Consider the following 227,770-nt stretch of genomic DNA (forward strand, 5'->3'; position numbering starts at 1 on the left):
AGTTTATAATTAATTACTTAATTCCTAATAATTTAAAGGAATGTATGGGGAAATCCTATCCTCCCCCTTCAGTTTCTTGTCTTCGTGGTTGTTGTTGTTGTTCAGTCGTTCAGTCGTGTCCGACTCTTCGTGACCCCATGGACCATAGCACGCCAGGCCTTCCTGTCCTGCGCTCTCTCCCGGAGCGTGCTCAAGTTCATATTCATTGCATCCGTGATGCTATCTAGCCATCTCATCCTCTGCCATCCCCTTCTCCTTTTGCCTTCAGTCTTTCCCAGCATCAGGGTCTTTTCCAGGGAGTTTTCTCTTCGCATTAGGTGGCCAAAATATTGGAGCTTCAGCTTCAGTATCTGTCCTTCCAATGAGCACTCAGGGTTGATTTCCTTTAGGATGGACTGATTTGACCTCCTTGCAGTCCAGGGGACTCGTAAGAGTCTTCTCCAGCACCACAGTTCGAAAGCATCAATTCTTCGGCGCTCAGCCTTCCTTATAGTCCAGCTCTCACAGCCATACATTACTACAGGAAAACCATAGCTTTGATTAGGCGGACCTTTGTCGGCAAGGTGATGTCTCTGCTTCTTACTATGCTGTCTAGGTTTGCCATAGCTTTCCTCCCAAGGAGCAAGCGTCTTTTAATTTCATGGCTACAGTCACCGTCTGCGGTGATCTTGGAGCCCAAGAAAGTAAAATCTGTCACTGCTTCCATTTCTTCCCCTTCTATATGCCAGGAAGTGATAGGGCCAGAGGCCATGATCTTAGTTTTTTTAATGTGGAGTTTCAAACCGGCTTTTGCACTCTCCTCTTTCACCCTCAACAAGAGGCTCTTGAGATCCTCTTCGCTTTCCGCCATTAGGGTGGTATCGTCTGCATATCGGAGGTTGTTGATAATTCTCCCAGCAATCTTAATTCCGACCTCTGATTCATCCAACCCGGCATTTCTCATGATGTACTCTGCATATAAGTTAAATAAGCAGGGTGACAATATGCAGCCTTGTCGTACTCCTTTCCCAATTTTGAACCAATCGGTTGTTCCATGTCTGGTTCTTACTGTTGCTTCTTGACCCTCGTACAGGTTTCTCAGGAGACAGGTAAGGTGGTCTGGGACTCCCATCACTTTCAGAATTTGCCACAGTTTGTTGTGATCCACACAATCAAAGGCTTTAGCGTAGTCAATGAAGCAGAAATAGACGTTTTTCTGGAATTCTCTTGCTTTCTCCATGATGCAGCAAATGTTGGCGATTTGATCTCTAGTTCCTCTGCCTCTTCTAAACCCAGCTTGTACTTCCGGTAGTTCTCAGTTCGCATACTGCTGAAGCCTAGCTTGTAGGATTTTTTAGCCTTGTGATACGTTCCATGGGGTTTTCTTGGCAAGAATACTGGAGTGGGTTGCCATTTCCTTCTCCAGTGGACCACATTTTGTCAGAACTCTCTGCCATGACCTGTCCGTCTTGGGTGGCCCTGCACGGCATAGCTTATGGCTTCACTGATTTACGCAAGCCCCTTCGCCACAACAAGGCAGTGATCCATGAAGGGGTCTTCATGGTAGCAAGGCTCTAATAGAGGAAGGAGACAACTTTGGACTCGTGTGGCCTGCTTCTGAAGACTCTCAGTGGCTGAGTGATGCATCTTACATTTACAAAGCAGGAACACATCCTCAGGACCTCTTTTAAGAGTCAGGACATAACTAATCTGTGTTAACTGGTCAGAGGTCTGCATTCTTTCTTAAACTCAGAAGAAGTGTCTGCAAGATCAGACCAAGCCCTACCTAGAGATGGGGAACATATGGCCCTCCAGATGTTGTTGCACTGCAAATCCCATCATGCCTCACCATTGCCTATGCTGGCTATGGCTGATGGAAGTGGCAGTCCACCCACATCTGGAGGGCCATGTGGTCCCCACCTCTGCTCTACCTAGTCCAGTATTTTTTTGCCAAAAACTCAAGTGGGGAGGCCACTTGTGAATCATCAAAAAAGAAATGCATTACAAAAAAAAGACATGCATTGCCAAAAAAGAAGGTCTACCTGATTGGCCCTGTGTGAACAGTGGTGCTTAGAAGCCGAGAGAGAGAGAGAGAGAGAGAGAGAGAGAGAGAGCCTTCCCCCCACCCCTTAAGTTAGGCTAGTGAGACCACCTTTCTTTCAGTCCGTGGGCATGGGCAAATTTCGTAGCTATCTTTTGAATCCCCTGAAGGCATTTCCTTGTAGGCTGAGCATCACTGAGAATTTGCATCTGTATGACCCTTTGAGGTAATGGGTTAAAAGCCATAGATTGAAGCCTCTTGACTGTGTTTGACTTGGCATTTGAAGTTCAGTGCGGACAAAAGGAATCCTGACACCCACTATCTCCTGATGTCTTTAGCTGAGTAACAGTGCATAAAAGGCAGAAAATATTATCTATTTATATCAGAGCAAACCATGAACACCCTATAAGCCTGTTAACTGTCCCTTGCCCCTCTTTTAGTACTTCCACAAGATGCTCAGGCTTTGTAGTGTCTTCAAGACAAGCAATATCTCATTACTTTAAAGAGAGACCTTGCTCTTTGCCCCGATGGGAGCTTAGAACAGAAATTATAGACTTGGTCCAGCTTTGTGGCTGTCCATAAAGAAGGAAGCCCCATTTTGGATGTTAGTACTCAGGTTTTTAATGCCTTTACAAGTTGAAAACTGCAGCACCTATGGGTTGGGTATGAGGGCCACCTGGGCATGGGCCCCGGATCTTCTGAGCTGTGCCCTGGATCTTGAGAGCTACCCCAATTGCCATCATCTGCCTTAATACAAACCTGCTTCTTCCCTCTGAACTCAGTAGCCTTGACATTACTAGGATACATACACACATCTTAGAGCCTGAGGCAGCTGCCTCAGACAGATGATTTGGGACATCATGAAAAAGCAGCAAATTATTCATTATTTATTATTATTGTATTTTCACTGCCAGGGAATGGGGAAAGTGTGCGTAGGATTTTCTGCCTCAGGAGTCAAAAAACAACTTGACGGCTTTGAGTACTACTATGCACCTTCACTGGGAGTGGTGGTGAGGAAGGTGCCATTTGCTGCTCTGCCTCAGGCAACAAAATGTCTTAGGGCCAGTCCTGGACTTCACTATAGAGACCTGTGGGGTGGGAAAAGGTAGCTGAGATGGTAGAAGAAATTATGTGGGGTAGGGAAACAGCTGGGGGTAGAGAGAGATCTGTGGATGGGGAAATATGTTCATGATTATATCAAACTTACTTTGTAATCCTACACATGTTTACTCTGAAGTCATACAATAAGTCATTGAATAAGTTCAATGGGATTTTCTCCCAGCTAAGTGTATGTATGGTTGGAGTCTTCCTCCTTAGTAAATGTGTGCAGACCTGCAACCTGCCTTATCCACTCTGAAGATAGTTCCAATATCTGGATCTAGAGAGAAACCTGGGGATTGATAACTTTGGTAATTTAAAAAAAACAACCAACCAAAAACAAAGGTAGCCATGCTGGTCCATGAGAAATAAAAAACCCAAAATCCACAATTGGGCAATACCTTTATTAGGAATTTTTGTTGGTCCTAATAAAGATATCCAACCATGCATTTTGGTACTTAAGAGTTGTATGATGATGAAGTTGCCAGAAACTTAATACTGCAACATTTGGTGTATATTTTAAGATTTCAAGAAGTTAGAGCCCAGGAAGTGTAAAACAAGTGTTCTAGAGTCCCAGAAACTACCTAATAAAGTATTTGAAATAAAATAAGGAGCCATATTTGGCAGCAGCTCTCTCTGCCTCTTCACCTGTTCTGGCGACCAGAAGCAGCAAAGGGACATCCTACAGTCCTGAGGTCTCTGTCTGGTGCAGTTGTGCTTGTTGATTGGCGAGGGGTGTGTGTGAAGAGTGAGGATTTACTGAGAAGTAAATCCCACTATGTTTAATTGGGGTTACTCCCTAGAAATTGTGCAAGTTCACAGTCTAAGAGCATAGGCTATTATAGTCTATAATACATTCCCACTCTCTCCCTTGCCACTGTGCCATGTTCAGTTTGCAACTAACCATTAAATGTTTACGATGCCATACAACTCTTTGCTGGTTCTAGGCTCTCCATCCACCCCATCTGGATTTGTGCCTGAAAGACCAAGGAAAAGTGCAGGTGCATGGAGGGTAAGCTTTAAGCAAGCACCATTTGGGACATTGCACAGCTCTGTCCTGAAAGCAAACAAGACATTAATTAGCTTGCTTTCTATAAAAGTTATAGTAATTATTTCTAATTATGCACATATATTTGCATATGTAAATTAGCACCGCCCTTGGGAGCACCTTATGTTGCCTTCAGTGGGGCTATGGGAGGTTTGGTGTCAGGTTCAAAGAGCCAGGAGCACTGTAGATTTCCAGCCTGCACCATTTGGCCCTGGTGGTGGGACACTAGCTCTGCCAACCCGAATCCTCCTGCAAATCAGATCATCCCATAGAGCCAATCCCATGCCATTGCCTGCTATAAAGCTCTCTGATGTGCTGCAGTTTGTCATGCCATCTTGGGACACCAGTAGGCTCTCTTGCTGCACCTCTAGACCACTGTGATAGGATCATGAAGATCCAACCCCAGCAGGGGACGGGTAATATTATGCAGAAGCAATTGATTGCAGGGGGAGCCCATGTCAATACATGGGTAGCAGTAGCCAGAGTAAACATCTTTGCAAACTCCAGTAAGCTGCATAAGTTTTCACCATGCCTTTGGCAAGACCGAATGGAAACTGGAACAGGTATCCACAACAAAAAGCACGTCTTCAGCTTCTGATCCCATCCAGATTCACACATGCAGTCACAGGAGATGACTGTAACATCATGCAGTAACTTGTATGTCTGAATGACAACTTTCCATACTGGGCAGGGACCCAGGCTGCCCAAGAGAGTCCCTTCACACATTCATTTCACAAATCAAATGATGTGTGTGCAGGTATGTATCAGGCCAGAGGCAGCACAGCATCTGACACATACTAGAATATTATTAAATCAAGTCTGCTAGGCGCTGCAAAACTTGTCACAGAGGATGACTGTGACAGGTATTTGGAGCTGGGACTTAAAGTTTGAATACTGCTAACACTTTGCTATACTGGAAGCAGCTTTCAACGAGGAACAGGGGGAGCACAAGAGTAGCCAATACACTTAACACATTTAGGATGCAATCCTATACATGCTTAGACAGAAAAAAGTGGCTGGCTAGGGAATGCTGGGAGTTATGGGACCTTTTTCTGTCAAACCATGCATAGGATTACACCCTTGATTATTCTCTTAAATGAATAAATCTCTGTATTAAGGCAAAGAGGTGGCCAGGATTAAACCTTCTTTCACACTTGCCCTCAATTTTCCTTTCTCCTCTTGCACTGTCAGTGGCCTGTCACCTCAGTGAGGCTTACTTCTGAGTAGACATGCATAGGGTTGCAGTGAGCCTGCCTCTTTACCATTGGTAGTACTGCAACAATGCTCAGCAGGGACAGATAGTGGTGGTGAAGTAGAAAAGACTAAATTTCCAGAGCACAGATCACATCAAGAGAGCTGCTGTCGTTTAGAAGCTAAAAGAAACGAGTGATATTGCTGGTTCAAATCTCATCTGAGCTGTGAACCTGCTAATGGTTATTCTTCCAGCCATACCCCTATATTGCAGTTGGAAGGGCGAATGCTGACCTACTTTTAAGGGTTGTGGTAAGGATTAGAGCGATAATGTATGTGAAGTGTTTTGAAAATGGACACTACCACATAAACATTTTGAGTGAATGCAATAGTGGTTTCATCTGACAGAAGGTATGCAAGAGTACTTCTCATTCACTGACACACACAAAGACTCACAGAAACACTGGGTGTTTTGTTGCTTTTGTTTTGAAGTGCACATTTATTCAGAGTATAATTTACAGCTTGGCCAAGGTCCCAAAATTCAGGATTCAGTCAAATTTTATTTACAAAATTTATAGCAATTACTGATATTAAGGAGGGGTGGCTGTCTGTTTTGGGAATCCTTATCCTTGGAGCTGGATGGAGGGCTGAATTTAAGCACAGAGAACTGGCACTAAATATTTTTTTAAAGGCCACATTGCAAGATCCTGATGGTCCATTTCAATGCAAAGTGGTGAGCATGATCAGCCACTCTGCAGACACAGCAGTTTTTTGCTCACGCCTCTTCCCTCATAACCATCTTGCATTAGAGCTCTCTGCCTGTCTCAGATTGCTGGACACCCTCCACTTCCCACATCCACCAGTTTTGAAGCCAGAAATGGGCACTTCTGTTCTTCTCCAATCCTCATGGAACTCCAATTCACCTAAACACATTTTAAACTTGGCAAGTAGGCAGTGCCAAAAACATTCCCAGAACATATAGAGGATCCCATTGAAAGCAACCCAGTTCTGGCTTCTCCACACTGCAAGGCAATAGTGTTTACACAAAGCAAGGCTAAAATGGACAGTTTGAAAAGTCTAAACCCTAGAATTCTGCTTCATCCATAGCCTCTTACCTTGAAAAGGCAGCTCCTGATAGCTCTGTTGAGAAAGGCTTTGGGGAGCCCAGTCTGTGTTTTACATTGAAGTTGATGTATATTTCTGCTATGAGATGGCTTTGTTATCAAGAACTCCGACCACACTGGGGGTGAGTAGTCCACTGGGAGCCAAGAGAACTTGCAAGATTTGGGATACGTGGTGATGCCTGGGACTCCTTACTCCCTCCCCCCCCATCATCTCACCTTTCCGCAAGGCCTGTTGGCACCAAAGGGGGCTGGCTTGTCCAAAGAGAGAGGCTGTAATGTTGGCCTGTGATTCAACTCATACATCTTTGGCTTCAATGTCACCAGTAAAAGCCTGGAGTGGTTCCTACTGAGCGTCAATACAGACGACCATTTTACCACACATCTGGATGTGATCTGTGGCAAGAGTCCCCTTACTTGGCCAAGACGATAAGGACAACCAACATACCCGCTATGTAAGAGATCCCACCCTGGCTGGTTGGTCAGCTGTATGGACTCTTCAGTTCAAATTAATATTTTGTCAATCTATTTATGGAATAGATTGCTTGAAAGTTGAAAATAGCTTGAGGAGGGGTAGAAGGCAGTGGCTTCTGACCTGACCCTACCACAGAAAAAAAGTAATCCAGTACTTAAGTGCAAGGAGGTGTTGGGGAGGCTTTTTTCACCCAACACATTTGAAACTGTAGTGCGTGGGGGTTAATTACCCAGATATTGTTACAAATGAGGGTTTTAAACCCCATGCACCTTGCCTCTCTGCCCCCCTCCACATAATGCGATCTAAGTTATATTGTTGTACAAGAAATAACCAGGCCACTTAAAAAAAGAAAAGCATTTACTTGGTCAACAAAAAAATAAATACAAGATATTAAGACATTCAGAATGAGGCAGTATGGAGTTACAGCTACTGAAACAGACAGAAGGGGGAAGCAGCTTGGTTCTGGCCTGCGTTGGCAGTCCCGATATATTCAAGTGGCAGATCTGCAGGGAGGTGTAGGCGGGGGTGAGTGAGTCGTTTTTGGCACACGAGGCTTTGCCCCTCAAGCTAAAACACCAATTATGCTCACTCGTAACTGCAACACAATTGCTCAAGCAAAAAAATATACATAGCTGATACTGTTTATGTAGCATACATACACCACACTGTGCTTCATTGTGTAGTTTTATTATGGACAGCTGTTTATACTGGGGAAAAGGTAACCTGACAAGAATTTGTCTCCAGGTTACAGTGAGTGTGAGGGTACTGTGAGGCAATATGAATTGCACTGTCATAACTGATGTAAGAGGGACTCCCTGTACTAACTCCTTTTACACACATCCCATGCTTTCCCCCTTTACTGCTTGGGGGTCTATATGGTTGAATATGTGAACCTGCCTTACACTGACTCAGGCCAATGGCACATCTAATCCAGTACTCAGTGTTTACTCTGACTGACAGCACCTCTCCAAGGTCCCAGGCCTACTAACCAAGCAATAAATGCCAGGGCTTGGGACCTCATGGATGTGAAGCATATATACTTCCATATCTTAATGTACAGAATGTTTCCTCTAACAGCCTGCTTAGCATTAGCACAGCATCTGATTGATGTCTGTCCCCTTGAAAGGCACATTGGCTACCTGCATCATAAGCATGCTGTTTGAAGAACCATGTAGGAGGAAAGCTTTACATGGACATTGACCATGGTGAGCACAACCACACTGCCTGGAAAAATATAATGGGCATCTAAAGATGCCATTACTCTGGGTCCTTATATGAATTTGTAAGAATAGGGCATGCATGCCCAATTCAATCCCACAGTAAGGATGAGAACAAGACTGCTTATGGATGTGGTCGGTTTGCTTTCCACTTGTGCCATCTGGGGGAAACTAGGAATGTTTATGGAGGGCACGGTGTTGTCATCAAGCTAGTGACAGGGGAGGTTGGACTTGCCCAGAAAATGGCTCTTGGACAACTAATGCTAGGAGTTGCCAAGTGCTGGGTCCAAGAGAAGTTAAAGGGTACATGGCACTCGACACCAGTTGGGTATCACATCCCATTTGGGCCAAAACTCACATTGATCAGCTTGGCCAGCTATGGACAATTAACTGGGCCCTATTCATGGAGACAAGTCTCTACATCAGATACAGCATTCCTTGGCATGGGCAGAAGAATGGAAAAGCTTGGCTGGAGAGCATCTTCCTAAGGAAGAGTAAGTTAACGGGGAACTTCCCTTAGCTTCCAAATCAAGCACTATTTTTACTTTTGAAAGAAAACTCTTGCCCATTTGACTTGCAAGCCGAGCACGTTTCAAAACAGGCAGAGATCGAAGTGTAGGGAAGTCCTAGTCACATCAAGGGAAGCCAACACGTTTAATGGGCTGGGTCAATATTGCATCAGGTGCAGGGCTACAAAAGGCGCAGGGCTAAGCATGCGTCTTTACAAGGGTGGCCTAGTTCACCGCAGACACAAAGGCCTCTTTCAATTGTCATGCAGTTGTGCCTCCCTCATCTACATTTCACTCTCTGGTGTATTCATAACTCAAATTATAAGATGTGGATAACTCATCCACTATATATCAATTTGTCCTTCAAGTCTTCCCCAGGGAAATCAATGGCTACTAGTCATTTTAGCTATATATCACCTCCAGTGTCAGAGGCAGCTACTGGTGAACACAATGAGTAGGGTGCTACCACACTCATGACCTGCTTGTGGACTCTCTGTGGGCATCTGGCTGGCCACTGTGGGAAAAGAATGCTGGACTAGCCTTTGGTCTGATTCGTCATGGCTCTTATGTTCTTATGAGTGTCCACCACTTATATAGACATTGGCTAAATGCAGAACATTAAGATACATCTCCTTTTCGCAATGTCTCCGTATTACTTTGAGGATTCCAAGAACATGCATTTTTATATGGACTTCAGTGGATGAGTTATTCACATCTTGTATTAAAATGTGTAATTTGTATGAATCTGTATGTGAACCTGGTTTTAATACTGTACATTGCTTTGAGTTAGAACTGTGTGGGTTGTGGACAAATACATCTCCTAAAGTTCTCCCTGCATGCTGGATTGCCTGCAGTTTCTTTTTAGGACTATGGCATATACAACTCTCAGCTTCTGGTCAGAGACAAGCCATTAATGCAGCTAGACCATACATGTTAAACACTCTGGCCCGATGACATACAGAACATATACAGTCATTTATGTTGGCCCTGGTTGGCAGGGAAAATGTGAAACACTGAAGAGGATCCTGGATCCAAGTTCCTATAACTATGCCCTTTGGATTCTAGCGAGGTCATTACTATTTATTGTCAAGATTTATTTCCTGCCCTTCTATAAAAAAAACACACACACACACCCAACCCCATGGCAGCTAAGCACTCCATATGCTACTGCTAGTTGGGAAAGGGCTCCTAAGTAATGAATGAGCATCCAGGTCTATGAGGATTGCAAGTGATTCCTCTTCAGCCCCATCTCTACCACCCTTTCCCCAGCCAAGGATGTTATTGATCATTTCCCCATCCCATCCTGTTGAAGATGGGAGGCGTAGCTCATGCTCTTCCCACAGAGTGTTCCCGGCAAACTAATTGAAAAAGGAGATGAGACAAAACCAAACATGCCCCTTTAAAGATAGGAAGGTACTCTCATAAAAATGGGGGTGGGTGGGAGAGAAGATGACAAATCAAAAAGAAGAGGGACATGGAAATGATATAAGCTTGAAATACAACAGATTAGTTTTCAGAGTCTCCAGCATTCCCTCACCCCCATTTCTTCAAAGATGGAGAAATCTGGGCCTAGTCCTGCAGGACTTTCTGCTGTACAAGTTCCAATGAAATGAATAGTAGGATCCTGTACAATGTCCACTTTGTGTTAATGGAGCTTGTGCAGGAGGCTCCTGGTAGACTCGGCCTCTATCCCACACCTGCAGAGGGAAAATGGGGGTTTCAAGGCGTGATTTACATGAGTATAAGTGAGAGGAAGGGCAAGCTGTTGATCAGAGCTGCCAGACAGGGAACGATGGAAGGAGAAAGACATGAGGTCTGTCAAGCTGTGCAGAGTTTAAGAAAAAAAAAGACAGACACATTCTCGCCAAGCAGCCCCACTAGATCTCTGGAAATCAAGCTCTTTGTATAAAAGCAGGAGCAGATGTGCTGCTGAATGATGGCAGTCCAGTCAAAGTCTCCCCACCATGTTTAGGCATCCTGACTTGTGGCAGTTCTGTGCTCTACCAGCCAGTGATGCAGAACAGGCAGAAAGTGCACGATGGGATGGCGCTGCAAACCACGAGTACGTCTGTCTAAAAAATTACAGGAAGTATGAAGGAGGGTGTGCTGCCGTTCTTCGTGGTAGCTCTGCGTTGAACTTAACAAGTAGTTCCACTCTATGTGACAGTTCGAAGTCCAAAGAAGCAGAGACAGGCAAAGCAAAGGAAGCTGAAACATATGCAACTCAGTTATAGGCAGAGGTAACAGTGCAAAATGGAACAGCAAAGAAGGAAGCAGCTTAGCTGGACTTATTTAGGCATCTGATGGTGCAGTTAGAAAAGTTGCTGGTCAAAAGTGAGAGCAAATGAAGCATCAATGGGCTGTTGCCATTCTTAACACACTCCAAACGATCTTTGTGGCTTAACAAAAACTGAGTAATGTCTCTTCCCCAACTGAAATTTCAAACATTGGGATCCTCCATCTAAAGGAGCCAGTTGCTTAAACACTACCCCCAAACATCCAGGGGGCTCCAATGTGCAGGGGGTGCCCCATTCTTTTCAAATGTAGAAGAACTCCCTGTGTGCAGAACTATTCAAAGAGGTGCAAGAGAGATACAGCTTTGTACCTCTTATTTAAAACCTCTGATAAATACTTTTTCTTTTTTTAACTGAAAAATATGAAACCACTTCCAAGGGGTTAAAAAAAAAAATTCAGTTAAAAATGGTATTTATGAGCCACAATTTGTCTTTTAAAAGAAACAGCTGATATGAAGAATCTCATTTGGTTTTTAAAAAGGCTTTACTCCCTCAAGAAAAAAAAATTACAAAACAAAAAACAGCCTGCATCAACTCTCCAGGAGAGAGATTTGACAATATAATCCAAATATCACGCTATTTAATTCCCCAATAAAACATTGGAAAAAAAGTGCCTACAATCTCTTTCTAACACTTTTGCTACATATAAAATCTCCAGCTAATAGGAATCTTATGGTACCAACCCTCTAGAACAGTTAAGATATATACACATTTGGGGGGCAGGGGATATTAACAAACAGAATATTACAAAGTATTAAAGAAGGCAACTCTTCTGTTGTGTGATTTTCATTTTCACTTGAAGTTGGCGTAGTCTGAAAAGGCGTCAATATATTCCTGAACCACCTTGTAGCAGAATTCGTACTGTTCCTAGGGGTTAGACAAAAGAGGAAATATAGAATTAGTGACAGAATGAACAGTCATTCCATAAGACACATGAGAGTTGCAATGTAACCACATGCCTGTTAAAATTCAGGATGAACAAACTAGGCATCCCAACACAGGACCATGATTTATATAGTCAGAACGCTGGTCTATCTAACACAGTACTGTCTACAGTACTGTGTTTTTTATCTTTGCTGTTTTAAATCTGTATTTTAAACTCTTGCACTGCTGCTAGGTTTTATTGTGGTTGTATTGTTATATTGTGGTTTTAATGTTCTATATATTTTAAATTGTTTTATTGTGTGTTGTTTGGTTTTAATTTTTGTGAACCGCCCAGAGAGCTTCGGCTATTGGGCGGTATAGAAATGAAATAAATAAATAAATAAATAATTTATTTATTATTTATAATATGTTATATTATAATATAACATATTATAATATGTAATATGTGTACATACAGTACACAGATTGGCAGTGACTCTGGGGGAATTCAAACAGGGGTCTTTCCTACCAGGAGATGCCAGGAATTGAACCTGTCACCTTTTAGATTATTGTGCTGTATGTGGGGCTGCTTTCTAAAGTGGTCCAACACTGCTGTTGGTCCAAAGTACAGCTGCAAGATTGCTAACTGGGACAGGGTGATTTGACCACAGGGTGATCTGCACTGGCTCCCAGTCTATTCTAGTCCAAATTCAGTGTGCTGGTCTTAACCTTTAATGCCCATAACAGCTTGGGACCAGGATCCCTGAAAGATCACCTTCTCCCATGTATACCTGCTCAGAACTTGAGATCCTCTAAAGAGAGGGCCTCTGTAGAGGGCCTCAAGATTCAAGCTGGTATATATGAGAGTGAAGTGACATGGGTGGCTACCAGGAAGACACCACGAGGAGGAGGGTGCTACTATGCTCACGTCCTGCTTCTGGGCTTCCCATGGGCACTGCATTGGCCAGCGTGTGAAAAGAATGCGGGACTAGATAGGCCTTTGGTCTGACCCAGTTGGGCTCTTATGTTCTGATGCTTCTTGGTTGTGGCATGCCCCCGCGAGGATTGCCTGGCGCCTTCTTTATGATCATTTAATCACCAGCAAAATACCTTTTTAAAATCTTCCCAGGCCTTTAAAAAATATGTGCTTTTAGTGTTATACACACTTTCTTTGACCAAGGAAAAGATCTATTTTGCTTTCCTTTTGTTGCTTGCCTGGATTACATGGGGTGGTTTGCTCTGCAAGCACCTGCCTTTTGGGCAACAGCCCTCTTCCCTTTGCACACTATGACTGTACAGGCCAGCAGTTTAAAAAAAACCTCTGTAGCTTCAAGGAATCCTAGCCACAGAGACTTGTCTGTTGAGGATCTCCGGTGAACTGTAGAGGACACTGGGAATTACTCTAGGACCAGACTTGTTTGGCATCAGTGAGGTGCACACAACCTGAGAGTGAACTTTTAAACCTATACAACAGTCCCCTGTGGCTTTGTATTGTGGGGTGGGGGTAAGAGAGAAGAGATCAGTACAGAAGGGCAAGGTGCTTTTCAGGAAAGCTCATACACTATTACTGATTGTCTCACTGAAGAATGCTGATAAGCACCCCAGGGACACAGGGGTTCCCTAGATCACAATTCGAAAGCCGCTGGCATGTATTCATCTGTGGATGTGCAGGTGGGTGGGCAGTCCTGGCTTTCGGAGCTGGAGGATTTGACCTGGATGGTGTTTTGGCTCCTACCATTTCTACAACTAGAAACAGCTGACTACCAGAGCAGGAACCATAGCTCAGTAGTGGAGAACATGCTGTGTGTGTGTGTGTGTGTTATGTGGAGAATGTCCCAGGCTAAATATCTAGCATCTGCAGGTAAAAGGATCTCTCAGATGGCAACGCTGGGAAAGAGCTCAGGCAGAGACCTAGGCAAGCTACTGCCAGCCTAGTTAGCTTAGGGATAGATGGGCCAATGGTTTGACTCAGCATGAGGAACCTTCATATGTTTGTGTCAACAGCCTGATTTGCACAGGAATTTCTGCAGACAATCGTATTGCTGCGTAAGGTTCGCATGGAGGGAAAAGAGCAAGCTGAATGAATGTCTGAACTAGGTCAGTGTAGCAATACTGTGAAGACTACCCAGCCCTGCATACTGGAGCTGCTGCTGGTTTGGGATGTGCTGATCAGGAGCGCAGCTTCTCTTTGCAGGGTCCTGGCAGGATGCAAACTCCTTCCACCCTACCTCCTATCTAGCTGCAGGAAGGAGCTGTGAGGCAATTGGAGGGATGAGACATGGGGCTATGCAGGAGGGAGGTGAGGATCAGCTGGCACCTGCAGCTGAGAATACTTGTGCAGCACTACAAAACTCAACCTGCTCACGTCCCCACATAGCAGTAACGCCTACCAGTGTTTGGACCATGTGCGGCCTCTGTAACCTCAAGCTCTTCACCGTCTGAAAGACATCCAGAATCCCTTCGGCCTTGACCCTTTCCAAGACAGTGCCCAACGCACAGAAGGTCCCTGTTCGTCCAGCTCCAGCACTGGGGGGAAACAGACAAAGAAAGTGAGTGGCCAACAAAGGCCTCCTTGCTGCTTGAGTGATCCCACTGAGAGACGGAAAAGTCAAGTCATCCCATATAGTGGCTGAAGCAGGGATGTAAGGCTTTTTTGTGCAGTGTGTCGCAAAGACGGGCCAGTGGAAATGCCATTCCGTTCAAGGACGAAAGGCTAGGTCATAGTCATTACTGAAGTCACCATGTCTCCAAACCTTACGAAAAAACTGTACAAAAGGACATTGGTAACTGCCTATCAGGAGTCACAGATGTCTGGTGCGGATGTAATGCTGCCTCCCTCTTAAATAGTTAAGAGATCAGGAGATAACTGCAGAAATACATGCTCCCTATCCACAGCCTGGGTGCAAATTCCCCTTTATAGACCTATTATTCTCCCATATATAATTACCCAGACCCTAAGAACACCTTCAGAGGCCCTTCTCCAGGTGCCCCTGACAAATCAGGTACAATGGCTGGCTTATAAGAGAAAAGGCCTTTTCAGTGGTTGTGACCTGGATGAGGGATGCCCTCCCTAGAGAGTTTCACCTGGCACCTACCTGACTTCTTGGCACCAGGTCAAGACTTTTCTTTCACTTTTGATTTTATTTATTTGAGTTCTGTTCTATAGTTGTAGTTTTCGATTGTTTACATTTTCATTTAAATTTTCATAGTTATTTTCAATAACTAACATTTAAGAGAATGTTAGTTCTTGGGCGATATTCAAATGCTCTAAACCAGATTAAATGAATCAATAACAGCCATTAATGCTAACTAGAGTTTCTGTTTAACTAAGATCTGCACCAAAACCCCAGTAACCTTAGGGGACTTCACGCATCGGCTGGTGGGGTATCTTCACGCAACATACTCCTTGCCAGTCAAGTGCCTCTGTATAGTGAATCTTGCCAATTCCTTCTGTCTGGAAATCTGGATTGCACAAGCCAATAATTTAGGCTGGGTTTTATGTATAGCCTGTTTGATTACCTGCAGTGTACAGTGATGGGGTGGTTTCCAGACTGCTGCTGCTGCTTCTGTACAGCTGCGATGATGTTGATCATTCCTTTCCCATCGGTGGGGATGCCAACCTCTGGCCAGCCATGGAAGTGGAACTGTCGTATCTGCCGGCTTTTGTTTTCCTGGTCGGGCAAAATTGAGAAATGTTCAGAAAAGCCTCAATCTGAATCCAAGGAGATGCTGCTCTAGAACCCAAGGAAATGGAGAAGTGGGCCAATAGGTTATCAGTTTCCTAACCATGCTGTACTGCATAGGGTTGTCTCCTGGTAAAGAATGCTGTTGGGGGACATGGCTAACATACAGAGGTGCATTGGGGAAGGAGTTAGAGGGAAGCCACCACGGAAAGTTCTGTCAAGGAGGCAGGAGAGAGCAGGACAGAAGACCATCCAGCACCGTTGCGGCAGATGGAGACTGATACAAGGTGGTTTCCATTAGCATATTCAGATGCATCTTTGGAATAAGATGGGTAAGAAACATTACTCATTTCCTCTTGAATTCTGGGAAGCAAGTAGATGGAATATTCCAGTTGGCTCCCAGAAGGACAGAACTAATGCAATTTGGGGCAGCTGGGAACAAGTAACCAAACAGAGGGGGTGGCAGCAGCACTAGCAGCAAAGGAGCATGATTCTGGAAAGAGCAGAAACCACACATCCTGTAGAGCAAAGGGCCACAGCCCACAGTCATGCTTACTTAGCCTCAGCACACCTCAGTGGGTCTCCTGACACCTACCCTGGTGTTCGTCACCAGCAAGTCCCGCACAGTGTAGCTCTCACACTCCTCCTCTTTCTTCAGCTCCACAGTGATATCGCCATGGGATACAGACCCATCCGAAGGCCAATACTGGGCACATTTCTCCTGAGGAGTCAGAAAACAGGTGTGACAGTAGGGATGAGAAGGACAACACAAAGCTCCTCTAGAACAGGGGTGGGCAACCCTTTTGCCCTGGAGTCACAGGCAGCGATGGGCCGTGGGTTGGGGGCAGGCACACACACTCCCTCCCCGTACTCCATCTAAGTACGAAGAGATGGAGAGGTTGAAACCTCCCCTCCCTGCATGCTGATATCACTTCATGCTCCCTCCCCTTGCACCAATCAGCTGGGCAAGGGGGTCAAGCAATTTAAATGCGGAAGATTGTATGTAGGGATGACCGCACACCTTCAAGAGCCCAAACAGCAGAGTGCTTGTGCAGGGGAGGTGGTATGTTGAGAGGACTCTCGTCACGCTCCCTCTTCCCCACCACAATAGCAGCAGCAGCGTGGTGAATTTGCCTGTGGAGGAGGCAGCCTGGGCACTTGTGGCAGGTCATACAGAACGCTGCCCAGGGCCATGGGTTGCCCATGTCTTGTTCTAGTCTTGCTCTAGAAGACCAAGTATGAGATCTTCCTGACCACCTTTTTGTGGGCCCCAATTCTTTCAGGAGGGGAAATATTACTAGTCCAAAAAGAGGGCTCAAAATGCGAATGGGAGACAAGCGCAGACCAGTTTAAATCTTGCACAACTTCTTTGCCAGAAAACGGAAACCCAGATATTGTGAGCAGAATAACTTATGTAATTGGTTAAAGATAGCAACCCTCTGATCTTTTATTCTGAAGTCAGAATTTAGGTTTACTTGGCAATTCTTTGACAGTTGGGGGATTTACAAATTCCAGCTAGCCTGGGTAACCAACTGCCCTTGACCCCTTCCCTTTCCGGAGTCCTCTGCTTAATTCTTGTCTGCAATGCATGCAGAACTCGGGGTGGGGTGGGCAGTCTTACAGCACTCTTTTCCTGGTGAATACATTTGTGGGTGAGATTCCTGGTTGTCAACAGTAACCTGATGACCACATTTGTGAAACCCTTGGGATGCCATTTGTCTAGTGTTTGGCTCACAGTAAGGAGATGGGGCTTGCTTATTGTTAATATGACCCTATTATTAGGCTAAGCCAAGCCAACCAGAGTGTTGACAATTAAGGCAAAAGATTCTAGCTTTCCCTATTGCTGCATGTGACAGTTCTGAGAACGTGAATGGCTCTTTATAATGTGAGAATGCGGAAGGTATAACAAAGGCTGAGAATTTGGAAAACAAAGGCTTGGGAGCAGGAACTAGGCCTGTAGAGGTCTACTAGCTATATGCAGTGCTTACCTCATTTATCCTCCTGCTGGCTGAAAAGACATGATGAACTAATGAAGCTGTCCTATGCTTTCTGTTGGACCCCTGATCTATCTATCCCTGCATTTTCTATCCTACATAAGAAGAGCCCTGCTGGATCAGACCAAGGGTACATCTAATCCAGCATTCTGTTCACACAGTGGCCGACCAGCTACCCTAGTAGCGGCTCTCCAAGTTCTCAGGCTGAGGTTCTTTCCCAGATCTGCTACCTGGGATCTTTTTAATAAAAGATGCTGGGGACTGAAGTCAGTACAAAGTATGTGATCTACCACTGAGCTCTTGGCCCTCCAAAGAGGGCAGAGTACTCTGTGTTTTCTCCCTGTACCTCCTGACCAGGTCAGCCTCCTACCTGTTAAAAGGATGCAGCAGCTCCAGCACTGAGCAACAATGCATTGTCAGAGTTCAGGCTCAGAACTCCTATGGGGTTCATTCACACTCAAGGCCATGTGTTCAACACTTACTAACATAACTTAGTCCTACATATATGCCCTACTCTTCCTCTGACAAGCTTAAAGCAACTTACAAATGGTTCCCATCCAGGCAGGTTATGGGGCCAGCCCCATCAAACTTCAGCATCAGAAGTGCACCATGTACCTTCAAGGCCATTTGCTGGGCTGACTATTCTTCCCCACTCCCCAGTTTCTCACCTGACCCCTCTCTTCCAGCTCTGTCAACATAACAATGGAGCAGGATTTCCACTCCCAGATCATCCGCCAGAAGTCCTCTATCGTATGCTGGACAGGGCCTTGGCTGGCTATGTAAGAATCCTTCTGGCGATAGCCCTGGAATTTCAAGACATGGTTACTTGGACATGGGACATAGCAGCAAGTGCGGAAGTACCAAACAGCCAGAGCTGCTATTGCTTGGCTTAAGTGACATCCAACAGCTATTCTGCTATCAAGGAGAGTTTTCAGTTTTGAGAATAGAAGATCCTTCCTTCCTTCCTCCCTCCATATAAAAAGAGGACACAGAGCCAAAGGAGTTTAGTTATTTGGAATGTAATCAGCAAAGAGAGGAAATTGAATTCTTAGGTGAAAAGCCTGCCAGCCAAAGGGCTTTTTTCCTAGATTCTTGACGACCAAATGCGGAGGGAAGGGGGCCAAACGGGGAGAGGTCTGATGCTGTATTCAACAACATGAACACAGTTTGACACCACAAACCGAAGATCACATATTTACTCTAGTTTACATCCATCTAGGATAACCAGCACCCCTGCTTTCACATAGTCACCATCATGGATTAGAGCAGAGGTAGCCAACCCGGTGCTGTCTAGATGTGTTAGACTATAACTCCCATGAGCCCCAGCCAGCATGCCCAATGGTCAAGGATTACTGGAACTGCAGTCCAAAACATCTGAAGGGTACCAGTTTGCCTTCTCCAGTCTAACTATTCATTTGCAGGAAACTGAGTTATATTAAAGGATAAGTCCCCCACATTAAGTAATCTGGAGTGTCAGAGTGAGGTGGGGATCTTGACTGAAATGGGGTACTCGCACTAGCAAGGCAGAAAGAATTCTGCCTCAAAATTGGATGGGTTGAAATTAACCAGAGTTAACCAGAGCAGGAAACAACAGAGAAAGAATGGTTTGGGGGCAAGATGGGTTCTAACTATGCTTAGTTGGCACTGTCTGTCAGAATGCTTTGTTCTTAAAGATGTAGGATCAGGGGACCTGGTAACAACAAGGAGTCCCACTTAATAAAGAACAACTCATGACTTACTGCTCAATGGCACAGTTTAAAAGGTCTAGCAGAGAAACTCTTTTAACCGTCGCTGTCTTGCTCACCAAGTGGCATGAGGTGGGGCTAACAAGACTGACTACATTTTCAAGACCATCGAGCTAAGAAACCTCATTCCCTTGAACTTTCAGTGGAAAGCCAGGCACCCACAAGCAGCATCTCCTTCCACATCATTGGCACTGGCAACATCATCTGCACAAAGCCCACTGATGTGAAAGGGAATGAGCAAAGGCATGCATGGATTGTACCATTAAGCCACCCATGGAAAATGTCTGCAAGGTTTTTACCAAGAATACGTAGTTGTCCACAGCACCCTGTGTGTAGGGAAAATGGTAGAGAATGGATAAAAGTCAAATCTTTACAATATTGGTTTATACCAGCACTGGGCAACCTGTGGTGCCTCTGGCCTTAAGTGCGGTCCCCACCGCCCCCAAATTTGTTGCCGCAGTGGTAGAACAACTGGTGGTTTGCTGCTGAATTTTAGCGTCAAACTGCAGCAATGGCCTAAAAAGCCAAATTCAGCTTTAAAACAAAGTGCCTGCCTTGTTTTAAAGCTAGATTTGGTCTTTTAAGGCTGCTGTTATGATTTGCTGCTGAAATTCAGCAGCAAAAGGCCAACTGTTCTGCTGCCGCTGCCAATGAAATTTGGTGGCACACGGCAATGGATCGATCCCCGCGGGTTTGAAACTGGCCCTGGAAGCTCCCAAAGTTGCCCATCCCTGAGTTACACATTCAGCAGAATCATTGTAATGTTGTGCCTCTGGACTTTGTATTACCTCAGGCAGCAAGTTAAGGGCTGCATGTTGGAACGCTACTACACACAAAAAATCCTCTTTGATCATAGGAAGATAGCATGTCAGGGAAAACTCTAAGCAGAACCCTCCTGCTGGACATACTAGTTTTTTACATGAAGTTTCCACATCATGGAGAAACAGTCAGACTTGCAGTTCCCACCTACTGCCTTTAGTGACATAGTCCAGGGAAAACTTTACTACTGAATTGTACTAAATGTGTAAACTTGTTCTGACACACAGAACAGATGGACCAGACTGGAGGACCTAAACTGCTTGCATTGGTCAAACCAATCCAATCTTACATGGGCCTGTGTTCTTGGTCACTTTCTCCCAGCTTCTCTCCATGTTTTTACAGTCATCACATGAGTAGGGGAAAAGCAATGAGAGAACCAACCTCAGGTGACAACAGTCGTACAGAGAACAGCTTCTGTTTACCAACATGTGACAGGAGAAAATCCCCCCCCCCCCCCCCGCCCCCAAAAGGGATCCAAGTCCTAAACTTTCATTCCCGGACCAAGTTTGAAATGAGTTATTTAGGGAACATCGGTAGAAGGAAAGAAGGTCACAGAAGGACAAAGAGTCACTCACGTCAATAAATGAAGCATTCACGTAATCAGTGTTTTCTTCACCCCTCTTCACTGGAATGATCACTCGGTTGAACTCATCTACAGATGAACAAGGTAACAATTTTAGCAATATCTGGCAATGTGCATTTAGGCAGGAGTATTGGGTTTGACACGCTGGTGCTCAAAAAAGATGCGTTTCCACAGCAACATCCAAAAGGGGAGGTGTAGCTTTTCAACACTCACCCAACCAGAGGCACATACAGAATGGCAAAGATGGTCCCTCACATTCCAGTGTTGAAATGCATAAATATTTTATAAGCAAATGCTGAAAGGATGTAAGTAGCCAATTTACTTCTATGTAATTGCAGGTCATGATTCATGCATGTAACATGCACTCCCTTCCCTCTAATTTAATTTAATTTAATTTAATGAGAGCCAGTGTGGTGTAGTGGTGCAGTGTTGGACTGGGACTTGGGAGATCCGGGTTCTAGTCCCCACTCGGCCATGGAAGCTCACTGGGTGACTTTGGGCCAGTCACACGCTCTCAGCCCAACCCACCTCACAGGGTTGTTGTTGTGAGGATAAAATGGAGAGGAGGAGGATAATGTAAGCCGCCTTGGGTTCCTTGCAAGAGGAAAAAAGGCGGGGTATAAATGCAATAAATAAAAATAAATAATAAATAATTCAATTGCCAGCACTAAATCCTGGATTTTTCTCTACAGCAGAAAAATCTGCTGTTTTCTCTCTCTTCCCCAGCCCTCTCCCAATGCAAAAGCCACTTCTTCTGAAGGCTCTGCTGCCGCCGCCACCCCAACACAAACTCTTTCCCTGCCTCCCTTCTCTCAGCTGTGTAGAACACTTACATGGAATTATCTGCAGCACCCTGTTTTTCTTCATATTGGCTGGCAAGTTGCCCGTTCTCATCTTGTCGTTTTGAATTTTGATTGAGGTTAATTTCTGCAGAAAGAGATGGGTGGAATTCATCTTCCAAAAAGGGATGGAGGGATCATGGATAAACAGATGTACGCACACATGTCCTTCTTCCTTTTCCACTTTCCACTGTCTGCCTGCCTGCCTTTCTTTCTAGGATCACAGAATTGGGAAGACAGAGAGCAATCCAGTCCTACCTCTTCTGCAAGGAAGGGCATTTTCACTCCTGCCCTCAGCAAGCCATGTCACAGTTTGCCACAAAGAGAGAGCAGCTGTGCTGAAGAAGAGTGCTCACAAAAAAGGGAGCTCTAGATGGCTGATTTGTGGGGTGGAAGGTACTGTCTAGCTTGCAGTGCAGATAGCTGGGTGGGAGATCCCAGAACTTTGCCTGTTCTGCCTGAAATACTTGGCTGCTCCCAACAGCAAGACCAGATTCATTTCAACCATCTTATACCTCTAATTATAGGAAATCCCAGCCTTGTAGCCTCCTAATCACCTCTGCCCTAGTTCTCCAAAGAGTCCCCCAAATTATAGTTTAATTCAAAAACTATAGCTGCTATGAGCAACTTGCATACAATATTGTCCGTTGATCTACATCTCTGAGTTAATGAGAAGGTGGATCCAGAATCTATACAGTAAATATGCTATGACCCCAGAGGAAAGAAAGAAATCAGTTGTTCAATTCCCACGATGAGTTAAGTACTCAGGACTGGCCTGGATGCTTCCTAGCCACACTCTTTCCTAGCACCAAGCTACTATAGCTGCCACCCACCTTAAACTCTTCCTCCAATCCATTGCTGCTGGTCCCTGGGATTTTGTTGTAAATCTTCTGGAGGTGGATCTCCAGTGAGGTCACCTCCAGTTCTGTGTCTCCATACAAATAATGCTCCAGAAGAGCTTGGTAGATGAATACATACTGCATCTGAAGAAGAGAGAAAGCATCATGGATCTCACTCCACATTCAACTAAGGCCACTCCCTTTACAGGTTCAACGTGTTTATAGAGCATTCCTCCATGTGTGTGTGTGTTTAATGTATATAAGAACTTATAGGTTGCCTTTTAGGACGTTCTAACAAGGTGGCTCACATAAAAATAAAACATGTTGTTGCTGTTCAGTCGTTCAGTCATGTCCGACTCTTCGTGACCCCATGGACCATAGCACGCCAGGCCTTCCTGTCCTGCGCTCTCTCCTGGAGTGTGCTCAAGTTCATATTCCTTGCATCAGTGATGCTATCTAGCCATCTCATCCTCTGCCGCCCCCTTCTCCTTTTGCCTTCAATCTTTCCTAGCATCAGGGTCTTTTCCAGGGAGTTTTTTCTTCGCATTAGGTGGCCAAAATATTTGAGCTTCAGCTTCAGTATCTGTCCTTCCAATGAGCACTCAGGGTTGATTTCCTTTAGGATTGACTGATTTGAGCTCCTTGCAGTCCAGGGGACTCGAGTCTTCTCCAGCACCACAGTTCGAAAGCATCCATTCTTCGGCATTCGGCCTTCCTTATAGTCCAGCTCTCACAGCCATACATTACTACTGGGAAAACCACAGCTTTGATTATATGGACCTTTGTTGGCAAGGTGATGTCTCTGCTTCTTACTGTGCTGTCTAGGTTTGCCATAGCTTTCCTCCCAAGGAGCAAGCGTCTTTTAATTTCATGGCTACAGTCACCGTCTGTGGTGATCTTGGAGCCCAAGAAAATAAAATCTGTCACTGCTTCCATCTCTTCCCCTTCTATATGCCAGGAAGCGATGGGGCCAGATGCCATGATCTTAGTTTTTTTAATGTTGAGTTTCAAACCGGCTTTTGCACTCTCCTCTTTCACCCTCAACAAGAGGCTCTTTAGATCCTCTTCGCTTTCTGCCATTAGGGTGTTATGGTCTGTGAATCTGAGGTTGTTGATAAAACTGAACCACAATAATACCAGATAGCAGCACAAAAGTAATTTCAAATATAGGTCAGTTAAAATATAATTAACCTGATAAGTAAAACTGCCAGCCCTTGCAGCTACTCATTCATCTTAAAGTTTTCATGTACACTCAGGATCCATGTTCTGGGTGCACTCCAAGCGAGCATGTGCATGCGCAAAATGCTGGCAGGCTCTCAAGTGCTCCCTGCTGCCTCTGCATCCTCAACCTCCGCTTTCTCCTTTGTGGACCATCCTGACAGAGCTGGTGCAGGAAAAGGGGACAAGGCAGCTCCAGCTCCTTGGTGGAGCATCCTTCCCTGCTGAGGAGGTGTGAATAGTGTCATTTTTCCACTGGGGATAATGGGCACGCAGTCCCAGAGCACTCCTCCGTGGGAAAGAAAGCTCCATCAAGCAGCTGGAGCCACATAAGAAGGTAAGAGCAGCCCTGCCAAGGGCCCATCTCATCCAGCATTCTGTTCACACAGTGCCCAACCAGCTGCCTGTGGGAAGCCCACAAAGGACACGAGAGCAATAGCACCCTCTCAGTTGTGTTTCCCAGCAACTGGTGTACATAGGCATATGCCCTCAACGCCTACCCTAGGTAAGCTGGGAGGCTCCTGTGAGGAAGGAAAGAGGAGACAGTGGTTGTGGAGGTGGTGGAGGGAGCTTGAGCTCCTGCACGTTGAGCAGGGTCCTGTTTGTATCAGGCCTCGAGCAGGTTCCCAGTCGACCTGGCCCTCCTCAATGGTAAGTGGACAGGGGAACTTGCTTTTATGAGTGCTCCTTTTCAGTTGCTCAAATGATACCTGCCCAGACTAAGGGTGTCCAGAGCAAACGGGCTGGAGTTGGCGCCCCCTGCATTGCTAACCGCCTCTCTAGAGGCCTCCTACTTCCTTGCGAGAAGCATCACATGCTTTGGATGACCAAGAAGAGCAGAGGTAGCAGAGAGGAGCTCTAGTGACAGAAGCTTTGGAGAAGAGAAGTTCTCCACTCTGTCCTTCCTGTAAATTTCAGTTGTGGCCAGGATGCTGAATTCTGTGCCCAATACCAAATTCGGTGGCTTTTCTGAACTTGTGTGGTAAATTTGCAAAATACACAAGCCCTGCCATTAGGGCAAAATTTGGGGAGTGGGGGAGGGGGGATTTGCTGCTTCTTCACTGTCCCCCCTGCCCCCAACACAGTCAGCAAGAGCCAGTGTGGTGTAGCGGTGAGAGTGCTGGACTGGGAGCCGGGAGATCTGGGTTCTGTCCCCACTCGGCTATGGAAGCTCACTGGGTGACTTTGGGCCAGTCACAGACTCTCGGCCCAACCTACCTCACAGGGTTGTTGTTGTGAGGATAAAATGGAGAGGAGGAGGATTATGTATGCCACCTTGGGTTCCTTGCAAGAGGAAAAAAGGTGGGATATAAATGCAATCAATCAATCAATCAATCAATCAATCAATCAAGGACTAGACAGTTGCTTCTCATCAAATGTGCCAATGGGGTTACAGGTACAGCAGCAGCAACAGGAGAAAACTGGACAAGTCCCACCTTCTGCTCCACTAAATCCCAGCTCACTGGAAAACAAAATCTGACCTCGCCCAAGGTGAAAGACGCCAAAACAATGACATAGTCTGGGGAAAATATCTGGGGCATGGTAGGGTCCTGGTGTCTTTAGGAACAAGAACCCGCAGAACCTTTCCCCCCTTGAGCACAGCAAGGCACCCAGCTTGGAAGATATTAAGAAGTAGGAATATGGGGGTGGGGGGTGGGGGGCTAGGACCTCATCCTCCAAATGGTCTTACTGCCAAACCAGATCTGGCATTTTTATCCTGGCTTCAGATTTCTGTCACTTTCACGCTCTTGCTCTGTGTGGGAAATCTGGCCCATCCTGTACCATACATCGAGGTCGGGGGTGGAAATGGAGAAAGAGGAAAGTGAACTATACTCTGGCCTGGGAGGACAGGAACCAAGTTCCTTTGCAGGGACAAAATGTGGCAGAAGTGAACTATGCACGTGTGTGTGAGAAAACTCCCCTTTCAATGCGTATCACAGTCTTGGAGATTTGCCAGAGCTGCCCTGCTGCCTCTCAGGGGGGCAAGTACGATCAGGAAAACAGGCCGGGATAATGCTTTGAAAGAAAGGCTTCATTACTCTTTGAGGGACACAATCCCATGGAACTTGTCCTACCCAAATTCTGCTGAAATGTCTGAGAAAAACCTCAAGACCACATCATTAATCCTGCACGTGTACTGGATCCTGGTACATTTTTCACTAACAACAACAACGACAACAACAAAAAGAAAAACGTGATGAAAATGGGGGAGGTTTGCCCTCCAGGAGAAGACACTTACATCCGTCTGTACCATCTGGCAGCGCTGTGCCCGGATGCGGCTTACAAACCCATAAACATCCACCTTCCTCTCAGTGTGCATCATGTCCAGCATGGCATCAATCACAATGAAAGTTCCCGTTCGCCCTACTCCAGCACTGGGAGGCGGCGGGAAAAAGAGAAGAAAATTGGTTCCTCGAATTCAGTCTTGGCAGCAACCCACTCATCCTGATCATAGCATGCAGGTGCAGACGAATACAGTCACAGAGAATGCTTATTTAAAAAACCCAGGAGTTCAGGGCCTATCTATGTCTGCATGCTCATCCTTGTCAAGGAGCCCAAGCACATGCAGGGAATTCCCACCAGGGAAGGGCTTGGAAAGGGAAGCTGTGCCTTCTGGCATTTTGCTGCCTAGTCTGGCCTTTGGTTCCCCCTTGTTTGGGTCAGGAAGGATATCCTGCCACGGAGGTGAATGTGACCCTCCCATTCTGAGATTTCAGGTGCTCTACCCTTCCATGTGGATCTCCATGGACCCCTGGCTAGGACCAGGTCCCAAGGCACTTTTATATTTATTGCTGAGCACAGTCCAGAGAGCCACTTCTCTGCTTGGCTAGGGGTGCTTCCAGACAAATGGCTCCTAGCCCTGTCAATCAAAAGGCATTGTGCAACTCTTCTGTCTTCTATCCTTAATGGATTTTTTTCTTGTAAGATAGAAGACAGAAGCAGCTGTAGGAAAACATGGGGGGTTAGAAATGGAAGACGTTGTTTAATTGACCCACTGTAAAATTCTACAAACAAGGCAGGGGAATTGCACAGCAAGGGCCCCATCTGGAAGCACCCTAGGGTAAAACCACTGGGGTGGGGGACAGGGGAGCAGCTATGGGGAAAGCCCTGCGGGGTTGGAGACGCAGAAGGCAGCCTGCTTCGTCAAGACATATGCTGGAAAAAAACACCTCTTTCCTGAAAAAGAGGAGGAAGATGCCACCAGAAGTCCTGCCTACTGAAGAGGCTGTGGTGGGACAGCATCTCAGGACCCCTTCCTCCACTGAGCAAGAAACTGGAGAGGGAGCTCAGACTGACCTGCAGTGTACAACGATGGCCCCAGCATACTGCGGGTTACATGTCTTCACCTTCTTCAGGAACTTCAGCATCCCAATGGGAGTGAAGGGCACCCCAAAATCAGGCCAGCTGGTGAAGTGGAATTGTGTCACCAGGCGCTGAGGCTTTTTATTGGTGACATCGCCTACCTGGGTGGAAGGGTGGGAAAAAACAGACTGAATGTAAATGTTCATTATCAGACACCTAGAATCACATCACGCTTCTGACCCCCTTTGTTTCCTCCCACCACCAGTAAAGCCCTTTGCAGAGACCAAGAATGACAGGTTAGAGTAAGGGTAGGGAGGAAAAGAATACTGAAGCTAGACAGGAAGGCAGAAGGGAGAAAATCAGAAGTGGAAGAATTGCTCCTTTTCCTAGCCCCAGTCTCTTTGGTAACGCTGGCCTCCTCCCTGCTGAGCAGACAAACTATCCATCACAGCATCACACCAAGTTCAGCAATGCTGATTCTGCCTTCTTCTCTCAGAGGTGGGTCAACTAGTGTGGGGTAGTGGTTGGAGTTGGACAGGGACTCAGGAGATCTGGGTTCTATTCCCCACTTGGCCATGAAGCTCACTAGGTGACTTTAGGCCAGTCACTGACTCTCAGCCTAACAGGGTTGTTTTGAGCATAAAATGCAGAGGAGGAGGATCATGTAAACTGCCTTGGGCTCCTTGGAGGAAAAAAGGCAGGATATAAATGTAATAAACCAACCAACCAACCAACCAACCTGTGTTTGGGCACTTCAAATGGGCTAGGGGAGAGAAGGTGTCACATGACTGAATGCTCCTCCATTCCAAATAAAATCAAGTAAGATAAAATAAAATCCCTCCAGATCAAAAACTAGATTCTGGGTTCTAGCCTAGTCAACCCAACCTTACTGATCCTGAGCTGCAACACTCTGGAATGGACACACTTGCATATGAAAGGGTCAGGTTGTTCAGGCTGGCACCAGTCAGGCCAGAAAACCCTGTTGCTGTGTGTGGGAGGAGAGAGAGGACCAACACATCATACCTGTTGAATGCAGAATTTCCGCACTGTGTAGTCCACCAAGACTGTTACATCTTCCACGGACACTCTGATATTTCCATAGGTCCAGCAACCCTGATCTGGCCAGTACTGAGCACATTTACACTGGAGAGAAGCCACATAAGGAACAGACCAAAATTTAGTGCAGAAGAAGAGGGCTGAGCAGCTTCCACAGGATGCTCCAACACATATCCTGCCCTGCCTATGCACTGTCTTGCACACTCAGCATCAGGCATATGCATGGCATGACGAGTGTTTCCAAATCATGGTTTTAACAGCCTCTTATATACAGATCCTGCCTGTGAAAGACCTGCAAGCCTGGACTGATCAACTCTGGCCCATCCTACACTGTGCTTGTGGCACACTAGAGAGCAGCCTTCCCCACCCTGGTGCTCTCAGATGTTTTGGACTTCCAACTGCCATCAGCTCCAGCCAGCATGGCTAATGGACAGGAATTCTGGGAGTTGTAGTGCAAAACACCTGGAGGGCACCAGGTTGGGGAAGGCTGCTATAGAGGCAGAAAAGAAGCACAAGATGGGTTACAAAGGCAGCAAACTGTTTCATGAGACCATTTTCAAGGTCTGAGTAGTTCATTAAAATAAGCAGAGACACCCCACCTGCCCCAATAGTTCATAGGCACAGCTGGCACAAGAGATTTTTGCCTTCCCTCCACATCACACACTGACACGTGGAAACACACACAGGGGTAAAAGGGTGATTGTGGCAGCAGTACAGCTTGAGAGCCCCCAAAGTAACAGACCAACAAGGACTCCAGTTCTGGCTGATGGCTAGAAAAGAACTGCGGTCTCACCAGGACAGAGAAACAATGAATATGAATAAAGCATGCATACAGGGTGTCACAAGGTATGAATGTAACATGTATTGTTGATAAGAATTCATTGTATTTCATAGGAGTGCTGTTCATAATCTGTGTATGCTAACTATAAGTATAGAGTGATTGGCTATGTGTGCTATAAAACTAGCTTTAAGTACAGAAATGTGTTCTTGGAACTGGGGCAAAAAAGTGAAAGTTTGGAAGTGGGTTGGTTAATTCTTGGAAGTAAAAAGCTCATTCCCTAATGGAGAGATAAACTTTTGCAAGGGTGCTTCTAAAGTCACTAGTAACCCTGGCTGCATTAAGGGTCCTCCTGAGGTCATGAGGAGGAGGTATGACAAAGTCCAAAAAGTCAAGGTACACAGATATGTGTTTAAGATAAAAGAACTATTAGGATATGATGGTAGAAGAACTAGGAGGAGGAGTATGACCAGGTCCAAAATTTAGGATGAGGTCATCAACATAAGGGTTATAAAAGGCAAAGGTTTGATCTGATTGCCCAGAGAGATCCTGGGAGAATGAGAAGCCTACCAAACACCATTACCTAAGCTCTGCAAACCATGCTTGCCAGATAGATAACTCTAAGATCTTAATGATGACTGCTTTGTTGGTTAAGAGGAATAGAACTTTAATTTTACTAGGAAATACGCTAGCCACTATTTCTATTATACTTCTAATCATCCTAACTGCACTGTATGTAGCACTGTGTTTTGCTTGGTTCATCATTACAAAGGTTTGTTATTCTCTAATACTGTATGAGCAATAAATACTTATTTTGTGGTATCACTTTGTGTTAGTTGGCTTGAAGAGTGTTTCAGGGACCACAACCCATATAAATTAATTCTTGAAGCCTAGAACACTCAGCTGGGATTCATATATCTGTTGCGGAGCGGGGTCTGTCCATACAGCCGCTGTTTTCTCTCTGGGTGAGCCGAGTCACAGACACACTTGTTCAAAGAAGAGAAACAAGCTAGATGGATGGAGTGGGAGTGGGCCTCCCATCTCAAGGGGAGATATACACGCACGCCTGCATAGTTAGAGAATACGGGACCAGGAGCGAGACGTAACTGGGTTTTGGGGAAGGCAGGTTCTGCGGGGGATGCCATGATGTAGGAACTTTGGAAGCTGCCTTACATTGAGTCAGGCCATCGGTCCATCTAACCCAATACTGTCAAAACTGACTGGTAGCGGCTCCCCAGATTTTTAGGCAGGATTTCTTCGTACCCTATCTGGAGGTGCTGGAGACTGAACCTGGGACCTTTTCCACGCAAAGCATGTGCTCTGTCACTGAGCTAACTTGTAGCTCTCAGTACTTTCCCAACTAAATCTGTTCGTTGAGCAATAAATGTGCAACTGCAACATGTCTTTCTTTGCAGAAACCATGCATTTTTCCACTTTCCTACCACACATTTAGTTAGTGAGAAAAACAGTTCTCCTCTCAGATATTGTGCTCACTGCTCCTGCCATTGTAATGGAGGGGCACCAGAGTCTAACCTGAAGTGGATAACGGTTGTGACAATGCCAATGACAAGCTGCACAACTCTGCCCATGTCCACATCATCCTGCTACCATACACCTTTTGCTTTCCACATAGTTTTGGGCAGCCACTTACCTCTTTCCTCTCTTTCAGGTTGGTCACCATGACGATTGTGGCTGTGTTTTGCTCCCAAATCATTCTCCAGAAGTCATTCACAGTTTCTTCTTTTGGTCCTAAAAAGAACAACAACAACAACAACAACAAAACCCATTAACAGAAGGGCATTATTCACATGAAAGAAAACAGAGAGATTAGCAACCTCCCCTACTTTAATGAACATTTGAAACTGCATTTTATGAATACTTGAAACCTACAACCCATTTAGCCTAGCAGCGTCTACTGCAAGGAACATATATGCTCTGTTACATGAACCGAGAGAGAGAGAGAGAGGTTTTAAATCCCTCAACCTTACAACCCCTGTTCAGACAATGAGTGTCCTAAGCACTACAGCATCCAGCAAGGGCAGAGTGAAAGTTTGTGGTGAACTTCATGTAACAATTCTATTTGCAGATACACAGGAGAACCCCTGCCTTTTCCCAATGGATAGCGGCAAAGGGGAACTCGATAACCCTCCTAAACACCCACTAGCTACTTGCTCAAATGGAGCAGCCTTCCCAGCACTAGGCACTTTCCATCCTTCAACTCCAGAATGCACCTGGATTTTGGAAGACACACTGTCAGTGGCCAACATGAGAGGTAAAACCATGCCTATTCGAGTAGTTGACTCATGTGAACTGCAGAAAGTTGTACGTTGCAATTTTCCAGTCCATGGAAGAGATGGGATGATCTTGCACGATTTAGTTCCAACATTTCACTGCTTACATCAGGATATTTATCTGAGTAGTTACTTCCTCAAGTCAGCTGCCAGCAAAGCATCAGAACCAATTTGGAAAGTCTCAGAAGAAAGTAACACATTACTAATATATTCTGCTCAGCATAAAGTCCCCCCAGCCTTTTGTCACCTCAGTACAGAAAGCTAAAGGAAAGCCAGTGCAATTTACCTTGGGCTGCAATGAACTTGTTCTTCTCTTGGTACCCCTGCCAGGAAAAAAGCAACAAGGGTATGAGGAAGGTCAGCTTTTCCCTCTAGCACAAAAGACAACTTCGAAGTGTTCCAAAACATTGGCACCTTCTCAAAAATCATACATAGGGAGTCCTTTACTGTGTTAACACATTTTTTCTTTTTTGCATAGAAGCTGTATGAGAGCCAAAGAGGGATAAGACCTGTGGAGTTAGAGAGACTAAGGATGTTAAAGGAGAACAAGCACCTGCTTTTCATGCTTCTTCTATGAGGCCAGAAGGGGAAGAATACGCATCTCTCCCAGAGGAAGATGTGTATGCACCACAGAAACGGGCACAGTTATTTTGGAACATTTCACTGGAAACATGAAGAAGTGGGCGCGCAAGTTTTTATTTATGTATTTCATCACTGTACTGCCCAATAGCTGAAGGTATTTGGTCTCAGTGGCAGACCGAAACATCCTGCATAACTGATTTGAGGGGATCAGTGCACCTGATCCCTCCAAAATCAACACCTCTAACACAGCAGCGTGCCTGCGCTTCCCAACTTGTGTGTACTTCCACTTTATCTAAAGTGGGACTGATAAGAGAATGAGAAATGGCAAGCAACCATTGTGCTCCTGGTTTTGCAGTCCTCTTGAGGCATACAGTAGACATTGCATAGGCTGGATGTGCACTGGACATATGCACGTAGGGGCAGGAAACTAGCAAGAGACAAGCAAGGAATTGAAATAATTACGCATCTACCGCCATAATTAAAATTGGAGGCAGGTCTGCAAAAACAACAAACACTGTGCCTCTATAAGGAGCTGCCTTATGCAGAGAGACTGTCTACTCCAACTGGTAGCAGTTCTAATGTTCCAAGGAGAGGTCTTTCCCAGCCACTTTATCTCTGATCTTTAACTAGTGTTCTGCCACTGAGTGACGCCGCAAGGTGAAGCATCTGACACTGGGATACAGCCAGGATTACGATTCCATCATGGCCTTCAAAAGTCACACTTTGCATCAAGGAAACAGCCATTTTGTATCAGAGATTAATTACACAAATCAAATGTGTATGTGGCTATTTGAACATTAGAACCCATTTGCAGCAGTGGGAGTTTTAAAGTTCTTAGTCTTTTAAAAAAAGTGATTTGTCCTCCCTGCTGAAAAAAGCCTGGAAGGGGGATCCAAGTCCACCCCTACCAAAGACCCTTGGTGGGAGGTTATTTTCGCCCTCCAACTCAGCCGTTTTTGGGCAGGGGGGCTTTTTGCCCTCCCTATTCATCCCAATGGACTGATCTGTCCATTAAATTAAATAGAGAGGGGAAAAGTTATCTCTGCCAAACAGCTGAAGGGCAGGTGAAGCACTCCCCGCCCTCCACCAAGGACCTTTGGGACAACAGGGCCCTTGGTGAGGGATGACCCTCCAGGTGATTTTCAGCAGGGTTTTTTTCCTCACCCCATACAAATGGAGGAACACTCCATTCCCTTGCATGGGGATGGGGAGACAGGGAGAATGAGAAAGAAAGGAGTGCGCATGCGAGAGAAAGAGAAATAGGAGAGGAAAGGAAAGGAGAGAGAGAAAAGAAGAGCCAGAGAAAGAGGGGAACCAAAGAGATGGCTGGCTGGAAGGAAGGAAGGAAGGAAGGAAGGAAGGAAGGAAGGAAGGAAGGAAAGGCCAGAGTGAGAGGGAGGGAGGGAGGGAGGGAGAGCCAGAGAGAAAGGGAGAAGGAGCCAGACAGAGAAGGAAAGAGAAAAAACAGCCAGAGCCAGAAGCCAGAGCCAAAAGCCAGAACAAGTAGCACACACACAAGGTGCACAATCATTCATGCACACATAAGTGCAGTTAAGGGAGCTGCTCCCATCATTTTTGTGATTGGCCACTCACCCTGCTACAGCATCCAATTTGTGGTGGTGCCTAGAACACTTTTTCAAAATGCCAAATGTGCCCATGGGCCCAAAAAACTCGGAGACCCCTGCTCTAAGTACTAGAAGGCTGAAATAAGCCTCCTGGTTTTGGAGACACTTCGCTGGCAGTAGATACGATCCACCAAGCACTACTGCTGCATACTTCCATTTCAGTGAGGAAATCTGCACAAGCCCCAATGAAATAAATGGAAGCTAGGAGGAAGAAATGCCTGGTGAAGCAGACCTATTGCCTGCACACTTTTAAGCTCCTGGACGCAGACAGCAGTGATTCTTAGGATTCCAAAGACGCCACCAGATTTTGCCAACATGATTGCAGCCATGTACTTTTGTAGACTATCTGGGACAGTGACAGTAAAGACAGGCGTGGGAGTTGGGAAGTGTTCTTGTTACAGCAAGGGAGTCCGTTCCTACCCCACCAGCAGATACTTACATTAATGAACGAGGCATTGATGTAATCTGAGTCTGGAACCCCTTCAAGAGGTGTCAGATGAACCCTGGAATGATCATCTAAGGAAGGAAAGTGGCCCATTAAAAGACAAAAATCTCAGGGCAACATTTAAATTGAGGGACTTCAATTAAATCAAAGACACCCAAGAGAAATGACAGCAGGGAAACATTCAAGCTAGATCTTGGTGCAAAGGGAAGCTAGCGAAAGGGCAACCCATTTAGAACTTTGCACAAAGCTTGTTCTAGCCACAATACAGATTCTTGGAGCAGTGGTTTTATGGAACTGGGGGCTGTAGCAGGGGTCGTAGGGTGGGTATAAAGCCACCCCCATCCTGCTGCACACCAGGTTTGGATGACATGCCAACTCATGCCGCAGCATGGGTGGTTATGTATACGACAGGCATGTGTGCGGCACGCACAGGGGCAAGGGGATAAGCCACAATGACTTCTTCTCCCCGCCCCCTGGTAATCGTTCAAACCCAGACACTGTGGTGGAGAAGTGGGGCAGGAGGAAGAGAGAAGAGATGTAAAGAGAAAGAGATAGGGTCCTCTCCCCAGGCCACAAAGTCTGGATGGGACTGCAAGGGACAGAAAGTGCCAGACCTAGGATGAGTTCATCAGTTGCTCACTAGACCAGGGGCAGGCTGGCAAGAATAATTTTGGACTGGCCACAGAACCTGTGCAAGGAGTAGAGAGACTGATTTCCATTGCCATTAGAACCAAAGTTAGCTTCATTCTGCATGGCATTCTCTCCATTCTGATCTGCTCATTTCAATGCCGCTTTGGTGACTTGCTTGTTCTACTGTCATGACTAAATGCTAACATGGATCTGGGTATGTGCCCCCTGCAAATCCATGAAGTGTGCAGATGCATTCCACTTGTACACATACAGAGGCCAGATTCACCCCACTGCCGCTCTTTGGTGCCAAAATCAATACACCAGGAAGCTATCCCAGCATCCTTCTTTCCAAACTAGGATCATTCCATTGGCTTCTGGATATCAAAACATTTGTTCCACAAATAAGTTATCTTTGGGATATGCTTAGCCCCCTTGTGCTCTGTCCCAGTTGAATGGCTTCTTGCAAAGGAACAGGCCTCAGCTGAGTAAGTCCCCTCTCTCATGTGAACTGTGTGGGGTGTCCCAAAAGGAGGAAGAACACTGACATGGCTCTAGCAGCAGCTGCTGTCGTGGCGGAAGCCGCAACTCTTCTCTACAAGGCTCTCCCATGTCCCACACACACTCTGTGATGTGCTGTGTTATTTTGTATTAACAAGCCATCAGAACAATGTTCTTTTGCCTTCAGTTTCCAAAACGAGCACATGCCGTATGTGGGTATTACTGTTCTCATTCTTGTGTTACAGGAACTGTTCCTACTACTTTCCATCTTCCCTGGATTGTGCCACCCCCTCTGTTATTTCCTTGCCACCCACAAGCAACACATCTCCTAGGCAACCCCTCCCCTCTAATAATCATGGCATCAATTTCCGTAAGAACATAAGAAGAACCATACTGGATCAGACCAAGGGTCCATCTAGTCCAGCATTCTGTTCACATAGTGGCTAACCAGCTGTCAACCGGGAACCCACAAGCAGGGCATGAGCACAACAGTACCCTCCCGCACATGTTCCCTACCAACTGGTGTACATGGGCATATTGCCTCTGATACTGACATAATGAAGGAATTTTGGCATAATGGAGGAAAGACGGGGAAAGGCTGAGAGTCACCAAGCTGAAAAACATCCATTCAGCACCCTCACTATAATGGTGTCTATCCACTGGGCAGCACAGCATTAATTACAACTGAGATAAACACTTTAGGACCATTAGAATACCTCGGATTCTGTTGAGGTTAGTGCAACTAAACCAGAGCATGAGGCCATCTATAATAATAACAGTGGATGTGGGTCTGTCCATCTCTCTGTCAGCACCATAGTGCCAAGACCATGAAACCTAGACACCTCAAACTTGGCATGCATACTAAGGGAAGCCTAGGGGTGTTCACCTAGGGGTTATTTTTTAAACACATTAATTAATTTTAATTAATGTTAATGTGGCTGAAACCTGCAATAACACCATCAACCACTAGGGGCATACTTCTGTAACCACTGCATACCTCTGCAGTTCATACAGTCTGAAGCTGCAGGAGATGAGTAGGCTGAGGACAGAGTTATATGCCTACCCCCACCCCTCTGCTATACATACATACTCTGCTATATATATACACCCCTCTGCTATACATACATACTATACATACATACAAACTATACATACTGCTATACTGCTCCATTCCAGGGAATGGAGTGGACCAGCCCCTCCCTGCAGGGTGGTACAGGGGTGGACCATGGAAGAGCCATGCCTGGGGTGCCAGCGCGCATGGTGTCATTCAGCCGGGTCACAATACGTCCAGGTCTGACAGCTGCTTAGGTTTGCCTGAAGGCTTCACTGTATCAAACTAAGGGCTATTCCAACCCGTGGAAAGCTGGTTCTGTTTGCTAGTGTTTAGAATAAGGGACTGGTCAAACTGTAATTTGCAGGTAGCTGTTAGCCATGCAGAATGAAGCAAGAGCTGAATATAGCCCTACTGCCCTTCAAGAGACAGTCTGTAGGCCACTACAAGCCCAATTAGCATCTCTTTGTCAAGACCAGCTGAAGCTTTCTGGCCTGTGTGCTGTCACTGCCGGTGCCATCCGCTTGCAACTGCACAGTGGAGGAAGAAAGGGCAGTGGTGTCCCTTTCAGATCCCATCTTAGTTCCACTTCTACCCCCTAGCAGCCATTGGTTTCTCTTGACCTGAATCTTTGCCCAGACAACAGCCAGGCTCTGGCCTTCCAGGTCACTCTAAAATTTTCCCTGAACTCACCTAACTACAATATCTGCACCTCCACTACCACCTACCCCTGTTCCATCAGCATCGCCCAGTACAAACCCTTGGTCTCTCCCCATCCATCCCAGCCTTGTTCATCTTAGGTAGTCTCTAAGCCTGTAAGTCTCTGGGCAAGGACTGTATCACCTCCTTTTTGCACAAATATAACTCACTGCTTGGCTTCACACCAGATTCACAATCGATATCTTACAAGTACAGAACTATAGTCACAAATACCATCACAACCAGGGAGCATTTGGGGGCACAGCAACAGATGCCAATACGTACAAGGCAAGATGTTTACATATCTGTTCTTCTCCTTGTTTTCTTCCTTAGAGGCAGCTTCACAGGTGGCCTGGATGGGGCATGCTGGGAGAGCCTGGAAGGATGGAGAGGAAATAAAGAGATTGGCTGTTGTACCTCCACTGAACACAAGAGAGCAAATACCTCTGTGAGCAAAGCAAAGTGCAAGGGGACTCCTGTTCCAAACCACTGAATGCAAGTTCCTAGGAAAGGGGTCTTACCTGCCAATTCTGCATTCCTTAGGGCATACCTAGAACTCCCAAGTATCTTGATACGTATTGGGACACTTGCAAAACAAGAAGAGTTCTGCTGTTCTTTGTGGGATGATGTCAGAACTGAGGGGGATCGGGGATGGGTGCAGACTTTGTCTCTACTCAAAAGCTAGACTATGCCATTTCCAATTTTTGTGTGTGAAAAAAATGGCACCAACACATTTTTTTTCACTCTTCTATTGTCCTCATTTGGGAATCAGTCTTTCCTTTCCTTTCCTTTCCTTTCCTTTCCTTTCCTTTCCTTTCCTTTCCTACATTTCTATACTGCCCAATAGCCAAAACTCTCTGGGCGATTTACAAAGATTAAAATCTTTAAAAATATAATATTGTGCATAATATAAAAACAGTTTAGCTACAAAGATATAAACCGACAGCAGACACACATATACACACAGATATCCAAACAATATTCCGTGACCCAATTAAAAACGTATCACATGCATTCATTTCATTTATTGCTCTATACCCACACTTTCAGGGAAGTATGGGTATGGGTGCTCGAAGTATGTACAGTAATTGCTGAGCCATTTAAGTGGTATTTAGCATGACCCATAAAAGTTTGTAGTCAACAGTGTCAAAAGCCACTTTTAGGCCTACAGATGCCTGAATAATTGTCCTTTCCTAAAGTGTGCATATTTGTAGAGCATATGCTTCATCACAGCACAGTTATCCAAAGTGGAGAACCCATTCCTGAATCAGCTTGTTTTCCCCTGAAAAATGCTGTTATTGATAGCACAGGCCTCAAATGTAACAAATTTGGCATACATTTTATACTTGGCATATATACCTGGCATACATTTTAGCTACATCATCAACTCAGGCTAACTAATTAGAAGTTAGTTATTAGAAGTTAGAAATAATTTCTAATTAGAAGTTAGAAATTAGAAGTCTCTCCTTCTCTCCCTCCCCCCCCCCCCACCTTACTCTTTTTTTACAAATGGGCACAATTGTACTTTGATTCCTGCCAATTGGTATCATTCCTGTTAGGTTGCTATAATAAAAAGCTGTTATAAGCTGTTCTTTAAAACTTCACCACAAAGACCATTTTCCTGTGAGTGTGTGACACTTGGTAAAGTGCTCTGAAAGGATAAGGCAGCTTTATACTGTCATTTTAATACAATAACAAGGACCTCTACGAAGAGATTTAAATTGTACACATGATCTAAGATGTTGGTTAGCAGGCAGGTTAGCACGCGAGGCACTCCTCATGTGAGCAGTTTGAACCCAATTATAGGGCAGAGTAAATGCTTAATGTGTTGCGTAATGAATTGTGTGTGTGAGGGGGTTACCCTATGATCACAGACTTTCAGCTAATCTATCTACACTTTGCAAACGGATTAAGAGAAGGAATTAGGCACCATCCTACCTAGCAACACAGGGTGGCAGCAAAGCCTCCTTCAGCACAGCCTCAAACCCCATGACCTGGGTGAGTGGTGACTGGCCTCACTACCATCTTTTTACATAGGCAATCTCAAAATAATGAGTAGCAAGTGAAACATCAAAGTGAAAATCCAAGAACAGAAAAACCTGCTTGGAGCAGAGGGAATGTGGGGGGAGGGCAGATGAAGCTGTGATGAATAAAATCCATCTGTAAAGCTGAAACAGAAGGCAGACCTAGGCTTCCCAGAGTTAGCCACAAGTACCTGAAGCCAGAAATTCAAATCCAGATCCCCAGGAGATCTTAACTCTGAGGAACATTGTGCAGGGGATCCCTCAGTAGGGAGGGATCCCTCAGTTATCTGGATATAATTTGCCCCCTTAATTTTTTTCAAAGGTCTTCTCAGTGGGTGTTGTAAACAGAACACAATTCTTGGACTGGGGGCAGGGGAGGAAAGGAGGCCTAAGTTCAAGTCCTCATTCAGCCACGAAACTCACTGGGTGTCCTCTAGCAAATCACTAAGCGAGTCTTCCCCAACCTAGCGCCCTCCAGACTTCAACTCCCATCAGCATCAGCCAGCTTGGGCAATGCTCAGGAACGCTGGGAATTGAAAGTCAAAACATGGTTTTGGGCACCAGGTTGGGGGAAGGCTGCACTAAGGTTGGGCACCAGGTTGGGGGAAGGCTGTACTAAGGTTGGGCACCAGGTGGGGGGAAGGCTGCACTAAGTCTTAGCTACCTTACCTCACGTGTGTGTGTGCGCACGCGCGTGTGTGTGTGTGAGAGAGAGAGAGAGAGAGAGAGACCCATTTGATCATAGGAGGAGGCCTTGCTGGTGGTGCCATAACCTGCAGATTGCCATCTGGCAGCAAGTTGGAAGTGGGATTTGTCTTCGGTGGCACCCACTCTGTGGAATGCTCTTCCCCTTAGTATGTGGGAAGTAGTAACTGTGATATATTTTAGGCCCAGTTAAAAACCTATATTTTCACCTAGGCCTTCCCTGACTGATTGTGCTGCCCAGTTTGTTGATTGTCAGTTCCCTGATCTTAAATGTTTTAATTAAGCAGTTTATCTTTTGATTCTAAATGTTTTTAACTGAGATGTTTTGTATTTTAAAATGTTTATGTAGTAAACCACTTTGAGTGGTCTTTTTAAATATATTCAAGTGGTGTATAAATTCATTAAATACAGAGGGAGACTTATGGAGCACTTGAATACTGAGAGGGAAGCAGAGTATACTAACCAACCAAGTAGGTCCTGCAATCACCATTTCACAATGAATTAAAACGGTAGCAGAATGTGGTTACCTTTCCTGAACTCTAATATCTCTCTCTCTCCCAGCCCAGCTTCCTGACAGCACAGATCCTAGTCATAATATTGTCTTATCAGCATAATTATCTCTCCTCATTTGCACAGCTAAGAATCCACTGTGGGCCACACCGAAAGGTGGAATTCAGTCAAAGACGACACTGAGCGCCTATTGGAGGCACAATTAGCTCTCAAACGCTGCTTGGGTTTAGATCAATAATGCAGGAACAAATTTTCACCAGGAAAACAGGAAGAGGGTGTGAAGGATCCTGGAAAGGGGCCCAAGGAGCAGGGTCAAATGAGGGCACGCCAGCAGCCGTGTTCATCTAGAAGGATTTGATTGGGGGCGAGGCATAGCAGAGAACCAGGAATTAAGCCTCAGGCATTTGAGCAGAAGGCAACACCCATTCCTGTCACCTTCTCAATTTTCAAATGTAAGCAAGAAACATTAAAACATTGTTCTGGTTGGTCCTGCAATTGGGACAGGGCGAGAAAGTAATTAGCAAGGTAGAGAAGGGCGCCTCGCTGCCTTGGATGCACCATGCACTCCTTGAGTTTAGCAGCAACCTTAAGCATATCTGCATGCCACAAACCACAAATCCTGTAACCCACATTGCCACTATATATGTTAATTGGCTTTGAGAAGTAACTTAGCAGGAGCTGATAACCTTCATCAACCTAGAGGATGACTGTAGTTACTCTCACTACATCAAAATGTGGCTTACTTTGGAGTTCTATACAGAAATGGTGGTTTATGTATAGCTTTGAAACTACGATTTCTTCAGCTGGGAAGAAATGGAACAGCAGCTTGGAGGCCTGATACAGTTAGCATTCCACCTTGGTAAACTATCTTTTCCTTTTTTAGCATAACTTCAAAACATGCAGGAATGAAGGGGAGAGGGGGAGAAAGCAGGTTAGCAAAACACCCACATTGAATTCTTCACGGAAAAGTTTGTTGTCATCTGCCATTCGCCGGTTAATCTCCTCCTCCAGTTTATCAACAGGCAACGGTGGGTACTTTCTGTTGGTACTGGGAGATCTGGCAAGCAACGGCATGCTCTGGGGCTCTGCATCACGAACACACAGAAGAACACAGTCTTTATTTTGCTATGAACATTGGGCAAAGGGTCCCTTCCCCCATGGTTTCCACAAGTGAAGCCCTTGTATAAATAAATCACTCCAATGGGGAAAAAGAAGTAGTGCTGTACTTTGGGACAGCTGAGAGCATCAAACACCATCATGGAAAGAGCCGAGTGAAGTTACATAGGCACTCATTCATTTGCTTTAGAACAGCAGCCTTGCGGCTTTAACCAGTAGAAGAAGAGAAGATACAAGTCCTTCTAAAAGTTGTTGGAAGTCCTTTGACTCAGAGGAGTACACCGTATGTTCCTTGTGAAAACAAAGCCATTTCCATAATCATTACGGAACCCCCTCCTGGGGGTTTCCCAGATGGCCATGCCCCCTTCCCCTGGCCCCACTCCCTTTCCTTAAACCACCAAATGTTGGGTGGTCTCCCGGCTTCTGTGTAGTTTTTTCCCAGTCTCAAAAGACTGAAGTGACTCTCCTAAGGCTTAGTTTCTGGCAGTAAGAACTTTAAGCTACAATTTGCTGATAAGTTTCGTCCCGCTCCACCCACCACTGGAATGTGGCCCTTAAGAGCTTCTCCAAAACTAAATTTGGCCCTTGGCCTGAAAGAGGTTCTCCACCCTTTCCATAATGGATTTTACCAATATATCTCAATGACCTTTGAAAATTTTAACGATAGCCTAGTTTAACTGCATAGGTCAGTTATTGGCTGGCTATCCTAAGGAATGATCCAGACTGAGGACGTCATGTGAAGGGGGAGGCAATGTTTAGCGGGGAGGGGTGTGTTGCAGCCACAGCTAACACAAAGAAGCTGCTGCATGAACAAGCCATGTTCCAGGGCTGGGAGGAATTCCAATGGACTGGCATGCAAAGGTTGGTTCCCTCAATCTAACCACCAGTGCACAGTTGCAGGACCCAGGAGACAGCGGTTACACCCAATCCATAGAACATGATGTAACGACAGAGATAGGAGGAGGCCAGGAGTACCTCTTTGTGATTCTAGCTCACATCACGGGAGAAGAAAGCCTATACTCACCCATCTCATCTGTTCGACCATTGGACAAGTGAAAGGAGTTCGAATGACTCCCAGCTTGCTTGTATTTTTTGAACCTATGAATAAAAATATATGGAAGATCAGCTGAGGAGGTTCATATCTGAGGTAACCAATATGCTGTTTGAACTTTCCTCTTCATACAACAGATTTTTTTCAGGGACTTAAAAACACGACAGTTTGCCAATGCCTGGCATCAGACGATAGTTAGAACAAGGCTACGTTGAACGGATGTTGGGGTGAATGGGCACAGAGAAACTAAAGCTACAAAGTCTATAAATGAAGCAAGGTACAAAGCTCTCAACATGCTGATTTAGGAGTAAGACCAGATCATCTCCATGTGACCAGGTCCAATAGCAAGAGATTTTTAACAAATCAATTAAACCTGGGATTGCAACCTCTAAGGATTAGAGAATGTTTCATGTCATATCTGAAATTTAAACATGCACACACCCATGTGAGTAAAAGCAATATGTGAAACTACAGGGCTGTTCGGTGCAGAATGCAGAGCTCTGGAATAGCACATCCTTCCCAGGACCCAAAAATCTGCTGGAGGCAAGGTCATCTGGTGCTTGGGCACCCTTGCAGGTAAGTTCTAAGAAATTACTGGCCCAGAATATTTTTAATAGCTTGTCTGCTCACACATATCCATGTATGCCATTTATAGTACACAAAGCCTCAAAGAAAAAACACCTGTTCTGTACCAGCTTACAAAATCCTCCCCTCCGCACACCCTCCTGGCCAACTACAGACATTTTTTACTTCCTACATATGACAAGGTAAGTGGTTATTTACAAGGCTCTGCTCAGGGGAGGGGGGCTCTCTCAGCCTGGGCACCCAAAATATAAACACCACTTAGCACTTAAGAGAGTGTCCAGGTTGCTTCACGCAACACCAGCCTGTTCAGCAACATGCTCCCCAAAGACAGCTGCCTGGGTACTTCCCTGCACAGCTGTGTTTGGCAGGTGAAAATCTTTTTATTCGCTCAACCACTTTAAGCTGTATTTGGCTGGAACACTGATATGGTCTCTTTTTAACCTCATGTACCTACATTTATTCCTAAAGGAAATCAACCCTGACTGCTCATTGGAAGGACAGATACTGAAGCTGAAGCTCAAATATTTTGGCCACCTAATGCGAAGAGAAAACTCTCTGGAAAAGACCCTGATGCTGGGAAAGACTGAAGGCAAAAGGAGAAGGGGACGGCAGAGGATGAGATGGCTAGATAGCATCACCGATGCAATGAATATGAACTTGAGCATGCTCCGGGAGAGAGCGCGGGACAGGCGTGCTATGGTCCATGGGGTCACGAAGAGTCAGACACGACTGAACGACAACAACAACAACAACAACAACAACCTACATTTATAAATATCTTTTTAAGAATTTTATTACAAGGCTCGGTCATCATATTTTTCTGCTTTTCCTATAAATTGCCTTCAGTATATAAACAGACTGATGGTTTTAAAATAAATCAAAAATTGTGGTTTTGAGCAATGGGTAAAGGATTGGTTTAAAAAAAGAAGAGGCATATTAACCCACAACCACATGAAGGGTAGCTATCCAGTGACAGCAGCAAGTCTGCTTGTGAAGAACAGAAAACATCCAGAATAAAACAGCCTCCAGAAGCTCAGGGTGTTGGGGCATATAAGGCAGAAAGAGTGTCTGCACTCAAGTGGATGATAACTTTTAAAAACCTATTTAAAGAAGGCCAGTATTATCTGCATGTAGGCTGGTGTAGCATAGTGCCTAACAGATTGTGCTACAAATCAGGAAGTCCCCACTTCAAACCTTGCCTCTGGCATTAATTCACCAGCTGGCCTTAGGCAAGCCACTACTCCCTCTCAGACTCAAAGCTGCAATACAGGGACACCTTTACAGGACTGTTCTGCCTGTTCTCAAAAGGCTGTCTGGTCCCAGTCCTATCTACAGACCACATATCCATCCCCCAATTCACAGAAGGGACCGAAGAACCACCTCACTAGGGTTCCCAGGCAGGGCCCTGTTCAGCTACTGACTACAAGATATAGACCTGCTTAGCTTCCACAATTGCTGTATCATGTGGCTTCAGACCATGTCCTGGGAACAGTTCTTGTAAGGAGACAGAAACTAGGGCTGCACTGAGACCAATTATTTAATGGTCAGATTTTTGGTTTGATCAATTAAATTTGTATAAAATGTACATGGACTGCTTTCCTTTTGCTTTCTGATTCAGGGAAAAATCAATCCTGTTCACGCAGAAGATAGCTCTTCTCGCAATTCCTCTCCCTTCTCCTTCATGTGTGCGCAAGCTCCCCCCCCCCCCATGAACACACTCCTTTTCAAATGCTGCTGCATGCAGATGGTCTGGGACTATTTTGTCAATTCTGAGGTCAAAATTATGTTTGAGTGTGCGGGAGTTATTAAAAGCAACCTAACATCCCTACAGACTTTTGACAGAGCATTCAGTATCTCAGATTGCAATTCTTTGCACACTTACTTGGGAGTAAGCCCCACTGACGTCAATGGGACTTACTTCCAAGTAAATATGCATAGGACTGCACATTCAGGAGCTCAGAAAATGAAAACATAAAACTCTTAATCCCAGAACCTCATATGAGCTAGGACAGGTGTTTCCAAGAGAGGAAAATGAATAAAATCCCAATTCCTCTTCATGATCCTCCACTCCCATTACTGTCCCACTTGCTTAATTAACAATAGGTTCCCTGAATTAGCCACAAGTAGCTGAAGCCAGAAATTCAAATCCAGATCCCCAGGAGATCTTAACTCTGAAGAACATTGTGCAGGAATCCCTCAGTAGGGAGGGATCCTTCAGTTATCTGGATATAATTTGCACCCTTAATTTTTTTCAAAGCTCTTCTCTGTGGGTGCTGTAAATAGAACACATTCTTGGACTGGGGGTAGGGGAGGAAAGGAGACTTAGGTTCAAATCCTCATTCAGCCATGAAACTCACTGGGTGTCCTCTAGCAAGTCACTAAGTGAGCCTTCCCCAACTTGGTGCCCTCCAGATGCTTTAGACTTCATCCCCCATCAACATCAGCCAGCCTGGCCAATGCTCAGGAATGTTGGGAATAGTAGGCCAAAACATCTGGAGGGCATCAGTTTTAGGGGAGGCCACACTAAGTCTTAGCTACCTTACCTTACGTGTGTGTGTGTTTTACAAAGACAAAAAGACCCATTCGATCACTACGTTCATAGCAGGTGGCCTTGCTGGTGGTACCATAACTTGCAGATTGCCATCTGGTGGCTGTGCAGCAAGTGGAACTGAAACTGCTTCTTGAGAGACTTTGCCAGATGGAAACAGTTGAGAGGCTTCCTCCACGCCCTGTGCCAGCAGTGCCTCAAAGCTTCTAGCCATGATGCTTTGGTCATGGAACACGCCGGCCACTTGTCCCGGCCAGGCTTGTGGCCTCAGGAACAGGCAGCAGCACCAGCTCAAGTGAGACAGTTTCTCAGGAGTGGCTGCTCAGTCCAGGAAGGACAGAGAAAGATGGGCTAAGTAGCTGATTACAGTGAGCACTGCTTCTGCTCCAACCTGTTTGTCTCCCTCCATCCCTTTCCAGGCAGGAAAGCATGGACAGGGGAAGTGTAGATTCTTGGAGGCGGTGAGATCTTCCTGCTTCACCCTGCTCCTCCTTGCTCTTCCTCTGCCCCCCATCCCCTGGTAGGAAAACAAGTCATGGCTGGGCCATGTTGTCTCAGCCATTTTGCAATTCAGTGACAGATGAGAGGGAGGGAAGGCAACAGCCAAGGAATCTGACAGTAAAGTCACGTAAGGGACAGCTGCTGCTTATCACATGCAGCAGAAGTTGAGTCAAGGGGTATGCCAGGGGCAACTGGGGCCCAAAATTTAAATGGATACATATATCCATTAAAATTTTATAACATATTTAAAATAAATGTATTGGTTAAAGCTGCAGGCCTAAGAGAAACAAGTCATGCCACAGGTGCACAAGAACGGACGAGAAAAGATTTATAACACTACTTACCTTAACATGTATAGGACGATAATAATAAATACTATGACTAGCAAGGAAGATAATGCCACCATTACAGCTATGATGGGTGTCTCATCTAGAAAGGGGAGAAAATATCTTTTAGTTATTTCAAAACATTTACATTCAAGGTCCCTGTAATGGAAAGCACTTTTTGTTGCCAAACTAGCTCACTATAAAAACCAAACTGGCCCCAATGAAGACAGGTTGATAGAAGCACACGCTGAAATGTGTATTTCACAGCAGTTACCCAAATGCCCTTTGGTCAAGATGTTTATACTTCCTTTATTTCAGTGGCTCAGGGGGCACCCCCTCACTGCCAGGATCAGAGAGGGGAAGAGCTTTTGCCTATGGAGTTTTCAGAACTCATACTTCTGTTTATGGGGTCAGATTTCTGCCCATCCCATGGGAAATTCTGTTCATCTGGAGATGTATGTCTGAACAGTTCTACAGTAGTTCAACTCTTATTTGCAGGACTGGTTCAAAAGAATAACACTGGGTGACTGGGCCTCAGCCCTGTGACAGCTGAACTGCGGAGTGCCACATGGCACTATCTTGTCCCCGATGTTATTTCATACCTATATGAAGCTGTTGGGAGTGGTCATTAGATCTGGTGCAAGATGTCACTGCCATGCTGATGACACCCAGCTCTATTTCTCTGCGACATCTGAATCGGGAGGGGCCATGCACATTTTGAACCAGTGCCTGGATACAGTTATGGCTTGCCTAAGGGTTAATAAACTGAAGCTGAATCCTGATAAGACAGAGACCCTATGGGTGGGCAGTTCCCAGATGCAGGAATTGGGCTGTTTGTCTGTTCTGAATGGGGTTACACCCCCTCTGAAGGAGCTGTTACGTAGTTTGGGGGTGCTCCTGGATCTATTTTTGTCAAATGGTCAAATGAATAACCTGCAAGCATGGTGAATCAAATCTATCTTTGTCACTGGAAGCCCAGGTGACCTCAGTGGCCTGGAGCGCCCATTACCAACTTTAGCTGGTGCGCTAACTGTGCCTGTTCCTGGATAGGGACAGCCTAGCCATAGTGATCTACTATAATGCACTCTATGTGGAACTGACTTTGGGCCTGGTTTGGGGGGTGCAGCTAATGCAGAATGCAGCAGCTAGAGTGCTCACTGGAACACGCAGCTATGTTTACAGAACACCTGTGTTCAAAGAACTGCACTGGCTGCCTATTAGCTACCAAGCCATGTTCAAGATTATGTTATTGTCATACAAAGCCCTAAACGACTTGGGACCAGGATATATCTATTAGACCACCTTTCCCTATATACACCCAGCTGACCTTTAAGACCTTCAGAGGCATTGCAGGTTGTTCCATGACCAACATGCCTTCTCAGTGGTGGCACTCACCCCCTGGAAAATCCTCCCCCATGCAGTTTGGAAGGCAGAAAATGTGGCAAGTTTCAAATGCCTCCTGAAGATGCACTTGTTCACCCAGGCTTTCCCTGACTTGTAATGAATTGCAGATAATCATACACTGCCTCATCTTACGGCTTCTTGTATTGTTTTGTATTGGTACTATAGTTGCAATTGCTTTTAATAGTGTATTTTAAATATGATTTATATTGTTACTGCAGTTGAAATTGGTTCTAATAATGTATTTAAAACATGTTTTTAAATATTTATACATGAACCACTTACCAGTCTGCCCTCAGGCCTTACCAGTCTGCCTTCAGGCCTGGTGGTGCTGCTGCTGAATGCCAGGTTGGTCCAAAATAAAATCTCCCTCATCCATGATTTGATTGTAGATGAGGGGGCTGACCTGGTATGTATTACTGAGACCTGGGTGGGGGAACTGGGAGGGGTCACTCTCTCCCAGTTGTGCCCTCCTGGGTACTCGGTGCACCACCAACACCGACTCGAGGGTCGGGGATGGGGGGTTGCCATGGTCTATAGGAATTCAATCTCCCTCTCTAGGCTCCCTGCCCATTCGAGTGCAGATCTTGAGTGTTTGTACCTTGTGTTGGGTACCTGGGACAGATGAGGGATTCTGTTGCTGTACCGCCCATCCCGCTGCCCATCAGACTCCCTGCCTGAGCTGACAGAGGTGGTCTCGGACTTGGTGTTGAGGACCCCTAGGGTGATGGTCCTGGGGGATCTCAGCTTCCATGCTGAGGCCGCTGTATCCAGGGTGGCTCAGGACTTCATGGCCGCCATGACAACCATGGGGCTGTCCCAACAAGTCAGCGGCCCAATGCATATAAAAGGACACATGCTTGATCTGGTTTTCTCAATTGGGCAGGAGGATGGTGATCTGAAAGTGGAGGAATTAACATCTGTCCCTTTGTCATGGTCAGATCACTTCCTGCTGAGGTTTAGACTCCTGGCGGCCTTCCCCCTCTGAAAGGGTGGGGGACCTATTAAAATGGTCCGCCCCCGGAGATTAATGGATTCCAATGGATTCCAGAGGGCTCTGGGGGGTTTTCCTGCTGGTATGGCTGGTGCTCCTGTCGAAGCCCAGGTTGCTCTGTGGAATGCAGAGATGACTCGGGTTGACACGATCGCGCCCAAGCGCCCTCTCCCTCTGAGCAGAACCCAGCCAGCTCCTTGGTATACACCTGAGCTGAGGGCAATGAAGCAAGAGGGAAGATGGCTAGAACACAGGTGGAGAAAAACTCGTGCTGAGTCTGACCAAACACAGGTAAGAGCCCACTATCAAGCCTACTCTGTGGCGGTGAGGGTGGCAAAGAGACAGTTATTTTCCACCAGCATTGCATCTTCTCAGTGTTGTGATAAGTTTGCAAGGAACTTTGAAGATAAAGTCGCTCAGATTCGTCATGAATTAGACACCACCATTAATGCAGTTCCATTGGTAGAGGCATTCAGAGCACCGTCTGGTCCAGTTTTATTGGATGAGTTTCAGTTACTGAGGCCTGAGGATGCGGACAAGGTGCTTGGCCAAGTCCGATCGACCACTTGTGTGCTTGACCCTTGCCCTTCATGGCTCATTAAATCAAACAAGGAGGGGATGTCCATCTGGGTCCAGGAGGTTGTCAATTCCTCCTTGGGAGAGGGAGTGGTGCCTGCTGCTTTAAAAGAGGCGGTAATTGGACCACTCCTGAAAAAGCCTAACCTGGACCCAGAGGATGTTAACAATTATAGGCCAGTGGCCAACATCCCCTTCCTGGGCAAGGTGCTTGAGCTGGTGGTTGTAGGACAGCTCCAGACACTGTTGAATGAAATGGATTATCTAGATCCATTTCAATCGAGCTTCAGGCTTGGTTTTGGAACGGAAACTGCCTTGGTCGCCCTGTGGGATGACCTCTGCTGGGAGAGGGACAGGGGGAGTGCGACCCTGTTGATTCTCCTGGACCTCTCAGCGGCTTTTGATACCATCGATCATGGTATCCTTCTGGATAGGTTGTCTGGGTTGGGAGTTGGAGGCACTGCATTGGTTCTGCTCCTACTTGGATGGCCGATTCCAGAAGGTGGTGCTGGGGGATTGCTCTGTGCCATGGCAATTGTGCCATGGGGTCCCACAGGGCTCTATTTTATCCCCCATGCTGTTTAACATCTACATGAAACCACTGGGGGAGGTTATCCGGAGGTGTGGGGTGAGGTGCCATCAATATGAGGATGACACCCAGCTCTACCTCTCTTTCTCATCAAACCCAGGTGAGGCAGTGGCTGTTCTGAATCAGTGCTTGGGCACGGTAATGGACTGGATGAGGGCCAATAAACTGAAACTCAACCCAGACAAGACGGAGGTAATGTTAGTGGGTGGTTCGTCTGCCCGGCTAGGTGATATTCAAATTGTTCTGGAGGGGGTTGCACTCCCCCTAAAGGATCATGTTCGTAGTTTGGGGGTGCTCTTGGATCCAGAACTGTCACTTGAGGCACAGGTGAACTCAGTGGCACGGAGCACTTTTTATCAGCTTAAGCTGGTATACCAACTACGCCCTTATCTGGACACAGATAGCTTAGCTACAGTTATCCATGCTCTGATAACTTCTCGTCTGGATTACTGCAATGCATTATACGTGGGGCTGCCTTTGAAAACGGTCCAGAAACTTCAGATGGTCCAAAATAGGGCAGCAAGATTGTTAACAGGGACTGGCCTGCGAGCTCATATTATGCCAGTACTTTTTCAGCTGCACTGACTGCCAGTCCATTTCCGGGCTCGATTCAAAGTGCTGGCATTAACATTTAAAGCCCTTAACGGCTTGGGGCCAGGTTATCTGAAGGATCGCCTCTGCCCATATGTGTCTGCCTGGACCTTAAGATCATCGTCAGCGGCCCTTCTCCGTGAGCCCTGCCAAAGGAAGTGAGGCAGGTGGCTACTAGGAGGAAGGCTTTTTCTGCTGTGGCACCCCAGCTGTGGAATGTGCTCCCTAGTGAGGTTTGGCTGGCACCTACATTGTATTCCTTTTGGCACCAGGTGGAGACCTTTTTATTTTCCCAGGCATTTTAGCTTTCTAAACTTTTAGCTTTGCTGTTTTAAATCCATATTTTAAACTCCTGCACGGCTGCTAGGTTTTATTGTGTTTGTATTGTTATATTGTGGTTTTAATGTTCTATATATTTTAAATTGTTTTATTGTGTGCTGTTTGGTTTTAATTTTTGTGAACCGCCCAGAGAGCTTCGGCTATTGGGCAGTATAGAAATGAAATAAATAAATAAAATAAATTATGGATTTTATTATTTTAAGTGGTACATAATGAATGAATGAATGAATGAATGAATGCATACATACATACATACATAAAGTAAGCTTGCAGCTGGGATTGTTTACTTTTTGATTTCTTTTATGCCTGTGTACAAAATTATGCACGGTGCAGAGAATGCGGAGACATTTCTCTCCCTCTCTCAAAATACTAGAACCTGGGGTCATCCTATGAAGCCAATTGGTGGGAGATTCAGGACAGATAAAAGGAAGTACTTCTTCACACAGCGCAGAGTTAAACGATGGAATTCGCTACCACAGAATGTGGTGATGGCCACCAATTTGGATGGCTTTAAAAGAGGGTTGGACAAATACATGGAGGAGAAGGCTACAAATGGCTACTAGTCATGATGGCTATGTGCTACCTCCAGAATCAGAGATAGTGAGCCTATGTGCACCAGCTGCTGGGGAACATGGGTGGGAGGGTGCTGTTCCACTCATGCCCTGCTTGTGGGCTCCTGGTCGGCAGCTGGTTGGCCACTGTGTGAACTGAATGCTGGACTAGACAGATCCTTGGTCTAATCCAAGCATGGCTCTTATGTTCTTATGTTTTCTTCTCTCTGCTTGAATCAATCAATCAATCAATCAATCAATCAATCAGCTTCTGGTATTCCAAGCGTGCTCAGCTGGTGTTAATCTGCAAGTTCCACAAATCCATATGCCTCTTGGTAACATTACTGATCTTAAATAGGTGCACCCAGAGAAAGTAGAGGGGTTCAAGGCTGCTTGAAAGATAAATCTCAGAAACTCCTGCAAGCGTGTCCTCTCCTATGAAGGGAGCTGTCTAAAGACCACTGGTTCTCTAACAAAGACATCAGAAACCTTGGGAAGAGGATGGTTCAGGCGAATATGGGAAGCTTTAAATCCCTTAGCTAGCAACTCCATGGCTCCTGTGATAGACATCCAATTACTATTCTGAGCTCTCTGTTAAAAGTTAGGTAGTACTACAGCTTTCCCCAACTTGCTGCTCTCCAGATGTGTTGATCTACAGTTCCCACCATCCCTATCCAGCATGACCAGTGGAAAACATCTGGAGAGCACCAGGTTGGGGGAAGGTTATAGTACCGCTCTGGATGTTTGCAGGTTTTGCTACTCTCAAACTACAGCTGCAAACATGCAGCAGGGCAGATCGTAAAGGGGGCTGAACACTTAAAAGGCCCAGCCACACATCCCCCGCCCGTACTTCTGACCGTTTACTTCATCATATCCATCACATACACACACACAGCAGGATTTGGGTTAGGAGGCAGTTATCGCCTGCTAGAACCATAAGGCAGCAGAATGAGGTTGTAGTGTAGAATGGACTCCATGTTGCAGGTGGAGGATCACTTTTTTTTAATGATTCCCTGCAGAAAGCAAAATTACCCAGTAGGTAGAAAGGTTCTAGTGAACCTTATGCTCTAGTTTGTACCTTCAAGGAGGTTTTTTTTTAAATAGGGGGGAGCACTAAAAATGTGATACCCCCATTTGCAGCCTGAAGTAGTAGAATCCATTTGTACAATTAGTGCGCACCCATATGTGGACCAAGGGGATTTAGGGGGGCAGCAGACAACATAAGACTGAAGTCAGCCCAACCCCATCTTAGTGAATTCATGGCTGAGGGGGGAAATATGGAACATACCCTGCAACCCTGCCCTGGAGTCCTAGCACATTCGGACAGGTTTGAACCTTACAATGGCTTGAAGCAGACTTTGAGGACCTAAACCACAGAAAGGCATGATCACTCCAGAAGAGTGTGATTTCCTCATCCTTTGCATTGTCTCAGGTCTCTTATTTCTGGTTTCTTCTCTGTTACAGTTGCAAACACAATGTACATGCACATTCTTGCATGTGAGTCAGTGGCCAACTTAGATGCTGGCCACACATCTAGGTAATGCTCAGTGAGGGAACTCAAGATGAGTTGATTTTATGGGACAGAGATTTTAACACAGGGGTGCGCAACCTTTTTGGCCCCAAGGGCTGCATGTGGTGCTGGGTTGGGGGCCATGTGTACACACACACACACACACACACACACACTGGGATCATTGGGTTTGGGGAGGCTAAAGCCTCTTCCCTCCTCCCAGGGACACCAATTGGAATTGCTGCATCCCCACTGCCACTAGTTGCAGGGAAGCTGTGATCCCAGTTGCTTTGGGGTTGCTGAAGGAAGGGGAGGCTAAAGCTCCGCTCCCCCACAACCCTGATTGGGATTGCTATCCTGGACCGCTAAGAGCAGTACTGGAACAGCTGTCTTTTTACCTAGACTGGAGGGAGAACTAGGTGAGGCTCCCCCAGGCTTGTGGGCCAGGTGGAGCTCAATGGGTTCCCCACTCCTCTTTTTATATAATGAAACACATTTATTTATGGCTGCATTTATATTCTGCCCTTCTTTCAAATACATGGGACTATTTTTTGTTTCATCTAAACAACCTTGTGAGGTAGGTTAGGCTGAGAGGTAAGTGACTGACCCAATGAGTTTCATAGCTGAACAGGGATTTGAACCAAGGTCCAGAAAATTCTCTATGTTATGTAATCCAAAAAATTAGAAGGAATGCTAGATGAGCTAAAGTCAAAAAGAGGGAAAGCTCAACAGGATCAAAAGAGGAAAAGAAATATCAAGCATCACACATGAGACTGTGTGATGCTTGTGGGGGTTGCACTCGATGGCCTTGTAGGCCCCTTCCAGCCCTACTATTCTACTATACTATTCTATGATTCTATGACTGATCTCATAGTTGAAAAAAAGGGAGATGTCTAGTTTAGTCTCTAATGCAGTCCAATGACCTGCCAGAGTTTCAAAGCGTGAGCTGGCTGTAGATTCATCTCTCCAAAGGTTCTTTGACAGAGAATTTAGATTCCAGGCAAGCCAATGTTACATGCTGACATTCAACAATGGAAGACTGTTCGCTGCATACTTAAAGCAGTTGCAACTGCGTTTTCCTACATGTTCTTTGCGCAAGGGGGTGGTGGTGGGGGAAACAGGCCTTAAGCGATTCCTTTGCAAGCCTCTAGCAGACAGTGCTGGTGCATACAGAGCACGTCTCCCATCCTTTGAAATATGCAACAGGTTTATAAATGAGCTGCAGGCTGGCTGCTTGTGCCCTTGAGAACTGCTGGGTTTGTACCTTGCCCTAACAACCTCGGCACTGGAAAGAGGAGTGGGAGGAGGCAGAGCAGACAGAAGTGACAGCAGGCAGAAAGCAACTGAGGGATATGAAGAAAGCAGTTGGGAGCTCACCATTCCACTTCCTGCCTGTGGTTAACGGCTGCAGTGGAAAAAAAACCCTCCAACTCTGAGTCAGATGTGTCAAAAGGGAAGGTGTAAGACCCCAAAGTTCCACATCTTCACGCCAGATGCATCCCTGGGAAGGGCTGCTGACAGAGATCCTTGCCTTATCAACTGTTTCTCTCACTAACTGGCTACCAACAGATACAGCTGTTGTAGCCTCAGTACAGGAAGTGGCTTGTCCACAGCAATGATTCTCTCTTGTTATAGGAGCCTAGTATAGGAGTACTAGGTTATCAAAGGCAGGCATTTTGTATACCAGGCCCCCCATACATTCCCGCCCTCTCCTCTTCATCCCCCAAAGGCAAGGCTTTCCTCCATGTTCCCTCAGATGCAGAAGACTGCATCATGGGATACTACTACTACTACTGCAATTACAACATCACCAATTTATATATCCTACCTTTTCCCCTCTTTCAAGGAACCCAAGGCAACTTACATGAACCTCCTCCTCTTTGTTTTATGCTCATAACAACCTTGTGAGGTTGGTTGGGCTTATAGTCAGCGATCGGCCCAAAGTCACCCAGTGAGCTTCGTGGCTGAGTGGGGCTAGACCCTGGATCTCCCGAGTCCCAGTTCAACACTCTACACCATACTGGAGTACAGTATTCTCTGGGGTACACCTTCTACTACAAATGGCCTTACATGGCCTAGCGGCATCCCCTTGTATTGCTTTCTTGTACCTACTCCTGGAGTTTATAACTATTTGTTTTTAATGGACCTAGCAGGGTGGACAGGGTCGCGAGAGATTCTCCAAACTCCCTCCAGCCCTGCCCCAAACAGATATGAGAATCACCAGCCAGCTGACACATTGTCATTGCTTCCTCTGCAGTGCTACTCAGCCATAGACCACATTGCTTGGGTGGAGTGTGGGAACGGGAAAATATACTACCAGGTGTGTTCTATTTGGACATTTCAGCTGAAAAGACAGCATTGACATTAGTAGTCAGTACAGATCAGGCAGGGCCAAAACTAACAGCAACCCATCACTGTCAAGCAGCCCATTTAAAAACAGAAGCCTGTGAGCTACGCTGCCTTTTTTCTATTGGTGGCTGTGCACGCACACACGCGGGAGTTACCAGTTTCTTGCCAGCAAGGGGACTGATTGCAAGTATGAAGTGATTACCCACATACAAGAAACTATGTAGACAGACTGCATATGCCGCTAACATAGCACGAGTTGCACGAAACGTGCTTGTGTAGTGGCCTAAAAACCCACCGAGATCGATGGCTCCATGGTTTCAATTGTGTCTTGAAATACACAGTCAGTGACAGGATCTATAAGAGGGATCTGCATCTTGTTTCCACTTTTATTTTGACAAAGTAGGACAGTGGTTGGGGAAATCTTTCTGGTCCCATATGTGCTCCCAAGAGGAAGGAGGCAGAGCAGGGGGGAGGCAGAGAAGGCTGGCATCTGTGCAATCATGAGGAAGTGTCTCAAACGCTCCAACACCCTCCCACCCCCACCCCCTTTCAGCTAGTTGAGATCTGATGAAACCGATGTGGAGGAAGTAGCCTCTTTCCACTTTCCAGGGTTTGTTTATTACATTTCTATACCACCCAATAGCTGAAGCTCTCTGGGCGGTCCCCAACAATTCAGCTCTGGGTGATTCAGCACAAAATGTTGCTCCATCCCAGAGCACAGGATAATGAGAGCCCACTGTAACATCACTGTCTGCTCTGGGGTCCCTGTAGCCTGGAGGAGATAACCAGGGCTGCCTTCCTACCATTGCCAGGCCACTATTATAATATACATATTTAAAATGTAAGAGAGGAATGGAATAAGGAGCTGGAATGCTCTATACAGTCTAATCAATGGAAAGTTGCTTTAGCTTCCATATGTACTATTTCTACAGATATAAAATAGAGGCTGAAACAATAAGAATTGATGTTTCGTGTAAATTGGACACCACAGATGCTTGTTAAGAAGAAGATGGCTAGCTCTGCCATATGCTGGTGATGTAATGAGGCCAATGCCTCATTGAGGCATATGATGTGGGCATTTTTATTGTATTTATTATATTCCTATACCGCCTCATAGCTAAAGCTCTCTTGCACTACAGGCATGTTCTTTTTGGTTGGAAGTCATTGCTTGTAGAGATTTTGTTGAAAAATCTGTAATGATAGTGGATGTCCATGCACTTTTAAATTACATCCCTGTGATGTGGGGATTAACAGATGGACAGCAAAAGTGGATACTGAGGGCACTTACAGTTGCAAAGAGACTTGTACTTCAAGCTTGGAAGGATAAACATCTACCACCTATCATTCACTGGATTAAAGATCTTACTGCTCTTGTGACTTTTGAATCTCCTACAACTGTCACTTTTGTATAGATGCTTATTTAGATATATGGAATGCCTATGTTAACATATATATTTGAAATGGAAGTGTTCAATTCTTTTTTCTTTTCTTTTTTCTATATCAAGGGTGGCAAATGATTAGTGGAGGGATTGGCAATGCGTTGCCCATGTGCACACTAGTGCCCGCCAAGACCCCTATCAGTGCCTGCCAAGACCCCTTCCTCGCTCCCCTGCCCCCTTCCTGACCCGCAAACCTTTGCTCTCTCACCATCGCTGCTTCTCCCTACCTTCACAGCCAGGAAGTTGGCAGCAGCACACTGACAACAGAGGCAGCAGCCCGGGGCGGGGGGAGCAGCAGTGAGAGTGACTAGGCAAGAGGGGGACATGCATGCAATTAGGTGGGCAGAACAGAAGTGGCCAGCTGGCAGGGAGGATGTAGCAGAAGAGAGTGGGCAGGGGTGAGTGTGGTGGCAGTGGCAGGCAAATGGAAATCATGGGAAGGCAGGCAGGAAAAGAAAGAGGTGAACACAGTGGCAAGGAAGGAAATTGCAGATGGGGGGAGGAGAAGATGAGTGTGATGGCTGGGAGAAAGAAGGAGGAAGGTAGGAAAGGTGGTGTGGGAAGGAAATCCCAAGCAGGCAGGAGGGGGAGGTGGGCAGAAAGAAAACGACTCTGTGGAAAAAATGTCAAACATACCCCCTGGACCAGGAAAAAAACAACAAATGCACCCATGGGCCCAAAAAGGTTGCCTGCCTTTGGATTACTGTGAATCTGCTTATGAGGTGGTCTTTCTCTCCCCCACTTTTTGGTTTTTGTTGGAGTTATTTTTTGCGTTTGTAAACAAAAGATTAAAAAACCCTGGTGCTATTCCCTCTAAATCTCAGGTTAGAACCACAATTAGATGAGAACAAAACCAGATGGAGGGCTCTTAGTGCTACCAATCAAAAGGGATTATGCAGCTATTCTGTCTTTTCCTTCTTAATGGATTTTTTATGGTAAGAAAAAAAGACGAAAGTAGTGGTGGGAAAAAATGGAAGGACTAGAAATTGAGCAAGACATCATCTGGATCCCCTGTAAAAAGCCATGAATGAGGCAGGGTGATTGCACAATAAAAGCCTTGTATGGAAGCACCCCAAGAGATGAAAACATTCATATGGAGTAACAGGCCTAAAATGTATATTTTGTAAACTAAGAACTTCTGATTTAAAGCATTATAGTTCAGGGATAGGCAACCTGGTGTCCTCCAGAAGTTTTGGATTACAACTCCCATCAGTCCAGTTGGCATGGCCAATGATCAGGGATGAGGGGAGTTGTAGTCCCAAACACCTGGAGAGATGCCTACCCCTAATGTAGTGGATAGAGTGTTCAGATTTTGATGAGGGAGACCTGGGTTCAAATCCCTGTTCTGGCATGAAACTCACTCTGTGATCCCGGGTCTGTCATTCTCTATTACCCAAATGTACCCTCTGAAGGCTGCTACGAAGGTAAAATTATTTGTTAAATTTAGATCTTACCATTCCATCAACTGGTGCTCAAGTTGGCCCAGACAAATACATTATAATACAATACAATAAAACAGCAATAAAACGGGACAGCTTGATGCACTCTGTGTATCTTTGTAGACAAACAAGCCCTAGAATAGGATGTAAGAGATAAAGAAGAGGTGCCATTTTGATCCCTTAAATTAGAGGTGGGAAACTTGTGACCCTCCAGATGTTTTTACTTCAACTGCCATCAGCCCTAGCCTGCATAGCCACTGGTGAGGGATGATGCGAGTCGTATGCCAAAACATCTGGAGGGCCACTAGTTACCCACCCCTATCTTAAATGAAATACAGTATTAGAAAACAACAATGACAAAAGCACAGCAGTTTTCTGGGGAACATACACTGTACATGCAAAAGAGATGGTTAAGAGGAACAGCTTACCTCGTCTGCCATCAGTATCACCTGTAGAAATTAGAAAAAACAAATGTCTCAATCCCTGTGTTGTTTCCCTCTTCCTTTGCCCACTCCCTCCCTATATCCTAAATGCCTTTGCGGTGCTGTAGTACCGGCATGTGCAGTGGCTGCTTTTTGGACTACTCTTGCCCACTGCCTCTGTAGCTTGGCGAAACAACCCATGAACAAGCCACGAGTCTGGGTTCACATGTAATGACAACCCATGGTTTAAACAACCCAGAATTCACAACCCAACAACAAACCAATGGTTCTCTTTCTGAGTTGTTTGTTCATAACAAGCCATGGTTTGCACATCACAACAACTGAGAATTCAACAACCCATGGGTTAAATAAACCATGGATTGATGTTATGTGTAAACCAAGTCAGGGAGAAAAATTTCTCTGCCCATTTCCTTCTCATCATGCAAACTTTTATAAACCTCTAGAATATCCACCCTTTTACTCATCTTTTTTCTAAAATAAAAAACTCCAAATGTTGTAACCTTTCCTCATATGGGAGTTGCTCTTGCCCTCCGATCATTCTGATTGACTTTTCCCCCACCTTTCCCAGTTCTACAATATACTTTTTGAGATGTGGCGACCAGAACTGTATTTGTTGTTGTTGTTCAGTCATTAAGTCGTGTCCGACTCTTCGTGACCCCATGGACCATAGCACGCCAGGCCTTCCTGTCCTCCGCTCTCTCCCGGAGTGTGCTCAAGTTCATATTCATTGCATCCAGAACTGTATACAGTATGCCAAATGTGCTTGTAGCATAGATTTGTATAAAGGCATGACAATATCAGCAGTTGGACTTTTGATCACATTTCTAACAACCCCTACCAAGGAATTTGCTTTTTTCACAGCTGCTGCACACTGGGTCAATGTTTTTATTTAACTATCCACCATGACTCCAAGATCCCTTTCCTTGTCCATCATCGCTAGTTCAGATGACATCAGTGTATATATGAAGTTAGGATTTTTGCCCCAGTGTGCATCACTTTACACAGACTTGCATTTGCCATTTTATTGCCCATTCACCTAGTTCGAGATCTTTTTCGAGCTCTTTGCAATCACTTTTTCTTCCTACCAGCCTGAATAATTGGTGTTGTGAACAGTGAGGTGGCCAGGTTTGCTGACCTCTAACTGATTTATGAATGTATTAAAAGCACTGATCCCAATACAGACCCTTTGGGGATCTCAATTCTTACATCCCCCCATTGTGAGAAGCATTCATTTATTTCTACTCTCTGGTTCTTGGCCTTTAACCAATTACCAGTCCAGTTATCAATATGGGCTTGCTGAGAAAAGGGAAGATAAGCAGTTACCCCAGAAATGGGATGGGGGTGGATACCAATGCAATCTTCACTTGTCAGATCAAGAAAAAGGCTAGTGAAAAAGGGCACCATTGGCCATAACATGTCTACTGCTGCTTTGTGTAAGGATGCAAGAGATAGTGTCAGAGCCACCATACTGAACAGGGGTGGCTATTAAGGACGTGCTTCTAAATGGACGGGGATACCATATGTTTTGGCCTGTAGTGCAGCGAACTTTAATGCCATTTATCCTCCCAGGGAGCCTTCACATAAGGCAGGGCTTGGCTTGCAGGTGATCCAAGATGAAGATCAGAGTTGGCTTGATGGACTGAATGACTTCAAGGTCATCCATCTCAACCTTGAGGGTAGAACAAACCATTAGTCCCTCCACCGTGGCCCTCTCCCCAGAATATAAAAAGGTAAAAGGTAAAGGTGTCCCCAACCAGTCGTGTCCGACTCTAGGGTGTGAATATACACAGATAGCAAACAACTAAAAAGCCATCTTCCCCCTCCTTCACTTCATATCTCCTCAGTGTCTACCTGCTCCTCCATAGCAAGTTCAATGAGAAAGGCTGTGTGACATCTATTTATGTGGACTGCATGCATGTGTGCGCACATGTATGTTGTTGTTGTTGTTGTTAATATTATCGAACGGTACACACGCTTTGAGCCCAAATGGTTCTGTTCCTCCCTTTTCCTTTGATCACCTTGCAATAAGCTAAGGAGAACACTGGCATTTTCAAGTATTTTCCGTTTGTCTTAGTTATGTCTTTTCAGAAGCTCAAAAGATTTTTTTTGGCTTGGGAAGACTCACATTGACACAGCATAGGAACCTCTAGCTCAAGAGAGAAGGGAAAGACAAAAATGTCAGAAGAAGGAGCGGAAGCTTACCTCTGTCTTCTGTTGTCTCAGCTAAAAGCAAAATACACACAGAGGGAGCGTTAGTGAATAATCCTGAGAATGCAACACCATCCCAATCGGTAGGATACCTCACCCACAAGTACATGTTGCTTTATTTTTCTTTTTTGTGAAGGGATACTTCCTCATTTTATATACTGTCTTGATTACAGTTTCTTCCATGCCTAGATAGAAGGTGCTTAATCCTCACATCAGATTCATTCAAAATGGAAGTCTCCCTTAATATTTAACATAACTGACCCCCCACCCCACCTCACAGATTACTTGGGCTGGTTTACATGATTGAGGCACCTACCCCCTTTCCCTTGGCTTTTCTGGCAGTGTTTGAGGTGCTTGGCAGAAGTCATTCCTGTGATTCAACTGCAACTACAAACGTGTGTGCGCGTGCACGCACACATGCGCATTGGTATATATCATATACCACAAGTCTATTTGCAAGGTGCTTAGCAAACCAGTATTTCCCATGGCCACACTCCCAGCACTGACGACCAACATTCTACAGAGATCTACAATCAGCAGAATCAAGTAATTTTTTCCTGGACTGTACTACTTCAGGCTGTGGTGTACCACACTCTCCATATTTGACTAATCCCCAGGGATTAAGCTTCCTGAACACAGAAAGTCTGCATGTCGAAGAGTAGGGTCCTGCTCTAGCCTTTTCCACAACGTGGGACTTTCTACGTACATGTACAAACCTGCAAGCACTACCCCTGTAGTGCAAAATGAGACAGCCCACAGAAAGCTTTACAACTTGATTCCATTAACTGATTCTAAACTGATCCTAACAACAAACCAGATCAAGCCTCACATTCATAGGTCAAAATTATTTGAGAGCTGCTTTCTTACTGGACACAGTTATGCCCCTACCTCTCCCCAATCTCTGCAAGGGGCACATAGAGCTCTGATATAGTCTCATTTCTTCTAAAGCACTATGATGACTCAGTACTCTTTTAAAAAAAATATAGTACCATCAATTTCCAGGCTTTGAGACACAGTCTTACACCTTCATGCAAATGATGCATTGTTTAACTACTCTACTACTCACACAATGAACTGTGAGATTCAGAGAAGTCAAGTTCCATTTGGGAAGATGGAATTAGCATTCTAATTTGTTAGTTGTAACAAAATTTGAGATAATGTGGAATCAGAAACATTGACCAACATAACATTTTAAGGAAGTTCCTATAAACGTGCTTTTGAAAAGTGGAAAAGAAGTATCATCTTTTGTGACTATTTTGGTGAAGAGAGAGATTAAAGGTCAGCAAGTAAAGTAGAAGTCAGCCGTAATGATCCTTTTGCAAACAAATTCCTTACATCTTAGAAGACGTTTGTCCACAATGAGGGTGGTTAAATTGTAGTAAAAGGATGGGGATTTGGTGCCCCTCTGAATGTGCATTTATGGTGTGGCCATTTAGTCCACATTTGTAAGAGAACAAGGAAGAAATAGGTTACACCAGTTTTACTAATCTGGAACACAGGAAGCTGCCTTATACCAAGTCGGACCCTTGGTCCACCTAGCCCAATGTTGTCAACACGGACTGGCAACAGCTCTCCAGGGTTTCAGGCAGGAATTCTTTCAGCTCTACCTGGAGAAACCAGGAAATGAACCTGGGATGTTCTGCATGCAAAGCATTTGTTCTACCACTGAGCTATGGGCCCTCTACAGGCTGAAAAGGCTGTGCACCTCTATCCTAAATGATCTTGAAAATGGAGCCTTAAAGCAAGGTTCATTCTGAATTCACTGCTCTAGAGTACAACTGTAAGGAAGCAACTTTAAGTTTGTTGAAAAACTGCCCAAACCCAAATGGTCTTCTCGCACCAAAACACTTCAGCAGATCTGGAGCAATTTACACAAACTGTAGACCATGGAATATGATTCACAGCATCATAGGGTTAAACTGATCATTTAGATCAGCCTTCCCCAATCTGATGCCCTACAAACATTTTGAGCTATAACTCTCAGCATTCCTGGACCACTCACTGACCATGTTGGCTGGGGCTGATGGGAGTTGAGATCCAAAACATCTAGAAGGCTAGAGGGAGGCTGATCTAGTCTAATTTTCTAGCCTAAAGCAGGCTTCCTGATGAGTTTGCCTCACATATTAGCATATTACAAGCAATGACTGAGCGAACAAGGTGCCTGACAGCAGACAAAATCCCAGGATAGAAATAGTTTAGTAAAGAGACAGCTCAAGTAACTGAACAAAGCCAGATGCTACTCACAGAAGCTGCTAAATACACATAAGCAGCTACTGATAATAATATATAGGAGCAAGTGGAATAAAGCAAAGCTCTTCCGTACTTGAGATGACAAAAGATTTTGAAGTAGTTGCCGCTGTCGTGGTGTTGGCCTCCGCAGACACAAAATCTGTATTTTCATCGTTCGTGTGTGGAATTGAGGATGTGACATTTGATGGAACGGAGGTGGACCCAGAAGTGAGCACAGTCATCTTCAAAGTTGTAGCCTCTGTGCCTCGTGAGCTGATGGTAGTGGTAGGTGGGAATTCTGTGGCAGGAGGAGTCGTATGGTTCTGTACCAGAGCAGGAGACACTGTTGGAGAAGCAGCATGCCTGTCGATGGGACTCATGGGCTTCTCACTACTTGGTTGCGTCATGACAGCTTTCATGGAACTTGTAGGCATGGGAGAACCTGTCGAGGGTAGCACTAGAACTAAGAGAACAAAAGGAAATTGCAAATAGGCATGGAACAGAGCATGTTTCCTACCACAGGTGATGGAAGATTTGAGCCAAGGCTTTCCAAGCATCAGTCTCCTAACACCTATTCCTGTTACTTAACCCCCACTCTCCCAAACAACCATGCATACACGCACACCCCCCCCCCCCAGCCTCTACTGGTATCTTTCCTCTTCTCCCCCGCGTAGAACTGCTCATCCTCCTGTTCTACAGGGTTCCACAGGAGTACAGAATAGAGCTGTGTCGTCACCCTGCCCTTGTGAAGCTGCTCTGTCCTTATGACATCAAACTAAAATGCTTGCTTTAAAATATGCAGTGTGTGTGTTGTCTTAAGACTGCAATGTTACTTTTTCCATTGGACAACATTTTAATAGTTTACCTTAGACCTTTACTTTTAATGGTTATATGATTTATTAAATAAAAAGTTGATTTAAAGCTAATGAATCAGCTCAATGATTTAAATACGTGACTTTATTTAAAATTAAATACATCCTAAACACAAAGTGTGTATGTATGCATGTATATACAAATGCACATTCTCTGTCCAATCCCACTGCACTAGCAGAGGGCATGCCATTAGAATAGTTAGAACAAAGAACATAAACGCAAACAAGGCATAAAGAATCTTACTGCTTTTTCATACATTGTTTCTAAGGTGTAGAGTCTCAACTGTAGAGCTAAGTATATGGTTAAAAATATTCCATATAAATGACAGCAAAGAGCATATTGTATAAGGCACATGCATAGACGATGCAGATATAATGTTCCCAGTCTCTTAACCACAGTTAAGAGATTGGGAGTGTGCTGCCATTTTGTATAATCCCTTTCCAGCCCTCACAAATTCCTCCCCTTCATTCCATGGTTTGCTTTAGCCATGGTGTAACACTGGCCAAAGACTGAATGTCACAATAACCTAGAATTTTAAAAACTAAATGTATTTAATTTTAATGAGTGTAAAATGTAACCTTTTTTAAACACCTCCTGAAAACACACCTGTTCATACAGGTTTTCCCTGGGTTGTAACTGCTGCTGGGTTTTACATTGTACTTTTAAACTTTTAAAAGTTCTATATTATGTCTTGTCAAGTTGTATTTTATGGTTTTAACTGTGAACTGCCCAGAGAGCCTCTGCTATTGGGCAGTATAAAAATGAAATAAATACATGGGGGAAGGGAGCACATGAGCAGGCAATACACTCCTACCCCGATGATCATTGGGAGAGTTATGTCTGTGCTGGGCCTCTGCAGCAAGTCCAAGTTTGCAGTCACGGTGTGTGTGAAATAGGTAATGAAAAGCATTACTGGAAAGGCAGTCACGCTCCTCCCCCTCAGTGCCTTCCAGGAGCAAACCAAAACGACATACATGCCTTACCTGTGGTCATATTGGCGGCTCCTAGGCATGTCAGGCAACTGCTGAGCAGGATGACAAAGAAGCATGAATCCATTTTGGCCTGGGGTTGGGGAAGAGAAATAAAACAGAAGGGCTTCATTAGTGATTCAGGTAAAGCATTCCCATGGCTGAAGCTACCCTCAGTTACCCAGCCACTGACATCTGCCAGGTGCTTAGAAGGGAGTCAGAAGGGACTGTTATAAAAATATCTATTTCCATTCTGTACCAAGGAATCTCAGTATTCAGAGCAAGCATACATATTCTACGCTATCCGGAGTAAAATATACAAGCCAGCATGCTCTATTTTTAAATCCAATATTTGAGATTTTGCATTCTTAGGAGGGGTTGTGGAGGAGATGCATCAATATGAAAGGGGCAGGAGGTATGTATTGGGGAAAGCTAGTGGTAGGCTTGCAGGATATGGAGATTAAGCTTACTAAATAGTATAACTTTAATGGCACTTCTGAAATTGCAGGATAGAGCACAGTCACAAGCTGTGACCCAGGACAACCCCAGTTCAACTCTCTCCTCAGCCATGGATGGCTTTAGGTAAGCTACTATGGCTTATAGGAACAATAATACAATCTTATTATGCAGGGTTGTTGCAAACTGGGATTACTGAGATTATCTGGCCAAGCAATGGAGCAGCTGGCATTTTTAATGGTAGGTTAAGACCTATGGCTAGGCTTTGTGCTAGCTACAGAGCAGTGATACAGAGACTGCAGGATCTACCTCTCCCTGCCACCTCACCATTAAAGGGCTACTTTACCCTCCCCCTCCCACATCTTTGGTGTAACACATCATTCAGCCACCTAGAATGGCTCCCCACTACACGTGACAGTGGTTTACAGCAGCTATGACTGCTTCTGGAATAACAGGGGAAATTTGCCAGTTGGTGCTCATCTGGAAACAGCCGGTGCCCTAGGCCAATACATATTGCACAGGTACAATACAGTATACAGTCTCCCTGTATACCTATGAGCCCTTTCTTTCATTTGCTTGCACCCACAGCTAAACACAAGTAAGTTGCTGCCAAATGAATTGCCTCTCACACACTTAAACAATTCATTGCCATGCCTTTCGGAGAGAGTCAGCCTTACAAAGTTTTAAGAGCCACTGTATGATCACACATTCTCTTGAGAAAGGCCCCATTGCAGAACCAGGAGAGACTATTAGGGTCTCCCCACCAAAACAAAGCTTTACTTGGCTTTCACCAGAAGGAAGAGGACAGGGAGAGATGCCAAGTTACAGAGCACTGTAGGATATTTGGTATTTTTCAGCCTCATTATAAGCCTTTCTTAAAGGATTCACCAGCTTCTCCCTTTGGGGAATTCTCTGAAGGGTCAATCACTGCACTGTTAAAACAGCACATCTGTGGTTACAGCTCAGCCAACTTTCCTGTGATGGCTGCCATTAGTGTACTTTGTTTCTAACTACTTCAGCTCAAGCCCTTCCCAACCTCTGGACATATGGACAAGAATGAAGCCATAAAAATCCTGAACACATAATCCAAGCCTCAAGATTTTCCAAGATCTAAGCAAACAGCTTTTTCTTACAGAATGCTTGGCAGACATGAAACTGTCTGAAGGGAGATCTTGGGGCCAAACTAGATGAGACGCTAAACATGTCATTAGAAAACATGCGAGCTTGCTTTTGAATATTTAATAGGTGTGGGAAGGCCCAGTTTGCATCACCAAGACTCCAGTGCATGGGCAGGGGAGGTTTAACCCTTTCAACATGTGATCCTGAAACAAATTGCCCTCCCTGCCACACACAGTATGAACCCTTGTGGGGGGATCCCCATGGCTGCCAAAGAATGTTCTAATAGCAGAACAGGGAGGTCAGAGATTGTTGTTGGTATCACAGCTCAAGAGGGGACACTTAAAACTCTCCACTCTGCCCTGTACACTGCAGTCTTGATGATGAAACCTGGACCTACCAGGTTTTCAGCACATGAAAAATTAGCCATGGATGCCCTGGACACCTCATTTTTCCTGATTGCTCTCTCAGAGGTGCTACTTATGGTTTTGGAGATCTGGGATCATTTCTAAGAGTCACACCTGTGTCTACATATATGTGTAAACAACATAATCAGCTCTTTCACAGACCTTTTGTCAAACTTCAGGAACCTGACATTCCATATGCAGAGCCTGTAGGGACCCCCAATAGTGCCTGTGAAGTTCTCTACTCCCTTCCCCCTTCAAAAATTTATTTCTAATTTAAAAACTTGAAAAGCATTAGGGTACCAGGTTCTCCTTCCTGTTCCTGAACTGGCTACTGATCAACAGGCAGGAAGAGAAGGAAAGAGTTGCTTCATGGCCCCATCCAATCTTCTTCCAGCCACACAGACCTTTCCCCTTTGCTCTCCACTTCCAGCCTCTAGCTTTGCTATTTCTCTCCACTGAATCCCTTTCCTCTCTATTTACCGAATCCCATTCTTCTCTATTTAACTCCCTTCCCTGTCCCTAGCCTTCTTCTCTCCATTCCTAGCCTAACTATTTCTCTCTCACTTACCCCTTTATCTTGCTGTTTCTCCCCACTCCCAGTCTCTAGCTTTGCTATTTCTCCCCTCCCCCTCTTTACTTTGCTGTTTCTCCCACCTCCTAACTTCGCTCTTTCTCTCCCCTCTACCCCTTAGCCTTGCTATTTCCCCCTCCCTCCCAGCCTCTAGCCTTGCTATTTCTCCACCCACACCTTGTTTGACTAGCCAGGCCCCAACGGCAGCCATTATGTGACTAGCTACATCCTCCATGGAAGCCATTTTGTGGTGGTGCCCACAGCAGTTTCTCAAACTCCCAGATGTGTGCACTGGTCCAAAAAGGCTGGGGACCCCTGTGACAAGCAGTTCACAGGTCTACCAAAATGCAAGTTTCACACATCAAGGCAGGCTTACACATGCACTTCTTGTTTGCAGACAGTAACACAAAACGGCCCTGATTCATGTTTTAAAGAGAATCAAGTAGACACACAATGCTGCTCCAAAATATATAATGGAGCCTTCCATTTGGTTTAAACCTAGCCCAGATCAACCTAGAAAGATTCACCTAATTCACACCATCCCTCCTGAAACTGTCCAACACATTAAAAGGCCTCATTTTCTTGCCCAGAATACAACTCTGAAAAACTAGGACAACCAGCGTCTGCTCACGTCCTAAGTCTTCACTCCTCTGACAGAGCTTTGCAACAATTCCCTGTTACTGCTTTGCCATCAGGGAATACTCTTTATATTGACTGGAATCTAAAGTGCTAGAGGTATGTCCAATGGTTTGGATGTGCCTAGTGCAATTTATGATTGTTTTCTTTTTCTTTGGATGGCAAGCCTGCATTGCCGTATCACATCCTACTTTTGAAATTCCTAAGTTCCAAAGTGGTTTGCCATGTGTTCAAGAAACTGTGTTCAAAGCCCCACTCTAGCATGGTTCTTTCAATCCAGGCCATTGTGTACAAGGAGAAAATCAAAAGGAAATACAAGAAGGACTACACTATGATAACCAGAATTAAGCTATGACCACATTGTAAAACATAAGAAGAGCCATGCTGGATTAGACCAAACGTCAATCTAGTCCAGCATTCTGTTTATACAGTGGCCAATCAGCTGCCCACAGGTAACCCACAAGCAGGACATGAGTGCAACAGCACCCTCTCGCCCATGTTCCCCAGCAACTGGTGTACATGGGCATACTGCCTCTGACACTGGAGGTAGCATAAAGCCATCAGGACTAGTAGCCATTGATAGTCTTCTCCAGCAATGTGTCCAATTCCCTTTTAAAGCCTTCCAAATTGGTGGCTATCACTATATCCTGTGGAAGTGAATTCCAGAGTTTAACTATGGGCTGTGTGAAGGAGTACTTCCTTTTATCTGTCTTGAATCTCCCACCAATCAGCTTCAAGGGATGACCCTGGATAGGAGGGTATCTCCGTTATATTTTGTATTATTTGGTTTGCAACAGTCACAGGGTTATCTGTGGCTACTTCCATCACTGTGGCTACTTGTTTTTTATGTCTAAACATGTGGGATTATGCCAATCTCACTAGATCAACCTGGTGGCACTCAGGTGTATACCACCCATTTAGACTGACTCTCTTCTCCACATCTTTAGCAATAGTCATGCTATCCCATATGCATGCAGCACAGGAAGATCACCAACGAACAGGCAAGTAGACTAAATCCTATGAAGAAGGAAAGATACAAGGATATGACAGGTCTTGCTGATAAGCCATAGTGGTATGTATGGCTTTCAATGTAAGGTGTCAATTCATAGAAGTTTTCAAGTGCAGCCAGTGCAAGCCAAATGTTACAAATACCTTAACTTGGCAATGACACCCTGGCAGTTCAGAACCTAGTAAAATGAAAAGTTCTTGTGCACCCTAATTAATGGTTTGCTGGTTCAAATTAACTATCTTTTGAGGACACACATTTTTTCGTCTGAATAGTATTTCTAATTAAGGGTTCCCACCTCTCCTCTTATCAGAAGTTGTATGCCCTGAAACAGAAAATTTATGGTGTAGCTTTTCCCAGCTTAAAGATGAAGTCACAGTGGGACTAATGCACTCGTTGAATTTCTGCCTGTTCTAGTAGCTGAAGGCACAGAAGCCTCTGTCAGGAAAAAGTGCAGCAACCTCAAAAAAATGGGGTGCCTTACATTTATGCAAGCATGCTCAATTTCTGCAATGTATTCCAGGCTCTGACACCTGCTTTCCATCTAGCAGAATGTGGATCTTGGGTTTGAACCTTTTGAGTATGGTAGCACAGCACCTGTAGTCACTGGTTAAGTAATAGAGTAATTCAAGGGTGATGGACGAAGATAGTAGTCAAGATAATGTGGAGTTCTTTATTTGTGTAGACAGCAGTTGTTATTTTACAAGAAGTTCTTGATTCTGGCGTTAACAGATGCTAGATTTCCTAGTGTCTGCATTAGCCCCCAAAGGAATCTTTGTTGCAAAAGTTTTCCCTCTAAAAATTTGGTTGTCAATGGGGGAGAAAAAGAGAAATCCTACCACTTAAAAGTAGTACTCTATACATCCATGTATCTCATGGGGCTTTACAAGGGTGCTGAAGGAGCAGGTACATAGTTTGTGGCTGCTCCTGGATCCATCCTTGTCACTAAAGGCCCAGGTGACCTCAGAGGCCTGAAGTGCCCATTACCAACTTCAGTTGGTGCATGAACTATATCATTCCTGGATAGTGATAGCCTAGCCACAGTAATTCATGCACTAGTAACCTCACAATTAGACTACTCTAATGTGCTCTATGTGGGGCTACTCTTCTGTTTGGTTTGGAAGCTGCAAGCTAGTGTAGAATGTAGCCGCTAGGATGCTCAGTGGAGCACTTAGTTATACACGTATTACATCTGCGTTAAATGAACTGCACCGGCTACCTATTAACTACTGAGACATGTTCGAGGTTATTTTGCAAACAGCCTACTGTGCTCTGTCACACGATTTGACAAATAAGCTACACAGCATAGTTTGTCCCCCTGCCCCCGTAGTCCTCCCGCCTGGCCGGGCAGGTATCCCAGCTTCTGTTGCAGTGGAAACCATACCCTGCCATCCCTCCTGCTGCTGCTACATCAGCAGCCTGTCTCCAATTACACTTTGCAGTAGGGGCATCTTCTTCTGCCTCTGCGGTTTCTCCTTGTCTTCAACCCTGTGTCGATCCTTACCCCCTGCCCTGTTTGCTTCCCTTCCCGCTCCTACCCCCCCTTTCCCAGTCTATATTCCTCACCTGCCATCCCAATTTCCAAGCTTTTGATGGCTCTCCCCTCACCAACAACAGAGAATATAAAGAAATAAAATGAAACTTTTTATTGATATATAAAATGGCTTATTTGACTTGCTTAATACTGGGCTTGCTTAATACTGTCTTGAATCTACTCGTGGGAACATTCTACCCAAAAGGGGCGAGGGGCTCCAGCTCCTTGAAAGTTTGCAGGAATGGAACAAAATTCAAAATAAAGGTTCCCCTAATGGGGAGATACAAGATGCACTACTGGATAATTGCACAACTTTACTTTTCCATGGAAAAGTGAGGATTTAAAAACGGGGGGGGGATGCTTTGGAGTCAGGAGACACAGCTGAATGTGATAGGAAAACAACTTTGCTCAAGGTCACTCTGCCAGTTACTTACTCCTGCGAGCGAAAGCAACTTTGCAGAGCACATAGCTGAAGGAGCGGGGGAGGAGTCAGGCAGTGAAGGGGATGGAGTACTGGCAGCAGCACAATCTGTTGCTGGGCAGATCTCGGGAATAGGGCTTGCTCGAGAGGAGCAGAGCAGTGGTAGTGTTTTTGGCCACTTTAGCCAAGCAGCTCTGTAGGCGATCTCCATAACTCTTGCTGGAGCAACAGGCAACATGTTAACCCACCATAGGTAAAGTAACTCTTACTGCAGAGCATGGGTTCTCAGGGTGGCTTATTTGGGGGAAATAGCCCACCCTGGGTGGGAAAAACAGCTCACAGATGACACACTAATCCCATCATGGATTGCTCTGGAAAATAAATCATGGTGGGTAGGGTTGTGTGAGCCCAGTCAGTGAGACCTGTTCAGCAGTGGATCAGGCTGCCTTGGGTGGAAGGTTCTCCTTTGCTGGAGGTATTTAAACAGAGGCTAGATGGCCATTTGTCAGGAATGGTGTAGTTGCACTCTGGAGTGCACAGCCTGATTGAGCAGGGGGTTGGACTTGATGATCTTCAAAATGCCTTCCAACTTTATGATTCTAAGAAATTCTTGAGCTTTCAAGCGCAACCATTTGCTCTGGACATGTGGTTCTGTGCCATAATGGAATCATCTTTTTTTAAGTCATACACCAGAAAAGGACAATGAAGGATAAATATGTTACAGAAAAGTTCAGATTTGATATCTTTGCTAAAGTTTTAAACATTATGAACACTACTATACAAAGCTGCAAAAACACTCCTGCCTCCCTCAGATGGCTCTGTGTCTGTCCTGTGCTGCTGCCAATGCCTGGAACTTCCCAGAACACTTTCGTGGTGTCACTTCTCCTTCAAATCCTTCCTCAAGCCCCACCTTTTCTGTGAATCCTAATGGGTTGACCCTTATCCTCAAGAACCCAAAGTCAATTGCACTTGTGCAAGCTTCCCCAACCTGGTGTCCTCCAAATGTGAATCAGGGTTGATTTGATTTAAATCATAATTTAAATCATGATTTAAATTGCTTCTCTGAAGGACTAAATTTTAATGGTTTAAATCACAGTTTAAATCACAGTTTAAATCACTAGTGAGGGAGACTCTATTTAATCATTGTTTTTAGTAGTACATTATTGTTTAATATAACCTTAACACATATTCAGAGACGTAGGTTTCATTAGAAAGTAGAGATATACAGTGGAGGATATATGCAGCAGAAGTTTCCTCAAGAGTCAGGAGCTTTGGTTTCACTTTCTGTTCCCTTCCCTTATCCCTTGCATTTATATCCAGACTCCTCTTCCTTGTTCAGATCTACTCCATCTCCCCAAATTCTCTATTCATTGACCATCTCTATCTTTGCACTTAGGGACAGGCAAGGCCAAAACAGACACAGAGCGAGCGAGCGAGTGCGAGCATACACTTCTGTACACCACCTGCAATGCACAATAGGTCTGATTATCTCCCCTCTCCATAAACTGCTGCAATCATATTCATAGAACATAATTAGCATTCATGAGGATATCTTTGACCTAGGCTCTTTTTTTTACTAATTGTTCTAAGAAAATTTCAAAATCTGATTTGAATAAAAAAGACTCCAATTTAAATTTTAAAAATCTGATTTTTTAAATTAAAAATAATTGATTTTTATCAACCCTGATGTGAATCAGAATTTCCACTCTCCCTGTATAAAATAAGTTATATTCAGAAAGCGCGGGGGGGGGGGAACCTTTTCTTTTCATTGTCCAGACAGTTAATAGGATTGCTGAAGTGTGTTAACTAGGAGCAAATCTGCACTGAGTAATCTTTTTAGCAGGGCTGTGAAAATCCCACATGCCTGAAAGAAAACCTGATGCTGACACCAAGGAATTTTATAAAAAAAAACAGATTAGTTTTATGCAGGGCTGGAATCAAAAAAGTTTATAAGATTTTTCCAGTCCTCCTTGCAAGTGTCCTCCAGGAGACCAAGAACCATCCGGACAATCTACAGCTTCAGGATGATTTTATGTTCCCCACACCAAAGCAAAAAAATTCTACTTTCACTGTTATTTTAACCCTTCAGGATTCCAAGAAGGGTCCTTGAGACGGACCCTTCTGTTCTGTTCTGTTCCTGAAGATTGTTCAGGTTCTGTTCCTGAAGACTGGAGGGAACAAGAGCCAGCAAAGGGTAGCTTCCCACTCAAGTCCCTCTTTGGCTTTCTAGCTAGTTGGCTAATATAATCCTGACGTGCTTTAAAATTCCATCAGTTTTAAACACAGCTGCCTGCTCCTACAGCCCCCTCGACAGGAATATTTTCACATTCACTGCCTCTTAGGTAGAAATTGCATAAGGTAGGGTGAATCAGATGCACTGGGGGTGGGGGAAGGATAAAGGAGAGTGCAGTACAAACACAAGTATACACACTTTTCAAATGTTCTGGCTGCTGTCATAAGGCGGATGCAGACACTTGAGGAGATGCCTGTCACAATATATCATGGGCATCAGACAGCTGTTTGAGGGGCTGCTAGCAAGATGATGACAAACATCAAGGGGCCATCAACTGGCATCTCCAGAGAGTTAAGCCCTGGGATCTGCAGATGTTCAAGCAAAAGAGGCCAAAGCCCTCTCAGTACTGTTAAAAGACACTGGGAGCATAGGATGGCAGAATCCCTTTGGTGTAATAAAGACATTTGCTAGTCACAAAACCCCTCCTGTCACCTAATGGTATAATTTGACAGCAACATCTTAATGGTTAAGCCTAAACATTTAAGGTTCAAGGCATGATCGTATTCTGGAATTCCCTCCACTGTGTACACCCCTCCCTTACCAATTCAAAAACAGAGGGGAAATGCTTTCAATGTTATCAACATACACACAGCTGTTGGCTAGCTGCAGCATCCTGCATGCTTCACAGAAAAACACCCTGATAACATGCCTCTGGACTCAACAGAGAGAAGAAAGGAGGAGGACAGGAGAGGGAAGGAAAGAGACATTCCTGCATGATCCCTTTTCAAAACACCCAACAATACACATCAGTTACCAGGCTGGCTGATGTTACATTTTGACCTGGAAATTCTATCAACTGTTTCCAGATGTTGTTCCCCAGGCACAAGTCCATGCAGTCTGCAGATGCTCAGAAGCACTCAATTTGTAACTATGTAGAAAGTATTCTGAAATACTTTTAAGTTTTGCATAGTCATGTATGGGATAAGCTAAGCTGGTTCCAGAGTGCACAAAATACAAAATCTGGTAAGCCTCAGCTATACCAAATTTCACTGCTCAAAATGGAGCAGACCCATTAAAATCAACAGGACTTGAGTTAGTCATGACTAATTTAATCTGCCCTCAATTATGAAATCACAGGGCCATGTAAAGAATTCATTAAAACACCTATTAAAACAAACAATGGCCAGACTATTGCTATCCAGGAATGACTACAGCTGGCATATCAACCAAAACTGGTAAAAGGCACTCATAGTCACCAAGTCCATCTGAGCTTCCAAAAACAGAGATGGTTCAAGAAGTACCCCCAAACTATGAACCTGATCCTTCAGCGGACTGCAACTCTTTCGAGAACCGGTAACCTGCCTAGTTCTCAGACATGGGAACCTCCCACCCACAGAGTCTCTGTCTTGTCAGGTTTCAGCCTCAGCTCACCAGCCCTCATCCAATCCACCACAGCTTCCAGGCACTGATTTAAGACTTGCATAGCCACACCTGAACCAGATGTCACAGAGTAATAGAGCTGGGTGGCATTAGCATACTGATGACATTGTGCCCTAGTTCTCCTAATGACTGCTCCCAATGGCTTCAAATAGATGGTCAACCCCATCGGGAACAAGGTAGTGCCCTGTGGCACCCCCCAGTACAAATGTGAGGAGGTTGCTACACAGTCACCTAATGCAACTCTGAAACTGGCCCTGCAGCTAGGAGCGGAACCAGTGCCTCCCCAGCTCTCAGAGCCGGTCCAGGAAGATAGCATAGTCAATGGTATCCTAGCCACGGAGTGATCAAGGAGAATCAACACAGTTGTACTCTCCCTGTCCCTCTCCCAACTTAAGTCCCATTGATTTCAATGGGTCTACTCCAAGTATGAGTAAACGTGGATCCAACCCAATGTATGCAAGCTTCTGGTTTACACCAGACTTTTGACATAAGTCAGAAGCTCAGTTATTTGTTGGTGTACATTACTTGCTGAAGCAACTGCACTTCTGTCACTGGTTTTCATTATCACCATCACAGTATTTATATAGTGCCTCCGAATGTCCAAAGTGCTTTATACACATTATGTTGCTATAATCCTCACAACCACCTTGTAAGGTAGGTCAGTATTATTTTTATTGCAGATGGGAGAGGAAGGGCTGAGAGAGTGGGGCTTGCCTAAGGTCACTTAGTGAGGTCATGGGCAGAAGAGAAATTTCAGACTTTCAGCGTTCAGAGAACCTCTTAGCACACCAACCTACTTATCATGGAACCCCTATGCATTACAGATGATTCTGGGCACGTCCTCGAGTCCAATATCAGCTCAGGCAGGCCAGGCCTGTTGGGCTTTGCCATTCCTTCATGTGATCTGAAAGGCCACCCTATGATTTGCGCAGCATTCCTCTGCAGCTGTGCACTGTGCCAAGAAGATCAAAGTAAGGTGCAAAGTTTCTTTCAGGAAAGCCCATTACTAATATTTTAGTAAAAGAATCTCTAATAAACTTCCAAAGAATGACAGAGTTCGCTGAAACACACAATTTGGAAACTACTGACTTGCATTTTTGAAATTAAGGCAGTCTAAACCTGGGAATAAAATAGAACTCTTAACCAAATGAGAAAGAACCAAAACTAAGCCTGTTTGACATGCTTAAAGGGACTGTTATGAAAATACCCCAGGGGGTTTAAAACTACGTTTGAGGGCTCTGTGTCCCTTACACCATCTTGTCTCCTCTCAACTACCTGGAAAAAGCAGGCTCTATTGAGATAAATCAGTTTAAAGTCACTCAGTAAGTTTCATGGCCAGGTTGGAATCTGAACATGGATATCTCAAAATCAAACCAAACCTACACACCAAGCGTTCACTTAAAAACACAAAAGAATGTTTCTAGTCCTCAGAACTATGGAGGTTAATTTGAAATTATCAAAATCCACTGAAGATTAGGCCCCAGTGTCTGACTAATGCCCTGCTAAAACAGCTATGATGGGTGAGACTTGTGAGCTAAATCCCATCAACTCACAGACTGTGCTGAGCCCTTCATGAAGGAGCCACTCTGCACCCAGCCTCTTCTCTTTTATATGCAGACTCCCTCTCATCCATTCCAAGTTCCTTTCTAACACACCAGAAGGCAAGTCTGCGCACACCAGATTTCAGACTCTTTCTGGATTTCTTAGTTTTAATGTTTTACTGCTGTCCTTTGTATTTTTAGAGATTGTTTTGCCTTCGGTATTATTTTATTGCTGATATATGTTTTATTTTGTGAGCCACCTCTGGTGCTTCCACTTGGAGGGGGAAAGTGGGTTACAAATTCCTACATAAATAAAACGAATGAATAGACATGGCTCTCCCCTCACCCCCACCTTATCTCAAGACAAAGCACCTATCCCAACACAACAGGGAGATTTTGAAGTCTTTTTATTGTTAATCCTTTAGTGCACTTTCTATGCATTGAAATGGATTGGTGCCAAATCCCCACCTGGGTCTATGTGGCTTAGAGCTGGCCTTTGATGTGTTGCCAATGTTGTTGTCCAGTCGTTCAGTCGTGTCCGACTCTTCGTGACCCCATGGACCATAGCACACTAGGCCTTCCTGTCCTCTGCTCTCTCCCAGAGTGTGCTCAAGTCCATATTCATTGCATCCGTGATGCTATCTGGCCATCTCATCCTCTGCCATCCCCTTCTCCTTTTGCCTTCAATCTTTCCTAGCATCAGGGTCTTTTCCAGGGAGTTTTCTCTTCGCATTAGGTGGCCAAAATATCTGAGCTGCAGATTCAGTATCTGTCCTTCCAATGAGTACTCAGGGTTGATTTCCTTTAGGATGGACTGATTGGACCTCTTTGCAGTCCACGGGACTCATAAGAGTCTTCTCCAGCACCACAGTTCAAAAGCATCAATTCTTCAACGCTCAGCCTTCCTTATAGTCCAGCTCTCACAGCCATACGTTGCTACTGGGAAAACAATAGCTTTGATTAGACGGACCATTGTCGGCAAGGTGATGTCTCTGCTTCTTACTATGCTGTCTAGGTTGGCCATAGCTTTCCTCCCAAGGAGCAAGCGTCTTTTAATTTCATGGCTACAGTCACCGTCTGCGGTGATCTTGGAGCCCAAGAAAATAAAATCTGTCATTGCTTCCATTTCTTCCCCTTCTATATGCCAGGAAGTGATGGGGCCAGATGCCATGATCTTAGTTTTTTTAGTGTTGAGTTTCAAACCAGCTTTTGCACTCTCCACTTTCACCCTCAACAAGAGGCTCTTTAGATCCTCTTCGCTTTCTGCCATTTGGGTGGTATCGTCTGCGTATCTGAGGTTGCGGAGAATTCTCCTGGCTATCTTAATTCCGACCTCTGATTCATCCAACCCGGCGTTTCTCATGATGTACTCTGCATATAAGTTAAATAAGCAGGGCGACAATATGCAGCCTTGTCGTACTCCTTTCCCAATTTTGAACCAATCAGTTGTTCCATGTCCGGTTCTTACTGTTGCTTCTTGACCCCCATACAGGTTTCTCAGGAGACAGGTAAGGTGGTCTGGGACTCCCATCTCTTTCAGAATTTGCCACAGTTTGTTGTGATCCACACAATCAAAGGCTTTAGCGTAATCAATGAAGCAGAAATAGACGTTTTTCTGGAATTCTCTTGCTTTCTCCATGATCCAGTGAATGTTGGTGATTTGATCTCTAGTTCCTCTGCCTCTTCGGAACCCAGCTTGTACTTCCGGTAGTTCTCGGTTCACATACTGCTGAAGCCTAGCTTGTAGGATTTTGAGCATCACCTTGCTGGCATGTGAAATGAGCACAATTGTACAGTAGTTTGAACACTCTTTGGCATTGCCCTTCTTTGGACATGGAATGTAAACTGACCATTTCCAGTCTTGTGGCCATTGTTGAGTGTTCCAAATGTGTTGGCATATTGAGTGTAGCACTTTAACAGCATCATCTTTTAGGATCTTAAATAGCTCAGCTGGAATACTGTCATCTCCGCTAGCTTTGTTCTTAGTAATGCTTCCTAAGGCCCACTTGACTTCACTCTCGAGGATGTCGGGCTCAAGTTCAGTGACCGCACTATCATGGCTATCAGGGACATTCAGATCTTTCCTGTATAGTTCTTCTGTGTATTCTTGCCACCTCTTCTTAATCTCATCTGCTTCTGTTAGGTCCCTGCCTTCTTTGTCCTTTATCATGCCCGTCTTTGCACAAAACATTCCTTTGAGATCTCCGATTTTCTTGAAGAGATCTCTAGTCTTTCCCATTCTATTGTTTTCTTCTATTTCTTTGCATTGTTCATTTAAGGAAGCCTTCTTGTCTCTCCTTGCTATTCTCTGGAAATCTGTATTCAGTTGGGTATATCTTCCCCTTTCTCCCTTGCTTTTCGCTTCCCTTCTTTCCTCAGCTACTTGTAAAGCCTCATCAGACAGCCACTTGGCTTTCTTGCATTTCTTTTTCTTTGGGATGGATTGAGTTGCTGCATCCTGAACAATGTTACGGACCTCCGTCCATAGTTCCTCAAGCACTCTGTCTATCAGGTCTAATCCCTTGAATCTATTCCTCACCTCCACTGTATATTCATAAAGGATATGATTTAGGTCATACCTGAATGGTTTAGTGGTTTTCCCTACATTCTTCAATTTAAGCTGAAATTTTGCAATAAGAAGCTCATGATCTGAGCCACAGTCAGCTCCAGGTCTTGTTTTTACTGACTGTACAGAGCTTCTCCATCTTTGGCTACAAATTATATAATAAATCTGATTTCAATATTGACTATCTGGTGATGTCCATGTGTAGAGTCGCCTCTTGTGCTGTTGGAAAAGAGTGCTTGCTATGATCAGCGTGTCCTCTTGGCAAAACTCTATTAGCCTTTGTCCTGCTTCATTTTGTACACCAAGGCCATGCTTGCCTGTTATCCCGGTGATTTCTTGACTTCCTACTTTAGCATTCCAGTCCCCTATGATGAAGAGGACATCTTTTTTTGGTGTTAGTTCTAGAAGGTGTTGTAGGTCTTCATAGAACCGATCAACCTCAGCTTCTTCAGCATCAGTGGTTGGGGCATAGACTTGAATTACTGTGATGTTGAATGGTTTGTCTTGGATTCATACTGAGATCATTCTATCGTTTTTGAGATTGTACCCCAGGACTGCTTTTCCCACCCTTTTGTTGACTATGAATGCTACTCCATTTCTTCTAAGGGATTCTTGCCCACAGTAGTAGATATAATGGTCACCTGAATTAAATTCGCCTATGCTTGTCCATTTTAGTTCACTGATTCACAAGATGTCGATGTTCAATCTTGCCATCTCATGTTTGACCACCTCCAGCTTACCTTGATTCATTGATCTGACATTCCAGGTTCCTAAACTATATTGTTCTTTACAGCATCGGATTTTCTTTTCACCCCTGACACATCCACAGCTGAGTGTCCTTTCGGCTTTGGCCCAGCTGCTTCACTCTTTCTGGCGCTACTTGGAAATACCCTCTGCTCTTCCCCAGTAGCATATTGGACACCTTCCAACCTGAGGGGCTCATCTTCCGGCGTCATCTCTTTTAGCCTTGTGATACGTTCCATGGGGTTTTCTTGGCAAGAATACTGGAGTGGGTTGCCATTTCCTTCTCCAGTGGACCACATTTTGTCAGAACTCTTCACCATGACCTGTCCATCTTGGGTGGCCCTACACAGCATAGCTTATGGCTTCACTGAGTTACGCAAGCCCCTTCGAAACAACAAGGCAGTGATAATACTCATCCTTTAACTCCCCTGACCCACTTTCTGTAGTTAAACAGAAAGGATGAATCATCACAACGCACTCTAGCGCTGGAGGTGGGGGGTGGGGGGGAGCAAAACCAGAAGAAAATACATACACCACCTCCCAATATTTCTGGACATTTTATGCCTCAGTTTTAACACTCTGTTAATATGTTTCATTTAAATACAAAGAGCATTCTGAATAGCCCACCAGTGACTATGAACACCTGTGCTTGCAACCAACTTGGATCTAGATGCCTAAGTTTTAGTTACCATTCTCTGCTGTGTAACACAACCATCTCAGCATCCCTACACATGTCTCATAAACAACCACATGCCTAAAGTGAGTAAGAATTTCCTCCAGGTGACTAGGCAAACATGTGTCTGTAAAACAGAAGAGACACTCATTTTATTCCCCTTTACAGGCTGTTGATGCATCTCAAAAAAGCGTGCTTTGATAACCTTGGGCAGAGATGGTGGTGAACGTAAAGGATTTTAACTGGAAAGCTCTCCTACACCAACAGTATTTTGCGAAATAGAAGATATCCTTTCCTTACTGGGAAAGATACAAACACAATACAAATGTAGCAAATGTAATCCTACTAGAAAGATTATCCCCCCTCCCATGAATAAGGAAGATTATTAGTCATTCATCCTTAAAAATAAAGATATTCTGCAACTATGACAAGGAAGAAATATCAGGGGCACATACTACATGAGAGAAAGGTCCAAGGATTAGGAAACTTCAGCTGAGAAAGGCAGGCACTGCTAAGACAGACATTGCAATGCCTCTGACAGCTTGAACTGCAGGGGTCCTTCCATAGTTGGCAGAAAATCTAAGCATCCCATCCCATCCCATCCCATCCATCCATCCATCCATCCATCCATCCATCTATCTGGCTTCAGCCAAGGCAGAAAACTTTGACCTTAACAAAGGAGATTACTCAGCACCTTTACTCACATAGGAAAGGCTGTATTTGGCATTACCAAACCAATTAAAACTGCATATTTCAAAAAAGCCTCAGGGCAGACAGAAGGTAAAATTAATCAAACATGCAAGCAACCAGCCCTGGAATGATTTCCCCTCCTGATTAGAGTAAATGACTTCCAGGTGTAAGAATAGGAGGTCTAGTTTACAAATAATGTCACAAGTTTTTGAATAGCTCTGGTATAGCTCCTCATGATGGAGGGGACTCTCATCACAGAATTCACCCCACTTTTGTATTTTTTATGGTTCTGGAGTAGGGTGATCAACCTAATTGTTATCAGCCAGGAACAGCCACTTTGGATACTTGAGAATCTTCCAGCAACTTTTGTGCTTTTGTCGTGACAGCCATGACTTCACAGTCTTTGTGTAAATTTGATTTTAAAAAACCCTGACTTTTGTGCACTCAGTACGCCGGCTTTTGATTGGCTCCAACTGTAGCTGAAGAACCAGTACTACCCTGGAACTTGCTACTGAAGCCTTTGGATTTCTGGCCCATCCATGTTTTGGCAGGAGCTCCAACTCCCTCTCAGAGACAAGCCCGAGTCCCCACTACCCTCAGACAATCCCAGAGAGAACCACCTAAATGGTATGGGATGCCTCCATTCTGTCACTCTTCCATTGCTTCTTACTTTGCCCAGACTAAGCCTTGTCTGGAGCCTTAGGTTCTCACCTTGCCACAGGCAGAGGTCTGCAAAGGCCCCCGTCATAGAGCCACATCAGTGTTCTTGTACTCACCAGCCTAACCATCTGTATGAAGGACGACTAGAGCGCAAATGATGAAAGACTCATAACAAATACAACTGAACACAGTTATGAATCCATCTTAAATCTTATTCTGTGGCAGTGATGCCAAGTTAACAGATTGCTGCATATTTTGCAGATAAAGTGCTTGCATCCATGCCAATGTAGATGCCGATATTCTAACAGGGTCAGAGCAGGATATGACCAGAGTCCCATCTAGTCATGTTAGACAAACTGCTTGGGAGGACTGAGGCTCACCACTTACTCTCTGGGCCTTGTCCATACTGGCTTGTGAAATCAGCCAGAGCTGGGCTGGGTTGTTGGACCTCGGAGATTAATGGCTTCTTGCCCCTGCTAGCTTACATAAAGCAGTGGTGAGACCACTACTGAAGAAACCTAGCTTAGATCCATTGGTTTCTGAAACCTCCCAAAGCCAAACCTGCCATTCCTGAGCAAGGTATTGGAGCATGTGGAGGCTTCTCAACTCATTACAGGCAGAGGCCAGGGCCTAGGCAGGGCTGCCAGTTAAGACTGCAGGAAGAACTTCACAACTCCTCAGGAAATCCTCCAAATTCATCAGCCTCTAGGGGTGGCCCATCAAATTCAGTCCACTACCCTTGTGGCAGTTACCCCCATTACTGAGGCTGGGAGGCAAGCCAGAAGAAGAAACAGCACATAGATGTCTCACTCACCTTCCCCAATGATGTTGCCTCCCACTGCTATAACACCCTCTGCTATACAGTATATTTATAGTGGCCCCATGTTCCTCACCTCTGGAACACATTGCAATATAAAACAAAGTATGCTTTAGAACAGCGGTGGGCAACTTGTGGCCCTCCAGATGTTTTGGCCTACAACTTCCATCAGCCCTAATTAGCATAGCCAAAGGTGAGGGATGATGGGAATTGTAGGCCAAAACAGCTGGAGGGCCACAAGTTGCCTTTACCTATTTTAAATGTAGATACTGATCATTCAGCATCCTCTGAGCCATCTTACACAGGTTTGTTCCAATTAGCTGGAAATTAATTTTAAGTCAAAAGATGCTGCATTGCTTTTCTACAAATATATCCTGAACTTCACATAATGGGAGGAAGATTCCACCTCCTTGTACCGTCAACCTCTTAAGAAACTGCGGTGCATGCGAGCAACAGTTCATTCAATAAAGAGCAGCAGTTACAAGATAATCCCCATTGTGTTGCCACAGCAACTGTTCAGAAATAACAGAATGCAAATCATAATACTGGAAAATCACGCCAATAATTAAAATACAATTGTCATAGGTGGTCCAAAAGCAAGACATTAAGATCATGTTAAAATTCAGGATACAAGATGTTGGGTATTTTCATCTGATTACTGAATAAAGTATTTCTCAGGAACAGAATGAGGAAAGGTTTTCATATCCCATCCTAATAGAGCCATAGTTCCCCTTGTCAACAGAGGCAAAATCAAGAATGCAACAAAGAGGGAGCAGGAGACCAGCCCTCATTCCCAAAATCTGACGGTAGAGGACTATCACCTCCTACAGACCACCTGCTCTCATACAAAATAGATATTCAAAATCTCAATGGAAAGGAAACAGTGGGGGAAACCTTTTCAAGTTCTGAACATTCTCTGACCTTTAGATAACTATGCTTAAACAAGAAAAAACATTCAAAGGACTGTTTGGAAATGAGAGGTTGCAGAGTTGGAATTCATCAACTTATTCAGTAGCATTTCACAGGGTTATAAGGACTATGAGTAGCTCTAGCCTCTCTCTGGACAAAAGGTTACAGTCCTCTTTTTGGTGCCTCAGCATGCAATACTCATGTTCTAATGCTCCAAGCAAATGTTTAAACTCCACACTAGATTTGTGTTACATATATGAAAGAAAGAGAGAAATACCGCTAGCTTTATTCTCACCTCAGATGATTTAAGACTCCATTGTATTTCAGCCCATGTATCAAACATCTCACTGGTTTGTCACTTACAAATCTGCACGTTATGGCTTCAACAGCTGCATCACAGCAACAAAAAAGAAAGGTAAAGCAATACCTAAAACATAATAAGGGATCACTCTAACCTACTGAAGATAAATTCAAACTCTTGGACAGAATAAGCCTACCTATCTCAGATCAATATTTTTACATTATTAGAGTTCCAAATTGGCCACGAACGGACTCAAATCTGACAGGGTTACTGTTGATAAATGAAACTGCTGTTATTTCTATCAAATGCACATGGACCAAGCACTGGAGATATTTATATATAAGGACTGCTATTATCTGACTTATGGCACATGTGAACATGCCATACGATAGATAGATAGATAGATAGATAGATAGATAGATAGATAGATAGATCTGACTTATACTAAGGAAGCTGCCTTATACAGAGTCGTGCCATGAAAGCCAAACTCAAAGACCCAAGATAGAACACACGATTTGCATGCAGACAGTCCCATGCTTAATCTCCAACATATCCAGTTATTTGTTTTTTACAGGATCAGGTAGCAGGTGATGTCAATGATCTCTACTTGAGACTCTGGAGAGCTGCTGCCAGATGGAGTTAACACCAGATGGACATACAGTCTGACCTGGTATAAGGTAGCTTCCTATCTTCCTCTTGAAGCCTTAAAGAGTTCTAGAGGTGTGGACTTGAAAGGGTAGACACAGTGATGTAGTAATATAGAGGATAAAAGAACACTTGCACATATACACATGAATGGGACACCACCCTCTCAAGAATGATTCACAAGACTATTCTACACTAAACATTGAATGCTCATAAACCTTGACAGTCAACGGTCAAATCATTTTGTATTACACAAGGTATTCTCTCTCTTCTCATGCCTCACCTTGCACTAATACATATAATATGAACAAATCTCTGGAAGAGAGTACTCTCTGAAGAGGATTGCGACTGCTGCTTAAACAGCACACTATTTTAGTCAGTACATAGTACTATGCTGAAATTAGGTATCCAAGACAAGGAGGATTCAAGAACTATTGAAAGTGGGTACAAAATACTGCTGCATTCTAAATACAGACAGAGGCAAGTACCACCCAAAGTCAAATACGCAGTGTATAGATTATGAGAGAACTTGGCAACAAAGGAAACTTCAGGCATTCTTAATTAGACCAAAAAATGAGTTCTCCTGCAAGCAATGCTTTGAAGAGCAAGGATAGTTTCAGCTCTCAAACTGGCATTCATCATGAAGTAAAACCTGATGCTTGTATTCACCATCCATCATGATTTGGTCAAGAGAATATCAGTGGATGAGTCTTTTATATTATGGTGACCACAAATTAAAACTGCCATTGTATTATAAGCAGTAATAAGTGCATCCTAGAATTGTTTTTAAGATTTCAGTGTTCCAAGACACCACAGGAAATTCAGAAGCCCAGAATGTTTAGTAGTGGGGCCTCTGGAAACTTTAACTGGGGTCTGAATGACAGGGGGGAAATCAAAGCTGGAGCAACTGGCATTTTCACCCAGACCTCTATTTCTGTGTTCTTGGCAAGACTGCAAACATATTTTTATAATATGTTAAACATAATAGAACGCAGGGTCATCCAATGAAGCTATCTGGTAGGCGATTCAGGACAGACAAAAGGAAGTACTTCTTAAAACTATAGAAGTCGCTGCCACAATATAGAGATGGCCACCAGCCTGGCTGGCTTTAAAAGGGGATTAGAAAAATTCATGGAGGATAATGATACCGATGGCTACTAGTCGTGATGGCTGTATGCTATCTCCAGGATCAGGGGCAGTATGCTTCTTATTGCCAGTCGGTGGGAACACAAATGGGAAATTGCTATTGCACCCATGTCTTACTGCTGGGCTTCCCTCAAACAGTTGACAAACAGAATGCTGAACTAGTCAGTCCTTTAGTCCAATCCAGCATGGCTCTTCTTATGTTCTTATATTTGAAGACTCAACCCCAAAATGAAGGCCTCTGCTGTGAAAGGCAGCCAAAAAATATTTTAAATAGATAAATAAAGGCAGCAAGAAGTTTGCTCTCTTCCACATTTTAAAACTAGACTACTATTCCCATCTCATCAACCCTTAGCACTTTGTAGCAGTGTGGAGATTTGGAATCTAGGTTTCTCGTACCCAAACCCAATACTTCAACCCCTTTCCAATCCTATGGACCCAGAGCAAGAACCAGCTATGCATGTGAGGGTTTCATGGGAGAAAAGACCAGCCAACTTTATTCAGTCATGGCTGACTCCTAAAGTGTGTTTTGCTGCATGGTGAAAGGCACCACCACCGATTTATCTGAAACAATTTGGTTCTTCCTAAAATGGCAGAGAGAGAGAGAGAGAGAGTCAAAATCACCACTTTCCTCCTTCAGGACTGAAACTGCTGCTTACAGTAGCATTTGTGGGGAAAGGAGGAGAAATGCAGAGAAGCAGAAAACAAGGCAGGTTTGGACAATGCTGCCCATTGAAATCCTAAGTGAAAAAACATCATATGATGAGAGAGCGAAAGGTTAAAATGGCCAGCACCACTTTAAACAGGGTGCCTTTTAGAGAGCAATTTTAAAAAATCATTGTGCCAAACCCATGGGAACACACTGTTAAGCCCAAAGTAACTATTCAATTACATGCTGACTTTCAGAAGATCTATTAATACCAAGTAGAACAATTAGCACACTAACTATTGAAAGAAATAGCACATAGAATTAAGGCAGCCTTCCCCAACCTGTTGTCCTCCAGACAGGTTTGGCTACAACTCTCATCATCATTCCAGCCAGCATGGCCACTGGTTGTACTCAACACATCTGGAGGGTACCAAGCTGGGGAAGGCTGGATTAAGGTTTACAACTAGGCAGAATGCTTAGCACTGAAAGCCACACTTTCCTGTCCAATTCAGAAAAAAAACTTGGGGAGCCCAACATTTTTTTTTAAATACTGCCCAATAGCAGAAACTCTCTAGGTGGTTCACAACAATTAAGAGCCTGTTACACCCTTCAGACCTATATTAGTGGTTTCCAAATTGTTTTCTGGCAATTAGAAGCTCATCAGGAGTTATTCAATTAGAATTTAAATGACTATGGACAAACTTCCTGTATTCCTCTACAATGCACTACCACAACAGGGCATGCAAATGCCCCACATGAACATAGCATACATGTTAGAAACTGTCCCACAATCCTCCGCCACATGCTAGGATTCCACAGGAGATTAGTACATGTGGAAAGGGTGCCTTGAGGGTAGGCAGAAGCCACTGACCTATGAAGTCATTTATATTCTCTCTACGCTTTCTGCCATGCTGCTTCCCCTCTGCTAACAACAGCCTCTCCCTCTGTTCAAGAGTCACTTTTTTTTAATAAAGCCTAGTCTGACCTACCTGTACCCTCAGCTTTCCTGCTCCTCCACTGTACTTTGATGTATTTATTTCCATCTCTTCCTTTCCTTACCAACACTTGACCTCTCCCGTATCTTTATCTACCTACTGTGAATTATAAATCTTCTGGACAGGGACTACAGCATTTTGGTAATGCTGAATCCTTAGTTCAGTCCTTTGTGAAACTTGAGGGCTACACAGAAGTGTAGTAGAAGCAGCAGCAGCAATGAAAGGCTTTAGGGAAAGGCTTTCTTAGGCTAATATTGGATGGGCTATTTACAGGGCAGCCTTGTGCATTACAGGCAAGTGCACAAAGAAGAAGCACTGGTGACTCACCCATTACGTCTCTTTTGTGTGCATCTAGGACAGGGGTGTATAAAACTATGCATGTTGTGGAGAAAGGTATTGCTCCCTCTCTCATCCAATGAGGCTAAAAGGTGGACAGATAAAAGGAAGTGCAGATAAAAGGAAGTACTTCTTCACAGAGTGCATAGTTAAACTATGAAATTCGCTAGCACAGGCTGTAGTGATGGCCACCAATCTGGACAGCTCTAAAAGGGGATAAGACAAATTCATGGAGGGTAAGGTTATCAGTAGCTACTAATCATGACAGCATCATCAGTATCAGTGGCAGCTTTCTCGTTGGTATATTGTGAAGGAAATTAGCTGCAATTCTGTAGTTTAGTCATCTAAACTCTACCAATTTCCACATTTGAGGCCTAAAGTCTCATTTGGAGAGCCTGTTTGCTTGTATGTTGTTGTCGTTCAGTCGTGTCCGACTCTTCGTGACCCCATGGACCATAGCACGCCAGGCCTTCCTGTCCTGCGCTCTCTCCCGGAGCGTGCTCTAGTTCATATTCATTGCATCGGTGATGCTATCTAGCCATCTCATCCTCTGCCATCCCCTTCTCCTTTTGCCTTCAGTCTTTCCCAGCATCAGGGTCTTTTCCAGGGAGTTTTCTCTTCGCATTAGGTGGCCAAAATATTTGAGCTGCAGCTTCAATATCTGTCCTTCCAATGAGCACTCAGGGTTGATTTCCTTTAGGATGGACTGATTGGACCTCCTTGCAGTCCAGGGGACTCGTAACAGTCTTCTCCAGCACCACAGTTCGAAAGCATCAATTCTTCGGCGCTCAGCCTTCCTTATAGTCCAGCTCTCACAGCCATACATTACTACTGGGAAAACCATAGCTTTGATTAGACGGACCTTTGTCGGCAAGGTGATGTCTCTGCTTCTTACTATGCTGTCTAGGTTGGCCATAGCTTTCCTCCCAAGGAGCAAGCGTCTTTTAATTTCATGGCTACAGTCACCGTCTGCGGTGATCTTGGAGCCCAAGAACGTAAAATCTGTCACTGCTTCCATTTCTTCCCCTTCTATATGCCAGGAAGTGATAGGGCTAGATGCCATGATCTTAGTTTTTTTTAATGTTGAGTTTCAAACCAGCTTTTGCACTCTCCTCTTTCACCCTCAACAAGAGGCTCTTGAGAGCCTCTTCGCTTTCTGCCATTAGGGTGGTATCGTCTGCATATCTGAGGTTGTTGATAATTCTCCCAGCAATCTTAATTCCGACCTCTGATTCATCCAACCCGGCATTTCTCATGATGTACTCTGCATATAAGTTAAATAAGCAGGGTGACAATATGCAGCCTTGTCGTACTCCTTTCCCAATTTTGAACCAATCGGTTGTTCCATGTCTGGTTCTTACTGTTGCTTCTTGACCCTCGTACAGGTTTCTCAGGAGACAGGTAAGGTGGTCTGGTACTCCCATCACTTTAAGAATTTGCCACAGTTTGTTGTGATCCACACAATCAAAGGCTTTAGCGTAGTCAATGAAGCAGAAATAGACTTTTTCTGGAATTCTCCTGCTTTCTCCATGATGCAGCGAACGTTGGCGATTTGATCTCTAGTTCCTCTGCCTCTTCGGAACCCAGCTTGTACTTCCGGTAGTTCTCGGTTCGCATACTGCTGAAGCCTAGCTTGTAGGATTTTGAGCATCACCTTGCTGGCATGTGAAATGAGCGCAATTGTGTGGTAGTTTGAACACTCTTTGGCGTTGCCCTTCTTTGGAATTGGAATGTAAACTGACCTTTTCCAGTCTTGCGGCCATTGTTGAGTGTTCCAAATTTGTTGGCATATTGAATGCAGCACTTTAACAGCATCATCTTTTAGGATTTTAAATAGCTCAGCTGGAATACTGTCATCTCCACTAGCTTTGTTGTTAGTAATGCTTCCTAAGACCCACTTGACTTCACTCTCGAGGATGTCCGGCTCAAGTTCAGTGAGCGCACTATCATGGCTATCAGGGACATTCAGATCTTTCCTGTATAGTTCTTCTGTGTATTCTTGCCACCTCTTCTTAATCTCATCTGCATCTGTTAGGTCCCTGCCTTCTTTGTCCTTTAACATGCCCGTCTTTGCACAAAACGTTCCCTTGAGGATCTCCAATTTTCTTGAAGAGATCTCTAGTCTTTCCCATTCTGTTGTTTTCCTCGATTTCTTTGCATTGTTCATTTAAGAAGGCCTTCTTGTCTCTCCTTGCTATTCTCTGGAACTCTGCATTCAGTTGGGTATATCTTCCCCTTTTTCCCTTGCTTTTCACTTCCCTTCTTTCCTCAGCTACTTGTAAAGCCTCCTCAAACAGCCACTTGGCTTTCTTGTATTTCTTTTTCTTTGGGATGGATTTCGTTGCTGCCTCCTGAACAATGTTACGGACCTCCGTCCATAGTTCCTCAGGCACTCTATCAGGTCTAATCCCTGAAATCTATTCCTCACCTCCACTGTGTATTCATAAGTGATATGATTTAGGTCATACCTGAATGGTTTAGTGGTTTTCCCTACGTTCTTCAATTTAAGCCGAAATTTTGAAACAAGCAGCTCATGATCTGAGCCAGTCGGCTCCAGCTCTTGTTTTATTGACTGTACAGAGCTTCTCCATCTTTGGCTGCAAAGGACATAATCAATCTGATTTCGATATTGACCATCTGGTGACGTTCATGTGTAGAGTTGCCTCTTGTGCTGTTGGAAAAGAGTGTTTGCTACGATCAGCGTGGACTCTTGGCAAAACTCTCTCTGAGCCTTTGTCCTGCTTCATTTTGTACACCAAGGCTATGCTTGCCTGTTATCCCGGTCATTTCTTGACTTCCTACTTTAGCATACCAGTCCCCTATGATGAAAAGGACATCTTTTTTTGGTGTTAGTTCTAGAAGGTGTTGTAGGTCTTCATAGAACTGATCAACCTCAGCTTCTTTGGCCTCAGTGGTTGGGGCATACACTTGAATTACAGTGATGCTGAATGGTTTGCCTTGGAGTCGTGGTGAGATCATTCTATTGTTTTTGAGATTGTACCCCAGGACTGCTTTTCCCACCCTTTTATTGACTATGAATGCTACTCCATTTCTTCTAAGGGATTCTTGCCCACAGTAGTAGATATGATGGTCACCTGAATTAAATTCGCCCATGCTTGTCCATTTTAGTTGGCTGATTACCAAGATGTCAATGTTCAATCTTGCCATCTCATGTTTGACTGGCTTACCTTGATTCATTGATCTTACATTCCAGGTTCCTAAACAATATTGTTCTTTACAGCATCGGACTTTCTTTTCACCACCAGACACATCCACAGCTGAGTGTCCTTTCGGCTTTGGCCCAGCCGCTTCACTCTTTCTGGCGCTACTTGGAAATTCCCTCTGCTCTTCCCCAGTAGTATATTGGACACCTTCCGACCTGAGGGGCTCATCTTCCGGCGTCATATCTTTTAGCCTTGTGATATGTTCCATGGGGTTTTCTTGGCAAGAATACTGGAGTGGGTTGCCATTTCCTTCTCCGGTGGACCACATTTTGTCAGAACTCTCCACCATGACCAGTCTGTCTTGGGTGGCCCTGCACGGCATAGCTTATGGCTTCACTGAGTTATGCAAGCCCCTTTGCCACAACAAGGCAGTGATCCATGAAGGGGAATGGCTTCATATAGAAGTTAAATAGCATTGGAGAGCAGATGGTACCTTCCAGCATCCCTCAGCATAACTGCCAGGGTGCTGAAGCACAGTTACCAAATGCTACCTTCTGGAAACATCCCCGTAAGCAGGAATGGAACTGACCTATTTCAGTCTGGGTTCAGGCCAGGTTTTGGGACAGAATCGGCTAGGGTCCCTCTGGTGGATGGCCTCTTGCAGAAGAACAACAGAGGGAGTATGACTCTGTTGATCCTGTTTGATCTCTCAGTGGAGAGCCCGTCGTGTCTTGCCATTCCATTGTGTGACTAGATCACTATGTTCTGGCTACTAGAATTTTCCCCAGAGCATTCAGGAATCCATAGGATATCATGAGATGCGAGGGACGGATCATCTTAATGGGTCCCCTGCCCCTGCAGGTGGGGACTGGTGCCATGAGACCAAACTCCACCAGATAGTGGTCTGATCATGACAGTGGGTCCCCCTGCAATATCCAGAGCAACCCCTCATGCCCAGTAATGACTAAATCAACAGTGTGCCCTGCCCTATACATCAGCCCAATGACAAATCAAGACAGCCCCATAGTTGACATAAAGGTCATGAAGCCTTGAGCCAGCTCACTCAAGGCCACCTCGACATGAATGTTAGTCTCCTAGGACCAGACCAATGTCAGGGGATCAAGACCATCTTGGTCAGGGAGCCTGTTGAGCAGCAGGGTGGGCAATAAACCAACTATCCCCAATCTATCTCGCTGACCCAATGCCTGGTACAGGCCCTCATAGCTGCCCCAATTCAGAAGGATTTCCTCGTAAGCAAGATAGCATTGTTAGGGACCACAGTGACTCTCCCTCCCTGATCCTCGAACCTGGGCCAATGCTGCACTGAATATTCAGGTGGGCAAAGCTGGGGGAGATCTATCCTACCCAGCCATCCACCAGGTTTTGGTGATATATGCCAGATCAGTTCCATAATCAGGTGGATATGGGAGTAGCTCTCTGAAGTGTCGTAAGGTCTGAACACCCCTACACACTCTTTGACACAGCTTCTCCACCGACTTGCCATCAGTAAAATTACAGAGCATGGGGTGGTTGGAGAAAATATTTTATTTTACCGGATTTCATATTTGTACTCTGCTAAATCAAATGAATTTGTGAGTAACAAGTGGGGATTGTTAAAAATAAAAATTGTTAGAGAGGATACCAAGAACAGATTCAGCCTGTGACCAGCACAGAATCTGGAAGGAAGCCAGTAAGCCACACTGACCTCATTTAGCTTTCAGAAGATTTAATAAATAAGGTTGTATCCAAGCTTAGGAAGGCAATGAAACAAGGTCAGAATGTGGCCCATAGGCCCTTTACGTTATATGCAGGTGTCCTCTATAAGTAAATCATAAGACAAACTTTTAGTGGTGTTTAGTTGCTACAGCCAGGTTTTCAGTAAGAATTAACCCTGTAATCAGATTTCAATGCATGCCAAAGATTTCTGCAAAACTAAAGGGTTTGAACATGTTTGGAAACCACTGTCCATAATTCATAGCCACAATGCTTCCTCCCTTAACCAGTAGCTTCCCTCTGTTGTTTATAACTGGGACTTTTGGTTTTTAAATACTCAGACTAGTAATGACTAGAAATGCCTGCTGCAGATTTAAAGGCAAGAACTGGAAGCGAGCAAAAGAATGGTAGTTGAGTAGAGGGCTGCTGAAAGCAGAAGGTTCTGGCCCGGCTTGGCATCTGCACAATGCAGTGTCATTACTAAAGAATGACTGTCACAAGACTTCAAAAGACTTACCACCAAAACAGACACTTGAAATAAGCTGTCGCTTCCAGTAGGTTTCTGGATGCATGAATGAGCACTTCCAATTTACTCATCAGAAAAACCAGCTGCCGAACTCTTAATGACTGGGTTTGGATGACATGATAACCCACAACGAGTTAAATAAGCCGTGATGGCTTATTTACCCCATCTTTGGTTAGCATGTCATCTGTCAGGAATGTTTAAATCCACTATGGCTTATTTGGCCAAAACAAGCCACTCTGATAACCCATGCTCTGCACTAAGGATTATTTAACCCACCATAGATTATCGTGTTGTCTGGTGCTCAGGGAGGCGTATTCTGATCAACTACAGAGTTGCCTGGCAAAAGCACTCAAAACCCTTGTGGCTACTCTGCTCCAGCCTGCAGAGTAATTTTTCCGAGATCTGACAAGCAGCCAAGGGACAACTGCAGTCAAACAAGCACAGCCTTCCTTGATACTGCACTACAGTTACAAAATGACAGCTTTCCCCAAGTACAACGACAGCCTTGCACTATCGCACTACCCTGCTGCAGTGAATTATACAATGACAGGCTTCCCTGATCGCTACTTTGAAACTGCTCAACTTGGGAAATACAGGAAAATAGGGGAATAGGGAAAGAACTGCCCCCTTTTCCATGAAGAAGCGCAGTTCTGCAATTATCCGTCTGCAGGCTCCCCATAAAGGCTCCCCACCTGTGCAATTTTGCCCCATTCCAGCAAACTGTCAGGGAGTTATAGCTCCTACCCCCCTTTCCCACCTTATCACTAAAGTGCTCTAGAGCTTTAGTGATTCTGAGACAATACGGGCTTCATGCCAGCAATGCAAAAGCAATGGGGGGATTATGCACAATTTCACTTTAGAGCTAAAGCGCTATAGCACTATAGTGAACAGAAGTAGCTCTGCCAAAAATGTCTGGGGCCGTGTGTGTGAGAAATGTGCAACTCCATTTTATTGTTGTGGATTTTGGACAATAAAAGTGTCTATGCCAGAAATGGCTATGGGAGAAAATGTGCAATTGAGGCTTTTGTCCTGATACTGCAACTCCCCAAGGATTTATTTGTTCCACCCCTTTTTTGTTGCACCCAGGATTTTCTCTCCTCTGGGGTAATCGCGCAGGGTTTTGATGGCCCCAGGGGGTTGGACTCGATGGCCTGGGGGTTGGACTTGATGGCCTTGTAGGCCCCTTCGAACCCTACTACTACTCTGTGATGGTGCATTGCATGCCTCCTGACTAAGGGAGGCTGTGTGTGAAGTTTGGTCCCAATCCTGCAAACCTCCAAGGTTTTACAGCTGCCACCCCCTCTTGGGTGCACATGGGATTTCTGCTCCTTTGCAGGTAATTGTGCATGTTTTTGATGGTGTGTTGGGTGCATCCTAACTAGGGGAGACTGTGTATGAAGTTTGGTCCTGATCCCGCAAACTTCCAGAACTTCAGAGCCCCCCCCCCCCCCCCAGTGTCGGGGTGATGCTGGAAGTGCTGAATTACGTCCCTGTACTTCACCCCACACCTCTCCCCTCTCACTAGGATATTGTGGAAGGTTAAAACAGGCTTCTGCAATGTTGTCAGTGGGTGAAACAATGCCACTGCTGGGGGAGGGAGGCAGGACTGCAGCAAGACAGGGGGTGGGGGGATGGGTCAGATTAGGCACAAGAACTTTATAAGCGACGCACAGCAGCTTATTAGCCCAGTTGTGTGGTGGGGCATTGTGGACTATTTAAAAAATAAGTTACTGTGAGTAGCTTATTAAGTCACCATGTCTTAAAAGTGACATCTGAATGCAGCCAATGAGTTAGCAAGTTAAGGAATAGAGCCAGGCTAAAATTCAGCAGGGTGTTGGGTGGCAATTAAAGAGGCAGCTCCACGTTTTAGCAGTCCCTGTTCCCTCCCTGCAGAAGACTTCTCAGCTGTGCTACAGACCTTGCATCCCTAGATGCAGTGTAGCTGGAGGGATTACTTGCATTATTCCCACAAGGCCGTGTGACGTAGGATTAACCACCAGTGCACTTCACATTCTCCTGGCTGCCCTCTAAACCTTCCAGCAATTCCAACCCCCAGCTCAGGACTGCTGCCCACATATCATTAGGTAGCTTAATGTGTATTTAGTGTCAATGCTGCAACAGATATGGCACTTGCTAAACAAAGTTCCTGCCTAGAGGGCTTATGAGCATTTAGCTGTGATTATTAAGAGGAGAATGGTCAACTTTTATCTGAAGAGTGTTTACTGTACTAAGATACGCAAAACAGAGGCTGAAGGAGCCAGCCATCCCATTTGTTCCCCAGCACCTGGCTCTCAGAGGTATACTGCCTGTGCAGTGAACATACCATATCAATTTGACTACACTGTCTAATAATCATGAATAGATTTCTGCTTTGTGAGTTTTCTAATTCTTTTTAAAGGCCATCTAAACTGGTTGCCATCAGCAGCTCTCGCAGTATTGAGTTCCATAAGTTATGTGCTGAGTGAAGTACTTCCTTTTGCCCAATCTTCACATACTGTCAATTACTTTTGCTATTATGTAGTCCTAGTATTATAAATAAGGCTCTCATTTGCCTTTCTCCTCCTGAAAATGTGTTCTCTCTCTTTCAAGAATTTAGAGGGAAAAAATCATCAATGTGTGCTTTATACACACACGCACACGCACCCCCCCACCTACCTACCCCACTGAAGAGCTGCAAAGTCTCAAACATTTGTAAGAACAGCCTCTGTAAAATCAAGAATAAAGCATTCCCTTTAGAACTTTAGTCTTGCTATCTTTTTAGATGATGTTTTAACAGAAGACCCTTATCCATTTGCTACACAAAAATGTTCTTCAGCATTGCGCATGAAGAGACAGTCCAATTAAAACATGTAAAGGGTGTGAATAAGAGAACTAGGACAGAGGGCCATTATGTTGCTAGGACATACAAATAACTAATTTCATTGCTAAAACCCAATAGTATATTTGGTTTTGTATAAGTACACCCTAGCTACAGCTTTGTAGGTAGATGCCTCTAGTAAGCCTAGTCACTAGCTGGATCTTTGTAAGCTGGAAATAGTGCAAGTTTGGCTTTTATATCTGTGGCATTAATTGACTGATTCCAAAGAGTGTGTTTTTGGTTGCAAATGGTTTTTTTTTGGGGGGGGATTTCAAATGCTAGTTGCAACTCCTTTGTGAATGGTGTTGGTCAGCCTTCATAATATAGAGACTCTTAAGTGGAGTCCCACAAATGTTCCAGAGTGCTTCCTCATAGATCTTCTGAATTTCTTCTTCTGGGGAATTGCACATCTATCAGTATGAGAGCAATCCTATGGCCACTAGACCAAAAGAGGGCCATAGGATTTTTTGGTTTACTGGCTCCAAGCTTGTAGATAGTGCTCCAAGCTCGGAGCCAGGAAACCCCACTCCCTCCCCCTCGTAGCCTGCATAGGGAGAACCACAGCAGCTGCCTCTCCATGCTCATAAAATGGAGTGTGGAGAGGGCCAAAAGGGGTGTTCCCAGAGGCGGAGAAGGGAGGAGACTGCAGAAGCCCCTTTATGTTGCTTCCTATGGGGTCTCCAGGCCTGTTCCTGCCCCTTCTCTGAAGCCCCAGCTAGACATGTGAAATTTCATGTCTAGCCAAGAATGTAGGGAGAGTGGAGGAGAGGACCTGCATTAGATAGGAGTCACCCTCCAAGTTTGAAGGCTGATGTCTATCACGACAGGATTGTGCCCTAAGTGTGTTCCATACCAGTGTAGCCCTAATCCAGAACTGTGATAGGATTGCTAGAGGCATATATTAATAAACACAGACCCCACCCTTTCCCCCAGTGAATGGGTTGGGACTACCCAATGTGGTGTGAAGCTAAGCAGGTATAGTCATAATTATACTTGCATGGGAGACCACTGAGAGCCCAAGTAAGCTGCTTTGAGCTTTCCAAAGAAAAGCAGGATCTATTAAAATTGATGAATAAAATAAAATAATGAAACGTAACCATTGCTAGCTGGAACTATCCAGACCTGATTAACAGAATGGCAAGATGTCACAGGCTTCTTTCCAGTATTCCCAGTGTTCTAAGTCATGGAAACAGCCACTGCTGTGGAATATGTGGCACTTGAATCTGCTGAACACATTGGGAATTTCAGTTTTCTTTTTAAAAGCAACCAGTTCCAGCCATCATGGTTGTGGAGTGCCTAAATTTGATGCAAACTTCAAAAACCTATGCTGGTGTGTAAGAATTGGAAACATTTCCCCAGCCACGTTTACTGACAAGGGAAAAGTAACCAGCTTAAACATGGAGGATTATCCTTCCACTTCTAATTCACCCTACCAGACAGTTTCAGCGGTCAGTTGATATCCCCTATAGAATATAGGCCAAGAACATAACACTGTCAATCCATAAAGCTGTGTCAAATCCTCCCCAGAGCCCAAGGATCTATACCTGTCAAATTTTCCACTGGTCTGTAGCGCATGCCAAAGAACTATCAACCTGAGGCTCCCAGCAGGGAGAAAGCAGTTGAAAAGAAACCAGAAGTACACAGAAACTGAGGAAAACATTTACTATTGGAGCTATTGAAAATGTGAAGCTTTAAGTCATTATTAACATTTCTCTGAGTAGCTGAGAGAGAAATGCCCAGTAGAGTTCATGGAAGAAAGAGGCTTTCCCCTGCAAAGACTGTAGGAAGAAACCTGACATTCTTTGCATCTTCTCCTCCTCTCCCATGCAACTCCAACACACACATGCTTCCTAGTGACAGTCACCTAAATTAATGTACATTACTTTAATGGGAGTCATATCCAGGGTTGATAAAAATCAACAATTTATTTTGAAATCAGATTTGTTTGATTTAAATTGGATTTTTAAAATTTAAATCATATTTTGAAATTTCCTTAAAATGATGAAAAAGAGCATAGGTTAAAGATATCATCACAAATACTTATTATACAACTTCTAATTATATTCTATGAATATGTTAAAAGCAGTTTATAGAGTGGGAAGATAACCTATCAGTCCTGTTCTATACTGGACATCGTATACAGAAGTATTAGGCGCTCTCTCTCTCTTTTTTAAGGTCTTGCCTCTCCCTAAGTGCAAAGATAGAGAAGGTCAATGAATAGAGAATTTGGGGAGATGGAGTAGATCTGAACAAGGAGGAGGAGTCTGGATATAAATGCAGTGGACAAGGGAGGGAAATAGAAAGTTAAACTAAAAGTGAACTGAACATATTCATGCCGTCCTGACTCCTGAGGAAACTTCTGCAGCATGTATCCTCCACAAAAATCCATGTGCATGTTTTGTTAATGTTGTTGAAAGCTAACCAGAAGAATAAACAATCTTATTAGTACAATTTAAAATTCTGTTTGGTAGTGGTGATACTGGCACATCATGACAAAAATACCATGATTAATTGAACAGTTGGAGCTGGTTCATCTCCTGAATGACTTCTCAAGTTCATTCTGCTTTAGTACTAAAATGACCAAATTATCAACCCATTTTTTGATGAAAATTAATCTGAAAACAATTTAGAATAATTGCTTAGTGTGTACCTAGCTTCTAATGAAACCTACATATCTGAATATGCATTAAGGTTATATAAAACAATAATGTAGTTTTACTAAAAATGATGATTAAATAGAATTTTCCTCACTAGTGATTTAAACTGTGATTTAAATCACTAAAATTGAGTCCTTTAGAAAAGCGATTTAAATCATGATTTAAATCACTTTGATTTAAGTCAAATCAATCCTGTTCATATCCATTCATTTCATTTTAATTTTATGAAAAAAAGCATTTGTAGGATTTCAAGTTTGCTACGGAAAAATATAGTAGCAGTAGAGAGTTCTCCTGAACATTTTCCACCCCACATCACTGGCTATGCACTCAGCAAGCAGCTCGTAGGAACTGGTATAAAGAACCTAGCAGTGGAACAACTGGAGAACGCTACCTCTTACATCCATCTATGAGACCATTCTCCCCCAGCTGAGTACTACCTTTGGTAGAGGAAAGTGGACAGGATAGTTTGGGGCCACAAGTGCTATGGAATTCAGTGCAGTGGTCCATGAGCCACAGCTAGCAGTAATGATGAGGAACAGGATAATCTTGGTAATTTATGTGTCGGTGCCACTGGCCAGCTTGAATGTAATCCAACCCATGGCATGGAGGGGTTATACATGGGGATGGGTCTTTTAAGCCATATACTTTAGGTCATCCCGTTCTCCACACTGTCTGTTGTAGACAGAACAATTTCTAATGGCTTAGAAGTGAATATAAATCTATCACGATTTTGTACTTTTGCACTCCTTCAGTTCCAGACTGGGGGCTGGGATGAGGCAAGCATCAACAGGCCCAAGGGGTGTGTGTCAGGAGAGGGCCTTTATTCTTCACAATGTGCCCGTGGCAGTCTGGCAGTCACGAGAGTCAATAAAACTAATGAAAGAGCCTTTTATACCACACTGAGTGTACAAGGAAGAGGGAGAGGGGAACATCAAATGACCCAGTTTAAGAAGAAGCTATTAGCAGCAGACTTTAACTCTTCTTATTCCAGATTACCCTCTTTGAAATCTACAACTTCAATAGAAATCTACAACTTCAATAGTTAAGAGGATGTTTCCTTTCCTGGAAAATTACTGGTTTTTATCCAACTACAGCTTGCTGTGCTTTTCAGTGCAGAGGAGTTCTATGAACTGATGTTTCAAACTAGAACATGCACACACATTTTCAGTCACTAGGCAGAAGTGTGGTCAAAAGACCTTGTCTTTCTCCAGTGCTTCCAGTAGCCAATGCGTCCATTGTAACTTGACTACACTGGGAGGACCACATTCACAGGGAGCAATTTTTAAAACTGAAATGGCAGTAGGAGATATCTAGAATCAGATCACGGACATCTCCACATCAATCTGGAGAGGTGGATATCAGAATGGCACTCCCAAAGTGCTATGGATGTACATTCAGACTTATATTCATTTTATTAAAAAACGGGGTAAGCCAACTCTAATACTACCTTAAAAAAAGGTTCATTTCAGCCCTCACTGGTGGGACAGTTTTAGATTAGGTTTGCCTGGCAGGCTTTATTAGAAGTACAAATGATTTTGTTCTGCACAGTGTCCTCCAAATCCAGAGGAAATACCTGGCTTAGAAGGTTGTCCAGGGAAGCTAAGTAATATTTCGAACAATATTTAAGCAAGAAATGTTTCAAATAAATAAATATGAAGCAAGTAGGATGCAGTTAGATAGGAGGGGAGGAGCTCGGGTATGGCAAATAACCAAAAGAAAGTTATTCTGAGCAGGAGATACAATTGCTTGTGCTTGGAAACGTCAAATGTTTTTCAATTCTTCCAAGGCTGGCATTCAGAAACGTTGCTGTTGGCTCTTTGGAATCTGAAGTAGCTTTGCAGCTAAGCCTAGCATTGCATTCTGCATTTTTTTGCATAAAATTCTTGAAGTTAGAAATAATCTTTTCATATAGTTCTAAGAAAGGAGTCAGAAACAGTAAGAATTAGGCACCGAGAGAGAGAGAGAGAGAAGAAAGGGGTGGAAAATCAATTTCTATGGAGACATAAGGAGTTAAACCTAAGCCAGGAGCAGACCCGACTCTCTTGCCAGCACAAAGTGAAATACAAGCTTTGGTACCATTAGGTTGCCCAGTTAACCTAGATTTCCCTTAACTGTCACTGGAAGAACAAAAGGCTTGCCACAATAGCAAAAAATGCATTTTTGACATTGCTGACATTGCTTTACCACCTTACAGCAACTTCCTTTGACCCGTTTACAAAGCCTTCAGACTATAGATGATTACAGAACTGGAAAGGCATTCAAGGTGGGCTGAAAGTGAAAGACGATATTCCCCCCCACCCCCACCCCAGCAAAGCGGCAGGATAAATGCAAACTGATTGCAAAGCTTTTATCTTTCCTTTATTGTTCCTTAACAGCAAAGCAGAATGAGGAGACTGCACAGGGCACAACTGGAAAAGCCCTGATGTAGAGGCTCCCATTGTGAACACAAACATGTATGACAGCTATTATGAACAACCAACAATTCAGAAGACTAATCTGGGGGGAATTCTGATCCCACTCCAGTTTGTGCTGGGGAAACTCTCTCTGGTTTCTGTGCAGTCACCTACAAAGACATGTAACACTGGCAAATGGGTTTAAAAAAATAGATAGGGGGGTATATCTGAGCTCCAGCACATCATAAAATATATTTTGCTGGTATTACTAGTTTGCAATTTAATATTGCACCAGATGCAATGATCTGAGTTTTTAACAGCACCACAACAAAAGTAGTGTCAGTAAAACCACAATCTGTCATCTATGAGGAACCCGAATTTGAACTTAGCCCCAGAAGAGTCCAATGTGCAATACACTAATTCAATACACATACAGCAAAATCAACCACTTATTTATTCAGGCCAGCGTATATGATTGTATCCCAATGGCCTGTTAAGTAGGTTAGGCTGAGAGATAGCAAACGTCTTGGCTTACTTCAGAGTAAGCTGACAATGAAACTTACTTCAAAGTAGATATGCACTGGAAGTATGGGAATACAAGAATCTGCATACTGAACATTTTTTTCCTTAGGGCAGTATCTAAAGCTGCACTCCTGCTCATTCTGTTGTGTCAGCAGGACCCACTGTAAGCACAATGAGGAGTTAACACTTCCTAAAATAAGCCCAGGGATGAGTGGAAATGCTTGTTTCCCTTCTATGAGTTCTGCTGACCTGTCCCATTCTGGAAACAAGGGCTTCCGCTCATTTCTGGTTGCTTTAAGAACCACTACCTCCCCATTGTGCAAGCGGTGGATCTCACAGGTGCATGGGCAGCATAAGATACTGCCGGTATTTTCCAGCATTGCTCCTTTCTGCTTCATTCTACCTTAGCTCAGCCCTACCCTCACAAAGACAAGGTAGCAAACAAAAATGAAATGACCATGACTGATAGGTAGAAATTACTGGCCAGATTAGCACAGTTTATTGTCATCAAGTGAAATTTTCTAAATTTTGTTTTCTAAACTTTAGGAGAAATGTCCTAATGGTAAGAGCTGTTTGACAGTGGAATAGACTACTTTGGAAGGTGGCAGGTTCTCCTTTGCTGGAGATATTTAAACAGAAGCTGGACTATCAGGGATCCTGTAGCTGCAAAAGTCCTACATTGAGCTGTGGGGTTGGACAAGATGACTTCCACAGTCCCTTTCCAACTGAAACATTCTATGATCCTTATAGGGAATTGTCTACTGTAGCTTTGCATGCCTGCCTAACATATATTCCAAAAATTTTATTACCTGTCATAGCGACCAGATATTTAAAAGCAACTGGCTGTATTGGAAAGTGTTATGAGTTCAGGTTCACATTAGACAGCAGCTTCCATGGGTCCTAAATATATATGGCTGGGAGATGTCACTCATACACGGATATAGTGACCTACTGTAGCTTTCTAGTGCATTAGGGGGTCATAGAAATAGGTGGTAGCCACACCAGCCTTAAAGCTGAATGGGAAAGTAGCCGTTGGTGAACTAGCTTTAAACAGGGGGCCTCACTAAACCTCACAACTGTCATGGCTCTAAACACATTTCACTAAAAGTTTGTATTTCTGAAAGTACCCCTAAACAATACTTTATAGGGGTGGGCAACTTTGGGGGTTCCAGGAGCCATTTTCACCCAGGTCTGGGGGGCGGGGTTGGAATTCTGTGGGGCGTCATCATCAAAACAATTTTTGCCGATTTACAAAGAAGCTCATTTTGGCCACTGTAGCATTCCATAGTGGTTTATCACAGAGTTTTGGTGGCGAATCTGCAATTTCTTTTGCTGCCACAAATTTTGGCAGCACGGTTGTTCACCACTGCTTTATAGGGAATTACCATATTCTGCATAAGACGGGGGCAGTCTTAAAAAGAATTGGGAGTTTCTCTTCCAAGTGACTAAGAATTATGGTAGTGGGATAATCTGGAATATGGGTGCCAGGTTGCCTACCCCTTGTCTAGGCAATTGCCCATGTTATGGATGGGTGGTTTTAAGAGAATAGATTGTACTGTGTGCCTGAGTAAGCCAAATACTCTTGGAAGACAACCACACACTGCTGTGATCCTAGGGAGTGACTGGGAATACCCCTGCCCCATCCAGGTAGGCCAGCAGAACATACAGGGGAATAAAATATATCAGGAAGGGCCGTTAAACATGTAGAAACAAATGCTATCACATATTTTATTCAACACATCACATTTTGCTTTTAATCCAAAATACCAGAAAAAAGGTGAACCTGTATTGTGCTGATAAAAATCATTTAAGAAATATCCAGTTAATTATCCTCTCACCTTAATTACCGTAGGCACATCATCCATTCAGCAGACATTTGGATCACATAAAGGTTCAAGTTCTGCCTCCTGTAAAAGGAACAGAAAGGTTTTTTCCCCCCCCAACTGAACTAAAAACTTCCTAGTAAGATATTTAGGGAAGATATGAATGACCCCTACTAAGCATCGTGCCCGGGCAAACCCACATTCTCTTTATCTACCGTCTTGATGCAAATATTGAAAACTATAAATATTTGCTGGCTGGGAAAGGGGAACATTTTCTATTCTCTATTTTATTAGGAAATAAACATCAGAAAATGTGTGTTAGTAAAATTTGTGCTACAACTGCAATAAAAGAGACAGGTTTTACAAGTTCTAGTTCTAGTCTGGGAGGAAAGTTCTGTGCAGTCCACCATTCACTGGAACCCTTCACACACAACTGCTTAAGAATCTCTCTCTACCTTGGAAATAAATACAGCGCTTAGATCAGGGATGGGGACCCTCCGGACCAGCTTCTTCCCCTGGCCCTGGCCCCTCTTGTTCTGCATGGAATGCTCTTATTTTGATCAGCACCTGGATGGATTCATTGAGGCCTTCACTGAAAGATTTCCCAATTAGAGTTTAGGAAACAGCACGGGGGGAAGGCACTTGTGTCCCAAAACAGAAAATATTCTCAGGTGCCTGAAAAAACTTTTAAATGACCTTTTTTCACGTGCCTGAAGGGCGGGGGGGGGGGAGATTAAAAAAAAAAGTTTTTTTCAGACCCCTAAAAATATTTTCTCTTTGTTTTGGGCCAATTTTGAGTTTAGGCCATAGTGGTGAGTATCAGTTTCCTCTTCAAATCACTGTCTTTTTGAGATTCTGGCAGTGCAGTCTTTGTTATGTTTTTACTCTGTAGGTTCTTGTAGGCCACTGGAGAAGTCGGAAGTTGAAACGTGTTTGGCTGATTTGTAGTTTTTAAGATTTTATATACTCTCTGGCTTCAATTTTTAATGCGTTGTCATATGTATCTTTTTACATTGTCACTAAGTTTTAGCATTACAGCATTTAGGTTTTTGCATTCAAGTTTTTATTTGTATATTGTGACACATATATCTTTATTACAATGATTTTAATATTTGCTTTTTCTAATATTAAACCATTTTAATTGTGTATATTCATGTCCCTTAACTTAGGATAGGACTTTTTTTATACTACTCTTCAACAAGGATTCCAGGGCAGTTAACAATATAGAATACAATCGCAACAACTCAATAAAACAGTAACACAGAAGTTAAGAACAGCAGGAAAACTAGATTGTTTTCAGGTGCCTGGGGCCAAACAACAAAGAACAATGTAGACAGCAGGCAAGCCCCCTGTAAAGAGAGTTCCTTAGGTAGGCCATGACAACTGAAAATGTTGTCTGAAAAAAACCTGAAAAAAACTCTGCCTGGTTGCCGCCCACCTCACATGTTATGGTGGCAACTGCACCCAGAGGAGTAGACTGATATGGGACAGTACTGTTCCTTTGTGTAACTGCTCACTGCTCCTTCATGTATGTCTGACAGCTAGCAATGGAGACCAGTGGAAGGAAACAACAAGCACAAAGTGGCGGGGGGGGGGAGGGGGAAAGCTGAAAGCAGCTGGTGGATTAGAGAGAGAAGGAACATTAGGGTCAGGTGTTATTACTTCAATGTAATGTGTGATGTGAAGCAACCTTTAAAAATAAAAGGTGTTCACTAGGAAGGGCAGTGCCCTGATGAGGGAAACTAGACCTGTTCCCCACATCCAATCACAAAAAGGAAAGCATCTTCTGAGCCCTTACGAACATGGGAACACTTGTTCACAAGCTCCCCTCCCCCAGGTCTTGCATAAGGCCACAAGACCACCTGTCCCCTATTGAACCCAGCATAGCCAGATCTCCCTCTTGCCAACGTACTTGTCAATTTCATCCTCCATTTCCATACTTCCAGGTTGAAACTCTCCGCTCCCTCCTGCATCAGATCCAAAGAGGAAAGCATTCCCTTATCCCCCTCTTGTCAATGTCCTCTGCTTCTTTGGCACTTCCCTTGCTTTGGCTCAATAGGAGACAGGTGATCTTGAACAAGAGCAGGAGGCCCCAGAAGAAAAAAACAAAAGAACAAGACCCCGAAGAAAAAACAAAGGTTGTGAATGTGTTCCCACAAAAATTACACAAAATTCATGGCCGAGCGGTAGAACAGAGGGGAAAATTACAAAAAATTCCTAGCAGCAGTCACTTGGTCCTGCACACTTGCTCAGGACCAACAATTTTTAAAAAACAAAAAAAACCATGCAAACATGTTCCAGACACTCTCCAGTGTCCGTTTTTCAAGATTCCTACCAATGTTTTTTTTTAATTCATCCTGTGGCTGAGAAGGGATGACTGAGAATAACAGCAGCACTAGCGAGATCACAAGGGTTGGCAGGAGTTTTTGCTGCTCCTGCTGGCTGGCTCTATAGCCATTCCTGACAACCAACAGAAAAACTGTTATCTGGGTTCAGATGTTACACTAAACCACCCTGAGAACAAGCCATCCTAAACAACCTTACTACAAACCGTGGGTTCTCAGGATGGCTTGTTTGCACAAAATGTCCCAGGACAGGAAAACTGCTCTGCATTTGGACATCATGCTAAGCCACTCTAAGCCCACTCATGATGACAACCCATTGTGGCTTAGCATGACATGTGAACCCAGTCAAAGAATGTGGGACTTGAGGGGCCCTTTGACTGATCTAATAAGGAAATGCTTTTGATCTAAAATCCTTAACCTAAAGTATATTGGCCTTACTCATGTGGCATCTTGAGAAGAGAAGATTGAGGGGAGATATGATAGTGCTCTTCAAGTACCTGAAAGGTTGTCACAGAGAGGAAGGCCAGGATCTCTTCTCCATCATCCCAGAGTGCAGGACACGGAATAATGGGCTCAAGTTACAGGAAGCCAGATTCTGGCTGAACATCAGGAAAAACTTCCTGACTGTTAGAGCAATATGACAATGGAACCAATTACCTAGGGAGGTGGTGGGCTCTCCCACACTGGAGGCGTTCAAGATGAGGCTGGACAGCCATCTGTCAGGGATGCTCTGACTTGGATTCCTGCACTGAGCAGAGGGTTGGACTCGATGGCCTTGTAGGCGCCTTCCAACCCTACTATTCTATGATTCTATGACACTTTGAATTTGCAAGTTCCGTCTACCCTCTCCCCCAACAAAAAGGCTCAAGAAGATATTCTTGCAATAGGAAACTATTACATAATTCACCAGTGAAGGAGAAGGGGAAGAGATTTACTGACATTAGCCTGTGCTAATCAGAGATTTCTGGTCTAACTTGCTGTGATAGTTTCTAGCCACATGCCCCCCCCCCCCCGCGCCCAACAGACTTGCTCCGCAGAACGCCAAGTTTTAAAGGCTTGCCTCACTCTGTTTCATCTCTCTATTCAGCCTGCTCCCCTCTGCTCCAGGTCTAGTTCCACTCCCTCTCCTCATCTGATCTGCCAAGGAGATCAAGCACAAGAGATTCCACTTGCACGTAATGTACAGAACTAACAAGCGTGCTCTGAACTAGTACATGACAGACAGTCTGCAGGGAGAATCAGGGCTGTTTGCTTATTGATACTTCTTGCTGTCTCTGAACAAGAAAGATTTCCAAGTTAAGCAGGCAGCGAAACTGTGCATCAAAGAAAACCACCACTACCTAGCGGCAGTTTGACATATAAAAATAAGATGGAGGAGGGGAGGGAGAAGAGAAGTGAGAATAGATATGAACAAATATATTTAATTGCTTCCTTTAAGTACCAACTTCCTGTAGCTCAGATATATCATCATTTGCATATGCTTTTCAGTGTTTCCTCTGTCACCTTATGAGATATGTGCCTGCAATTCCCATTATTGATCCAGAAGTGACCTTTTCTCAGGACAGTCAGTGGGTGCATGACAAAGTAGGAAGTTAAACCCATAACTTTTTGAGTCCAGGTCCAACATGCTATCCACTAAATACAGCCATATGCATAGATTCAAGTATCAAACATGCAGAGGAGTAGAAAAAGCACTGAATGCGGTGTTAAGTCCAAAACTGAGTTTCCTGGGGGCCAGATTTTTTAAATATAAAAAGCCTAGTTTCTTATGCTGAAAGAGAACTGCTTGAAAAATGTGTGTGTAGGCAAAGCTCAATTATTCTTAGAAGCCAGAAGGATTGAAGAATAATGATTTCCAGTGCCCTGCATAGCTCTTTAGTACTACTTATTATACCTCTGCCAGTCATGAGCAGAGTCATCACCCGGTTAAACAAATCTGACATTTATTTTACTGATTTCTATACTGCACCTTTATCACCAAGGATGGTGTACACAAAGTTATAAGAACAACACAACAAAATTTTAAACAAGAGGCATAAAAATCCTAAATTAGCAATAACCAACAATCAATCTGTACGAGATGCGCTGGCTATCAGTACATTCCTGGGCCCTTAACAGATGCATATTTAGGCAATATGGATATAGCATTGTATCTTATGTTAGTTCCAGCTGTATGACTATCTTGGTGCTGGATGGCTGTCAGTGGCAGAGTTTTGTCTATTCACTAGTACAGACAAAACTGATCACTCTTACACCACAAACTTTCAACAGATTTGCTCATTATTGTTTTATCTGGGGGCTTTGTCAAAGCCTACATGAGTTTTTGGTGATGGGAAAAAGGTTTAATCGTTTGAATTTATATAGGTTGCCACATCCTGGTTTTTCTTCATGCAGAATTTGGGTTACCTTGATAGGGACTCTTCTTATTTTATCTGTAGAGAATACTGAAGTCCTGATCAAATTACCAACATTCCATCTGAACTCTACATTTTCATCCCCTTGTGGGATAGTAGTGTCACAAGAACTCTCAACAAAACTAGGCCCAACAACCAGAAAACTGAGCTACAAAACAGGACAAAGTATCTTTGGATCAGGGTTCATAGGAGTGCCATAGCTCTAGATGAAGTGTTGATGTCTAAAGGTGTGAGTTTGAGCCAAAAAGTTTCATCCGGGCATGAAAAGGGGCCCACCTCAAGCACAGCTCCAGATGTTACACACAGCTGTGGCTTCTCACTTTAAAATCACTACTGACCATGTATGCATGACTGTAATATTTCCCTGGGGTGTGTTTGCACATTTGAGAAATCTGTGCACCTTCCCCATGAATGCACTCCTTAAGGCAAACACATTTGTAATTTATGTTTGTGCCAAGGAAATTCAGACATTTTATCAATTCCTGCAAGTCTTCCCTATGTCTGTATACTCGTAATGACGGTGTTCTATATAGTACGTGTTTTTTGAGACTAGCTGCAGTCAAATAAACGGATACACAGAGTTCTCAAAAAAGCCAAAGAACTAGCAAAGAACATTCCTATATGGAATTCATCAGCGTGGCTGAACATTTCTATGTTTCTGGCCATTTTACCCACCAGAAGAAATCAGGGTGAATCACTAAAAAAATAAGAAGGTATAAAAGGAATTGGCATTAACCAAAAACACCAAAGCATGATAAACGAGATTAAGGAAACAATTCTTAAATTACAAATACGTATGCTAGATGGTTGCTATAACTATTAAAACATACTGGTCTGTATGAAAGAGAGCCTGTCTATAACATGAGCATATTTCAAAACCTTTAACCATGTATCCAAAATGTTGTTTGGCACTACAGAATTATATCTACATAGATACAAGAGCCAATTGTAAAATTAATGTATTTCATTGTACATATATAAATAAGCAAGATCACTTAAAGACCAAGTGCCTAGAACTTTCCAGAAGTAAGACAATGAAATATGGGGCCACTGTTGTGCCTAGTAAATGTCCGCGCTCTTTGACTGGTAGAGTCATAAACATTAATTATTTTGAGAACTCACACTGCAGAGCTAGGGACTTAAAGAAAACATAAAATGGGAGTACAAGTTTACCCAGGATCCAGTAGATGCAATACATGACTGAGTCACTTGGATCCTAGCATTTGTGATGATGTGCCAGTCCCCAGATCGAGCAGTAAACTCACAATAATAAAAAAAATGTCTTTGATAGAAAAGGTCATGAATTCAGTTTAAGAGATTAGAAGTACAGATTGTTCAAAATGAAAGCTAAATTAACGTTTAAATTTAAAGTTATGTTTAAAAATCTAGCTTAAGAGACCTTCTAAAAGCATGTTTAATACATTTTTCTCTACCCTGATTTCCCAACCAGAATTTGCTTCACTATGTACCCAATCTGGTTGCCCCATCTCAAAAAGGATATAGCACTGGAAAAAGTACAGAAAAGGGTAAACTAAAATGAGGGGGTTAGGGCACCTGACCTATGAGGAAAGGCTAACAAATTTAGGGCTTTTTAGTTTACAGAGACTAATAGCAGTGGAAGGCAGAAAACAGGATAGAGGTTTATAAAATTATGTGTGATTTGGAGGAAGTAGAGAAATATTTTTTCTTCCTCAGTTTGAGAACTCAGGTGTCCCTCTATGAAATTACTGGCAGTAAATAAATAAAAGACAAAGAAGTATTACTTCAAACAATGCATAACTTATTGAATATACTTCCAAAGGGAAGTGATGGCCACTAACACAGTTGGCTTTTTAAAAACAGATTAGACAAAGTCATGGGGGGATAGGTCTATGTGTGGCTATTAGCCAGAATAGTTTGATGGAATTTTGATATTAAGAGGCAGCATAGCTTTGAATTCCTGATCCAGTGGAGATTTTAATGCCCATGCTTATGGACTTCCAGAGGCATCTGGTCTGCCACACATGCCCATTTGAGGTTGCTTTCCTCCTTCATGCACTCCCCCTTAGGTGTATATGGGAACATGGCTATATCCTGGAAGCCAAATTTACATTGCTAGGTAGGAAGTTGAAAGCCAGGACCTCCAAGGTAGCTTTCTCTGAAGTGTGCCCTCTTCCATATGCAAGCTCAGCTAGACAGGTGAAGCTGAGGGGTCTTGATGTGTGGATGAGACAGTAGTGTAGGGAGGAGTTGGTAGATTTGTTAGGCACTGGGGAACATTTTGGGGCAAGTCAGGCCAATATAAAAAGGGACAGGCTCTATTTCAAGCAGACTGCTTGGTACTTATCAAAAAGATGGAAGAGCAGCTCTTAAACTGAACCCTGGGGGAAAACTGTCAGGAACTGGAGAGCTTCTAGAGTGTATCTTCCCTGAGGGATGAAGGTGAAAAAGTTTGATTGCCCAAATGGAGAAAGGGTGGAAATAGGCCCCGAGCATACATTAAAATATGATAATCAGTTAAGGAGGCTGAAGCGTTACTGGAGAAAATGCACACACCAGAAATATCTGGAAAGGGTCACCACGTATGGACATTTCTGTGCTAATGTTAGAAACTTCCAAACTAACATGGGAGAGTTGGAGTGCTTGGTTTTAAGAGAGAACTTAGATATAGAAGGCATAATGGAAACATGGTGGAATGGAGGGAATCAGTGGGCTATGTAATCTCTAGATACAAACTCTATAGAAAAGATAGGGAAGGGCATACTAGGGTGGATGGGTGGGAGTACTGCTCTGTATTTCAAGGAGGGTATAGTGTCAAACAAAATAGAAACCCTAAAAGGGGCAGACGCCTCCACAGAATCACTGTGGCTGACCATATCAGGCCTCAAAAATAATTTAGTACTAGTGACATGCTATCATTCCCGCCCCTAAATATTTAGGGTGATTTTGAGATAGAGAACGAAACCAGGCAGGCGTCCAAAGGATGAAGTATTAGAGTAAAGCATGACTTGAATTACCCTCACACAGATGGGATAAATGCATAATCCAGTCATGACAAAGGAGCAAAATTTCTCGATGCCCTAAATGACTGTAACCTAGTTGGTCATAGAACCATAGGAACATAAGAAGAGTCATGCTGGATCACACCAAGGGTCGATCCAGTCCAGCATTCTGTTCACACAGTGGCTGACCAGCTGTCAACGGGAAACCCACAACCAGGACATGAGTCCAACAGCACCCTCCACCCATGTTCCCCAGCAACTGGTGTACATTGGCTTACTGCCTCTGATACTAAAGGTAGCATAGAACCATCAGGACTAGTAGCCATTTATCACCTTCTACATAAGAAGATCCATGATGGATCAGACCAAGGGTTCATCTAGTTTAGCATTCTGTTCACAAAGTGGCCAACCAGCTGTGTGAACTGGGTTAGACAAATTCTCCTCCAGGAATGTGTCTAACCCACTTTTAAAGCCATCCAAATTGGTTGCCATCACCACATCTTGTGGTGACAAATTCCACAGTTTGACTATGTGCTGTGTGAAGAAGGACTTCCTTTTATCTGTCCTGAATCCCCCACCAATCAGCTTCGTGGGATAACCCTGGGTTCTTGTATTATGAGAGAAGGGAAAACATGTCTCCCTATCCACATTCACCACACTGTGCATAATTTTGTACATCTCTATGTCTCCCCTTACTTGCCTTTTTGCCAAGCTAAACAATCTCAGCTGTTGGAACCTTCCCTCATAGGGGAGTTGCTCCAGCCGCTTGATCATTTTAGTTGCCCTTTTCTGCACTTTTTCAGCTCTACAAAATACTTTTGTAGGTGCAGTGACCAGGACTATACACAGTATTCTAACTGTGTCTGAACCATAAATTTATATAAGGAGAGTATGATATTGACAGTATTATTCTCAACTCCTTTCCTAATTATGCCTAACATGGAATTTGGTGTGTGTGTGTGTGTGTGTGTGTGTGCGTGCGTGCGTTTTTACAGCAGCCGCACACTGGGTTGACATTTTCATCGAGCTGTCCACCACAACCCCAAGATCTCTTTCTTGGTTAGTTGCCACTAGCTCAGATCCCATCAAGTTATACTTGAAGTTGGGATTTTTTGCCCCAACGTGCATCACTTTACACTTGCTTACATTGGACCGCATCTGCCAGTTAGATACCCGTTTGGAGAGATCCTTTTGGAGCTCCTCACAATCCTTTTTTGTTTTAACCAGCCTAAATAATGTGGTGTCATCGGCAAACTTGGCCACCTCACTGCTCACTCCTAATTCCAGATCATTTATGAACAGGTTGAAAAGCATTGGTCCTAATACAGATCCCTGTGGGAACCCGTTATTTACATCCCTCCATTGAGAGAATTGACCATTTATTCCTACTCTCTGCTTTCTGTTCTTTAACCAGTTACTGATTCATAAGAGGACCTCTCCTCTTATTCTATGATGGCTAAGTTTGCTCATGAGTCTTTGGTGAGAGACTTTGTTAAAAGCCTTTTGGAAGTCCAAGTAAACAATGGCTTGGTTCACATGTTAACCCATACCCAGTGGATGAGTGTGGGTTGTTGTTGAACCATGGGTTATCATGTTGTTTGAACGCAGGGCGTTTTCCGCAGGGTGAGTTATTATGTTGTCTGAATGCAGTGTGTTTTCTGGAGGGTGGCTTGTTAACCACCCTGAACAACTCAACAAGAAACTATGGATATTCAAGGTGGCTTGTCAGAGAAAAATAAGCCACGCTGCATGGTTAAGAAGCCACCCTCTAGAAAACACACTGCATTCAGACAACATGGTAACCCATGGTTCAACAACCACCCACACTCAAACATTAAGTGTGGGTTAGCCATTGTTTACTCGGACTTCCAAAAGGCTTTTGACAAAATCCCTCACCAAAGACTCCTGAGCAAACTTAGCTATCATGGAATAAGAGGAGACTGGGTTCGGACGACACAATAACCCATTTAACCTATCATGGGTTATCATCTGGCAGGATTTTTAAACTCCACGATGGCTTATTTGCCCCAGATAACCCACTCTGATAACCCACGGTCTGCAGTAAGGGTTATTTAACCCATCATAGGTTATTGTGCTGTCTGGTGCTCCACTGTGGCTAAAGGGCATCGGCTGGTGAGCTGTGGGGCAAGAGTGGCAGAAACCCCTGCTGCTGTTGCCCAGCAGGGCAAAAGGCTTTCTTGGAAGTAGGGAGGTGTGGGGTAGGGGAGAAAAGGAGGTATCCTGGTCAGGAGACCCCTTTGGGTGTCCCCTCACCCCAGCATGAAGCAGGAACCCACCTTTTCTTGTTCTTGGAACCCCTTTTGCACAAAACAGAAAAGTGGAAAATTGGGGGTGGGGTGGAAAATTGGGGGTGGGGGGCAAAATCCACTCCCAGCCAAGGAATGTGGGGGAAAGCCACTTCTTGCCCGGGGGGGGATTTTGCCCCCTCACCCCCAGTTTTCCTCCAACCCTTAAAAAAAGGTTGTTTCCCAGGTCAGGAAAATGTTCCTTCCCTTTTAGAAGCCTAACCACAAGAAGGAACTTTTCCTCAACCTGGGAAACAACCCATTCTTCCATGGGTTGGAGGAGGGGGCGGGGGGGTGAGTGGATCCCCAATTGAGGCTTCCCCCTAAGGTGCTCCCCCACCCGGCCCCCTTTCCATATTTTTTTAATGTCTTCATTCCGTTCTTGCTCAAGAACAGAAAGGCATACAAAAATTGTTGCGTGTCATTTCTTCTGAGGAAGCAAGAGTGCAAGGCATGGGGAGGGGGTGTCATTTTTGACAGCTCTCAAGAGCAGCACAGAGACAGAGATCACAACAGGGAATGGATCCTCGCTTTCTCTGCCTGCACCCTTGCATGCTTCCTCCCACCCTGCCAATTTTCAGATTTCCATATTTTTTTAATGTCTTCATTCTGTTCTTGCTTAAGAACAGAATGACATACAAAAATTGTTGCATGTCGTTTCTTCTGAGGAAACAAGAGTGCCAGGCATGGGGAGGGTGTGTCATTTTTGGCAGCTATCAAGAGCAGCACGGAGACAGAGATCACAACAGGGAATGGATCCTGGCTTTCTCTGCCTGCACCCCTGCATGTTTCCTCCCACCCTGCTGATTTTCAGATTTTAAAAAAAATTCCCCAGTCCCATTGTGTGCAAAAAAGGGGCTTGGGAAAATTTTTAAAAAGGGGGACCTGACCCCAATAGCCATTGCGATCAGAGCTGGAAAGAGGGACTTGGCAGCAGACAAGACGGGTCTGCCACCAGGTCCCCTGGGATGTGGGCTGGAAGACTGAGGGGGAGGGAGGGATGAGGGGCGGGGAGAATAAGCTATGAACAGTAGCTTATTAGCCTGTTTATGTGGTGGGGCATCATGGACTATTTCAAAAATAAGCTACTGTTCGTAGCTCATTAACCCATCATGGATTAAAATAATGTCCAAATGTGGCCAATGTCTACTGCATCATCTCTGTCTACATGTTTATTGACACTCTCAAAGAACTCTAAAAGTTTAGTGAGATAGGGTTTATCTTTGCGAAAGACATGTTGATTCTTTTTTGCAGTGCTTGTCCTATATGCTTACTAATTTTATCTTTAATAATGCTTTCAACCAATTTACCCAGAATAGACATTAAGCTAACTGGCCTGTAATTTCCTGGATTCCCCCTCCCCCGGATCTCTTTTTAAAAATTGGTGTTACATTGGCTATCTTCCAGTCCTCTTGTACAGAGGCTGATCTTAGGGATATGATGTATATTTTGGTTAGAAAATCAGAAATTTCTTTAAGAACTCTAGGATGGATACCATCTGGGCCCAGTGATTTATTTACTTTCAATTTATCAATAAGGTTGAGAATTTAATCTTTTGTCACCATTATTTGCCTCAGTTCCTCAGGCTCCCTTCCTGAAAACATCAGTTCAGGCACAGGTATATTTCCTATATTTTCTGTAGTGCAGACAAATGAGAAGAATTCATTCAATTTCTCTGCAATCTCCTTATCCTCCTTTAGTACTCCTTTAACTCCACTGTCATCCAGCAGTTCAACTGCCTCCCTAGCTTGTTTGCTGCTGCGGATATATTCAAATAATTCTTTATTGTTGGCTTTAATGTTGTTAGAGATAAGCTCCTCAATATGCTTTTTTACATCTCTTATTGTGTGCTTGCAATAACCACCCAAAGGGAAGATGACCTAGATTAATCCTAAGTAGTGCCCAGGACCTGATGTGAGTTTGGAAACAGTGACCACAGTGCTATCAAAGTTAGTTTATATTTAAATGGAAAATTAGCAAAGATGTCCAACACACGCACATTTGACCTCAAAAGAGGAAAGTTCTCTAAAATGAAGGAAATGGTAAAGAAGAAATTTGAAAGGGGAAGTCAAGAGGGGCAAATCTCTCCAGAATGGTTGGGGGTTATTTAAAATCACAGTAATAGAGGACCAGCTAGAATGTATACCATAAATCAGGAAAGGCCGTCCAAAATCTAAGAGTTCACCAGCATCGCTAACAAGCAGTGTCAAGGAAGTTATTAGAGAAAAGAAGGCTTCCGTCAGAAAAGTCTTGCCCAAATGAGACCAAAAAGAAACACAAACTGCAAAAATGAAATGCTTGCATTTAAAATGGGATCCGGGTATCAAGGAAATTACCGGCAGGTTAGCTTAATGTCTGTTCTGGAGAAACTGATGGAAAGTGTTATTAAAAAATAAATTATCAAGCGTATAGAAGGTCACTGGATAAGAGAAGTCCTCTTTTGGATAGGTAACTGGTTAAAGCAGAGAGTAGAAATAAATGCACAGTTCTTGAAATGAACTGGTGCTTTTTAACTTGTTCATAAATGATCTGGAATTAGGGGTGATCAGTGTGATGGCTAATGTTGCTGCAATCACAACTGCTTTGGTGGGAAGGGGGAGGAGTTGCCAGGATCAGAGAGATCACTGCTGAATCCATCTATGTAGCTCTTGTCCACATTATATCTTTTACAAAGCGAGGAATAGTTTAAGACACAGCTTAAAAAAATTAAATGGAGAAATTTAGCACTTTTCCAAAATCAGGTCAAAATTCTTTACAACGTTCATCATGCAACTGCCAACATCCCTCTTCACCTGAAGGCATCTCTTAAACAGGACTTCCATGTACACAATTTTGTGGGAGCACAAAATATAGTACTGGTGTAGAATTATGTTTTATAAGAATTTCACTTTGGGGTTGTTGTTGTTTTTAATTAGGTTTCTAGCACTTAGGGCTACAAAACTAAGTTTTAAGGAAATTTTAAAGATGGAACCAGAGAAAAGACTGCAATTTCCTCTTGGGCTGAAATCCTGTTAGCTTGATACTTATCAGCTTGTCATGATTATCTCAAATACATTGTGACAGCAAAAGGGTTAATGTAGACTATCCGCTGTACAGAAATTTAAACTGGCTCTTAAAAGTCAGGATGCTAGGAACTGTCTGCTCATCATCCATTCAGGCTGCCATGAGCAATATCCTCCATACTCCAATCATTGCACATCATCTCATTACCAAGGGAGTACAAAGTGATGAGCTGGCTTGGGGATGGGGGGTGCAGCCACAGAGAGAAGTTTGCTGTGCACACTATTAGCCTGTGTTGGAGGCTTTTTCTACATCTGTAAAAGAAAAAAAGCCTTGAAATTACACAAGGGCTTGGGCAACTGCACTGGCTTCCAATGGTCTTCCAGGCACAATTTGAGCACCAGTTTTGAATGATAAAGCTTTAAAAGGATGAGGCTGGATGAGTGAAAGAGTCAAGATGCTCTGACTTGGATTCCTGCATTGAGCAGGGGTTGGACTCGATGGACTTGTAGGCCCCTTCCAACCCTACTATTCTATGATTCTATCTCCTTACGCTCCATCATAATCTCTCGGAAAGACTAAGAGCACTCTTTATTTATATTACCACTCGTGCACCAAATTACATTGTGTGCAGGTCGAGCAGCATTTTTGGTCCCTCCACCCCCACAACCCTGGAATTCTCTATACCTGAATACTTGCCAAAACCTGAGTATCTTTGGGAAGCTTCAGTTCTGTATTTAGACTGATATTTAGTGACAGGGGTAAATGCTGGTGGCACATGGGATTTATATTAACTTCACTATTATTATTAATAAGTACACCTAATCACTGTTTGATCCACCCAGTTCAGCACTGCCATCTTACAGTGACCAGATGGATTTCTCGATACACTACGAGAGAGCTCTACAGGGGCATCCTTCACCTGCTTTTCTGTTATTTAAAGTATGATGCCTCTGAGCACTGAGAGCTACCACAGCTAAGAGCCATTAAAAGGCATTTTTCTTACTGAATCTGTTGCATCCTTTAAGGCTACTGATGCTAACAGGTATGACATGTGTGAAGGCGTTCCAGAAGTTAATGTGTTCTATATTAAATATCAATAACTCAGAGCCTCTGGGACATGTTTGGCTAACAAAGAATCTAAGCCAAGAAAAGATAAAATTTGCACCAGAGCATATTCAGGCTAGAACATATTAATGCTAAAGAAGGTCAAGAGAATGTAGAATATGGGCAAGAAACTTTAGATTCCCTCAGGCATAGACTTCAGGAAAACAAAGCAGCACATTAAAAATAAGAGGTGCCCTAATAGTTTGTCTTACTGTTGCTAAGAATATTTATAAATTGGAACTGCAACAAAATATGTTGCAATGTATCAACTAATAGCCAGAGTACTCTTATTCAGGGTTCCAGCCAGCCAGCATACCCTACTCCATGATATTATAAGCTGCAAGGGGCTTGAGCAGACCATTCCACCGCTTCACATTCTCCAGTTTTCTGACTAACACCCTTGTTTCTCAGGGGCCCCATTTTGGCTCCATTCTTTTTGGCAATCAGTACCTCAGTTTGCTATTAGAGAGCAATATTTGTGGTGTTTAAAAATATCAAAACAATGTTTATTAATGATTTCCACCTGGCTGAAGCAGGGGGGGGGGTGGAACAGTGGGGCCCACTCCATTGTATTGGCTGAGAGATCAGCAGCCATTTGACTTCTCTTCCCTCTGAACTGTCACCATTCCTGCAGGTCATTGCCAGAATAATTATGAAATTTTAAGAACTGGTGCCTTAGTTTGCTCGTTTTCCTCTTCCCTCTCCATTCTTTTTTCCTTTCATCTTGTGTCCTTTAGATTTTAAGCCTGTGGTTAGGGGCTGTCTTAGTTATAAATCTTCATACAGGACTGTTAGGAGTTGCTGGGGCTTGCTGCCATCTCCTAGACTACCACCACATAGAAAATGGCCAAAGCTGCAGATGATAACCACCTGATCTGATAAGATGGATGGCCATTGCTCTTCTGTAGTCCATTCCAGCCAGGAGCAGCAGCCAACATGGAAGAAATGAATAAAATGGGAGAAAGGCAAGGAGGCTGAGGGGAGAGAAAGGAGGAAGAACAAGGCACAAGGGGAGAAGGACAGAATAGAGACTGTAATGGAGAGGTGGGGAAAGATAGAGAAGAGATAAATAGGAACAGGAGGGCTAGAAGAGGCACAGTGAGGGGAAGTGTAGGAAGAGAAAGACTTTCCTGGCCATAGCCCACACCCCACCCTGCCTTTTGTCCTTGGGAGTTAACGGAAGGAGTCTGTTGGTCTTTTGAGCAGGCAGTTCCCAGAGCCCCCTCCTCCAATTCTCTTTGAAAAACAAGCTACTCAAACAGGGGAACCAATGCCTTTTGGGGAAGATACTGAGCCATGACCCCCAGCCTGAACAGCCAAGAATGAAGGCACTGGAAAATAGGAGGAGACATCCTCCTGGATGAGAAGCATCAAGGGAAACTACAGATACTGACTGCCTATAAACTATCCAAGGGAGGCTTTCTTAAAGACCGTGGTCAAACCTATTATTGAGTTCCATTCCCTAATTTTTATTACTAGGTTGAAAGGCAAGGGTGGAGAGGAAGAAATGAACTCTATCCTTTGGGAGCCAGAGCTGTAATTAGGCTAAGACTGAGTAAAACACTTGTTTACAAGTACCCTGGGCTTTGGTTTTATGGAACCTATGAATCAAGGTGGGTTTGATGTGCCCTTCCCTAACACCCTACACACAAATACCTGGAAATTTTAGGGTTGTTTTTTTAACCTAAACAAACAAATACATACATAATAATGTTCATCGTGACAAAATGTACACCAAATGCACTGAGCTGATTAAATTCTAATGCACCTTCAAGGTTCTCTCTTGGCCACTGTTGAAGACAGAATGCTGGACTAGATGGAACTTTGATTTGATCCAGTAGGGTATTTCTTATATTCCATTACATCAGGCCATTTCATACATTTCCTCTGAACTTTCCATAACTGACTGCTGTCAAAGACAGGATGTTTGGCTGGAAGGATCATAGTTTTTGACCCATGAGATCCAGTTCTATTTTTGACTTTGTTCCATTGTCTGAGAGCTATACACTTCCCTTCTGTATTCTTCCAGTTCTCCACCAGATCGTCACAAGTCAGCATGCACATGTGTAGGTACATGTACATATATACACACACACACACACACACACCCCTATCAAGGAAACTGAACTGCAAGACTGTGATCCTGTGAATTCTTCACTGAATTTGACAATATAAATTAAGTGATGATGAATTTTTATTCTGCAATCACAGCACTGAGTTATAATCCCTTCCTATAAAATTACAGTAACATTTTTATTAAGGTAGCTCATAAAACCTTGCTTGCCATCTTGATATTTTATAACTGTTGGGAGCTGTGAACCCTACAGCCTAGAAACATCCAATTTTAAGAGCAGCATCTCAAATTACTTCTGTCATTTAGAAACACATGAAGAAATAAATACTAAAACACTCTCACTTAGACATGTATTCCTACATCCCCCAAAGTAGAAGTATTACATGTAGCTTTCAAGTTCTATTTCAGTTCTCAGTGATTCTTTACTAAATAGCCCAGTGTGAAATCTCAACCTTTGGCAAATTCTACTACATAGAAAATGAACAATCCTGCTGGGGTGTGGGACCAGGCACCTGCCAGAGATACTCCACTATGATCTCTGAAGAAGCCCTGTTCTTTTTGAAAGGAATCCATCAGCCATCCTAGTTCGAGACAATCAAGTTACTCAAGAACAAACCTTTATGTTACACAGAAAATCATGTTTTCCCCATTTGCCTTAAAGTTCCCCTTTGAGTTATTGTCTTAGTTAGGATGAGTCAATTTGCACACCAGCTGCCAATCTTGATGACCAATTCTGCCTCACAGTTTCCATGCTCTGGCCCACTGCCATCCATCTGGACATAGACATTTCTGTGCATCCTCTGGGGCAGGGACTATCAAGTGTCCAGACAAAAAGAGGACTAATGAGAATGGATCTCCTGTTGGGCAGCTTACAGACACAATTTTTTGTTCATGCTATTTGGCTTCCTAAGTGACACACTGAGCCAGATTAAGATTGGTGAGGAAACAAAAGCAGTAATTTTGAGGGCCTCCCACCTTTTTGCATTGCAGTGATAGGGTAGTATCCAATTGTGCCCCAGTCCTAGTGCTAATGATGTTGCGCCAGTGTAAACCAATGCTTGCGCTTGCTAGGATACTGGGAAGAAGTGGTGATTTGCTGCCAAAATTTGGTGACAAATCACCACTTCTTCCCATTGCCCTAGCAAGTACTAGTTACATTTTGTGATAGGTGGTTCACGCTAGTGCAACATCATCATCATCCCGCCTTTTCCCCAGTACTGAGACTCATCAGTACTAGCACTGAGGCACAAGTGGATACTATCTATAGTCACCACATAGTGCCAAATCCCAGGTCACTGGTTTAGTACTTCTGTCAAAAAAGCTTCTGGTCATGTTTGAAGAATATGTTTAAACCAGAGTCAAAGAGAATGTAAATGGTACTGCTACTAGAGGCAGAAAGAACATTATATTTCTAATAGAATGAATTGGCATATTTTTCTTATATGCCAACTCATATATTGAAATTGAGAACACAAATAAGAGAACATACCTGCACTCTTAATTTTCAACCAAATTTTGAAAACTGAGCTTTCAGATTTGTTCCCCTAAATTCAAGTCCTTATTTGTCCTCCTTTAAGCAATACTAAAGTCATACATTAGATGGCAAGAATTTGCTCACATCATGATCAGAAAGAAAGCTGTGCTACTAAAAATGCATAAGATGACCAATTTCAAAATGAAAATAAAAGTCAAATGCACATGCATAAACAGCAACCACATGTGTTAGCAACTGGGGTTCTGGATGCAGAGTTGAGCTTCCAGAAACAGAGGGGCTCCTTCTGTTGGCAAAGGGAACTGGGATTTAGCAAATGCTCCCTGTTGAAGAAAATAGAGGATTCCGCTTTTCCCCTACAAACCCCAACACAACCCCTTGAACAGATTTTGGGGGGCACAGGACTGCAGAGGGAGGGGAATCAATGAAAACTGCTATCCAAGTTGCAGTGTTTTCTTCTGCACACCTTCAGATCCAATCCAATGAAAGCAAGGAAAGCAAAGAATTTAGTCAATTCTTCATTAGAGGCCAGATTCTGTGTCCAGTTGAAACATGGGGTATTCCCAGATACTAATCATATTTCCACTAGAATCCCCATAATGCAGATTTGGGCTGGTGGCAGAGAGAGAGGAAGGAAGGAGCTTGCTTAAAGGCACCCAGAGAAATGCATAACTTTGTGCTGACTACCTTCCAGTTCGTGTATGCTGTTAATCACTATTTTAACCAGCTCTTTCTAATCTGTGCTTGCGAAAGGCCTATGAGCTTTGGCAGCCTGCAACTTGCCAAAGGCCACTCAGTGTGCTTCATGACTGTGGACATTTGAATTCCTCCCCTCCCCCCAATCCTCTCTCCTACATCTTCACTTATTTAATTCATTTCATTCAGTATATTTCTATAGCACTCCATAGTCAAAGCTATGTAGTTCACAGAAATGTAGAAACCATTAAAATACATCATATAAAAGTATAAAACCATTCACATAATGACACAGAACAAATAGCGTGCACACACACAACAACATATATCTAAAACAATTATAAAACCAAATAGGTTAAAGTCCTATAAAATCAATATTTCAGGTATGTCAAGTCATATCCTTTTTAAAATCTGGACTTAGAGGTGATGTTTAGCATGTTCTGGATGGGATTTTATTTCCCCTGCCCCCAAAATCAGGTTCACAGTTTCGGGTACTGTTACATGCAGCTCCATCTTCAAGTGGTTTGAAACATTTTCACTAGGTGAGACTGGTGTACCAGCTGCTACCTCTGCCGGCTGCAGATATCCATCCGTTGGTAACATCTTTCTTAGACTACTACAGTGTGTTGTATGTTGGGCTGCCTTTGAAGACTATCCAGAAATTGCAGTTAGTAATCGTGCTGCTGTATTTTTCCACTGGATGTATGGAACATATGCCAGTTTTGAAATAGCTGCATCTGGGAGTCAACTGGCAGCCAAAGTGCTAGTTTTAACTTATTATGCTTTAAATTGCTTGAGACCAAGGCACCTACTCCCACAAAAGCTTGCCCAGACATTAAGACTAAACTTTGAAGTAAAGTAGGTGGTGATGGCCTTTTCTCTTATGGCATCGTGTCTTTTTAACTTTCCCCTGAAAGAGGTTCACCTGGTTCCGTTTCTATTTGCCTTTTGGCACCAGATGAAAAGCTTTGCTTGCCTTGTAGTTTTTTTTTTTTTTGGGGGGGGGGTATGATGGATTTTTACTGCCTGTTGAAATTTGTTTGTTTTGTACTATTATACATTATATTTTTATGTTTTATCTGTAAGCTGCTCTGGGAATCATGATGGAAGAGTATCTAACAAGTAAATAATCAAGTTTTTACAAGTAAATAAATCAAGTTGAGGTGTTCTATCCAATCTCCCCCCGCCCATGTCCTTTAAGCGATTTTTCATAGACATGTGCGTTTCTGAGGCAACATGAATTTACTCTGGGTTCCCCATTTCAAGAGACACTGTCAGATGCTTTCCTTAAAACCAAATATGACATCTACTGCCTTGCTTCCTAAGCTGATTTAGTGAACAGATCAGAAAGAGAAACAGCCAAGTGTGTGTGGTAACGTTCATAACGTAGAGCTGTTAACGTTCAGTTCCTGAAAAAATATTTCCCAACTACTTTTCCCAATAAAAGGCTTAGCTCGGATCCTCTTGTCATCACATAAATCTTGGTCTAATTTATGGTCCCCGTGTCCCTTTTTTATACTGTGCATGCACTTGAAAGCCTGAAGCTTTGGAACTACAGTCTGAGGAAGATTGCTCTCCCTTCCAGAAAACCTAATCTAACAGGCCATGAGGCTCAGCTGTTTTGTGTACTGCATATCATTCTTCCTTCTAATGCTGAGCTCAGTGCTCTAGTGCCAACAGCATTGGAGACAAAATGGGGCCACTGAGAAACAAAGGGATGTTACCAGCATACCTGAGGGAATCTGGAGGGATGTGTACGTCCACTGTTCTCCAAACTCTCCCAGAATGCAAAATTCTATAGACAAAGAGGACCATGCATACAGGCCTCACTATGTTCCATGACTGTTTCAATTTGCTCTGATCTGGGCTTGTGTGGGATGAAGCACACCCTTTTTCTTAAGGCTTAGGGAGGAGGGGAGTTGCAGACATAGGCAGCAGCAACACCACTAGTAACTTTGTGGCTGACTGAGAAAGGTGCCCTCCCACCTCAGAGACACCCCCCCCCAAATGTAAAACGAATGCAGTGCTGCATCATGGGTCCCTCACTCTATCCATCACCACTTAGTGCCACAATGCATTGGGGGGGTGGGGAGCCAAGAGGAAACAGCAGCAGCATCCAGATAGGCTGGCGGATGGGTGTCATTTGGCCATTCTGTCTGCTTGCCTTGACTTTTACAGGAGCGGCCACAGTACCACAGACTAGAGGGAGCTACCTGCCTGAATCTTGTCTATTTTGCAAATAAGGAACAGCCCTCTAGTAGTTGGTAGGTGAAAACTCAATACAGTGCAACATTTTGTTGCAGGTCCTATTTACCTATATCTCAAAGCAATTGGAACATATACAGAATGAAGAGGAAACTGTAATGTTCTGAAGGGTTAAAGGAGAAGATGACAGCAATACAGATACACAGCATCTTTGGAATGGAATGGTGTAGCTGCCTGCACCTACAAGCTGCCCTATGAAAGCAGCTAATTATACAGCAATTAATTACAGGATATATAGGACAGAAGTAAGCAGGGCAGTGTGTTCTTGTCATGGTGCTAGGGAAATAACAGTGGAAAGTAGTAAGAAAAGCCTTCCAAAGCAAGGCTTGATGATGCCACAAAGGCTTGATACCTCTAGTTCCTCTTCCCAGCCCCCGCATTGAAGTGATTGTAGGGGGCCTGCCACTACCTCCTTCCTTACATGCCCGCATGTTGCATGCATACACAAGCCTGTACCTAATGCCTGAAGCCACAAAATATTTTCCTTACTCAGAAGAATCTGTTGCATTAAAAGATTAGCTCATTCATCAAGGTAGTTTGTTCCTTCAGAGACTGAATATTACCTTTTCCTTTGCAATAGTCCCAACCAGTTTTTCCTCAAAATAAAACGTGTCTAAAATAAAGTCAAATGCATCTAACCATATATCCACCTACTTTCAAAAATCTGATTATATCCATGTATTAAAAATGTAAAGACATTTTTAAAAAGTTTTTTTAAAGGATGGAGATGAAGATTTAATATAATGCTCACAAACTGAACTTTCTGCATTTCATTTTCTTCTGATCTCACGGTTTACAATCCCCCCACACCATGCATCTGTGTGTGTTTGTGTGCGCACTCATGCACATACATACATGCATGCACGTGTGCGCACATACCCCTTTACCTGCCAATTTAGGATAATACGTCACCTGATTAACTGGAGTCTAATCCACAAAAGCTTATGCCATAATAAATATGTTTGTCTTTAAGGTGCCACGATGCTTTGTTGTTTTGCTGCAACAGACTAACATAGCTACACATCTGGAAATTGCCAGATTAATAGGTACCAATAAGGCCTTCCACACTGTCATTCAAGAAAAATGTGGGAACTGGGGGACAGCTGCAACAGCTACTCAAGGGGAAGGAAGCAGATCAGCTCCCCAGGGACTGACAGCAACTGGGCTCTTGCTACCTGCTTACCTGTCTGTGGCTCCCTCATCTTGAGTAGACCTGCTGTAGAAGACCTTGCTGCGCAGAAAGTTTCTGCCTCCTAGAGAGGTTCACTGTGAACCCCTCGCTTCATTCTTTGAGGATAAAGTCAGTTGGATCCAGCCCAATTTGGACTCCAACACTGGGACAGGTTAGGTGGTAAAATGCTTGTCCAGTTGTTTTGGCTTCCTTTCAACTGTAGATCTCAAGGATGTGGACTGGGTGACTGGAGAGCTGAGGACTACTATTTGTTTACTCAACCCTTGCCCTTCCTGTTGTAAATTGGCCAAAGTGGGACTGGCCTTATGGCTATGGGGAGTGCTTAACACCTCCTTGCAGGAAGGGAGTGCTCCTTCTTGCTTGGAGGAGGAGTAATAAGACCTTCATGAAATAAACCCTCCCTTGACCCAGCAGACTTGGGAAATTATAAGCCAGTTTCAAATGTACCATTCCTGGCCAAGGTGATTGAAAAGGTGCTAGCATTGCAACTCCAGACACATGTGCATGATACTGATTATATGGACCCATTTCAACTGGGCTTTAGGGCAGGATGTGGGATTGACTGCTTTGGTCACCTTGGTGGATGACCTACACTAGGAACTGTTTTGGTATGGTTTTATTATTTATGTTTTTGTGTAATTTTGAATTTCAATTGTTGTATACCACCTTCGTGACATTTGTGGAAAGGCTGTATATAAATATTATAAATAAATAGGACCTAGGTTACCCAACCTACATTTAATATTTCAATATATCTAGAAACACAGGAAGCTACCTTACACCTTGGTGTATAACTGAGTCTATAACTCAGTTGCATGCACTGACTGGCAGCACTTTTGTAGGGTTTCAGGCAAGAATCTTTCCGAGCCCTATCTAGAGATGCCAAGGACTGACCCTTGGACCTTCTGCATGTAAAGTATGTGCCCTACAATACATACACTACCCTAGAAAAACTGCAAAGTGGAATATTGGTATGGAGAATGACTAGAGTCACTAGGAGGAGGCCCAATTCTATTGAAATGTTTGTGGCATGGCTGCTGTCACTATGTTTAATCACATGGCGTAATAATCATATAGGGAAGCTGTGCATGCACAAAGTGGCTCCTAGATAAGTTGTGTGTTTAAAATTGCTATGGGCCAGGAATGAGTGGCTTTGTTATCATGGGTACAGAGGCCCCTCTTAATCCAAGAACTACTTCCCACATATTGGTTTGGATCCTATTCTCACATGACTTGGGAGCATCCCAGTTAACGCTGCACATACACAAAACTGCAAATGTAGCAAAAGTTCCTCAACCCTAAAATTCTCACACATTTCTAAACCAATCCTTTTCAGGTTAAAGCTCTATGTTTCCCCAGTATCTCTCATGAAGCAAAAGGTATTACCACATATAAGGAAGCCATCAGAAGAAACAGAAAACAAAACCCTAATGTTGAACAGTAAACAGCTCCAAAAAATACATCTTCCCTTTGTAAAATTGAAGCAACACATTTTAAGGGATTATAGGTATAATCCAGACAGATTTAGGGAGCAATCGTATGACCCCTATGTCTGGGGGACATAGGATAGTTTGGTTTTCTGGATCCAACTTCAGAGGCAGGAAACCGCGCTTCCTGTTCCTCCCCCTCGTAGCTGGTGCTGAGAGAACTGTACCGGCTATCTTTCCACACTTGGAAAACAGAGTGTGTAGATGGGGAGAAGGGGGCATTCCTGGGAGAGGGGAGGGGAGGAGACCAGGGGAGGAGACCAGGGCAGCAGCCATACGAGAAGTCCTATGGCTGCTCCAGTCTCCTTCCCCCCGACCCGAAGCCTTATCTAGACGTCTAGCTTAAATGCAGCTTAAATCGCCTTTCCATCTTAAATGTAGAGCAGGAGATGCGAGGCACCACCCACTCTGCATTGGATACATGTAAGCCTCCAGGTTTGGAGGCTTCCATGTATCCAGGGGTGGATCCCATAGGACTGCGCCCTTAAGCCCCCCTTTTTTTACACAACGCTAAACATATATAAAAAAACTAAGATCATGGCATCTGGCCCTATCACTTCCTGGCATATAGAAGGGGAAGAAATGGAAGCAGTGGCAGATTTTACTTTCTTGGGCTCCAAGATCACCGCAGACGGTGACTGTAGCCATGAAATTAAAAGACGCTTGCTCCTTGGGAGGAAAGCTATGGCAAACCTAGACAGCATAGTAAGAAGCAGAGACATCACCTTGCCGACAAAGGTCCGTCTAATCAAAGCTATGGTTTTCCCAGTAGTAATGTATGGCTGTGAGAGCTGGACTATAAGGAAGGCTGAGCGCCGAAGAATTGATGCTTTCGAACTGTGGTGCTGGAGAAGACTCTTACGAGTCCCCTGGACTGCAAGGAGGTCAAATCAGTCCATCCTAAAGGAAATCAACCCTGACTGCTCATTGGAAGGACAGATAATGAAGCTGAAGCTCAAATATTTTGGCCACCTAATGCGAAGAGAAAACTCCCTGGAAAAGACCCTGATGCTGGGAAAGACTGAAGGCAAAAGGAGAAGGGGACGACAGAGGATGAGATGGCTAGATAGCATCACGGATGCAATGAATATGAACTTGAGCACACTCCGGGAGAGAGCGCAGGACAGGAAGGCCTGGCGTGCTATGGTCCATGGGGTCACGAAGAGTCGGACACGACTGAACGACTGAACAACAACAACAACAAAACATATATAGTTAGCAACAAGACCTACTGAATTGAAAGGAATGTACTCCTATGAGTGCATAGGATTGCAGAATTAAATCTCATTTACCTCAATAGGAGATTTAAGCATGAGCTTAAATATTTCCATTGAAATAAAAGGAACACTGAAGTGCTTAGCTTTGGCTAGACTGTGCCAAAATCTGATACTGTGCTTTAATTGTAAATGTTTTGGTTTTTTATTTGTTTTTTTACTCATGTCCCATAAAGACCATGGAATGGGGTAGGTTAGAAATCTAACTAGATTTGTGAAAACATCTAATCCATTTTCTTGCTCAGTTTTGCCACAAGCTGTTCACACATTCCTGTCTTAACTGGTGAGAACTGGCATACTCTTAAGCCCTAGGCAAAGCAATATCCAATGTGATCAGTTTCTGAACCATCCTGTCTTTAGTGCTGCATTTCCAGTCGATTATTTCCTTAAAAGTTTTGACTAATGTAGACACTGCCAAGTGTACAGCAAAGTTCCAAATGGAGGCCTGCTCACTGTAACCCCAGCTTCCTGTTGCGTATATTTTAGTGCATAGGCTACAATTTGACACTGCCACAAATAATAGTGTGGTCAGAATCCTCAATCATCCCATTAATTCTCATCAGTTTTAACTATTGAAAATGAGACTGTTGATCTCGCCACCCCTCTGCTTCCCCAGTCGGGACCCCACAGCCAGTAGTGTCAGAGTAAATTAATGCTTGGGGAACATGCACCTCACAAGAGCTTCGAGAACTGATTGTGAACTGATTTCCATTACAAGTTAAAGTAAAGAAGAAAACTGTATGTTGTGTAATTGCCAATCTTCATGAATCCTCCTAGGCTTTTTAATAAAAAACTCATGTTCACATTAAAAGAATACCTCAGTAAGGGAGATGCAAAGCATGTAGGTTTTCTAGGTTGCTTTCCAAAATCATCTAAAAGAAACTCCAGTTAGAGAAGAGGCAAGATGTATTCTTTATGCAGTACAGGCCCAAATGAGCACAGAAGTGGTTGCCTTGGTTTAAAAATACAAAACTGAGTTTTTGAAGACATTCAGGCTTATCTCTGCAAGCTCATCCTGGGACATGATTGCATGTGTATACAGTTTTCCTTCTCTTTCTCTCTCTGAAAAAGTATTTATCCAGTATAAATATTTTATTACAAATATTTGTATTTGTAATAAATGACAATTTCCTAAGGAACACTGTGTAATGACCCTTGTGCGGGGCACCCTCCCACTTCAATTTGACCAGGAGTGGAAGTGCTAGACTCAGCAATTGTAATTCTGGAAGAAGAGTTAAAGAGTAAAAGGTATCTGGACTGGGTGGGGGTGGGGAAGAGAAGGGAAGGGAAGATTGCGTCCAAGTGCATGCTTTGCTTTTACATGTACCTTTAATAAAACACTGCAGCTATAAGCACCCAAAAAGTCTGTTTTACACAATCTCTACACTAAACAAGCTTATAGCAAGCCCAGAAACAAGGAGCTTGAAGAATCAATGAGCCAGGGTTTGACCCATTTACCCTGTACACTTGGGCAAACACACACACACACACACGCACGCAAATATAACAACCTCTTGATGATTCCACCTGAGCAGCAGAGCTGAAGTGGCAATCACTGACCTGAATTTTCCAAAAACAATATATATATAATTCATTTCTGCTGTTTAATTGTCAGGATTAATGAAATGTAAAAAGGTAAAGGTGTCCCCAACCAGTCGTGTCTGACTCTAGGGTGCGGTGCTCATCCCCGTTTCTAAGCCGAAGAGCCAGCGCTGTCCGAAGACGCTTCCATGGTCATGTGGCCGGCGTGACTGAACACCGAGGGGCACGGAACGCTGTTACCTTTCCCGCCGAGGCGGTACCTATTTATCTACTTGCAATTTCTTGCTTTTGAACTGCTAGGTTGGCAGAAGCTGGGACTGAAGACGGAGCTCACTCCGTCACGCAGCACTCGGGTCTCGAACTGCTGTCCTGCCGACCTTCCAGTCTGCAGTTCAGCATAGGGCTGCAAAATTTAGTAGGTAGTTCAATCAGCTACTTTGGGTTATTATTCAGTGGAAGTCAAATCTTCACATTAATGGGGTTGCTAGTAAAAAAAAAAAGAACAGAGTTCATTTTCAGGCTATCCTATAATAATAGAAGAGGATGTGAGTTTGTCTGTCAGTACCATAGCACCAAGACCTTAGAATCTAGATACCCAACACTTGGCACACACACTAAGGAGACCCTAGGGATATGTACCTCAGGGTTATTTAGTTGTTAAAACACATTAATTTTAATGTGCCTGATTGAAACCTACAGGACCATCTTCAGTCACTAGGTGAAAGATTTCCCTACCAGGGCATAGCTTTGAAGTTAATACAGTTTAAAACCAGAGGGGAGCACTCTGAGGTTCAGAATTAAATGGCTGCCCCCTTCCCCAGCTGTGATGCATCTCCCCCTCGGGGGAATGGAGTGGGCAGACCCCTCTTTCAGAGGGCTGTAAGAATGAACCACAGCAGGGCCCATGTGTACGGGTGCCAGCGGTCATGGCTTCACTCAAGCAGGATAGGCACAATGCGTCCAATTCTGACTGCTGTGTAACCTCACTTGAAGGCTTCACTGTATTAAACTAATGGCTGCTCAACCCATGCAAAGCCAGGTACGTTCACTAGTAAGGCATAAAATAAATGGTGTCTTTATTAAATTGTGAATAAGTCATTGAATTGGATCCAAACGTAGTCATACTTCAGACCCACTGAAATCAGTGGGAGAAGTCAGTCATGACTCACTTGTCCTATCGATTACAATGGGTCTGCTCTATACATGACTAAGACTGGATTCAACCCAAACTAAGTTAACCTCCTCCAATATCAAACAAGACCCCAACATAGAGCCTTCAGTAAAAACAACCTCATGTAAAAATACATAATCTTTTAACCTATTTACTGATTTAGTAGATGAAAGAACCAATTAGTTGACAGTTCAAGTTAGTACGTATAAATCCAAGTGTATGCATGGGGTAGGATTCAAAGAGCTATTCTGAATGCCCAGTGAGATTTTAAAATAAAACATTACAGAATCTTCTGTTTCAAAAGCAGTTTGCTTTATAGAATTATGTGGGAGGAATTATTCTTGCCGTTCAAGAAACACAACTCCAAAGACCCCCTTGTATGTGGAATTGTATCATTCTTTAGATCCCAGCCACAATGTCCTTGTAAACTGACATAATACACTTGTCCTGTTTTTCCAGGACTAAAATACTATTTTCAGGATTGGTCATGAATTACTGTTTTCAGGATTGGTCATAAATTACTTCAAGCATGCAGGCTTGAAGTGAAACAGCTTATTAAAAAACTCAGCAGTGTTTAATGTTTAAGAAATATGAAATTTTAGTAACTGCCCAGGCAAGGAGGGGGAAAGTAGAGAGCCAGTGTGGTGTAGTGGCTAGAGTGCTGGACTGGGAGTCGGGAGATCCGGGTTCTAGTCCCCACTCGGCCATGGAAGCTCACTGGGTGACTTTGGGCCAGTCACAGACTCTCAGCCCAACCTACCTCACAGGGTTGTTGTTGTGAGGATAAAATGGAGGAAGGAGGAGGATCATGTACGCTGCCTTGAGTTCCTTGGAGGAAAAAAGGCAGGATATAAATGCAATAAATAAATAAATAAGTATCATTATCCATTTTCTTTCAAAATAAGTAATTGTTTCATTGTCCCCAAATTCTCTAACTGTACATGGCAGTAACAAATTCTTTGAGGGGAAACATACAGAAATAAGAAAACTAGATGTTTTCAGGCTAGATTATGTTCTGATTTAACATTTTCTCACCATACACTGTTTTCCACTAACACAGACACACCTATTTTCCTAGTAGGTGTTCTAGTGTAAAGAGTATTTGTATTGAGCAGAACTTAATTACAACTGCCAGAAAGGGGCATTTCCTACTATAGGGAGGGTGTGCTGATACCCAAAACAAGTCCTCCTTTTTCAATTCTGAGAAGCATTTACCAGTCATATTATTAATAATATTAATAATTTTAATTAATAATGTTATTAATAATGTTATTCAATTTATGAGTCACCCTATAGCTGAAGCTCTCAGGGCAACATACATAATAAAAACAAATACAAACATTAAGGCTGCAGTCCAATACTTAATTAGGAGTAAGCTGGCTTGAGCATCATTTGTGGTGGAAAGGCAGGATATAAATGTAATTAACATAATTTAATAATAATCCATAAATAAGCCTAATTGAGCTCAACAGGACTTACACAAGAGGACTTGCTTTTGAATTTATGTATAGAATTATGCTGTAAAAGTTCAGGAAAAGTCATCCTATTTGGACTTCATGGCAGAACACCAAATAAAGTATATTAAGTCTCCCAAGAAGAGAGGGCTGCACTGCAGTTCTTCTCACTGAGGTAGGGACTCTGTTTAGTTTTACTTCTACCCTGTGAAGAATTTGAACAAGAGATAGTTTCCAAAAACATTTTTTTTTTAATCTTGAGCTATCTTTGGCACACGCTGGATTACTTTAGGTCACAATCCATGAATTATTGGGACAGGGATTCCCCAGGCAGAAGCCTATTACTTGCCTCAAAAACAATGCTGGAAAGGGAAGCATTTTATTCCAGATAGCAATGGTATTACTACAAGTTTCTCAGCAAATAATATTAATGAATGCCTTTGTCTACTTCCAACACTGAACTAACTGGCCATACCTTTTCCTCCTCATATCCGGTTTGCATAACAGAAAGGGGCTCTCTTTTTGTCAATTAAACCTGTTGCAGCTGGACTCTCCAGCTAATTGAAGGCAGGAGCAAAGACTTCCAACTCCAACTGCCTTCCTGCCAAGGAAAAGATGCATTCTTATGCACTCATTAGAGTGTTACTCTCATATACAAATTCTTTTTCGCTCATATACAAAGGCTTTTTCGGTATACACAAGGAAATGTCTCCTCTCAACACCCGACACCTCAAGAAAAAGCAGAGCAAAACAGCAAATGATTCAGGACCTGGGGCCTGGGAGAAATAATTACCAAGACTCATTTCCTTTGAAACATTTGGAACTAGGATTGTTCCTAAGTACTTGCCTTCTTCTTTCTGCCAATCTCCAATTCCAACTCGTAGTGTCACAAGGTGAGGAACCTACTGTAGTCAGACAAATGTGTACAGACCCAATTCTGAAAACAAAAATGAGTACAAAGGGTACTGAATTTCAAAATCGCATGATTTCGAATGATTATGACAGTACCTTAGCAGTTGATTTTGACCGTTTGGAGTCAGCCACATCAGAACTCTTGTTTTCCCCAAGGAAGAGGACCACACCACTCATGAGATAGTGATAGGTCACTTCAATATGCCAGAAAAAAAATAGTTCTTGAAAATCAAATCACCATCCAGGGCACAGAGCAAACAAATGGCAGCACCTTTGTAGCATCAGCAGCCACACAAATAGTTGGCCGTGGGCACAATCCTTGGGAATATACCTGTGCATGCTGTTGAGCAGCTCCCATTAATTTCAGCCAGCATTGCACAGGAGACCTTTTAGTAAGATGTGCCCATTATGCACAGTGAAAGCCCATCAATCATATTAACTTTCTATGTGGTATATGAAAACTGCCCCCCTCCAAACAATTTGACACTAAGCATGCTTTACGAACATAAAACGCAACTAGCACCCCCAAACCCTCACACCATACAAAATTATAAACACATTTTTAAAGAAAAGAATGGGAAACCAGCAGTGGACTCCACAAAGGCACTTGGACAATTATTCTTGCTATAATGTCAGTATATATGGCACTTCAGAGTTTCATAAGCAGGGGTTCAGAATTGTGCTCACCAGGAGCAAGCTTATCTTTTATCCTGGTGAGTATATCTCCAGCACCTGTCCTGTCCCAAAGTGAGAGATCAGAGAAGGTTTCCACGGTATTCTGAAGCAGAAAGTAGGATCCACAGCTCTTTGAACTCAGCCCAACATCAGAAACAAGGCCACACCACTGACTCGAGGAGGGGAGGGGCAGAATTAATGGCAGCCAGAAATTCTGGCTCGCTACCAAGGCTGTCCAAAATTTGTGGAGCAAAATATATAAGTAAAAAGGTGATGTCCCTGCCCCAAAGGAGTTTACTATGTAAAATTTGACAGAAGACAACAACAAGGGAGCAACATGACACTGAGCACTTTTTAAAGAAGTGAATACTAGGAAAACGTTGGTGGATTGTGAATTTGTGACCTCTCCCTTCTGTACTACGTTTACAGATTCCAAGTTTAAGGCACTGGTGTGAAAGCAGCATTACATCTCATTACCTGCGTATTTTGTAAGCCTCTGATATAGGGATGCTATTATATTCTATGTGGAATAGCTTTTTGTACTGCTAGTATCATAGTGACCATGATGGGGGGAGGGGAAGAGCACAAAAATTATAGCACACAACATTTTACAAGTGTTTAAATTCCTCCTTTACTGCCACTTTTGGTAGAAAGGTAGGATATAAATTAAATAAATGAATATAAGAAAGGAGGGGCCATCTTATTTTTTCTGCTTTCTCAAAGTCCTCAGTTTAAGTGTTAACATTATAAAATTTTAAATAGCTAAACCACCATACAGAAAAGATGACAGCTTTGTACCAGAGCTGTGACACATGAAGATAAAGGGGGAAAACGGCTCCACATCTAAAGTTTCTGCATTTGTGTTCAAGTCACCTGTAAAGGCTTATTGTCAGAAGATAAACTAGATGTGATATACAATAGTCCAATATTCAAGCCAACAGCAGAGTGCTCCTTACCTCTAAATCACTATGCAAGGACCATGCCAAGCATCTCAATGAGACTTGCAAAGATTGGAAACCTATGCTACACCACATAATGCTATACCATGTAATACATGTTTGTGCCTACCACACATACATTATTTGGCACAGAAATAATCTTTGCAGGATCAGTTCTTTTGAACAGTCCAAACAATTAAATTCAACAAGACCTTATGCTCACATACTGTATTAACCAAAAATAAAGAGAGTGGCCTATTCACAAATCAAAGTCATTGGTAATATTCTAGATTCTCTGATATATTAATCTAAGAGCTAAAAATGAACAAGTATTTTATGTAGTGGCAAAGATATCCCAAATCTCAACCAAGTTCAAATTTAATAGATTCAGATTTGCTAATAACTTCTAATTCTGTACTTTCTCACTGGAGTCAATGCAGCTAGTCAGAAGGCTGCTCAAAACTAGTTAGAAGGTCCAATAAGCCTCTACTCCAAGGCATTTGACGGCATATAACTTTTTAACAAGTCCTGTGATTTATTATTTGTTATTGCTGTTGATTGTTTAAAACTGTTATATTTTTATATGTAACTGGTTTTATATTATGTTTTCCATATTGCACATTTAGGGTTCTCATCTTTGCAAACGGCCCAGAGAGCTTTGGTTATTGGGCAGTATAGAAACAGAACAATATTTAATTTCATTAATTTCATTTATATATTTTATTACATTTCTATACTGTCCAATAGCTGAAGTGCTCTGGGCGGTTCACAAAAATTAAAACCACAAAGTACAGCATAAAAACAATATAAAATATAAAAATGTAAAACTACAGTATAATACAACCAAAATAAAACCTAGTAGCAATGCAGAGATTTAAAATTTAAAATTCTAGGATTAAGTTTTCCTAGATATCAAGTTATTCTATGATTGTGGTCTTTAGGGTAATACCTATAAACCAAGGCCTTTTTATAAAGATTACCCACAGAATCCAGTTCCTTTTCCTATTTGTGGTGCAGGGGACCAGGGCTGATTGCAGGACACCTACAACTCAATATCAGCGGCTACAGCACAAGGTAAAGAAAAGTTAACAGTTTCCAAACTAAGAATTCTATTCCTAGGCATTTGGTGGTCTTTTGAGTTATACTAGTATTTTAGGTATTAGCTAATTCTTGCCTCTTGAATTTTTACTCAAATGTAACCATCAGTGGTTTCAATTTATTATGACTAAAATGGAGATTTTAAACGATAAATAAAAGACTAAGAAAGGAACAACCTACGGTGAGGTTCTGAAGCAGCTCTTTGAGACTGGGCTTGCACGATTACTGCAACCCTCTGTGGCTTATTTAAGCCATGGTAGATTGTGGTGCATGCCAGCTGCCCTTTTGATTATTCAAGCAGGCAGTCACCGTAGCTTATTGTGTCATGTGAACCTGGTGAGGATGGCTCAACCCTAAAGCAGTCCACAGGTTATGTTTTAGGAGTTGTGGGTGGTTTGAGCCATCGTGGCTCAAAATGATCACACAAGGTCAGTGTCCAACTGCTTTTGAAACTCCCTTCTGTTTCACAAAGTTTGCTGTGTAGCATGGTGGGAGGGAGACTGGGAAACAAAAAAACAAAGATCGTTTCGGTGCATTAACTGTTTGTGTAGTTCTTGGTATGTGTGTAATTTCATTCTAATAAAATAGTTTTAAACACACTATTGAGGCATAGTATAGTAAGCATAGTATAGTAAGTGTACCATTATTGTATCAACATGTTGACAGATAGCAAGCTTTCAGATACACAGGAAGCTCCAACAGATTAAGATCTAACTTCAACATGCTGCATTTCATTATGCAGGAGCAATGTGATCTATACAGAGGAAGAAAGTTTGCCACGTCTACAGAACTGGTAATACATCTGATAGAAGGTTATTAATAGGGGTTAACAGCACTAGTTATACTGACACAATGTCTATTTGTTGTGTATGACACTAATCCCTCAACATCAGAGCTTTACAAACACTTTTGGTCATTTTAGAAACACTTTAGTTTCAGGTATTATAGCTTAGATGCTATTATGGTTGTGTATGAGAAGTGCCATCTGAGGAGAAGCAGAGCATGTCTCTCAGCATGAAATGCTTCCACTGACAAAGCAAGTCATTAGCAATAATATCCATTGTGTTACACAGGAGTGAGTTATTAAATAAAAGTACCATCTACAGTGTCAAATAGCATTAATGCTATAAGACAATATTCCTTTGCTGCTAGGAATATAGACATCTTTGATCATGAAAACATTATTCCATTCAGCAGAGTATCTAGAACAGGGGTCTCCAATGTGGCGCCTGTTGGTTCCAATGTGCCCACAGACACCTTTCTTAGTGCCTTGAAAGCCCTGTGCCTCTTGATTTTTATTTTACTTCTTAAGGCTTTAAAAATTAAAATAATAAAACAAATTAACAGCTGGCATGCTGCAAAGCAAAGTGCTGCCCTCCATCTTTATTTGGGTGGAAGAGAGTAGTTTTGTGTTTTGGAGCTCAAACCCCATCTCTGCCACAGACTTGGTTTCTTGGGCAAATTACTTTTCTTTTACTCTCACCAGTTTGCCTTCTGGGAAATGTGTATTTTGTGACCAGTCGTGCCCACCACAGATGCCATTTTTTGAATGGGCAACCCTCCCATAGTAGCTGTTTTGTGAGAGCACCCGCGGCACTCTCAAAATTCCAAGCATGCCCACTGACCTCATAAGGTTGGGGACCCCTGAGCTAGAACAATTTAGAAAGGAGCTCCCTGCTCCTGAACATTACAGCTTTGTAGCAGAGCCACACCCGAGGGGGAGAAGCTCCACTGACAGGATTCCTTCCCATAACAAAGCACAACTTTTCACATTATGGGAAGCGTAGCCAGGAATGAAAAATGCCACCGTCGCCACCACCTGGAGCCCACAGCAGGCTACATATCCGTGCAGGTACTTTCCCCCATTTAGCTCACCCCATCCTAACCTCCCTCAAACTCAACTCTTATACCTGCCTAGGGATGTACGAACTGTGTAAAATCCACTCTGTCTGTGTTTTGCGGATTGTCAGGTGCCTTTTGTTCTGTCATCCGCGAGCATTTTTTCCCCCATCATGCGGAAAAATATGTAAATAGTTATGTAAGTATTTACGCAAATATTTACATAATTTACCTCAGTACATAACATTTAGCATATTGTCCCCCATTCCATTCTTTTCCTCAGCAGAAACATATGCATTTTCCTATGAATGTATATGCGTAAATTTTGGGAAAGTAAAAAAAAAATCATCCGAAAGTCCATGGACTCTGCACAGCCTGAGGGGGTCATAGAATCATAGAATAGTAGGGTTGGAAGGGGCCTACAAGGCCATCGAGTCCAACCCAGGCCATCGAGTTCAACCCCACAGGGTCGCTCCACAGCAGATTCCACAGGTCAGATTCTTAGGAATCTGAGCTCATTTTAGTTCATCTCAAATTTTGTCAACATCCCTATACCTGCCTCTCACATGCTGCAAGTGGGTATAGAGCTGCTTGCTTACACTCTGGCTGTCAACACTCCAGGAAATTCTACCCTGTTGTCCTTTGGAGTTGTCTGCTTATTAAAATTGGTGGGGATAGGAAAAGGTGGTGGGGAGTAGCAAATAATTCAAGGAATGTGACATATGAGAATCCTCAAAGTAGTTGAAAGCAAGTTAACTCTCCTTCTCTTCCCCTTGACCTCCAAGGTCCTCTCTTATTTACTATGCAAGTAAATACTATACTAGCAAGGCTCTTCCCTCCTCCCTCCTTCCCCCCTAGAACCGCAAAGTGGAACAATACAAAAGCCTGGCTTCATAAGGGAATTAAGGAGCAGCTTAACTACTGCTTTCCCAGTCTCTTTTGATCCACTTCCTATTCCAAGATAGAAAGTAATTCAAGCAGGCAGTTTATATCTGAAGTCATCACATTTAACATTCAAGAAACAAGATGGGCAGAGAAGGAGACAGTTCTTACTCAGAGCTAGGAAGGAATAGCAGACTTCTAACCTGCTTCACAGCCCTGTTTGTGTGATGCTCTGAATGAGGGACCCCCAGCCTTTTTGGATCAGTGGGCACATTAGGAATATTGAACGTGTGTCATGGGCACTCTCACAAAATGGCTACTATGCTGGGCATGGATGGTCACAAAACACCCGTTTCCCAGAACACAACTAGTGAGACTAAAATAAAAGTAACTTGCCCATAAACCAAAGTGCAAAGGAAAAGGGGGTCTGAACTCCAAAACGCAAAACACTCTTTTGAACCCACAGTTTCCTGCTCCAATACTCATTTTGCAGAAAGCAAACTGTTTAGACTGTTTGCAGAAAGCAAACTGTTTAGGCTGACAGGCATTCTTGGAAATAAAAAATGGCCCTGGATGCTGACACTTTTTAACATGCCAGCCTCCCAGATAATTTTTTAAAACCCTACCACACTGGAGACCCCATTTTGGAAGGGGCAGAGTGAAAAGGGCACAAAAGGGAGAGGAGTTAATTTGTTTTTACTGAGAAGGGGCATAGGATGGGCAAAATGGGCAGAGAAGCAAAAGAATTCATGCCCTCCTGTTGAAGAAAGAGGCTCAGTGAACTGAAAAGGGCAATTTGCTCTTGGGAAATTCATGAGGGCTGGAGGAGGATTTCCCCTCTACTTTATGTGTTAAATAGGTCCTTCTATGAGTCATGATGGCTATAAGCCACCTCCAGGATCAGAGGCAGCACACCTCTGAATCACCTGTTGTTTGCCAGCAACTAGCGAGAGGGCTATTTATTGCCCTCATGTCCTGCTAGTGGACCTCCCACAGGCATTTAGTTGGCCACTGTGGAAAACAGGACTGTCGACTTTTCAAGCCAGTGTGAAAAAATGTCTTATGCAGGGGTGTTCCGATTGAGAAGTCACAGTTCTTAGGAACAAAACACAGTTTACAGAGTTATTTAAAAAGGACCTCGTGTCAGACAGTTTCTTTTGCTGTAATGACTTTTAGCCACTTAATACATATTTTGAAGTTACGTACTGCTGAGTAAACACACCCATCTCTTTTAAAGTCTTAGTTAACCTGGAATTCTTTCAAAACCTTTTCAGGCAAGCTGGGCAAGTCTGCTATTGGGCTTTGGCTACTGGGTGGTATAGAAATAAATAAATAAATAAGGAAGGAAGGAAGGAAGGAAGGAAGGAAGGAAGGAAGGGTTGATCGGTTCTATGAAGACCTACAACACCTTCTAGAACTAACACCAAAAAAAGATGTCCTCTTCATCATAGGGATTGGAATGCTAAAGTAGGAAGTCAAGAAATCACCGAGATAACAGGCAAGCATGGCCTTGGTGTACAAAATGAAGCAGGACAAAGGCTAATAGAGTTTTGCCAAGAGAACACGCTGATCAAAGCAAACACTCTTTTCCAACAGCACAAGAGGCGACTCGACACATGGACATCACCAGATGGTCAATATCGAAATCAGATTGATTATGTACTTTGCAGCCAAAGATGGAGAAGCTCTATACAGTCAGTAAAAACAAGACCTGGAGCTGACTGTGGCTCAGATCATGAGCTGCTTCTTGCAAAATTTCGGCTTAAATTGAAGAACATAGGGAAAACCACTAAACCATTCAGGTATGACCCTTACCTGTCTCCTGAGAAACCTGTACGAGGGTCAAGAAGCAACAGTAAGAACCAGACATGGAACAACGGATTGGTTCAAAATTGGGAAAGGAGTACGACAAGGCTGCATATTGTCACCCTGCTTATTTAACTCATATGCAGGGTACATCATGAGAAACGCCAGGTTGGATGAATCAGAGGTCGGAATTAAGATTGCTGGGAGAATTAACAACAACCTCCGATATGCAGACGATACCACCCTAATGGCAGAAAGCGAAGAGGCTCTCAAGAGCCTCTTGTTGAGGGTGAAAGAGGAGAGTGCAAAAGCCGGTTTGAAACTCAACATTAAAAAAACGAAGATCATGGCATCTGGCCCCATCACTTCCTGGCATATAGAAGGGGAAGAAATGGAAGCAGTGACAGATTTTACTTTCCTGGGCTCCAAGATCACCGCAGATGGTGACTGTAGCCATGAAATTAAAAGACGCTTGCTCCTGGGGAGGAAAGCTATGGCAAACCTAGACAGCATAGTAAGAAGCAGAGACATCACCTTGCTGACAAAGCTTTGTATAATCAAAGCTATGGTTTTCCCAGTAGCAACGTATGGCTGTGAGAGCTGGACTATAAGGAAGGCTGAGCGCCGAAGAATCGATGCTTTCGAACTGTGGTGCTGGAGAAGACTCTTACGAGTCCCCTGGACTGCAAGGAGGTCAAATCAGTCCATCCTAAAGGAAATCAACCCTGCATGCTCATTGGAAGGACAGATACTGAAGCTGAAGCTCAAATATTTTTGTGAAGAGAAAAGTCACTGGAAAAGACCCTGATGCTGGGAAAGATTGAAGGCAAAAGGAGAAGGGGACGGCAGAGGATGAGATGGCTAGATAGCATCACTGATGCAATGAATAGGAACTTGAGCACACTCCGGGAGAGAGTGGGGGACAGGAACGCCTGACGTGCTATCGTCCATGGGGTCATGAAGAGTCGGACACAACTTAACGACTGAATAACAACAACAAAGTAAGTAAGTCATGCTTGGGAGAAGAAAAAATGAAGCCACTTCCCTAGTATTGTTTGTCGAAAGAATCTGTGGAAGCCATCCAAGTCCCAGTAAAATCAATGGATAGAAAACCCATCAAGATCTAGGAAAATAAGTTCCTTCTGCTTCCAAAAATGCCAAATCCTAAACAAATGTACAACAAAATGTAAGTGAGGCCAAGTAATTAAATTTAGAGATCCCAACTGGGCTAAGTATTCAAAGGCTGATAGGTTAAACTGAAGAGAAGATGAAGAAAATCAGTATTAATCCTATTTTGTTGTTGTTGTTGTTCAGTCGTTCAGTCGTGTCCGACTCTTCGTGACCCCATGGACCATAGCACGCCAGGCCTTCCTGTCCTGCGCTCTCTCCCGGAGCATGCTCAAGTTCATATTCATTGCATCCGTGATGCTATCTAGCCATCTCATCCTCTGCCGTCCCCTTCTCCTTTGGCCTTCAGTCTTTCCCAGCATCAGGGTCTTTTCCAGGGAGTTTTCTCTTCGCATTAGGTGGCCAAAATATTGGAGCTTCAGCTTCATTATCTGTCCTTCCAATGAGCACTCAGGGTTGATTTCCTTTAGGATGGACTGATTTGACCTCCTTGCAGTCCAGGGGACTCGTAAGAGTCTTCTCCAGCACCACAGTTCGAAAGCATCCATTCTTCGGCGCTCAGCCTTCCTTATAGTCCAGCTCTCACAGCCATACATTACTACTGGGAAAACCATAGCTTTGATTAGACGGACCTTTGTCGGCAAGGTGATGTCTCTGCTTCTTACTATGCTGTCTAGGTTGGCCATAGCTTTCCTCCCAAGGAGCAAGCGTCTTTTAATTTCATGGCTACAGTCACCGTCTGCGGTGATCCTGGAGCCCAAGAAAGTAAAATCTGTCACTGCTTCCATTTCTTCCCCTTCTATATGCCAGGAAGTGATAGGGCCAGATGACATCTTAGTTTTTTTAATGTTGAGTTTCAAACCAGCTTTTGCACTCTCCTCTTTCACCCTCAACAAGAGGCTCTTGAGAGCCTCTTCGCTTTCTGCCATTAGGGTGGTATCGTCTGCATATCGGAGGTTGTTGATAATTCTCCCGGCAATCTTAATTCCGACCTCTGATTCATCCAACCCGGCATTTCTCATGATGTACTCTGCATATAAGTTAAATAAGCAGGGTGACAATATGCAGCCTTGTCGTACTCCTTTCCCAATTTTGAACCACTCGGTTGTTCCATGTCTGGTTCTTACTGTTGCTTCTTGACCCTCGTACAGGTTTCTCAGGAGACAGGTAAGGTGGTCTGGTACTCCCATCACTTTAAGAATTTGCCACAGTTTGTTGTGATCCACACAATCAAAGGCTTTAGTGTAGTCAATGAAGCAGAAATAGACGTTTTTCTGGAATTCTCTTGCTTTCTCCATGATGCAGCGAATGTTGGCGATTTGATCTCTAGTTCCTCTGCCTCTTTGAAACCCAGCTTGTACTTCCGGTAGTTCTCGGTTCGCATACTGCTGAAGCCTAGCTTGTAGGATTTTGAGCATCACCTTGCTGGCATGTGAAATGAGCGCAATGGTGCGGTAGTTTGAACACTCTTTGGCGTTGCCCTTCTTTGGAATTGGAATGTAAACTGACCTTTTCCAGTCTTGTGGCCACTGTTGAGTGTTCCAGATTTGTTGGCATATTGAATGCAGCACTTTAACAGCATCACCTTTTAGGATTTTAAATAGCTCGGCTGGAATACTGTCATCTCCGGTAGCTTTGTTGTTACTAATGCTTCCTAAGGCCCACTTGACTTCACTCTCTAGGATGTCCGGCTCAAGTTCAGTGACCGCACTATCATGGCTATCAGGGACATTCAGATCTTTCCTGTATAGTTCTTCTGTGTATTCTTGCCACCTCTTCTTAATCTCATCTGCTTCTGTTAGGTCCCTGCCTTCTTTGTCCTTTATCATGCCCGTCTTTGCACAAAACGTTCCCTTGAGATCTCCAATTTTCTTGAAGAGATCTCTAGTCTTTCCTATTCTGTTGTTTTCCTCGATTTCTTTGCATTGTTCATTTAAGAAGGCCTTCTTGTCTCTCCTTGCTATTCTCTGGAACTCTGCATTCAGTTGGGTATATCTTCCCCTTTCTCCCTTGCTTTTCGCTTCCCTTCTTTCCTCAGCTACTTGTAAAGCCTCATCAGACAGCCACTTGGCTTTCTTGCATTTCTTTTTCTTTGGGATGGATTTCGTTGCTGCCTCCTGAACAATGTTACGGACCTCCGTCCATAGTTCCTCAGGCACTCTGTCTATCAGGTCTAATCCCTGAAATCTATTCCTCACCTCCACTGTATATTCATCAGGGATATGATTTAGGTCATACCTGAACGGTTTAGTGGTTTTCCCGACGTTCTTCAATTTAAGCCGAAATTTTGCAAGAAGCAGCTCATGATCTGAGCCGCAGTCAGCTCCAGGTCTTGTTGTGACTGACTGTATGGAGCTTCTCCATCTTTGGCTGCAAAGGACATAATCAATCTGATTTCGATATTGACCATCTGGTGATGTCCATGTGTAGAGTCGCCTCTTGTGCTGTTGGAAAAGAGTGTTTGCTATGATCAGCATGTTCTCTTGGCAAAACTCTATTAGCTTTTGTCCTGCTTCATTTTGTACACCAAGGCCATGCCTGCCTGTTATCCCGGTGGTTTCTTGACTTCCTACTTTAGCATTCCAATCCCCTATGATGAAGAGGACATCTTTTTTGGGTGTTAGTTCTAGAAGGTGTTGTAGGTCTTCATAGAACCGATCAACCTCAGCTTCTTCGGCCTCAGTGGTTGGGGCATAGACTTGAATTACTGTGATGTTGAATGGTTTGCCTTGGATTCGTACTGAGATCATTCTATCATTTTTAAGATTGTACCCCAGTACTGCTTTTCCCACCCTTTTGTTGACTATGAGTGCTACTCCATTTCTTCTAAGGGATTCTTGCCCACAATAGTAGATATGATGGTCACCTGAATTAAATTCGCCCATGCCTGTCCATTTGAGTTCGCTGATTCCCAAGATGTCGATGTTCAATCTTGCCATCTCATGTTTGACCACCTCCAGCTTACCTTGATTCATTGATCTGACATTCCAGGTTCCTAAACAATATTGTTCTTTACAGCATCGGATTTTCTTTTCACTGCCAGACACATCCACAGCTGAGTGTCCTTTCGGCTTTGGCCCAGCCGCTTCACTCTTTCTGGCGCTACTTGGAAATACCCTCTGCTCTTCCCCAGTAGCATATTGGACACCTTCCAACCTGAGGGGCTCATCTTCCGGCGTCATCTCTTTTAGCCTTGTGATACGTTCCATGGGGTTTTCTTGGCAAGAATACTGGAGTGGGTTGCCATTTCCTTCTCCAGTGGACCACATTTTGTCAGAACTCTCTGCCATGACCTGTCCGTCTTGGGTGGCCCTGCACGGCATAGCTTATGGCTTCACTGAGTTACGCAAGCCCCTTCGCCACAACAAGGCAGTGATCCATGAAGGGGATTAATCCTATTTAGGCGCAGCCAAAACCTAGTACATCGTTGCACATTCATGCCAAATAGATCCTGAGGGTGAACATGCAGATCACATCCTTATGCACACTGATGACATTATATTAATAACTAATAATGCCAGATTAAGTAACCTGTAATAGTCAATAACTGCCATGTCCTCAAAAATCACTAACACAAATTAGAAGTCATACCACACAAATGTGTGTTCAAAAAAAATCCACCTTACTATTTGGTACTCACAATGGATCTTTTCCAGTTATTGTAACCTCGTGGAGACATTCCTAGCATTAGAGAAGCTAGAGTCTAGTTACTAGACAGTGGTGACTGGGTTTAGGGCAGGAGTGGCTAACCTTTTTCAGCCATGGGGCCAAATTCCAATTTGGGAAAGGTTTCCAGGACTGCATTCCAGCAGTGGGCGGGGCTAAGGGCACAGGGGTGAGGCCAAGGACCAGGAGGGTGGGGGTCAGATGTAATTTGTATCAATTTGGATATTTTCCCACCAATCATATAAGCAACAGCCCAACTCCATGCATGACTATTCAGAAGCAAGCCCCAGTGCAACAGCTTTTCTAGCAAGCTAAATACAGCTCAGTTCCAAAATTTAAAGGTATCTAATCTGAATACCCTGCAGGGTATTTAAATATCTTTAAATTGTCAATACCTCTGATTACTGATCAGAGGAAAGGTATCCCTGCACTGTCAGGAAAAAGGCTATCTTTTCTTGGAAAATCCCAATCGGTGATCAAAGATAAGAGCTGGGGCTTCCTGCACAGAGATGGAGGGGAGAAGGGTGGAAGGCTTGTAGAAGCCCACAGACTGAAGGGGGATCTCCATGGGCCAGCTTGAATCACCTGAAAACCATTAATTGCACCTTCGAAACTGCCAACCTAGCCTAATGTTGTATTTGCAATTAGCATCCACCCACTGTTACTGATGAACTTATGAACTGGAAAACTTTCCATGGAAAAATATTTTTTTTCTGCCCACATCACTGGTGAGCAGGCTGGTGGAGGACAGATGAAGTGCTCCATCCCTCCTCTGCAACCAGCATAGAAACCAAGCAGGCTGCTACAGGGAAGCTTCCTTCTCTGCAACTAGCACAGAAATGCAGCTTCTGTCCCTTTTCTGCCAACCCCAGCAGGCTAATAAGAAATGTTGCAGCCTAATAACTTTCGTAGGCTTATTTACAAGGCTGCAATACAAGACAAGCCTGGTAAGAATTATTATACCACAACATTTTTAGGAAAAATAAGACCATGGTCCACCAGCAATCACTGGCCAATTTCCAATGGTCCTGCAAGGCGCTTCTGTTCTTAAGCAAGAATGTACACACAGTATCACTGAGCATTAACATGGGAACATAGGAAGCTACCCTATACAGAACATTGATACATCTGGCCCAGTACTGTCAACACTGACTGGCAGTGGCTTTCCAGGTACTCTCTCTTTCAGGCAGGAATGTTTCCAGCCCTACCTGGAGATGCTGGTGTGTTAAACCTGGGACTTGTGTATGCAAAGAATGTCCTCTACCACTGCGCTAAGACCTTTCTCCTTACACATTCGTTATGCCTTAACTGTTGAGTGATCCCACGTATGCACTCTTGTTTTATAAATTTAAACACACCAAGGAACCATGGGAATTCTAGAATCACCCCAGGATCAGTTATACTAGTGTCATTCATTACCCTACTCAGCATTACCTAACCTGGTCCCTTCCAGATGTTTTGACTACAACCTCTCACATTCCTGACCACTGACCATACTGGCTGGGGATGATGGGAGTTGAAATCCAAAACTTCTGGAGGGCACTAGATTGGGGAATGCCCTACATGTTATTAGCACAAAGTAAATTCACATGAAGATGGTAGCACTGGATTTATAATGTGATAACCCACACACATGATGGAATTGCTCACAATCATTCACTACTATTATCACCATTACACCATTACATACATGGTAACAAATTGCTGCCAGCATGGCTTCATGTCAAGACCCCTTGGGAGGTCTTGTTCTCAATTCCATTATTCAGAATTGTTGCAAATTGTTGGGGGTTACTGCAATGCAACATTTTCTATCTAGATCCCAACATTACATAATCCAAACTGCAGAAATGAATCTGGACTAAGGAACACAATCCTTCAGGGAACAGCTTTTCAGCTCATTTGCAATGGGTTAACAATCTAATATATATTGTGTTTCCAGCATTGCCAAACTAAGGCATCCCAAAGGGACGTGTCACTTTCCAGACACTAAATCACATACACTCCAACCCATCTGCTCTAAGCAAGAATTTTTTTAAGCAAGAACCACTTAGTTCACCTACAAGTGTCAGAAGCACAGAGATTTATTTTTATTTATTAAAATATTTTAAACCACCCTTCATCCTTGCAGATATTATGGTGGCATGCAGGAGTATGATCAAAATAGTCATATAATATAAAACAAAAACACTGCCTACATCAAAATGAAAATCACGAAAGGCCAACAAATATAATAACAAACAGCTTACTCAGTTTCAAGAGCCACAGCCCAGCCTCTCTGCCATTATAGAATCTTGCGGAGAAAAAAACTACACGAACACATTTCACTATGGAAGGTGGCACACTTAACTCTACACAAGGTCTGGCCATGGGAAGGGGCTTGGTGGAAACATAAATACAAAGAACCTGACCTTTTGACCAGCCCAACAGGCCCTTTGCCTCCTGCACTTCAGGCGACATCTCTCACTCCTCAAGGATCCTACTACTCTTAGTCTTGATTCGGGTACAGCTCCAAGAGATGGAAAATAGAATGGGTAAATATGTGAGAAGGTGCCAAATTCTGCACCAACTCACAAGCCCTATAATCTTATTTTTGAGGATTACTATCAATCCAAGAGTATATGAAAGTTTTCCCCTTTAAGGATTGTATCAAATAAAGGGATCTGAGCCAATATTCTGCATGCTAACGTAGATTCCTCAGGCAATACAATTCTTTTCCTGTCTACATTTTAAACCCCTGGAAAAAGAGCACCCAAATTCCTAAGTGTGACAGTATTAAAAGCCAAGGCTATGTAACCCCCAGGTCAATATGATATACATACTTGAGTAGATGAAATCAGTTGCTCTGTTTGAACTGGAGAATTCACACATCTGAATTAAATAAATCTCACATAGTATTTTTAAAAAAATATTCATAGCCTGCCTTCAGTTAAATGCCTCCAAGGTCACTACCAAGGAATAGTTTTTAAAAAGCCACATCCTACCAATACTAATTAGCAGCATCATTGATCAGAACAGCATAAGCATTAAAAGAAGCTGGTCAGGGCAACCTAAAAGTTTTCCAGAAGAGGGCCACCTTGGCCTAGTGTCTAAAAGCCAATACAGAATGAAGCAAACTTCCCAAGGATGGGAACTCCACAACTTTGGGACCACTGCAAAGGCAGCCCTTCTCTTGCATTGCCACCCGCTGTCCTTTTCACATAGTACTGCTCATTTTAAGGGGAAAAGCATATTAAAAAAAACACTGACTCGTATTCATCCTCAAAACAATCAAATGGAATTAACCTCTATTTCCAAACAGAAAACCGAGGCTGAAATTGACTTGCTGATGGGCACCCAGCAAACTGAGGACTGACCTGAGATTTGAATCAAAGCTTCCTTGGGATCAAGCCACATCACAGCGTGTCTCAGTTTAACTAAGTTTAATTTACATTCGCTTAATTAAAAGGACCAAATATTGACCCACACTCAGGACCAAATATTAAAGAACATTAAGAACTGCCTTGTTGGATTAGACCAAGGTCCACCCTTTACTGCTTAGACCAGCCTTCCCCAGCCTGGTATCCTCCAAATGATTTGGACTACAACTTCCAGCACTCCTGACCATTGGCCATGCTCACTGGGGCTGATGGGACTTGAAGTCCAAAACCCCTTGAGGGCATCAGTTTGGGAAAGATTGCTTTAGATCTTACTTCAAGCTGAAACCAAGGCAGTTACAGATATGAGATCCTGTTACCCTTTTCTCCCATTTCTCCCTCCCTGTATCATTTCCCCTACTAGCAAAATTTAGGGGCTGCAAGCTCCTCAGGTCAGAGGCCTGTTTTTGCTTATGTCTATAAAGTACAACATACACCAATGATGCTGTAAACTTAATTAGCCCAACATTCTGCTTCCAGTAGCATGTAGTCAGCTAGGAGCTAAGGTGGCAAAGAACCCCAAAGATCCATTCACTCACAGGTCAAGAGGTGTCATTTCACCCTTGCTAAAAAATGTTCCCTTCTCTGTCACAGTGCAGCATTTCACATGATAAAGAATAAAACTGGAGTCGAACTTTCTAGTTCATTGTGATGTTTGCAATTCCTTTTCACTTAATTGCACAAACCACGTTTTCAAACAGAAAGCCAACAACACATTTCTTGCATTATAAATATCTATCTAAAAAGGCAACACAAGAGAAGCCATTTCCTGCTGCAATCTCAGTTGTTATTTACGGAACGTAAAATGCACTGGAAGAGAGGATAGAAGTGTTTAGTGGCCTGGTAGACACCTTCTCTTGTCTGCTGCCAATTTCACAGTAGGACCCAAATCACTAACCCTTGCCGGAAGAAAGCATATGCATGGGTACATGGACTCTTGCCCCTTCCTTCAATCTGCAATAGAAGTCAGACAAGAGGGCCCAGAAAAGATTAGGACAATCTCTATTGGGGTGGGAACATAAATATTCACTTATTTTGTTCTAATGACCTCTGTGTTCAGTATCAGTAAAAATAATGGTGTTTCATCAAGTTCATTGCCATCTAATACATCATAGGATCCCAAGAGAGCAATGATCAACTCCAACGCTACCAAAAGGCAAAAGCAACTCAACTCTTAAAAAACCCCAAAACCCTTTGTTCTAAATCTGAAGAAGCCCCAAAATATCCCCTTCCCTCCTGCCAACCCAGGTGCAAAAGAATGAAGAGTAGCATTTATGGCAATAAACCTTGCCAGAAATAAGTGGTGTGTGTGAGTTGAAACTGAAATCTTCATTTTTCCTCCAGCCTCAAAAAGCACTCCATGAAAAAAAACTAGTTGCTCACCAGAGTCCCAAGATAAAGCCATACAGCTATATTTAATTGACAGGTAAGAGAAAAAGTCACATCCAGAACACAATGACCTGGTTCACACAATGACTGGGTTTGGACAACACCTCATAAACCCATGATGAGCCATGGCACCTGCAGGTGCCAGGCTGCACATCCAACCCCACTCAGGGGTTATTGTGTTGTGGGAACCCAGCAAGCTACAGTGCCTTGCATAAATATTCACCCCTCTTTGGCTTTTCCACATTTTATTGTGTTACAACCTCGAATTAAAATGGATTTAATTAGGATTTATTTTCACTGATCTGCACAAAAGAGTCCATAATGTCAAAGTGGGGGGAAATCTACATATTTTACAAGATGATTACAAATAAAAAACTGAACCATCTGGATTGCATAAGTATTCACCCCCTTTGCTGTGACACCCCTAAATAAGCTCTAGTGCAACCAACTGCCTTCGGAAGTCACATAATTAGCTGAATAGAGTCCACCTGTGTGCAATCCAAGTGGAGAGATCCACTACTGAGATGGGAGAAACCATCCATGGGACAACTATCACCTGGACACTCCACAAAGCTGGGCTTTATGGAAGGGTGGTGAGAAGAAAGCCATTGCTGAAAAAAACCCATATCAAATCCCGTTTCAGTTTTGCCAACATGCATGTGGGAGACACAGCAAACATGTGGAAAAAGGTTCTCTGGTCTGATGAGACCAAAACTGAATTTTTTGGCCTTACTGCAAACGGCTCTGTGTGGCACAAAGCCAACAGTGCTCATTGCCCTGAGAACACCATCACCACGGTGAAGCATGGTGGTGGCAGCATCTTGTGGTGGGGATGCCTGTCATTGGCAGGGACTGGGAAACTGGTCAGGATTGAGGGCAAGATGGATGGAACCAAACGCAGGGCAATTCTAGAGGAAAACCTGTTTCAGTCTGCAAGGGACCTGGGACTGGGACTGTTCACCTTCCCAGCAGGACAATGACCCTAAACACGCAGCCAAAGTTACACTGGAGTGCTTTAAAACAAGAACCTGAATGTCTTAGAATGGTCCAGTCAAAGCCCAGATCTTAATCCAATTGAGAATCTGTGGCAAGACTTGAAAATTGCTGTTCACCAATGGTCCCCATCCAACCTGACAGAGCTTGAGCAATTTTGCCAAGAAGAATGGGCAAAAATTGCAGAATCCAGATGCACAAGGATAGTAGAGACTTACCCACAAAGACTCAAAGTTGTAATTACTGCCAAAGGTGCTTCTACCAAGTAGTGACTCAAGGGGGTGAATATTTATGTAACCAACAAATACCAGTTTGTTTTTGTTTAATTACGTTCTGTGCCACAATAAAAAATATTTTGCACCTTCAAAGTGTATGTTGTGTAAATCAAATGGCACAAATGCCAATTAAATCCATTTTAATTGCAGGTTCTAACACAACAAAATCTGGAAAAGTCAAAGGGGGGTGAATACTTATGCAAGGTGCTGTAACCCTTGCATAACCATGCTCACCAGGTTCTCACAACATGACAACCCCTGAGCAGGGTCACGCACACCACAACCTCACTGTGGCTTAAATAACTCACGGGGCTGTCATTTCATGCAAACAGCCCCAATGAAACAACCCACAGTTTGGTAACAGTGGGTTGTCTGCGAGTGAGCAATCTGAGCTCTTGACCACTTAGCTGCTACCAGTGCACTAAACAACCCAGGGACACCCAGTCCTTGGGTTGTTCTCTGTGACATACAAACCCAAAACTCTGGGTTGTTGAAGGAGAAACAACCCAGAGTGAAAACCCAAGAACAAACCATGGGTACAAATTCTGGATTGTTTTCCTCTCAACAATTTAGAGTTCCATGTTCACACATCCTCTTGTTTGGGGATGGTTCTCACTCCTTTTGTTTCCCCCACCCAGAGAACAACACAGGGACGTGGTGTCCCTGGGTTGTTTAATGCACAGAATACAGGTGAGCAGTAGGGAGACAGCATGCTTGCTCACTCCCACATGCTCCCAAAAACCCCATGGTTAAAAAATTATGGGTTGTTTCATCTTGTGAACCAGGCCGCTATCTCCCAAACTTTCCCTGTCCTTCCATTTCCTGAATTTTCTCCAGCTATGTGTATCTTATGAAGTGATTTATTAAATGTTTCAGTGATCATTCATCTTATCATTTGAAACATTTAAGAAAAGGCTAATAAGAAGGTGCCCTATACTCATTCAGACCATTGGTCCATCTATCCCAGTACTGGTGACACTGACTGGCAGCAGATCTCCAGGGTTTCAGGCAGGAGTTTTTCCAGCCCTACCTGGAGATGCCAGGGATCAAGCCCGAGACCTTCTGCATGCACAGCATGTGCTCTACAACTGAGCTACAGGCCCTTCCACCTAGGAGTAGCTCTCTCCAGTATTATCTACAGAACTGATCCTGAAGTACCCCAGCAAATCCTGAACACAAACAAGTTATCAGTTTCTAATTAGGAAATTCCTATGGTTCTTAAAATCATCTTTAGATGAATCCACACTCCCCCCACCCAAAAAAACCCCTAAATTATAAATTTCTCATTATGTCTGAATTAGCAAATGAAAGTTTGGGTGTGGGGAAAAAAGAGTTTTACGCAGACATCTATGATCAGAATGTTCCATACCTGGTGTATCTGGCCAAGAATCACACATGAGTTGCTTCTGTTCCTGTCATAGGAGGTTCTATTTTGCACAGCAAGGGAGTATTTCAGAGGATGTTTGAAAGTGTAAGAGCTGCCAAAAGTATTGAATTAGCACATCACTGTTCATAACACATACACAGAAGGAAACCAGAGATTTGTTCAGTTACCACTGCGGTTGAAGCTGAAATAAATGTAAAGCTCTACTAAGCAATCACACCCAATTACACTTCCTGCCTGTTTATTCATCTTTCTTTGTTTGCATTTAGGTATGCAGCCAATGAGAGAAGAAAAAGAAAATCATGTTCCAAATGGAACTCCTTGTTTAGGTTTTAACTCTATCCCTGTTTGATCAGCAAGGGCATACAACCAGAACATGAGTGAGTGCCAGGGAAAGAATATAAACAGCAATTTACCACCACCACCAAATGAAGTTAATTTGAGGTCCAAAATCTCAGACCAAGAAGCCCCTCAATCTTGCAAGACATTTTGAGTGGTTACGGAAAAAACATTGGCTGATCCATTTCCCATCTCCCACACACCATTCTGATAGGTTTGAGCTTCCTCCCCTTTTCAGCATAGTCAAGTAAGCAGTACCACCCCAGCTCCCATACACAATTGACCAATTAAATTATACCAAAGGAAGGATGCAAAATAAAAATTTGTTTGGAAATTGGATGGAAACCAGTTTCAGAATTAACTCCCAGTTATCACCTCCTTGATTTTTTGACACTAAGTACTAAACAGAATGGTCACTGAACCTACTAAAGTGGCTACACATTTTAAAAGTAGGCCTCAAAGGCCACATGTACATTCCTTCTCAGTCATGCCATTTCCACCCCAGCTCTGATTACCTTGGGAGCGAGGCACAAATGAAATTATTCTCAATTTCCTTCAAAAAGCCTAGCTCATGTCATTTGCACTTTAAATATTTAAACACTAGGAATTCAGCATCCGTTTTGCTGCAAGACATTACGCTTTTAACAGAATTTGATTTTTAAATGTCTACTGATCTGTGTCCTGCCAAAAGGAACACATACTTGCTGTAAAGTGCTCCTACACTGTTTAACGTAACAGAGCGAGCTACTCCCAGATTGAAAAAGCATGTCTGGATCTCTTTGGGGAAACCCTACAAGCAGAAGGAGATCAGGCAAGAGGTAACAGAGCCCAGTATCTAGATTTCATCTTGCAGGAGGATTGCCAAGTGCTGTACCTAATTAATAAGGCAAGCAGTAGCTAAGATAAATGCAGCTGCCTAGAGTTTATGCGTGTCACCATATAACACTACACAAGGCTGCATTTAGAGACAGATAACTGGGCCAGTTCATAGACCATGCCTAACCAAAAAAAACCCCACCCTAATTCTGCACTGCGTACACTTAAATGAAGCATGGCATGTGTTAGCTGAATCAATTATATTTACACAAATGGCACAACTGTGCTCAGGCACATTATCCTGAATGCAATATATACAGCCTGTGTCAAAGAACTGGGATATATTCTGGACTATCTCACACTGTCACCACCGCAACAGTTCACCAGCCTACTGTGCAGAAGCAGGTAACAGAAATATGGATGATCACAGGCCATGAATTACTAGCAACCTATAGAGTGTCATGGCTTGGGTATACAGCACATCTGTATACACTATGCAATTTAAATTCATATTCTCTACCAAGAGCAGCCCAATTCTGTAACTAGGTACATCTACATATATGTGCTTCACATAGTTTGTTCAGCTTCCATGAGTTAGGGAAAGAATTTATGCAGGGCACCCAAGCCGCATCTTTGTCAACAACTGGAAAGAGTACTTCAGCTCCACTTCAGCCAATCCTGAGCTCTGCTTCTGCAATTTCATGAAATATTGCTCATATACCGTCAAGCCTCACTTTACAGCCATGGGGGCCCATAAATCTGCTGTTCACACAATAAAATCAGGTAATCTGAAGATACTAAGTTCTGTACCTGTATAGCAAGACTGCAGAAGACAGAAAGCCCCGGTCTGAGAGGACCCAGGTCCAAACCTTTACACAGCAAGCATCTTTCATTCTTTCTGCCTAACTTAACTATACAAGCTATTCTGAGGATTTGAACACAAACATACAGCACCTTCACAAGCTCTAGTTTGGGCATCCAATAGCCAGAGTCTGCACATGTTTCTAGATCTCTACACAGCTCTCAGCCTTTGTTGTTCTACCTATACCCACTTCACTGTCTTCCTTAATAAGTAGCAAATCTTTCACCAGTCTGACAAAACCTCCAAATATAACAAAAGCCTAAACAAGATACACAACCCAATGTTTAATAAGACATAGAAATCATTTCTAAATGGCAATAAAACGTATTCTAGTGGACACGTTTCACATTTGAGATTTGTTTAATTTCAAAATTTCAGACTGCTGCCATTGTCAAATTCCATCTCATGTAGACACATAACTATGAAGCAAAGTAGTAAGTATGCTTCATGGGTTTCCTCCTCCCTAAAAGAGACTAATCTAGTATCAAAGTGTTAATCAGAAGTACCAAGGAAACCTGTCTGGATCTGGAAAGGCATGTTTTGCAAAACTACTGAAAATAGAACAAGCTAAACAAATTACTCCATTTGTTGAATGTTGACTGATTTAATAGATGCACACACAAGACACTCAATTATAGAACGCAGTGAAGTAGACCAAGGAAATGAGATGGTGTCAGAAAAGAGGAATGGAGTCTAAGGAGGACAGAGAAACCAAAATCCAAACCTTCCTTTGCAAGGTTGGGGTGAGGGATGAGAGACCAAAACTCAGGGGTAGAGCTCAAGATTTGCATACAAAAGGTACCAGGCCCAATCTCCAGTTAAAAGGATCTCAGATAGCAAGTCTGGGACAGACTGATTCCAAGATCCTGGAGAATCACTGCCAGTCAGAGGAGATTATTGGGCTAGATGGACAAATAGTCTCACCTGGAATGAGGCAGTTTCCTATGATGCCCACTGTAAAAAACGGCTAACATGGAATTCTCAGGAATAATGTATCCTGTGGTTTCTGAGAAATAAGCCAAGTTTGAACCATGACACCTATGAATAAGTCCAGGGTGTCTCCTTGAAATGATATTTTCTACCTGAGAAGGAAAAAGACAGCAGAGCTTTCTGGTCACCTGGATATATGACATCTTCAAATTTGGTCCGGCTTGGGAGCTACTAGCTGCAAGCCACAAATTTAGCCTTCACCAGTGGTTGCCAACCTTGGGTCCCCAGATATTGGAATACAACTCCTCTCATCCCCAGTCTTCATGTCCAGTGGTCAGGGATAATGGGAATTCTAGTCCAAGAAAGCTGGAAACAACTGCTGAGGTATCTGAGCATTCATGGTTAAAATAGGCAAGATCATGGTCCCTAGTATTATGGATAGAAATGTGAAATTGTATGAGCTCTTAGAATCCAAAGGGAGGCTTGCACAAGTCTAAGCACGGTGTTCCTTTAACATTAGCACTGAGACCCTCTCCTTCTCAGGCATCTACTGCTCTCTAATGACCTGAGTCTCAGTCCCTCTTCCCAATACATTCTTTAACATAGAGATTCAAAATACTTTTTGAAAACTGTGCCAAGAAAAACAAGTAAAGTTTATACAAAGTCTGTTTTCACCAACAACGATAATACTTCGCTGAAAGCATGTTGCCACAGCCTAACCAAATGGTCAGAGAAGGGCTTATTGTTTCTCTTATAGCACAACAGCAGCTCCCCAGCACACACTCTCTTCAGGGGTGGAAAACAAGCTTGTGGAACAGTAATTAAGCTACAGGTAGTACTTGCCACAAGAAAACTCACTTCAGTCCCTAGAGAGTTAAGCATGAGCAGAGAAATGAAAGAACTGATTTGAAAAGTGGAAGGAAAACTTGCTGACCTGATTGCAAGTCTAGTTAATGAAGCAGAAATGGAACATAAGCCAGTTTGTTCTCTGCCCCCACTCCTCCCTCTGTTTTGACTTCACTAAGCCACTGCCCTTGCATACAAGCAACACTTTCCAAGAAAGCCTCTCCATGGTCTAATGAGCTATGAGCAAGTCACAGCTCAACAGAGGGCAATAACCCTCCGTCACCCATGTCTCCTCCTTCTGAATGCTAACATTTCTGACCACAGAAAGGATGGAGAAAGACAACAGCTTTTAATCCTGCCTTTTAACTCTGAATGCAGTCTTCCAGGTAGTTCATATAAATGCATCAATAGAATCAATTCAACACTCAAAAACAACAGTGAGAGAGCTGTCCTCAACTTACTATACAGTTTATCCTAACCAGACCTAACACATACAGACTTCCAGCATATGCGATCACTAATCCAGACTACACACGCTATAAACACACCCAGTTCAAGGGGATTCACACATCTCTTCATAATCACCCACACATTAAAAAAAAATTTTTTTAAGGGACTTCAGTTACAGATGACAGCACATATTGGTGAAGTCCAATGCCAGACTTCCCACATAAATAACCTCTGATAAACCCTGTAGTAACTAGAACACTGGTACAAATGATAGAACGAGAACTTGGATTTTTCCCTCACACCTTTGCAACTGACCAGCTGCAAAAGAAACTCGCTTAAAAAGCTCTTACAGAATCCTCACCTCAACCCTTCTAAACAGTAATTGTTTATCCCATGAGGCAGCTAAATATGGTAATGATTTATGTTTTGGTAAGATGTAGGCAAACCAGCCTATTTGAAAGCCTGCTTACATCACACATGGGTAATCCACAGTCCTTGGCTGCTCTCTGTGCAGGGAATGTAGACTTACCCATCCCTGCATGCTGAAATTGGGGGGGGGGGTGCATGTGTATTTGCGCACTTATGTGCAGACCCTGATCCACTACCTGGCACTGCATGTGGTACTCAGGGCAAACCCTGACCTACACACATATGAACCTTTCTGAAGCCTGGAGATCAGATTCAGAGGCCCTGCTTTCTGGGCCACCATTAGGGAAGATCAGGCTAATGGGTAGCAGGCACAAGGTTTCTGATGGCAGCTCCACATCTTTGGAACTCCCTTTCTAGGAATCTCTGCCAGGATACCTTCTTACTATATTTGGACGAGCTCTGAAGATGGGTTTTTTAAAAGGTTTTTTTTGTAAGGTCCTTTCAGTTTGATTTTATACTGACTAAATATGTTTATAAATGCATGTTTATGTTTTGTTTACTGTGGCTTTAATGTTTCCCTTGCAGTTTCAACCTGCCTTGGGATGAGTATGTATGTATGTATGTATGTATTTTATATCCTGCCTTTTTTTCCTCTTCCAAGGAACCCGTGATGATCCTCCTCCTCTCCATTTTATCCTCACAACCCTGTGATGCAGATTAGGCAGAGAGTTAGTGACTCTCACTCAAAGTCACCCAGTGAGACTCATAGCCAAGTGGGGACTAGAACCCATATCTCCCTAGTCCCTATCCAACACTTTAACACTTCACCAGACCTTAGAACTTTGTCCTAAAATGCGGGACATAGATACCCAAAATAACACTATTTTCTTTAATGAGCTTCTGCCACACATTAAAAACGTGGTTGTTCAGGCAGGCATTTGGGGTAGGTTAGGGTATTTTTAGAAATATGTTTTAATGTAGAATTTTATTGTTTTAAAACTGTTTGTATTGCTGTACATCGTCCAGAGTGACCGGCCAGATGGGTGTTTAAGAAAATAAACAAACACTACTCATGCTGACCACCTTTGATCCCCATGGCATTTGCCATAAACCTTACTATCTGAATCTCTGGGATTTGGTCTTATATGGCACTTGGCAGAAATTTGCTATGCAAGGCAGAGTATAGACAGGGTAAGGCAGAAGAGTGATGGCATGCTAATTCAATATCACAAACTGAGATGCTGCTACAGCGTAGCAACTCAGAATAGGAAAGTTCCAGTAGTGCCACTGTCCCTGTGCAAAAGTTTGCACATATTTCATGTGCGTGAATATGAAAAGTTGCAACATTAAACACATGTAATTCATGCCTACGGCACTCTTGTACCACTGCAATATTACAACCACAACGCATGCGCTAGCAGTGGGGGTGAGAATCACAGTACAAGCTGTAATGCCTACAGCCCAAACAGACCATAGGATAATGGCTATGGGATAGGGTACAGACTAGCAGGCATCCACAACACTGTATGTCAAGACTGCACGCTATGGAAATGCTAGTTAATTGCAACAAGTTGCCAGAGGAAGCTGAGGAGCCTCCTTTCTTTGAAAGTCTTCCTCTCTATTTAAAGAGCTGAGTAAGTTAGCATTTATCAGAGCTGACAAAGCTAGGGAATCCAACAATAAGGATACAGCTATGTCTACTCTACAAATTTAAATAGGTTTAATTATCACAACTCCCAAATCAATTAACTCTGGAAACCACTATTCTGAAACTACATGTTAAGCCCTCACAAAAATTACAAACCCCAGCAGTCTTTCAGGAAAATTAGACCAGATAAACCAGGTTAAAAACTATTTTCCAAGTGTGCCCTTAGGTGAACCCTCTAGGTTCTTTCCAGTCTTTGCCTACTTTTGAAATCAGTGCCAGTCAACAAGGAAATCAGATTATGTTCACGAAATAAGACTTCCGGCCTCCTTCTCCTCTGCAAGAGTAATGTCCCAAGTCTACTTGCTCGTGCCCCAAGCTCTCAGGATCCATTAAGTTTCAAGCAGGCCTCTAGTGGACCTTGGCTGCCACTGGGACACATTTATTCTGATGGGTGTGTGTGTGGAGAGTAACAAACAATAATGCCTATTCAGTAGACAAAGACTGACATTTCCTATCCAGTTTGTAAACACATCTTCTCCCAACTACATGTTTCTTCCACTTAGTCACACTATAACCAAGAAACGCACTGGAAAATTGCTATTTGCAGTCACTGTCTACTCCATGCACTACTATAGTGTACACATACCAGACTATTATGATACCCAAACAATATTGGAGATTTTGTAAAGAGGAGTTTAAGGAGTCTTGGCAGCTGCAACAGCTAGATGATGGCAGTGTACTGAGAAGCGGAGAAATATTCAGTGGTCATTTTATGAGGCAAGTATAATGAGCAACAGGAGCTCATACTTTCAACCTCAGTGGCAACACTACAAAAGACAGCTTGGTTTTTCATATGGGGCTAGAAAGATTAAACACAATTGTTTCAATTCTCAATATTCAAATACCATAAAGCCTTAACATGTGGAAAATAGAAGGTGGAACAGCCCATGAAAACTCCCCAATATTGTAAATACAGTACTGAGCTCTTGAAAATGACATACCATGGTCCAGATTTGGAAAAGGATGCTCTTTAATCCTCAGGGAGCCTCATTGGTCAGAATAAATTTTGTTTCCTCTCAGGAAGAAAACATTCCAAACCCAGGGAAATCCAAGCCAATGGCAGAAGTACAAATACCATAGAAGAAAAAGGGGAATTCTGCTAGTGTGCCTGCTTCCCCACCCCACCCCACCCCACCCCACCCCACCCATGTTCAGTGAAACATTTGAGAAATTCTCCCTGCCACCATCACCACCACAAGGCAACCCTTTTCCAGCTTGATACCTCCTTTAAAATGTATATAACCACTTCTAAAACATGCAGTGCCTCATTACAAATTCTAATAAATTAAATCCTTTAAAATACCTAGTATGCCCTTCTCAGCAACTGGCAAAAAAGGAGGAAAAATAAAAAATGAAAAAAGAAACGATCAACATTGCAGCATATAGGAAAGGAACGTAGTTTAGTTTATTTGGATTTAGAAATGGCATTGATGCTTCAACTTTATCGCACAGAAAACAGAAGAGACTCTTGTTACTAGAAAAAGGCGGCGGGGAGGAAGTTCAAACAAACTTCATGATAATGTAATTAATGTTGTCATTGATCATCCTGAAAGTACGGAGATTTTCTAGAAAGATTTTCTGTGTGCTCATATGGCCATGCTCAATTCTTCTTCTTATGCACCCATCACTGCCCTTGAGCAGCATACAAGAGAAAGTTGTTGTTGTTCAGCCGTTCAGTCGTGTCCGACTCTTCGTGACCCCATGGACCATAGCACGCCAGGCCTTCCTGTCCTGCGCTCTCTCCCGGAGCGTGCTCAAGTTCATATTCATTGCATCGGTGATGCTATCTAGCCATCTCATCCTCTGCCGTCCCCTTCTCCTTTGGCCTTCAGTCTTTCCCAGCATCAGGGTCTTTTCCAGGGAGTTTTCTCTTCGCATTAGGTGGCCAAAATATTGGAGCTTCAGCTTCATTATCTGTCCTTCCAATGAGCACTCAGGGTTGATTTCCTTTAGGATGGACTGATTTAACCTCCTTGCAGTCCAGGGGACTCGTAAGAGTCTTCTCCAGCACCACAGTTCGAAAGCATCAATTCTTCGGCGCTCAGCCTTCCTTATAGTCCAGCTCTCACAGCCATACATTACTACAGGAAAACCATAGCTTTGATTAGACGGACCTTTGTCGGCAAGGTGATGTCTCTGCTTCTTACTATGCTGTCTAGGTTGGCCATAGCTTTCCTCCCAAGGAGCAAGCGTCTTTTAATTTCATGGCTACAGTCACCGTCTGCGGTGATCTTGGAGCCCAAGAAAGTAAAATCTGTCACTGCTTCCATTTCTTCCCCTTCTATATGCCAGGAAGTGATGGGGCCAGATGCCATGATCTTAGTTTTTTTAATGTTGAGTTTCAAACCAGCTTTTGCACTCTCCTCTTTCACCCTCAACAAGAGGCTCTTGAGATCCTCTTCATTTTCTGCCATTAGGGTGGTATCGTCTGCATATCGGAGGTTGTTGATAATTCTCCCAGCAATCTTAATTCCGACCTCTGATTCATCCAACCCGGCATTTCTCATGATGTACTCTGCATATAAGTTAAATAAGCAGGGTGACAATATGCAGCCTTGTCGTACTCCTTTCCCAATTTTGAACCACTCGGTTGTTCCATGTCTGGTTCTTACTGTTGCTTCTTGACCCTCGTACAGGTTTCTCAGGAGACAGGTAAGGTGGTCTGGTACTCCCATCACTTTAAGAATTTGCCACAGGTTGTTGTGATCCACACAATCAAAGGCTTTAGCGTAGTCAATGAAGCAGAAATAGACGTTTTTCTGGAATTCTCTTGCTTTCTCCATGATCCAGCGAATGTTGGTGATTTGATCTCTAGTTCCTCTGCCTCTTCTAAACCCAGCTTGTACTTCCGGTAGTTCTCGGTTCACATACTGCTGAAGCCTAGCTTGTAGGATTTTGAGCATCACCTTGCTGGCATGTGAAATGAGCGCAATTGTGCGGTAGTTTGAACACTCTTTGGCGTTGCCCTTCTTTGGAATTGGAATGTAAACTGACCTTTTCCAGTCTTGTGGCCACTGTTGAGTGTTCCAGATTTGTTGGCATATTGAATGCAGCACTTTAACAGCATCATCTTTTAGGATTTTAAATAGCTCGGCTGGAATACTGTCATCTCCGCTAGCTTTGTTGTTACTAATGCTTCCTAAGGCCCACTTGACTTCACTCTCTAGGATGTCCGGCTCAAGTTCAGTGACCGCACTATCATGGCTATCAGGGACATTCAGATCTTTCCTGTATAGTTCTTCTGTGTATTCTTGCCACCTCTTCTTAATCTCATCTGCTTCTGTTAGGTCCCTGCCTTCTTTGTCCTTTATCATGCCCGTCTTTGCACAAAACGTTCCCTTGAGATCTCCAATTTTCTTGAAGAGATCTCTAGTCTTTCCCATTCTGTTGTTTTCCTCGATTCCTTTGCATTGTTCATTTAAGAAGGCCTTCTTGTCTCTCCTTGCTATTCTCTGGAACTCTGCATTCAGTTGGGTATATCTTCCCCTTTCTCCCTTGCTTTTCGCTTCCCTTCTTTCGTGAACTACTTGTAAAGCCTCATCAGACAGCCACTTGGCTTTCTTGCATTTCTTTTTCTTTGGGATGGATTTCGTTGCTGCCTCCTGAAGAATGTTACGGACCTCCGTCCATAGTTCCTCAGGCACTCTGTCTATCAGGTCTAATCCCTGAAATCTATTCCTCACCTCCACTGTATATTCATCAGGGATATGATTTAGGTCATACCTGAACGGTTTAGTGGTTTTCCCGACGTTCTTCAATTTCAGCCGAAATTTTGCAAGAAGCAGCTCATGATCTGAGCCGCAGTCAGCTCCAGGTCTTGTTGTGACTGACTGTATGGAGCTTCTCCATCTTTGGCTGCAAAGGACATAATCAATCTGATTTCGATATTGACCATCTGGTGACGTCCATGTATAGAGTCGCCTCTTGTGCTGTTGGAAAAGAGTGTTTGCTATGATCAGCATGTTCTCTTGGCAAAACTCTATTAGCTTTTGTCCTGCTTCATTTTGTACACCAAGGCCATGCCTGCCTGTTATCCCGGTGGTTTCTTGACTTCCTACTTTAGCATTCCAATCCCCTATGATGAAGAGGACATCTTTTTTGGGTGTTAGTTCTAGAAGGTGTTGTAGGTCTTCATAGAACCGATCAACCTCAGCTTCTTCGGCCTCAGTGGTTGGGGCATAGACTTGAATTACTGTGATGTTGAATGGTTTGCCTTGGATTCGTACTGAGATCATTCTATCATTTTTAAGATTGTACCCCAGTACTGCTTTTCCCACCCTTTTGTTGACTATGAGTGCTACTCCATTTCTTCTAAGGGATTCTTGCCCACAATAGTAGATATGATGGTCACCTGAATTAAATTCGCCCATGCCTGTCCATTTGAGTTCGCTGATTCCCAAGATGTCGATGTTCAATCTTGCCATCTCATGTTTGACCACCTCCAGCTTACCTTGATTCATTGATCTGACATTCCAGGTTCCTAAACAATATTGTTCTTTACAGCATCGGATTTTCTTTTCACCACCAGACACATCCACAGCTGAGTGTCCTTTCGGCTTTGGCCCAGCCGCTTCACTCTTTCTGGCGCTACTTGGAAATACCCTCTGCTCTTCCCCAGTAGCATATTGGACACCTTCTGACCTGAGGGGCTCATCTTCCGGCGTCATCTCTTTTAGCCTTGTGATACGTTCCATTGGGTTTTCTTGGCAAGAATACTGGAGTGGGTTGCCATTTCCTTCTCCAGGGAAATCATTTGTTTTTGTTGTGTGTTTGCAAACGGAAAGATGCCTTATACCAGGTCACTGAATTGTCAGTCTAGCCCAGTATTATCTACAGAGAGCAGCTGCTCTCCAGGGTCTCAGGCAGAAAGCAGCTATTCTCATCACTGGCTATCTGCTCCTTTTTAACTGGAGACATGAGGGCCTAAACTTCTGCAGGAAAAGCATATGCTCTGACGCTAAGCTATGGTCATGTTAATTATGGGGGGGGGGGCATGGAGGGTTAGAGAGAAAGGATTCAAATCTTCCTTGATTGCAGGAGGCTCAGTATCAAGTTTTGGGGAACAATGCTAAGGTGCCCAAGACAACAGAAACAGAATCAATACAAAAGACAACCACAATATGACCCCAACAGCCAAATGTGGTAATCCTCCAAGTATAGTCTGTACAATCAGCTGCAGTGTGGGGCTTCACAGCTCTGCTGAAAAGAAACCATTTCCTGGTTCCTAAAACAAACAATTTTTTCATCCTTCAGAACACAGGATGTGATATACATCTGCGAAAATGAAAAAGTTATTCCAGCCTTTGCCACCCACAAATAATCATTGCAGGATTAGAACCCTGCTTAGCTGATGCCACATTTATACTCAGTTTCAGAGCCTGGCCTAGCAAAAGCACAGCAATTTGTTTTCCAGCACAACATGTGTTTGTCTTAGGAGGGGTGTGTGTGTGTGTTTAAAGAGAGACAACTTCACTGGAGTCTAGAGACTAAGCCCCAGGAATGTCAAGAATTCATGAAACCTGCTCATACTAACGGTATACACAAGCTCAAGCAACCACAGGACTGTGTGTTGGTAGTACCATGTTGGTGCAGCATCTGACCAACTGTGTTGGTCTCTGAACCAGGAGATACCAAGAGGTATAACAACATTTTCCAACATCTTCCGCAGTTTTACATTTTTTAAAATACAATTTGTTAGAACAATAACCAATTCTCATCATCATTCAAGCTATTACTTTTTGCGATTTCGCAAAAAGCTGTGCTGAAACTCCTATTTCATAGGAGAAAACAGGGCTGACGTGTTCCATTATAAAATATGGATTAAGAAATATCAGCAACACCTGAGGGATGGTTTAAGAATATCAACAATATTTGAGAATATTTGAGGACCTGCAAGATTTGTTTGAAGAGAAACATGGCTACACCAAGGAGAAGGAAGGGGATTGCATCACTCCTCCCATACCTCCTTTGCCAAAAGCTCCGAGAACAGAAGATATAGGGGAATTATATCTTCGCAATTTGCGGAGCAAGCCAAGAGGTTGGATTTAATCCAAAATTCCATCACCGCCCTGCAAGGAGCTGTGGATCTAATTAACGCTTCATGGCAAAAAATGGAGACGAAAGTTAACGAGCTACTAGATAGGCTCACAACAAATGAAATTACGACACAAGCTCTTCTCAAAAATATCTCTGCCAGAATTTCCCAACTGGAGGCCTTCACATGCAGATCCAATGTATGTATTATTGGGATTAAAAATTTGCCTAGTGATTTAAATTTGCCTACCTTTGTGGACAAGCTTTTGCATGAGATACTCCCTGTGCCATCTGATTATTTACTTGATATTGAGCAGGCATTTCGTGTGCCAAATGCTAAAGAGACTGACCATACGATTATAGTCCAATTTGCAAGAGTCTCCACAAAGAATTATATCCTGCGTTTGGCAAGAGAGGGTGGAAGTCATTTTTGGAAACAAGATAAAGTTATGTTGTTTCCAGATTACATCAAAGAGAATAAAGAAGGCAATTCATCAAGGTGAAGAATATGGCAAAACAAATGAACATACAATATTATTTAAAATATCCTGCTGCATTTTGCATCGTTTCTGAAGGTCAGGCGAAGAAGTTCCTAAACCATAAAATGGAGGAGGCATGGCTGAATGTAGAAATGCGTGAGATTTCTGTTCCAGCCCCATGAACTGGAATTTTTAAATAAGCTTTGTTAACTGTTTATGTTTAGTCTACATGATTCAGGCTAGGCCAGAAGATATGTGATTATACATATATTCATTTACTTCCTTTTTCTTCTTTTTATTTTTCCTTAAATTATCTTTTTCCAAAATAGATATGATATGCTGTATTTAAATATATTGTTTGAGGGTGTATTGTGCACACTCATTTATATATCTAGTATAAAATATATCACTGATTGTTGTAAGGTTGCTTTCAAGCTTTATTATATAATATTATAATGTCATCTTTTTAAATCATTATTATTATCATCATCACCACCACAACCACCACCACTACTACTATAAGATTACTCAGTAAGATTTTTGGTTGGTTGAACTGTTAAGCTTTATTATTACTATTATATTTTAACTTAAGGGCAATATATGGTTACTGGGAATGAATTGTAGGCCTGTTTTCTTGTTATAAGATGGATATGATATTGAAATGTAAGGTTGATTATTAAATTGTAATATTGCTAGTGATATAGGTATAGTTTTTAAAACAGAATGGCATCTGAAGCTCATGGGTATTGGAGTTTAAATTTAACCCTTTAAAAGAGGAGAGGGACGAAAAGAGAGGAAAAAGGAAAATTTCTTTTTTCTTTCCCCTTTCCTTTCCTTTTCCTTTCTTTTTGTTATTGTTGTGTCCTCATAAGATTATTGCATTGTTGGGAAACTGCAGTTATTGATCAGGTTGTTGGTATTGTTTATTTCATTTATACAGACAAAATAAATAAAAAGTATTTTCAAAAAAGCTATTACTCATAACAAACCCAACAATGACAGAGAAACATCTAGTATAAATAGTCGCTTGTAAAAACGTTAGCGTAAACATCACATGAGCCTATATTAGAAAACAGATCCACACATTGGGAAGACGTCTTCATTTATCACAGAGATGGGCAATGTCAGGCTACTTGGTGGCCAATTTCCAGTCTGAGATCACTCTCTTGCCACAAGATCTGTTTTTTGAATTGTGCAAACAATTCAAACTAGGACAGAGAGCTCACCTGCTGGCCGGGCTAAAGGTTATATACTCCTTACCAGCCCTTCCTTTTTATACTCCAGCACCAATTCCAGAGAAGGGAAGTTACCTGAATCTATATAGGCAAATTCAATGTTCATTCTAGCTCAGAGCTCGTGCACTGAGATTGCATAGGTGAGCCTGAAGCCCCTTTAAAATATGAGCCAAGTAGGCTCACATGGGGGGCAGGGGATATGTATTTAAGCTTAAAAGCAAGCATCAGCACCTTTGCATTTTAAAAAGCAATGCATGAATATGAACATTATACTTCTCATTACTAGACATGTTAGATAGTACCTTTAGGTAAGCAGCAGTGCTTTAAAGAATCAGACAACTATAAAGGGGACTCAATTCTTGGGTTCACATACACACACACACACGAAATACAAGTGGTTTCAGTTTCCTGTGGATGTCCACTGGAGGTTCAGAGCACCACATCTCCTCTTCACGCTTGAAGTTTAACTGCAGCAAACACCTGTTGTATCTATCTGGCATGCCAAGTGAAGTGGCTTGCTGTTACAGTCAAAGAGATTACCTCCTCCTTGCAGAAAGTCAAGTCTCTCTCTAAGAGAAAGTAACACAGGCAAACAGACACTGGGCATGTTTGCACAATTTAAAGAGCAGCTTGTTTAAATCAGCAGCACATGCCAGATGCCATTAGCCTAATAACCACCTAGGCGTGGCTTGTCCTTTAGTCCAAACTCAAGTGGCATGACTGGATTGAGTGGAAAACAATCCTCAAATAGGCCAGCAACAGGCCATGGATTATTTGAGGGTCGTTTCCCCCTCAAACAAGCCATGCCACCCAGGTTCGGATGACAGGACAAGCTGCAGCAGGGCAGGCAATTATGCTAATTGCGCCTGGCACATGCCACCAATTTAAACAAGCCACAGTAGCTTGTTTCAATCCTACAAACAGGTCACTCTCTCCCCATAAGTAACTCCCACAGACTAATCAGAAAGAGTCTACACTTTGAGGCCGAAATAAAAATTAACCTTTCTGTAGTGTCCATTTAGATCATAACTGAATGGTTTAGTGGTTTTCCCTACGTTCTTCAATTTAAGCTGAAATTTTGCAACAAGAAGCTCATGATCTGAGCCACAGTCAGCTCCAGGTCTTGTTTTTACTGACTGTATAGAGCTTCTCCATCTTTGGCTGCAAAGGACATAATCAATCTGATTTCGATATTGGCCATCTGGTGATGTCCATGTGTGCAGTCGCCTCTTGTGCTGTTGAAAAAGAGTGTTTGCTATGATCAGCGTGTCCTCTTCGCAAAACTCTATTAGCCTTTGTCCTGCTTCATTTTGTACACCAAGGCCATGCTTGCCTGTTATCCTGGTGATTTCTTGACTTCCTACTTTAGTATTCCAATTCCCTATGAGGAAGAGGACATCTTTTTTTGGTGTTAGTTCTAGAAGGTGTTGTAGGTCTTCATAGAACCGATCAACCTCAGCTTCTTCGGCCTCAGTGGTTGGGGCATACACATGTTGAATGGTTTGCCTTGGATTCGTACTGAGATCATTCTATCGTTTTTGAGATTGTACCCCAGGACTGTTTTTCCCACCCTTTTATTGACTATGAGTGCTACTCATTTCTTCTAAGGGATTCTTGCCCACAGTAGTAGACATGATGGTCACCTGAATTAAATTCACCCATGCTTGTCCATTTTAGTTCGCCGATTCCCAAGATGTCGATGTTCAATCTTGCCATCTCACGTTTGACCATCTCCAGCTTACCTTGATTCATTGACCTTACATTCCAGGTTCCTAAACAATATTGTTCTTTACAGCATCGGATTTCCTTTTCACCACTAGACACATCCACAGCTGAGTGTCCTTTTGGCTTTGGCCCAGCCGCTTCACTCTTTCTGGCACTACTTGGAAATTCCCTCTGTTCTTCCCCAGTAATATATTGGACACCTTCCGACCTGAGGGGGCTCATCTTCCGGCGTCATATCTTTTAGCCTTGTGATACGTTCCATGGGGTTTTCTTGGCAAGAATACTGGAGTGGGTTGCCATTTCCTTCTCCAGTGGACCACATTTTGTCAGAAATCTCCGCCACGACTGGTCCGTCTTGGGTGGCCCTGCACGGCATAGCTTATGGCTTCACTGAGTTATGCAAGCCCCTTCGCCACAACAAGGCAGTGATCCATTACTAACAACAAAGCTAGTGGAGATGACAGTATTCTAGCTGAGCTATTTAAGATCCTAAAAGATGATGCTGTTAAAGTGCTGCATTCAATATGCCAACGAATTTGGAACACTCAACAGTGGCCACAAGACTGGAAAAGGTCAGTTTACATTCCAATTCCAAAGAAGGGCAATGCCAAAGAGTGTTCAAACTACCGCACAATTGCGCTCATTTCACATGCCAGCAAGGTGATGCTCAAAATCCTACAAGCTAGGCTTCAACAGTATGTGAACCGAGAACTACCGGAAGTACAAGCGGGGTTTCGAAGAGGCAGAGGAACTGGATATCAAATCGCCAACATTCGCTGGATCATGGAGAAAGCAAGAGAATTCCAGAAAAACGTCTATTTCTGCTTCATTGACTATGCTAAAACCTTTGATTGTGTGGATCACAACAAACTGTGGCAAATTCTTAAAAGAGATGGGAGTACCAGACCACCTTACCTGTCTCCTGAGAAACCTGTACGAGGGTCAAGAAGCAACAGTAAGAACTGGACATGGAACAACCGATTGGTTCAAAATTGGGAAAGGAGTACGACAAGGCTGCATATTATCGCCCTGCTTATTTAACTTATATGCAGAGTACATCATGAGAAACACCGGGTTGGATGAATCACAGGTCGGAATTAAGATTGCTGGGAGAATTATCAACAAACCTCAGATACGCAGATGATACCACCCTAATGGCAGAAAGCGAAGAGGCTCTCAAGAGCCTCTTGTTGAGGGTGAAAGTAGAGAGTGCAAAAGCTGGTTTGAAACTCAACATTAAAAAAATGAAGATCATGGCATCTGGCCCCATCACTTCCTGGCATATAGAAGGGGAAGAAATGGAAGCAGTGACAGATTTTATTTTCTTGGGCTCCAAGATCACCACAGGCGGTGACTGTAGCCATGAAATTAAAAGACACTTGCTCCTTGGGAGGAAAGCTATGGCAAACCTAGACAGCATAGTAAGAAGCAGAGACATCACCTTGCCGACAAAGGTCCGTCTAATCAAAGCTATGGTTTTCCCAGTAGCAACGTATGGCTGTGAGAGCTGGACTATAAGGAAGGCTGAGCGCCGAAGAATGGATGCTTTCGATCTGTGGTGCTGGAGAAGACTCTTACGAGTCCCCTGGACTGCAAGGAGGTCAAATCAGTCCATCCTAAAGGAAATCAACCGTGACTGCTCATTGGAAGGACAGATGCTGAAGCTGAAGCTCAAATATTTTGGCCACCTAATACGAAGAGAAAACGCCCTGGAAAAGACCCTGATGCTGGGAAAGACTGAAGGCAAAAGGAGAAGGGGATGGCAGAGGATGAGATGGCTAGATAGCATCATGGATGCAATGAATATGAACTTGAGAACACTCCGGGACAGAGCGGAGGACAGGAAGGCCTGGCGTGCTGTGGTCCATGGGGTCACGAAGCATCGGACATGACTGAACGACTGAACAACAACAAAGTGTACACTTCCATACTCCTCCAGCACATGTCTTTCAGCTAAAAGGTGCACACCAACTCTTTCCTTCCTGATGCCCCACCAGGATACTTCATAGGCCAGGAAGTCACAATTAGAAGGGAAAAGGCATGTTTACTTGGAAGTTAAGTGCCACTTTACTCAGTGGGACATATTTGGAATAAGTATGCGTACAATTTAAGCTTTAGGGTTAAACCAGACACACAAGTGATCTGCAAACAGGATCCCGCACTTTTCTTCAGAATCCAGGAGGGAAATAAAAAAATCCAGAGTTCGGTCATAACTATATTAAGACCAACCAAAATATCACAATAGCCAATGGTTCTAATTTCTTCTATTTCCAAGCAGCTGCATGAAGCTGCTAATTTGGTTAAGGAAGTGGTGCTGGGGGAGGGGGTGCTTACCTTTTCCTTCCCATCAAAATCCCAGTCCCCACCCCCCAAACTGCTATTAGCTAAAGGGAGGGGAAGAGATGCTGTATCTGTCTTTATTTCCTGCCTTATTGCCTCAAGGTTTCTAACAGTAAATATAATTTAAAAATAAAACAAACACCAGATTAAACGAATGCAACCAGTCAATACTATTTCACGGGGAAAACCAATACCATAAAGAGCAATAAAATGCTATTAAAAGCTCGTGAGAATAGGACGGACTCCGTCTAAAAAATAAGTAAGATGGCAACGAAATCACAAAGGACAAAAACATATCCTTTAATTCACATATACCTTAACAAAAGAAAAACAAGAGATAGTCTCCTAAAACTCTCTGAGAACTCTCAAAGCTTTGAGATCAAATCACACAGATCACAATCACACCAAAGCACCCGCAACATCTCAAATGTATAAAGAAAGAGTATTTACTAGTTTTAGGACAGACCATATTAGGAAACTCCATATATTCCTAAGCAACCAAACTATTAAGAAATCAGTCAGGCTGGCCTCTACCCAAAGAACATGGTTGTCTGGGAGTGTTCTTCTTTTTGATTCTCTGTAACTCAGAATCCAATTATGGTTTGGGGGAGGGGGGCAGGAAAGAACTGGAAAATTTCTGGCTTTTGAGTTTAACCTAGGTTTGTATGGCTCATTCCCATTAGTTTGTGGGGGAGAAAGGAAATGAAAATGGATGGTTTCAAACAGGGAGGCTTCTGATGCAGTATAATTACCCAATACAGGCAGCTTGTAAATCCTAGCAGTGTCAGACCTACAATTATTCTTACACACTCAACAGGGCTGTTTTCAAAATGAGTAATTAGCAGGAATAACTCACAGATGGGTAAATGGCTTCTTTGAAAGTTCAGCACAGCTTGCAGCAGAAGAAACCATGCTTGCTATCAACTGTCGGGTTACTGCATCCTGCAATCAAGAAGCACCCATCCAGCTCAAAGCCAGGTAGGGCAGGGATGCTTGTAACTTGACCAGTCAAATATGGTCAATTGATTCTTACCAGATGACCTAATGATGTAATTTTTAAAATATGCCATTTACACAAGGACATTCTTAACAGAATACTTGTTTACAAGTTGAAGTTATGTTGTAAAGCATTAAATAATAGGGAATAGCAGGAATCTTACACCTTGGACTTCAAGGTCACTCATGTACACACATACCTCATTTAGAAGCAAGCATCTCCTATACCCCAACAGTCTCCACAGAGCTTGTTTTGCACTTTCCCAATAAGCTCCATGCCCTAGCGTCTCTTACTGGCCATGTGTTGTAACTGCAGATATCATAAAAGAACCACAAACACACGGTCTAGAAGTATGAAGTACACACAAGAGTGATCAACACAGTGGTACAAGTAATTGACTCAGAACCACCAAGCCCACTGCACCTGCTAGGAGGAGGAGGAGGAGGGGTGTGAATGGGATGCTGTTTGATGAAATGTTCTGATCCCTTGGGAGCCTGTGAGTTGCTACACCAACAAATCTGATCCATAAGAAGGATACAAAAAAGGCAGGGTGATCCATCATGCATTTAAGTCATTGGAGTCCTCCATTTTCCCATACCTTTTCTAAAATGGGGGGGGGGACTTTGCAAAAAATCCACTGGAATACCCTATGAAGACAGCTAGTTCAGTCCATCCTGCAAATCAGTGACTCAAGATTCTTAAGCTGCGCTGTAGCAGCAGAGATAAGCTTGAAAAATATAGTGCCGATTCCTGATACAGCTTCAGAAACTAAGTAGCAAGCAGCCCAAATTCCTTGCTTTTCAAATGTCATGATTCTGTAGACTACTCAAGGGCATGGGGGCAGTCAGGTTAAAAAGACAACAGCAAATTATTCTTGAAATTGAAGCCTATGTTTCATGTGCTTATGGGGAAACCAGCACAGATTTTAAACAGATTAGTAAAAATCTCACTATAAAATTAAATCCAGAGAAAATCCTCACCAGCAAGGAGTCAAGTTGTTTTGCCACAGACACCGTATGTTTCTCTCCTCGGTCTGAAAGAAAAACATGCTCTGGGAAATTGAACACAAAGCAATACTCAATCCGTTCATGCAGCTGTGAGAACAAACCATAGTTAGTCTCCTCTAGCCAACTGCCAGGCATCTTTTCCAAGATAATCAGACCTACCTAGTCTACACTTTTGCCAGGCATTACAGCAGTATATCTGAAAGACTTTGGTGGGAACCAGGTCTGCTATCATATCTGTCACTGAGTATTTAATCTAGAATTATTTTCTGGCCTAAATCTCTCTCTCTCTCTCTCTCTCTCACTCACTCACACACTGACTTGAGCATTTTGCAATACTGATTTGGTATGTTTTGCTGCATCTTCCTAAAGCTTCCTCCTGGGAGACTAAGAATGTATCCATGGTTTCCAGTTTAATATACTATATTTTATATGACTGTCACCAGGATAATAACGGTGGTTAAGCTGAACTCACTCAAAGGAGTGCTGGTATCAGTATTCCAGATCAGCAAACACAGTAGGGGTAAGAAAAATACAGAGAAGGTTAAGTTTCAAGAACAAGCTTTGGAGACCTAAGCCCTAGAGAACTGGTTTTCAAATTGTGTACCAGGGAATCCTAGGTGTCACGGATCTACCACAAGAGGCTGGTGACACAGTCCTTAATGTGTTCAAAATGATCACTGAAGAAAGTGACTATTTCCCACATACACACAAAGCAAAGGTTGCCTTGCCTTGGAGCTGTAAGCCCCAGGAAACTAAGCATGTTGCATACAAGGTAATTAGGAATCCAGATAATTATACAAATAAGGTAACTGGTACCAATAGGGTTCTTCAAAGGTTTATCAGGATTTCTTTACCGAGAAGAGCAGCAATCATGGTTAAATTTCCCTAAAAGGCAGCTTGCCCACCACCTGTCATCTCTTTCAGTCACAGGGGAACATTGGGTACATTCTAGGATGCACTCTCAGTTCACACAGAGCAACAGTGAAGTCTAAAAGCCATTCATGTCCAATACCCTGCATAAATATGTGCCCCATAAGATTTTCAAGAACCCTTTGCAAAACAGGAGTTACCACAGACATGTCAGTGTGGAAAGTTTGAAAGCCACTGTCCTAGAGAAAACTCCACACTAAAACTTACCACATTTATGCACCAACCTAACCGCCCAAGGCCAACTTTCATTTAATCAGGCACTTAAAACTACTTAAAGTCAAGCATATGAGTAATGGGTTAAATGTTGTTAAACATTTCTCAAGACATGGTCTGAAGGCAAATGAGGCAGCCACCTTGCTGAAGCTAAGCAGCTCTGGGTCTGGTCGGTGCTTGGACGGGAGACCACCTGGGAACCACATGTAACCACCTTGAGCTCCACCATGGAAGAAAGGTGGGATATAAGTGTAATAAATAAATAAATAAATTTGTTATACTCAGGGCTGTGCATTTTCTGCAAGTGCAGAATATGCTAGTGGACATCCCATCCCATCCATGCATCCATAGAACCCTGCATCTCATTTTAAATCTTTTGGGTCCAATACACGGGCAAGAAGAAAACAAAGAGCTGATAGGAATTGTACTGTGGCTCAAATACAAATGCTAGCAGGGAGAAGGAAAAGGCTTCCCTGAGCCTGAGTTGCACATGCATGCTGGTATCAATCTGTTTTATCCTACATTGAACCAAAGCTTCATACCCACAACCCCAAGAGTTACATTTCATATCACAGTTGCCTGAAAACACAGATTCACCCCCAACTGCTTTGTCAACTGCATGATCCAGCTGCAAAAGTACACTTGGTGGTCAGGAACTTTGAACCTGCATAGCTGAAATCATACTGCACATTGTAGGATATAGGACCACCTCATGCCAAGAAGGCATTCTTCATCTGAGAATCTTAAAGAAAAGGCATATTTCTAGCCCATGTGGCTATGAAAGAAAAGCATGAAAACAAGTGTGGCTACGGATTATTAGGAAAGGGATTGATTGATTGATTTTCTTAATCGCCCATCTGGCCGGTCACCTGGCCACTCTGGGCGATGTACAACAATACAACAGCTTTAAAACAATAAAATTCTACATTAAAACATCATATTTCTAAGAATACCCTAACCCACCCCAAATGCCTGCCTGAACAACCATGTTTTTAATGTGTGGCAGAAGCTCATTAAAGAGGTGGCATGGCAGAGCTCCCTAGCGAGGGAGTACCACAGAGTCAGGGCCACCACAGAGAAGGCCCTCTCCCTCATCCTCACCAGCCTAGCTGTCCTGGAGAGCTAGGAGAGAAGGCCATCCGAGGCTGATCTTGTTGAGCAGCCTGCCTGGTGTTGCTGGAGGCGCTCCTTGAGATAGCCTGGGCTGGAACCATATAGGGTTTTAAAGGTCAAAACCAACACCTTGAATTTGGCCCGGAAATCAACTGCTAACCAGTGCAACTCCTTCAGCACCAGAATGATGTGATCATGCTGGCGGCTGCCTTTAATCAGGCGAGCCGCCGCGTTCTGTACCAGCTGCAGCTTCTGAACCGTCTTCAAGGTAACCCCGCATAGAGCGCATTACAGTAGTCTAGACGAGAGGAGACCAGGGCATGTACTATTGATGGGAGCAGATGGTCGGGAAGGTAGGGGCACAGCCGTTGTATCAGATGGAGTTGGTACAGCGCTGTCCGGCTCACAGTTGACACCTGAGCCTCCATAGACAGCTGGGAGTCTAAAATGACCCCCAGGCTGCAGATCTGGTCTTTCAAGGGTAGCCGTACCCCATTCAACACCAGGTCAACATCCCCCAACTCCTCTTGTCTCCCACCAAAAGTACCTCAGTCTTGTCAGGGTTCAGCTTCAGCTTATTCCTCCCCATCCAGCCACTCACCGTCTCCAGACATTTGGGCAGGGATTCTATGGCCAAGCTTGGTGAAGATGTGAATGTGAGGTAGAGCTGTGTGTCATCCACATATTGATGACACTGCACCCCAAACCTCCTGATGATAGCCCCCAGCGGCTTCACATAGATGTTAAATAGCATCGGTGTTAAATAGCATTGGCCACGGGTCTGAAACCTCCTTTCCCAGTGCTACCCCCTGGTACCTGCTAGAGAGGAAAGACCAGAACCACTGTAATACGGTGTCTCCAATGCCCAACCCCTCCAGGCAGTCCAGGAGAATACCGTGGTCAACAGTATCAAAAGCCACTGAGAGGTCGAGAAGAACAAGGAAGGAGCATTCACCCCATCCAAAGCCCTCCTCATTTCATCCACCAAGGTGACCAAGGCCGTTTCTGTCCCATGCCCAGGCCTGAAGCCCGGCTGAAATGGATCTAGATAATCGGCTTCTTCCAAGTGTGCCTTCAACTGCATCACCACCACCCGCTCAATCACCTTGCCCCAAAATGGCAGATTCGAAACTGAGCAAAAGTTGTTCAGGACTTGGGGATCCAAGGACGGCTTTTCTTATCACTGCCTCCTTCAGAGCTGATGGCATCACTCCCTCCTCAAGGGAGATGTTCGCCACCACCCTGATTCCCTCACCCAGCCTCTCTCTGCAGCTCATAATGAGCCAAGATGGGCAAGGATCAAATAAGCAGGTGGTCGGTCTTACAGATGAGAGCACCTTGTCCACTTCATCGGAAGGAAGAAGCTGGAACCGATCCCAGAAAACCGGTTTGCCACAAGCCACCGCTCGCTCACTATCTGTATCCATGACACACGGAATAACACCCCAATCCGATCAATTTTATCCGCAAAGTGCCTTGCCAAAGCCTCACAGGGGGCCTTAGAATGCTCCAGCGGTTCCGGAGCAACTGGACCGACCAGGCTCCCGACTACATGGAACAGCCTCCTGGCACAGCACTCTGCAGACGCGATAGAGGCACCATAATATTCCTTTTTTGCTGCCTTCACCACCACGTGATAGGCTGCAGTAGGGATGTATGAAAGTCACTTACTTTTTCGACGGGCTGATTCGCGGAGGGGGGGAGGCGCTCCGTCCCTCCCCCCGAAATTCTGGTCGGGGGGGAGGCGCTCCATCCCTCCCCCCCGAAATTCTGGCCAGCCAGCTCCGCTCCAAAGGGATTCGGCGGAGCCGCCGGCTGGCTCCACCAGCGGCCGGACATCCGGCCGCTGGCTAGCAGGGACGCAAATGGCGGCGGCCATAGCCGCTGCCGTTTGCGTCCCTGCATTCAGCCATGATAGGCTACGTAAATGTTTATGTAGCCTATCATGGCTGATTTAAAAGAGGAAAAAAACCGCGCGTACGCAAATGGCAGCGCCCATGGGCACCGCCATTTGCGTACGCGTGTTTTTTTTTTCTTTTAAATCAGCCGTGATAGGCTACGTAAACATTTACGTAGCCTATCACGTTTTTGTTTGTTTGTTTGTTTGTTTAACTGGAAATGGCGGCAGCAGCAGCCGGTCAGAAGACCGGCCACCGCCACCTCGCCGCCGCCGCCAGGAAGATCCGCCCAAGGTAAGTCCCATCCGGGGGGGGGGGGGGCAGACTATTCCGCCACCGATTTCGGGGGGCCGAATGCGCTGGCATTTGGCCTCCCCGAGATTCGTGGCGGAATTCTCTGACATCCCGAGGCTGCAGATACAGCTCTAGCCAATGTCTGATTGACTTTGGAGTGAGACTTCCGCCACCGATGCTCTAGCCGTCTCACCTCCTGTTTCAGAGCTCGTAACCGTGGATTGAACCATGGTGCAGTCCGAGCCCTGTTCGGGGGAAGAGGGCATCTCAGAGCCACCCGATCTAATGCCCCAGTGATTGCGGCATTCCACCCACCCAGGTCTCGACCGAGTGGCTGCTTGCATGCTCCGGAGAATCCCCAGGAGCGTTCAGGAATCCACTCGGATCCATAAGATGCCCGGGGCAGACCATTTTAATGGGTCCTCCACCTCTGTGGAAGGGTTGTGGAACTGAGAAGTCCAACGTCACCAGATATTGATCTGACCATGACAAGGGGGTGGTGGATATACCCCCAATTTCCAGATCACTCCCCGCTTCTCCAGAAACAAACATAAGGTCTAGCACATGACCGACTACATGGGTGGGCCCAGTTGGAATAGGGTACAGCTCCCAGAAAGCCATGGTCTCCATGAAGTCCCGAGGTGCCCCCATGAGGACGGCCTCTGAATGTACATCGAAGTCCCCCAACATCAATAAGTTAGGGGACTGTACATGCACATCAGAGACCACCTCAAGAACCTTGGCCACGGAGTCAGTCATGCAGCGGGGTGGGTGGTACACGAGCAGAATCCCCAGACTGCCCTTTGGGACCAACCTCCAGTACATGCACTCAGCAACCTTGGTCTCCCGGAGAGGGGGTCTGGTGAAGACCAAGGACTCCCGATAGATAACAGCCACTCCTCCCCCCCGATCCCCAGCCCTCAGCTGCTGTGCATACGAAAATCCGGCTGGGCACATGGCCACAAGAGTTGGAGCAGCAGCCTCAGCCAGCCAGGTCTCCGTAATACATGCCAAGTCTGCACCCTCACCCCAGATCATGTCATGGATGAGGGATGTTTTCTGGGTAACCGACCTGGCATTGCAGAGCAGCAAACGAAGGCCAGAAGATGGAGTCATGCCTCCCGCAGCCATCCTTTGGCTTTGGACAGAGCCAAAGGCAGCAGCAGGAAAACACTGATCTCAGAGGGGACAGTTGTGGGATGGAACAGGCTCCACAACCCCCATTGATTCCATTTTAGCAGGCAGGGAGGGGAAGGTTAAACCTCTCCACCTCTGTTCACTGAGATGCAGGAAGATTGTCTATGTGCTTGTGTGCATGTAGGTCTGCATATATCTGCACCCCCCTGATCCATCACCCAACACACCATGTGGCCCCCGGGGCCAAGAAGGTTGCCTACCCCCATTTTACATTTTTTAAATCTCCTTTACCTCCATGTATCTGGTAAGAGAGAGAGAGAGAGAAAATTAAGAAAGTTGCCACCTATCCAGTGGTGTTTTTTACTTCATGGAATATTGGATCACACTCCAACAATAGGCTGTCAATTGACTGGTTTGTCGACCCTAATTTCTGATCACTTCTAAAGCCACATGCAAGGAGAAATTAGAACAAAGCGCAGTTCTTGGCAAATCAGGTCAGGATGATGGGGCAAATTGGGGATGAGCCATCCCACTCAAATGCAGTGTGGATCAATAAGGACTCTCAGCAGATTACTGGAAGGAGAATGGGCCAATCCATGTCTCAAATTTTTCATGCACGCACACACCTATCTCAGTTTGAGAGCAACTGACAGAATTTCTCCTGCTCTGTCCTTGGATGGTAGCATCCAGCCACCATCATGTTAATATCTGCCCTCACCACTTAACAGCGCTTCTTCTCAGAAGTTAACTTTCACATTAAAAAAATAAGAAGCAAAGGTTTAAACTTGTTTCCACAATAGGTGCCATGCAACTCCTCATTCCCATTCTGTAGGTGAAATGCAAGGTATTTTACAAAATCCAGAGTCTTCATAATAACTACTTCCAAAACTATTTTCAACACGTTTTACAGGGTTGCAACTTCATTAAGTACTAAGCTAAATAAGCCATCAAGAGAGCCCACCAGATCTTTCCACTCCCAGCTTGCAGTGACCTACTTATCTTTTCAGACCTTTGTGGAAAAATTTGGGGAGTTTCAGTATTGGGCTGGGAGGAGCTATTTTATATTGCCCTTTGATTGACCGATAAACACTGAATCAACATGTTAAAACACTGCCCTCGATATTAGATGGGTGAGTTTCCTTTTGGAAAACGGAGATATGCGTGTTACAATCCTTTAAAAAACGAATGCAGCATAGCGGCTGGTAGCGACTGCACGCTCTTTGAAAGAGCAGACACCACCCCTTTTGGGGGCTATCCCAGAGCTCACTGCTGGCTGTATAAATTTAGACGTTTTTCCTCTTTTTCAAAAACTCTGCCTTCCCCCTCACCCCTATACACACCCTTCCCCAAGAGGCCTTCCTGTTGAGATTCTCCACTCAAATGAAACACACACAGGAATTCCACAACAAAGTCTTGCAAGCTTAGAGGACAGATAACCAATAAGCAAGCCCCTTCTATGGCTTCCATTCTAGGCATGCACTAGCAAGCAAGTTCCACTGAACACAAGAAAATGGACTCGACTCCAAGGCCAGGTTCTAAGGGCCAAACTAAATGTTACAAGAGTAAAAAACAAGTGCCACTGTGGGAAGCTGTCCGCTTATTTAGAGCAACAAAGGGAGGAGGGAGTGTATTAATCCTTTCCTGATCTATATCCCCACAAACTGTTTGCCTTGGGGAGGGGGGGAATAAGCCCATGGGATAAACATAAACATTGATTGGAAAAATCATGGGATGGGAAGGGTTATTCACCCCTTCCTTCCTTGCCCTAAAAATATTGGCAGTCCTCAACTACATTTATTTATAAACACACACAGAGACAGCCATCACTGCTCTCCCAGTTTACATACAATTTGGCCTTCATATACAAAATGAAGATACGCTGTACATAGAAAAGTAGCATTCAAGCAGAGATGTTAGCCAAGCCATCTTCCTGATATTTAGTCTTCTATGTGCAGGGAATATTTTGTATGAACTATTTACTATTCAATCATGTGAGCCACCACTGGAGTCAGAAGTGCTATAGCCTAGGGCACAGGTTACCACCTCAGTGAGAACTCAGATTAATGTAAACATGTATAACATCAGATTGTAGGAGTACAGTCAATATCACAGTTCATGTTTCTTACTGCTCTCACAGGTCAGACACAGAAGACTTGAATGGAAGGGGGTTGTGAATAACTGGATGCGGGAAGTGCCTGCAGGTCATGAACAATAAACAGTAGCTGGCGGAGGTTGCACACTCCTGCAAAAACCATCATTTATATCCCTCTGCCCTAGTTCACACATTTTCATGCAAAGCAGCATTGTGCATATGGTTAGAAACAAAAAGTGCTGCACTCACCTATCACAGAATCATAGAATAGTAGGATTGGAAGGGTCCTACAAGACCATCGAGACCAACTCCCTGCTCAGTGCAGGAATCCAAGTCAAAACATCCCTGACAGATGGCTGTCCAGCCTCGTCTTGAATGCCTCCAGTGTGGGGGAGCCCACTACCTCCCTAGGTCATGGGTTCCATTGTTGTATTGCTCTAACACTCAGGAAGTTTTTCCTGATGTTCAGCTGGAATCTGGCTTCCTGTAACTTGAGCCCCTTATTCCGTGTCCTGCACTCTGGGATGATGGAGAAGTGATCCTGGCCTTTCTCCCTGTGACAACCTTTCAAGTACTTCAAGAGCGCTATCCTATCTCCCCTCAGTCTTCTCTTCTCAAGGCCAAACATGCCCAGGCGAAACTTGACAAACAGATTAAGGACACCAGGTTGGCAGAGGAGGAAAGAGCTAGAAGGTAGAATTATTTTTAAGACCTCACCACAGTGTTCAAAAATTTAAAAACCCTTTCTACATATGTTTAGGATGTATGTTAGTGTGCATGGACACACATCTACTACAAAAGACTGCATATTCTGAGGCAGCCTTACAATGCCCATAAGAACTGCTCCTTGCAGGGACTAGCCAGTTTCATAATGATTCACTGAGTTATCAAATATTCTCAGGACTGAACATTAGTGCCAAACTATAAAAAGAAATCTTACACTGGATTAATACTCATGTGACCTGTACCATAATCTTCCTCATAAGGATCCCATTTATAGAATGTTCCCACGTTTGAAAACAAAAGAAGAGAAGCAAGAGCAGCAGCTCTCCACATCACATACCAACCAAGAGCAGTACCCTACAGGGCATTTAACCCAAGACAGGATCCTACACCTGTAAAATGCAGACAGAATATGATCATTAGGCATCAGCAAAGTGGAGAGAAGACCACACCTGGATCTACTTCCACCCTGTACTTAAATACAGGTTCACATCAGAAGAGCAAGCTTGGCTTTTGATGTGGCCTGCAGACAAATCTAGGCAGCCTCTCTCCAATATGAAGAGAAAGCCCTTAACGATGGGAAACCAGAAAGACAATATCCTCACTCCACATCCATTCAATTTGCATGAAGTAGCCAAACTCATAACATCCCTGTAACTATCTAATTTACCAGCACTTGTTTTAATACATATTAAGTGGTTCTGTAGTATTCTAAGCAAATAAAACTCACAAAACAAACTTACCAAATGCATCTAAGGTACTGGGATTTCTTATGCATATATGTGTGCTGATTACACCACCCTGAAATCAGATATAGTGAAGGGTGGCATAAAAATCTTTTAAATAAATCAGCACTAACACGTAGGGCACAGGGCCAGAACTCCTGGCCTGTGGGCCTAATGCGGACCACCAGGCTCCCCAATCCAGTCCATAGACCCTTCTCCGATTCCTCTAGGGGTCAGAGCTTGACCTCCTAGCACCGTCTCCTGGGGGAAACCTCCCCACACAGAATCCCCACCTTTATTTCTGATTTGTTTACAGTTGCACTGCATGAAGCCAGGGATTCTGCTGCCATCCATTCTGCATACCTTGCTTCACAGGACACCAGGTGCCACACAAAGCAAGGGATTCAGCTAGTGCTGGGAGTAGTGGCTGCTACTTCCAGCTCTTGCCAAGTACCTTTGTCGATGCTGAGATTGACACGCAACTGAGTACCTTTCTCAGCACAGAGAGAAGCTAAAATAGTTAGGGGAGGGGCAGATGACATCAATCAGCCACACTGTCCTGCACACTGTCCTCCACTCTTGGCTCTTTGAAAGCAAATATAGGGAGCGTTGCAATAGAATAGTCACTTTGGCTAGCAAATCGTCAGGCACACAGGTTTCCGGCCAAGGAGGTTTAGGCTAAGGCCGGAGCGGTCAAAATCCAGGCAGAGGTCAAAACAGTCAATCAGGCAGCAGCAGGAGTAGCCAAGGTAACAAGAAAGAGGTCAAACACGGTAAATCAGTCAGGTCCTTTAGGCCAGGGGTCCCCAATCCCCGGGCTGCGGACTGGTACCGGTCTGTGGCCTGTTAGGAACCAGGCTGCAGCAGGGGTGTGACAACCCCCCTTACCTTGGGTCCTTGGGGGAGGAGGCGACCCATCCCCCCCCGGAATCCTCGCTGGCCCTGGCCGGCTCCATTCCGAGTCTGCGGAGCTGCCAGCCGGCTCTGGCCACTGGCGGACTTCTGGCCACTGGCGGACTTCCAGCCACTGGGACGCAAATGGCATCCACGTGGATGCCATTTGCGTCCCCATTCTTCAAGTAATAGGCTACATAACGCTGCCTATTACTGCAAAGAACAGAGACACAAATGGCATCCACGTGGCGGACACCATTTGCATCCCAGCGGCTGGAAGTCCGCTAGCAGCCGGCAGCTCCACAGACTTGCCGCGGAGTGGAGCCAGCCAGGGCCAGCGAGGATTCCAGGGGGGAAGGGACGGGTCGCCCCCCCTCCGCAGACCCAAGGTAAGGGAGGTTCCCACACCCCCGCTGCAGCCCGGTCCCACCCACCCCCAGTTCGTGGAAAAATTGGTCCCTAGTGCCAAAAAGGTTGGGGACTGCTGCTTTAGGCAATCCAAAGGGTCAGAAAACAGAGCATCAGGGCACAGTTCAGGAGGCATGGTTCACAGCAGAGGCTGGATGGACCAAGTTGTTCCAACACTGGCTGGATTTCTAGTGAAAGCTTTTAAGCCTAACGCCAGCTGGACCCCACCCAGAGCTCAGCTGCAGTAATCAGAGCTCCCTTTCCGGACTCCTTCTCAGGAGTCACTTTCTTCTGAGGAGACCTTTTCTGGAGGCAAGCACTCCTTCACACAGGAGTCCTACTAGCCTGTCACTTGAGGCACGATGCTCCCCGAGATCAGGGGGTGGCTCAGCCTCTGCCTCAGAGGCCCTTTCTCCTGACAGGGATGGCCCTGCAACCACTTCCCCCGAGGGCTCAGGCTCCTGTGGGTTTGGTGGCAGTCCCTGGTGGGGGGTATCCTGGGCTTCTGGGGCCTCTAGCTCCTCCTCTGAGGAGGACTCCTCCAGTCGGGGCATGACACACACCCACTGACATCATCCAGCCCACAGAGGGCAGGGGGGGGCAATACAGCTCACCACCTAACCTAATTCTGCACCCATGCTGTAGGGGACAGAGTTTCAGGACAGGACTGGAGAGACATGGTTTCAAATCCCTACTCATTAAAGACGCTAACTGGGTCAACTTTGGCCAGTCACTATCTCTCAGCGTAACAGGGTTGTGAGGATATTTGGGGGTGGGGGGAGGAAGGAAGAGAAGCACGTATGCCATCCTGAGCTCCTTGGAATAAGACCAGTATGAAAACCATAACTGGTATCAGCCCTGATCAGTGGCAAAGTTTACATTAGCTTCAGAGGGTCAGAACTACACTCTTTGCCACTTTTTGCAAACACTTATGAAGTGCCAATTCAGAAATTACATTTTGCTTGCTGATACATCAAGAAAATAATGTTTGCATGTGGTAGAAAATACCTTGTACAAAGCTAGCAACATGCAGGTCTGGCTTACAAACAAGATCACACAATTTGGAGACTTAGGGCAGACTATGAACCCCGGAACTCCAGACTGGCCAATAAACCTGCCAAATTCAAATCTTATGTAGAGAGGTAAGCATGCATGTACAAAAGAGAAAGAGTCCTTTAAAAGGCAATATCATCACTGGAATAGAAAACTCGTCCATCTGTCCCCTGCCCAATCTGGCCAGAACAGTAATTGACACTGCTGCATAACAACTGAAGTTTTTGCCCAGTGTAAACTTATTAATGGCTAGCAGCAAGTATTCTTGGTCCTAGGTCATAAGGCATATCGTTTTAGCAGCTTGTTTCTCACACTGAATGAAAAACTTAAGTTGTTCAATGTGCCAAGTACAAATTTCCTAAGCAGCCTGACCAGGATCAGAGCAGGAAGTAAAACATGCCTGCTCTTTTTGCCAGCTACAACATCCACTGGAAATTGGATGCTATCTGCACCAGGAAATATAGATGTATAGTGATTTAACTTTTAAGCCCATTTATTGTTATTAGACAGCCAGAATGGTGGCTGTTATCCATGTTCTGCTATTTAAAGCAACTTATTTTTACTAGCAAATTTCAACCACCTCCCCTCTATTAAGACTGACTGGAAATTTTTCTCTACACACACAAAAAACTGCCATTACTTCTGCTGGATTGTTTTGTAGCAGTAAGCATGGCAGTTTCTAGTGATACATACATGCTGTCTGCTCACTTCCCATTATGCCTCTCTCTTCTAGAAATCCCCTGACAAAAATAGAAAACTCACAAACATTTTCACAGTATTTGGTACACTCCCTGCAAACTTTCCCAAAGCCACAGAGAGGGAGTGGGGGAGAGAGAAATACCTACTCTAAATACACAAATGTAAGCATTAGGAAAACACTGCATGCAGCATCGAGTTCAGCTCCAGAGGCCCTAGCAGGGCCAGACCCTCTCAGTTTGCAACAACAAATCAACACCTCCATTAAAAGTATGGAAAATCAATGAAAACAGAACACATTAAAATGGGCCATGATTGCTTTCATACCACTCTTCCCAGGTTTTAACATCATTCTATATATAGCATGAGAAAGAGAGAAAAGAATCACTCCCTTCCTGTCACTTTTTCCATCCCTGGATAATACCTCAGAACATCAAAAAATAAGTGAATTACATCTGAACTGGATTTTTCCCTCTCCTAGTCAAATTTAAGCTGTAAGCAGTGCAGGTTTCTTTATTAGTGTCTTGAAGAGATAGTAAATAGGAGCACATGTGGAGATGGACACATCTGCACACAGAGCAAGAACAGCGGCTTTTAAATATCAGATACCTTCAAAAGAGATATATCCTTCGAAGGTCGTTGTTTACTTGGACTTCCAAAAGGCCTTTTATAAAGTCCCTCACTAAAGAGTCCTGGGAAAACCTGGCAGTCATGGAATAAGAGGAGAAGTCCTCTTATGGATCACTAACTGGTTAAAGAACACAAAGCAGACAGTAGGAATAAACAGTAAATTCTCCCAATGCAGGGATGTAAATAACGGGTTCCTACACGGATCTGTATTGGAACCAATGCTTTTCAACTTGTTCATAAATGATGTGGAAGTAGGGGTGAGCAGTGAGGTGGCCAAGTTCACTGATGACACCAAATTATTTAGGGTGGTTAAAAAAGAAAAAAAGGGACTGCAAAGAGCTCCAAAAAGATCTCTCCAAACCAGGAGAACAGGCATCAAAATGGCAAATGCAGTTCCGTGTAAGCAAGTGTAAAGTGATGCACACTGGGGCAAAAAATCCCAACTAAAAAATCCCAATATATGCTGATGGGATCTGAGCTAGCGGTGACTGACCAAGAAAGAGATCTTGCTGTTGGGTTGGACAGCTCAGTTAAAATGTTGACCCAGTGTGTGGCTGCTGTGAAAAAGGCAAATTCCATGTTAGGCATAATTAGAAAAGGAATTGAACATAAAACTATCAAGATCATACTGCCCTTATATAAATCTATGGTTCGACCACACTTGGTATACTGTGTATAGTATTCCAAGGAGCTGGAGCAACTCCCCTTACAAGGAAAGGCTACGTCTGGGACTGTTTAGCTTAGAAAAAAGGTGAGTAAGGGGAGACAGGATAGAGGTTTATAAAATTATGCACAGTGTGGAGACAGTGGATTGTGAGACATTTTTCCTTCTTTTTCATAATATAGTAGAACGTGAAATCATCCCTAGAGTTGTAAAAGCCTGGAAAAAAACGCAGAAAAATTAGGGGAAAATATTGGGGTTTTTCCCCCTGAGGACTGTTTTTGTCCGTGTCCCCCCCCCATTGGAAAAATTGAACCGCTCTGGATTATGAAATACTTTCTTCTAGAATTTAAGACAAAGTATTTATATATTGTTACCCAGTCTTTACTCCCCTCAAAATGATTCCTAAATACTAGGTAATAAGAACACTTTCATAGAAAGACTAGAGAAGTCAAATGTCTGGAAATAATGAAGCCATGGGGGAAAATATTTTGTTAATCCTCTATGAAAGATTCCAGCATAAATAGATTTTTCATTTTTCATTAAAATTATTGATCTAAAGTATATTTTACTGATAGACATTTATGCCCATTTTCCTAACATGTGAGTAGAGTCCTATGTTTCTGATGCTATAGCAGTCATTTAACATAGTTCTAATCTAGTCAGACAATAATTACAAAATTTACTGAGTTTAGTTTTAAAAGTTTTAAAATATAATGATAATTTTAAAAGTAAACCAAGTCATACATAAAATAATTTTAGGAACAGAAAGGGTGTTTTAATGTTCCTAAAGCAGCCCTCCCCAACCTGGTGCCCTCAGGATGTTTTGAACTACAGTGCCCAGCACTCCTGATGATTGGTCATACTGCCAGAGCTGCCTGAGGGAGCTGAAGTCCAAAATATCTGGAGCATGCCAGGTTGGGGAAGGCTGTCTTAAAGCAATAAAGTGACTTTATATCTGTAAACAGCACTAAAAAAATAAGTATTACTTATTTTTCCATTTTCCCCAAATTCACAATTTTTCCAACGCCCCCCTCGCCTGGCCTCAAAAAACCTTTTTCCGATGGCCTCAAAATTTCTGGAAATTTTCATCTCTAGTCATCCCATGAAGCTGATTCAGGTGGGAGATTCAGGACATATAAAAGGAAGCACTTCTTCACACAGCGCATAGTCAAGCTATGGAATACACTACCACAAGATGTAGTGATGGCCACCAATTTCATAGAATCATAGAAAGTAGGGTTGGAAGGGGCCTATAAGACCATCGAGTCCAGTCTCCCATTTGGATGCATTTAAAAGGGGATTGGACAAACTCATGGAGGAGAAAGCTATCAATGGTTACTAGCGCTGATGGCTATATGCTACCTCCAGTAGCAGAGGCAGTATGCCTAGGTATGCTAGTTGCTGGGGAACATGGGTGGGAGAGTGCTGTTGCACTCATATCCTGCTTATGGGTTTCCTGGTCAACAGCTGGTTGGCTACTGTGTGAACAGAAGGCTGAACTAGATGGATGTTGGTCTGATCCAGCACCGAGCTTCTTATGAGATCCAAAACATCTCTCCCACCAAAAATGAAGTTTTATTTAGTTTACGAATTGAAAGTGGAGTGAAGAAAAGATCTAAAATGAAGAGATGATGTTCTAAGAGTGTGTGTGGAGGGGGGGAACAGCTGGGATGCACAACAGGACTTAGAGCAGATTGTACCGAAAAGCAATGGAGAACATGAAGTCATAATAAGCAGGATTTAGTCTATTCACATGTGTGATCAACTAGATACCAACCACCGCTTTTACACTCTCTCATGCTACTTCCTCCTTGGCCCCATACCATTGTGTTTCTAAATTTAATTTCTAAAGCACATTTGTTTCTATTGTCAAGTGTGGGTTTTATTTTATACCCATGTATAGGTATTAGCATGATAGAATCCTGCCTGGGATTTCTAGGTATCCCCCACAAACTAATATAATGCAAGGAAGACAACACGATGCTCTCTCACTCCGATTTCCAAGCAAGGCCACTGTTTCCTTTATGAAGCTTAGGGCGCAATCCTATCCAATGCAGGGCAGGAGCAGTGGGGAGGGGATCTTCCCCTCCGCACTTCAGCTGCCCTGCATTTGCGGCTAGACAGCTGATTTCGGCTGTCTAGCCGCAGGAAGTCAGGGCAGGGGGGGTGAGGGGCGGATGCCTGATGATGCATAGGAAGTGTAAGAACGGCCCTTCCACGCTCCCCGCCCCACCCCCAGGAACACCCCGTTTTTGCTGCTCTGTGCTTCTCTTACAGGAACAAAGTGCGGGGCCAATCAGCGCTGGCTGTAAGGCAGCACGGGAGGGGTTGGAGGTCGGTTCTCAGGGAACCCACCTTGAAGTGCGGTTCCAAGGTTGGTTCCCACAAACTGACCTATCCTATGGCTGTCTAGCCACTGACTAGCAGCCACAGAATTGCGTCGTTACTGAGAACATGGTCTTCTCTGCTGCATTTCACTGTCTAAGGGTGCAACCTATGCATATTTAGACAGAAAAAAGTCCTACAATTCCAGCATTCTCCAGTCAGCCAGGACTTTCTTCTGTCTAAACATGCACAGGAATACACCCTAAGTGTAGGTTTGGATGGATAACATATGACAGACCATTTTAGCTGCTTTTAAAGTGGCAGGGAATTGGGAAGCATCAGAAGCAACTGGTCCAGTAAGCTTATATAAACTATTCTGGTTCTATTAGGAACAAGTTAGTTTTCTAACACAAGCTCACCAATGATGAGTGAGAATTGCCACTGGATGACTAAGCAGAGAAACGTTTATAAAAAGGGAAATGTGATATGCGGTCTGGCAAGCTAATACTTTTTTGTTGAATAGTAGCTTTTGTCAACCTGTGTGCAAGGATATGCAAACATCATTTATTTATTTATTGCATTTCTATACTGCCCCATAGCCAAAGCTCTCTGGGCAGTTTACATGCTATTTAACGTATACATGAAACCATTGAGAGATGTTGCCCCATGTTTTGGGGATTGGTGCCACCAATATGGACATGAGAACATAAGAAGAGCCATGCTGGATCAGACCAAGGGTCCATCTAGTCCAGCATTCTGTTCACACACTGGCCAACCAGCTGTCGACCAGGAACCCACAAGCAGGGCATGAGTGCAATAGCACCCTCCCACCCAATTTCCCCAGCAATTGGTGTACATAGGCTCACTGCCTCTGGTACTGGAGGTAGCACATAGCCATCAGGACCAGTAGCCATTGATAACCTTCTCCTCCAGGAATTTTCCAACCCCCTTTTAAAGCCATCCAAATTGGTGTCCATCACTATATCCTGTGGTAGCGAATTCCATAGTTTAACTGTGCGCAGTGTGAAGTACTTCTTTTGTCTGTCCTGAATCTCCCATCAGTCAGCCTCATAGGATGGCCCTGGGTTCTAGTATTTTGAGAGGGAGAAAAATGTCTCCCTATCCACATTCTTCACATCATGCATAATTTTGTAGACCTCTATCATGTCTCCCCTTATCCTCCTTTTTTCCTAGCTAAGCAATCCCAGCTGTTGTAACTTTCTCTCATAGGGGAGATGCTCCAGTCCCCTGATCATTTTAGTTGCCCTTTTCCAGCTCTACAATATCTTTTTTTAGGTGTAGTGACCAGAACTGTACACAGTATTCCAAGTGTGGTCACACCATAGATTTGTATTTGGACAGTACGATATTGGCAGTTTTATTATCAATCCCTTTTCTAATTATGCCTAACATGGAGTTTGCCTTTTTTACAGCAGCTGCTCACTGGGTTGACAACTTCACTGAGCTGTCCACCACAACCCTGAGATCTCTTTCCTGGTCGGTCACCGCTAGTTCAGATCCCATCAGGCTATACTTGAAGGTGGGATTTTTTGCCTCAATGTGCATCACTTTACACTGATGACACTATGCTGATGACACTCAACTCCCATCTCTCCTTTCCATATAAGTCCAAAGAAGCTGTTCAAGTGCTAAATCAGTGTGATGCTGGTACTGAACTGGAAGAGAGCAAAGGAAGTAAAATTCAATCCAAATAAGATAGAGGTGTTTTTGGTCAGTCCAAAAGCAGATCAGAGAATAGGAATTCAACCTGTGTTGGATGGGGTTACACTACCCTTGAAGACTCAGGTTTACAGCTTGGGTGTACTCCTCAATTCAGCCCAGGGTTTGGTGGTGGCCAGGAGTGTACTTACTGGTGCTTTTGAATACCAGAAAAATAAAATGAAGATGTGAACATGGGTGAAGGAAAGCTGAATCTGACTACATAGTGAGAGAATAGGGTCTAGAGACAGAGACTAAGAATGGACCTGTTTCTATATGCAAAATCATCTGAGTAAGAACTTGGCAGGGTAGACTCATATAGTACCAGGCAAGACTAAAATTAGTGTAATTTTGTCCCATCACCCTTCCCTCTAAAATTTTTCTCCAGGTTATCTGCTTATACTAAGTACTAACAACTTCAATTCTTCAAAACTTATTAGGTTTGCAAAGCCTTTAGCATTTTAAACACCGCAATTTCAGCATCCTTCTTATGCTTGGCATAATTCTACATTTTTCTATGTAGCAATACCCACTCAAAAATAGTATTTTCAAAAAGTATTATTTCAAAAATATCCTGGTGAATGTTTTATCCACTGTATTAGGAGTCAGGAACTGGAAATTCTCAGTCAAATTCCTCCATACTTACACCAACCCAGAAGCAAGAAGAGTGTGTGTGTGGGGGGGGTGTTCACAAGGTTAACCAATGGACTAGAAACAGGACCTTGTCTTATCACCCTCTATTCTACCCTCATGTGACCCTCCAATAAAACTAGCTGGGGCACTAGACTATATAGAACAGCAGGAAGCTAGCTTGAATCAGCACCTACAGGGCATTCTCATTCTCTCTCTGCTGTTTCAATTTAATTTGTTGAAGTATTGAAGTATTACAAGTCATAATTTCTAGTTACATTATGTTCCTATTTTAGGCACTATACTGTAACAATCCAGCACAGAAGACACACCTTGCCTTATTCAAATTATGCAATTATTAGATGGGATAACGTCAAGGTAAAAAGGCAAGAAGGCCAAGAGTATCTCATTCCTAGACATGCATTTTAAAAACCCAAACATATGCATGTGTGCAACACTGTGCTTCAGACACACATTTTAATGCCACTGCAGAGTTGCCACCAGCAACACTAGACGTACAAGTGTAGAAGAAAGGGAAGGAAACAGGGTAGGACTCACAAAGCAATGCTTTTCTAAAGCAAGATGCCTGACCTCCTTTTTCATGAGGGGTAAGGCTAGGCTGCAGGAGCACTGGAAAGACACATTTCAATTTCTAAGCCATCCTGTCCCCATGTCTTGTGACAGATTACAATGGTTCCAGCAATAAAATCAGCAAGGAAATACAAGTGCTGCATGCAAAGTCAAGACTGATGGAAAGCAAGTAGATAATAGTGAGAGTATAGTTTGACAAGTCCCATTTTTAATGTCCGTTATCGGAAACCTTACTGTGGTACGTGCCAATACAAAAGGAAATATTCCACTTAAAAGCACAGAAAACCAAATTATCCTCAGTCCCCCCAATGTTATTGCTTTCTATCTGCCCAAGAATGATACCTTCTAATCAAACACATGGTTCTCCACCATGACAAGAGGATAGAAGGCCACAACCCTGGCATAAAGGACTGGTTTGAGAAAGACAGACTCCCACAAATGCTCAATGGAATGAAGCCTTACAGCCCTAGACCTTTGATGACAAGCTAACATGTTTACTCCACACTGGATGCTGCTATAAAACTGGCTTATAAAAGCCACCTGCCTGGTCACCAGTGGTAAGTTAAAAGATGCCTTCAGATGAAGTTGGCTCTTTTTCCTGTCAAACCATCAGTCATTAGCCCCTAAACCATTTGTAAAAATTATTGAGATAGTAACTTTGGCACATTTACTGTAAAGCATCTATAAACCAAGCACTAATTAGACTCTATACAAACTGTCAAAGACTACACAGGGGTTGCCAGTGTTGATTGCCCGTCACATTCTGACAAATCTTGGATATGCACTCAAGAGCTTTTCACTGCTGGAAGACAGAAACAGAATTCAAAGTGATCTTGATAGGCTGGAGTGTTAGGCAGAAAACAACAGAATGAAATTTAATAATGATAAATGCCAAGTTCTGCACCTAGGAAAAAGAAACCAAATGCAGTTACAAAATGGGCGATACTTGGCTCAACAATACTACAAGTGAGAAGGATCTTGGAGATGTTGGAGATCACAGGCTGAATATGAGCCAACCATGTGCTGTGGCTGCAAAAAAGGCAAATGCTATTTTGGGCTGCATTAATAGAAGCATAGCTTCCAAATCCCGGGAAGTACTAGTTCCCCTCTACTCAGCACTGGTTAGGCCTCATCTGGAGTACTGTGTTCAGTTCTGAGCACCACACTTTAAGAAGGATGTGGGCAAACTGGAGAGGGTTCAGAGGAGGGCAACGAAGATGATCAGGGGACTGGCAACAAAGCCCTATGAGGAGAGATGGAAAGAACTGGCCATGTTTAGTCTTGAGAAGAGAAGACTGAGGGGAGACATGATAGCACTCTTCAAGTACTTGAAAGGTTGTCACAGTGAGGAAGGCCAGGTTCTCTTCTCGATCATCCCAGAGTGCAGGACACGGAATAAGGGGCTCAAGTTACAGGAAGCCAGATTCCGTCTGAACATCAGGAAAAACGTCCTGTTATTATTACTAATATTATTATGAACCTGGCTAGTCCCTGCAAAGAGCAGTTCTTATGGGCATTGTAAGGCTGCCTCAGAATATGCAATCTTTTGTAGTAGATGTGTGTCCATGCACACTAACATACATCCTAATGTAGAAAGGGTTTTCAAATTTTTGACCACTGTGGTGAGGTCTTAAAAATAATTCTACCTTCCAGCTCTTTCCTCCTCTGCCAACCTGGTGTCCCTAATCTGTTTGTCAAGTTTCGCCTGGGCATGTTTGGCCTTGAGAAGAGAAGACTGAGGGGAGATAGGATAGCGCTCTTCACATACTTGAAAGATTTGTCACAGGGAGGAAGGCCAGGATCTCTTCTCCATCATCCCAGAGTGCAGGACACGGAATAAGGGGCTCAAGTTACAGGAAGCCAGATTCCGGCTGAACATCAGGAAAAACTTCCTGACTGTTAGAGCAATACGACAATGGAACCCATGACCTAGGGCGGTAGTGGGCTCCCCCACACTGGAGGCTTTCAAGATGAGGCTGGACAGCCACCTGTCAGGTATGCTTTGACTTGGATACCTGCATTGAGCAGGGGGGTGGACTCAATGGTCTTATAGGCCCTTTCCAACCCTACTATTTTATGATTCTATGACCCCTCACTGGAACTACAGAGACACCTCCCCTCTCATTCACTGAAGCAAAGAGCTATCCCAAGTTCCACAAACCTGACAGATCATGCATCAGGTTTTGTGTTACAATCAGAAGAGCGAAAGCCACAATACTTCTGGAAAGGACCAAACATTTCTTGACTTTCAAGTTAAGAGGTAAAAAACAAGACAGCTGCTATGTCACCACCTTGGGTCTACAATTTGTCTCTAAGGCCTAGATCTTTTTCGGAACATCAGCTCTGGAGAGACCAAGCCAGATTTCATCTTGCTATGAAATGCAGCCTGCCCCAACAAATATTTTGCAAAGTGTGGGGGTGAGGAGAAGCTACTTTTTCTTAATCTACCCTTGAGCTCATACCATAAATATTGCCTTTAAGGAATTAATTTATGAGGCCAGAAAAGCAAATATCTTTATTTGCAGTAAGTGGAAACATTCCTCTGTGAAAAAAGGTGGTTATGTCCAAAATGCATTATTAGAACGTTTTGCCCTCTTCCACATAAATAAGCACTTATTTCCAACGGCTTTTGCTCACTTACTCCTGCAGACCCAAATCTGTTAAGATCAGTCTCTGAGAAGAGACAGAGAGCATAGAACCAAAGATATGAACATCTTGCAAAGCACAGTTCAATTGCCTGCCTCCTCCACTTCACCCTAAATATGAAAAAGTGATGGTCTCCCAGTATTAAGCATAATGGCAAACCCAGAGGAATTGGACCTCCTTTAGAATATGTCCATGTGCCAGATTGCCACTGACAATATAACCAATAATCCAGGCTTGCAAGTAAGGCCACATATACTTCTATTAGACCACCTGCCCGTACTCACTAAAATTAGTCATGTGCTTGAAAGCAGCAGGCCTGGAAGAAAAATAAGGCAGCTCTCTAATGATTTACAAAAGCTTCTGTATCTGGTCACCTGTAGGTGTCTCTTGTTTGCTATTGGTTATCAGACAGATGACAATTTGGAAGCCTGCAATAACCAATGATCAATGCTGGATTAAGGGATAGCCGTGTCTTATACTAGGGGCCGCGGTGGCTTAGTGGTTAAGACGCTGAACTGCAGACCAGAAGGTCGGCAGGTCAGCAGTTCGAGACCCGAGTGCTGCATGACGGAGTGAGCTCCCGTCTTCAGTCCCAGCTTCTGCCAACCTAGCAGTTCGAAAGCAAGAAATTGCAAGTAGATAAATAGGTACCGCCTCGGCAGGAAAGGTAACAGCGTTCCGTGCACCTTGGTGTTCAGTCATGCCGGCCACATGACCACGGAAGCGTCTTCGGACAGCGCTGGCTCTTCGGCTTAGAAACGGGGATAAGCACCGCACCCTAGAGTCGGACACGACTGGTTGGAGACAGCTTTACCTTTTTTTTGTCTTATATTAACCATATTAGCCCATCCATGCCTCTCTAATTCACGTGCCACAATATTCCCTCTGTCTGTACTTCATAAAACTACAATCTAACAGTGACTTGCAAGGTGACTGGCCCCATTACACTATAACATACTCAGCATAAACCCCTACCCTCATTCATCCTAGCAATCCACCTAATGTGAGAGGAGAATGTGTCTCAATCCAAAGGGTAGCCCTTTATGTCAAGCAAGGAGTGCTAACTGCTCCACAGGAATGTCATCACAATCCAAAACACACATGGGAAATGCCTCTCCCTTCCCAGAAATGACAGCTTCAGTTTGCCCATCAGTCCATTTATCCCATTGTACAGTTAAGAGGCAACACTCATTCATAGAGTGATGCGTAGCAGGAAGAATGAGAACCCTATGTTTTTATCACTTACCCAAGCCCACTTTCCTACCACCAACAGGTTGACAACATGAAGCTACATGCCTTGACTTTTGCATCTCATGAGCCCCAGACTTCCTCCCAAACCTTGGAGGTGTAGGGTTGGGTGGGGATCATCTTGGCAGTTGCACAGCAATCCCCACTCCCATCCCAGCTCTAAGATTGGAACAAAGGCTGGGGGTTGTTTGGCTGCTGCACTGTCAAGATACTCAGAATGCCTCAGCTCCACAGGACCAAACCAACAAGCACCCTCACCCCCTGCTGCCTTTGCTGCTACAGAGGAATAAAAAACAGGAGGGGTTTCCTCAGCTGCAGAGCCGTCAGACTAGTAAAGGGAGGGCCACAGTCTTGGCAAACACAATTTTTGGCTTGGCTACCAGCTAAACCTTGTGGATCCCTGCACAGGGAGAAGTAAAATTACTGGAATTTTTGAATTCAAGGGAGGATAAGAAATGTGGGGAGTTTTGCAGGAGGTTTCAAAAGATGAAGATTTGGAGAATACCAAAATATATCCAACACTTTATCAAGCTTAAACTGACTTGAGTAATCTAACAATGCAATCCTAAACACATTTACTAGTAGAGAACTTCGAGGGACTTACTGTTCAGTAAACATGCTGAAGAATGTGCTGTAATACACAATACATTTAATGTTCTAACTTAGCACATCAAATTGGTATGTTTATGAAATGTAGGAGGGAGTGAGCCCCACTAAACCCTGTGGTGACTGCCTTCTGAGTAAGCATGTACAGCAGCAGACTGCAACTGTGAAGTTAGCTATCCTGAACCCATATTTTATTCAAATACCACTAAATAGAAGGCTCTAATTACTACAGCAAGTTTTATTTCTCTAATCAGCATCTCAACAATCCATGGTTTTCTAGTTTGAAATTTCACCTTGTGTTTCATGAACATCAGAAAGTGGGAGGTTTGCATCAGTAAGACATTTCTCCATTCTTTCACACTGTTAGTTTGTTCCTTGACTGTATGTGTGTCTTGTCAAACATTTATCATTTCATTTGATGCCAAATATTGAGAAATATGAGGCAAGTAAAGAGTTTGAAGCTATGTTGTGGCACACCAACAGCTGCTGGAGCAATTTGTTTGGCAGACTTCTAGTTTGGTCCTAAGCATGTTGCTTGTTTAGGAATCCAGACAAACACAATAGCAATGCTACTATTTTTCAATCGTACAGTCAGGAGTTTTGAGACAGCGTAACTGAATGTACCAAAACTTTAGAAACATTAAGCATTTCACTCACCATTCTGAAATAAAGCATTACATACGAAGCTGCCTTGTACCAAATCAAACTCCAGCTGGACTCCCCTCTCCTCACAGCCAGCTACCATCGACTGCCTTTGAACAATTCCAGGAGAGGGAGGGACTGAGGAAAACACCACACTGCTTTTCCAGCTGGACTTTACCTGCCCCCTGGCCATCTTTTCCCAACTGCCCTGTGGGATGGATCGTGATGATTTTTAAAAATTGTATTTAATATTGTTTGTCATGTTATTTTTATGTTACATGTAAGCCACCTTGGTAGATTTGTATCTTGAAAGGCGGCATATAAACAATTGAAATAAATAAATAAATAAATAAATTATTTATTTATTTCAATTGTTTATATGCCGCCTTTCAGGATCCATCTAGTTCAGAACTTTTTACATCAGCCTTCCCCAACCTGGTGTCCTCCAGATGTTTTGGACTAAAATTCCCATCAGCCCAGGCTAGCATAGCCAATGATCAGGAATGGGGGAGTTGTAGTCTAAAACATCTGGAAGGCACCAGCTCAGGGAAGACTGGTCTATACTGAATGGCAGCAGCTCTCCAGGGTTTCAGACAACTCTTTCCCAGTCCTTCCTGGAGAACCCAAGGATTGAATTTGGGACCTTTTGCATGCAAAGCATGTGCTCCACCACTACGCTACAACTCTTCCTCTATTAGAAAATGAATAGAGGCGGGTAAAAATCAACAGTTCAAAGAGGACCAGAGAGGGATGGAGGGAGAGAAAAGTGTCTAAATAAGGCTATTATTCTCTTTAAATAAAAGAGATCAGACAGCCAAGCTCCATAGAGGAGCCTAGCTGTACTTTAAAGATAGCCAAATCAAAAATGGAGAATGTATGATTGCTGTTTACTGGGGGTGAAGTGGGCTAAGGAACCACCTATGTATTTATGATTATCTTCGTGGAGTTTATTCTCTATGGACAGTAGAAATACTCTGTAGTAGAGCTGTGTGTTTTCCACACCTTTCCCAAACTCTGTGGGGAAGTGTAGCTACAGAAATGTAGCTACAATTTTTTTAATTTATTACATTTATATCACACCTTTTCCTCCAAGGAGCCCAAGGCAGTGTACATGGCCCCCACCCCACTCTCCGTGAGATAGGTTGGGCTGAGAGTCAGCGAGGGTGCAGCCCTTCAGACTGTACTGCTGCTACTCAGAAGTCCCTGAACTTGGAGGCGCCCAAGATTCCTATACCCTGCCAGGCTGAAGCCAGCAGGGCAGGAGGAGCAGCAGAGGCAAGCTCCCTGCCCTCCAATCTTTGAGTTTTCCCTAGACCCATCTAGCGAGTGCACTTCAAAGGGGGTGGGGAGGCTGGAGGAGAACAGGATAAAACTTATCCTGGCCTCTCCAGTCTCCTCGCTCTCTTCCCACCTTTCCCCTGTCTCTGAGGATGTTTTTCCAGGCTCGCAGAGGCAGCCAGAGCAGTTCTCTTCATGCCAGTTGTGAGGGGTGTCTCCATCATCAGAAAGGATTTTCTGAGTCATCCTATGCTCCCTGAGACACTTGCCCAGAGACCATAGGATAGCTCTCTGACTGGCCCAAAGACACACAGTGAGTATCACGGCCAACTGGGGATTTGAACCCAGGTCTCCCCAGTCTTAGTCCAACACTAATTGCTACACCACAATGGCTCTTATAAGGAGCCTTGAGCAAGGCACATACAAAGCTTCATGAAGTTACAGTGCCCATTATATGCACAGTCACAAACTGAAGAACATGCAGTATGACCTTGTGACCTTTTACACATGGCACTAGATCCCTGGTCTTCACTGCAATGCTGTGGGCCACTGGTGACTCGCAAAAGCTCCAAGTTCGCCTCCCCTCTCTCCCCCTGCTCGATTTGACAGGAGCTTGAGGCGGGGTAAACTGTTTCCCCCACACCAGGAGGACCTGCCACCACAGCTGCCTTCCCTCCCTTTGCTGCCGCCACCACCACTGCTATGTCTCCTACCCCCTCCCTACTCATGCTGTTGCTGCCACCCGCTCTGAGTGATTCAGCAGGTGGCTGAGCTCTCTGAAGAGCCGCGTCGGATGGTGCAGCTCTTCAGAGAGGCAACCAAGCCCAAATACTACAGGCAATCTCCAGAGTCACACCTCCTCCCACAATGCCGGACTCAAGGAAGGACCCCTCAGAGCCAGGCATTTGGGCATGGCTGTCTCTCTGAAGAAAAACAATGAAGAAAAGAAAATGGAGAAATCCCAGGTGCCTATAGGCACCTGAGATTTCTCCATTTTCTTTTCTCCATTGTTTTTTTTCTGCACACGTGCCTCCCTTCCTCTCTTTATCATCCATATGTCTTTCTGAAGAGCCATACTGGCTGCTTTTCTGGCCGATGCAGCTCTTCAGAGCTGGCTGCAATGCATAGCAGGAGGTGATGGCAATGTGGTAGACAGGGAGGAGGGAGACAGTTGCAGTGGGTAGGTAGGGAAAAGGAAGATAGAGAGGAGGAGGTAGACAGACCAGGCAGGCAGAGGGGAGGAGGTAGACAGACCAGGCAGGCAGAGGGGAGGAGGTAGACAGACTGGGCAGATGGGCAGGCTGGAAGAAGGGAGACACAGCTGCGGGGGGGGGGGTACTCTCACACTGATTTTTTTTTTGCCACAGTGGCTCCCACTTAAAAAATAGAGGAGACCACTGCACTAAATACTATAAACATGTATTGACAGAAATGGTGATTTATCCAAGGGCTAGGTTAATATGTTCAGTTCAGAATCTATTTCTTTGGGAAGGGGTCTATAAACCTTTGCAAAAGAGTAGGGTACGTGTTATCTATACTGCAGCTATGATGTATTTCTGATGATACCTCTTTGGAAGAAGAGGGCACCACGGAATGTCCATTTTGCACAGTCTAGGAACTTGAGGGGGCAACCATCTTCTCCACAGATAGAGATGAAAGTTCAGTGGTGGAGCATATATGTTGCCATGCAGGTCCCAGGCTCAAAACCTGGCATCTCCAGTTAAAAGGGTCAGGTAGCAGGTAGTCTGTCTAAGACTCTGGAAAGCTGCTGGTAACCAGACTAGACAATACTGAGCTAGATGGACAAATACTCTGGATCTGGAGTAACACAGCCTCGTATGTTCCTGTGATGGTGGAAATGAGATATGGAAGGGCTTGCAGACATCTGAAGCTAGGGATTGATGTTTTCAGGTACTTTGTTAAGCACTAGTGTTATGGAATGGGGGTTGGGGGGAAGAGAAGTTTTATTCTCAGAATGGCCTCAAAGCTATTTCAAGGAGGAGGGGAAAGAGAGAAGAAACCCTCAGTTAAGGGGTACTTTTTAAACTCAGACCAAGTTGGCCCCCCTCATAAAAGTGAGAAGTTCTACGCCAGTGTGCCAACTCCAGCATTATTGTGGAGAGATGATATTGTATGGGGGTTGGGGGGGAGAGAGGGGCATATGTCTGCACTAAACTTTCTTCTCCATTAAAATCAGCCCTTAAATATAGATCAATATATATTTACTGATTTAAGCAAATGGCGATCAAGTGAGGAAGAATAACTACTGAATTAGATAACGTAAATAATGAGGGAAGGATTTGTTTTGTATGACCCACAGTTATTCTGTAACATTATAAGGGAGTTTATTAATCAGTTTCGTGCACGGTCTGTTTAATACCATTTCTCAGCTATCTGTGCAGCTGGAATACCTGACATTGTATATCATATATTGAAAAAAAAGAGACAAAAAAGCAGACACAGCTCACAACCTAACCAAGTCTACTCAACAGCTACCTTTGCTGGACAGCCACTTCAAGGCCAAAGCTCCAATTCCCATCCTCCCAGATGTCTAACTGCCAAGTCCTGTTCTACAGATACAATTTTTCCTCCACACCCTTTTCTTGCTTCTCAGTTGGCAATTTGGGGGGGGGGGAGAACAGGGTGAGGGAAGAAGACATGTAGACAACATCCAACACGGATCTGGATACGGCCCAGGGGCCTCCAGCTTCCTCATTCCTACCTCACACACACAGAATCCTGCATACATTGGAAAGGGAGGAGAGGGAATGGGTTGTTTTGAAGAAAGATGCTCTGCAATAAGGGCTAGACAGAAACACACTTTAAAAAAAAAAAAATCCTGAAAAGGCTCTTATGGTGCCTTGAGCACCATTTCCTGGTAGAAAGGTGTGGTATTTATTAAATAAATAAATATAAATTATGTACGGAGGGGAAGAGGAGATTCTAGGTTGAACCCCACTTCTCTCAAATTCCCAATCCTGAAATTAAGTTGGAGGAGGTAGGTGGCAGTTGGGATTTATTTACCAAGATCCTGGAGAGAGGGAAAGAAAAAGGTGCCTCGCAATACAGGGGCACCCTCCTCACCCTCAATAAAAATCTAGGGGGAAAACCGATGGGGGGGGAGGGAGGAAATGCGAGTCCACCCCCCCACCTCTGAAAACGAAACTGTTGGAAGGCGAAGGGTTTTTAGAAACTTACTACAACTCTGATTTGCCATTAGACAGTCGCCTTGAAACAAAACACCCCCACGCAATTTTTAAGGGGGGGGGGAGGCGCTGTTTTAGACCTGACACCCTACGCAGACTTCCCCGCGAGTAAGCAGCGCTGAACCCAGCGCGGCTACCTATCCCACCCCACCCCTGGGGTAACCGCGCGCAAGTTCCCCCGCCCCTCCCAAATCAAACTGCGAAGGCGGGGGGGCAAGAGGCTTGCCCGCGGCGCCCCCCCGCCGCCCCGTAATCCGCGCCGGCACCCCGCGCTTTGGGGCGGGGGGCCGCGGGAGGGGCTCCCCCCGTTTGAACTGCGGGGGGGAAGAGACCGGCGGCGGCGGCGGCGGGATGACTCAGACTCACCGCTGCCGAGCGATGGCGGAGGATGGGGGCGCCGTCGCCGCCCGCTCTGCCCTCAGAGCCCCGCGGCCGGGGGGCGCCTCCAGTCCCTGCGGCGGCGGCTGCTGCTCCTCCCCTTCCCGAGCGGCGGCTCCCGAGCCTGCCCGCCGCCCTCGCCGTGCCGCTCCATGCACGGGGACGGGTGGAGGGGCGCAAGGCGGCGGCGGCGGCGACTATTCCAGCCTGAGGTAATTTCCAGGCAGCGAGCGAGCGGGAGAGCGGGCGAGCGGCGGGCGGTCTCCGTCACCCCCTCCCCGGCAGAGGCGCCTCCTCACGCGGCTTCGCCTCGCCCGCCTTTCCTCCCCTCGGCGGCGACGCCTCCAGCTTCCCCCCTCGGCCCAGGACGGCGGCGGCGCATGGAAGCCGCCCGCCGATTGGCCCGCCGAGAGGACGGCGCTGGTTGGCTGCGGCGCGCCAGGACGCTCCTCCCCGCTCCTCCCCGCTCCCCCGGCCCGGTCCCCGCCCGTGCCGCTTCCCGGGCGGCTCTGGGCGCGCGCCGCCCGGGGGGCCCTCCGCGCGCGGGGCGTGTGTTCCGGGGCCCGGCCCGGCTCGGCTTCCCGGGGAGCGCAGCCCACGCGCTCTTGGGCTTGGTGGGGCTTACTTCCGAGTAAGCACGCGTCGGGTCGGGCTGCGCTTCAAGGCCGCAACTGCGTGCATGCTTATCTGGGAGCAGAACCGTAGGACAGCAGGGTTGGAAGGGGCCTGTAAGACCAGCGTTGTAAGGCCCGTTAAGCACTCTGAGTAGACACCTATGGGAATTTACTTCAACTGCAGCTACACCTGCTCAAGGTCTCCTTAATGCACATGTAGTAAAAGTACTAAAGCCCTGTCCTCTGTTGCATCGGGCTAGTCTCTCTCTCACACATACACACACCCTTCATCTGTGCCCCCCCCCCTTAAGGTTACAATCCTATCCACACTTACATGGGAGTAAGCCCCATCGAACTCAGAGGGACTGACTTCTGAGTAGATCTACATAGGATTGTTCTGCATATCCCATCTACACCTCCTTTACCTACATGTATACACATCATTTTACATGCATGCATACACAAGGTTGTCACAGAGAGGAAGGCCAGGATCTCTTCTCCATCATCCCAGAGTGCAGGACACGGAATAATGGGCTCAAGTTACAGGAAGGCAGATTCCGGCTGAACATTAGGAAAAACTTCCTGACTGTAAGAGCAATACGACAATGGAACCAATTACCTGGGGAGGGGGTGGGCTCTCCCACCTTGGAGGCATTCAAAACGAGGCTGGACAGCCATCTGTCAGGGATGCTCTGACTTGGATTCCTGCACTGAGCAGGGGGTTGGACTCGATGGCCTTGCAGGCCCCTTCCAACCCTACTAGTACTATTATACTACTATCACTACCACCACCTCTGTGTCTCACTCTTATGCACCTGGAAGAAAAATTAAAAGTCACAAAGCAGACTTACTGCTTCCCTCTGGTTTGCTCTCGAGACTCCATGCACACTCCCTTGTGTCCTGTGTTCTCTGGCCTTGAGCAGTGAGTGGTTGACTCTACAGCAAGCCGTGTGACTCGCAGGGGCATCCTTAAGAAATGCGCCACTGAGACAGACAGATGTGGCCCGCTCATGTCCTGAGCCAATCACAGCAATAGTAGGGCAAATAGCTGAGCGTTCCCTCTGTGGGTTAAGGATGGCTACAGGAGACAAGGCACAGAACATCCACAGAACAGGAAGTTCAAGGAAGAGACTGAGATGTGGATTCCTGCATTGAGCAGGGTGTTGGACTCGATGGCCTTGTAGGCCCCTTCCAACCCTACTATTCTATGATTCTATGGATTGTGTGTATAGCAGCAGCAGTCTTCTGAAGCTGCCAGGGGTGGAGCACAAGAGTTTTCTACAGGTGAGGGACACGAGACAAAGTACGGACCCTGGCAGGCGGAAAGGTATCACTCCCTGCCCTTATTGACAAGCCTTTGCTGTTAGGATTGTAACCTTTACACAGCCAGATCCTTTACATTATTCCTTTGCTGAGGGAACTGCACTGGCTGCCCATTCACTACAGGGCCAGGTTTAATGTTTTGGTACTAGTGTACAAAGCCCTAAACAACTTGGAACCAGGGTACCTGAGAGAGCATTTTCTCCCTTACCAACTTGCCTAGTCACTGAGGAGATCAGAGGACACGCTCCTGGTGGTTCCACTTGGACCACTGGCCCGATTGGAGTCCACCTGGGGAAGACCCTTCAGTGTGGTGGCCCCCCTTTTTGGAACTCCTTGCCCCTGGAGGTCAGGCAGGCACCAACATTGTATTCCTTCCGGTGCCTCCTGAAAACGGTTCTATTCCAGGAAGTATCCCTTGAATGACCAGCCATGGTTTTTACTGGCATTCTGATTTTAATAATTTTAATACGGTTTTCACTTTTTAAATCTTTTACTATTGTACCTCTCATGTTCACCGCTCCAGAATCTGTTTTTGAGAGGGAGCAGTATACAAATGTAGTAAATAAATAAAACTTAGAACATCCCATTGCTTCCTAGTATGTTTAGAGGTGCGAGCTGTGCAGCCTGATCCTGTGCTTGTTTACTCAGAAGTAAATCCCACTAGATGCAGTGGTGCTTACCCCAAGTGTGCATAGAATTGGAAGCTTTAACTTTTAGCCAGCCAGCTCTAGTCATGATGGAATGCATGTTTCACAAGCAACAGGGCTCCTTGTCAGTTATTTTGCAAGTATTTGAACCATGCAGTGCCCAGGTGACAGGGACAAACATAATGGAACGGGTTACTCATGGGGAGGTCATATGAAAGGACAGCCTGCAGCAAGTACTTGCCCTTGAGTTCCCTGCGTGCAACTGGATGCCCTCTGTTGGAGACAGAATTGAAGGCTATGTGGAACTGTTCTCCTACAGTATACTGATTCTTGCTTATTATTTGTGTATGTACGTGTATGTATCCCCCCGCCAAACACACACACACACACACACACACACAGACAGAATGGCACCAACTTATTTATACTGCTTTTATACTGATTATATTAAAATTCTTACAGCATTCACAAAAGAACACAACATAATATAGAAACAAGATAAAATTAATAAAGACCTAAAAACCATTTAGAACATTTAAACAATCACATCATCATCATCATCATCAAAACAATAAAACAGGATGGTACCAGAGTCCTTCACAGGTCAGGGGAAGCCTGTGCAAATAGGTGTGTTTTCAAGAGGGGTTTAAAACTTGCCACCATTTCTGCTTCCCAAATCACATGTGGACTGGTACCACCACTGAGAAAGCCCCTTATGTACTGCAAAGGCGCCCTACCTCTTCCACTTAAGAAAAGATGTTTCATTGACTTTTCTATCAGCAGCTGGAATTGCTGTGAAATAGATTTCTGTTGGTTCTGAAAAATGGGTTCAAAGGAATTGTTATTGTGTTGGTGCTCAGATCCCACTTCTGCTTTGTACTCAGTCTTTTGGGCAAGTTACTTATTCTTTGCCGTGCCTCACATGGCAGCCATTTTGTGGTGGTGCTGAGGACAGTTTCTCAAACTGCCAAATATCCCCATGGCACAAAAAGGTTACTTACCCGAGCTATACCATGGATTGCAGGGGTGGTCAGAAAGTCGATCTGGATCTACTGGTAGCTCCCTGGGTGATTTGTAGTAGATCAGGAAGGATTTTGGCATTCTAGTACCAAATACACACATATCTGGTAATTAATCCCATCGAACTCAATGGCTGGGTTCACACATAATGCTAACCTGTGGTATCGGTTGATGAATTCTGGGTTGTCATGTTGCCATATTCACAAACCATGGTTTGTTAACCAACAACCCAGAAAGACAACCCATGCTTTGTTGCTGGGTTGTGAACTCTGGGTTGTTTAAACCATGAGTTGTCATTATGTTTGAACCCAGAATCATGGATTGTTTCACCAGGCTACAGTGGCAGCGTCCAAGAGCAGTCCAAAACCCCCAGCCTCTCTACATGCCAGTACTTCAGCACCACAATGGCATGTGGGATACAAGGAAGAAGCGGGTGAAAGGGGAGGGAAACAAATAACCCTGGGATTGAGAAAACAAGTGACAGTTTGTTCAATTGTCTGCCAGACAAACTCTGGGTAGGACAACAAACCATGGCTTAAATAAACCATGGGCTAACGTTATGTGCAAAATAGGCCAGTGGGGCTTACTTTTGAGTAGGCATATATAGGATTGCACCGTTAGTTACTCTAAGACTTCACTCCTCTGGAAATGATATGAACTGCACAAAGAGCTTTGATTGCTGGGTGATATAGAAATGTAATATAATAAATTTACTTGAGAGTAAGCCTTGCTGGACTCCATAGAACTTACTTTTGGGTAAATATGTAGATGATTGTGCTGTAGATATTGCTTCTTTCAACACCTTCTATTCTGCTTATAGTTATTAGGTGCTGTACTCCAAGGCCTTGGCAAGGCCTGGTTCCAGCAGTGGCAGGATCTGCAGGCGGCCATAGTGAATGGAAAAAACTGTTGCAAAACCATGAGTGGACCTTAAGTCAAAACCTGTGCTTGAGGAAAAGAGGCAAACAAGACAAGTCAGCAAAAAAGCAGGCAGCCTAGCAAAAGCAATGGGCCCATCACATGACTTCTTTGTCCCTCTTACTGGCACATACTGGTTATAACACATGACTTCCTTTAGCAACAAGAGCTTATGTAGTAAGCAGAAGAAAGTTCCCCATGATCACCTGACTCCCTGATTCAAGATGGTGCTGCTCAGGAGTTCTTTACAGGAGGGGTGGGCAGAAAGCAGATCTCCAGATGTTTTCGACCTGAAGTCCCACCATTCGTGACCATTGGGTATTGGCCATGCTGAAAGCTGAAGTCTCAAACACCTGGAGATCTCCCTTTTGTTGACCCCTGCTTTAGAGGGCATGAAACTGCATATCTAACCTATTGACCTTAGATATCTCATGGTCAAACTAGATGTGATCCTAACCACATGATTAGTTTTTACATGCTCCCCCCTTATTTTAAATGGCAACCATAGGGGGAGGGGCTCATCTGAACTGGGACCGTGATGGGGCAAAGGGTTGAATGCCCACTCCCCCATACCATGCTACTGCTCTTGATCAGCCTCCACAGCTCCTGTTTAGTAAAGAAAGAACAAGCACCCAAGGGCTGATTATACTGTTAAAGTCATTGTCTAGTTTGGTCCTCAGCTATTACAATTCCTGTATGGGAAAGCAGAATCCAAATATGAATCCACATATATATTTGAGGAGGTAGCAATAGCAGAATGTAGATTATTTCAAAGGAAACCTTATGATGTTGCTGCAGCAGCATCACGTTGCAACATGATGGCATGATCAACCACAAACCCAGACAGCAACATGTGCTAAACCCCAACTTGAATGACTGACGCTGCAACAATTTTGTGAAGCGGTGGGACAAAAGGATAATGTTCTTCTGGACTCCAGTTGCCTAAAATCTATTGGAGGCCACCGGGTGAGACCTGTTACTGAGTTGCTTCATTCCACCTTTGAGAATGCTTCTGTCTCTGTGGGTTTAGGTAGCTGATAGCCTGAGGGCAGCAGGACTAAGAGCATCTCTAAAGCAGCCTAAAATCCTGCATTTAAAACCGGGCTTTCTGTTTCTGTTTTAAATGCAGGATCACGACGGACTCCCTTTACACGTGCTTCCTTCCCCCCCTCCTTTCCCTCCCCTGTCCCCCTTATCTGAGACTTCCATATGTTTCATTATACAGCCGCTAGATGGCGCGGTGCTCTAGCTCCTCTTATTGCCAGTTTTCCTCTTTTCACGAGGGAACTCAAGCGCTGTAATTTGATAGCTCATTACCTCCGATCTTTTAAAAAAATGGAATAAATGTCATTTCGTGCAGGAGACTCCCTGGAGGTTGACGACGGCATCTAAAGGACCCGCAAACTTCCGGGAGTAACCAATCTTAATAGCAGGATAAAAGCGCCATGTGAAGAAGCACTGAAAGTTCCCCACAGTTTCCTGCAGTTGTGTTTTGGCTCCCTTTCTCACCACTCAACCTGGAACTAAAGCAGCCTTCCCCAACCTGGTGCCCTCCAGATGTGTTGGAACACAATCCCCATAATCCCCCAGCTATGCTGGCATGGGGATTATGGGAGTTGTAGTCCAACACAAGTGGAGAGCACCAGGTTGGGGAAGGCTGAACTAAAGCAACCTGCCCACCGAGGAAGAGAGTGCTCTCTTCCTCCATGGGCAGCTTGTGTTATATGTGTGGATGGATAGATGGGGTGGGACCATGTGTGTGCTTTCCCCCCTGTTTTGGGCCTTGGCCACACTCACCACCACTATGCAGACCCAACCACTTTATTTTGAGAGAATGGGGGCCTTGTGGTGGGTGAAATCATTTCCATCCCTGCTATAAACATTTACCTTAAGGAAGCCCCATGAACTTGGCAGGACTTCTTTCCAAGTAAACATACATAGGATTGTACTGTTAGTTTGCAATCCTATGGACAGCTACTTGGAAGCAAGTTCCATAGAATAAAATTTGGTCAAAGGCTAACAGCCTAATCCGATGTGTGTATGCTTATTTTGAAGTTAGACATGCATAGGATTGGGCTGTTAGTTCTTGACCAAAAAAAATATGCTAAAATGCAGCAGATCTGCTCAAAATACTGCTACTACACAAGAGGTGTGATAATATAGCTTGGTGAATCCCACACCTTGGCGTGCCATGTTTAGGTGCTCTTGGGAAAGGATTCAGAGACGCAGGACTTCGTGATTCCTTGAGCAAATCAGATGTTATTGCCCAAGAAAAGAGAATGTTGTTCTGAAGGGACACCATTACAACCTTGCTGAGAGACTGTGATCTGCCTCTGACATTCAGAGACTTTCCCGATGGGCAATTCAGATTAGTGGGGTCATAAAACATAAGATTCAGATTAGTGGGGTTATAAAATATAAGATCAAGCCAGCCTACTTCTTTTCAACCTGTATCATGAATATGATAATGTTCATTTCATTGAAAGGAAAGGAAATGGGTATGATAATGCAGCCTTCCCCAACCTGGCACCTTCAAAATGTGTTGGATTACAACTCCCATCATTCCCAGCTGGTATGGGGTGATGGGAGTTGTAGTTCAACACATCTGGAGGGTACCAGATTGGGGAAGGCTGTGAGAATGGAATACAAAGAAACTGTCAAGAGAAAGAACCAAACGCTGGCTTTGGAGCATTCTTCCATCAAAACTATTCAAATCCATCTGCCTTTTGTCAGAGCAACACAACATATGTGCCTGACTGCTGCTTGCATTTTCCAGCTCTCCATTTTGTAATGCCACGCTTGTTGCCTTATGACTGGATGAACTATGTCAGCTATCTTTTCTGTCCTTTGGACTGGAAACAGTGAACCTGCCCGTATCAAACCAGAAATGCTACAAAGAGCCCACATTGCAAAGACAGAAGACACTCTAAAGTTGTCACCACTTTATGAGCATTTTGTTTTCCTTTTCACCGGATGGCCTATTAATCCTTCCCGTCTGCTTGAAGCAAATTGGAAACCCCCTGACCCTTTGTGCCACCTAGTGCCATGACAGAGTTTTGCAGGGATGGATGCAGCCTAGGAGCACAGCTCCTAGGCTGCAGGATTTCCTGGTGTATGATAAATAATAACTTTCCACAGGGTGCTTTCAATCATTCAAAGCGCTTCACATGCATTAAGCAGTTGTAATCCTTTCAATAAGACTGAATGCTAACAGAGAGGTAGATGTGTTAATGTGTTGCAGCAAAAACAACAGAGAGTCTTGTGGTGCCTTAAAGCAGGGGTCCCCAACCTTTCTGAACCCATGGGCGCATCTGGGAATTTAAGAAACTGCTGTAGGCACCAACACAAAATGGCTCCTGTGGAGAATGTGGCTAGTCACATAATGGCTGCCGTGAGGGCCTGGCTAGTCCAAAGAGGACTCCAGTTTGGGGAAGGCTGCCATAACGAATGTGTTATTCTTCAAAGTGCCACAAGGCCTGTTGTTTTTCCTGCAATTTAAGTCATTACTATTATTATCCCCATATTGCAGATGGGACTTAGGCTGAGAGAGAGAGTGGTGTGTTTAAGGCCACCTAGTGAGTTCATGGCAAGCACAACATTTGAATAGGGGCCTTTGTAGTTAGGGTGCAATCCTATGCATGCTAAGAGATCTGAGCTACTAAGATAAGAAAAGTCCAGCAACTCCCAGGATGCCCTAGCCAGCTATGCTGGCTGGGGTGTGTTGGAGTTGTAGGATGTTTTTCTGTCTAAACATGCATAGGATTGCACCCTTAGATACTATGCTACACCAGCTCCCTATTTAAGATGCTATGAATTATGGACCCAGCTTTTCATAGCCCTTAATTTGATATAGCATAGCCCTTAATTTGATACAGCATAGCCCTTATACAGCATAGTTTGATACAGCATAGCCCTAAACATAGCCCTTAGTTTGATACAGCATAGCCCTAAACATAGCCCTTAGTTTGATACAACATAGCCCTTTGATACAGCATAGCCCTAAAATAGCCCTTAGTTTGATACAGCATAGCCCTTAGCTTTAAGTTCAGGCCTCATTCCTGGGATTCCCAGATCAAAATATCAAACACAAAACCTGACATATTTGTTCTCATCTACAGAACTCAAAGGGACCATAGTGTGCTCAAAATAAGGAACCATCCATTATGTTCTATGGAGCTGTGAAATTCTGGAATAAGAAACAATGTTTCAAAATGTAGGAAGTCTCTTTCAATACAAATCATCTTATAACGATTGTTCCTTCCATCATTCCCTCTTGCTTTCCCCCTTTCTTACACACACACACACACCCACACACACACATAGTTACTGCCACACCAAACAAATCCTTGAAAATGATGGGCTTCACTACTGTGGATGCACAAAAATTCTTGTTACTGTTTCAGGGATTTGCTTCCACCATCAGAAAGATGTGTGCACTTTGGATTTTAGAACAAGGAGAGAACACCAGGGCAGCCACAGCCCTCAGTGGGGGCCAGAAACCACTTTTGCAGCACTGATACAAAGGTCTCAGAAGGAGGCCAAATCTGGGAGCCACAACCACAGAAGAGTTGTGACAATTCTCTTTCTGCTTGTTTTTTTGATACCACTACAAAGGCATGATAAAAAAGTACAGGAAGGTTTTCCCTCTTTGACACTCAGCAGCAACAGTGGTCCCTTAGGACCAATCTAAAGATCTGAGAGCCAGCATAGTTAGCATGTTGGAATAGGACCTGAAGCTTACCAGGTGGTTTTGAGCCAGTAATTATCAGCCTAGACTACCTCATAGGGGTCTTGTGAGGATAAAATTAAGATGAAGGAGAACCATGCTGCCCTGACCTCCTTAGAGGAATAATAGAGTGGGATAAAAGTGATAAATAAAGGTGCTCTTTATTCTGCTTTTTGGAAGAAGAGAGTCGCATGTTGCAGTTCAAGCTTGCTCAAGATAGCAGCTATCTAGCAAGTAGGACTAGCATGAGTCAATGGATAAAGTTCAGATGTTGCAAATAAGTGTGAGATTGAAAGGGATGCCTGGGTGCATCTGTTGGATTAGGAGATTGCAGCTGCTGGAGGAAGCACAGAGGATCAGGCAGGTTATTTAACTGCAAAGCCCAGACCCCCATTTCCCAAGGCTCTGCTCAGTTATCTGCTATTCGTATGATATTAATTATTCCAAGTATCTTCCTTCCCCTTTGCTGAAAATAGTGAACCTCCCAGGTATACGTCCAGAATATCACAAGGAACTCGGTGCTTGAAGGGAATGGATAGTCCAACATCAGAACAGTTAGGGATCCTATTCAATTGCATTTGATCAAGCAATTGTAACAAACTTGCAATGAAGATTCAAAAAGCAACTTGACTGGATTAACACAAAACTGACCTGTGCTTTTTCAGCAGATCTGATCACAATATGACTTGGCGTGTGTTTCCAACAGCAATTTACTCCAACCTGGCTGCATGGTGTCATTTGGACCAGGGAAACGATGCTGTAAGCATCACAGTCTAGTTTTCATATTACAAGCTAAGTCACTATCTCATTATCACACTATTGCGCAGGTCTTTGATCAATATGTACACCCTCTATGTCAGTATCTTCCTATGATTATATCACTCAATCATGAAATAGCGCTATTATGCAATAGTGCATTTTCCGTAACAAGCCCCTTAGACCTCAACAGGAGTCAGCTGGCACCCCTGGAGTAATGTGCTATTGCACAATAGCACTATTTCATGACAGCACTAGCACACATTTGCGCTATTTCGTGATTGAGTCCTAGCAACATACTGACGTGGAGGGTATGTGTACTGATGGAAGACTTGTGCAATAGTGTGATAATGAGATAGCAATTTAGCATGTGCCTGCTAATGCAGTAGCCTGCTTTTTGGAGAGAGAGGGAAAAAATGGGCAGAATCGGGCATACGTCCAGGAAGTCTACTCAGAAGTAACTCCTGCTGTGGTCAATGAGGCTTATTCCCAAGATTGCCATTAATGGGAGTAGAGCCTGGAGGGGGGAGCCTCTGATTGGTTGAGCAGCCCGATGATGTTCACTTCCAATCCCCCCACCCCACCCAGAGGTATGTTTCTGTCAGTAAAGGGGGAGAGGGAGGGGGGACACAGCAAGAGGAGGAGGCAGGAACATGGATGAGGCAATCAGACCCAACCCAGATTCCACCTAAAGTCCACCCAGCCATCAAGGAAATAATTCAATTAGAGCTCAGTGGAAACAGCACAGAGCCCCAGGCTACAGCGATGATAAGCTGGGACTTTAAGCCCTGTGGAAATTGGAAAAGGAGCAGATGCGATTGGGGAAACATCAACAAAGTTGCAAACCAGGTGAAGCCAATAGGGTGGAAACACACCCTTGCTGTCTGCTCGAGAGTGAAGTGGGGTTGCATCAGTGAACTTAATGAATAAATAACTGCTCCCAGACAGACCCAGTTTCAATGGTGAGATTTGAAAACATTCTATGATAACGAGAAAATATTTTTAAAAGTATGAGTTACTTAGAAAGATGCCATTCTTCAGAGTGAGAAGAAACGCTTTGCAAGAATTTTAGTAATAGGCCAAAGGAAAAGTGATCTTAGATAAATTTTACCATGCCCTTTGGGAACAGTTTTATGTCCAATTAGGGGTGTTGATGGTACTTGGGCACTTGAAGATCCTACAAGTCGGATCTTCTTGATCTTTGTCTGTCCAAAAATAGATGTTGCCTTATTGGCTATGTTCTATGAAATGCAGTGGCATATGAACATCGAGGATTCTTTATGCTTTCACTAGTATTGGGAAAGATTTCCCATAAGAATCAATTTATCTTGTGCTGGGAAAAAATGGTGTGCCATCTTGATCGCAAATCCTCATCTACCAATGTTAATGATGCCCAATATAGGAATTTCCATGTAGGATTGTCCTAATTCTTAAGCAGAACTACAGGAAATTTTGCAGAGAACTTTTAACCCAGGGATTGAAGGGTATATTACCTATCCAAAATGCAGGGATTATATTATCTCAATGACATGATCTAAGCACATTTCCTTTTGCCTCACAGCCTAAAAATCCCTTAGCAATACTACATGGATATTACCAGGCATTATGATTGCAATATACTTGATTGCAGTAAGCCCCTTGGTGCGGCTTCCATTTTGCCCCACTAATGCAAATGATGGACAGTCCAGACTGCAAGCTGAAGAATGTGGCAACTCTAGACAAGGTCTCTGCTCCATTACTGTCTTACTTTCGGTAGGTTTGGCGTGGCTTGTTCTACAGTATTAGTGGGAGAAATTCTTTTCTAAATATAGTTCTGTGCATCTTGCCACACTCCAAATGCAGGAAGCAATCAATTTATCCAGAGAAAAGAAACTGAAAGTAGCCAAGCACAGATTTATTTATTTTTTATTTATTATTAAATTTATTAATTGCCCATCTGGCTGGTCACCCAGCCACTCTGGGCGATGTACAACATATAATAGTTTAAAACAATAAAATTCTACAATAAAAACATTTTCTAAAATACCCTAACCCACCCCAAATGCCTGCCTGAACAACCACGTTTTTAATGCACAGCGGAAGCTCATTAAAGAGAGGGCATGACGGAGTTCCTTAGGGAGGGAGTTCCAGAGAGTGGGGGCCACCACAGAAAAGGCCCTCTCCCTCGTCCCCACCAGTTTAGCTGTCCTGGCTGATGGGACAGAGAGAAGGCCATCCGAGGCTGATCTTGTTAAGCGGCCTGTCTGGTGTTGCTGGAGGCACTCCTTAAGATAGGCTGGGCCGGAACCATATAGGGTTTTAAAGATCAAAACCAACACCTTGAATTTGGCCCGGAAAACAACTGGTAACCAGTGCAACTCCTTCAGCACTGGAGTGATGTGATCTTGCTGGTGGCTGCCTTAAATCAGGCGAGCCGCCGTGTTCTGTACCAGCTGCAGCTTCCAAACTGTCTTCAAGGGTAACCCCACGTAGAGCGCATGGGAGAAAAACATCTCACTATCTGCACCCTCCACATCATAGGCAGTTTTATAAACCCTATCTACCTCCCCCCCCGCTCCGCCCCCTAGTCACCCTTGTTCTAAACTAAACTAACATGGTATCACTTCTGCAAGGCTTCATCCAAGCCAGGTGGGGTAGCCAAATGCAAGAGTCCTGTACCTTTAATATTTGTGCAAAAGAGATTGTAAAGAAGAATTAATAAACAGTAATTTATGTAAATTAAATATTAGGATTTATTCTGTAGGATTAAATATTTGTAAACATTACTTAAGTATTACCTTCCTTTCTTTTCAAAAAGGACATTTCTACCTGAAGTACTCAGGTACATGTCTCTCCCTCACACTCACCTGCCCCATCCCTACTAAGGCAATCCTGCCTCTCTTTTAAGAGAAAGGGTGATTTCCCCCATTAAATAGGGTATCACTGATATGTAATTTATAAAAAGATAGGTGCCGGGGATTAAGTTTTTTGTTCAAGTTTTTGACTGAACTTTTTGATTAAGTTTTTAATTCTTTATTATGGTCATACAACATACTCTGGTTAAAATTCAGAATGCATAACCAGTCTTTCATCTGGATGCCATGGTAAACTATTCAAAAGAGGATAACCTATACAATCAGAATCAGATCAGAATACAAATTAGAGTATAAAAGTAAATGGGTCAGAGTTTCAGGAACTCCTGTCTTACATGGACAGAATCTATATAGGAATGAAATTCTCAGAAAATTTTCCCTGGAGTACTACTGAGGGTAGAACATGGAGTTTTGCAAGAATAAATGCTCTACTAGCTTGGTTGTTCTTAAGAGAAATCAAATAAGATCTCTGTGTGGCTGGCTTCTACTGGAGTTGGAATGCTGAGAGTTGTAGGCCACAACATCTGGATGGTACCAGGGTGGGGAAGGCTTGACTAGGTATAGAACCCTTCTTCCTGATGTGCTAGTTTTCTATTTGCAGGGAATTTTTGTGGAGGGAGGAGCATTCAGCCATGGGATACCCCCAGCCAGTATGAAATTTTACAACCCAGACACAGGTGGGCAACATGTGGCCATCCAGATGTTTTGGTCTACAACTTTCATTGGCCCTAGCCAGCATAGCCAATGGTGAAGCATGGTGGGAGTTGAAAGCCAAAACATCTGGAGGGCCACAAGCCTATTATGCATGTGGGCAGGTTACATCATTACTTGATGAAATGCTCTCTGCACATGCTCTGTTCCAAGTATTCCAGTGCTGAGCCCTGGCCTTGCAAACAGATGCCAGGAGTGAGCCCTAGCCAGATGTGCATCTACTCAGCTTTCTTGACAAGCATTCTGCTGAGCCAGCTTCTGGCCAACCTGCTGTCAAGTATCATTCGGAAGCAAGGGACCAACTGGAAAGTCTTTCCCTTGGGTCCGGGGCATTGCTTGGTTCTTAAAAGATCCGGAGCACAGACCCATAACACAAATTTGCATATATATGTATATCTCCGAGTCTAGCGCACGTCTAATGTGTGTGTGTGTGTGTGTGTGTCTGTGGTGTGTGAGGATGCGGTGTGCTTGTGTCTTGTGTACAGATTACATACATACCTAAGAAGTGTGCACTGACCCCCCACCCCACTTCAACTCACTTCAAGTCAGACCCCAATTCAGCATTTTGGAAAAATCCCTGCTTCTGCTCTGGCCAATTTATAGTCAGACCACTTCAGCTCAGCAACAAACCTGAATCAAGGTTTTGAAGAATGAGCCTTTATGCTTCCTGCTGACTACAATGGGAAATTAGAAAAAAAAACTAACTTTTTTCTCTTGCTCAGAACAGAGTGATCATTTCAGGCACAGTAGCCCCCTAGAAGGGGATTAAACCTGCCACATGTCAGAAAAATAGGCGCAGCATTTATATTTTGATTTTCTTTTAAAGGGAACTGCCAATAACATGTTAATTACTTGGAAGAATTGGATAAACATTTCTGGATTCATTGCCCCATCAGAGGAGATAATGTCTGCCAAATTTCAGAATGGTAGCCACAAGGGTTTTTGTGCAAGGCTGGCCTTGACATTGTGAGGTCTCCAAAAGAGGACATACTTATCTCCCTATGTTCCTTGTGGACCATTGTTCTAAAAATTACAGACAGCCTAGAGGTGTCTCTAAGTGAGAAACCAGCAAAGTTTCAGAAGGATAGGTGCAGCAGTTCATGTGGAAGGGGAGTTCTCCAATTTGGGGGAGGGAATGATTTGCTTTCCCTTCCATTCACCCCTTTCCCAATAGTTTTTTTGGGTAAATTTGTATGAAAATGCACAGGTCATTGGAGGTGTCCCCCAGGCAAGAAACCTGCAAAGTTTCTGAAGGATATACATGCATGCAAATTTAGAATGTATTGACATTGCAGCAATGTTAGCAGCAGGGGAACATGGGTGGGAAGGTGCTATTGCAATCATGTCCTGCTTGTGGGTTTCCCGTGGCATCTGGTTGGCCACTCTATGAACAGAATGCTGGGCTAGATGGACCTTGGCCCAATGCAGCATGGCTCTCCTTGTGTTCTTAAATATAGAGTGCCTTTGAGCATGTGCAGAATGCTTTTCTTTCACCACTGAGCACTTACATTCTACCCCTACCAATTCTATTCCCCTCCATGCAACCATCCCTCCTCATCCTACTTTCCTCCAGCAACTCTTCATAAAAACAGATGTCTTGTTTTGTGCAACTCCTGTCTACCTCCTCCTTGTTATGCACAAGCTCTCATTGTATCTTCCTCCCCATAACTTCATTTGTGCCAAGACTTCACCAGGATTCAGCCAATGAGTCTGTTTTCAAAACTAGGGCTAAGTTATGGAGAAACTCTGAGCATGTACTAAGTGCCTTTCCCTCACCACTGAAGCTAGAGTTCATGCAACACCCCTCCACACCCACAAATGACAAAACATGCATAGTACTGAGCTGAAAGGGTAGTCAGTTCAATGAGCTACAGCCCTTCCTATTGCTGGATAATGGCAACTGACAAACAAAACAGCTCCAGTTTTGTTTCTCTGCTACCATGTGAACCCACTCTTTTCAAAGGCTTGAATGAGAAGGAGAAAAACCAACCCTCTTGTCTCTTTGTATAAAGTCAAATACAGTTCAGAACTTCTCTTGCCTGCCAAAGAGAATTCTCTTTAAGAATTCCCCAAGATATGCTCTGAGTGGAATAAAGAAGAGAAATAAAACAGGAAAGGGGCGGGAAGAAGAAAGGCAGAATGGTGATTGGAAATGTGTGCTGGGGTAAGGGGTAGAGAGAATTCCTTAAGCCAAGTGGCTCCTTTCAGAGAGGTGGTACTTCAGAAGAATTTAGGAGGCTGTGGAGGGTTTGTAAGGATTGCATGTACTTGAATGAACTTTGAGGTGAGGTGGCTGAGGGCTTTTTCTAGCTTTTTTAAAACCGTAGAACCTATTTAAAAGCCCCAGCAGTTTCTCAGTCATGACACCACATAGTCCTAGCCCTCCCTTTGGGATTATTTGAGTCCTACAGCTATTTAGGAGAAATTAAAATGGAGGGGAGAAAGAAGTTTGTGGAGGCTGACTGGATCCTTGGCTGTACTGAAGCTACTAAACCTCTGCAGGGGCCAAAGGTTCTAGTTTGGGGTAGTAAAATCAGCTGCTGTGTGAAATAACAGTATTTTACATGGAGCTTTTTCTTCTCTTCCTTTTTCCTCTTCAAAATTTAATTGCAGGCAAGCTCCCAACAGTGAGTACATAAGAGCAGAAAAGTAGGGGGAGAGAGGTTTTTTGCATCTCAAAAAAACCCCTACACCAGAGATTAGAGATAGTGACCTCCTAATGGTCACCTTAAACACCTTCTGATTAGGATCTCTAATCCCCTGGGTGACCTGACAGTTTTTACTTTTTGTTTTAGACTTTGAGAAAAGGAAGCTTTATGCATGGTTAGCGCAAAAGCCACTGGAGCAAACTGTCTGAACTTGGGCAGGCTCAGTCATCTCTATAGGGGCTGCCAGGTCCCCAAATTCCATACACGTATGTGGAAGCACAAAAAAATTATAGCTCTTTGACAGATTTTCTTGAAAATAGCAAATTTTACCTGTGACTAGCACAAAAGCCTCTAGACCTAACTGCCTGAAATTTGGCATATTCAATCAACTCTGTGGGGGCTACCAAGCCTCCAAATTTCATATTTATCATACAAACTAAAAGCTTTATGGCTGCTTTTGTTTTCCAATGCAAGTCTATGGGAAAATGTAAAAAAAAATGGCAATTAGGACAGCTCAAAAGATCTGGGGCCCGTGCCCAGGTGACCCCTAACCTAACAACACCCTTGCTTGGGTCCCAAAAACCAACCCTCACCATGGGCGGCTCCACTGTCAGCATATGAGAAATGGCCTTCATTCATCTATTACTGACAGTGGTGGTTTAAATATTTATAGCATTTGCTAATAAATGGTCTGCGGTAGGCGTGTTCAGTTCTTTGCTGGGCAACAAGAGCCTTAGCTTACAGTAACCTAATGGTACAATCCTGTGCACAACTCCTCAGAAGTAAGTCCCGCTGAATTTGTTCAGTTCAATGGGACTGTCCTGTTCCAGACAGAGTCCTGGCTCTTTGCAAACAAATACAGGGAGCAATGCAATCGAATAGACAATTTGGCAAGCAAATGGTCACGCACACAGATGTCAGTCCAAGGAGGTTTAGGCTAAGGCAAGAGTGGTCAAAATCCAGGCAGAAGTCAGAACACAGGCAGGCAACAAGGATCAGGCAACAGCAGGAGTGTCAAGATAGCAGGCAAGAGGACAAACACAGTACATCAGTCAGATACATTACTCAGTTCAGATGCAGGGTCCAGAAATGGTCCAGGGTCAGTAGCACGGAGCATCCATCGCAAGGCAAGTCACAGGAGACAAAGCAGCAGATACTGGCACTAGCAGAGGCATTCTTTCCAGCAGCTCTCCAGTTTCCAGTGAGAGCTGATATAACTAAAGCTACGAGAACCCCACCCAGTGCACGGCTGCTTCCTGATAGAGGCTTGTCAGATGTCCTCCTCATGAGGAGGGCCTGACTCATGAGCAGTCCTCCTCAGTAAGCGAGGACTTCAAATATCTTGAAGGAGAGTTGCCAGGTTGGAAACTGTAAGTTAGGGGATATTGCAGCGCAGACTTTAAGTGCCCATCCATCACTTCTTTTTTGTCCAGCTGAAGCTGGCGTCAGGGATGCTCTGACTTGGATTCCTGCAGTGAGCAGGGGGTTGGACTTGATGGTCTTATAGGCCCCTTCCAAGCATAGGATTCTATGACTCCTTCGCCTGGCCACTATCCCATCATGGACCTTAAGGTGCGGGGTTCTTGGGGGCCAGGTGGTGGCTCAGCATCTTCCTCTGCCTCAGAAGCCGAACTCTCTACCTCTCTAGGAGGCGGATTCAAAGGCATCAGCCCAGAGGGTCCCAGACTGTCCTGGCTAGTGCCAGGGTCTCCTGAAGGGCCAACTGGCTCTGACGGTTCTGGCTTCTGCTCCGAGGATGACTCTGGTGGTGGCAGGACACCTGGGACCATGACAGGAACTTCCTCCCAGGAAGTGTGTATAGGATTGCAGCCTTTCAGTGTAAGCCCATATGTGGCTACTCAGAAATAAGCCCCACAGAATCTATTGAACTCAGCGGGACGTATGCCCAGGTGTATATAGGACTGGAGCATCACAGTGCAATCCTATTCATGTCTACTCAGAAGTAAGTCCCCATTGAGTACAATGGGACTTGCTCTGGAATAAGTGCATATAGGATTGCAGCCTTAGGGTGCAATCCTAGGCATGTTTAGGCTTACAACTCCCAGCATGCTCGAGTCAGCATGGTTGGCTGGGGGATGCTGGGAGTTGTAGGACTCTTTCTGTCTAAACATGCATAGGATTGTGGCCTTCATCTATTAAGTATTTGCTGCACGGAGATAATCGACTAGTGTAGCCTCATCTCTTGGCCATTCAAGAGCTTTGCCTTTGTCCTTCTCTAGGTTTTCAGATCTCACCAGGGGAAGCATGAACTCTTGTGGTTTACCATTTCTTATTATTTATTGCATTTTTATCCCATCTTTCCTCCAACCCAGACTTCCCCAGCCTGGTGCCCTCCAGATGAGTTAGATTGTAATTCCCATCCTTCCCACCTGGGAAGGATGGGAATTGCAATCCAACACAGCTGGAGGGCACCAGGCTGGGGAAGTCTCAGGATGGCACATGTGTTGGTTCTGCCTCTGGTTTATCCTCACAACAATCCTGTGAGGTAGGTTAGGTGGAGAGAGAGTGACTGGCTCAGGGTCACTCAAGGAGATGCATATCCTACTGGGACTTTGAACCCAGATTTCCCTCATCCTGGCACCTTTCTGAATCTTGCTTCAATTAAAAAGTGAGGAGAGGGCATAAAAGGGATCTGCAGCAAGACTTTAATATGATGTTGTTTCAGACAGTAACTTTAAATGGGAGAAGCCCGGTTCTGAATCCCCGCTTGGATATGACACACAAATCATTTATCTCTCGACATAACCCACCTCACAGGATCATTGTAATACAGCCTTCCCCAACCTTGTGCCTTCCAGATGTTTTGCAGGACAACTCCTAGCATTCCTGACCATTGGCCATGCTGGCTGGGGTCATGGGAGTTGAAGTTCAAAACATCTGGAGGGCACCAGATTGGGGATGGATGTTGTATGAGTAGAACACTGATTTGAGCTCCTTTACAGAAGAGTCCCCTTCATGGATCACTGCCTTGTTGTGGCGAAGGGGCTTGCATAACTCAGTGAAGCCATAAGCTATGCCGTGCAGGGCCACCTAAGACGGACAGGTCATGGCAGAGAGTTCTGACAAAATGTGGTCCACTGGAGAAGGAAATGGCAACCCACTCCAGTATTCTTGCCAAGAAAACCCCATGGAACGTATCACAAGGCTAAAAGAGATGACGCCGGAAGATGAGCCCCTCAGGTCGGAAGGTGTCCAATATGCTACTGGGGAAGAGCAGAGGGTATTTCCAAGTAGTGCCAGAAAGAGTGAAGCGGCTGGGCCAAACCTGAAAGGACACTCAGCTGTGGATGTGTCTGGTGGTGAAAAGAAAATCCGATGCTGTAAAGAACAATATTGTTTAGGAACCTGGAATGTCAGATCAATGAATCAAGGTAAGGTGGAGGTGATCCAACATGAGATGGCAAGATTGAACATCGACATCTTGGGAATCAGCGAACTAAAATGGACAGGCATGGGCGAATTTAATTCAGGTGACCATCATATCTACTACTGTGGGCAAGAATCCCTTAGAAGAAATGGAGTAGCACTCATAGTCAACAAAAGGGTGGGAAAAGCAGTACTGGGGTACAATCTTAAAAATGATAGAATGATCTCAGTACGAATCCAAGGCAAACCATTCAACATCACAGTAATTCAAGTCTATGCCCCAACCACTGAGGCCGAAGAAGCTGAGGTTGATCGGTTCTAGGAAGACCTACAACACCTTCTAGAACTAACACCAAAAAAAGATGTCCTCTTCATCATAGGGGATTGGAGTGCTAAAGTAGGAAGTCAAGAAATCACCGGGATAACAGGCAGGCATGGCCTTGGTGTACAAAATGAAGCAGGACAAAAGCTAATAGAGTTTTGCCAAGAGAACATGCTGATCATAGCAAACACTCTTTTCCAACAGCACAAGAGGCGACTCTACACATGGACGTCACCAGATGGTCAATATCGAAATCAGATTGATTATGTCCTTTGCAGCCAAAGATGGAGAAGCTCCATACAGTCAGTCAAAACAAGACCTGGAGCTGACTGTGGCTCAGATCATGAGCTGCTTCTTGCAAAATTTCGGCTTAAATTGAAGAACGTCGGGAAAACCACTAAACCGTTCAGGTATGACCTAAATCATATCCCTGATGAATATACAGTGGAGGTGAGGAATAGATTTAAGGGATTAGACCTGATAGACAGTGTGCCTGAGGAACTATGGACGGAGGTCCGTAACATTCTTCAGGAGGCAGCAACTCAATCCATCCCAAAGGAAAAGAAATGCAAGAAAGCCAAGTGGCTGTCTGATGAGGCTTTACAAGTAGCTCACGAAAGAAGGGAAGCGAAAAGCAAGGGAGAAAGGGGAAGATATACCCAACTGAATGCAGAGTTCCAGAGAATAGCAAGGAGAGACAAGAAGGCCTTCTTAAATGAACAATGCAAAGGAATCGAGGAAAACAACAGAATGGGAAAGACTAGAGATCTCTTCAAGAAAATTGGAGATCTCAAGGGAACGTTTTGTGCAAAGACGGGCATGATAAAGGACAAAGAAGGCACGGACCTAACAGAAGCAGATGAGATTAAGAAGAGGTGGCAAGAATACACAGAAGAACTATACAGGAAAGATCTGAATGTCCCTGATAGCCATGATAGTGCGGTCACTGAACTTGAGCCGGACATCCTCGAGAGTGAAGTCAAGTGGGCCTTAGGAAGCATTAGTAACAACAAAGCTACCGGAGATGACAGTATTCCAGCCGAGCTATTTAAAATCCTAAAAGATGATGCTGTTAAAGTGCTGCATTCAATATGCCAACAAATCTGGAACACTCAACAGTGGCCACAAGACTGGAAAAGGTCAGTTTACATTCCAATTCCAAAGAAGGGCAACGCCAAAGAGTGTTCAAACTACCGCACAATTGCGCTCATTTCACATGCCAGCAAGGTGATGCTCAAAATCCTACAAGCTAGGCTTCAGCAGTATGCGAACCGAGAACTACCGGAAGTACAAGCTGGGTTTAGAAGAGGCAGAGGAACTAGAGATCAAATCGCCAACATTCGCTGCATCATGGAGAAAGCAAGAGAATTCCAGAAAAACGTCTATTTCTGCTTCATTGACTACGCTAAAGCCTTTGATTGTGTGGATCACAACAAACTCTGGCAAATTCTTAAAGTGATGGGAGTACCAGACCACCTTACCTGTCTCCTGAGAAACCTGTACGAGGGTCAAGAAGCAACAGTAAGAACCAGACATGGAACAACCGATTGGTTCAAAATTGGGAAAGGAGTACGACAAGGCTGCATATTGTCGCCCTGCTTATTTAACTTATATGCAGAGTACATCATGAGAAATGCCGGGTTGGATGAATCACAGGTTGGAATTAAGATTGCTGGGAGAATTATCAACAACCTCCGATATGCAGACGATACCACCCTAATGGCAGAAAGTGAAGAGGATCTAAAGAGCCTCTTGTTGAGGGTGAAAGAGGAGAGTGCAAAAGCTGGTTTGAAACTCAACATTAAAAAAACTAAGATCATGGCATCTGGCCCCATCACTTCCTGGCATATAGAAGGGGAAGAAATGGAAGCAGTGACAGATTTTACTTTCTTGGGCTCCAAGATCACCGCAGACGGTGACTGTAGCCATGGCATTAAAAGACGCTTGCTCCTTGGGAGGAAAGCTATGGCCAACCTAGACAGCATAGTAAGAAGCAGAGACATCACCTTGCCGACAAAGGTCCGTCTAATCAAAGCTATGGTTTTCCCAGTAGTAATGTATGGCTGTGAGAGCTGGACTATAAGGAAGGCTGAGCGCCGAAGAATTGATGCTTTCGAACTGTGGTGCTGGAGAAGACTCTTACGAGTCCCCTGGACTGCAAGGAGGTCCAATCAGTCCATCCTAAAGGAAATCAACCCTGAGTGCTCATTGGAAGGACAGATAATGAAGCTGAAGCTCCAATATTTTGGCCACCTAATGCGAAGAGAAAACTCCCTGGAAAAGACCCTGATGCTGGGAAAGACTGAAGGCAAAAGGAGAAGGGGACGGCAGAGGATGAGATGGCTAGATAGCATCACGGATGCAATGAATATGAACTTGAGCACGCTCCAGGAGAGAGCGGAGGGCAGGAAGGCCTGGCGTGCTATGGTCCATGGGGTCACCAAGAGTCGGACACGACTGAACGACTGAACAACAACAACAACAGAAGAGTATGATATCCATTAAGAAGCAGCACTTCAAATCTAAGTCTTTTCTATACGTCAGTTGCCATTCTGGTGAGAACAGAAAGTCGGAAGAACTGAAATGCCTCTAAGCAGGTGCGGGGATTTCCTTTGTTGTAGTTTATTCATTCAGTTGCTTCCGACTCTTCATGACTTCATGGACCAGCACACGCCAGAGCTTCCTGTTGGCCGTCACCACCCCCAGCTCCCCCAAGGTCGAGTCCGTCACCTCCAGGATATCATCCATCCATCTTGCCCTTTGTCGGCCCCTCTTCCTTTTGCCTTCCACTTTCCCTAGCATCAGCATCTTCTCCAGGGTGTCCTGTTTTCTCATTATGTGGCCAAAGTACTTCAGTTTTGCCTTTAATATCCTTCCCTCAAGTGACCAGTCTGGCTTTATTTCCTGGAGTATGGACTGGTTTGATCTTCTTGCAGTCCAAGGCACTCTCAGAATTTTCCTCCAGCACCACAGTTCAAAAGCATCTGTCTTCCTTCACTCAGCCTTCCTTATGGTCCAGCTCTCGCAGCCATTGGTTACTACAGGGAACACCATTGCTTTAACTGTGCGGACCTTTGTTATCAGTGTGATGTCTCTTAACTATTTTATCAAGATTTGTCATTGCTCTCCTCCCAAGAAGTAAGCGTCTTCTGATTTCCTGGCTGCAGTCAGCATCTGCAGTAATCTTTGCACCTAAAAAGACAAAGTCTGTCACTGCCTCCATGTTTTCTCCCTCTATTTGCCAGTTATCAGTCAAGCTGGTTTAACTGCAACCCAGCTTTTGCACTTTCTTCTTTCACCTTCGTCATAAGGTTCCTCAGCTCCTCCTCGCTTTCAGCCATCAAAGCGGTATCATCTGCATATCTGAGATTGTTAATGTTTCTTCCAGCGATTTTAACTTCAGCCTTGATTCATCAAGCCCAGCACATCGTATGATATGTTCTGCATACAGGTTGAATAGATAGGGTGAGAGGATATAACCCTGCCATACTCCTCTCCCAATCTTAAACCAGTCTGTTGTTCCATGGTCTGTTCTTACCGTTGCTCCTTGGGGGGATTTCCTTAGGCGATTTAATTACTGGAAAAATTAAAATCAAGAGAGAGAGAAGGGGGAGAGAGAGGAAGGAAGCAGAAACAAGAAAATACTAAACAGAACTGCCACAAACTGTTCGGCTATAATTCAAAACAGACCTATGAGGGAGTGTCACGCAGAGCTTTGCAGAGGGAAGTTCCATATTATAAATTTCCACGGTTGGAGCTGCCTGGAACAGAATAAAATCACCCCTCCATAATTCTCCAACAGTTACAGCTTCAGCCCTAAGCCCTTGCATGTAGGATTGTGAATACTCAAAGATCTCCTATTAACTCTCCAGTCCTGTTATCATGCGCATTACGTGATAACAGTCCTGTATCATCCAGTGTTGTATCACACCCATCGCATCACCTGCTTATCAGTTGATTCTCCAGTCCTAGTCCATTAAAATTGTGGTTTTAATGTTCTGTATATTTTAAATTGTTTTGTTGTGTGTTGTTTGGTTTTAATTTTTGTGAACCGCCCAGAGAGCTTCGGCTATTGGGTGGTATAGAAATGAAATAAATAAATAAATAAATAAATAGTCCAACTTGCAGAAGAGGATCTGTAGCCCAGCGGTAGGGCACCTGCTTTGCATGCAGAAGGCCCCAGGTTCAAACCCCTGCATCTCCAGGTAGGGCTGGAAAAGCTCTTGCCTGAAACCCAGAAGTCACTGCCAGTCAGCATCAACAATGCTGGGCTAGATGGACCAAGGTTCTGACTCAGTATAAGGCAGCTTCCTATTTCAGATCCATGACACTCACAGTGTAACTGTGGACCAGTCAAACAATCAGCCTCACCTATTTTACAGGGTTGTTGTGAAGCTAAAAAAGGGTGGGAGAAACAGTTAAACACCGGAATATAAGTCTAAGAAATAAGTAGGGTTGGGCTGTATCTCTGCTAGGGATGTACGAAAGTCACTTACCTTTTCGAAGGGGGTGATTCACGGTGGGGGGAGGCGCTCTGCACCTCCCCCAAAATCCTAACCCGGCTAACTCTGCGGAGCCACCGGCCGGGTGCATTCGCAGCTGTGCGGAGCCTGCGGATGCAAATGGCGGCGGCTATGGCGGCCGCCATATGAACCCGTCTTTTGCTGCGTGAGGCTATGTAAACATTTACGTAGCCTATCACGGCAAAAAAACAGGGGCGCAAATGGCAGTGGCTACGGCGGCCGCCATTTGCGTTCCCTTTTTTTGCCATGATAGGCTACGTAAATATTTACGTAGCCTATCACAGCCTCCGCAGGGATGCAAATGGTATTTACGTAGCCTATCATGGCAAAAATGGGAAAGCGAATGGCGGCCGCAGATGCGGCTGCCATTCGCAAAGCAGCGCAAACAGCACCAGGTAAGTGCTCCGTTTCGCGCACCCTTTGCGGGGTGGTGGGCTTCGTTCCGCCACAGATTTCAGGGGCCGAATGCACTGGCATTCGGCCTCACTGAGATCTGTGGCGGAATTCTCTGACATCCCTAACTGCACATCCTAGCTACAACTGAATGCAGTAGGACTTCCTTCTAAATAAACATCCTTAGGATTGTGCTTCCAGCATCACTATTCCTGCACCAAAAATGTTCCCGTCCCTCCACTCCACACTATGATGCTCAAACCTCTCCACAGGAAGGGTAACGTTCCTGTTGACCAACACTGAAGTGAAGTGTATTAATGAGAATATATGTAGACAGCTCTATATCAATAGAAGAAATCATACTGATGAGTTTAGTCTATCCAAGCAGCAAATGCCATCACCTGTGTTTTGACAATTGGGAGAAATCAAAAACCTCATCATTTATCAAATGCATTTGTGATCCCAGCCATAGACTAGAGGAGTTTTGGCAGAAGTCAGAGCTGTTGCCAACAGAAGCTCCCACCCAGTATTAAGTCACTAGCAGTTTGGTCTCCAAGGAGTTTCTAAAAGAAAACTAAAAGAAATGGAAGAAATCCATCTCCGTGCAATAACGTTATTAGGGCAACTCAAAGGACACAAAATACTGTGTAAGCTTTTGGGTTCTTTGGAATTCTTCATCAGGCAAGATGGTAAACAAAGCAAAACAAAAACAAAAAAGAGGAGGGGAAGTGACTGATGCTAAAGCCATGGAATCTGCATTAAGTTACAATTTTAAGATAGAAAGTGGGAGGGGGCTGTAGACATTCAAATGAGGCTCTTCCAGTTACTCAAATGGTTTCGGCTTACACCTGCCCCCCCCCCCGCCCCCGTGCTTGCTGGGAAGAAGAAACAAAGAAACAGTGGCAAATCCCTCATCTTAACAAAGGTACACCGTAGTGTTAACATCAGCCACTCCCCCACTCCTGTTTTTCACTTTGTTTACCACCTTTCCTAGTGAAGAATTCTGAAGAACCAGAAAACTTGTACCCTATTTTGTGACCTGTGAGACGGTCTAGTGAAGCTGCCTTCCATTGTAACCATTGTCAGAGGGGTCGCCCTGTTGTCTATTGCAGCAAAACCAACAAAGAGTCTTATGGTACCTTCAACAAATTTATTCTGGCTTAAGCTTTTGGGCTATAGTCCAAAGGTCCCACGAAACGCTTTGTTGTTTTTCCCAAAAAAGGTATTACAGGAACATGGATTTTAACATTTTCATTTTGGAATTTTTCTTTGGGACAACATGGCCTGTTTTGTGAGTCCAAGGACTTCTATTGTGGGAATGGTCATAAACTTTTCCAGCTTGGCCTAGGTTAGCAAATTGGAGGACCAGAATGTGTCTATGTTAGCAATACCTGTGCAAAGTATGGGGGGTCAATATATTTCCTTTGCATGCAACTGCCTCCCTTATGCCTGCCACTGCTGGAAAGTGATGGCTGCAATCCTGTGCATCCATACTTGTGACCGTGAGTAAAGAAAAGCCAATGACTACGGGGGGGGGGGACACCCAATCCTTCCTGTGCATGCTTCCTCTGAAAAGCCCACTCATGTCAATGAGGCTTCTTCAACCATATGGACACAGATCATAAGAGCCATGCTGGATCAGACCAAGAGTCCAGCTAGTCCAGCATTCTAGTCACACAGCGGCCTACCAGCAGTCCACAGGAAACCCACAAGCAGTACATGAGTGCAACAGCACCTTCCCACCCATGTTCCTCAGCAACTAGCATACCTAGGCATACTTACTGCCTCTGGTACTGGAGTTGCATAGAGCCATCAGGACTAGTAGTCATTGATTGCCTTCTCCAGGAATTTGATTCCTTGTAAAGCCATCTAAACGGGTGGCCACCACTACACGTTGTGGTAGCGAATTCCATAGTTTTAACTCTGTGCTGTGTGAAGTCCTCCTGAATCTCCCACCCATCAGCTTTATGGGATGACCCCACTGAGTTCTAGTATCATGACAGAAAAATGCCTCCCTAACCACAGTCTCCACACCATGCATAATTTTGTGCCCCTCTATCCCGTCTCCCCTTACTCGCCTTTTCTCTACGTTAAACAGTCCCAGCTGTTGTTACGGTCCCTCATAAGGGAGTTGCTCCAGCCCCTTGATCATTTTAGTTGCCCCCATCTGCCTTTTTCCCAATTCTACAATATCCTTTCTTAGGTGGGGTGATCAGAACCGTACACAGTATTCCAAGTGTGGTTTCACCAAGGATTTGTATAAGGGCAGTATGTTGGAGGAGAATTCTGAGAGTGCCTTGAGCTGCCAGAAGATCAAACCAGTCCGTCCTCCA

General features: G+C 44.1%; 1 protein-coding gene across 8 annotated transcripts; it reads right to left on the reverse strand.

Annotated features, from left to right (window-relative positions):
• Positions 1–10,300: 10,300 nt before the first annotated feature.
• PTPRA (protein tyrosine phosphatase receptor type A) lies at positions 10,301–200,937 on the reverse strand. Of its 8 annotated transcripts, none has more exons than XM_084855344.1 (24): positions 171,832–172,084; positions 64,396–64,474; positions 62,634–63,002; positions 60,305–60,325; positions 58,088–58,108; positions 45,900–45,984; positions 41,895–41,968; positions 40,703–40,839; positions 36,801–36,891; positions 33,632–33,708; positions 31,272–31,308; positions 30,346–30,443; positions 27,884–28,003; positions 26,855–27,021; positions 25,797–25,932; positions 22,334–22,483; positions 21,495–21,588; positions 20,654–20,730; positions 18,183–18,317; positions 16,116–16,241; positions 15,357–15,508; positions 14,228–14,363; positions 11,722–11,840; positions 10,301–10,376 (listed from the first exon to the last, which is right to left on the reverse strand). In XM_084855344.1, the coding sequence occupies exons 1-23, from the start codon at positions 171,991–171,993 to the stop codon at positions 11,766–11,768; spliced, it is 2,619 nt and encodes an 872-aa protein (XP_084711470.1). In that variant the 5' UTR covers positions 171,994–172,084; the 3' UTR covers positions 10,301–10,376; positions 11,722–11,765. The 8 variants fall into 8 exon arrangements, with proteins under 8 accessions (XP_084711470.1, XP_084711472.1, XP_084711475.1 ...); XM_084855346.1 differs by lacking the exons at positions 10,301–10,376; positions 171,832–172,084 and adding exons at positions 102,540–102,608; positions 200,586–200,937 and having other exon boundaries at positions 11,331–11,840; XM_084855349.1 differs by lacking the exon at positions 10,301–10,376 and adding an exon at positions 200,586–200,937 and having other exon boundaries at positions 11,331–11,840; positions 171,832–171,884.
• Between the last annotated feature and the right edge of the window lie 26,833 nt (positions 200,938–227,770).

This window comes from Heloderma suspectum, chromosome 5 (assembly GCF_057233095.1).
Source record: "Heloderma suspectum isolate Gila_16-S chromosome 5, 16-S_ref, whole genome shotgun sequence".
Taxonomy (NCBI): domain Eukaryota; kingdom Metazoa; phylum Chordata; class Lepidosauria; order Squamata; family Helodermatidae; genus Heloderma; species Heloderma suspectum.

Excerpts from the sequence above, each read along its gene's own strand:
- PTPRA (XM_084855344.1), bottom strand. The coding sequence starts at position 171,993 with ATGCCTGGCAGTTGGCTAGAGGAGACTAACTATGGTTTGTTCTCACAG. Across the intron at positions 31,309-33,631 it reads TCAATGCCTCGTTCATTAAT|GGGTACCAAGAGAAGAACAA; the intron begins GTAAGTATCTGC and ends TTTTCCTGGCAG. Across the intron at positions 11,841-14,227 it reads CGCACATGGTCCAAACACTG|GAACAGTACGAATTCTGCTA; the intron begins GTAGGCGTTACT and ends TCTAACCCCTAG.